Raw genomic sequence first — 288,358 nt, forward strand, 5'->3', positions numbered from 1 at the left:
AATAACTTTTCACCACAGTTCATTGGCTCCTTCTCCCCTGTTTCCATCCCCACTCCTTAGTAGCTTTAGTTCTGCAGTCAGATTTCAAGGACTTGTTTTGTTTTTATATGTCCCTTTGCTTTTTCATTAATTTAGTGAAGAGTAGATATATTTTACCAATGATATCTACACTATAAATTTCTCTAAAGGAATATGATACTGTGACAGGAAAAGTCAGCCAGTCTCAACACTCATGGAAGGTTTCCTTGAAGAAGCATGATTTAAATTGAACTCTGAAACATTAGTAAGAAAAATTCATTACACGAAGATGAGGGAAGAACATTTTAGGTATAAAGAACAACATATATAAGAGTTCTGAGGAAGGAGATAATATGATGTTAAAGAAAGAACATGATGGAAAAGTTAAAGAAAAATGGATGTAATGTAAAGTAGCAACAACCCCCAAAGCAGTAAGCAAATCAAGTATCTGGATCTTGGTTTCTAAACATAATTTTTTACTAACAAAACCCAGGACTCCCTGCAGAAATGTACAATATTAGCTTGGGATATCTTGCCATATGAGTAAGGATACACTCAAAGAATAGAGGGAACTTGTCAAAATAACCGTAAAGCACATCCAACTTTAAGGAGATCCCTTTGCCCAAATTCCTGGCTATTTGAGTATCAAAATAAATTATAATTACATAGACTATAATCAATAAGTTATATAATATATAATTTTCAATTAATACAATAAACTATAATTATAGTATACTATGAAACATTAAATGAAACAGGAATCTATTATTCCATACTGATATAATTGTTATACATGAATAAATTTAAGTTTGGTGAGGAATGACACATATTTATGTAGTCCCAAATTACCTCCCCACAAAATATTTGTTAATTACAAAGGGAAAAATGCACTTTACAGTGGAGAATCCTGGCAGACACCATCTTAAGTGATTGGAGTTAACATCATTAGAAATCACAATTTGCAGATGTGTGCTATTTTATAGTCACCAACAAGAACATGATTATCATTTCTCTAATATTCCTGCCAAAGTATACAACCATCATGAAGACAGACAAATGAAAATTGAAGGACCTTTTCCAAAATAATTGGCCAATAATCTTCAGGTTTTGAGATGATGAAAGTGAACGAAAAATTGAGAACTTGTTCCACGTTCAAGGACAGTAAAGAGACAACATGTTAACAAAACACAAATGTAACTCCAAACTGGATCTTTAGCTATAGATACTTTGTGAAAATTGAATGGATTCTGAGAGATGAACTGATGTAAAGACCCTGATTTTGATGGTTGTGTTGTAAGTATTTAGGGGAGTACTCCTTGTTTACAAGAAATGCACTGAAGTGTTTAGGGAAATGTAGTACCATATTAGCAAATATATGCACCTGAATGGTGAAGAAAAGGAAAATTCTGCATATTATGCTTCCAAATCTTCTAAAAATTTGAGATTGTTTAAAAATAAAATTAATTAATTAATTAATTTAAAAGGAGGGTGGAAAGGCCAATATGGCTGGAAACCTTGTGCTTCAATTTCTCCATCTGTATAATAAGGGGAGTAGCTGAAATCTAAGCACAAGTCTCAGCTCCAGTTGCACTGTAATGTGCTAATGAGTCCCCAGAGATGACATAGAAAATGAAAATGGACTATGTATTGGTTTCCATTGCTGTGTAACAAATTAACACAAGCTTGGTAGTTTAAAATAATACCCATTTATTTATTTTTTTTTAAAGATTTATTTATTTATTTATACAAGCACTGGGTACAGTCAGAAGCGCAGGAGGGTGAGAGAATTCACCAGAGCCAGAGCGGGGAACAGAATAGGCTGAGCGATGAAATACACTGCTGAGGAGAGCAGCGGGTGCAGCAGGAGAGGTCTGTCGCACCATGTGGGACCATCGCTGGCGGTCGGGGATCGAACTGGTGCTGCAGAGGCTGCCGGCAGCTTCGCAGCCCAGCGCTCAACCTCTGCGCCACCAGGGGAGGCTCAATAATACCCATTTATTATTTCACAGTTATGTAGACCAGAAGTCTCGGGTGGCATGACAGGGTTTTTTGCTGAAGGTTAAATCAAAGTGTAAGTTGCACTCTCATCTGGAGCTTGGGGATGTTCTCTTCCCAGCTCATTCCTGATATTTGCAGAATTTAGTTCCTGGTGGTTATAGGACTGAAGTCCCCAGTTATTTGTTGGGGAATACTTTCAGCTCCTAGAAACTTCTTCACATAGACTGTCTCACATTTTGAATCTCCCTTCCTTTTCTGGTGCTACTTAGAGGAATTCTGTTTTAAAATGTTCATGTGATTAGGTCACTCAGACCATTTCTCTATCTTAAGGTCCATTGAGTAGTAACTTTAACTCTACCTGCATTGTCCCCTTTGCCATCTTATATAACATAACATAATCATAAGAGGAAAGCCAGTGGAAAAAGATTATGGGGATCATTTTAGAATTTTGCTAACTACAGGATAGAAGAGAGAAATGCATTTGAATCTGCTTCTGAACATCATAGCAAAAAGGTAAAGTAAAAATCTGCTTCTTAGAGTCATAAGGGTTGGGAAATTTTGATCTTTGAGATATCTTTAATACTGAAATTCCTTGATTTGTCTTTATTATGCTGTAAGAGCTGGCACAGTCTGTTTCTGATTTACTATTGCCTTCCCAGAACTTAGCTTAATGCCTGGCACATAATATCTACTGTTGCAGATAAAAATGTTGAGGGTGCGAAGGAAAAATGATGAGTGAATGATTAACTATGGCAATCAAAGATTTATTTCCTTATTTAACTAATCGAAAACTTCAGTGCTGGTATCTCAGTGAGTTATTCTTCCAGAAGAGTCAGGTGAAAGAGATACCTGACAGTTAATTTCTAGCTCCCTTTTGATTGATGATATTTGTATGTATATAGAATTCTGGAGGTGTTTTTTTAAATTAAGTATAATTTGCCAAGAAGACTTGGAACATATTCATTTATCAATAGAAGCAGCTAACACATGCAGAATGAAAGGATCTTGTGGTTGTTTAAATTGACATATATTCAAAAAAACATATATGATGATGATGTTTAAAATATCCCTATATAGGGTTATAGGAAGAAATCATATTAAAGATTATTTTGGAAATAGTTTCATTGGTCATTTCAAAATATGAATATTTTCAAAGGTCATTCTTAGTCAGTACAGTAATCAGTAATTATAATTGCTAGACATCTATTCAGATTTTTTCTCTGTAATCATGGGCATCCACAAGCCAGCAAATATCTGTATATTTCTACACAGATAAGTCAAAAGGTAGGCAAATTTTTCCATTACCAAATTGCCATTGGAAATGTTTAGCCCTGTTTACATTGTTTAGCCTTACAACAATGGGTATTATCGATTAAATATTCAATCTTTTCCAATTTGACACATTAAACATGCATTGTTTTATTTTATATTTTTATGTTACTATTTTATACCTTTATTTTTCTTTTGAGTTTAAAAAGTATTTTAAGGTGAGATTGTTAAAATGGATCTTTGGTATAATTTTCCTTTATTCTTTTGTCCAAAACTACATGTACTTTTACCTCTCATAAATATTTAGTTAAGTCATTTTCAATATGTATTAGTATGGTGATCACCCTAGTCTCTAGGATGGTGTCCCAATCAGCTGGCATTTACAACCTCTCCTCTTGAGCATGAGCTGGTGTTCTGACATCCTTCTTTGCACTGTCAATAAGATGTGGCAAATGGAATGGAACCTCATGCTATGAGCAGATTTTTAGATTCTCCTTTATTACCTTCTTGGCTACGTGCTTTGATGAAGCAAGTTGCTATGTTGGAAAGGCCCACTTGACAAGGAACTGAAGGTAGTTTCTAGCCAAGATCCAGCAAGGAACTGATGCTCTCAATCCAACAGTCCACAAAGAAATGAATCTTACCAACAACTATATGGGCATGGAAAGGGCTCCTCTCCTAGAAAGTCTTTAGATGAGACTCTCAGCCTGGCAGATACCTTGTTATAACCATAGTTGTACTCATTCCATTGAGACTCCCTCTGTGGATTCTATCAATAAAGTTTACTACTTAGATTTTCCAATGTGACATTAACATATTTTATCTATGGTCAACTAGTTATTAATCAAATACTTATTTAAAATTTGTAGATAATAAATTATCATATACTGTACAGCATGTGGGAACTTTAAAGTAACTGAAAGGAAATTTGGTTTCAGGTTTGTTTACTTTTGACAAAGAAAACTGATGAAAGCCCTTCTATTTGCATCCTATTTTTATTAAAGAATATATTGAACATAACTTTTTATTAAAGAACATATTGGACACCCACTCAACATTTTACTTTTCAACTAGCACTGGGATTCTTAAGGATTCTTCTCTGTTTTGATTTCACAATAGATTGAAAATTCCATGAGAATTTATTTGCATGTACTTGTACTTATATAGATTTGAGCATCTGCTTAGAGAGGTCCAGAATTGTCTAGATTCTCTGAAAGATTAAAAGAGATAAATATCTTACTTTTTGTTCCTAAGATGGGTAATTCTCTTGAGAACTGTTTTTTGAGAAGAGATGGGTATTGTATAAAGACACACCCATCCTGCCTCCAGAGGTCTGAGTGCACCTCTCTTTCCTCCCCTAAGAATATCAATACTTATCCTGTGTTTATGTGGCTGAAAGTTTTTAAAAACTTAAGGGGACTTACTAATACAGGGATTCATCTCTGAATATCTCGTTTGGTCCTCTGCTTAGGAAGCAAGGGCAGGGATAGAGGAATTATAATTTAGAGGGAAAAGAAAAAGACTCTCTTCCCTTCCCACATTGCTTCCACCTCCTTAGCTCCTTGGCTTCTGTCACTGCCCTGTTAAGTTCTACCTCAAGAGATTATTTTCAGAAAGGGGACAGTAAATTTATTTTCCTACTGATTTAAAAGTCCATTATGACTTTATTGGGATTTTAGTAATATATTCACTAAATATAAAGAACCATGTTTTTCACAAAATAATACATTCAGAGGTGAACAAAACAGGTTTAAGTTTTTACCTACCAAGTATTTTATTCTCACACAAATGAAGGTGAGAGCACAGGAATTTGACAGGTGAGTGTGAGAGGTAGACTGAATTGGATGTAGGGAAGAACCCAGAAGGAGAGATAAATGGAGAAAGGGAAACACATCACCTGACTACCCTAAATTTTACCATGAAAGACTACTACACATACTATCTTAGATAAAACAGGAGCAGTTGTTTCCTCTTCTGCCCAAAGTCAGATTTGTTCCTATCACCAACTTTTATTTTTATCTTATTTTGACTAGTTAAGAGCTCCAAGCTCAGTATTTTAGAAGTTAAGAGAGTCCCTGGCATTGGCAATTAAAAAGAAATAAAATTGTGATACCTCCCATGGACAAATTTAGAGATTATTATACTTCCAGAGAAAAACCACATTTAAAAGGGCAAAGACTGCTGTCAACGGAAAATTCAATGGAACATACATCTCAGTAAGACGAGAACTGATTGACTTGTAGTAACTCCAGTTCTTTCACAGAGCTCTTAATAGCAAGATGATAATTCAAGGTGATGAAAGAAATGGTTTCCAGAAATTTCCTGAAAAGTGATTAATAGCTAAGAAGGGACAACCCAGGATTTCATCTCTACTTTTCTATATAGTGGCACTCAGAATGACTAGATATGCCATGCTATAAGATGGAGAATGGAGACATAGTTTGTAATCAGAACACCTGGATTCCACTCCAGTTATTCTTTTGTGAGCAAGTCATTAAATCGCTTTCAAACTCTGTTTTGTCTTCAGTAACAATATCACTAGGTTGTTTTGAAATCCACTGAGATAAAATTATGAATTATATTGTTCTACACACTACATTTGTGATTTTTATTGCTTCATGTGTGTAAATTCCATATTCCAAAGAGAAGCAATATGACTCAGTTGACCAAAGACAGAGGCAATAATATCTATGCTGAATCATCAGTTTTGTATGCCATGAACAGTAACTGATGCTCCATTTATACTAGTTTCAGGGGATAATATAAAATTATACAATCTGATTAATGTTTTATGCTTTTCTATACAAAGAACCAGAAAGCAATACTTTTTCCAGGATAGATTTTTAACTTCACACTTTCAAAAGGTATGTTACAAATTGCTATAAAGTATTTATTTTCCAAGTACACTAATATTCAATGGGACTGAAAGAACATTTGAATCTTCAAATAAATCAGTAAGGCAAGAATTTTACCACTAATAAAATTTCTATCATTTAAACACTCAATATTATCTTAAAGTAATGAACATAGTATTTTGAAAATGATAAATAATTAAAAGACTCTAAACATTTCCCTGCCACCAAAACTTTACATTTCTACTAATAAAATTAAATCGTTTTCCTTTCTCTAGTGTATGTTCTCGGCTTTGTCATAAATTAGTTACCCATATAAGACATTTGGATTTATTTCTGAGCTCTTTTTCTGTTCCAATGATTTGTGTTGCTGTTTTTATTCTAAAACCATGCTATTTTGATTACTACAGACTTTGTACTATAGTTTGAGGTCAGGGAACATGATACTTATATTTTTGTTCTTTTTTCAGGATTTCTTTGGCTACATGGGTTCTATTGCAGTTACACATTAGGATTTTTTTTTGTCTCTATGTTTGTGAAGAATGCCATTGGGATCTTGATAAATACTGCATCTGTATAAAACTTTAGGTAAAGCTGTAATTTTAATAAAAATTAATTCTTCCAATCCATGTGGACAACTAATTTATAAGAAAGGAGCTAAAGCATACCATGGAGAAAGAAAATTCTCTTCAGTTCAGCAAGTGGTGTTAAAAAAAAACTGGACAGCCACACACAAAAGAATGAACTGGACCACTATCTTTCACCAAACAAAAGAATAAACTCAAAATAGATTAAAGAGGGGCCTCCCTGGTGGCACAGGTGGTTGAACATCAATACTGGGAAGTGTTCTGCAGCTACTGCAGCTGGAGTTTGATCGCCGGCCAGGGAGGTGACTCACACGGCACAGCAGACCTATCCTGTCTTGCCCACTGCTCCCTTCAGCAGTGTGTTTCAGTCGGTCCACCTGTTCTGCTCCCAACTCCGTCTCTGGTGGATCCCATTACCCCCTGCACCTCTGGCCTACACCCCAGCTCTTGTATGCATAAATAAATAAATCTTTAAAAAATAGATTAAAGACTTGGATGTAAGCTCTGAAGACATAAAATGCATTGAAGAAGCTCCTTGACATTCATAGGCTTTAGAGATGTCCTCAGGGACTTGACTACTACTAAACAGCTTAAAATATTTTAGTTAAACTACTTAGTTTAACTATTTATTTTAGTTTATTTATTTAACTAAATAGTTTAACTTAAACGAAATAGCTTCTACATAGTGAAAGAAACCATAACCAAAACAAAAAGACATCCTACTGAATAGGAGAAGATAACTGAAAACCATACATTTAACAAAAGGTTAATAATTCAAAATATATGAAGAACTCCTACTATTCAGTAATAAAAATAACAAGCAACTCAATTAAAAAATAGGCCGATGATTTCAACAGATTTTTCACCAAAGACAATGTACAGGAGCGAACACATGAAAAGAAGCTCAACATCACTAATCATCGGGGAAATATAAGTCAAAACTACAATGAGATATCACCTCAGAATATGTCAGAATGGACATTACCAAAAAAAAGACAATAAACAACAAATGTTAGTGAGGATGTAGAGAAAAGGGAACCCATATACATGACTGGAGAGGATGTAAACTGGTAAGTCACTATGAAAAACAATATGGTGATTCCTTAAAAAATTAAGACTAGAAATACCACTTGATTCAGCTTCTGGGTATTTAGCCATGTAATACGAAAACAATAATTCAAAAAGATTTATGTGTCCTTATGTTCATTACAGCACTATTTATAATAGCCAAGATATGGAAACTACCTAGGTACCCATGGATGAGTGGCTAAAGAAGATATATATACAATGGAATGCTACTCATCTATTAAAACAAATGATGAGGGGCCTCCCCGGTGGCGCAGCAGTTGAGCGCTGGGTTGTGAAGCTGCCCGCAGCCTCTGTAGCGCCAGTTCAATCCCCGGCCCCTGGGTGAGGGTCCCACATGGCACCAGACCTCTCCTGCCGCCCGCTGCTCCCCTCAGCAGTGTACTTCGGTCCTTCTGCCTGCTCTGCTCCCCGCTCTGGCTCTGGTGAATTCTCTCACCCTCCCACGCTTCTGACTATACCCAGTGTTTGTATAAATAAATAAAAATAAATCTTAAAAAAAAAATAAACACTTTCTTTAAAAAAAAAAAATGATGAAATACTGCCATTTGCAACATAGATGAACCAGAGGGTATTAGAACTAGTGAAATAAGTTAAATGGAGAAAGACAGATACCATGACTTTATTAATATTTGGAAGATAAAGAAACAAAGAAAGGGAACAAATTAAACAAAGTTAAACAAAACCTCAGATTTAGAGAACAGATTGGTGGTGGTTACTGGAGGGAAAGGAGGTGGCAAGTAGAAAATTGGGTCCAGGGGGTCAATGGTATGGTGGTTGATGGAACCTAGACTTTATTGGTAATACAATGTTGTATTGTGAAGCTTGTATAACTCATCAACCAACGTTGCTTCAATTAAAAAAGAATGAGAGAAGTGGAATACAAATAGTAAAATATTTATAAACACAAATGTTCAATAATTAAGTGGTATGCAAATAGACTAACATTCCAATTTAAAGATTGATTTAAAACACACACACACAAATCTATCACAATAATCTCTATGACTATATGTTTAAGGTTTCCAAGTTTCAAGGATATACAAAACTTTAGGCAGTCTTTAAAATGTCATTTATGAAGTTGTAAATTAACCTGAAAAATAACTTACTTTCAGGAAAAATTTTCAACCTAGAATAACCTAGGTCATCATGTGATTTGTAATTCTAATCTTTTTGTCTCCAAACTTCGATTAATACAATCTGATTTTTGCTTCTTTTTTTTTATAAACTATTGGATTTTCATAGTCCATGAAACCTCAAAGTAAGATTTATACTTAAAAAAAATGTCATTTGGTAATTCAAGGGATAAATAAAAGCATTTCCCTTAGTGGTAGTGAGAAAGAACCTCTGCTGGCAGGAGTTTTGTTTGGTTACTGATCTTTTGCATCTGCCATGTGTGAAATGACAGTGGTATCATTCAGGAAATTCAATATACCCACAGAGAGAAACCAAACATGACAGCTTATTTTGGGAACCATTCTATCATGAGGATACATTTGTTCTTGGAATAGCTTCAGAAAGCCTCCCTCCTATTGAACTGTGTCTTGATTAAAGGAACAACTGATGTCTGCAACATAGAGAATAGTTTTCTCTCGACAAAACTGTCTTATTATTGTCAAAGCATTTCCTATTGCAAGGAAGACATTTATTGTTAAATATTTACTGTCTTTTTCCAGAAGCACAGATTGAAAGATGGTTCCTGGAAGGCTGAGCACAGCCATTTGATAAACTGCAAATAGTAATACTTATAATAATGTATATATCATTTTTCTCTTGTAAACAATATGCTTCTGCAAGAGGCATAGCAATGCATCTTTGTCTATAATTGTTTATTTGTAATCTTTATAATTATAGTATCAAAATTTATTTACTAACTGAAATATGGAAATCAATTTAGAAACTATTGTGTTTTTATCAGAATACTTAGAAGAAAACAAATAGTAGTATGTTAATTTGTTGTTAAAAATCAAGTGATGTTTGTTAAGGTACTTAATATTTTTCATTCTCTTGAAATATTTTCATTCCTTTACTTTTAATTCCTATCCAATCTTTGGGGTTACTTTCATGTAACTTATTTTGCTAATGTGAATCAGGGTGGCTAAGATAATCCTTTGTAAATGGAAATAACATGTGTAATATACTGAAATGGGTAGGTAGCTCTATTGTGCTGGCTTCTAGGACATTTTTGCTAAATTTCCTCTAGATTCAGCAGGTTTCTCACAAACCTCATAAAATAATGAGATGATAATTGACATCTTACAAGGATAAGCAATGATTCACTGGTTGAGCTGTGTCAGGTAGAGTGCATTTTTTCCCTGTGTGATATAGTTGGATGGTCCTAATTAAGACTAAGAACACGAAAAAAAAGTTTGCCTTTTAGAGCTGGTCTATTTAAAACAAAACAAAGCATAGAATAACTGTAGAAAGAAAATATCAAAATCAACAACGATGAACCAGACACACTCTATGAGGGGGCAGGGGGGGCGGGGAAAGGAAGGATTGGGGTCAAAATAGGGGGGTTGTAATTGTATGGGGAATATAAAAATAAAATTTAAATTAAAAAAGATACATATCAAGTACACGTTAAATATGTTATACTTTTGTCAGTTGTTTCTCAGTAAAACTGAAAAAAGTAGACAGCTCTATACTAGGGTAAGACCAGATTTTAAAATACTGTATTCTAATTTGCTTGAATAAACAGACTGTTTAAAAATAAATAAATAAAACAAAACAAAGCAAAACTTTTTCTTGTCTGACCTGTGTCACATTAAATCTCTTCAAGATCTTTTTTTTCCATTTGCTTATATTGCAGTTACCAACTCATTCCTTTCCTAAAATTAAAAATACATTTCTCAATGTTTTTTAATTGTTTAAAATTAACTTATCTTTGGATAATTTTCATATGTTGTCTATGAGGCAAATATTTTCCTGTGCTGAAATGGGCAGATTCTAAGAGGAATTATTGCTCCACCACACTGATAGCTCATGGTGATTAATACTTCTAGAATGGCAAAGTGTTCCCTGCATTGAATAAGTACAGATGGTGCTGATTGTCTTTACTGCTTATTTATTTTCAACTCACATTCACATTAAGTACCAAAATGTTGTCTTCTTGGTGATGGATAACGATGATATGACCTACGGGTTAAAGATGTGACTTGTCAGTCGTGTTCAGACTTTGGTACTTGGAACTGAGAATTGTTTTAATGCTACTTGGTGACATGGTATTAGCTCCTTTCATAGACAAGTCTGTGTACCTTATAGCACATTCCTTTCTCCCTTGTCTTTTAACCCACGGTGAATCTTCCAGCCTTTCCTGCCATGTATCATGAACTTCAGGAAGGGCTACAGACACCTCTCTAATTCCTTGTCCTTTCATGCAAGCAACACACACACACATACACTCAAAGCCTCAAAATTTAGCATAGTGCCTGGCACAGAGTAAGTATTCAAGCAAATGAATTCAATGAATTGTTGAAAAAATACAGGAATGAAATAAACTACATTGAAATATGCAGGAAGGTTTCACTGAATATTTGAACTGGATCAAGTTGTTTTACTTGTTGCTGGTTTTATGAAGGTACATAAAGATTCATCACCCTTTGGGATTAATTTTGTTGACTATTTTCCTAGTCTACATAATCTGAAAATTTATATAAAACACTTGTTTATGACAACACTGTTTATTAGTAAGCACATGTGAATTATATGTAATTATATGCATGTCGGCTTTGGATAATGTTAAAACCTCCCAAATATATTTCATCCTTCCCCATATGTAATAACCAAATAATGTGAATGGAATTGACCTCACCCTTAGTTCTGAGGGGAGTTCTGATGAATTCTCCCCCACTGACATTCTGGTTGGTTTGGGGCTGGGAATGTATAGCAGATTTTAAGTCAATCAGTATTTCCCTAGCCATAGTGATCCACCTAATCCAACAAAACATACAACTTGTTCCAAAGTTATGGCAGGCAACCAGTCCTCTTTTTCTATGTCTGGCCATGAAAAAAATCACCTGCAATCCCAGTTACTACTGGCAGCCGTTCTACGCCCACAAGAAAGCAAGCCTTCAGAAGAAGCCAACACTATAGACTGAAGAATAGCAAGCTAGAAAGATACTCTGTGTGCTGATAACATCACTGATTAACCATGAAGAATCTTTAGTCTCTGAACCTTCTAGTCACGTGTCAGCAAATTCCTTTATGAGTTAACTAATATAAGTAGCCTCTTTTGTTACTTGTACCTTAAAGTATCCTGCATAGTACAATACCCATCAAAATATGTTCATCCACTAAGAAACTTTAATGGCTATACAATTAAAGACATTAAAGGCATAGATCCTACAGAGGCTAAATCATCTACTAGAGATGATCTGAAGAATATTTAAAAAGATAGTAATAGCAGAAACAACCTAAAAGAGAATTTTTTGGGTAAGTATAGCAATCTTGCCAATACATGTTGGAACCATGATTGTTTTGAACTATGCTTATCTACAATATCTTTTATTGTGAAACATCCATCAATAATAAATGTTTTTAAATGACTGCATGATTTACTCTCAAGATGGGAAGACTATAAAAGAACAGTAAATCAATCTTAGAAGAAACACAAATATGTGCTGACTAAGATAGCAGTAACATTAAAGAAAGCAATGAGTGTAAGCAAAAGAATGAATGACTATTCTATAAATTGAAGAATTGAGTTTCTTGGGTAAAAATCAATGATGATATATGAAAAAAATAAAAGGCATGACCTTTTATTACTTGGAAACAATAGCAACCAATTAAGGTTAAGGAAAGACAAAGAAAATTGGCAATATATTGGCACTCATGGAGTCAACAGAAGCTGCAGACAGAGTTAAGAATGGGCAGAAAACAAGGCTATACCGGAGCCTAAGAAACTAGACTCAAATAGGAAAATTCAAATCAGGATGCAACTATTTCAGGGGTGGTAACAAAGTGGAGGTCGATGGTGACCTATGATAAAAGTTATTTCAGTGGAGTCTATGAATGTTTGGAGAAGACTGAAGAGTGAGTAGAAAAATAAGCAACCCTTTTGAAGAATTTTTCTGTGAAGGGAAGAACAAAAAGACATGAAGTCAAGAGAGATTTGTCTGTCTCTTCATGCTGCTACTTAGTATGTCTCTGTGATGATGGGCTTAAATCACTGGCTAGACCACCCCTCCCTGCAAGTGACCCTCATCCTTCATGTCTCAGTTCTATATTATCTTCTGCTCCTCGTTTTATTCCCTTCAACAGTAGTCCCTGTCTTAATTTGTCTTCTCTGATCACTTCTACCAATGAAAGCATGAAATTTGTAACAGCATTATCTGCCTTACTATTGTATTATCAGCATCTAGAAAAGTGCCTGACACAGAGCAGGAACTCAATAAATATTAATGGGATGAATACATAAACAAATGGATGACTAAAAGTTTAGCCATTTCTTTCATTCTTATATCACTTGTTTGAATTTCAAAGTCCCAGAATTCATTTGGTGAATAGCAAAGGTCAACAGCAACCTTGTGGGTTGTTTATTTATTTATTGTCCCTCAAAAACTGAATAGGAAGACCAAGGAGAGAGGGGAATACCCACAGGGGAATCAGTGACAATTCAGGATCTCCAAATGACAAATGCTCACAACAAGACTAACTTATAAAGAAGGAGAAGCAGTGCTTACCTCCTACCTCAAAGAAAAAACCATAAATAAAAAGTTTACATTCCTGTTCGTCAACTAAAAGCTTTCAATTTTATCCTTCTGCTTCTTGAGAAAAGGGATAGGCAAGTCTCAAGTCTCTCTGCTTACATAGATAAATATCCCTCTTCACTGAAACAAGCTGGAAGCCTAGAGATAATTAGACCCACTGTGTCAAGCAATCAGCAACACGGGAAAGAGCTCACAAAAAAACAATGAGAAGAGAGTTAAATAATTCTTGAGCGAGAAGGGAAACCTTGGCAGTCAGTTCAAAGATGTTTTGGTTGTTGTGGTTCACAGACTGTTCTGTATTTGTTTGTTTTATGTTACGTTGGTTTCTCTCTCATTTTCACCCTCCCTTTTATCCTAATCTACAGCATACCCAAGACACCCAAACCCTGACACATGACCTTGTGTCCATCACAATGAAGTCAGTGAATTTCCCTCAGTCCATACTGTGAAAAGGAGTCATTTGACTCAGTATGATTGTTCCCCTGCAGGAGCAACTCCTATGCAGTACTTCATTTTTCTTCAGCTGACGCATACTTTTTAATACTCTGCACCTGTTAGCTTAGATGAACTCTTTATGAAAATCTAAAACCTTCTTCATTTATTCTTTTTCCAATAGAACATTCACAGCTACCAGAATGGGAACAAGGACAGTATCAATTTCATTCATACCCAACACCATGCCAAGTACACATGGACTTTCCACAAATATATTTGGCGAATAAGTGAATAAATACATGAAAATGTGTGGACAGATTAAGGTCAAGGGCTATTTTCAAAGCAGAGACTCTCAAGACTCCTCATGTGGCTTTCTTTCATCTCTTTCTGTTTGGCTCTTTTTTCATTGCTGTATTTCTTCTACGCTGCTTCCCACTCTTACTGACACATGTATGCATGTATGCATCATAAGTTTGAAAAGGTATACCGATAACTATTAGCATGACTTCATACCCATCAAGACTCTTACTTGTTATATGCATGTATGTGGTTTCTGCTTTAAAGAAACGATAAAGTGTTAACAGATTTTCAAATTGTATTTATTAATCTACAAGAGTCCTAGGGAGTTTACAGTATTTTTTTTTAATTTAAAATGTTGTTGTTAATGGTGAAAGTGTCAAGGATTAATATATATTTCTAGAAAGTTAATACATATTCTACAACAACCTTTTTTCCCTTTAGACTTAGAGGAAAAATTATTTTTTCTTAAAATTCAGTTCAACTTTTAAAATAAAACCATTTCAATGATTTTATTCATAAGTACTTTCCCTTAACATAATAATACAAGAATATTATTAATTCTTTTTCAGTCAAGAATTCTGTAGATCAATGTTTCTTCAATAAACCCTCCTAGCAGTAACAGTTGAAAAGTCACAGTTTTTCAAGGACTTTTTAAAAGTCTATTTTTGTACTAGTCATCTCTCCCAGCCTTGCTTTTCTTGATCAGTGAGATATAAGATAAGATTAATAACCATTATAAATAATTAGTGTCTACACTGTCTTTCACCAGCCATTATTGAGATGAGCTTCTTTTCAGAAATTGCTTTTACCAACTACATGATGAATATTTGCACATTCCTCTAAAATGCATTGAAGTATCATCTGCTTGGTGGGTTTTTAATAACTTGGGCTCAAGAAACAGAACAGAATATTAGAGTTGTAAGTGATGACAGAAACAGCTCAAGTAAGTTCTTTAAATAAGAAAACTACAACAGAAAGAGGGGAACTGCTTTTCTAAATTCTACAAAGGCTGCTAACTAAATGTATGCAATTAACAATAATCCAATCTTTGTCTTTCTACACTTAATGATTTTTTTCCACCCAAAACAACTGCTCAAAATTCATTATTTATAACGTTTTACCAAAGGGTCGCATGACTTAAAACTCTCTGCAGAAGTAAATGCTAATTACACTCTTTAATTGATCAGTTCCAACTACTCCCACCACTATTGCAGTTATTTGATCTAACTGCTCCATCCCTAGAAACAAGTTCCGTGCTTAGAAACGAAAAATTGCGGTCATACCAATCTAATTTATTTTGGTACAAGCTTTATTTGGGTGAGCCTAAGACATAGGGGATCAAAATCCAGGAGCGATTCTGATCTTTACTGCACAGCTCCTTTATGTACATCTTGCCAGCGTTGGACGTAGAGTACATACAGACTGACTGGGATCAGGAATGAATCCAGGAAGAAATGTAGCAACTGGCTGGGGAAAAGGTGACTGAGAACTTTACACAAGCAAGAGGTAAGGAGGAACAACAGCTATAGATGATTCGAAATGATGAGAAGGATACTAACATGTTAGCACCTCTGCAGTCCTATGCCAGAAAAGCAGTCTTAAGTTAGGATGTGGCCAGGTGGGGTCTTCTGTTTGTGAGCAGAGAAAGTAGGTCATGATAATGGGATGATACTAAACCACTGCTTAGCCTGTAAGACTAATCCACTTCTGTGTGCGCACCTCTCTCAGACAAGCAGTGTGACTGTTTCCCTAGCACTGGTTGTGGACATAAACACACCATGGATTGAACATAAAACCACAGCTTCTGGTTCACATTGAATAAGTTTTCCAGAAATGATGAACATGCTATGTTACTTCATCTGTTCTCATGCCTGGATCTGATCTGTGAGATGTTTTAATGGGTTATATGGCTTTGTAATTGAGATTATTTTTTTTCTTTGGGAAGTTAACTGCCCTTTCTACAGACATTGTAGTTGCCTAGCAACAGGAACAGCAGTGCAGTAGCAGGGATTCTAAAACTCTGAGGAATGGGGAGAGTTGAAGTCTGTCCTATGGACCAGGGAACCTAGTTGGCCTGGCTTGAGATGGGAAAGTGTTATAGCAAGAAGTCTGTGGTCCCAGAGACTGAAACCCCAAAGAGAAGCAGGTAAATTCCCAATTCCTCTTGTCCCAAAATAATTCATGGGAATGTCTGGATAAAGTAGTCTTTGCTCAGCACTTCCAAGAAAACATTTCTGGAAAGTCTGGAGAAAAATATCAGGTTTTTTAATCCTTTTCTGGGGAATGGCCTCTTTTCTTTCAATCCCACTGTCTACTCAGGTCATAGAGTAGGGCCTGACACATAGTGGATGGTCAACAGATGTTTGCTGAATAAATAAAATGTCCCTCACTCATTCTTCTCAAAATCACACTCACCCCAGTCATTTTATTGGTGTGGGAATGAGCTGAGCCCTCATTTTTCCAGAATCACTATAATGAAAGTTCATTGTCATAGCTCCTTTGTCAGGAGGTAAACAGAAAAGAAGCTACGTCATTCCAACTCACCCCAGATTTAAAAAGCCAAGCCAATTCTGGCTACAGATGTGGAAGTACAGTTTACCTCTATCACTGATCTACAGTTAATCACTAGAAATGTGTATTTTTGCACAATATTCATTTCCTTCTCAAATGTAGAACTGCCGTCCAATTAGAGTATTATTTAAACCTTGAATGAGAGTTGACCACACCTTTGTCTGTGGTCCATGGATGACGTAGGAAATTCACAAGTGTCCCAAATTTTATGTCATGTAGTTTCTAAGGGCAAGAGAGTACATGACCATTTTAAGATTTGGAAGGGAGGAACTTTTCCTTGTCAAAGAAAATGAAATTTAGCAAACATTTTCTTTTAATTCTCCTGAACACACTACCTAAACAGATAATAAGTCAGTGTGCTCACTGATGATGGAGGAAAAATGCCCTGTGATTAATGACTTTGAAATGAATAACCCAGTGTACAAGCAGCAATGAAGCCCCATGGAAAGTAGGACTTTGCTCTTACTGTTAATCATCACTGTGTTTTTGTTCTCCTGGAGTATGGAGTGGGGTGTTCTGTGCAAGTAGAGAGCAGGGCTTGAGAGAGGAGTTAGTGGCGTACCATGCTACGTCAGGTAACCTTTAGGTAGGCTCAGTGCAGCTCCTTGATCTCTGAAAAGGAACAAACTGCTTCCGTGTGTCTTTTTGCCCTTTTATTCTTCCCTCCTGTCATCTCTTCTCATGCCCTTGAGACAGACTGTTTCCATAGTTTATATAAACTAAATGGGAACTTGATGTTGTGTTATCTAAGCAAGGGAGGGGAAGGTCCTGGATGCAATTAACCTAAGGAATAAAAAGAGCATTTCCCAGGAAATCCTCCTCTAAGAAGTGGGTGCTTAAAATTGTACTTCTCAACCAATTACATTAAAATCATTTATTCACAAGAACTAACTGGTGATTAAACACTATGTCAAATCAACATAAATAACTTGGGGTAAAAAGTTTTGAGGATGGAGGAAGATAATTCACTTAATAAGAAAGTGTTTAGGTTCTTGCCAAGCACTAGGAAAAAAGCTACTGTAAGGCTAATATGTTATAGTACTACTTTTTTGCTAATAGAAATTATAAGAATTTTTCTAGTTTCCTCAGGAACCCTGAAGTAGGAAAACACTGCAATGAAAACAAACTTCATAAATACATTTGTTAATTTTAAAATTTCTTCCTAGTCTAATAGACTTTCTAAAGCCATCCCCCCTTAATTATGGTACAACATGACTTGTACTGTGTATGCAGAGTTACTATGGTTACTCTGAGGCCATGACTCATGACCTTTAAATATTATTGTCAGGCAGCCAAAGCTCCCTCAATTTTAAATCAGTTTTGTTTCAGGCATAATTAAAAGAAGATGGTTTCAAATAGTATTTTCTCTTGTGTATATGTGGCACATCTGAATATGTACATAAGGACATTATACTCATAATGCTTTGTTTTGTTTAGTTTCATTCAGTGACTGAATATTAACTTCTTGTTTGGCATGCTGTTGGTAAAATTAAAAAAAAAAAAGGCAGCCAAGGCATAGTTCTTGTCCTCTCCGAGGGTGCCACTGAGAAATGCAAAAGCATAGGTATAAGAGACAGGTGTCTAAAAATTGCTCATGCACGCAGAAGCAAAAAATACTTATCACTGGTAGGATCAAAGAGGCAACAGGAGGAGGCATCATTTGAGTTAGAGTGTAAAGAATGGGTAAAACTTTGAGAAGTAGAGAAAAGAATATGAGTATTCTGGTCAGAGAAGACACCCAAGAAAAGGATAAACGCAGGCTCTAGAACTACTGAGTAGGACAGTTTGGTGACTCAGTTTTATGAGATGTGCTGACAGAAGATACAATTAGTTAAAGGTAAGAGGGTCTAGCTTAGAAGGTCCTTCAAAACTATTTGTTGTTTGAACTGTTGTTATTCATCTCATGGTAAAGAACTACTGTCAAGTAGGAAGCACCAAAATTAAGGTTTCCTCCCACTATCTGATAGTAGAGAATTCTCACGAAATCATTCCTAAACCAAAATGGTGTAAAGAGGACATTACCATTAATTTAATGGAAAAATTTTTTGGCTTTCCCAGATTTCCATAATCATACCAAATCATAGCAAATGACACATAAAACCTAAAATAATACTGACATATGGTAAAAAAAAGGAATGATACAAGACCCAGCCTGTATAAAGCAGAAATAATGTATATACAGTGTATTTACTTACCAGAATCAGGAAGACAGTAAGCGCACATGGGAAGGCTGAGAGGCAGAGATGATGATAGTGTTAGAAGCAGGTGTCGAAAGATGGGGTGCTGGGAGGTACTGGAGCCTGGAGTGTAGGAGAGAGAGGAAAAGGGTCATCTATTATTTCACTGTCATCTGAATTCATCAGGGTAGGAGACTCACGAATGTCTATACTTCTATGCCTTGTACACCTTCATATCTGCCTCAATATTGAAGGCTAAGGTTTACTGCTATGACTGACTTAGTCGATGTGGAAAACCTGAAATATGATGGAATACTTGACTGCTTAGTTTCTAGCATTTTCCCATCATATAAATCTGTGTATGCACTCAAAATAACCTGCCAATCTGCCCTAGGTGCTCTTTCAAAATTAGAGTCATACTTTCCTGCAGTCACTGTCACCCTGTAAGTAATAGCAAAAATGATTCACAATCAGTGCCTGGAGGACTTCACTTTCGATCATTTGCTATTGTATTGGGTTTCAATTACCTGCAGTTTTATACTAAAACAACACATTTATGAGCTCCCTTAGGTTTTTCTGATACCTGAGGGCATTTTGCTAACAGATGCATGCATAAAATAAATTGAGATAAAACACAGATACTCCCAGACATAGTTCAAAGTTATGGTGGTTTTGATGTTGAGATGCTGAGGGTAACTCCTGGGAAGGAGCTTGATGGAGCAGTTCTCCCTCCTCACAGTCTGTTCTACCTCTTAATGGTTGCCACAAACCAACAGCTTTCATGAAGCGTTTTTTGCTATTCACTTTTGTTGTAAACGCAACAATGCTCTTGGGAATTCTTTCAGTTAGCAAAACAGGTGCTAATAAAGGCCTCTAGTGAAAAAAAAAAGTGGTAAATCTTGAACTTTCAAAAAGTGGAGCATACCTATACTGATCTTAGCTGATTTAGGTGTGATGAGAGAAAAGCAATTAAATCTCTGAGAACCCCACTGTGTCCTTCCACTGAGTGGGAATTTAATTAATTGTGTTCAGTAGTCACTGATTACTTTTGAACATTTTAAAATGGATTGGAATTTTTTGAAAAGTGAGAGACATGCAGAGAAATAAGGAGATAAAATAATGCATTTGCAAGGGAAACAGTGGGATGGAAAACAATAAAGTACCTGTGAATTATAAAGTAAGACTTACTGGTTGGCAACAGTTGAAAGGGTCTTTTTACGATTTGAGGTTTATCATCATCCATTTATGCATTCATTTATTTAACAAGTATTTATCAGCCATCCCAGCCCTATTCAAGGTACTAAGTAATGGCAGAGTAATAAAATAACAGAGAAAATGTTCTATCATCAAGGAATCTGTATTTCCTGTCAAAAGGAGCCACAATAAATATATAATCAGCAAGAAAATTATATAGTATGTTGGAATATGGTTAGTACTGCAGAAAAAATTAAGTGAGGTGTTAGGACAGATTTCGGAGTGGAGGATTCAGTTTTATTTATTTTTTTAAAGATTTATTTATGGGGGCCTCCCTAGTGGTGCAGGTGGTTGAGCGCCGCACCGTGAAGCTGTCCACAGCCTCTGCAACGTGGGTTCAATCCCGGCGAGCCAGGGGAGAAACCCACATGGCACGCAGACCTCTTCTGTTGTGCCCGCTGCTCCCCTCAGCAGTGTATTTCGTCAGTTTGCCTGTTCTGTTCCCCACTCTGTCTCTGGTGACTCCTCTCACCCTCCTGCACATCTGGCCTGTACCCTGGTTCTTGTATAAATAAATAAACAAATAAATAAATAAATCTTTAAAAAAAATTTATTTATGCATACAAGAATTGGGGTACAGGCCAGAAGTGTGGGGGGGGGTGAGAGGATTCACCAGGGACAGAATGGGGAACAGAACAGACAGTTTGACTGAAATACACTGCTAAAGGGAGCAGAGGGTGAGTCAGGAGAGGTCTGCTGCACCATGTGGGTAGTTCTCTGGCCAGGGATCGAACTCTTGCTGCAGTGGCTGCAGATAGCTTAATAGGTTGTGTCTCAACGTGTTGTGCCACCAGGGAGGCCCAGGATTCAGTTTTAAATGCAGTATATATGGTAAGTCTCACTGAGAAAGTGGTAGTTGAGCAAAGATATAAAGGGAATGGGAAAGAGTGGGTGGACAGGTATAGAATTAATGTTCCTGGCAGATAAACTTGATATGGGCATCTACATGAGATGGTTGAACAGTGAGGAGACCAGTGTGACTCTGAAGGGAAGGATGGGGAAGAAGAATATTATAACAGGTGTATTTAGGGAGATATAGGAGTTAGTTGTGTGAGGAGGTTAAGAAGGGAGTGGGATGGAGTCCTACTGTGGATGAAAGGGTGAGAAGAGCCATCTGTAGTACATTGTCTGTTGTGTAGGCTTTGGTTTTCATTTTGAGTGAAATAAGATGTATTGTTGGAGTATTTTGAGCAGAGTGGTGAGATTATTTTTTCTGTGATGAAAATAGAATGGAAGGGCCAAAGGTGGAAGCATATCATGTCATTTAAGAGATTCATGCAATAATTGTGACAAAAACAGATGGTAGTTTAAAGTTTGAAATCAGGGTGTTAAAAGTGAAAGTAGTGAGAAGTGATCAGGTACTGAATATATTTTGCTGGTAGAATCAAGAATTTCCTGTTGACTTGGATATGGGCTCTGAGACAAAAAGAGATGTCAGGGAAACTGAAACTATGATACCATCATTAACTGAGATGCAAGTAGAGCAGATTTGGGAGTAGAAATAAAAAGTTAGGTTTTGGAAATGTTGAAAATTGAATGAATCTGGAATTCAAAAGAAAAGTCTGGACAGGAAATATGTATTTGGGAGTGATCAGCATAGAGACATTTAAAGTTATGAAGATGAATGAAATCACAAAGGGAGTGAATATGAATAGAGAAGAGAGGAAGTCAGAGGTTGGACACCTGGAGCACACCAAGTTGAGACTTCAGAAAAATGAGAAAGAACCATCAAAGGAGTTGATAAGGAACAACAGATGGTCAGGAAGGAAACCTGGAACCTTAAGATATTCTGGGAGTTAAAGAAAGTATTTCAAGGAGTGAGTGATGCAACATTTCAAAAGCTGTCAAGTAAGGTGAGCTGTAACAAGTAATGACTGCATAGTAATGTGGAGATTACTGGTGAATTTAAAAGTACAGATTCTGTGGAGTGCTATTTGCCAGAGTCTTAATGAAGAGGCTTTAACAAAAAATATGAGGAAAGGAATTGGAGACAATGAGAATACAGTCTTGCTATGAAGCGGATCACAATAAGGCAGAAACTAAAAGGTTAAAATGTTTGAAGATGCAAAAAAGAAAGCAGCATGTATGTAAACTATTGGAAGTGGAGAGAGAGAGAGAAAGAGAATGAGAATTCTTTAAGTCTGCTGTTTCACAGGATGATATACTTTCCTCCCTGTACTTTTTTTTTAGTTGAAATAAGAGATTTAGCAGGTTTTCAGAACAGATTGTACTGTTCAGACTGTTTATTCTCAAGAGAACCTTTAAAGTCTATTTTATCTTCTTTGAGTAAAGTTTACATTCCAAAGTTTTTATTTCCTTTACAAATGTCCAGAAATTGACATTTGGAGGAAATGCTTTACAAAATTTATCTTCGATGTTACAGTGTAAAGGTCTATTTGATGCCGGGGTGAGTTTGTGTGTATGGACATGTGTACACGCCTGAAGTAAAAATCAGGAATTCTAAACTCTAACTTTATTTCAGCACCATATCTGGAAGTTCAGAGTCAGATACACAACAAAGAAAGAAAACATCGGTAAGAAATGAAGATTTTATGAATTTCTTTTAACGCATAATAACTAATGAAATGATAACTTCTTTAGTTAATATTGAGATTTTTCTAATATATACTTTCTTTTTCATATTTTACTAGTGAAGATTTTTAAAGTAAAGCATGGAATCTTCTTTTTCAAGTAGAATGGATTTGGTCAGAGCATCAACCAAAGGATGTTATTGGATAGCAGGGAAGTTAAATGTGGTGTGGTAGAACCTTTCCCCTTCTTACTTGTCATAAATCTCACTCTTCTTGTCCATCACCCTACGATATTGTAGGTAAACTTAGTTACTTCAAAGTATTTGCTTGTATATGAGAAGATCCTGAAATTTAAACATGATATAGAGTGAGTAAATTATATCTAGTTTTTCTAGGTTTGGGTTTAAATCATGATCTGTCCATTAATTCCAGTTCATTCTCTTTATGTCAGCTGATGAAATACCCCCTTTCGACCCTTGAGGTAGGCTCACTTCTATGGACTCTGCTATGCCCTTGGGACAATCAGATCCTTTCCACCTCAACCTACTGGATTCTTCCCTAGGCCTTGGACAAGTGTTGAAGTTGGGTGACTGGTAAAGGGAGACTCATTATACTAGTTCCTTTAAAAAGAAAACAAGCTGTCTATTTCCCTAAGGCACTCTTGATGCTGTTTTAGGGAAAATCTTTTAAACTCTACCCATCATGTTTCTGGAAAAATCCTTTCAACTCTAATATAGAGCCAGTGTGGTATAGAATAAAGATCATAGAGTCTAGGAATCAGGCCCAAATTTGCCTTCTTCAAGCTGTATGCTAAAAACCAAGTCATTAAACTCAGAGTGCTATTTTTCATCCATAGAATGAGGATGATGAGATGTTAATAGTCTACATCAAATGAGATGTTTGGGATGTGAAAATGTTAAAGTATCTATAGTCCCTAATGGGCTTTGGGGACTCTGCTACTCAAGTTCTCTGTTTCTTTCTGGATTCCAGCAATTCCACTACACCACTCCCATCCCACTCAGTATCACCAGCTAAGAATAAATGATCTAGGGAGGCATGTATTCAGAACCTTACTCCTGCACAATTATTTGTGTTCATAAAATATTAACATTTCTAAGTAGAGTTTGTTTAATCTGCCCAGACATATTGGACATAGCTCCCAAACTTGTAAACATTTTCAAGAGGAGGGTTTTATTGAAGACATGTAAGTCAAAGGGAAAACAAACTAAATTAGCAGAATTTATCTTTAGTTAATTTTTTCCCCTAAATTTAATGACAATTTTCGGCTATGAAAAGAAAATAATGAATTTTTACTTTATAGTGAAGCTATTTATAATTTTGTTGTCCAAAGAAAGTGTATCCCATACTGGTTCAATGTGAAAACACTTTTTGATTGCAGTGTATTTTCAGTCTCTCTGCCTCTTCTGTTTCCCACTCTGTCTCTGGTGTATCTTCTCACGCCCCCCCACTTCTGGCCTGTACCCCAGTTCTTGTATGCATAAATAAATAAATCTTAAAAAAAAAAAAACCTCTTGGGGTAGCCCTTATTTTGGAGTTTGGGGAATGAAAGACTTTAATTCACAAATCTGTGTACTGCCTTTTCCTCTAACAATGCCGCTCAATTAGCACACTTGAGGTAATCCTCTCACTGGTTGCTTAGACACTGAAAAGGACAAGCTACCAATTACCACATTTAGGATTTCTGCCTAGGGCTCCCAATTAGCTTCCTGGAGTTCAGAATTTATCTCCTTTCAATTTTCATTTAACATAGTTGGGAGCCCTGGGGTTTCCAACTGGTACTGCTTTAGTTACTGCATTTCTACATTTCTAATAGAATAGATTTAGTTGACAGAGGTTGGGATTAGTGACCTCAGGGCCATAGGCTGTCCACAACTAGTTGCTGCTTCCTTCTCACCACACCATTTCCTTTAAATCTAGAGTGATCACTCAGCAGAGCCAATTCTGCTATATATTATCCTGAGAAACCAAATTGCAAGTAGATGCTTCTTTTTTTTTTTTTTAAGATATATTTATTTATTTGTTTGTTAGTTTGTTTGTTTAAGCACTGGGCACAGTCAGAAGCACGGGAGGGTGAGAGAATACACCAGAGCCAGAGAGGGGAATGGAAAAGGTAGAGTGACGAAATACACTGCTGAGGGGAGCAGTGGGTGCTGCAGGAGAGGTCCGCGCGCCATGTGGGACCCTCCCCGGAGTCCGGGGGTCGAACCGGTGCTGCAGAGGCTGCGGGCAGCCTCGCAGCCCAGCGCTCAACTGCTGCGCCACCAGGGGAGGCCTGCAAGTAGATGCTTCTTATAAATAATCCTAGTTAGTTTTGGTAGAAAAGATGAAATCTTTTCAATTCAGTGAAGACATATTGATCATCCCAGCAGAATGAAACATGCTCTACCTTTTGTGGCAGAGCATGTTTCCCTGTTTGCCTTTACCACACTGCTCTCTGCCTTAACATTTACACTCCCCTGGTAAACTCTGAATTCTTAGACTGGAGACTGGCCTTTAATTATCTCCCAGTCCCTGAGGCAAAGTTTCAGGCACAAAAATGATGGTCAATTATCACTTGAGACAGAATGAATGGACTGAACCTCACACATAGCACTAGGTGATTGCTGGATGCTGAGCCTCTGAATGCTTTTAACATCAAATGGGATGGTTTCTAGTGGCATCACTATTATATTGATCCTTTTCTTCATTTTATCATTCCCACTTTAGAACTTAAGATTGGGGGTCTCCCTGGTGGCGCAAGCGGTGAGCGCAGTGCTGTGAAGCTGTCCGCAGCCTCTGCAGTACGGATTCTATCCCAGCTGGCCGCAGAGAAATCCACATGGTGCGGCAGATCCTCCTGTCTCGCCCGCTGCTCCTCTCAGCAGTGTATTTCAGTCAGTCTGCCTGTTCTGTTCCCCGTTCTGTCTCTGGTGACTCCTTTCACCCTCCCGCACATCTGGCCTATACCCCAGTTCTTGTATGTATGAATAAATAAATCTTTAAAAAAAAAAGAACTTAAGATACTGAGATCTTCTGAGATTGAGGGAGGAAAGTCTGGCTGTTAAATGATCAAAGAATATGAGTTCACTATATAGTAGGAACAATCTGGGGAAATCCAAATGAAAGTTAGTTTATTTAGATCCACTTCTCAGGTAGCAGATTGTCCCAACTTATCTGGACCTTATTGCTTTGTCCTGTTGGAGGATTAGAATGTTATTTGAACTGTTGCCTTTGCTGCAGTCTAATATTTTCTGACAGAGAACAGCTATGCATATAAATCACCTCATATGAAACTGCTTAGGAAATAAAAATTCTGTTGCATGAAGACTTGACCTGAGTCCTGACTCAGCATTTCTTCTCTTGCACTATTCTGGAGAATTATGCCACATAAAACTGAATGATATAAAACATACTAAAACATATAGTGTCATCAGTTATGTGAAGTGACACATCCAAAAGTAAGAAAGTGGGTATGAATTCATTAATGCTAGAACATGTATAAATTATCTTAATTCATTTGTAAACTAAAATTATTAAAAAGTCTTATAAGCCATTCACTTAAAAAATCAAAACTAGCTAGCTGAACATAAAAATGAGGTACACAGCAAAGGATAGGACAGGAGGGAGCACAAAACAAGGGATAAACAAAAAAGGAATATGGTGATGGTTCACAGGTGATACGGTGGTGGGAGAACTATTGGGACTACAATGATGTAAGAAAAAAATTTAATTGAAAAAACAAACTGTAGGGCCTCTCTGGTGTTGCAGGTGGTTGAGCACAGCACTGTGAAACTGTCCACAGCCTCTACAGTGCGGGTTTGATCCTGGCTGGCCGGGGAGATGCCCACATGGCGCAGCAGACCTCTCCTGTCTCGCCCACTGCTCCCCTCAGCAGTGTATTTCAGTCTGCCTGTTCTGTTCCCCACTCTGTCTCTGGTGAATCCTCTCACCCTCCTGTGCATCTGGCCTATATACCCCGGATCTTGTATATATAAATAAATAAATCTTAAAAAAAATTGTAATTTAGTAATGATGACTTAAAAATCATTATTTTAAGTACTAAAGATATAAAATGTCTTTAGTTTTATGTCTTTGGTTTGTAAGGTCAAAATTATAGCATACTACATAGGAAGATGGCTTTCCAAAATGATAAAGTAGGTAAAAGAATTTACATTAGATAAACTGGGGAAGGCAAACAATGCCTGAAATTATGTCAAATCATAAATTTTGCTTTTCTTTTAGTACTGCTAGAGCATATTAGTTTTGTAGGAAATATATAATTGGTCACATTTGTGATATATTTTAACATTTTTAAATGACTTTCAGAAGATACTTCTCTTTGATAACAAATCACAATGAATCATTACTGTTAATATATCACTTGGAGATATTTATCTTATTTGTTCTTAAAATGAGATCAATATAGAATGGTACTGTGAGTCCATACTTAACATTCTCAATAGGTAGTTTCTTTGAAACTTAGACATCAAGTGAAACTACAATAATGAGACTAGGTGATGGAATAATATTACTTTGTTTAACTTAGGTGGGGATTGTTTTCTTCCCATCAACATTATAAAAAAACCATGGTGAGCAAAAAGACCATTCCTTGTGAATAATTCTTTTATTAATCTTTTTGTGTGTGCCTGCAGTGGAGTATTAAGCCCTTTTTAAGCGCGCGGGTGAAGACCCACAGTCAGGAAACCCATTTTATATCGGGGCTGCCCTGTAACAATATGAGGACATGCTGTATTTCTATACACATTTGTTATTCTAGGAAATAGGTTATACCTATTTTTGTCACTTATAAGTGAGAAGTGATATCTCAGAACTTTATGTTTTGGGTTTCTCTCTATTCCTTTCCTTCTTTCTCCCCATCCTCTCTCCCTCCCTTCTTCCATCTCTCCCTTTATCTTTAATGAGGTATAAATTGACAAATCTTAAATTGAGTTTTGACATATGTCTATACATGTGAAAATGTCACCATAGTCAAAATAATGAATAATTGTCAGATAACATAGTCAGATAACTGTCACCTGCAGAAACTTCTCATGTTCTGCCCAACCCCATTTCCAAGGAAGTTCTGATTTGCTTCATGTCACTAGATATTATATTGCATTTCTTTGCACTTTATATAAACAATTATACAGTCTGTACCCCTTTTCCTGTCTTCTTTGACTCAACAAAACTATTTTGAGGGCCTCCCTGGTGGTGTAGGCAGTTGAGCGCCACACTGTGAAGCTGTTTGCAGCCTCTGCAACGTGGGTTCAATCCCGGCTGGCCAGCGAGGGTCCCCACATGACGTGGCAGACCTCTCCTGTAGCGCCCGCTGCTCCCCTCAGCAGTGTATTTCTTCAGTCTGCCTGTTCTGTTCCCCACTCTGTCTCTGGTGAATCCTCTCACCCTCCCGCGCATCTGGCCTGTACCCCGGTTCTTGTATAAATAAATAAATCTTTTTTAAAAAAAAACTATTTTGAGATTTATTCATGTTTTAGTGTGGATCAGTAATTAATTTCAATTGCCAAATAGTTTTCCATTGTATTGATTGTACAATTTGTTTAACCCCTTACCTCTTTTTTTATTTATATATATTTTACATCATTGTTCATTTTTGTACCATTATCTCTTGACAGACATTTCCGTTTTTTCCAATTTTTGATCCTCACAAATAAAGCTGATATCAACATTCATGTACTAATCTTTGTATGAACATGTACTTTCTTTTCTCTTGGGTAAAGACCTAAGAGTGAAATGGTTGAGTCATATGGTGCGTGTACTTTTAAGTACATCCTCACCAGTAGTGTATGAAAGTTTTAGTTCATTTACATTCTCACCAACCCTGGTAAGGTCAGTCTTTTAAATTTTAGACATTTTGATAGATGTAGTAGTGTCTCATGGTGGTTTAATTTGAATGTCCTTAATTATTTTAAAGATGTTGAGCATCTTTTCATGTGTTTATTTGCCATCCTGACATCTTATTTGGTGAAGTTTATATATTGAAACATTTCATTGATTTTTAAGTTGTGTTGTTTCTTCTTCTTCTTCTTTTTTAAAGATTTATTTATTTATTCACACAAGAACCAGGTACAGGCCAGATGCATGGGAGGGTGAGAGGACTCACCAGAGACAGAGCAGGGAACAGAACAGGTAGACTGACGAAATACACTGCTGAGGGGAGCAGCAGGCATGACAAGAGAGGTCTGCCGCGCCATGTGGGACCCTTGCCGGCCAGCCGGGATCCAACCCGCGCTGCAAAAGCTGTGGACAGCTTCACAGCATGGCGCTCAACCACCTGCACCACCAAGGGAGGCCCTGTTCCTTATTATCAAGTGCTGAGATTTTTCAGATAGATGTTTTACAAGTACTTTCTTCAGTCTCTCATTTTCTTAACTGTCTTTAGAACAAAAGTTACTAAATTTGATTAAGTTTAAGTTATTGATTGATTTGATCATGTTTTTGATATTTGATTAAGAAACATTTGCTCAAGGTCACATATTTTCTCTGCAGTTTTCTCAGAAGTTTTGTTGTTTTAGGATTTACATTTAGATCTAAGATCTATTTTGAGTTAATTTTGCCTTATGATGGCTCACAGTTAAGTCTCTCTCTCCAAGAATTTCCCTTATTTGAAAGCAGTCCACCACCCCTATATCATCCCCCTTTGTAACCTGCTGCAGGTCTATAAGACCTGGCCTCCTTCCTTTAATTAAGAACTATTCTGAAGGACCACCCACCTCCAGAGTGCCCCAGGGAATTACTGTTACTTTCCTACTTCTGTCTTTCCTTTAGAGTTGTTTCTCTCAAGAGCCAGCTCTAAAGAACCCTCTGCAGTCAAGCCCCCAACATGGCATTTTCCCACAAAAGAACACAAATAGCACAGAAATTGAATCTTTACTTCTAGGGATATCTGCCGAAGAGGAATAATGTTATCTCTCCAGATGTTGGAATGTGAGATAATAGAGCATTTACCCACTGTTCCACCTCTCATATAGCTATTTTCATGTTGAGATCTTACAATAAATGAGGGATAGATTCATATCCTGCTTTTCTGCCCTCATCCTCACCCCAGCCCTATACAATCATCTCAGACATCACCTAATTCAACCTGTGAAACCCCAATTCTGTACAAAACCAATTTCAACTAAGGTTTCAGGTCAAGCATACATAGAAAGATGGTAGTGATGGTATCACTGTAATAAGAAAGAAATATTTCCATCCCTTTTGCTAGTCTCAAGAAAGATTTAAACTTCAATTGATTCCAATTTAATTTGATTATCACAAACATTTTTGGAAGATTATCAATTGCAATTGTCTAGAGACTCATTTTATTTTTTAAGATTTATTTTTATTTACATATGCATAGAAGAACTGGGTTTAGGCTAGATATGGGGCGTGGTGGGGGGGGCTTGGAGGGGTAAGAGGATTTACCAGAGGCAGAATGGGTAGCAGAACAGGCAGAGCCATTGAAATACACTGCCGAGGGGAGCAGCAGGAGAGACAGGAAAGATCTGCTGTACCATGTGTGTTAGCTCTCTGGTCTAGGATTAAACTCATGTCTCAGTGGCTGGTGTTAGCTTGATAGTGCTGAGGCTTTAACCCCAGCACCACCAGGGAGCCTCTAGTGACTCATTTTAATATTTTATGTAGCTGAATAATTGATTTCTCCTTGATAATACCCATCCAAGGCAGATAGAGTCCAGAGGGACTCTATTCATCATATTTACTAAGGGACCTTTTGGATGGAAGCTTCACTTGGAAATGAATTTCCTTAACGGGGCAGGCAGCCATGGAAGATGGAGCAAACTGCACTACAAGTGCCTTACGCAGAAGTTGCATACCCCATTTCTGTTCCTGTTTCAGGGAAGTCATATTGTCAAAAACATCTCAATGGCTGGGGAAGCAAAACCATATCATATGCCTGGGAGAATTTTCAGAAATATTTTGGTGGACTGAAAAATACAGTAATATAAAAGCACATTAAAAAAAATCAAACCTAAGAAAGTAAATGCTATAGATAAAAAATCATTGGCTCCAAGAGTTTCTCATTCTAATAATAAGATCTGTTTAACTTGAGAACAGAGGCCATGTAAAAGGTCATAGCAATTTAAAACGAGGTTTGCCAAAGAATAGGAAATGTCCTTTAGCAAAATGATCCTTTGAAGCAATTGGGCAAAATGACCTACTTTGTTTTAAATTATTATTATAGAGTAAATGTATAAGAAACAAAAAGTCCTGTTTTTACATGTAAATGTGTTTCTTAATTTTTAAAAATGCCAACAGGCAAAGATATTTAGAAAACATGTGGCTCTGAAACAGCATGTTTACACATAGACTGTTTTTCAGAATTTCCCCAAGAGGCATCAATGGCGCATCTATAAACCAAAGCAACTGAGTGTCTGCAAATTTGTTTCATCAGATATCCATAATATTTTTTTCTCTGTTTGACTCCTCTAAATGGCAAAAAGTTCCAAATACCAGGCATTATTTGGAGAAAGTATGCTAATTTGTGCTGTGTAGTGCTGATATTTTTATTTTCTGTGAGGATGAAAATGTCAAGAAGTTTGTGTGTATCAAAGGAAGGAAATTGTTAGATATATAGAAGGCAGAAGTTAAATGTGCATATATAACTGATATAATTATATATTTACATATATATGATACACTTAGTTACATTTTGCTCATTTTCTAAAACCTGAATATTTAGACCAGAGGAAGACAGGACTAGAGGAAAGTGTGTTTTGGAGACCAACTATTCAGTCTGATTTGAAAGCACACTTCAATTGCTATGTTCTAAAAAAAAAAATTACTTTCTAAAACTATTCAAACTTTCCTTGAGAAAATAATCTCCCAAAGCGCTAAGACAATTATCCAATCTAGCCTTTTCCAAAGGGGTAAGCATCCCCTTCAAAGGCTCCCTTTGGATGCTAGGAAAGAAGTTGGGGGAGAATGCAGGTGAACTGGAAGAAACACAAGGATGCTCTTAGGATAAAGCTTGACTTCTGGCTGCCTCCACGCTCATCAGGCAGATAGGATAACATCAGGCTTAAATTGTTTTGATATTTCTGTTAAACTGAAATTTTCTGCCAGGACTTATGTCAACACCTGAACTATTTGTGTTAGATCAGGTATCAGAGTCAATAGGTTATTTCAAAATAAATCTAATAATCTGAATTAATGGATGTGTTATAAGCAAGGTTCAGAGAAATCCAGAGTTTCTTCAAACTTTGGTTAGAATTTGCTATTTTCAAAAAGTTGTCTATCTCCTTGAAAAGATATGAATTAATGTACAAAGTTTACAAGATTATTTTCTCTCTCTAAAAATCCTGTCCTGTTAGAAAACACAGTTTAATATTTCTGTCCATTTAAATGTATTTATATATTCAAAAAAAAGAGAAAATACTTGTAACAGCTATTACAACCTAAATATCCTTATTAAAGTCTCACATAAATCAATGAGGAAAAAGACTAACCCTTAAATAAAAAGTGAACAAAGGACATAAGTTATGATTTACAGAGAAAAAAAGATAAATATTCAATAAGATGTCCAAACTCACAAATATCAAATAAAATGTCCAAACTCAATATATATCAATTTTTTTAAAAATTTAGATATCATATTTACCTATAAATTGGATAGATATAAAAAGTATGAAAAATATTACTATGACAAAGGTGTACAGAAAGTATGAATGATGGCCTTTGGTGGGAGTATTAATATGGGGGATCTAATCTCAAACACGTATGAAGTACCTACACCTTAAAAACAAGTAATCAGTTTTTCATTTATATTTAAAAATAATATAACAGTTCAAATATATGTGTAAATATACTTCTTATAGAGTTGTCCATTAGTAGAGAAAACTGCATATGTAGAATAAAATTTATTGTGACCATTAAAATTAGGATAATTTTTAAAATTAAGAAGTATGTTGAATAATAGAAAAGGAACATCATTGTTATCACTATTATTCAATACAGTGTTGGAAGTTCTAGCAAGAGAAACTAGAAAAGATATAAAAGATATCCAAATTGGAAAGGAAGAAATGAAACTTATCACTATTTGCCGGTGACATGATAATATGCATAGAAAATCACAAACACTCTATTAAAAAGCTACTAGAAATAATAAATGAATAAGTAAAGTGGCAGGCTACAAAATTAATATTTTAAAATGTTACATTTTCACAGATGGAGCTGGAAGGGATTATGCTAAGTGAAATAAACCAGAAGGAGAAAGATAAATACTGGATGGTGTTACTTATATATGGAATAGTAAAAAATCAAACAAAGAGTCAGACAAACTTTAAAATCAACATTTGAAAGTGCACAGATCTGCAGGTTTCAGAGGGTGGGGAGAGGGGAAAGAAACAGGGGCGGGGCCAAAGGGAGGTGGAGGGAAAGCACAATGGACTATGATGGAGGACTATGGGTGCTTCTTCAGTGGGAGTTCTATGATGACTACACCTGAGGGTGAAATCCAATGGTGTCAAAACACAAGCAAGGATGTAAAACAATTGTAATTCAGTAACAATTTTTTAAATGTTGCATTTTTATATGCAAATAATGAACTGGAAATCAATCAATGGGAATGCAAACAATCCCATTTACAGTCTCTTCAAAAACAATTATCTAAGAATAAATCTAACCCAAGAAGTTAATGGGGAATATACTGAAAACTGCAAAACATTGCTGAAAGAAACAGAAGAGGACACAAGCAGATGGAAAGATATTCTGTGCTTATGGATAGCAAGAATTAACTTCATTAAAATGGCTGTACTACCTAAAGCAATATACAGATTCTAGGCAATCCTTATCAAAATTCCAATGGCATTCTTACCGAAATTTAACAAAAATATCATGAAATTCATCCGGAACTTCAAATGACCTCAAGAACAATACTAAGCAAGAACAATCTTGAGAAAAAAGAACAAAAATGGAGATATCATGTTCCTCAACTTCAAACTATACTATAGAGCTATTATAATCAAAACAGCAGCATGTTATTAGAATAAAAACAAATGTGCAGATCAATGTAAGAGAATTGAGAGCCCAGAATAAACCCATGTTTAGATATAACTAATTTATGACAAGGGAGCCAACAGCACACAATAAAGAAAGTCTATTCAGTAAATGGTATAGAGGAAACTTGTTTCTGGTGATAGAATTCTGGAAGAGTCTTACTTTCATTTTTATACCTTTTTTATTAACTGGGTTTTTGAAACATAATTGATAGGATATTTATGTCAACAGAGATGATGCTCAATATGTGTATTTTTCCCTTTCTCCTCCTTACTAATGTTCACTTATCTGTGTCTCTCCCCTTCCTCAACCTTTATCAGACTATGAGCTCCTGGAGAGTAGGAATTTGATTGATTCATCTTTATCCTCCAGGGTTTAGCTCTGGATTTTAGATATAAAAAGCACTCAATATACATGTGAATGGTTTTCATGTGTTTGTTATCAAATAGATGGACACATGTTTTTCAGTTAGATTCAGCTCTGGAATCATACATTTATTATGAAGGAAAATTAAATTGTAAGTTATTTTAAAATTAATTGTGGCTCAGAAACATTCTTTGGAAAGAAGTAAACCTATTTTGCTTGCCTCAAATGCTTAAGAAAAAAATGCTATAAATTCTAGAACAACTACTTTTCCTAGGAGCTATTACTACTTGGAATCTTTCTTAAATTGGACATATTTATGCCTGTGTGGTGCCCATACTATGAATACTATTAATTGTTCTGAATATAGCATCATTTGGCCTTTTTTATCCTCTTACAATCTTTTGTGGTAATCTATTATAGTTACTTAAAATCCAGAGAAAAGTTTCCCATCATAATTTTCTTTGTGACTACTTAATATGTAATGCTGTGATCAAATGGCCTGGCCTCAAAATTGATTTATAATTAAAAACACAATCTGGTATCCACAAGGTAACTTTTAAATTACTCAATTCTTAACCTTTAGTGTGGTAGGAAAATAGCCATCATCATTTACCATCTAGATAAAGTGAATCCAACTACATCTTGAAAAAGTCATTCCTCAAATAATTTGCAGAAAAAATAAAGGCATAGTTAAAACTCAATCATTAGAAATTTTAGTTATTAGAAATGTTTGTAAGTATTTAAATTTTAAATACTCATTAGAAATTTTAGTAACTTTTTAAGCACATCAAATCTCTCTGTATCAAGTAGCGATTCTGGCAAATAAGCATTATAGTAGATGGAAGAATACTGTTGCATCGTCTCAAGCAAAACAAGAGAAACCAAGTTCTTGTCACAAATTATTGGGTGATATAGTCTGCCATATATGAGAATACCCTAACTCCCTTTTTTGTCCATATAGATACATTTTTCACTCATTGATTCATAAGTTTGAGGACACTGCTCTATCTTTCTAGAAAGTCATGCTCTATTTCAGTTACATGGCTCATTTCACCATGAACAGTGTCAAGGGCAGCACTGTCCAATGAAATATACAGCAAGCCATATGTGATTTTTTAAAATTTCCTAGTAAGTCACATTATAAATTTCAAATAGGGCCTCCCTGGTGGCCTACAGGTTAAATTTCAGCACTCCACAGCCTGAATTGATCCCTGGCCAGGGAGCTAACCCACATATGGTGCAGCAAGCTTCTCTATCTCTCCCACTGCTCCCCTTAGCAGTGTATTTCAATAGATCCATCTGTTCTGCTCCCCACTCTATCTCTGGTGAAGTCTTTCACCCCCTGCACCTCTGGCCTACACCCTAGTTCTTCTACACACAAAAAATTCAAATAAATGGTAAAAGTAAATTTTAATAATATATTTTATTTAACCTAACATATCCCAAAATAGTCATTTCAACATGTAGTCAATACTTTTAAAAGTTTTGAGATAACTTACATTTTCTCTTATTGTGCTAAATCTTCAAAATCTTGTGTGTATTTTACATTGAAAAAACATCTCTCAATTCAAACACATCTCTCAATTCAAACTACCACATTTAAGTATACAAAAACTACAAGACTGCTGCATTGGAGGTTGGTCAATAGTACCACTCTTCATACTCATTGTCTGATTTAGTTATTAATTGTGAAATGTTCTCTGTCACTTTTTTCTCTTTGGGCAGTAAGGATGAAAAAGGAAAAATTCAGTTTTATCACCTCAGTTTAAGCAAAGTTCAAGCTAGACTATACATATGGCTTCTCCTCTTTCATATCTTGGAAGATTATGTATTATTTTTAGCAGCACAATAGAAACTGAAGAATCACTGCTAATTTTACCATTGGATTATCCTTTTATGTAATTCAACAATTTTTTTTTCAATCTTTTTAACAATTCATGCTTAGAAATAAGTGATGAGGGCCTTCCCTGTTGCCGCGGCGGTTCAGCACTGGGCTGTGAAACTGCCCGCAGCCTCGGCAGTGCAGATTCAATCCCCGGCCGCCAGAGAGGGTCCCACATGGCGCGCAGTCCTCTCTGCCGCGCCCGCTGCTCCCCTCAGCAGTGTACTTCGTCAGTCTGCCTGTTCTGTTCCCTGATCTGGCTCTGGTGAATCCTCTCACCCTCCCACGAATCTGGCCTGTACCCCGGTTCTTGTATAAATAAATAATCTTTAAAAAAAAAAGATCATCAAGAGCCAACAGTATGTCAAGACTAGCAAAAGACTCCAATGGATCTGTATGATAACTGCAAAATAGAATGAGTTAGTTCCATTTTTTTTAAAGATTTATTTATTTTTTATTTATTTATACAAGCACTGGGTAGTCAGAAGTGCGAGAGGGTGAGAGAATTCACCAGAGCCAGAGCGGGGAGCAGAGCAGGCAGAAGGACCGAAGTACACTGCTGAGGGGAGCAGCAGGCGGCAGGAGAGGTCTGCGCGCCATGCGGGACCCTCCTCCGGTGGCCGGGGAGCAGCTGGGGATCGAACTGGCGCTGCAGAGGCCGCGGGCAGCTTCGCAACCCAGCACTCAACCACTGCGCCACCGGGGAGGCCCTTTTAAAAAATAAATACATGTTCTTTGTTCATTATGTAATTCTTCATACAACCTCTAAGAATAAGTCATGAAATAGAGATTTTTACAAAAACAACAACTCAAAAAAGAAACTCTAAACTATATTTGGGTCTACTGACCTCAGGATATATTGAGAATTAACTTGCATTAATTAAGCAGTGATGTGGGGAAGGGGGATGGCTTTCTGAATTTTTCTTTCATTTCCTGTAAGTTTCTATCTCACATAACAGCCTTTCCCGAGTTTCTTCCTCAAAAATTCCTTGGCAAACTTTATCTTCTTATCTGCAATCCACACTCCTCTTGTTCTTCCTTATTCTCCCCCTTTGCATCTCTGACTCCCAAAAGGAAATGTTTAGGAAGAAAGATCAAGGCAGATAAGAAATGGAGACCAAACAATTCTCAATCAGAAGAGGCTGAGGTCTGTGCCCTCTTCTACTATGAGCTTGAATTTTCACTCTTATCTTGTACATAATGATGTAATTTTTTTTCCCAACAAGGAGTAGCTGGGCTAAGTATAGTTGTATAATGCAAAGATCACCAGAGTTTCTAAGAGTTTTGGGTCCTTATTATCAAATCTCAGGGTCATTTCTAGGCTGTGAATTGCCCAAAGTAAAACCATAGAAAGATAAAACCTAGAGCTTAAAAAGCAAAAAATTTTTGAACTTCCTTCTGTGCATCAGATATGCTAAGCATTTTTCTGCATTACCACATTTAATCATCTTAGTTGTCCCCATTGCATAGAGTCCTCCAAATTTAAAGTAGAGGAGATGGAACGGTTCATAAAAATTAAATTACTTGCTTAAGGTCACATGGATAATAAATAATCAGTTAGATTCATATTTAAAATCAACAGAACCTACTCTAGTTTGTATTGAGGAAAATGAATTATTAAAGGATTATTAATATAATTATTAATATAATAATATATTATATATATAATTATATATTAAGCATTTCATAACTTTTCTAGGACAATCAGAAAATCAGACTTGGCGACTATACCCAATTACCCCTGCCAGATTCTGTTGAAGAATCTATTACTGTTGCTTCTGGGCAAAGACCCCAAATTATTTGTCACTTTCCCTGACTATGAGATATTACTTCTGGGTCTTCTGTTAACTACAGCCTCTGAAAACAGACTAATCTTGTCAACCTGGCCAGATTGCATCCTATTTGACACCTTTTGCATATCACTCTCATCTTTATTAAAGTCTCAGGCTGATGTGTGTAATTGTTGAAGCCTAAGTCACATGGTTACACCTTGGATACAAAAGACACTTGATAGGGAGTTGCTGGCTTATACTTTGGAGAGGTGGGATTCATGAAATGGGAAATTTCCCAAACAGGGAAAGACACTAGGCAGGAAAAACAGCTTAACAAACGGGCTAACACAGAGTGCAAGACAAACGAGATATTATAGCCTCGTTTCACAGATAAAGAAACTGAGAACCACTGAATGGCTAATACTGGCTATGCTATGCCATTTTCTCTGATATTCTGGCTATGTTCCTTGTAACATTTTGACTGTGGGACCTTAAAAGAAGTGGAAATTCACAGCGAATGAGAGCTCTACCATCTGTCCTCTGCTTACCTTATCACATTGGAATGTACTATGGAAAGTATTGCTGAACTTTTATCTGATCCAAAGGGTACATAACACATTTCTCCTTCAGATTTTTATAAAGAGGGGAGTCTACACAAATGCCAAGTTGGGAAGGGGATGTGGTTTCTTATGGAAAAGGTTTCTCATGGAACATCAAGTTCAAGTAAGGATTTGCTTGCTAAATTTTGGGGACATAATTTAGAACATTGAAGTATTTATCACTGCAATTAAATTTCCTGGAGTTTTTGAAAACTGATTTATTTAGAGTCTAACATTTACTGGCAGAAAAGAATTACCTTCACTCTGAATGCTATCAATCATAAAACATTTGTTGTTGATTACACATAGTGTAGCAATAAGTTATTCACCCAACTAACTTTGAAAAGTCCCAGGCAATTTGGGCAATACAGTTCTATCACTTCACACATAAAATAACCTGAAAATCCTTTTTCCCACAGGCATATATGTTTCCTAAAACAATGGGATACTGTGGGAGAATAAGAACATTTTAGTTAATATGCTAAAATCAAAACTTGTGTATGATGTGTCACCAAAAAGTCAGTTATTCAAAGCAATATTTATAAATAGGGAAAGTATTTGCACTATTATATATCCCATAAAACCAATATTTTATTTAAAAATAAATAGTATTTTGGGGATGTTTTCTTTATTAAGCAGTAAAATCCTTTCCTTTATGTATTTTTCTCTATTTTATAGTTTTTATTTTATTCAATTTTTTCATTTTGTTCTCATAATAATCCTGCAAAAGTAGGTAGAGTAGTTGAATTAATTTTAAATCAACTAATTCCTTCACTCCATAACTTATCTGCTGTATACATCTGTATTAGGTAAGTTATTTTTATTTTAAATTTTGTTAAAATACAAATAACAGTGGAGAAAAAGGAACTCTACTATACTGTTGGTGGGAGTGCAAACTGGTGCAACCACTATGGAAAGCTGGGTGGAGGTTCCTCAAACTGCTAAAAATAGAGCTTCCATATGATCCAGCATTTCCACTCCTAGGGATCTACCCAAAGGACACAAAAACATTAATTCAAAAGGACACATGCGGGCCTCCCCTGGTGGTGCAGCGGTTGAGCGCTGAGCTGTAAAGCTGCCTGCAGCCTCTGCAGCGCCAGTTCGATCCCCGGCCGCAGGGCAAGGGTCCCACATAGCGTGCAGACCTCTCCTGCTGCCCACTGCTCCCCTCAGCAGTGTACTTCTTTGTTGGTCTGCCTGTTCTGTTCCCCGCTCTGGCTCTGGTGAATTCTCTCACTCTCCCACACTTCTGACTGTACCCAGTGCTTGTATAAATAAATAAAATAAAATAAAATCTTTAAAAAAATTTAAAAAAAAGGACACATGCACCTCTATGTTTACTGCAGCATTATTTATAATAGGTAAGCTATGGAAACAACCCAAATGCCCAAAAATAGATGACTGGATCAAGAAGATGTGGTACATAAGCACAATGGAATATTACTCAGCAATTAAAAAAGATAAACTCATGCCATTTGCAGCAACATGGATAGAGCTGGAAGGGATAATGCTCAGCGAAATAAGCCAGAAAGAAAAAGAAAAATACCGGATGGTCTCACTTATAGCAGGAGTGTAGAGGATCCAAATAAGGGATCAGGAAAAAAACTAATAATAATAAAGTAAAAATCAAAATCAACAGGCAACTATAAATCAGAGACATACTACAGGGGAGAGAAGGCAGTAGGATGAGAACTAGAGTGGAAGAGCATAAAGGACCATGGCGAAAGTTCACAGGTGAATGGGTGATGGGAATTTTACAGGGACTATAACCAAGATGAAAATGCATCCATTGTGCAAAAATGAAAAATGATGTAAAAAATATATAAAATAATTTAAAATAAATTAAAAAAGAAAATACAAATAACATAAAATGGACCATTTTAACCATTTTTAATAGTACAGTTCAGTAGTGTAAAGCAATTTTATATTTTTGTGCAACCACTCTCCAGAAATTTCTCATCTTAAAAAACTGAAATTCTCACCCATTAAATAAGAACTCCCACATCCCCCTGTCCTTTATTCTTTAAGTACATCAACATATTTTTAATAACGAATTACCTTGTTACACCTTTTTAATTTTTTTTATTATGAATTAAATATATTCTCATTATTAAAATCTTTACTTCCCGGTCAATAGGATGGGTAAATACTAACTGCTGTGAGGTTACAGTTACAACAAACAGGCCTCCCTGGGAATGGGGTGCTACTTGCTCTACTGTTCAGAGAAAGGAAAAAAATTTTTTTCTTTAAAATTTGGGGAATTTCCCTAGGAAGAAAATACTATTTATTCATCTCCATGATTTACAGTAGAGGAATCTAGAACATATCACTATCTTATTCATTAAGATTTTGTATTTTATTTTAGTAAAAATTAAAGATGGCTAGAATACACTATTCCTTCTAAACAAGGAATTTATTTTTTTCTTTATTTATTTGTATATATTTTACATCATTACTCATTTTTAAACAATACTTGCTTTTTTGGACTTTATAATTTGGATAATGTGAGTGGTGTTGAGAAAGATGCTTAAGCACCCTTATAATATATGCAAAATAATGTGCATGTATGCTTTGTGTTGTGTGTGTGAGAGGGTATGTGTTATGAATTCCTTAAAGGCTCCTGTGTAAGCAAGTGCATGAACATTTTTTTCTAGTAAGATAATTAACAGGCAGCATCAAGTGCTCAAAGAGGTTTATGATGCTCAAAGTTTTAAGAAATTACCCATAAAATCAAAATGGTAGAGTGCTATTTTAGGTCACAGCACAAATTCTATAAGCCCTTATAACCCAATCCCTGTTTTACTGTTCACTTAATTTAAACTATGGAAGATACATACCATATACTTAGTTCCTTTTCTCCTTTGATACTATTTATACATGATCTCTAGAACCTACATAGCAATGTTATTTGAAATAGAGCTTGATATTTGAAAATGGGCTAAGATGTCTCTTGCTTCCTCCTAGCATCTACTAGAATTCTCATCAAAGAATAAGAATGAGGTCCCAAAGCACAGAGCAGTATATTATGAATGAGCATAAAAATTTTAAATTAACCACTAAACTTTTGACATTCTTTTGATTTTTACATAAAACTAAATCCCAGGATTTTTGTATTGGAAATTCTAGGCTAAGAATTCTAGTGAGGGTATTAATCCTGTCTGTCTTGTTACTACTTATTTCCCCATTGCTCAACATAGTACCTGACAAAGAGTGAGTTCTCAAATATTTTTTGTACTTAAATCGAATTGCTTCAAACTGAATTAAAATGAGTTGGCCTGTTGGGAGTTTTGGTAAACCATTGTTTTTGAAGTTATTTATGAAACTATCAAATGCCACTTGGTCATTTCTCTTCAACTTTCATGCCAACAATGTTTTATAAATCAAAATCTAAGACAACAAACCATTTCAAACATCTTTTCCTTTTATTCCACCAGTGATGCTACAGAAATGGAAATGAAAAAAAAGAATTTAAACTTTCTAGAAAAATAGTATCCTGAACCCTTGTTAAAGCAACTTAATACTGAGGGCCTCCCCTGGTGGCACAGGCACTGTGAAGCTTTCTGCAGCCTCTGCAGCGCCGGTTAGATGCCAGCCAGCCGGCAAGGGTCCCACATGGTGGCGCAGACCTCTCCTATCTCACCCGCTGCTCCCCTCAGCAGTGTATTTCGTCAGTCTGCCTGTTCTATTCCTGGTGAATCTTCTTACCCTCCTGCGCATCTTGTCTGTACCCCAGTTCTTGTATAAAATAAATAAATAAATCTTTAAAAAAAAGTCAACTTAATACTGAATACAGGTCTATCATGGATTTGGTACAGGGGCATTCAGGGGCCATGGCTATGGAAAGGCCACCTAACATAACATTCAATTGACAATCTAACAAAGATTCCTTAGATAGACGTTCTCTGCATTTCTACATTTCATAAACAAGTAAGAATTTCTACACCCAAGATAATTGACTTATTTCTAGTAGGACTGCCAACTTTTCAATTTTTTTCAAGAAAAAAAACTGAGACAATAATATCCATATACTATAACCATCATTTGTTAAAGAAAAAGCCTCTTCACATGATAATAGAAGAATGATCATAATCTCAGATTAAAACATAGCCCTCTAAAGGGAATGAATTCAGCTTCATGAAAAATTCACCAATGTTCTTTTACTTTTGTCCTTTTCTTGCTGATTGGTAAAAATGTTATCACTAACCAGCACTGATCTATGGGCTGGAATCTGGAAACCACTCATTAAAAAAAAAAAAAAAAATCCCTTTGACCTGAGGTTTCTTTGTTTTCCTCTCAAGATCAGTTCTCATCCTTCCCTGCTCTGTTCTTTTCCAGGTAATCTGTTTCCTCTGGTCTTGTCATACAGGCTCTCTTGCCCTTTGACTTCTTATTGGGTTCAAACTCAGGGAGATACAGACAGAAAGTGAGAATAGAAAGTGAGAAGAGAAGAAATTAGTCTGCTAGTTCACTCTGTTCTTCCCCACCATCAAACACCATTGCCTGGGCACAAGTTGGCAGTGACTGTATTCCTCTGCTCAAGGTCTCAGTTCATGGGATGGGGCTCTCCCCAAGCACTCTTTCTAGATCTAATTATAATGCTCTTTCCTTATCTCCCCACCACCTCTTTAGGTTAAGGCAATACAAAAGGTAATTTGGCTCCTAAGTGTTGCCTCACCTCCTTGTTGGTGCTCTTAAGGTGCCCGTATCTTTGTAAACAGTGCCTTTAAACTCCTTTCAATGACTCCATTGGGACCAGGCCAACACATTCTTCATTTAAAAGTGAAAAAATTGGGGGCCTCCCTGGTGGTGCAAGGGGTTAAGTCTCAGCACTATAAAGCTGTCCACAGCCACTGCAGCACGCGTTCAATCCCCAGCCAGGAAGGTGACCCACATGACTCAGCAGACCTCTCCTGTCCCACCCACTGCTCCCATCAGCAGTGGATTTCAGTGAATCCACCTGCTCTGTTACCCACTCTGTCTCTGGTGAATCCTCTTACCCCTCCCCTGCACCTCTGGCCTGTACCCCAGCTCTTCTTTGCATAAATACATAAATCTTTAAAAAAATAAAAGTGAAAAAATTTCCAAGAAATGATGCTCAAATGTCCATGTGGTCCAAATCACATTGTTAGCTTGAATCAAGTCATGTCCAGAATGTAGCCTTTCGGATTACAAGCATAGTTCTTAGTCAATAGTATCCGTCACCTGGCCATCTCCTTCACAGTCATATTAATGGGCACTTTCTAGACTCCCCTTTGTGCTTTGTTAATAGTTGTAGTTTGTTCAAGTTCTAAATTTCAGTGTCGTATTAGGTAACAATTGAGGCAATCCCAATATAAATGTATACTGTTTTCACTACAATAGAATGGAATCAAGAAAGCGTAGTTTTTAATTGGTTGCCTCCATAGAAATGAGTAATTTAGTTTAAGAAACTATTGCAAAAGCTAAACACAAAAGGATAAGAAAATGACAAAATTGGACCTCTCAGTGGTTCAGGGGTTAAGCACAACACTGTGAAGCTATCCATAGCCTTTGCAGCACAAGTTTGATACCCCGCCAGCCAGGGAGCTACCCACATGGCGCAGCAGACCTCTCCTGTCTCACCCGCTGCTCCCCTCAGCAGTGTATTTCAGCCAGTCTGCCTGTTCTGTTCCTCACTCCACCTCTGGTGAATCTTCTCACCCCCCTGCACCTCTGGCCTGTACTCCAGTTCTTGTATGCATAAATACATAAATCTTTAAAAAAGAAAAAGAAAACGAAAATGACAAAATTCTCCACTGTAAAATAAATTCTGATCACCAAAGGCACCAAAGACATGGAGAGGGATGCCTTCAATCTGTACAGGGTAAGGAGCTGAGTGGAGAGAGTAAGGCAGGGGTGGGTGCTGGGAAAAGACTCCTCTGTATGAGAAATATAAGTAGGTTGTAGGGCCTTCAGTGCCTGTCAAGCAAGGGGAAAGAGAAATAGACAGTGGTAGTAAATAGACATCAGCAGGAAGCTTGACCGTTACAAATATGTTGAAAGCATATTTTATCTGGCAGGAAGTTACTGCACCACTGAGCAGGGGCTGCTGCTAGAGTCCAGGACATCAGATTGCTAGAAATATTTAATTGCCTTAAAGTGACCCATGTCAAAATGCACTTCTATAAAGGTGGAATTTTCATAACCCTCAGCCTTATTTAACAATCATCCTTTCAAACAAATGAATACACATATTTATCATATTAACTTTGTTCTTAATCGTATACTTGATTGAATTTCCACTGCTATGACTTGATCACGTGCTATTTCTTTTTTTTTTTTTGGATCTTGTGCTATTTCAAAAGTGTCTGTATGGGTACTTTTTTTTGAAACTGGGGTTTAAAAATAAGCTAGAAACTTTTAATATCAAAGGATCCTTTTTTTTTGTTTTTTTTTTGTTTTTTTTTAATAATAAATTTTATTGTTATATTCCCAATACAATTGCAGCCCCCCCCATTCTGACCCCGATCCCTCCCCTCCCGCCCCCGCCCCCCTAAAAGTGTCTCTGGTTCATAGTTTTTTGTTGATTTTGATTTTCACTTTCTTATAGTTATTCATTTTCCTGGTCCCTTATTTAAGTTTTCTAGATTCCTGTTATGAGTGAGACCATCCAGTATTTTTCTTTTTCTTTTTGGCTTATTTCGCTGAGCATGATCCCTTCCAGCGCCATCCACGTTGCTGCAAATTGCATGTGTTTATCTTTTTTGAATGCTGAGTAATATTCCATGGTATATATGTACCACATCTTCTTGATCCAGTCATCTATTTTTGGGCATTTGGGTTGTTTCCAAAGCTTAGCTATTGTAAACAGTGCTGCTATAAACATAGGGGTGCAGGTGTTCTTTGGAATTGATGTTTCTGTGTCTTTTGGGTAAATACCTAGGAGTGGAATTGCTGGATCATATGGAAGCTCTATGTTTAGTAGGTCCAGAAATCTCCACACAGCTTTCCATAGTGGTTGGACCAGTTTGCACTCCCACCAACAGTGCAGAAGAGTTCCTTTTTCTCCACACCCTCGCCAACATTTGTTGTTGCTAGTTTTTTTAATATGTGCCATTCTCACTGGTGTGAGATGGTATCTCATGGTAGTTTTGATTTGCATTTCCCTGATTGCAAGTGATGTTGAACATTTTTTCATATGCCTGTTGGCCATTTGCATTTCCTCTTCAGAGAAGTTTCTTTTTAGCTCTTCTGCCCATTTTTTGACTGGATTATTTTCTTTGTTGTTGTTGAGTCTCGTCAGCTCTTTGCAGATTTTTGTGATCAGTCCTTTATCATTAGTGTTGGGTGCAAAAATGTTCTCCCAGTTGGTGGGGTTTCTCTTTGTTTTTGTTATTGTCTCAAAGGATCCTTTTTAAAGGAAATGGGGTAATGGATTTATTCATGGTAACATTAATTGAGTGCTTCATCTAACAGCTGCCTGCTTTACCTCATTTAAATCCTCACAACCATCCTCTGCTGCACTGTCTGGCCCTAGCTTTGGCAAGCAGAATTTCTCTTACCTCTGATCCCTGGCATTTCCCCAAGCCAGATGCATAGAAATTATTGTCACTTTTATAGACTTTTAGCATAAAAGGCAGCTCCTGGTGCAACCACCTTCTGAGCCTTCAATCAATGAACAACTAATTATTGAGTTCCAACTAAATGCTTAGTGAAGTCCATTTTAACCTCTGCATGCGGGGACCTTTCCAAGTGTGGCATGTGGATTCATGTGGGTAGAAGAGTTCATCAACAGAGACCTTAAACCAGTTGTGAAGGGTGGGAAGGGTTTGCATTGCTGAGCAAGAAGAGAGGTCATTGTAAGACATTGTTAAGACAAAGAAATACATTACTGAAGAGCAAGGAAAAAGACAATGAAATAATACTGGGATGGGGTAGAGAAATCAGCAAAAATTAAATTAGAAAAAATGGGTAGGTTTCCCCCTAGATTCTCAAATGAGGACACTTTGTAGTTAAAGGAAAATTTACTTTTATAATTTTCTGTAAGTTTGGCCACTTGGTAGGCTGACGTGCATAATAGTTTAGTGTATTTACTATAATGAAAGAGTTCACTTAAGTTTTAGTATTCTCAATATTCTTGGTTAGCTACAGGCATGTAAACTACTGATTTGATATTTAGGTAAAAAAATTTTAAGACAGATTAGAAATTAAAAATTGGAACCACTATTGAATTACTGGGATTTACCATTTGAAAATTCAGACACTGACAATCCCCAGATACCTGTATATGTAGTATATTTTCCGCATGGCATATTATACTTTTTATTACTATAAATCACTCATTATTTACTTTAACCACCAACACAGTTTGGCATTATAATAAACATAAATTGCTATAGTTAGGATGTGTCCACACAATCCTGAAGTAGAATGAATTGAATGGTCTAAGTCTCACTTTCTGCTCACCTGCCATTGCTGAATAGCAAAACACTGTACAATCACTAACTACCTCTAACTTTTTAGGGTACTTGAAACCACCTCTACATCTACCTCCAAAACCTCTAACCCCATGTTTACTGATTTCTAAAATTGTTCTTGACAATTTTTACTCCTTTGATTGGTTAATGGAAATTGCCTCCTATTAAAAAAATGCTCCTATTATAAGCCATTCTTACCTTAGGGTAGATACACTTAACGATTCTTTTCTTAAGTGAGTAGGGGGACAGAAAGGCAAGTCACAGAGTGAAAAGAGGAAGTTGGTGGCTGGGGCCATTGTGCAGAAGACAGATCTGGCATTCTAAAGTTTGTTCAGAACTCTCCCTGTATAACACACAGTTTCACAAATCTACCTGTACAATAAATCCTATGTTACCTAATAACAGTCTTCAGTTAAGACTGTTTCATTTGGCTAGGCTTTTGTCTTACTGCAAATGGTTGTCCTTCTTAGCTGAGGAAATTTGGGATATTTGGAGAAAAGGACCTTGAGAAACAGATTAGCTGTTCTTGCTGGATCTACTCACAGAATTTGAAAGATTTGTATTTGATATCAAACATCAGGCAAAAATATTCACCCTGGAAATAGCAGGGATTCCCAGTATTTTAGGAAGTTAGGTAATTTTATTACATAAAATGAATGATACATAAGGATAAATACCAGAATTTTGTTTTGAGGCCTTTTGGGGGGGGAAGATATTTAGGACTGACTTTTGAAATTATTGGAATCATCATGAGATACTCAGGATCATTAGTTCATCCCAAACCAAACCATTAGTTCATCCCTAGCCAAGGATCTTCATTTCCCAGAAGTGAACATTTTGGGGAGATTATGCGGTGACATGTGGTAGAGCTTGACCTCAGAGTGAGGTTGTTTTTGAGATGTAGCAACATTTCTTTGCCTCTCACCCATGGAGTTTCATTTATATCTGTGGCAGAGCTCAAGGTTCAGGTACTATATGAACAATTATAGGAACTGGATGAATGCTTTATTTTTATGAATGGTTCCATTTACCACCAGATGGCTCTATTGTATCATCAGGAAACGCACACATGTGTAAAATCAGTAGGCTCCTAAACGAAAGGCAAAAAAACAAAGGAGCAGTTTTTTTTTTGTCTTTTTTTTTTAATATGTAGGAACACAGTTCATTCTTTTTATGGTTAATTGGAAGCAGCTGCAGCAGCCTGCATATTCACAAGAAAGCAGGACACACCCAACCAGGCTATAGAAAGGTCATAATCCTACCACATAGGAGGTTTTCCTTTCCAAGTTTTCATATTGCTCTGTAATTGTTAATTAATTGTCACTACAGTCAGGAAGCACTTTAGCCTCAGTAAGACCTCTAACTGATATTTTCAAACCAATTTTGCATACTCTTTTGCTTGTAGATGAGAAACAGTAACTGTAGAACGATTTTGAGGGGCAGAATCTATATATCTGTTGATTTGAGTCACATTAGCCATAATCTGAGGATGATTTGATGATAAATCAGGTGGTATCTTTGCTTTAATACAGTTTGTAATAACAGGATGCGGGTCAGAGAAACGAGCTTCTCTAAGTTCAAATGAAACTGTTTCTCAACATAGGTGAATGTTAAACATGCAGGCATTCTAGGTGACAGTTCTTACTAGAAATGTGAAATGTTTGTCACAACTTCTCAAAGGAAAGGTCTTTTTGTATCAAAAAGATTAACCACATTGAAACATTGGGAAATTTATTCTAACTTTGTAGAGCTGATCATTGTCACCACCTAATATGCTTATTTTCTATACTATTATAGGATAATATGTAGACTCATACTATTAAATAAGACTCTTTTTATAACATTTTGCTACTTTATTACTGTATGGAAGCAGAAAGGAGAGGATTTGTGGACCTTTACTAAGCACAGCCTTAGTCCAAAACATTATTTGAGATGCTCTCGGGAAACTATCAAATGCCAAAAAGTAATTCTTGATTATTGTTTTAAAGAAAGAGTCCCTGGATTCTGGACAAATGGCATTTACTTTGGCACAACTCAAGTCCTTGGAGATTTGCCTAAAGGAAGCAGAAGAAAAGGCTAAAGTCTTATCTGAACAGGTAATACCTGTCACTGGGACTGGAAATAAATGTTCTCGGTGTGCAGTAAATAAATGTAAATCTAAATACATGCTTTAACCTCTGCAACTACTAATATACATGCACCCATGTGCACAAAGCATTTCTTTCATCTTAGATAAAACAGGTTACTTTTATACATATATTTTGATTTTCATTTACCACACCCTGTGAGTTAGGTAAGTTATCTTTATGCAAGTAGTTTTCCTGAATAAGTGAAGCATATTTGCATTATAAGCAGATAAACCCAAATGAAGATAAAATCATATGAAACACACAGGAGTAATTTTCTCTCATTAATTGAGGGAAGAGAGTTCTTGAAATACTGGCTTTCTTCTTAGATTTTTGAAACTCACAGAAGCAAAGCAGATCACGGGTGGAACACAGCCCCCTTACTTGGCAGCCTGGAACTTAATAGGTTATCTGCATACACAGCAGTCCCTGGTTTCTGAGGGGCTAAGTGGGTATCAGTTAAACTCAGACCAGGGACTTGATCATTTCCTAATATGATTACACTTTGCCAACAGAGCAATATATGGTACAAATCCCAGCATTACTATTCCCCTTCTCCCACCTGTGGCATGGGGCCTGGACCCTAAGAGTAAACTCTCTTCCAGCACCTGGCAGGGTAGAGCTGACAATGTTTATAGATTACACAGAGGTTGATACAGTTTGATAATATATTTTTAGAAACTTTTGAAAAACAATCTTAAGAGGATTTTTTTTTTTGCAGTTACCAAATTTGCTTAACAATTGTTTTCCTAACAATGGTCTGTACAGTGACATTTTATTGCATCAGAATTTATAAGAATTTTTGCAGAAATTAGCAGAAAGGTACTGAGTTATAAGAAAAAGAATAATTAATTTGAAATGTAGTCTCATACAGCAGTGATTCTTTCAATCTACCAAAAAGTGAATCTCTTACTTTGGGTTGTGCTTATTGTTTACTGAATAAATGTGACTGGTAGGTCACCGGGGTATTTACAATGAAAGTATGTTGCCTATGGCTGAGACCCTTTGGGGAAAGTTTCCATCTCAGCCTCATGCCATAATTCTGGTTTGCCAACCAGTCTCTAAAACAAACAAGCAAATAGCCTCTAACTGCAGCACAATTATAAATTACAAGAACTGTAATGATGAACATAGGATACCATTTCAAAGCAAAAAACTAAGAATTTCAGAGCCTCTAAACTAAAAGATTTTGAATGACTAACTGAAAGAGGACATCCTTGCTGGAACAAGGCTGCCCTTAGAAGATGTTTATTTTGTAGTTGAATGTCTTTCAAAGTCTCATTTAAAATCCAATTCTTCCATAAAAGTCCTCATCCTTTTTTGTTCTCTATAAAAAATATTTTTATACAACAAATCATCCTTAATATTTAAGAATCTTAACTCAATCCCTTTATGTAATATCAAAATGATAAGTTATTTTTGTTTTCTGTGGGGTTTTTTTTGTATTTTTAGTAGTTACCATAAATACATGGAAAGTGGATTTCACTCAACTTCTCTTTACCTACCCTGAGTAAGATGCAGGTTAGGTGTTTTGGAAAGAAAGATGTTAGCAGGCCTTATGTACCCAAGTAGCTCACAGCCAAAAGAATCAATGAAAGGGCTACAGAGTGAAAATGGGTGATTTTATGCCTCCCAGATAAAGGACACAATAGCACTAAGTTGCAAGATCTGGTTGTGTTATTTTCCTGAAGAATTATCCTTAGAGTTACCATATCTGCATGACCAAGTGAATTTAACTGCAAGTTGGAAATAGTTTGAGGAAAAGGAAAGTGTGACTTTTTTTTTAAGTATGTTACAAACATTTTCAATATTCCATTTTTAATTAAGTCCAGCATTTTATTGGATTTGGCTGTCTCTACTGTTATAGCTCTAACAGGTTAATCAAATATAGATACTATTCTCAGAAAACTTAATCCCAAGATTTTTGCTTTCGCCACTGTTTTAATTTGGTCTTTTTCTTAAGGGATAAAAAGTAAGAACATTCTCCTCCTCCCTATTTTTAAATTCAATAGGTGTTTTTAAGATGGGATAAGAGGAGCACGGGGGAAGGTAAGAAAATTGACTTTTCTTATGGTATGAGAATATTTCAGAATGGAAAACCTATCTCAAACATTTGTCCACTGGGTGCCACTGTCTTCCTTAGCAGTCTCTGCCACTAAGCGGTTGCAAAGAGACACATTGTCTTTAGTATTCAATACAACACTCTGTGCGTATGTGTGTAAGTGTGCGAGAGAGAATATTTTAACATATATTCATGTTAAGGCTTCTTTTAAAAATCAATTTAGAATTTGTCATAAGGATGTTGGGGTTGCTAAGTGGATTTCACTGATAATTCAAATCAGTTAGGTCAGTCATGTGGCTGAGCATTGGCAAGCTGGACTGGCCAGAGGGGCTAGAAAGGAGAGAAAATGGTAAGCAAAAGATTATCGCTGGACCAAGAAGTGCTAGCTCACGGTATTGTCAACCAGTGGAGTCTGTCTTTAAGTAAAGGCCATCTCATCATTAGTTTAATCCACCTGACCTTGTCTCTTAGACACATAGAATTAATTCAGAATGGAAAGTATAGATGCTTGGGGTTGTCATCTACACTAAACGTCTATCCATCCTGAGTCTCTGTTTACTCAAACTGAAAAGGTCCCTTTCTGTAAGCTCACTATAAAAAAGAAGAAACTTCAAAATAGTGAGGAAATAAGGAGATTGTGGCTACTTCCTCTGTGAGGTCATACAGTAAACAGAATTCTTTGTTGGCTTCCCTCTAGATAACAATTGTTCTTTATTTCTCTGCAGCCATGCCACTATTGCCAAAATAAAAGAAACATGATAAGAGGATAATTTGCAGTTAAGATTTCTAATCTGGGCTATTCGAAGCTATAAAGCTATAAGAAATACATTTGCAGCAAAAAAAGTTGGCTTGAATGAGAAAGGGTCATAGGAATCCAACTCTTGTCCTGAATAATAATGGTAAATTACTCAAAACATTGCCAAGTTTTGCAAAAGAAAATACTTGATTGTATTTCCTCTAGGTGACAATCAGAGGGAGGAAATGCCTGGAAATTGAGTAAAAAGGACAAGAAGGGGCACTAGGAGAGAAGAAAAAAATGCCGAGGAGGAGGGAAAAGATTTTCAAGGTTTCTGGAGAAACTCATAAATAGCAATTTTTGTTGTGTGCGGGCTTCTATCACCAGTGCATACAGAAGGGACAACGAAAAGGGTTCTGGTGAGCTGTACAAGTCATACATGCAGCTTCTGTGCTGAAACAGGCTTTAACAAAGTATCACCCAGATCTTGGCACATACATTCAGAGACATCCACTCTAGCGCGACACTGTAGGCCAGCTCCTGCGACTCAGCCCAGCATTGGGCCAGACTCTCATTCTTTAAGGGATCCTGGTTCCCTTCCATCCTTGCCTCCCTCTGGAAGTCAACCCAGCAGAGTTCAGGCTTGTTTCTGCTCCATTCCTTGTTAGCTCTATGACTTGGGGCAATTCACTTAATTTCTCTGAGTCACAGTTGTCCTATCTAGAGGGGGTAACACACTGATTTTACTGGTTATTGTGAGAATTAAATGAGATAAATGAATTTGGCTCTTAAAAGATTCTCACTTCTGTCAGTGGTCTTACAGAACTGTTTGCTACCTCAGTCATGTCATGGGCCCGCATGCACATGTGCGTGTGTGTCTGTGTGTGTATAAGAAATTTCTTTATTGGTGTCCCTCAGAATATTTGAAAGAGGTCTAAGTCCTAACACAGCAGTTTTTCTACAGTACTTGCAATCTCATAGTTTCTCAACCAGGAACCCCTCCACACACAGGTCCCTTGTCCTAGCTTGGTTTTTTCACCATCCAGCTTTCTCTTTTACTCTTTCTTAGCTCTTGATTTAGTAAAGAAACTTTAGTATCTTAAACTTACTTTTTCTTTCTGCTTCATCCCTTGGGTCTCTGTCTCTTTCTGCTCTGTCTGGAGTTGAATGGGAATGGTATTTGGTCATTTCAGGGGTTTCTTTGGGATATTGGGGATAAGGGAATCACTGAGGAGGTATATGCACTAATAACTATGTAGTCAAAATTAGCTTCAGGCTTCTTCTGGGTACCAGAGCAAAATATTAGTTACATATTAAGTGCCAGCATCTCTAGATAGAAAAGAGATTTCATGATTTGATGCAAGGACTAGGAGATGGGAAATCTGGGGGCTAACTTGACCTTTTTCCCCACCTAACTGTGCTTTTCTTGAGTAGGAACCAGACATAGACAAGGCACAGCAAGGAGCCACCTCTTTTGGAGCATAAAAATTTTGCCCCTTTTGCTTTGATAAAGAGAGGTTTATTGATGCTATTCAAAAATGCAGAGAAATTTCAATAGCAATTAATATTATAGTTTTATTTATTTCTTACTTCTTAATAGTAGTTCATATGCCAATTTGGCATGATTTTCCTGTCAGACACTTCAGAAAGCCCCAAATAAAACTAGGCCTTTCTGTATCCTCCCTTACTGTGCAGCAAAGTTGACCAGTTAAGTTATATAAAAAGATTCCATTCCCTTTCTTTTTCCCTCTGGGATATCCCTGCCTGAAGTTCTCTCCCTTCTTAAAAATCAACAGAAACTGCAGGGGAGGAGGAGGGAGAGGGATCAGAAGGAGGCAAGGAGGAGCACAGGGGACTGTAGTGATGGTGCACGGGTGCCTTGGGGAAGGAAATTCTACACTTGAGGGGGTTGGGAAGCAAATATTGTTTAAAAATGAACAATGATGTAAAATAAATAAATAAATAAACAAATAAATAAATAAATAATCAACAGAAACAATAATGGTGAGGAAGAATGTAAGGTGTTGTAGTAGGGTGATGTCTAAATCGCATTCTACAGGAATGCATGCCTGCTATGAGACCTCTCCAAAGCACTGTAAATGTATAGTATGGGGAGCAACTAACATTTATTAAGCACTTACCAGTGCTCCAGGTACTCTGCCTGCAATTACATAATTTCACCTGATCCACACAATAATCCTATGAGGAACACTATTATTATAACACCTATGAGGACAATGAAAGTAAAAAACATCAAGTCATCTGCCCAAGGTCATGCAGTTAATAGATGGAAAATGATGTTAGCACTCTAGTGCTTTCAAAATTCAAAGTTCCTATTCTTAAGAATATATGCATATAGACCAAAGCCACTTAAAAGAAGTTTCCCACTCAAGCAATACTGAATAAGAAGAACCTATATGGAGTCCCAAATTAGAACTCGAGGGGCTTGTTAGATTGCTGGAGATTAGCTCCAGAGTTTCAGATTTACTACAGCTGGGGTGGAGGTCAAGAATTTGCCTTTCTAACAAGTTCCTGGATTAAGCTAAAGTTAAGTTCTACTGCTAACCCAGACCTTCAGGCCTTAGTTCCTTTTTACCCTTGCCCTGCATCTCAGGTACACAGAAATTTACTGAATCAGTTTAGGATTATTCTTGGGTGCCTAACAAAGAAAACCTCAGTAAGAGGGGCCTGAACAGAGAAGACATTTATTTTTCATTCATATAAAGTAAGTCTGAACATAGGCAGCCTGGAACAGGAGTGACAGCTCCATCATCCTGGGGGGAACCTGAGCTTTGCCTCTTTGTCCATTGACAAACATGGCTTCCATCCCCAAGGTCCAAGATGTACCTGCAGCTGCAGCCATTCTATTCACATTTTAGAAAAATAGGCATGGTAATCTGCCACACGAGCAACATTTGTTAAGAGTTTTTCTCGGCCTCCCAGGTGGCGCAGCAGTTGAGCACTGGGTTGTGAAGCTGCCCGCAGCCTCTGCAGCACCGGTTTGATCCCTGGCTGCACCAGAGGAGGGTCCCACATGGTGCGCAGACCTCTCCTGCCACCCGCTGCTCCCCTCAGCAATATACTTCAGTCCTTCTGCCTGCCCTGGCTCTGGTGAATTCTCTCGCCCTCCCGCACTTCTGACTGTACCCGGTGCTTGTATAAGTAAATAAATAAATAATAAATCTTTAAAAAAAAAGTTTTTCTCAAAAACTCACTTAGTTCTTATATATTCCTAAACAATGCTATTTGCATGGGAGCTAAGAAACGTGGGTATTTAGGCAGGATGATAGAGCTTCATTTCCATTTCCAAGAGTATGGGAATTCTTTTACAAGAAGGAAAGAATGGATATTAGATTGGGAAACAGCAATTCCCGTCTTGTTCAACCAACCCCTTGACCATACTGTTGCAGATAGTGTTTATCCTGTTAAACTCAATATTCTTTTACATATTCATATCCAGTTTTCTCAGCATCATTTACGGAAGATACAGTCCTTTTCTCATTGAATGGTTGTGACAGCTTCATCAAAAACAATTGTATATAATTCCACAGGCTCTCAATTTTATTTTATTGCTCTATAACTGTGCCTTTCAGTAAGCACTGCTAGTTGGAATCCCTAGCATAAATTCTTGAATTAGAACTTAGATTCAGTCTTCAGGGTCCTTTACCTTACATTTGTGAGAACCACAATGAATCTCTCTTATTTATAAAGTACCTGAAATTGAATGTATCTTCTAATTGATCTTTTCCTTTTAACACTTAGCATAGTAAACGAGTGAGACAAAAGACAAGTATGTTTGCTTCTAATAATCAAAAATTATTCATCATTTTCTTTTTTTTTAAATAATAAATTTTATTTTTATATTCCCCCATACAATTGCAAACGCCCCATTCTGACCCCAATCCTTCCCCTCCCGCCCCCCACTCCCCAAAAAGTGTCTCTGGTTCATAGTTTTTTGTTGATTTTGATTTTCACTTTCTTATATTCATTTTCCTGGTCCCTTATTTAAGTTTTCTAGATTCCTGCTATGAGTGAGACCATCCGGTATTTTTCTTTTTCTTTTTGGCTTATTTCGCTGAGCATGATCCCTTCCAGCGCCATCCATGTTGCTGCAAATTGCATGTGTTTATCTTTTTTGAATGCTGAGTAATATTCCATGGTATATATGTACCACATCTTCTTGATCCAGTCATCTATTTTTGGGCATTTGGGTTGTTTCCAAAGCTTAGCTATTGTAAACAGTGCTGCTATAAACATAGGTGTGCAGGTGCTCTTTGGAATTGATGTTTCTGTGTCCTTTGGGAAAAGACCTAGGAGTGGAATTGCTGGATCCTATGGAAGCTCTATGTTTAGTAGGTCCAGAAATCTCCACACAGCTCTCCATAGTGGTTGGACCAGTTTGCACTCCCACCAACAGTGCAGAAGAGTTCCTTTTTCTCCACACCCTCGCCAACATTTGTTGTTGCTAGTTTTTTTAATATGTGCCATTCTCACTGGTGTGAGATGGTATCTCATGGTAGTTTTGATTTGCATTTCCCTGATGACAAGTGATGTTGAACATTTTTTCATATGCCTGTTGGCCATTTGCATTTCCTCTTCAGAGAAGTTTCTTTTTAGCTCTTCTGCCCATTTTTTGACTGGATTATTTTCTTTGTTGTTGTTGAGTCTCATCAGCTCTTTGCAGATTTTTGTGATCAGTCCTTTATCATTAGTGTTGGGTGCAAAAATGTTCTCCCAGTTGGTGGGGTTTCTCTTTGTTTTTGTTATTGTCTCTTTTGCTGTGCAGAAGCTCTTTAATTTGATGTAGTCCCAGCTGTTTATCTTTGCCTTCACTATCACTGCTTTGGGTGATGTGTCTGTAAAGATGTCTTTGATGTGCAAATCCCATAGTGTTTCGCCTATATTTCCTTCTATGTATTTTATGGTTTCAGGTCTTATGTCTAGTTCTTTAATCCATTTTGAGTTGATTTTTGTATATGGTGTGAGGTAGTGGTCAAGCTTCATTCTTTTGCATGTAGCGACCCAGTTTTCCCAGCACCATTTATTCATCATTTTCTACCTAAGACTCTATAACAAACTCTCATTATTTGACTCTTCATGTTTAATCTTTATTTTCATTAAGTTTGGGAACAGAAGGAATATAGAACTTCAGCAAATTTTCAGATGTTGAATATGTGTGTGAATGGCCAAAAATGATTTGGTGCAATCTGAGATTGCCTCAAAAATGTTCTGGTTCATTTTCCATTGTTTGAATCCAACAGTGGATCCCTTGATGTCAAGTTTATTTGAAATAAGTAATGTGCCCTTGGTAGGAGTATTCATTTCTGCAAATGCTCAGAAATTATGCTTGATATGCCAATCTGGAATCATGAGTTTTTGTGAATGAGTTTTTGTTTTCCATTCTATTTGGAAGTCAACTTTAATGCCATAAAATTACAAATAGTCTGTTTGACCTGGAATGGCATTCTCATCAGCATGAAGCCTAGTTATTGGGAATTTTTGTTAACAATTTTGTTAACTGGGGTTCTGGTTGAGTTTATAGCATAAGAGTTCCCTCTTAAAACACACACGCATGCACACACACACACACACACACACACACACCCCCTCCTGTCTAGCAGATGTCAATATTCTCTCTGTTATTGACTTGTTGGGCATCAATCGGGAGTCTCAGAGAAGTAAGGGAAAAAATACAAGCTGGTAAAGAAATGTGTTGTTTTGAAGAGAGTCAGGAACAATGACAAATGAGCTTCTGTTGTTGTTACAGGCTGGATGTGTGGACTTCTGCCTTCTTATATAACTAAAGACTTCCTTTTGCTTGTAAATGTCAAGATCAAACAGAGGTCAGTTTTAAATAGCTGACCGGGTGCTAATAAATGTGACTTTCTTGTCTGAGAAAAAGCAAAAGGGCTTGTCCCTTATGAGTCATGGCTCTGCTGATAAGAGCAGGTGTCTTTGTATGGGCTTAGCCTGTTTTTTTTTTTTTTTAATTGTATTGTAAGATTTTCTCTGAGACAGTAAATTAACTTTCACTTTGCATAATGTCTACATATAAATTAGTAAATTAGGTATATACTTTTCTTCAATTATTCATTTATTTACTCACAGTTATTTATTGAGTCCATATTCTGACTGAAGCACTCTGCTCTCCAGTATGTTAATGCATATATTTCTCCCAACAGCCCTGGAAATCAGTCTGTAAAAGATGAAAGCTCTTTTGTGGACTTGCAACCCTCTTGATTGCTTTTTTTATACATTCTCTCTTGGCAACCTGCTTTAGGGCATACAATTAGCTGAGAACAAACTCTTCATCATTATTTTTGATGTTTTTCCTGACACTAGGCCTAATTTCCAACTGCCTACTGAATAACTCCAAGGTTCTTGCAGTCAGCTCAGGCTCTACCTGTCAAAATTCACCTCGTCATCTTTCTGCCCCATATCTATTCCTTTTCCCACATCCCCTAAGTCAGGGAAAGTGCCCTCAGTCACCCTGTGGTTCCTATCAGAAATCTGTGGTTCTTTGGTTCTTTACTTTTCTTCATTCCACACATCCAATCAAATGCTAAATATTATTTATAATTCTCTCATATAGCACTTGAATATGTCTTCTTTTCTCTATCTTCCCCAAAGGCATCATTGTCCTTGTCCAGGCCACGAACTGCAGAAGCCTCTTCCGACTTGACTTTCATTTTGATCCTTAATGGCTACTTGGAATTGTGGAGTAAAGCTTCTACATATTTTTCCTTGAACTACATTCTAAATTAAAACCTCCCCTTTTTTTTTTTTTGGTTAGGACCAATCTATACTCTTTAGCAGACCTTACAATACAATTTGTGGTCTGACTCCCGACTCCCTACTCCCTGCACATCACTATTACTTCACTTTCAATTCTTGCATTGTACCATATTCTCTCTCATTTTCCTCATCTAGGCAAGAACAAAAGGAGGCCTTACTACTTAGAACTGAGCATAAATTAATACATCCTTTCCCTCTACTTCTGCCTAGAATTTCTCTGCTCTACTCTCATCATCTTCTCTTACTCCCTTTCCCATTATGCAACAAATCTCAACAAACTTCCTTCAGATCTTCAATTAGATGCTACTTCCTCCAATATACTTTTCTTTCTCTTAGAAATTTGAGTTAAATATCCTTTCTAGAAGCAATCATAATTCCTCTCCCATTTCTCCACTCCCACCAATTGTAATCTATTTTGTCTGTTATCTTCCCACTGCACCACAAGCCAATGTAAGAAGTTCCAACAGTGACTCCACTGGGGTCTCAAATCAAGTTAGGCTTCATTCACTAGTGTGTCAGAGTTAATGCTCTTTCCATATAACAACTGGAATTGATCTAGAAGCAATGGAGAGCCATTAAAGCATGGAAGAGGATGTGTTCAGACTTATATTTGAGAGAGAAAACGCAGAGGGTACTAAAGAGGACAAAGTTGAGAGAAGATAGGACAAAGTTGAGAGAAGATAGGGATATTAGTGTGTAAGCTCTTGCAAAAATCGAGTTTAGAATGACAAATGTTTAAATCAGTAGTGAAGACAGAGTCAAGAAATATTTATGAGTTGGATTTGATAATTAATTAAATGGAAAAGTAATATTCAAGACTGAACCCAAGCTTCACATTACTGATCCACGATTACCCCATCTTATACTGGAATCATTAATAGTGGAGTCGTTAATTGTGTTCATTTCCTATGGGAAGCTCCATGCAGGCTGAATTTTCCCATGTATTTTCTGAATTCTTCTGAAAGTTTTGTAATTTGAATTTCCTCATTTTGGCCTAGATGTTGCAGCCCTTTGATATTACATCAGACCCTTAACCTGTTTCTTAGAATTAGGTCTTTTTTCTTCCCATTTTGAGTCCCCAGGGCTTCGAGAAGAACATTTCTATTGACCATGTGTTTTGTGCATGAAGATCTTATTTATTATTCTTCAGGAATAGTTTCATGTTTAAATTTGGAATTGTATAAATGTTAGTCTCTTGGCATTATTGAATAGATCATAGTAACAGGCAGTCTCTGACACCCTTCAGGGGAACTTTAAAGTCAAAACTACTCACACAATAGTACTAACAGGTTATAGGCCTTTTTTTTTTTTCCACAAGTAGACAGAGAGGTTTTCCAGATGCTACATGAGAGATGAACACAGAGCAGATATGAAAATCCAGCTGTACTCTATTAATCCAGACGTAAAGGAAATTTTCAAAAAATGTAAAACACTGCTACTCTCCTTACTAAGCTTTCTTTTTGTTTGGGATGAGAGTTATTTTTAATTCAAATACATTTATTAGCATATACTAAGTTCATTGTTACTTTTAAACCGATTAAATACATAACTATAAGTGCTAAGCAGCATCTCAAAAGAAAAGTAGTCCCTTAGTTGCTAGCAAACAAAGACAACTAGTCCTCCCACCATTGATAGAAACATCCTTAATTAATAGCAGAAAATAATGCAATGAAGATGTTCCCAATTCATACTTCTACAAAACCATGACTGGAAAAAAGTCATCTCCACTGTGAGATTCATTTTTTTTGATTTATTTATTTATGCATACAAGAATTGGGGTATAGGCCAGAGGTGTGTGGGGGGTGAAAGGATTCACCAGAGATAGAGTGGGGAACAGAACAGGCAAATTGACTGAAATACACTGCTGAGGGAAGCAGCGGACGAGACCGGAAAGGTCTGCTGCACTATGTGGGTCAGTTCCCTGGCCAGGGATTGGGATTCTACTCATGCTGCAGTGGCTGCCAATAACTTCATAGTGCTGAGACTTAACCCCTGTGCCACCAGGGAGGCCCTAGGTTCTTCTCTTTCAGCCTAGCCCTTTCCTCACTGTTTTTGCACCAAAGGTCCCCTGGAAACCCTGTGTCTTACCCCCTCACTGAACTCTTTCCTCCCTACTGCCTGTCTTCAACTTTTAAGCCTTTTTTCACAACTCCAGCCATCCAAACAGCTCTATGCTGACACTACATTTCTGATTGTGACAAGCATTTTAAATTCACAGCACACCCAGGCAGAGTAGTCCTTTCCCAGAATTGTCTAAAGGAGGAGGCAACATTGGCAAAACACTACACAACACTGACTTCACAGATTGATTCCAACAGCAAGAGGAACAAAAGCAAATATAAACAAATGGGACTATACCAAACTAAACAACTTCCGCACAGTGAAAGAGACTACCATTATATAAAAAAAGCTATTCTACTGAAAATATTTGCATATCGTACATATGACAAGGGACCAATATCCAAGATCTATAAAGAACTCAAACAACTAAAAAAGACCAAACAAGCGAAAAAAAACTCAAGACAAAAAACAAAACCACACAACCAAAAAATGGTCAGGAGAGATAAATAGACACTTCCCCAAAGAAGACATACAGTTACTCATCACATTATCAGGGAAATACAAACCAAAACCACAATGAGATACCATCTTACACCTGTGAGAATGGCACATACTGAAAAGATCAGAAAAAAAATGGTGAGGATGTGGAGAAAAGGAACACTTGTATACCATTGTTGGGAATGTAGCCTCGTCCAGTCCCCATAGAAAACAGCACAGAATTTTCTCAAAACATTAAAAATAGATCTACCACATGATCCAGCAATTCTACTTCTAGGTATCTATCCAAAGAATGCAAAACAATACAATAGCCAAGTTATGGAAACAACCTAAGTGCCAATGACAGAAGAATGGCTTAAGAAGGTGTGGTATAGATACACAATGGAATATTACTCAGCTGTAAAAGAAAGAACTCTTGCCATTTGCCACCATATAAGTGGAACTGGAGAGGATATGTTAAGGAAAATAAGCCAGAAGGAAAAGGACAGATACTGGATGATTTCACTTGTATATAGAATATACGGAAGCAAAACAATGGATCAGGCAAAATGAAACATAAAACAAACCCTAGAAATCTGCATTGGCCAGGAATCGAACCCAGGCCTCCCGCGTGGCAGGCGAGAATTCTATCACTGAACCACCAATACCGGCTAAACCCTAGAAATCTGACTGCAAAATTGAGGCTACAAAAGGAGGCGGGGGAAGGTGAAGAATAAAAGGGGAAGGAGGCTCAATGGACTTTTGTGGAGGACTCTGGAGTCCTTGATAGCAATATGGTGTGTAAACATACATCTGATGAGGTGTGATCCTATACCTCTGAATCATACACAGTATTGTAATATGGTGTTATCTCAATTTTTAAAAATATAGACATTTGGGTACAGACATACAGGGAGAATGTCATGTGAAGATAAATGTAGACCACGGTAACTCTTCTATAATCTACGAATGCCAAAGTTGCCAGCACATCACCACATGCTAGGGAAAAGGCATAGAAGAGACTGCTCTTCATGGCCCTTAGAAGAAACCAGTCTTGCTGATTTCAGACTTAAAGCCTCTGGAACTGTGAGACAATATATTTCTGTTGTTTAGGCCACCCAGTTTGTAATACACTTTTCAGTAGCCGTAGCAGGCTAATTCATGGAGCAAGTGTACTTCTGAATTATAGGTTCTTGGAAGTCTATTTTAAGATGTACATGAGTCTAGAAATGCCTGAAAATAACCTGCCAAAGGCAAAAATATTAATAAATATAAAATCTATTTTCTGTCTAGGATGGAGGTAGAACAAGAAATTAGTTGTTTGTTTATAGCTGTAATTGAAATGAGACCAAACCACTTTCATGAACTAAATATATCTTCAGACACAGGGGTTCCTGCCCATTGCACAGGTAGCATAGATAACTTTTTTAAGTGTTTGTTACTATTAGTTATGGACTAAGGAATTTCGTAGTTTGCACTACAAGCCCAAGTTAGCTTGTGAAGGAATTAGCACAAAGAAAGCCTTTGTTTTAAAATTTAGCCACTCCTTTTTCTGTAGCATGAACTATGCAAGTTTGGCAAGACTCCATTTGTTTTTGAGTGGTTTTTGAGTGACACTAGAAACCTATCCTGCAATATTAATTGCTGTGTATGTGTGTGTGGGTTGCAGAGGAGAAGATCTAGGAGTATAGAAAATGAGAGGAGATAAATAAACATGAAAATTCACATTACTTAATGGGTGGTTTTAATTATCTTCCATGATGGATTAGGTAAGATGATGAGGGGAAGGAAAGTTTTAAATGCACCCATGGTTTAAACATATAGGTGGATAGTTCCATTTATTGGGAAGGAATAGAAGATGAAGTTTGTTTTGAATGCATGAAGTTTTAGATGTCTAGTATATAATCAATTGACAATACTAAGTAGGTTGTTGCAGCTAGTCTGAAGCTAAGTGTTAGTATATGTAAAAACAGATGAGTGTCATCAACAAATGACTAATATTTCAACTATGTCACCTAGTGGGATTAGTTAGAGAATAAGTGTAGAAAGGGAGAGAGGAGAGCCCAGGATGAAGCCTCAGTTTTCATTGTTTATGGGATTGGAAAAGAAGTCCAGCCAATTCTCTTGCTGAGAATCAGAAAGAGAAACAAGTCCTCGAAACAGAGACATGGAGTACTCAAAGGTATAATATTTTACTAGAAGGTTGAATAAGAGCACTAGATATTTATTCATTGCATTGGGTAAAATAAGGATCATAGGTAACTTTAATAGGATCTGGTTAAGCAAGACAAGTGAAGAGTGATGAGGAGAAAGGGGGGAAGGTTGGGCAGGGTAAAAGGGAAGCTGGGCAGTCTTTTTCCTAGCCATTAGGATTTTTTTTTTTTTCCTGGAAAGGGGTCGAGGTAGAGAGGGAAGGAGAAGCCAGAAAGAGAGGAGTGAAGAGAGAGTGGGGAGAAGGAAGGAAGGAGGGAGGGAGAGAAAGAGAGAGGAGTCAATGATGGCAAAGAGAGAATTCTGAGAATCTGAGACTCAGAATGAGAATAAGGGTGTAAACATGTTTTTGGTTATTCGCTCTTAAAATGTATATGTTAGTCTGCTTCATAACATTCCACATAGTTCTCTTAGAATCTGCTCATTTCTTTTATCTTTTATCTTTTTGCTCCTCAAACTGGGTAATTCAGTTATCTTTAAGTTTGCTAATTCTTTAATCCTACTTATATCTGCTACTGAACTCTTCCAATGAATTTTCCATTTGAACTTGTTCGCTTTTCAACTCCAGAATTTCTGCTTGGTTTCTTCTTACCATTTTATCCCTTTAGACATGTTCCCGACCTGCTCATGGATCGTTCTTGTGATTTTCTTTACTTATTGACCACGATTCCCTTCAATTTGTTGAGCAAATTTAAGATAGTAGAATCATCTGTCTAGTAAGTCCATAAGGTTTCCACAGGGATGTTTTTAAGCAAATTTCTCTCTTTTTTTTTCCATAAATGGGCATAGCACATTTTGTGAAGTTTTCAGTTTTTATTAACAACTAGACATTTTGAATATTGTAATATGGCAACTCTGGAAATCAGACCCCTCCCCCATCTGCATCACCCAAGAATAATTGTTGTTGGTTTGGGGGGGGGGGCTACAGTTATATATTTGTTTAGTTACTTTTCTAAAACGATTTTGCAAAGACTGTGTTTCTTCTCTTGTCTGGTCATTTAGAGTCCCTGTTCCATTATCTTTGCAATTAGCCATTGACTAGCAAAGATTTCCTTGAATTCCACTCTCTCTCTCCATCAAATCCTTCCTGGATGTCACAGGTATTCTACTGAACTTGAGTTCTGAAATGTTTGGTTCTGTCAGTTGCCAGCTCCATAGCTTAATTTAAGTGAAGGGAGAAATTCTGGAAGCTTCCTATTCTGGTATCTTCTGTGAAGTTCAATCAACTTGTTTTAACTATAATTATGAATATGATTCTAAAATATATCACTACCCTTTCTTGATTGCATCAGTAAACTGTACAATGGAAGCAGTTTATCTTTCTTTGACTTTTAACCATATTGCAATGCCTTTATGATGGTCTTTTATTGCATATTGGAATAAATATTAAAAATTGAGTGTATTTACACTCTAATTGAGTGTATTAAGACCTCAGATGTATAATATATAAAGTCATCTCTTTGTCTTACATAACCCTTAAGATGAATGTCATTCATGATTTTTTTAAAATCATCTCTTCCCACCAAATTTGTTAGGACCAAGGGCAAAGGAAATGGAGACATGCTCTTCAAAAGAAGTGAAAGTTGGAACATTACCCTCCCAGCATCATTTAAACCATGTATTCCAGCAAAGGTGGTTAGTTAGGATACATATAAATTGATCATTTAAAGAACAGATGCATTTCTACTTTCCTTTTGTTAAGTAGACACCTGATACTAAGTTGGACTGAGTTTTGCTTCTGTGCTCTTTCATAACAGTTACACTGTAAGATCAAGCAGTTCTTACTAGGAAAGGAAAAAAGAAAAGAAAAATAAAACTATAAAAAGGAAGCAGTGCCTAAGGTCCCCAGAGTTTTTAAATTCAATTGTGGTATCTTGCAGCTGCTAACTTGGACTTCCTTTTCCTTACTTTGATCCCTTGTTTCTGAATCCATAATTTGAATTTTAATTTAAGCAGCATTCTTACAAGTTTGCTGAATTAAAACTTAGATTTGGAAAAATCCTACAACTCCCATTAAAAAAAGAATGAATTCAAAATTGTAACTAACATTTTGTGACTCAGCAGTGGTACACAATCTTTTAGGTAGTGCTTAAGTAAAAGAAAAAATAATATAGCAAACTCAGACATACAATTTTCATTTTCTTCTAATCTCTTTTCTCTTTTTTCCTTTTGGATTGTAGGTTTAGTTGATAGATCATGCTCAAAGGGACTGAGGAAACAGTTTATGCCAATAAAGGTTTTTGCCATTACAGGGCCTCCCCAGTGGCGCAGCGGGTTGAGCACAGTGCTGTGGAGCTGTCCGCAGCCTCTGCAGTATGGGTTCAATTCCCAGCTGGCCAGGGAGATATCCACATGACGTGGCAGACCTCTCCTGTCTCGCCTGCTGCTCCCCTCAGCAGTGCTTTTGGTCCGTCTGCCTGTTCTGCTCCCCGCTCTGTCTCTGGTGAATCCTCTCACCCTCCCGTGCTTCTGGCCTGTACCCTGTTCTTGTATAAATAAATAAATAAATAAATAAATAAATAAATAAATAAGTCTTTAAAAATAAAGAATAAAGTGCATAACTATTGTTTAAAAAAAGAATTTTGCTATTATATGGAATTCAAGAGTAAATTATTAGTTCTTGTCCCAATATATCTACATGAAGAGTAAATAAGATCCTTTTAGCTTGCTTTTGTGATAAGATTATACACTTGAGAGTTAAGACTTACGAGTTCAAAAAGTTAATAAATGGAATGAACCTAGCAAAGATTGTTCCTGGCCAGTTTGATTGTGTTTTGTTATTTTTTGACAGAATTCCCTATTCATCTTTCTTGAGAATTTATAATCTAGCATAAATACATATGACTGGAGACTTACCCAGAAAAAAGGTTGCATGGTATCATAGTAAAACCTAATTATGGATACCAAGATTATAGTGTCAATGGCCAAAGACCACCTGACTTGAAGTCAAGGTTTCTTAGAGTTAAACTAATTAACCTGAGCTAAACATATCTGAGTTAGAGAGATATTCAGACAGACACTTCTTAGAATAGAAAAGGAAAAAGACGGTGTTGATTTCAACATAAAAAGTAAGCAGACTGGTATGTCTGATATTTGTTATTTCTACAGTAGCATTCATGTGGTGGGTGAAATAGAGAACTTCTCCACATCATCAAAGTTCCTCCTGTGCAGTGTGAATGGTCTAAATTAGGTCACATCAGCTCAGATAATAACTTGCCAGAGAAAAGTCAGACTCTGATTGTCATGATCATCAAACCCTACTTCTATAACTGGAAACAAATTGTATTAAGGCAATTACAACCAATGTCCACTATTGAAAACTTGCATCCCAACATTTATTTACTATGTCCTTGCACAAGTTATGCAAATTTACCAAATTCCTCATGTGAAAATAAACTGAAATAAATATTAAAACAAAAAGTTATGTAAATTGCCTTAGGTTAGGTATATAGTAGTACCTAGTAAATCATAATAACAGCAATAAAAACAGTTATTATTTACCTATAGTACTTTCATGTTATGTAATAAGTTTTTAATTGCCTTATGGGGCATAAAATGTCAGTTTTTTTTAAATATGAGCAATATCACTTTCATTTTTTAAATATCCAAAGTCTTGCATATAATAAGTGTCTGATACACTTTTTTTAACAAATGAGTAAATAAATGAATATTCACTCAGTTGAGTGAATGGATAAAGACCTGAAAAAACAGATGGTAAGCTTAAAAGAAAGACAACTAAATAGAGATTGGAGTACAGGTTCAGGCAGAATAGAGGAACAAGTACAAGATTAAGAAAGATCATATTTGAAAGAAAAATAATCTCAGATTTAAGAGGTATTTTCTTTAAGATTACAGTGGTTGTAAGAAGTGAGCAAACCAACTACAATTTGAGTTTTGAATAACTGTCTCATAGAGGCCACATATCTTGAGATATTTTGTTTTATAATATGATAAGTATTTTGATTTAAAAAAAAAATGTGAGGGCCTTCCCAGTGGTGCAGCAGGTTGAGTGCAGCGCTATGAAGCTGTCTGCAGCCTCTGCAGCACAGGTTCGATTCCTGGCCAGCCAAGGAGATGCCGACATGGCGCGGCAGACCTCTCCTGTCTTGCCTGATGCTCCCCTCAGCAGAATATTTCAATCAATCTGCCTGTTCTGTTCCCCACTCTGTCTCTGGTGAATTCTCTCACCCTCCTGCACCTCTGGCCTGTAGCTCTTATATAAAATAAATAAAAATAAATAAATATTTAGCTCTTATATAAAAATAAATAAATCTTAAAAAAAAAAACATGTGAATGCTTACTGAAATCTAGAGGAGGTAGAAGAAATAATAATAATAGTTAATGAGTGCATGCTATGCTCCAGTCATTTTTCTGTTTTCTTGTATAAACTTAAATAATCCTCCAAATAAATCCGACATAAGTACTATTATTTTCATCCCTCTCCTTATTGACAGATAAGAAAATTGAGTCTAGAGAGACTGAGCAACTTCTCCAAATCACATAGGTAAAAAATAGCAAAACCAATAATTTTACTTAAAGTGTCTGACCCAAAATCTGTTTAACCATTATGTTATATTGTGTAAGAAAATATAAGTGTTCGGAGAAGTCAAATGATATTTCCAAAACACCATGCACCCAAGAATTAAGAGTGTTAGTGCCCACAAAGAGCATGACAGGTTGAAAGTCATAGCCAATAGTTCATGACATACATATTTTTTCTGGCTCTCATTGCACTTTTGTAATCCCCAGCACATAACATCATGGATCTGGAAGTGTCTACTAAGCAATTATGGATGGATGGATGGATGGATGAGTGGATTCCAGTGTACATGATGTGCCCATGTTATTTCTATGGTATACTGACCTCCTCAGGCTTCCCTATTTGGCAAGTTATCTTATAATCTTGCTGTGCTTTTCTAAGGGAGAAAGTCAGCTTCACAATAGTACTTTGGTAATACAAATGTATATTTAGAGATAATCCATGCCTCAAAAGATACACTAAGGGACAGAATGAATACAAGGTTGTATATCCCTTTCTGGGGACTCTTTCAGAATTGTTACAGAGCAATAGAGACAAGGCACAATAAACTAAATGAATGAAAGGGAAAGTTAGGCTAGGATTTCTAAGAAATTGCAAAGGGACTATCAAACTCACTTTCCTCAAGAAGGATCTGCAAACAGTAAACAATATCCAGACATTTTTTTGGTTACAGTTTAGTTTTAGGGTAGATGTCTTCTATTAGATTTTCACTTGAAAAGCTGCATTTTCCTTTAGTTCCAAGCACTCTGCTGTTTATAAAGTGAGCATTCAAGGGAGTCAGAACTCCTACCCTTACTCCTACATTTTCTGGAAGGCTTTCATTCCCCCAGAGTTAAGTTTCAAGAACCATATGTAAACCACATTACACATTTCAGATTCAGCTGTAAGATAAAATGTAATCTTGAAATACAATAAAGTAGAATGTTGACACTAGCTGGTAGTGTCACACTAGCTGCTAGAGACACAATGCTGCACTAGCTATCTCTGCTTATTGTAACTATGTAGTCTCATTTTTTAAAAGATTTATTTATTTATTTATTTATTTATACAAGCACTGGGTACAGTCAGAAGTGCGGGAGGGTAAGGGAATTCACCAGAGCCAGAGCAGGGAGCAGAGCAGGCAGAAAGACCGAAGTACACTGCTGAGGGGAGCAGCGGGCGGCAGGAGAGGTCTGCGCGCCCGTAGTCTCATCTTTTGTACAGAAAGATCTTACTTATTAAAAAGGAACATCAGCACTGTTTCCTTATCTCTATATCATTTGTCATCTATTAGGAGTGTTGCAATAACTTTTTCAAATAGAAGAGATATTGGTAGAAGACAATTAGTTGCACCTTTAAAAGAAGTTGTTTTGTTTTTCTTTTTTAAATCACTGTCCTTATATACCCTTACCAAAAAAAATGTCTTTAGCTTGCAGTTTCTGAAGGAACAAAATCAAAATTGCTTGAGCAAGTTTCCTGGCTGGAGGAAAAACTAGACGCTATGCACCCTAAGGAAGACAGCAAAGAACCATATGAAGAAATGGTTCTTGCAAAAGACCAGGTATGGGACCTCCCTGGTGGCAAAAGGGGTTGAGCGCAGCACTATGAAGCTATCTGCAGCCACTGCAGCATGAGTTCCATCCCCAGCCAGGAAGATACCCACATGGCACAGCAGACCTTTCCTGTCTCACCCGCTGCTCCCCTCAGCAGTGTATTTCAGTCAGTCTGCCTATTCTGTTCCCCACTCTGTCTCTGGTGAATCCTCTCACCTCCCTGCACCTCTAGCTTGTACCCCAGTTCTTGTATGCATAAATAAATCTTGAAAAAAAAACAGGTATGTATGTAGAAGAAAAATAATCTATATTTCCAAAGGTACCTAAACTGAGATAACTTGACAGTTCTGCAAAATCATTTTTGTCTGGGTTGGAAGTTCATATTTAAGTTCAAGATGATAATTAATATCATTTGTATTTGCTCCAAGGTACCTTTATTCCCCCCATGAATATGCACATATAAAAATTTAGTTTTGTTAATATTTTAAAAATTTGTTCGATATGTATCTTTTTGAACCACATTAGCTGAACATTGTATTTGTAAGTGGTATTCACTGTACAAATTTTTTTTAGTTTTTAAGGTTGAACTTAATCAAAAAATAGTTTGAGTAGTAAAACAAGAGTATCGTAAAATTTGGCATATGCTTTTAATCAATTATTTTACAAAAAGCTAAGAATCTCTGGACATTTTTATTTGTCATTATATAAACTTATATTTAAGAAAATACATATGTATATACATAGAGAAAGAGAGAAAGAGAGAGAGAGACTTTTACATAAAACATATATTCCACATGCAGATACAAACCCATTTGGCTGCTTATATATGCATACATGATATCAGGTAGATTAGCATTACCTATATAGCAGAACATGCAACCATTATTTTTCCTAATCACTTCTTAAATCTTAGTATATTCATGTGTTTTGTCTTGGGCTCTTCCATAGAATGAAAGAGAACTAGGGATGGAAGTAATGATTTCTTCAATGATGATTTTCAAAATATCCAGCTGAGATAAAGCTTCCATTCATAAGATTTGAGAACTGGTACATATTTATATCTGGAATACTTTGAATATATAAACGGGAGAGTTATGTACTTTGTTTTTAAACTTTTCTCCTTTTCAGTGCATTGAAAAATTACAGGCTGAAGTGAAAGCTTCCCAGGAGCAACTTACAGCTCATGTAAGTGTTTTCTTCCTTTTCCCATCCCTTGTTTATATCACTGTTATTCTGGATATAAACAGAAAAATTTGAGATGTTTTTAACTATGGTCTTTCTGCTGCAAATCAAATCAGTATTTTTATTGCTTTTCCATAAATAGAATTCTGATTTATGTTGATAATAAAAATTGCAAAATTGAGCTCATATAAATAATCAGATGGGCTAATCAGGTACCATAAGAGTATGACAATGGAAGAATTAAGGGTAGAAAGACAAGACAGTCAGGCTATAGTAGTGTGTGAATGAAATGGAAAGTATAGGCACATTGAATATCATCCTAGAGCTATACTTCTTAGAAAGTAATATTTCCAGAATTGTCTGGAAAACTTTTTGAGACAAATTTCCTGGATCTGTTTCCTGTTTCTCTACGGTGAGTCCTGAGAATTTGCACATTTAGGAGAAGCCGTAGTCAAAGCATATTGATGCTGCCAGTCTTTGTATTCTACTTTAAACAGCACTGCTTCACATTTGTTTTTCTGCTCCAGTCTTGTGATTTTAGCAAGTGACCATATAAGCCAATCAGATACAGAACAGTCCTTTTTCTGCTGCAAATACTCCCCTGACAGAGATCCTATGAAATTCTAGGGTAAATTTTATTTATACTTTACCCTGTTTGTGCTCAGAGGACAACTAATGAGCATGTTCTGCTTCAATAACTTGTGTATTTACAATAATAAAACACTCAAATCCGTCACTGTCTCTTCCCAAGGATCTGAACAACCCTGATTAATGCCTTAAGCATTTCCTCAAAGAATTGCACACCATGCTTTTAGTTATTGCCTCCATCCTGACTGCTATAGAATGACTTCTTGATTAAGAACACTGGCCAGTCATGTTAAATGGCCAATCTTAGTAACTAAACTCCTCAGACAGATGTTGAGAGGCCTACAGGCCACACAACCTGTAAAAAGACTACCAAATAATAAATTCTGGTGATCATCACCCAGTTTGAAATGAGCTAATCTGGATAAAATCTTGGTAATTGCCTCATTTTTGTGCTGGGGAAGAGAAAAGCTAATTGACTGTGGTACTAAGCAAAGCTCTTAACTCTAAATTCAGAATTTTATTCTTTTGGCCTTACATGCTCAGTTGACCAGTACTGAAAATGACTAAGACCTGCATTTGTGATACTGTGACATATTTAGACAAAAGTATGTCTCATTAGCACAGTATTCTGTCACAGATGCCTCTCCCCTGGCCTCCCCCTAAGGGTGCCAGATAATGACTATTGTCAGAGGATGTCTCTTCATGCCAGATTGATACCTACAACCATATGCCATGAGGGATTTTAGCGCAGAAATTTTTTAAGGACAGCAGATTGTTCACTAAGTTCTGATATTAGCTTCCAACATTTCATTGTGCAAAAGAGATGAAAAAATATCATCACGGGTGCCTTAGGGAAATTCCTGTGCGTCTTCTCCCATTGCCTGGCTTCTGTGGATTCTAATCCTGTACCATGCTGTTCTGTCCAAAGCTTGTCTGAACTAGGACTGCTCCCTTGTATTAAGGCATTGATAGCAGAAACTGAGGTTTCTTCTATACAATTGGTCAGTTTTCAGATTTTAGTATAGCAATGTAATATAATCATCACTGTTTTTATTTAACTCATCTAAAATACTTATAAATGAAAATGATATAATGAAACTTATGCTGCATATTGAAAGTAAATTATGTGACAGTCATCTTTTTTCTGACAAAAAAAAAAAAAACTGAGTGTTAGAGATTGGAAGACCTGTTACACATGTCAATTCTGAAACCCATGCTTTCACCATCCCAATTTGTTGCTTTTCCCAATTATGTTTTTCTACATGCCACTTGAGGTATTATGTTTATAAAGGTTTTATGGCCAATCTCCTTTACTCTATTGACTCTGAGTGATTCCATCAGTTCATAAAGCTTCAACTCTCAATTCCATGCAAATAAAAAACCTCCTCCATCCCCACTGAGTTCTTTCTAGTTTAATCATCCCCCAATTACAACTCCTTAGTCCTGCAAAGACCATTTCTTAAAATATCATCCCTGTAAAAAACATTCCAAATGATGTTAATAGGCATTTTGAAAAAAATAAAAAGTGAGTGGGTGTTGGAAATAAGGTTAAGTTAAATAGACTCATTACTGTATACAAAATCTCTAAGGAAGGACCATAGTATATCATTTTCCAAAGGTATTTAATCACAAATGGTGTTTTAAACACATGGGTCTGGAGACTGCTGGCATGCTGCATCAAATTAAAGCACTAGCTGACTAAACATGACCTGAATATTTTGCTGACACCTCAGACTCAGCATATTAAAGTCAAATTTCCCACCTTCTATTCCATCTCTTAGATATGTAACTCTGAATAAAGAACTGTTATTTATGCTAGATCCAAACTATAAGGCAGTTTTAAACTCCTACTTCTGTCTGCCTTCAGCCTCCACTAACTTGGTTGTCAGGCTCTGCCTATGTTTTACAAATAATCTTACTTTTGTGTCTTCTATTACACTACCACTTACCTAACTCTTTTAATCTCCTTTCATATTAATTATTGTTACTGGCCCAAAATTAATACATGAGAATTCAGAGCCTCCCACTGCCCCTACCTGCTCTGCCCCCCAAATCACAATGTAGCCCATTGCTCTAACACCATCAAATGCTGCTGAAGAGGAGAGAAAGGATAGACAATCAAATGGAGCCAAAGGATATGATTCAGAGGGAAAATGAAATCTACTGGACTGGCAGAGAAGAGAAAGGGGCTGGAGCAGCTAAGGAAGGAACCCTGTTGATGGCAAAAGGGCTGTTTCAGGGTAGGAGAGTAAAAGGCTGTTGGGAGTTCTGGAGACAGTTAAGGTTAGTAAATAACACAATATTAATAGGAGTTGTTGGACAGTATGTTCTCTAATCCACTTAAGTGTCTGAGAGTCATGTGCACAGTTTGGAATTTTTGTTTGGGCAGTGCCTCCCAAGAGATTTGATGACTGTAGTAGCCTCCTCGTTTCCCTGCCTCTGTGCAAATAGGGCTTCTGAAGGACCATCCCTACCCTTCATCTTGCTCTTGCTCATTCCCTTCTCTCTACCGCACAGTGAATGGGCTAGTAAAATGGCACTACTGCCCGTCTTCACACAGCCAGTATTAGCTGATGCTCTGTGACTTGGCTTGCTGTATTCTCTCAGAGTGGACTATTCTTTTTTTTTTTTTAAGATTTTTTTATTTATTTATACAAGAACTGTGGCACAGGTCAGAGGCGCGGGAGGGTGAGAGGATTCACCAGAGACAGAGCAGGGAGCAGAACAGGCAGATGGACCAAAGACACTGCTGAGGGGATTGAGACAGGAGAGGTCTGCTGTGCCATGTGGCATTCTCGCCACCGGCCGGGATCGAACTGGCGCTGCAGAGGCTGCAGACAGCTTCACAGCACGGCGCTCAACCCGCTGCACCACCGAGAAGGTCCCAGTGTGGACTATTCTAACCTTTCCTCTCTATCCACATAACTGTTACTCTACTTGTAAAATTCTTATCAGGGATCATCTTCTGTTTAAGTCCCCAGATTACATTTTAGGGCTCTCATAGCCTGCTGTATATACCTCTATGTTAGCTGAAAATACTAGTCTTTATTGACATTTTCTATACATACATCTGTTCTGTACTAGACTCAAAGGTTATTGAAGGCAGCACCAACAATGTGTCTCTGTATCCACCACACCAAACACAGGGCTGGGTACATCGCAACTACTTAGTACTTTCTGCCAGATTGAATTGGATCTTTCTCATGTCATGTCATTTTCCCCATTCCAAGGCCTAGAGTAAGACAATGGTCTCCCATTATCTCAGAATAAAGTCCAACCTCCTCCTGAAATGGCATTTATCACACTGAAAATGAGGGACTGATCACTTTTCTTGCCCTTCTCCATCACACATCTGTAACCCTCAAGTATGTTCATGCATTTCCTGCCCTGAGGGCATTTCTCCTAGTTTCTTTCCACCTGGAATACCTGCTGCCCACCTCCCCCATCATGTTTGCCAGGTTTCCCCCATTCTTCATGAGGTTTGTTCATCCCCAGTTTTCCTTAGCATCAAGCCAGAGTTACTCTCTCCTTCTTTGGTACTTCCAGAGCACTTCTCTGTACCTCTTTTCTTGTGTCACCTGTTACATTATAACCCACGATGGAATTATTGGATGTGGCCTATTTTGTTCCCAAGACTGTGAGCTCCTGGAGAACAGGGAGCAAATCTGTTTATCTTTATTCCTCCCATAGTGTCTGGCTCAATGCCTTGAACAGATTTGACTGAAATCTATTATTACAATGGTTAAATTTAAAAAATAGCTATTTTAGCATTTATAGGAACCCACTTCACATCTCTGGAAAAATTATTTTCTTAAATTTTATTACTTAAAAATGCCCATTACCTAAGGCATTACTTTCTCTGGAATTGATATATTTTCAGGGTGTAACACTGAAGTGACAAAAGATGATCTTCTAAAACAGAAAATGAAAAAAAAAACAGCAAGTAAAGAAAACACATTTTGGGAAACACCTATTTCAGAATAAGTAAGAATAATATCTCAAGAAAACTGTGGCCTTACTATGAAAATTAACAACTTAGGATCTTGACTTGCTTTTATTCAGCATTCACTTGTCTAGAACCCAATAGTTGAATCATATTGTTGTATAATTGAATTGAGAGATATAAAATGGAGAGAAGATGCAAGCCTTAACATTTCAAAGTGAGTTGTCACTGTTAATATTTTTGAAGATTAAAATCTCATCCCATTAACTTTCCTTTGCCTAGTCACAACCTATACTTGTAAAGGATTGCAGAGGGTTGCCCTTCCCACAAGGTACCCACAGGGAGCCACCCACAGGGCAACATGCCCTGGGCATTTTTATCACTCCCTCCCACATGATTATTTATCTGCTTAGAGACCAACATGGGATGAAACAAATATTTGAAGTGAATGTTTACAATGACTTAAAGATAATTGTTCATGTTAGGGCAATTTGAGTCAGGACTAGGTATGTTAAGGAGAAATCCTTTACAAATTAATGCCTTTCGAATTGTTGAATGCATTGCTTGCCTATTTTTAGTATTTGGGAGAGATAAGTGTTCAGTCCTGTCCATCCACTGTCACTGTAGAACTAATAGTCTTTCCTTCCTCCCCGTCACCGGCATCCCAAAGGCCATCCCATTTCTTGTTCTAGCTATCTCCAAGACCTGACCAGAGTAAGGAGGTCTATTCTGATGAGATTATTTCAAAAAGAGAAATCTGGGTAACTGGTGGTAGGTGGTTAAGTGTTGTGTTATTCTTTATACTGACCTGTATGTTTGAAAAAGCTAAAAATATCCAGAAGAACCATTCAAATGAACTCAGCTTAGGATAGAGGAGTATGTCTTTGAAATCAGAAGCTCCTGATCTACAGTTCCTGAGGACATGCTTATACCAAGAAGCAATGTTCCCAAATTTCACAGTGAGAAACATAGGGCATGGAAGGCACCGGCATGGGTACCCTTGGCAGTGTTGTCCCAAAGAGTTTAACTTATTCCTTTCCTTCTCTAAAGGAGCTATCATTTGCCATTTTACTTTCTAAGTTAAAAATCTGCAATAGACCTCAAGTTAGATCAAATGCAAACTCTCCTTCCCTCAAATTCCAGGCCCCCTGCTAGTTGCTCTTTTCCTACTAGGATAGAGGATGTGGTGTGGTGGCTATCTCTGGACTGTCTATGCATCTACTGACACACCTTCGGCAACAGTACACTCTCTTTTATATGCTTGGTTTCCCTTTAAATTCAGCATTATTGCTGAATATATATGCCTCTTCCATGGCATCTTTCCATTTGTGTGTGGCCTTGGAGGGTCTATAAAAAATTCCAAGTATTTATCAACTACTCACTAGAGAGTAAACATGTGCCCTCAGCCAGCAGGACTCTTTTTCTAGGGACTGTGAATATTAATTCAGGTAAGTAAGAGAGGAGAAAACTGCTGGGACCATTATTTTCTCTCGGTGATACCCAGGCATGTCACAAAAGATTTTGTGCTGCCACGAATAGAACTGTTCTAGTTACTGTCTATTTCTGAATCTGAGTTTTGTTCATTTTAGAAATAATCCAACAATTCCAATAATCTTAAAGAAGCTCTCTCTCTCTTTAAGCTAGTCAGACTCCAATGAGTGATTTACACTAGAAAAGTAGTACAAGAAGTTTACAAAGTATGACCTTTGGACCAGAAGCGAGAGTCACCTGGAACTTTTTAGAAATGCAAATCTTGGGACCTTATCTCATACCTCCTGAATCAGAAATTCTGGGTGTAGAATAGAGCTCTGCATATTTTTAAAGTCCTCCAGTTTTGTTTTGTTTTTTTTAAAGATTTATTTATTTATTTATTTATTTATTTATTCATACAAGCACTGGGTACACTCAGAAGCGCAGGAGAGTGAGAGAATTCACCAGAGCCAGAGCTGGGAACAGAACAGGCAGAGTGACGAAATACACTGCTGAGGGGAGCAGCGGGCGCAGCAGGAGAGGTCTGTCGCGCCATCACCGGGTGGCTGGGGATCGAACCAGCACTGCAGAGGCTGCAGGCAGCGCTGCCCAGCGCTCAACTGCTGCGCCACCAGGGGAGGCCCTAAAGTCCTCCAGTTTTTAAAGCCATTGTAATGGTGGTTAATGTATGAGTAACACTGTGCCATCCATTAAAAACAGTACAATTTTCAGCTCAGAAAATCTGTTCTCATCAGAATCACTGTATCAGGCCAGCATATGGGAACCAACCAACAGCATCTCTGTCCAGATGCTCCTGCTTCTGGGAAAAATCTCTAGGCCTGAATCTGCAAGCTGGGTCGCAGCAACATGTTTCTCAACATTCCAAACAGGAATGATCTTTCTGCTCTATCCTCTCCCCAACCCACACTTCTATGTACTGTAGAAGTATCACTTCATTCCTGAAGCATGTCCTGACTAATTCTACAGTACAGTGACAGTAATTACTAACACCTAGAGTCATATAACAATTTGCAGTTTCCTAAATGCTCCCACCTACATTATGTTATTTATTTTTCACAACAATCCTGTGAGGCAGGTATTACTCCTCCTCTATCACATAAAGAAAGTGAGAGTCAAAGACAGTAAGAGGCCTGCTCACAGCCAACAGCCGGTTTGTAGTAAAGCAAAGGCTTAAACATGGATTTTCTGTCTCTAGGGCTCTCTTTTATATGCTTGGTTTCCCTTTAAATTCAGCATTATTGCTGAATATATATATGCCAATTGTGTCAATAAATTAATTTTTATGATCTTTTAAATTTAATGTATTCTACAAACTTTATAGCTGAGTTAATCAGCCTGAGAGACTTAGGTGGTGGGATGTAATAGCTTCCTACCTGCAACCAATGAAGAACAGGGATACTCATTCTTTTAGAGCCATACATATTAATCTAAGTGGAAAATTCCTTAGTGATGATTTAATTGGCACTAAAAAGGTCGCAAATGGGATAGGCCTCAGAACTATTTTTATTGCATTCGTCGATTATATTATAGTTAACCCCTCTGCATCCCATCTTCTTTGTTTGACTTATCTGGACGGGATCATGATTTGACCATTTATTTTAACTCTTTATGTGATTATTCCATGGCTTATCTTCCACACACTTGATCCGGAGAGGTTAAAAATCAGAGAAAAATAAAAGAGACCTTTAAGTCCCATTGGTGATATTACTGCCAAACTTCTTCATGGGTTTGGAAAGGGAGGAAGATCTGAGCTTTCAATTCACACCAACAGGTTGCTTACAAACTAGAGTTAGTATTCTCTGAACTAAAAGCCATTGGACAGATACTACAAGGTAGGCCCTGCCTAGTCAGCTGTGGTTAAATAGCAAATCACTAGCATATTTTGAGACACTATTAAAATAACACTTTGGGGCTTGACCAGGATCTTATTTAATTAAAACAATTTTTTTTTTTACCTCAAAAATCAAAGGTACAATATATCATTGTGGGAATCACTAATCTTAGCAGTTGGATCTACTAGTGAGGGCTGATTGAGTTACAGGAAACTAAGGCATGAGTTTGGTCAATCACATCATACAAGCCTAGATTCTGGCTGACACCCAGTAGGATCATTTTCCCCTATCTGACCAGGTCATCCACATTGTATTTCTTCATTTGCTATGCATATGAATAGGTTTAAGCTGAACAAGCATCCAAGTATAATTCCTGCTACCATAGCTTCCTTTTTTTAAAAAAGATTTATTTATTTATGCATACAAGAACTGGGGTACAGGCCAGAGCATGGGGGGTGCTGGTGGTGAGAGGATTCACCAGATACAGAGTGGGGAACAGAACAGGCAGACTAACTGAAGTACACTGCTGAGGGGAGTAGCGGACGAGTCAGGAGAGGTCTGCTGCAACATGTGGGTCTCTTCCCTGGCCGGGGATTGAACTCATGCTGCAGTGGCTGCAGAGAGCCTTACAGCACTGTGCCCCAAACCAAAGCCATCAGGGAGGCCCCCACCATAGCTTCTTTACAATCATTGCATGTATCTGTCTTTATTTAGCCACCTAATTGACCACAGGGTATATTCCTTTCACTTTTTTGTAAGTACCTAAATGTATAGAGAACTATGCGGTTTTTCTATCATGTATTTCAGTTTCTTCCTTGATCATCTTGGACTTCTTACATCAACATCTATCAAAGGAATATATATCTTTTAAAAGCCCAAACATTACAATACAGATCATTGTTATTATCTCTAATTCCTTGTCAAGAAATCAAATGGGAATACTGTAGAATCCCACAGCATTTTGAATTGCATTGATCTATATAAACCTCTAGTCATCAATACTCACACAGAACTCATTTTGTACTACTAATACAAGGGTCTACTTGAAGTCATAGTTTCATTATTTATTTTCTTAATAATTTAAATCACTATAAGAGTAAAGAGAGTAATCACTTTCCTTTATATAGAACAGAAAGATAAGTTACTGATAGAAATCATGAATAGGGCTTTGAAAGATTGCTGAGCCTGCTACCTAACTGTTCCAAGAAAGAGGATGATAATGGGAAGGTAGGCACTGGGTTTTAATCTAAGCCATGCCACTGAGCTGCACACCTCATGAAGGATACTAAAGTTCTTTTCTTATCTGTGGAAAGAAGTCAGTAACACTTCTTTACCTCCTACGGTTTGGGGAGGTAGATAAATGTGTGAAGTGAAGTAACATGAAATTCTTAGCAGAGTGCCCAACATACACTAAAATTCAGAAACTTATTATCACAAAATGAGCTGTTTCAGTAACTCTTCTAGTAACTGTTCTAGAATGTTTATGGGATTGTTTCAACACTCTTATAGAATAAAGTACTCATTTTAACTTCCAGTTTATTTTATAAGAGGTCTGGGAAATTAATGAAAGACTCAAATTTACTTTGGAGGAGAACCTGTCACTACTTTCTTGGCTCATTTCTTCTGGAGAATGTTTTCTGAAGTCTTTCAAAGAACTATCTCCTTGTAATTTAGCTGTCTGTGTGTCCCATTCACCATTAGATAACTTTCTTAAGCACAGAGCTTATGTCTAATTCAAGGTATCTGATAGTAAGTTCCCAGTATCTGTTGAATGAATAAATGAATGAATGAACAAATAAATGAATCAATCAATCAATGCTGGAAATTTGGTGGTGGGTACAGTATGATATATAGTGTTCATGAGATGAGAAGTGGTATATCTGGAATCTACAGTGCTGAAAAACATATTACCTCAATAAAAAATAAATAAATCTATCAATCAATGAGTGAGTAGATGAATAAAGGTGGCAGGCAGTCTTTGAATTGAAGAAGTATCATCTCAGGCCCCACAATTTCAGAAAATCAGTTCTCACACCTACATAGCTAACCACTTCTACCAGAGAGAGGGAGTGTTTAGTTAAATTCCAGAGGCAAAACTGTAGAGCCAGCTTGGATTTAAAATCTTGGATGAAAGAAAGCATATCACAGAGGAGTGCCTGAAATATAGACTATTTTTTCCTTTCAAATAGAAACCCTAAAATTCTTTCTGAATTAAGTGCAGTCAGCAGACAACCACATTCCTAAACTACATTAAGTTGCCCTATAATTGTGTTTTTTGAATGTAAGGGAGGTATTTTAGTATGATGTTAGTGCTTATTTCTAAAGATTTTATAAGAAACTTTCCTATTTATAAGAAACTGTCCTATTAACTGTAGTGATATTATTATTTAAGACATTTATTATATCAGAGTATGCCTTTCTGTACCAGAAGTATTGGCGACCATACTGAACATTGGGTTTGCTTTTATTCCATACATTATGTGTTTCTATAAATGGTTATTTTGAGTACCAGAAAAGCCAGACCCAAGGTCTCTTTGCCTCACCTCTAATAAGTGATTGTATAAGAAAACAGGGCATGAACCAACATTCTCATTTGTTTCCCTGTCCTTAAATTTCCTTTACCACATCTTTCAATTTCTTATTTTAGTGTTTTATAACTTAATATATCTACCTTTTCATGCTATGCTCAATTCTGAAATAAGTTAATACCAAGTTACTGTACAAAGCTTGAGGGGAGTAATCAGACTGACGTCATAAAGACCACAGCAGTTCTTCCAGAGTTGGATCCAAGGACTATATTCAAGTCTTTAAATCTTTTACTTGAAACTCTTGGGGGCTGCTCATAAACTAAAAGAATTTAAATAACAACCATGGCAACGAAGGACCTTAACCAGGTCCCTACAACTTTTCCTCTGACAACTTCATCTCCTGATGCTCTAATTCCCTCCTCCAGTGTTATCTGACACCCAACAATGGCACTAATTTGAGGATCTTGGATTCACTAAGTATTCCCTTAGGTTCAAGTCTCCATCCCTTCACAAAGTGGTCCCTTCCCTCTGCTTCATCCCCTACTCAACTTTCAACAGCTAGTGCACATGTCCCTCAGGTGACCTCTTTGGACCCTTCAGACAGAAACTCTCTCTCCTTCTAGTACAAAGTCTTTGGGTTTGTCTTTGAGCATTTATTCTAATCCCTTAGTAGAGTCCCCAGGTTCTGTGACTTGGCTGTATTCACACATCGTTGTTGACACAAAGTAAATGTTCAATAGATGCCCTATTGAACGAACAGATAAGAGAGAGAATATCTGTATATGCTAGTTGCTTACTAGTATGAGTTTTTAAAAACAAATAAAGAGAATAAAGATTCCAGAAATAGACCCCCCATAGATTGACACCTAATATATGACAAAATAGCCATGACCATACAATGGAGAAAGGAAAATCTCTTCAACAAATGGTCTTAGGAAAACTAGACAGGAACATGAAAATGAATGAAACTGAATGCCCCTTTAACTCCATACACAAAAATAAACTCAAAACGGATTAAAGAGCTGGATGTCAGACTCAAAACCATATGAACTATACAGAAGAAAAACGGGTGCTGTCTTCTATGTTATCAGTGATTGAAATGTCTGTGAACTCTATTCCAACAGTAAAGGAAATGAAATACAAAATAAACAATTTTGCATACTATATCAAATTAAAAAGCTTCTGCATAGTGAGAGAAAATATCAGCAGAATGAAAAGACAAGCTATTGAATTGGGAGAAGATATTTGTACAGCATACATCCTTAACAGTCAAGATATATAAAGAACTAATACAACTCAACAACAACACACACGTACATAAGAAGATAATTTAAAAATGGGCAGAAGATCTGAGTAGATTCGTCTTTGGAGAGAACATATAGATGGCCAACGGGAACTTTAAAAATACTCATCATCACTTATATTTAGAGACTAGCAAATCAAAACTAGAATCACAGATCATCTCACACCTTTGCAATGGCTTACATCAAAAAGAACAGTAATAAGGGCTGACAAAGGTGTGAAGAAAAAGGAAATCTCACACCCAGTTGGTGGGATGTAAACTGGTGCAACCATTTTGGAAAACAGTATGAGTCTTCCTCAAAAAACTGAAAATAGAGCTATCATATCATCCAGCAATCCTGCTTCTGGGTACCTTTCTGATGAATATGAAGTCATTACATGAATCACAATGTTAACTGCAACATTATGTATGATAGATAAGGGATGAAAACAATGCAAGTGCCCATTGATAGATGACTGCATGAAGATGTGGTATATACGCACAATATAATACTATTTAGCTATAAAAAATAGAATTTTACCATTTGTAGAAAAAAGGAAGTAACTTGAAGGAATTATGTGAAGCAAAATAAGTCAGGAGGAGGAAGACAAAAATTGGATTATTTCACCAAAAAGTGCAATTATAAGGTAACAAAACATATGAACAGGCAAAAAAAAAAAGTAAAATAAAAATAAATCAGTGATAACAGAAATGAGTTTACCAGAAAGGAAGAACATGGAGGGTAGGAGCAAGGCTGGGAGGAGTCTAACGGATAGTGATATGGGTATTTGTTTAAAAATTAAAATAAAAAATTAAAACAAATAAAACAATAAATTAAGTATGTCCCTATAGTTGGTAGCAAATCATCTAGAAGAGATAACAAGAAATTACTTTTATATAATTTTACCTATACATTTATATATGATTTTATCATTGACCCTGTTTTTAAAAGGGAAAAAACAAAATCAAATACAAATTTATATTTCAAATGGATATAGCTGGGTCTTTTATGAATATTAAACTATCTCTGTTCTCTTGAAATAATTTTATACTACTATTAAATAATAACCTTAATGCTAACTTAACCATACTTTTTAATTTAATTGTATTTACTTATATTCTAATTTCAGAAAGGATAGGAAGTGGCCTATAAGAAATGATTACAAGAAATAGTTGAATTTTTTTAAATATATAAATGAAATATTTGAGAACATATAGAAAACAAAAGAAAAAATAGAATATGCATGTTTAAGTCAGAACTTGCCATAGAGTATAGTTGAAATAGAATAAATCTTTCTAACAACCAAAGGCAAATGGAGGAAATGATCAGATAAAAAGTTAATATATTAGAGGAGTTACTAATTGTGTTCTAATTCATTGATTTTGAAATGAGATTTTATGTTGTATTTAACATAGGGTATATTGAGAGATAGACATCAACCATATCAGATCAGCAAATGCTATAATGGATTTTATATGACCATTTCTGTAATTTACTTTTAAATGGAGGCAAGGGCATACCATGGAAATAGTTAAAGAAATCTTTCTTCTTTGTAATTATAGTCTAGGTGGCACTGCATATTTTTTTAATCCCCAACTATTTATGATAATCCAGCAGGTAAATTCAACTTCATTCGAAGACCAAGTAAGTAATGCAAAAGAGGGAAAATGGCCAGAACAAGTCATGTGAGTCGGAAAGGTGCATGACTTACATAAAACAGAGAATAAGCCTAAATTGACAACATTTTCCACCTTTACAGAAGTTGAAAATTCACATCTTTGTGTGAAATGTCCTCTATTATAAATGTAGGCAGTTAATTCAAATAAAACAATGCTCTGGTGGCAAAAAAACATGTTTATAGGTTGCTTAAATATAGGTAGCCTAAATATAAACTTTACACCATATTTTAAATTTTGGCTTATTTTCTTATATCTATTCTATGATTTGAAAGATCTTCTTTACAAAGGACATGAATATGTAGTGGTTTTAAGCAGGGGGATTTGATTTAGGTGGTTGTTTCAATCACTCTAACTTTTATTAGTTAGAATAATGCTAGCTGTCATAAAAAACAGAATTCAGAAATAAATTCAATAATTTATTTCTTTGTCATTCAGGTAACAGTGTGTTATGAGTGTTCTTGTGGTGGGCTCCGCTCATTCATTTTTATTCAAGGTCATTCAGTAATAAAGACTGAAGGAGCCTTTGTCATCTATCTTCAACATGTTGATTCCCAGGTTACCTTGTGCTCATCGCTAGTCCACTTGGCCAAAGGGAAAGAGATCATGGACTTGCCTGCTTGGGAAATGTACCTGGAAGTGGTGCTCCTCAGTTCCCTTGGCTACAATTCAGTCATGAGGCCACATTAATAACAGGAAATACTGGGCCTCCCTGGTGGCGCAAGGGTTGTTACACGCAGCACTGTGAAGCTGTCTGCAGCCTCTGCATCGTGAGTTCCATCCCGGCCAGGGAGCAACCCACATGACCATGGCACAGCAGATGTCTCCTGACTGGCCTGCTGCTTCCCTCAGCAGTGTATTTCAGTCTATCTGCCTGTTCTGTTCTCTGCTCTGTATCTGGTGAATCTGCTCACCTCCCACACCTCTGGCCTGTACCCCAGGTCTTCTATGCATAAATAAATAAATCTTTAAAAAAAATAACAAGAAATACTGGGAAAGGTGGCCTAGTTATATCCTCAGGAAAGGGGGAACATAGATTTTGGTGAATAACAAAAGATTCTGTTCCAGTGGTGTTTATGTCATTTATCTTATCTTGGATCTATAAGGACTCACAATTTGATCCCAGAATAAAGGATGTTAGAAATTAGGTGGTTAATTTTATTGTTATTATTATTGTACCAGGTGAAACTAAAATGTCTGCACAAAAGGTATGAGAAAAAATATACACTATTCAGTGATATTTCAGTGGACAAAAATAATACATTTCCTTATTATTTTAGTTAAAATAAAATCTGTTTTAGGTCCCTTTTGTCAGTGTTAACAAGAAATTTGCTCTTGCTCTTTGGGTAAAAAGAGTGGTTGTTTCCCCTCTTTCCCCTCCCTGGGGTTTGCACATCTATTATATGCATTTTACTACCCAAAAGTTGGGGGCATTATTTTCTAGTCAGTTGTGACAGCTATTCCCTCTACTCCATGCCCATACCTATGGGCCCATTTAGAGATGTGTGACTCTTCACTAAGGGCTAAGCCTTAACAGACTATTTTGTGGGAGTTCTGGTATATAAGCACTCACTCAGTCACCCATCCTCCCCTTGAACACCTATCTATTTGAGGCATTATTACCTAAAATACTTGAGTAGAAAAGGAATATAGTTTCCGCATTTTAAGACTCCAATACCTCATCCTAAATAGGAAGAATCAATTTCCTCACGGATTTGCTTACTCTTTTTTTTCCTTCTCACAGCACCAGAATACAGTTCCTCCCTACTTTTGAAGTATTTTTAGGTTTCTTAGCTTGTTTTTTTTTTCTTTTTCTTTCTATTAAGGAGACCAGGCCGTTCAACCAAAGAATTTCCAGATGTTCAAAACACCATCAGTTCATTTCCTTTCCTTGCATGGGAGTTGTGCTGGATTAAGGGCAGTGTTGGATTAGGGGCAGCTTCCTTTCATGAAGCTGGTATTTCCAGGTTGGATTTATTTGAAACTTGGATTTTGTAAAGAGCTGGTGTAGAAATGTACACTTGGATGCTTGAGTAGAAATGTAGTTAACTTTGTAGTTGGTTTTGACCTCCCTGAGGCTCAATTTCCAAAACTGCAAAACAAGAATAAGACATGTACCACATCTAGCTCACAGGGTTGACATGAGGATTCAATGAGAGTATTTATAAAATTCCGAGATCATACAGTATATGACAAGTGTTATACAAGTTTCACTAAGAAAAAAAACCAACAACAAGAAACCCAGCAAACATTGTTATGGCTTGTTCAATGCCAAGCTTTAATAGCATTCCTTGGGAGAATGCTCTGAGAAATCAGCATCATGAATCTCTGTAAAATGGGATAATCTTAGAACCTACATCAATAGGGTTATTGTGATGATTCAATGAGTTGACATAGGACAGGACTTAGAATAGTGCCTAGGGCATAGCCAACCCCTCATTAACATTGACATTAATTGCTGCTGTGTTGTGGCTTTATCCTGATCATCATTTCCAATACACACTTTGACATTTATCTAATAATTTAAAAGCATGTATTTTTTTCAGTATCACACTCTATTTTATTGAGTTTAACTCTCAGGCATTTCACTATATTCACAATGCATCATAACATTGTTGCACTCAAGGAAGTACATATTTTTATTTGTATTTTTTTAATTTTTAATGCTGTTTTCTTTTTACATCATTGATCATTTTTAAACAATATTTGCTCCCCCCACCCCCTCAGGTTTAGTCCCCATAGAATTTCCTTCCCCAATGCACCCGTGCACCATCACCTCAGTCCCCTGTTCTCTTCCCTCCCTCCCTCTGATCCCTCTCCCTCCTCCTCCCCTGCAGTTTGTCTCTGATTTATAATTGTCTGTTTTTGCTTTGTTGTGTTTTGTACTGTTGTTACTTTTTTTTACACTGATGTCTTATTTGGTTCCCCTATATTCCTGTGATAAGTGAAACCATCCGATATTTTTCGTTTTCCTTCTGGCTTATTTCACTGAGCATAATTCCTACTAGCTTCATCCACATTGCTGCTAATGGCATGAGTTTATCTTTTCTGATTGCTGAATAATATTCCATTGTGTATATATACCACATCTTCTTGATCCAGTCATCTATTTTTGGGCATCTAGGTCATTTCCAGGTTTTACCTATTGCAAATAGTGCTGCAATAAACATGGGGGTACAGGTGTTCTTTTGAATCAATGCTTTTGTGTCTTTTGGGTAGATCCCTAGTAGTGGAATTGCAGGGTCATATGGTAGTTCCATTTTTAGTAGACTGAGGAACCTCCAGACAGCTTTCCATAGTGGTTGGACCAGTTCGCACTCCCACCAGCAATGTAGGAGCGTTCCTTTTTCACCACATCCTCGCCAACATTTGTTGTTGTTTGTTTTGGTTTTTTTTGTGTGCCATTCTTACTGGTGTAAGGTGGTATCTCAGGGTGGTTTTGATTTGTATTTCCCTGATTATAAGGGATGTTGAACATTTTTTCATATGTCTGTTGGCCATTTGCATTTCCTCTTTGGAGAAACATCTTCTAAGTTCTCCTGCCCATTTCTTGACTGGATTGTTCACTTTGTCTTTGTTGAGCCGTGTGAGGTCTTTGTATATTTTTGTGATTAGTCCCTTATTAAATGAATGGAGTGCAAAGATTTTTTCCCAATTAGTGGGGTATCTCTGTTTTGGTTAATGTCTCTTTTGCTGAACAGAAGCTTTTCAGTTTGATGTAATCCTAGGGGTTTATCTTTGCCTTCATAATCACTGCTTTGGGTGATGAGTCTTAAAGATTTTTCTGAGATGTATGTCTTGTAGTGTTTTACCTATATTTTGGAAGTACTTATTTTTAAAAGTACTTATTCTCTCTGCTCATGAAGATAGTGTGTAAGCGACGGTCTGCACCTGCCAAACAAGGCCCAGAGGAACTACTGTGGGCGTTTCTACTCACCTTCACCTGAGTAAGAACACCGTGATTGCGTTAGGCAGATGTCAATGCCATGGGGAATGGAAAACTACTGCTGAGCAGTTTTGCAACTGGAAAAGATCATCTTTGGTGCTTGGAGGCATTGCGGACCACACTCCTGTCCCTCTGACTTTGCCTTCCTAATGTTTCCTTTCTCAGTTCCCTGGAAAATGTCACCCTTGCTGTTTCTCTCCAATTTTTGCTTGACCCCATAAACAAACATCCCAATTGGGAGTTTTGATGACGTACATTCCCCCTGTGTAGTACTAAATGAAATGCAGCTGACTTAGTCAAAGTTTCTTTGACATTTCACTTTTGGATACAGATTTTGTGAAATATTAGTGTGTTTTTAGTGGGGGAGTCAGTGGTGGACAGAAGAGAGTTGGCTGGCATGCACCTTTCAATGAGATTTTTTTTGTTATTGTACACCTTCCTGATATCAGAGCACAAAATAGGACTTAAGTTGTCCCTGTTTTATTCTTCTGTCCTTTCTCTATTTTATCCTATCTATTCTCACATAGCTAGGAATACCTCTACAATAGAAGCACACTCACGTGAGGAACCTCAGAATTGTCAAGAATCTACTTTTGCAACAAGCAAATTTTAGTATTGTTTCCTAGAAAGTATTCAGAATGGCAATCCCTTCTTTTGCAAAATAAAAAGGGAAGTTGTTTCTAATTTTAAATGTTAATTTAAGTAACTGCTTATGTGCAGATGTTTATCATTTGTAGAGTTTCAAGTATAAATAATTCTGTTTTGCCTAATCTTTTCCCTTCGTTTTAAGTGCCATTTATTGAGAGCTGACATAAACTCCACTGGGAGAGTGAGGAAAGGAGATGGGGGTCTGGGAGAATTCTCTTGAGCATTTATAAATGAAAAGATATTGCCATAGCCTCGGGATCTGTAACACGAATCAGCAGCCATATAAATAAATGATTTAGGCAGACTTGTTTAAACGGGTGTGATCTCTCAAAGGAGGATAACCAGGTCAGAGAGTCAAATGGTTTAGATATGAATCATCTTAAAAATAAAGAAGCCCTAAAATAATAACTCCACACCTTTTAAACTATTTCCATTAAATCTGTATGACAATATTGTATTGCAGAACTAAGGAAGACTTGAGTTTCTCCTAGAAAAGATACACGTAAACCACAAGAATCCAGGAAGAGTCTTAGGAATGCAAAACCAAAAGAAATAGTTATGAATTGTTCATTCTTCAACTATTTTTGCTGATCCTAACAAGCCATTCTCTTATCCTTCAGGCTTAATGGGTGCAGGGAGACTTGGTTTTGAATTGTTATTGTCTGTCCTCACGGAAGAACCGGTTAAGAGGAAGGATTAAGAGGAGGAGCGAGAGGGGGAGGCTTGGCAGATCAAACAGGGAAGCTGCTGCCAGTTTAGGGGAGAATGCAGAGCACAACAGGGTGGGAGTGGGAGCAGGAACAATGCAAACAGTCAGATTGGAAATTCAGCAGTGGGAATAGGCGGAAACGAGAATAGGAGGCTTTACTCTGCTGTGTGGAATTGCTAATGAGAATACAGCTAGATGTTTACATTAAGCATTAAAAACAAGTTATGTCCAGTTTGAGCTCATGGGAATGTTTCCCCTCAACACTCTTCCATGCCTGAAACACACCCATCCCAAGAGACAGTGCTCATGAAGTAACAAAAGTAATTAAAGAGCTCTATCACAGTAACCCTTAAAAAGCTGCAGTATTCAGCTAGTCATTGCAAACAAAAGTTACAATGAGTGGAAACCTAGGATTGAGGTGGATTTCATTCTGAATGACTAGTACTTTAAATGCTCATAACTATGTAGTTTTCAGTACACTGGGATAGTTCACAGTTTAGTTAAAGAGAGACTCATTACCATTTGGAGGATGTTTCCATGAGTTCTCCAAAATTGTGTTGACTAGGGTGTTGACTCTGCCTTTTGGCCATGGATACAAATTTAGACTTCAAGATAAGTTCCTAGCAAACTGATGTATTTCTAATCAGTAAAAGTACTCTTACAAATCTATAGTTCTCTGAATTTATCATCTGACTTTGGAAAACATACATAAAAATAGTACAGAATGCTACTGAAAAAGCCTTGAGACTCCTATAGATAAAGAAGAGAACAACAGCTTTATCAGAACCATTACTATAAAATCAATGGCCTTCATTTAGTATTTTTTATATTTGTTTTTACTTTCAACCTGCTTGTATTCTGATAAAAAGTACTTGTTACTCTAAATGTCACTTGATGAGAGTCTAAAACATTATAACTTAAACTGTATTAGTTCATTGATTTAACAAAATTTTACCATCAGACAGGAGAGTGAATTGGTTTGCTATATAAGAGTCAGCTACCACCCTCTATGACTTAGTCATCTAATGCCTCCTAACCTTAGCTATGTATGGAAATCAAGTGGAGAGCTTTAAGCACACTGAATCCCAGGTCCCCAGCACCCTAACTCTCCCCATACCCACTTTTTCCCCAGCTATAGCCAGTGTAAGATTCCTCAGAAACCAATTTCAGTTGGTAGCTTGAGGTCATGGCACCTTCTTACTTATTTATATTTGAATAAAGGCAAAAATATCACAGTATCACATTTAACAGATTCACGGTAGAAGCAAATCTAGCAGTTCTGGGCTTTTCCTGTGAGGTTGTTAGCTACTGAAATGGATCCTGGAGTTATTTGTTTTGTACAGTGATTGCATGTCTATGCATAGCAAATGCAGAACCTTTTTTCCACAAGTGCTTAAACTTATGTTCCAGTAAGATACTCTTTCATCCCTAAATTAAATCACCATTGAACAAAAGTGAAGGCACAAATCAGGCAACTACTGGAAAAGTAGTATAAGTGAATTTCCTTACAGAGCAAGAGATACCTATTTCTTTCTTATCCCTAAAAGAACTTTGCAGGTTGAATAGTTACCACCTAATATGTCAACAGACCCTGCTTTAAGTTTCCAGCCCTGTACTCTTATTATCTTTCAAGTCTGATTGCCACACAAATACAGGTGGTTCTCAGGTAGGGTAAACAATGTCTGTGTAATTTCAAGAGGACTGTTTGAGATTATAGGGAGATTATCTTTATCTGATGTGATGGGGTCAGTGATATGATAATATATGTTCTGTTTTATTGCGTCTGGGTGGTCACTTCTAAAATGTGGCCTTAATGATCTGAAATGAAAGAAGCATATATCTTGGCAAACATTTAACACACAGGGAAGTTAGCATGGGAGTCAGGTCTTCTAATGGTCGTTTCTTTTAGATATCTTTACTGCTAAAATGTATTTATTAAATGTCTTGCAGCATGGCTTCTGAGATCCTTTCACAGATAGATCCACTCTCTATTTGGACACCCAATTTATAGGGATTTATTCATAGCTGGGCCAAGGTTGGAGAATCATGGGTGTCTTACTTGGAATAGCCAGAAGGATGTTTAGGTTCCAGCTCCTCATGACATATGAATAGTGTCTTGTCTATAAGGTGCTGTGCTTGGTCAGACAGCATTAGTCTCTATTTTCTGAAACACCTTCCTCCTCTTTTGTGTAAAGAAAGTATTTTAAAATGCACACATATACACCCACACCTCCACGTTAGCATTTCATGTATAAGCAATCATCTTCCACACTATTACTGATTTGTGTTATGTTAAAATTTTTCTATGGTAAGTAACTAATGCTGTTAATTTTATATGTGGAACAGAATGAAGATGATTTCTCTTAACACTTTTAATGTACATCTATACTTCATTCATAATTTATTTCTAAATCAGTATTTTTTTAAATTTATTTATTTATACAAGCACTGGGTACAGTCAGAAGCGCGGGAGGGTGACAGAATTCACCAGAGCCAGAGCGGGGAACAGAACAGGCAGACCGATGAAGTACACTGCTGAGGGGAGTAGCGGGTGGCAGGAGAGGTCTGCGCTCCATGTGGGACCCTCACCAGTGGCCGGGGATCAAACCAGTGCTGCAGAGGCTGTGGGCAGCTTCGCAGCCCAGCGCTCAACCTCTGTGCCACTGGGGAGGCCCTAAATCAGTCTTTTTTAAGTAATTTTACTCAGCCTTTGCTCTGTAACTCCTAAATATAATTAATGATATTTATCCAAAGGCCAATGATATAAAAGTATATGAATTAAAGTTTTCCTTCTCTTCCTTCCTACTTACTAACTCCTTATGTCAACAGCAAGAAATTTCTGTATACTCTATAACACATAAAACATATATATATATATATATATATATATATATATACACACACACACACACTTTTGTTTTAGGTTGGAAAGATTTTTTTTTTACAAAAATGTGACATTCTATATGTATCACCTTTCCCCTTTTAAGTCATAGGAAGCTTTAGAGATTTAAAAAGATATACTCAAACTCTTGAAAATGTATAATAAGTATTATTTTGTCTAAATATATTTAAATACAAAAATCTCATTATCTTTCAGACCATATTTTCCATGCTTCCTATTCCCCATTCAGGTAACCCTTTCTAACATCTTTTTTAACTTCCATCCCCAGAATATACACACACGGTGTATGTTACATACACATACACACACACACACCAGGTAAGCAAAGTGCTCACAGTAACGCTGAGTGCTAGTGGTGTGCTGGTGAATGTTTAACACCCAGTTCTTAGAAGTGGGGGAGGATCCCAGTTTAGAGTGTTTACCTATTTCAGTAATTTAAGTACTCCTTCCCATCACGACCCTTTTTATACTACTTATATTAGCTCAAACCAGATCCCAACTCCTGAAACTTTTACAAATGGCTCTCATAAGCCTGCATAGGTGGCTCCAGAATGCCACTCGCTGTGCCTATGGTGCAAACAGTAGTAGGTGCTGTGATTTGTTTAGGGGATCCTGGAGAGAGTCATATAAAGGCCAGCCTCATTTTAAAGAAATCCAAAAAATAATCTTATTCCCTAATATTAATGCAAAGTCAACAAAGGTCAGAGAATGCATCATTCTAAGGATCCCATGAATTTCTTCTAAGTTTCTTAATAGAATTTTAATGTGAGGTTGGCCAAACAGGCCATCATGGTCTTTCTGGGTGTATCTGCATCTGACCATGTTGTAGATTAGAGTTTTTTGTGGAATCCTGCAGGAAGTCATAAAACCCAATTCAGAACCTACTGTACCTGGCATTGGAATTCAGAATTTAGAGAAGGGAACTTGAGAAATCAAGTATCTCCTTAACTGGTTCTTAAGCTTAAGCCTATGGATGTTTGAAGAATTTTTACTAATGGGTGACTTCTTCCTCCAAGGCAGCATAATTACTTGGTGTAATCACCATAAAGCTTTTGGATACATGGGCCTCCCCTGGTGGCTCAGCGGTTGAGCACTGGGCTGCGAAGCTGCCCACAGCCTCTGTAGCACCGGTTCGATCCCAGGCCACCGGCGAGGGTCCCACATGGTGTGCAGACCTCTCCTGCCACGCCTGCTGCTCCCCTCAGCAGTGTATTTCGTCGGTCTGTCTATTCTGTTCCCCGCTCTGGCTCTGGTGAATTCTCTCACCTTCCCGCACTTCTGACTGTACCCAGTGCTTGTATAAATAAATTAATTAATTAAAAAAAAAAAAAAGCTTTCAGGGCTTCCCCGGTGGCACAGCGGTTGAGCCCTGGGTTGCGAAGCTGCCCGCAGCCTCTGCAGCGCGGGTTTGATCCCCGGCTGCTCCCCAGCCACCGGAGGAGGGTCCCACATGGCGCGCAGACCTCTCCTGCCGCCCGCTGCTCCCCTCAGCAGTGTCCTTCGGTCCTTCTGCCTGCTCTGCTCCCTGCTCTGGCTCTGGTGAATTCTCTCACCCTTCCGTGTTTCTGACTGTACCCAGTGCTTGTATAAATAACTTAAATAAATAAATAAAAATAAATCTTTAAAAAAAAAAAAAAAAGCTTTCAGATACAAGATGTACTCAGAAATCATGGAAAAGAAAAGCTAATATAAAATCCAGTCAAGTCTGAGTCTTTTTCTAGACTTAATTTTAAGATAATTATAAATATTTCCCAAATTCTATTGGCTACCTTGGTTTCAAAAACATAAATGAAACATTTCATGTTTTAAAACATAAAATCAGGTGGTTTAAAAGGTTAAAGAGAAAAATAGAGATTCTACCTGCAGGGGGCAATTTTATATAGAGTGATGGGGTAAGGCCTTATGCATAAAATAATATTGAGCAGACAATATGAGACTCTGGAATTTTCTAGGATCACATTTGAATTAGTTATCCTGGTTCTTCCTCCCTAAAGACTATAAAATTGACATTGACACTGCAGCAACAACATTCTGGGATTGGCAGGACAGTGCCTTAGAAATCTAATCAGGAAACACTGAAAACTGCCTGACCATCTTAGGATAAAGGGGTTTTCACATTGAGCCTTGGGTACATTGATTAGTCTTAGGACCTTGACGCCATTCAGGTTACAACCTTTGCAAAAATAAGTCTTTTCCATCTGTCATTCCCTTAGGGACCCAAACTGTCGATGGGTGTGAGGAGTTAGAAGGCTTGGCTTAAGGCCTCATTCTTTCATTTCCCAAATATATACAGTGAGATATGGCATTAAACAAAATCCTTGCCCTTGAGGAACTTATATTCTAGTAGGGCAAAATAGATGAAAAACAAATCAAATAGAAATTATGTAAAATATCAGGAGGTTTAAAAGGTTAAAGAGAAAAACAGAGGGCCTCACCGATGGCGCAGCAGGTTGAGCACAGCGCTGTAAAGCTGTCCGCAGCCTCTGCAGCGCTGGATCGATTCCCGGCTGGCCAGGGAGATTCCCACATGGCATGGCAGACCTCTCCTGTCGTGCCCGCTGCTCCCCTCAGCAGTGTATTTCGGTAATTCTGCCTTTTCTGCTCCCTGCTCCCTCCCTGGTGAATTCTCTCACCCTTCCACACCTCTGGCCTGTACACCAGTGCTTGTATAAATAAATAAATCTTTTTAAAAAAAAAGAGAGAGAGAGAAAAATAGAGATCCTACCTGTGGGGGGGCAATTTTATATAGAGTGATGGGGGAAGGCCTTATCCATAAAATAATATCTGAACAGAGACAGCAACGAGTGAGGAAGTGAGCCCTGTGAATGTATAAGTAAGGACATTCCATCAGAGGATCCAAGTAAGGGAAAAGGCTACATGCTTCAGGGCACTGACCTCTGCAGACAGAGTTCCGTCTGCATGAAGTGTCACTGCTGCAGGAGCAAGTCCCTCAGTCTCCTGAGTGAATGACACCTAGCTTGGGGGTTAGCTATGCATTACAGGTTGGTTATCTTCCCGTGGTGCCAGGCCTTAAAAAGGCAAAATTTCCAGAGAGAGGAGGAACCAGTGGCCCTCAACACTCTTTAAGAAATGATGCAAATCCAATAAAATACCTTGCTTCTTAGGTCTGCATTGCAAGAAGGAAAAACAGGCAAACTTGCCCCTCTCCTAATGCGTATATTACAGTTATTTGGCTGATTCATGTTTGTTCTCTGAGTGGTTATTAACAGTAATAACACAGACAGTAACCAGATTGTGCAGCTGCCTCTCTTATATTTTGTATGGGTAAAGTCCTTTTTGAATCTGAGTACATGTCATGTTGACAGAGCCTAGGGCTATTTGCAGCCACACCTTTTTCCCCTACCATCTGCCTCCTTTGGTCAGAGAGTCCCTCAGCTTTTACTGCTGAGTGCCTGGTTGATCCATTTGCCCTTGGGATAATCTAGAAGCTTCCATTTTGCCATATTATTGGAATTCACATTTTTAATATGTCCTTAATACATGTCCTCAATATGTCCCTCAATATAATTCCTTTTCACTGAAAATTGTCTTATTAGTGAACTTGCCTCTCTCTACCATATGGTTGCAAAAGTTGCAAAGTCGTGCTAGGCCAACTTTTCCCCATGCTTGCTAATAAATTTTGTTCCCAAGCCTTTTGGAAATATCTACCTTACTTCTAAAACAGTCACTGAGAGCATGCAGAGTTGCACTTCTTGGAAGGAACTATCCCCATGGCTCCATTCCCTCTCTGACCTCTCACATCTCCTGGAGAGTCCTTCTTGTATTTCAAGGAGCTCACAGGATTTTCCCCAATGCCTCTTTATAGTCATGTCTCAGAGGCTTTATTAACACTGGTGAAAGGTTTTGTGTTCCAACTGTGCCCACACAAAAGAATTATTATTGATTTAACCTTTAGTTGCCAACTAATCAATTTTTCCTTTGCTGATGGAAATCATGAACATTTCCAAAATTCTCAGCCCTTATGCCGCCCAGCACACCACGCCAACCAGGCTGTCATATGACTAGCATTCACCTCTGCCCAACAGCAAGATTCCTGACCATGAAACACTTGGGACAGAAATGAGAGCAAACTAATGGAGGACCACGGACTTCTACTATCAGTCCCGGCCTTTTGAAAAATAGTACACCTAAAGGAGCCTATCTTCAAGGACATGGCCAAAGATGAAAGCTGTGCTTCACTTAAGAAAAACATTAGCAGCTGTAGTTTTCTTTGAAACATTAACAATAATATCAACAACTCCTTTCCCAGCCACTCAAAGGGAAAGGATAGAGAGAATAATATAAGCCTTAGTTCTGATTGAGAAAGGTACCGGAATTGCTCAATGTCCCATGAAATTTATTTGAATGGATCCTGTTTAAGTGTGCCAACTAGAGGAAATATTATTTATAAAAGCAAACAAGCAACATTCAGAGAGGAAGCAGAACCTGTAAAATAATGTGGAAAAATTTATTTCAAAACTCCTGTTCTTAAGTCTTTCCTCATTGGGGGATTCATATAAATTAAACAGGTTTTGTTTGAGTGTTTCCAAACTCCCAAATCTTTCCCTTAATGTAGTTCTTTCTTAGCACTTTTCTCATGGAATTTCACAGACTCAAGGACAAAGATATGGTTGCCAAGATTTTGGATAGCATTTAATTTCAACAGTCTTAGATAGATCAAGATGAAATCAGAGTGTGTTAAAAAGAAAAGTCCATTGTGATTCATGTAATTGGGAACCTTGTGTGTCTGTGAGATACGGAGTCAACACATAACTTCCCCCCTTCTCCCCATCTCTACATAGGAGATGCTGTCCTCTAGTCAAGGTCACTCCCTCTTGGGAAAAGGAATGTTCAGGAAGTCACAGAGCTCCTTATGAAGTAGCCCATTTGTCACCACCTATGTTAAGATAAATGCAGTTGTGTTAGTGCCAAATCTCTGAACCCAAACATATGTGATTCAAAAGAAAAAAATGAAGTTTTAATTAAAAGTTGTTTTTTTTTTAATATGGGAGATGACAAGTTTAGTGACAGTTCAAGCACATGAGCTGATGTTTATGATAAGACAAGAATATCACAACAAAGCAGTCCAACTCTTTGACCAGATATTTATCTTCCTATAAAAGCAAAAAAAAAAAAAAAATCACTCCTATGTTCACAGCGGCATTATTCATAATAGCCAACTTAAGTGCCCAACAACAGATGACCGGATAAAGAAATTATGGAATATATGCTCATTGAGATACTACTCTACTATCTTAAAGATGAAATAGTACATTAGAATAAAATGGATGGGGCCTCCCTGGTGGCACAAGGGGTTAAGCACAGCACTATGAAGTAATCCACAGCCTCTGCAGCATGAGTTTGATCCCCGGAGGCCAGGGAGCAACCCACATGGCGCAGCAGACCTCTCCTTTCTCACCGGCTGCTCCCTTCAGCAGCATACTTGGGTCAATCTGCCTGTTCTGTTCCCCGCTCTATCTCTGCTGAATCCTCTCACCCCTCACACCTCTGGCCTGTACCCCACCTTTGTATGCATAAATAAATAAATCTTTAAAAAAAAAAAGAATAAAATGGATGGATCTTGAGGTGATTATACTAAGTAAAATAAACTCACAAGTAAAAGACCTAATGGTTTCACTCATTTGTGGAACACAAATAAGCAAAGAAAGCAAACTGGCAAAGCACACAAAAATAATTTCTCGACTTTATAAAAAATTGCACTGGTTACCAAAAGGAATAGGGGTGGGAAGGATGAGGGGGAAAGGGAAGCCAAAGGATATGATATTAGCACCAGAGTTTTGGTGAAGGGTAAATACAGCATATCTACATGTGGCGCTGTGAAGTTATACCCCCAAAATTATTTACAATTTTTTTTACAAATTACATATTTTTAATTAATAAAATTTGAGGCTAAGCAAATAAATAAAAGAAATTTAAGATATCTTCATTAAGTGTTGCTTAGTAAGGCTTGTGGAGGACTAAGAAAAGATAGTCACTTGGAAAGAGATTGTTATTATCACTTACTATCTTTAAAACATTCCCAGATTATAAGGAATATGAAAACAGGTTACCCACAATGGCATCAAAGTGACAGTTCAGAAACACAAACCAGAAGTTCACAAGTCATATTAAATAGTAACTTTCTAGAACAGAAAGAGTATTGATTTTGGAATAAATTGTATACCTAAAATTTTGAGCAGAAAAATACGTAATCATCTCCTCAGTCAAACAGTGACTACCATGGTCAATGGGAGATGGTCATATAGTCATGAAGAGCATCTGATTTAAGTCCATACAAACTGGAACACTAGGCAGCATCCTGGTCCTTGACATGACTATCTCAGGTCACCAGTGCTTCCACTCATGGCATGACCTCTCCTGTCTCGCCCACTGCGCCCCTCAGCAGTGTGTTTCGGTCGGTCTGCCTGTTCTGTCCCCCACTCTGTCTCTGGTGAATTTGCTTACCCCCGCCCTTCCCCCACACCTCTAGTCTGTATCCCGGTTCTTGTATGCATAGATGGATGAATCTTTAAAAAAAAAAAAAGAGTATTTCAAGACTTTAGTAAGGATTCGGCTTCAATTAAATCTGGAATTTATATCTTCTAGAAACAACTGTCTGCAGAGCTTCTTAAGTTTAAACCTTGTCATTTTCCTTCTTGCTGACTCTCGCCCACAGTGACCTTGAGTTAAATTTCTGTAATAACTTTACAAATTAGTCCATTTTACTGGATAATAAGAATAAAGATCGCCTATCAAGTTTCTCTGTGTCCAATGTCCTAATGACATCTTGGTGATAACTTTTTATTACAGTAATTTTTTAAAGAACCATGTTTTGATCAGTGTATTTTTTCATCAGATCATTTGAAATCAATTATTAAAATATTTAAAATAACTTAAAAATATGATAAATCAAGATACAAAGTAAATATTAAAGAAATCATTACCAGTAAACAGAATGAATTAAGTCACCAAAGCTTGTGTTACAAAACACAGTGGCAGTGGAAGAAGCAAGAGATGTATAGGGCTAGGCAGATTCCACAAAGTAACTCATGAAAATTCCCAACATGCAGGGCCTGTTTTAGAAACATCCACTTGCATCTTCATTTCTTCAAGGAAGAGTAAAAGAAATACAGGTGTATCTGCAACTACCAATGCTTATCTGGTCTGTCAAGATTTTGGATTCTGTTTTGGGTCGTAAAATTCAAAGGGCAGTTTCCAGTGCTTTCTGTTAGTATCTGCTTTTTGGGAGACCCCAAGTATTACCTCTTGTCTCCTTTGGAAATAAAATCTAAAACATGAAGAACATTACTCTAGAGGTCTATCCATTTCAGATGTTCTTGATGGCAGCATCTAAAAACTCAGTTTCAGTTTAAAAAATACTTCTTTTCTTTTTGGTGGGTTTTTTTTTTTTTCATTCTAACTGAATAATTATCCTAAAGTCTTAGAGATTTCTGACATTTTAAAACTTCTTGGTTTTAATTTTGATTTTTTGATTAGCAGAGTTCAAAGGTTTTTTCAATAGGAAATCTTTCGGTTCTTAAATATTTAATCAGTGTAAAAGAATTAGGTGTGGTCAGCAAAAGAACTTCTTGTACTGTTGATTTTCACTAATGCTGGCAAATGTGCCCTGAACCAGATACAGATGTGCAAAGTACAAGGACTGCCCTGAAATACTGGACTAACACATAGATGTCAAACTAATCAAGGAACTCTTGTCAATAACACGCTCTTTCTATCAGATAAGAACATCCTACTCCTTCAAGAAGTCCCAATAGTTCAGAAAGCAAGAGGAGTAGATATACCTGGACTCTCCTTTTGAAAATTCCTAACCAAGGATGATGATATCCCATCCCTTTATTTGCTAAGAATTTTTAGGCTTGATTCATCAATTTATGTTTGAATCTCTACCTGATTTTTTTCCCCAAGAAATGTAAAGTATCCTTTACTTTCTATCCTGTACTTTAGAAAAAAGGTTAGACTTCTCTTAAGTAATTAGAAGCCACTGGGAAAAATACATTATACTAGAGAAGAGCAGTGAATCATGATCCTTATTTATTTGCTCTATTATTAAGTAACAGTAATAGCTTAATGAGTCAACATTTTGATACAGTTGGAATTGGTACCATTTAACTTTCCTTCCCTGTCATCAGACTAACCTTGAGAGTTGTAAGAAGTATAAGATAAAAGTTCACTTAATAGAACTTCTGGAGGTTATATCTCTTATACTACTAAAATATTCAAACAAAAAATACAATAAGCACTCCACCATAAATAGTGTGAACTTTGTTTACTAATTACTTTTTATCTGTCCATTCAATAAATATTTATTAAGCATCTATTAGGTGCACATAGTGTGGGTAACATAAAGATTGCCTCTGTCTTCTGGCATTTTCAGACTGGTGAATAGCATAAACAAGTAAAAAAAATTTGCAGTGCAATATAAATAGTGCTAAGACAGGGTAAACACACATCTTTGTGACACCATCCAAGAATAGTTCTTAACTGAGGCAGAGAGCAGGTGGGGACATTTTCCAGAAGAAATGACATATAAATTGAGAATTGAAAAATGTTCAGTAGCTCAGGAGAGTAAAAATAGTGAGAGTGGTATAATGTTCATTTCTTCAAAAAGGAGCATGGGCATTTTCTGGAACAGAAAGGCATCTAATATCAGTTCCAAAGAGACAGGTATTGCCAAGAATAGTTAGTAGACACTAATGGTTTTAGACATAATCAGATTGATATTTAAGAAATGCCAGAGAGTGCAATGGAGAAAACAGATCAAGGATCAAGCACACCTACTGTAATAGCCTTGGTGGGCGGGATGGTCTTCACTAGACTGAGATAATGGGGACAGAGAAAGGAGGTGGTTGACTTGAGGGATGGAGCTGAGCAGGGGGAACATGAGAATATCTTGTACAATAACACGGTTTAGGCTTCGGAGTGGAAGGTATTGCTACTCCCTAAGGGAGAGAAGCTGTTGAAGAACATGTTGGGAGGCAAGAAAATTAATTTGTTTTTTGTGCCTTTGAATTGCCTGTGGAGCATGTAAAATGCACATAGAGTGAAGTTAAAAATGCAGACCTGAAGTGAAAAAAGGGTTGGAAATAGTTTTAAATACAAATCAAGTAAACAAAACAAAATTTAGATTCTTTTTTTTGCCAGAATTGTTTTATGGTAATTAACTCTATAAGTATCTTCTGGAATCTGCAAAGAACAATATACAATCTCCCACCTCTGTCCTTCAAATATCTGTGACAGGACTATAATTTCTAATGCATTTATTTCTGTGTTTTTAACATTTCTACCATTAACCAAAGAGAAAAACATAGCAAGGAACAAAAGAAATTCCTGTAGGAGGAGTTAGGTGAAGAACAACTACTCCCATAAAATGTAATTTTAAAATACAAAAAAAATATTTCCAACTTAATAAAATATTTGCAATAAAAATCAGATACATGAAGAACAATAGCTTACTGCGTTTAATTTTTCATTTTCTTAAGGTTACTTCTCAGATTGGTAATTTTCAAAACCATTACTTTGTATCTTTGTCAACTTTCTTAACTGGAGGCAATTAAACCCATGTCAGTAGAGCGGTATGATTCTTTTCCTAAACAGAAGGCCCCACAACTATTTGCTAATGACAGTATAAACACAGACAAGGACCTTTGATAAAGACAGTAACACACTGGAACTTGACGAGTTGCAAAGAAGAAAACATGTCATGAATTTTTTAGTAAATTACCCACACTCTCAAAAAATTGAAAATTTACATTGTGAGATAAAATAAAAAAATAAAGCATGAACTCCTATTTCTTACCTACTTTTTATGCATTCCAGATTTATTTCTCAGACTCTAATGGTTTTTAAAGAAATCTACATTGTAGACCATAAGACATGCTAGCTAGCAAAGAAAGAAAACTGCAAAATGCTCACAAACTGCCTTTTGTATTCTAAAGAAAATAATGGATTCCTTTAGTGTGCTTTTGTGTTTTGTTTTGACTGTTTGTCAAGAGTTTGGTGGATATATTATTGTCCTGATACAGCCGGCAGTAAAGAAAGTGAATTCTGGCAGGGGTTTCCATTTATTACTGTAGAGACTACAGAAAAGGAGTGAGCACTCCTTGTATCCCTTTACTAACTTCAATAATAAAATAACACAGATTTCTGTGACTTAGACAACAAACATTTACTTTTTCATAGTTCTGTATACTAAAACATCAAGATGAAAATTGCTATGCCAATGGGTCTTCACATGACCTTTCCTTTTTATGAGTGAATTTTCTTCTTATAATAACAGATGGATCCGGAGCCACCCTAAAGGACTCATTTTAGCTTAACTCTTCAAAAACTCTTTTTCCAAACACAATATGGTTACAGAATTAGAACTTTAACATGTGACTCAGGGAGATCACAGTTGAGCCCATAACACCTACTTAACTGGATTCACAGACTGGGGGACAGCAGGTACAGGAGGTTCAAGAGATGGAAGGGGAATGAGGACAGTACAAGCAACTCCAAAGATTTTGAAAGCAAAAGCAAATAGGTGTTGCTTCTTCCTACTCCTTTGACTACTTTATAAATGAGCTAAAATAAAAACTGTGAGAAAAGTCAAAATTTTAATTTTTTTAAACACATAATGTGAAATGATAGCTTAAAGACATAGTTTGACAACCCATAGAAATCACAGTAGAGTATCTGTTAATGTAGTTTTTAAAGTAAACTCACCTAGCAAACTTAGGAAAAAGACAAAACCACCAAGACTAGTAAGTTGTTTATAGTTAATTCTGAGGGATGCCACTTCTAAATTTGTACAAGAGCACTAGAGTCTTTCTAAATCTTATCAATAGTTGGGCAGGTAAGTTCTAAAAACAAAATAGTATTTTCTTCCTAAAACTTAAATTATGTCTTCTGTCCTAAAGTTTTTATATTTCTTATGCTGTCACAATTATGAAATGCTATTTTTTTTTAGTAAATAAGCTTTGAGCACTGATTGTAGTTTAAAATTAAATTTAAAATAAAATCTGTAATTATTATAAGAATACATTATGCTTTAAAATATAGCTAACCATTAAATTTACAAACCATGTTTCGTGTAAACATTTTTAATAGTCTGAGTTTTCTTTCTTTTTTTTTTTAAAGATTTATTTATTTATACATACAAGAACTGGGGTATAGGCCAGATGTGCGGGAGGGTGAAAGGATTCACCTGAGACAGAGTGGGGAAAAGAACAGGCAGACTGACTGAAATGCACTGCTGAGGGGAGCAGCGGGCAAGACAGGAGAGGTCTACAGCACCATGTGGGTATCTCCCCGCCCGGCCAGGATCGAACCTGCACTGCAGAGGCTGCAGACAGCTTCACAGCGCTGCGCTCGAATCTGCTGCGCCACCAGGGAGGCCCAATGAATTTTCTTACATAGCTTTCTTCGTATCAAAATCAATACTTCTATCTTCTGTATGTAGTTTTTTCCCAGATAGTTGTTAACAGAAACACTCAGATTAAGCAAATAAAGACATGATTCACTAAGGTATTAATCACTGATTATGACACACTGAATTTTAAGAGTATAGAATGAAAAAAATAACTACATAAAAGTAATTCCTAGTGGTAGAATATCACATATTATGCCACACTGGTGAAAACTATCTTTGATGTGTTTTGTCAGTCTCAGTTGTCAAATTTCAAGGTTCCTATTTTCTGAAGATTTATCCTCATTATGCAAAGATATCAAGTTAGTAAAAATGGGAAATATCAAATAAGAAATTTATTCTAACCATCTCAGATATAACCTCCTTTGCAGACTCTAAGGCCAAAAAGTAGCCAGACACTGACAATAACCCAGGACTTCTAGTCTTTTTAGAAGACATACTAGGACCTCCCCGGTGGCTCAGCGGTTGAGCACTGGGTTGCGAAGCTGCTCTCAGCCTCTGCAGCACCAGTTTGATCCCCGCCGGCCACTGGGCAAGGGTCCCACATGGCGCGCAGACCTCTCCTGCCGCCCGCTGCTCCCCTGAGCAGTGTATTTCGTCAGTCTGCCTGTTCTGCTCTGGCTCTGGTGAATTCTCTCACCCTCCTGCGTTTCTGACTGTACCCAGTGCTTGTATAAATAAATAAATAAATCTTAAAAAAATAAATAAAAATCACATTCCTTTAAAAAAAAAAAAAGAAGACATACTAAACACAGGCACTCTCCCAAGTTGCTATATAGATATTGAAATGTTAAGAAATATATAACAATCCTCCCACCCCATAACAAACTTTAAATACAGAGTCAGACTGAAATCAAGAAGAGGAAAAATTTCCAGGTGCCACACAACACAGCATAATTCAAAGTAAGAATGCTTAATTCGATTTGATGCCATAAGGCTCAAGGGAAATCAGGAAGAGGCTATTGATTAATGGCTGGGAACCTGGATTACATGGGGCAGGAAAATTAGACCCTAGTAATTTGGGCACAGAGAACTGGAACTGAGCTTCATGCATAAAGCTAAGCATCAGGAAAAACTGTGCCATAAATGAAGTAGAAAGAAATTTCTGGAATAAATAGAAGGAAATTTGTTATCTAAAAATGACTGTGTGTTAAAATAGAATCAACTATAAGAAATAGAAAACCTAAGGCTGCTCTATTCAAGGATATGGGTTTGAATTCATGTGGTACACAAGGTGCTATATCCCCAACCTGAGGAATTAACATTAAAAAATTCACCAAGACCAGTACATTAGAACTGAAACAGGGATAAACCCCATGAAAGAAGAGTTTACCCTAAAAAAACAACAACCTCTCTAAATAAATTAACCACCATAACAATGAGTTAGCAAATAAATAGGGGACTTGTATAGCACACTGAGAATAGACATAATGGAATAATTTTAAAGGGTCATCAAATTAATAATGTTCAAAAAGAAAAGTAAAAGACAAACAGTGTGTTATAGAAAAGAATAGCAATATTTGAAAAATAACCTAATATAAATTTGAGATATGAAAATTAATAACTATAACTTTTAAAAGCTCAAAAGAGCACATTTAATAGTACATTAAATAGAGAGAGAATAGATGAATTAGAAGAGATCAAGAGAATAACATGGGATCCTGCACAGAGAGAAAAATAAATGAAAAAATTTGAAAGTGAATTTAAGATATATGGAAAAAAGAAAGAAAAGGGCTAAGAGTTTCTTGTGAGTATAGAGCAGAAATAATATCCAAAATAATAATGGATGACTATTCTGACATGTAAGAAAGATATACATCTCCAAGTTAAAGGATTTTATCAAGTTTTTAGCAGAAAAAATGAAGTCCACATAGACATGGTATAGTGAAATATCAAAAGGCAATGTGACCTTTTACCAAATCAATGTCAAAAAACAGAAAATCTTGAAAACCATAAGAGAAGGTACACTGTAAAGAAACAAACTGATAGCATACCTCTCACTAATAATGATTGGCAGAAAACAATGGAAGAAAATAGTTGTCATCCCCAATTCCACATATAACTAAATTATCACTCAAATGAACGTTAAATAATATAATTAGATAAGTAGAGTCAGAAATATATTTCACACTAAAGCAACTTTTATTATTCTTCATTGAGAAGAGATTAAACAAAGAAAATAGTAGCTGGATGCAAAAATATATAATAAGCAAAAAAAAAAGTGACAGATTTTGCCAATATAATTGTCGACTGTGTAAAAATGTTGTTAAATAAATTAACTTGGAGAGCACTTCACTCTATATCTACCAAGATGGTTAAAATGAAAAGTTAATAATACCAAGTTTCAGCAAGAATAAAGAGCAACTAGAACCCTTAAAAGCTCCTGTAGGCAGGCAAATTAATACAATCACTTTGAAAACTAAATCGTGGACACATCTTGGGACCCAGCAATTCTATTCTATTGTGATAGATCCAACAAAAACAGGACATATTAATCAAAAGAAATGAATTACAATTTTCACAGAAGCTCTATGTAGATTATCCACACTGGAAACTATCCCAAAACTTGTAACAGGAGACTGGATAAATTCTTCATATATTCACACAAAGGAATATTAAACAGCAATAAGGTGAAAAAACATCACCATGCAAGAACATATGGAGCCTTACAACCATAATCCAGAGTGAAAGAAGCCAGGCACTACAAATGGTACAATTCCATCTGATTATATTTAATCAAAGTATAAAATTGGGGAAAAAATCAATTTATTATGTTAGAAGTTAAAACAGTGTTAAACTTGAAGAAAGAAGGAATGTCTGAAAGAAGGTGTGAGCGGAGTTTCTACATTTCAAACTGAAGGTTGGCTAGTTCCATGGCATGTTCAGTTTGTGTTCAGTTTTTCTCCAATAAGTATGTTATAATAAAACAACAACAAAAATATTTAAAGGATGGCACTCCAGACATATAATTCATTAATTATAAATGTGGGGAAAAGACATTTATAATGGTGCTGTCTGAAAAACACCACCCTAGCCAAGTGGTCCAGCCTAGCATCATGAGTAATGAACATGTTATTATATGTCTCCAAATAAATGCCAAATGGCATCACTATAGTCTTCTGGTGCAAAATGTTTAACCTATTCACGAAGAAAAAGTCAAATGAACCCAGAATGCCCAGAATTATAGAAGACAGCTGTCTCAAATGCTCAGAAAAGCCAAGATTATGAAAGAATAAAATTCAGTGATGGTTCTAGAGTAAACTAAAAAAGACAAGACAACAAAATGTAGTACATAATTCTTGAAATGACATTGGAGTCAGAAAAGAAAAAGTTATGAGCTATTTTTAGAGCTCTTGGAGAAATTACAATGTAGAATGGATACTTAATAATCTCATGTTGATATGAATCTTTTGTATGTGATCCTGGCATTGTGGTCATATAGAAGGTTGTTTTCTTAGAAGATGCTTGCTGAAGACTGCAGGAATAGTAGGCCATGAGATGAGAGACAGAGAAAAGGTGTTAAAACACTAATAATTTCTGATCTAAGTGACAGGTATATGGTGTTTACATACTATTCTTTCATCTTTTCTGTAGGTTTGAAATCTATCAAAATAAAAAGTTGGTGATGGAATTATCCATCCAAGATGCAATTATTGTTTTATACAATCTGAACATGAAAAGTTGGAGGCATTGCGATGAGATTTGAGTTATTCTAATGTCCTTACAAATTGGAATAAGACATAAAGACCTATAATTTTAGGCTTTGTTAATTCAGGTAAACACGTTAAATAAAAATAAGGGTTATCATAAAAATATAGAAAATAGAATATGCATATGTCAAACTAATAACGAAAGAAGAAAATGAGAGAACACTGAGAGAGAAAAAAGGAATAAACAAACTATCAATCCAGCATTAGCATGAAAGGATAAGAAAAAGAGAAGCAAACATAAACAAAGTAATAAAAACTAAGTGGACAGAAGTTCAAATATGAGTCATAATAAATGTAAAAAGAAGAACCCCACCACTAGGAGTCAGAGATGAACAGACTGAATTAAAAATATAAAATCCATTCTGTGTAGTGATATACATGCAAAGCAAAATGAGGAATGAGTAAAATTTTTAAATACCTATAAAAAGAAATATATATTTAAAGAAAAGCAAAGATAAAATCACAAACCACAGCTGGAATAACAATAACAGTAGGAAACAAAATAGAGCTTAATATGAAAGTTTTAATAGTGATAGACACTAAATAAAGATTAAAAACAATCTATCAAGAAAACATTAACACTTGATGAACATAATACTATTTCAGTGTGACCAAGAAGCCTGTGTGTGTGCATGTGTGTATTGACAGAATTACAAACAAAAGGAGATAAACACTATTATACTTGTATAATTCAATACACTTCTTTCAAAAACAATGGATAAATCAGGGAAAATGTTAAAAAGAGTATAAACATTTAAAAATCACAGTTAACAAACTTCTTCTGGTAGAATCTTATCCCCATAAATTAGTGAAAATATATTATTTTCAAGCATACATAAAATATTTTGAAACACTGGCCATTTGAGATGCAGTTACCACATAGACCATGATCTCTCACTAAAATGGAATTAAAGTCAAATTCCTTAAGTATATATTTGAAACTAAACATACACACTTATGGACTTGCACACACATGCTCACTCATGTGATTAAATCTATGAGTTTAAAAAATCACAATAGACATTGTGAAACACTTAGTAAAAGATGACAATAACAATATTATATTAGAAAATTTGTGTGTGAAAATAAACTGATACTTAGAAGGAAAATCATAACCTTAATCTCATCCCAATTCCACTACTGGGTACATTCCCTGAAAAAACTCTGGCACCATCAGATCACTAAAGATTATCATTTATATATATATATATATATATATATGATATATAAAAATGTGTGTAATGTATATATATGTGTGTGTGTGTGTATACACACACATTTTTATATTTTTTTGGTGGGGGGGAATCCATATATATTTAGATTCAATCCATGGTTGGATCTGCTGATGCTGAACCTATGGCCTCAGAGGGTCAATTGTAATAACACACATACACTATGTATATATATATGTATATGATATATAACATATATGCATGTGTGATACATATATATTTATATATGGAATATACCTTTTAAAGCAATTATTCTCACTAAACCAAAGAAAGAGGTTATTCTGAAGAGGAAAAGAATATGAGTGAAAAATTTAATTTTGGTCACATTAAAAAGTCTCACTAAATTATTTTGTAAATAAATTACCTTACTCTTTCACTATGACCTTATATTTTATAGTTCTTACACAGAAAATACAACTTAGGACAATACTCAGAGTGTTAACATTCTCATATGATTCTTCTTTCTTATTTCAGTTTGTTGTTCTCTTTCATTGTGAGTTGGTATCAGACAATCAGCTAATTAATTCTCCCATAGTACATAACTTGTAACTACTCTAGCACTTTGAATTCTTTTATTAAGATTATATTTTGTTAGACTTATTTTGTGTTTATACAATTTTATAATTATTTAATATTCTAAGTCACTGCTCCTAATATCTAGTAATGGGCACAAAAGGCATTCGAAAAATATACACTGAATTGACATTCTTTGAATTATTTCTTCTGATCTCTGTAATTATTATAAATGCAAACTTCTTGAGGGCAGGGTAATTATATCCTATGTTCTCTTTGAACACTATACACTCTACTTACATATAGCAGCTCATATTATTTGAATGGTTAGTCAGGTAAAAAGATATTTTACCTAAAAAGATACTTGTTTAAAAAACTATGAACCAGAGACACTTTTAGAGGGGCGGGGGCAGGAGGGGAGGGATTGGGGTCAGAATGGGGGGGCTGCAATTGTATGGGGAATATAACAATAAAATTCATAAAAAAAAAAAAGATACTTGTTTATTTTTTTCATACCAGAGCAAATCTATGAAGCTTCAGAAAGTTGCAAGTACTTTTTTTCATAAATAACCTATTGTTTGTATTCTTAGAACTAATAAATCTATTATTAAGAAGGCTATTTTTCTAGCTATGCAAAATCAAATCTTCAGCTAGCTATAGTAGTATTAGTAAGTTGTATAAAAAAATTAAGTTGAATTCTGTTTTTCAGGAAATTTCTTAATTTCCAAATAAGACAGAGGCCTGGAAAATTTCTCTTCCACAACAAACCAAAAAATGTACACATGCTTCACCATGCATGCAAAATAAAGAGAAAATTAATTAGAAAATGAGGTAAATAAAATGGAAATTGCAGTAACAAAAATGAAACATTAATATCCCTTAATTATTATAGTATTTAAGTAAACTATAAATCCTACAAATATGTTTTATACTATAGTATGTTATAATCATAGCATTTTTGCAGACAAGGACTTCAAATTGAAAAACAATCCAAAATCATCACCAGGAGAATTTTTTAAAGGGAGCAGCTGTTGTGTGCAAACAACTAGCTCTCCTGGGTCAAGTCAAACAATCCACCCTGAGGGTCACTGCTAATTGCTTAAGTCTCCAGTGAGGTTAAAACAGCTGTGAGTGTCTGGAACCTGTAAAAACATTATCATCTAATGAGTGAAGAAAATGCTATTGCAAATAATAGAATGGGGGCAAATGCGTGGTTCAGCACCCCAGTAGCATAAAGGGGCTGGTGTTCATTTTTCTCTCGCAAAGCAGAGAAAAAAATACTTTTAATTATTGGTAAATGATAAAAAATTAAAAACTACAGTTTCAAAAATTTACTTTCTCTTCAAATTTATCAACTGTGTCAAAAAAATCTGCAACTTGCGACAAAAAGGTAAAGTTAATGATCATGGCTTTAAATCGTCTTTACGCCTATAAGCATGATGTAAAAAAATAAATAACCTCGGTTCCTTCTATTGGTCCAATGGTAGATATTAGGTACGCATGCACTGCATTTCATCCTACAAGGAAACCAGAGAGATTCTCAGAGAGGTAGAACATTTTCTGAAATTTAAATATTAAAGAGAAAACACATCTGGCTCATATACTTGGAAATATTCCATATTATTCAACGATCAGACCAAAATCTGAAATTTTACCCTGATACTTTCCCCTTAGGGGTCTTTCCTCATCATGTACTTTTGCCCAATTTCTAGGGTTAAATACTTCATCAGTTTTCACAGTTAAGTCCCCAGTGGGCCTTTCACTAAAGAGATGTTTCTTTGAGTCCTGGGTCTCTCTTACAGTCCTCCTCAGATAACACCTTGAATTATGATGATTTCGGAGCATTCTCACTCCCTTTATTAGAATGTAAATGCCATATGCACAGTGATTATGCTTTAGTTATGTGTAAAAGCCACTCTGGAAAATGGCATCCATTAGACTCAAAACAAATTTTCGTTATTTCATACTGTACAATAAGAATTAGGTAGGAATCCACACTGCAGTGTGTGTACCGTTAACTGTAGAAACAAATACACTTTCTATCCAGCTTTCTCTCCAATGCATAGATAAGCAACTCTATTCACTCTTCTATTTCATCTCCCCAGTCCCTAAAATACTCTCAAGCTTTGCCTCAGTGGATAGTGGTATCTCATTATGGTTTTCATTTGCATTTCCGTAGTGAGCGATGATGAGCATTTTTTCATGTGCTTCTTGGCCATCAGTATGTCTTCTTTGGAGTATCTGTTTAGATATTCAGTATTCAGATATTTTATCTGTTCAAGTATATTTTATTGCATTATTTCTTTTCAGGACACATTTTAATCACAATACTAATTATGAACATACCCAGGAAGGAAGAACCATACTTAACAGTGGTATTTCTCAAAGTAGGAATATGTACAAAATGTCCTCCTGGAGATAAGTAGTTAGGGTGTCAGGAATGGGCAGTCTTCCCACAGATTCTCTTAAGCCTTTCTTTACTCCACATTGATCTTTTTTAAGGCCAAGCTCTGTTATGATGATTACTTGATAATTTTCCCTTTCGTGTATCAATGCTAGGAAGAGTAAAAAAGATGAGACTAAGAAAATGTTCAGCTCCAGTTTCCACATCTGCTGTCTCTATGTGTCCCACACTCTATAGCCCATTGCTGTGAGAGCAATGTCTAGTTTGGCACCACCCTTTCAATGATTTCACAAGACTGGTATGGAGCAAAGGCCCTGTTGCTAAGGCAGCTAACCTCAAACAAACTGATTACCTGGGTCTTTTCTAGTGAAGATAATATCCTATCCCAAAGAGGGTGAACACCACCAGATAGCAGCTTCACAAGAAGTCACTAGCAATTTCTCTAGGGAAATATTTCTCACTTGAGCTCTGGATTTTTCAGAAATTTGAGAGTCACATACTCTTTTAATTCTACTGTTAAGCTCAGAAGAACAGGATAACTTTTTAAAAAGTATAAACAGTACTAGAAATTCTAAGGTGATAATAAAGCTATCCAACACATGTATTGATAACAAAAACTTTAAAACATCTAAATGTTAAATTATTGTATAACCCCTGTATTGTAAGGTAGATAGATAGCTATTCTAAGTCTTAGAGAACATAAAATAACAAGGGGGAATGCTCAGTATATAATGCTAAATGAAAAGAGAGGGATGCAAAGCACCTCACCAGTATTTTACCAGCATTATGGATATATGTGAATGTCTGTAAGGAAAAGAAAGTCATGAAGAAAATATACCAAAATAGGGCCTCCTGGTGGCCTGAAGGTTATGTCTCAGCACTATGACTGTCAAGGCCTGGGTTCGATCCCCGGCTAGGAAGCTGACGCACATGGCACAGCAGACATCTCCTATCTCACTCGCTGCTTCCCTCAGCAGTGTATTTCAGTCAATCTGCCTGTTCTGCTTCCAACTCTGTCTCTGGTAAATCCTCTCACCCCCTGCACTTCTGGCCTACACCCCTGTTCTTGTATGCACAAATAAATAAAATAAATCTTAAAAAAATACTTTATAAAAAAAGAAAATATATCAAAATATTGGCAAAAGGATTTACTAGGATTTACAGTGATTATATTCCCTCCTGAAAAGCTCTGCTTTTAAAATTTTTTTTTTAAAGATTTATTTATTTTATTTATACAAGCACTGGGTGCAGTCAGAAGCGCGGGAGGGTGAGAGAATTCACCAGAGCCAGAGCGGGGAGCAGAGCAGGCAGAAGGACCAAGGCACACTGCTGAGGGGAGCAGCGGGTGGCAGGAGAGGTCTGCGCGCCATGTGGGACCCTCCTCTGGTGGCCGGGGAGCAGCCGGGGATCAAACGGGCACTGCAGAGGCTGCAGGCAGCCTCGCAACCCAGCACTCAACCACTGTGCCACTGGGGAGGCCCTAAATTTTTTACAATGAATATGTGTTAACTTTTAAATCATAAGATGAAAATAATTATTAGCTTTTAAAATGACACAGTTAAATATGATCATGAAAAGGATATTACGAAGAAAAGTGACAAAGATTATGGCAGTGAGTCACAAAGTAGTGGTGAAGAAATTGGACTCTACACCAAGACTATATAATCTCATGACTTTTCTCCTTGTTGACTGAATGGAGATATTAAGTTTCATCAAATCTAAGATTCCAGGGATTCTAAGATATATACACTATTATTTTAATCTTCCAATAACATTTTTAAAATGTTGTCAAAAACCACATTTCTCTTTTAGAGTGTGAAACAAAAGCGTCAGGTGATAAATGAACTATAGTATTATTTATTTTTTTTTAAAGATTTTGTTTTTATTTATGCATACAAGAGCTGGGCTACAGACCAGAGATGCAGGGGGTGAGAGGATTCACCAGAGACAGAATGGGGAACAGAACAGGCGGATTGACTGAAATACACTGCTGAGGGGAGCAGCGGGTGAGTCAGAAGAGGTCTTCTGCTCCCTGTGGGTTGCTCCCTGGCTAGCCGGGGTTGAATTCTGTGCTGTAGAAGCTGCGGATAGATTCACAGCATGTTGCTTAACCCCTTGTGCCACCAGGGAGGCCCTATAGTAATATTTATTCACAAGCTTTTATGAGGATTAAATAATCTATGTAAGCTCCTTGGGAGAGCTGACCACACTAAATAAATGCTTCACATATGTGGGACATTAATACATATTCAGTGAAAATGGATAAAATACCCCATGGATAAAAATGAAGATTTAGTTTGAGAGCTCTGAGGATGGTATGTAGATTGACAAATGGAAAAGGGAGGTGACTGAGGTCTAAGGAGTTGACTCTGATCATCAAGATCTAAAGCCAGAGTCTCCTACCCTCGCTGGCTGGCTATGAAAAGTCACAAGTGGGAAAAAGACCATTATTTTAGGAAGCAATATCACATAGGTTCCTAAAACTTAAATACTCAAATAACTGGGTAAGAAGTGAAATGTTGAGGGTTAAAGTAAAAATGAAGCAGAAGAATGTTTGAAGTTGAATGACTTAAATATTGGGACATCAAATTTATCTCATTTATTCCTATTATCTATTGAGTAACCACTCCATACAGAAAGCTTTGGAGTTGCATGGGTGTTGTGGAGATGGTGCTGCAAGGAAAAAACACATCACCAGGGCTCTATTTCTTAGACTTTGTGAACAAGTGAACAAAATTAAGACACATATATGTGTATAAGAATACTTGCAATTTGTTTGCCTATACCAGTGTGCATAAATTGTAGTAGAACTAAATAAAGTTAAATGCTAAAAAAATTTTATTACTTCACATTTTCTGGGCCACAAAAAAGGCTATAGAAAGTCTGCATTTCTGCAAGCACTTTTTGAAAAAGACCTACTGTGAGTAAACAAAGTACTCACAATTATCTTGGCTTAAGAAAAAGAACAGTGAAAGTGAAAGAATCATAAAAAGTATTAAAAAGCAATAGATTATTTAATTTTGGTCACTTAAAGGATAAGTCCTTTATGTTTTTAATTGCTCATGTATAAAGTACTAGCCAAATATTTACCATGTGGATGCCTAAATTAGATGAGTGCAAAAATGCTGGCAAAGGCTATGGCTAGGAAATGAGGTAAAGAATGTTGACCTAGTGGAAGAAATCTGGCAGAGTGAGTAAACCAGAACCCTTACCACCAGACCTGTTCACATTTTGAATAGAACAAATCTTGTATAGAAACAGGAGCTGAACTGGAAATGACCCAGAAACATGAGATACTCTATAGTACCAGGAATTACATTGGGGTCAAACAAAAGGAAAAAGGAACCGCTGACAGAAAGTTATTCCTTCAGTTTTTATGTGCCCTGAGCAGACAGTCTTAGAGCGCAGAATAGCCATAGTGGGGTCTGTAATAAACTTTAGGTCTATAGTGAATTTCATGGCTCAAGAGACAAAGTATATCATATTAGAACACATTTCCATTCTGCAAGAACTAAGCCCTTCAGATTTATCCTTCAAAGTTCCTAAAGAGAACAATTTCATCTTTGCAGAAGAAAGGTTCATCAAAGTACATTTGATGGGGTCAAAGATAATAATTGATAATGAACACTTCGTATGGGTGTTGATTTTCAAAACAGTGACTTATTTTTCATTATTTTATTTTATTAGGTGTTTGTGAATACCAAATTTGGAGCATATTCCCTCCAACTTAAAATTTGGTCCTCTAAAATATATAGGTTTTTCTCCTATGACAAAAATTAACCATGCTAATATAAGAAAAACTATGGAAATATTTGGCATAGGACTCTGAATGAGCTTGAAAAATGAGTTTGGATGTGCTTCAAATGTATGGAGGAATATTCTAGCATCCACCTACAAACATATGGCAGAATAATTGGCCTGGTGCTATTGGGATTCTGACTTGAAGATAGAGAAGGGGTATGGGAAGGTGTTTAAGACTCACAACAGACACAGAATCACTTAAAATTAACCAAAACTCTGCATTGGTGAAGGTAATTCTATGGGGACTACACCTGGGGGAGAGGGGAAAGCAAATACTGTTTAAAAATGAACAATGGAGGGGGGCGGAGCAACATGGCGGCGAGGAGATGCTGCGAGTAAGATCTCCCATTAAAAAAAGTTAATAGGGAGGAAAAGCGGCAGGTCCCAGTGAGAACTGAGACATGGAAGATAAACGGGTGACTCCAGCAAACTGCCCGAAGAAGAAAGTTGCCATAAAAGAGGACTAGAAGGGAGGAAAGCGTAGAACCCTGCTCTCCTCCCCCGCCCACAAAGTCGGCACTCTCTGACCAGCAGAGAGGAGGAAAAAACCAAACTAAAACGACCAATAAGAACAAACTACGCAGCTAGCGGGACTGTGAGTGGAAAGGAACTATTGCAGCCACCACACCCCGTGAACAGGAGCTGTGGAGAACCCTGCAGGATTCGCCGCAGCGGTGAGCAAACGGCTCAGGGCGCCATTAGAGAACAAAGAGACTCTGGAGGAGACCCGCACACAGCCCCAGGCCGGCCGGTAAGCTTGCGCGGAAAAGCGCTTGAAAAGCAAACGCGGATCGGGATCGCGGCTGCCCAGGTCCCCGTGCCTGCGACCTAGGCTTGCGGGGAGACGCGCGGAGGCCCTCACTGAGGTGAAAGTCCCTCCCTGAGTAAGCAGGAACCAGGTGCCCAGGCACGGGAGCAGGGTGCAAAAGGCGCCATTCCCGCGCCATTGAACTGGGCTACAGCCCGCGTCCTGGACCTGAGGGCTTTGGAACTGAAACCCGGGGCACGAAATTCAGGGCGTGGGTTCTCCACAACGGTGGGGCACAAGGCAGACACAGCACCCCAAAGCCGTTGAGGTTTACCCTACCATTCTCGCTCTGTTCCCTGTCCCAGAGAGGGGGGGCCGTCGAAAAGCAGCCCCCCAAGGACAATAGGAGAGATCTCTGGTGCCACCTAGCGACCAGAAAAAAAAGTCATTAACACCCCATAGAACAGGGAAATTTCTTAAGAAAAGACTTCTTGAAAAGGGCAGAAGGCTTCTGGAGGACCCAGTGGCCAGCTGGGAAGTTAGCCCACGCCAGGCCCCTTCCAACCAGCAGTCTGAGCCCACAGAGGGAGAAGGCACCCACGTCCGGGGCAGACCGGGCATGCAGAAGAGTGTGCCTGAGACCGGATGCACAGGGACTGCGTCCTGCTTCGCCATTTTAGATCAGGGACATTTCTTCAGTAAAGACTGCCTAAAACCAGCAGAAATCTCCCCCAGAAGCCAGAGATGGTTCCTGGAGGAGCCAGAGGGGAGCGGATAAGTTCACCCAAGATGACGGCCAGTCCGAGCAACACAGTGTCCCAATGCATACGACAAATTAGAAAACAGACAGAAGGGAGTAGAAGAACCACACACAACCTAACAACTCCTCAGGAAAGAAGCACACCACAAAAAGAAAACCACTCCCCAGATTGCAACGACAGCAACTTGGAAGAACTTCTGAGCCTTCCAGAAAGAGAATTTAAAATTGCCATGACTAAAAAAGTGATAGAAGTCATAAAGGAAAACAATGATCAGAAGAAGGAAATTGAGTCCCTAAAGAGGGAAAACAATGGTCAGAAGAATGAAATTGCGTCCCTAAAGAGGGAAGTAAAAGAAATGCAGGAGATCAAAGAATTAATGGAGGAACTAAAGAACTCTGGGAAAAGCAATGAAAGCAGAATAGATGAAATGGAAGAACGAATAAGTACTCTTGAAGACACAGAAATAAAAAGAACCAAAACAGAAAAGGAAAGAGAAGTACGAAGGAAAAAGAACGAAGAAAGACGTCGGAAACTATCTGACTCCATGAGGAAAGGAAATATAAGAGTTATAGGAATTCCAGAAGGAGAGGAGAGAGATGTAGGAACAGAGAAAATATTCCAGGAGATAATTGAAGAGAACTTCCCAAATGCGAAGGAGCTGAAAATTGATATACAAGAAGCAAGAAGAACACCAAAGTTCCACGACAAAAGGAAAAATACAGCAAGACACACATAATAGTAAAGCTCCTAAGAATCCAGGACAAGGAAAAAATAATGAAGCTGACAAGAGGGAAGAAACAGATAACATTCAAAGGAAAACCAATCAGGCTGACATCAGACTTCTCTGAAGAAACACTACGGGCAGGGAGAGAGTGGAGAGTCATAGTCAACAGACTCCAAGAAAACAGATGCCAAACAAGAATACTCTATCCCACAAAGCTCTCCTTCCTCTATGAAGAAAGAATAAGGACCTTCCCAGACAAACAGAAACTCCGGAATTTCATTACGACTAAACCCCCACTCCAAAAAATACTACAAGTAATCCTAAAGCCAGAACATCAGAGGGATGAATAACAACAAAAGAAGACCAAAAAAAAAAAGTTATTAAAAGAATAAATAAAATCAAAGGAAAGACAAACACAATATCAAATACAGATGCTAACATATCAATATTAACTCTAAATGTAAATGGACTAAACTCTTCAATAAAAAGACACAGAGTTGCAGCCTGGATTAAGAAACAAAACCCAACCTTTTGCTGTCTCCAGGAAACACATTTAGCTACAAAAGATAAAAATAGGCTCAAAGTTAAAGGATGGAAAACAATCCTACAAGCGAATGGACCAAAAAAGAAAGCAGGAACAGCTATACTTATATCAGAAAAAACAGACTTCAAACTCAAAAAAATAAAGAGAGACCCCAATGGTCACTACATTATGATCAAGGGGACAATACTTCAAGAAGAAATAACACTCATTAACATATACGCACCAAACGAAGGAACACCAAAATATATCAGACAACTGTTGTCCTCTCTGAAAACAGACATCACATACGTAGTGGGAGACTTCAACACACCACTATCAACAATGGATAGATCAACAAGACAAAAAATAAGTAAAGAAACTAAAGCTCTAAATAAGGACCTAGAGCATTTGGGCTTAATAGACATCTATAGAACACTAAACCCAAAAAAACGGAGTACACATTTTTCTCAAGCGCACATGGATCATTCTCCAGGATCGATCACATACTGGGGCACAAGACAAACATCAACAGATACACCAAGATTGAAATCATACCAACCATCTTTTCTGACCATGAAGGCATCAAACTAGAAATAAACCATAAAAAGAAGGCAAGGAACTATCCTACCTCATGGAGATTAAAAACCACACTACTGGAAGACCACTGGACTAACGAGGAGATCAAAGAAGAAATTAAAAAATTCTTTGAATTGAATGACAAGGAGGACACCAATTTCCTAAATGTATGGGATGCAGCAAAAGCAGTAATAAAAGGAAAATATATAGCAATAGAAGCTCACATCAAAAAACAAGAAAGAACTCAAAGAAACAACCTAATCTTGAAGCTCAGAGATCTAGAAAAAGAACAACGAAAAAACCCCAAAACAAATAGAAGAAAAGAAATAATAAAAACCAAAGCAGAAATAAATGAAATTGAAACTAAAAAAACAATCCAAAAGATCAATGAAACCAAGAACTGGTTCTTTGAAAAAATCAATAAAATAGACAAACCCCTAGCCAGGCTCACAAAGGTAAAAAGGTAGAAAGCACAAATAAATAGGATCATAAATGAAAGAGGAGAAATCACAACGGACACAGCAGAAATCAAAAGAATAATCAGTAACTACTATGAACAGTTGTATAGAAACAAGTTCAACAATCTAGAGGAGATGGACAAATTCTTACAACTCTACAATCACCCAAAGCTAGATAAAGAAGAAATAGAACACCTAAGCAGACCAATTACAATTAGCGAAATTGAAATGGTAATCAAAAACCTCCCCCAAAACAAAAGCCCAGGACCTGATGGATTTACAAATGAATTCTACCAAAGATTCAGAGATGAACTGGTGCCTATCCTTCACAAACTCTTCCAAAAAATTGAGAAGGAAGGGACAATACCAAACACGTTCTATGAAGCCAACATTACACTAATACCAAAACTGAATAAGGACAACACAAAAAAGGAAAACTACAGGCCAATCTCCCTAATGAACACTGATGCAAAAATCCTCAATAAAATTTTAGCTATCAGAATCCAACAATGTATCCATAAGATAATTCACCACGACCAAGTAGGATTCATTCCAGGGACACAAGGATGGTTTAACATCCAAAAATCAATCACGTTATCCAACACATCAACAAAAAGAAATATAAAAACCATATGATAATATCAATAGATGCTGAGAAAGCTTTCGACAAAGTGCAACACCCATTCATGATAAAAGCCCTTGAAATTCTTGGGATACAAGGAACATACCTCAACATCATAAAGGCCATCTATGACAAGCCAACAGCCAGTATCATTCTCAATGGTGAAAAGCTGAAAGCAATTCCATTAAGATCTGGAACAAGACAAGGATGTCCACTCTCACCACTGCTTTTCAATATAATACTGGAAGTCCTAGCCAGAGCAATAAGACAAGAGAAAGACATCCAAGGAATCCAAATGGGAAAAGAAGAAGTCAAACTATCACTATTTGCAGATGATATGATAATATACATAGAGAACCCTAAAAACTCCACAGAAAAACTAATTCAACTCATCAATCAATTCAGTAAAGTGGCAGGATACAAAATCAACATGCAAAAATCAGTAGCCTTCCTATACACAAACAATAAATCTGAAGAAGAAGAAATCAAAAAAAACATCCCTTTTAGTATCGAAACAAAAAAAATCAAATATTTGGGAATAAATCTAACAAAAGAGGTAAAGGACCTATACAAAGAAAACTATAAAACACTGTTAAAAGAAATAGAAGAAGACACAAAGAAATGGAAAGACATCCCCTGCTCATGGATTGGAAGAATAAACATTATTAAAATGGCCATCCTACCAAAAGCAATATACAGATTCCATGCTATTCCAATCAAAATTTCAATGTCATTCTTCAAAGAAATAGAACAATTATTGATGAAATTCATATGGAATCACAAAAAACCCCGAATAGCCAAAGCTCTCCTGAAAAAAAAAAAAGAAGGGAATGGAGGCATCACACTCCCAGACTTCAAACTATACTACAAAGCCATAATCATCAAAACTGCATGGTATTGGAACAAGAACAGACATACAGACCAATGGAATCGAATAGAAAATCCAGAAATAAACCCACAGATTTATGGTCTACTAATCTTTGACAAAGGAGCAAAGACTATGCAATGGAGCAAAGAAAGTTTGTTCAATAAATGGTGCTGGGAAAACTGGGTCGCTACATGCAAAAGAATGAAGCTTGACCACTACCTCACACCATACACAAAAATCAACTCAAAATGGATTAAAGAACTAGACATAAGACCTGAAACCATAAAATACATAGAAGGAAATATAGGCGAAACACTACGTGATTTGCATATCAAAGACATCTTTACAGACAAATCACCCAAAGCAGTGATAGTGAAGGCAAAGATAAACAGCTGGGACTACATCAAATTAAAGAGCTTCTGCACAGCAAAACAGACAATAACCAAAACAAAGAGAAACCCCACCAACTGGGAGAACATTTTTGCACACAACACTAATGATAAAGGACTGATCACAAAAATCTGCAAAGAGCTGATGAGACTCAGCAACAACAAAGAAAATAATCCAGTCAAAAAATGGGCAGAAGAGCTAAAAAGAAACTTCTCTGAAGAGGAAATGCAAATGGCCAACAGGCATATGAAAAAATGTTCAACATCACTTGTAATCAGGGAAATGCAAATCAAAACTACCATGAGATACCATCTTACACCAGTGAGAATGGCACATATTAAAAAAACTAGCAACAGCAAATATTGGCGAGGTTGTGGAGAAAAAGGAACTCTTCTGCACTGTTGGTGGGAGTGCAAACTGGTCCAACCACTGTGGAGAGCTGTGTGGAGATTTCTGGACCTACTAAAATAGAGCTTCCATATGATCCAGCAATTCCGCTCCTAGGTATTTACCCAAAGGACACAGAAACATCAATTCCAAAGAACACCTGCACCCCTATGTTTATAGCAGCACTATTTATAATAGCTAAGCTTTGGAAACAGGCCAAATGCCCAAAAATAGATGACTGGATCAAGAAGATGTGGTACATATATACCATGGAATATTACTCAGCATTCAAAAAAGATAAACACATGCAATTTGCAGCAACATGGATGGCGCTGGAAGGGATCATGCTCAGCAAAATAAGCCAGAAAGAAAAAGAAAAATACCGGATGGTCTCACTCATAGCAGGAATCTAGAAAACTTTAATAAGGGACCAGGAAAATGAATAACTATAAGAAAGTGAAAATAAAAATCAACAAAAAACTATGAACCAGAGACACTTTTTGGGGGGTGGGGGGCAGGAGGGGAGGGATTGGGGTCAGAATGGGGGGTTTGCAATCGTATGGGGGAATATAAAAATAAAATTTATTATTTAAAAAAATAAAAAATAAATAAAAATGAACAATAATGTAAAAAATAAATAAAATTAATCAATTAACCAAAACTCAATACAGAATAATATACAATAGTAGAGCAATCTCAACACTTATACGATGTCTGGAATATGTGTTGTAAGCTTAGAGCAAGTACCTCATCAGGAACAATATTAAACATGTTTATAAGATTTTGAAAAAAAAATTATTATTATAGATGATGTGTTGTACACAAATATATTAGTTTCCAGGACACTGGAGAGATCCACAAAACATACAACATAAGAACAAATCCAAGATGCTCAAACTTCCACTATTCCCTTCAGTATTTAACTCAGACCAACTTTGGCCACTTGCTTTTCTTCTTTATTCTCCATGTAAATACTTGTTCCTTGGGACATTAGCAGTTTTGTTTCTTCTTCTTGCTCCTCATAACAAATCACGTGTAGAGGAGTGTTACCCTCCGTGTCTTGGGTATTTGTGAATATTTTCTACAGAAGGAATGAATCATCTTCAAGTTACATTTGGTTGCTGCCTGGTGCATTGCTGTACACTCACAATAGTCCTTAGCCTCTGGGTTCACCCTGCCTTCCAGTGACATGACAGTGATCTTATGCTTGTTTTCAGAAGCAGCGTAATGTTGGGGAGTACAGCCATTTTGATTGACAGCATTCACTTAAGCACTTTTTCCCAGAAGGACTTTTACAATCTCACCCTGGCTGGCAGAAGTGTCAGTATGAAGAGAAGACCAACCAGCATCATCTATCTTTATCATTCACTGGCACTCCGAGTTTCAGTAAGAATTCAGCAATTTCTCTATGTCCAGCTGAGCATGCCCAATGCAATGAAGTTCTGCCGTCTTGGTCCAGAAGCTTGAGATTTATCTGCCAATATCTTCTCCTTCAACTCCTCCAACTTCCTGGGTCAGGCCAAGTCAAAGACCATTAGATTGGACATACACTTCATCCAGTTGCTTTCCCAGGATCTCAGTCAAGAGTCCTTTTTTAAAAAACTAGCATTTGTACTTGCCAATTGTTTTTAGTTTTGTAACAGAATCTTTCAGGTTTTCAGAAAATGACAGACTTTTTTGAATCTTGGGGTGTAACAGCTTTCATCCATCCAACTTTCAATCTTGATGATTCCAAGAAATCTCCCGGGAGGAAGAAAGGTAAGTTGCAGTCATGGAGGAGAAGGCCTCAGTGGGTCATGACGAGATACTCCTAAACATTTGCTCACCCTCCTCCCTTGATTGCACTGGCTTAGAACAAAAAAAAAAAAAATGTTGTCTAACCTCCATGGATGACTTCCACTTTCAATTAGCAATAAAAACCTTTAGTAGATCATTGCCCACAATGCGTGACCAATAAGCTTGTCTTTGCATGGACAGTTTTAATCTTTGAACCAGAAGACACAAATTCCTATTTTTGCAGGGACCAGATGAGCTCAGTGAAGTCAGGATAATAAAAATCAAAAATCAACTGAACAAGTACAATGATAAATGTTGACTGACAATGATGCTTGCCCTTACTGTAGAGCAGAAGAGAGAGAAGGTGGTTTTAGTCACTGTGAGAAGAGACGTTCCATTTGATAGTGGCAGACACCATTTTGCTTCCACTGATGGCTGTCTGAGCAATTTGGGTCCACTCGCCAGCTCCTCTGAATTTTCACCTGATGCTGGCTTCATGGGCATATGGTCTGTGCAGTCACAGGACCATAGGAAGGCCCACATTTTCTTTATGTTCTGCTGTTACTGTCATGAAATTCTTAATCACTTTGAACATGGAGTGTCTGCATTTTCATTTTGCACTGGATTCCCAAAATGATGCAGCCAGTCCTGTTTCAAAAGAAGCTGTGCAGCTATACTTTTCTGTAAAATCTTCTAAGTATTGGCAATTTTAAGTTTTGCCAATTGATTCAAATTTTAAAATTCAGTAAACACTACACATTTGCCAGCTAACTATTCTAGGAACAGGCGATAGTTTTGGCTTTTTTTAAAATTAATTTATTTATATAAGCACTGGGTACAGTCAGAAGTGTGGGAGGGTGAGAGAATTCACCAGAGCCAGAGTGGGGAACAGAACAGGCAGACTGACGAAACACACTGCAGAGGGGAGCAGTGGGCACGGCAGGAGAGGTCTGTCGCACCATGTGGGACTCTGCTGGCGGCCGGGATCGAACTGGCACTGCAGAGGCTGCGGACAGCTTCACAGCACTGCGTTCAACCTCCTGCGCCACCAGGGGAGGCCCTGAACATGTGATAGTTTTTAATCCATCTTATAATTATACTAGAACAACTTGGAACAATGAGATCCTAAACACAACCTCACCAATCCATTTTACATCCAGGCAAGGGAATAGTCACAAGGAATAATAACAGAAACACCGGTTGCCACATATAACATTCGCTCTACTGGGTCTATTGGGGAGATTTTCCTAGACATTTTTCCCATAGCAAAAAACACAAGGAATTTGAGTTTTGTGGCACGTGTGACATTGTGCACTTTCTGCTTCATCACATTAATTTCTTGGATGGTGCTCCTGCCGAAAAAGTTTCTTTTATCTTTGGGTGACATATTTTTTCAGTGATTATAAACCACTGTTGATTTATTATGATTTACACAGCAATTATCCAACTAATATCTGCTGGCTTAGTCAGGGTGCAATACATTTCTAGGGTCCAGTCTACTGTAAGGAAGTATATGATCAAATTCGAACCCCGGGTTGCTGGCAATTTCTTTGTTCCCTCCTTTCTTATGCCACCAGCATTAGCAACACTTTATGTGACATAAAAAAGGGAACAGCGATGTGGAGATATATTCTAACACAACTGTTTTACTGTTTCTTACCACTAACACATTAGAAATGTGTGCTTTCCTAGGTTACCAGATATTATATAGATTCTGATATTTTTTAAGACTATTTTTTTTAAGATTTATTTTTATTTATTTATACAAGCACTGGGTACAGTCAGAAGCGTGGGAGGGTGAGAGAATTCACCAGAGCCAGAGTGGGGAGCAGAGCAGGCAGAAGGACCTAAGTACATTGCTGAGGGGAGAGGCGGGCGGCAGGAGAGGTCTGCGTGCCATGTGGGACCCTCCTCCAGTGGCCGGGGAGCAGCTGGGGATCGAACCAGCGCTGCAGAGGCTGCGGGCAGCTTCGCAACCCAGCGCTCAACCGCTGCGCCACCGGGGAGGCCCTAGATTCTGTGATTTTTAATTTTGTCTTAAAACCAGGTCTATTTTTTTTAAATGTGAAATAAAAATATAATCGCTTTTAAGAGTTTCCCAGTTGATATTTCTTTGCCTTATGCCCCCTTTGTAGCTCTCTCCTATGGCCTAGAGAGTTCTGGTAGGTGATTTGTAATTGAATGTGTGCTTTTACAAATCTTGAAGCAGACAATGACTATATTTCTCATATTGAAAATGTCACGCCTGAAGTCATTAGTTTCATCATTTCATTCCAGTGTGCCTAAAATCCTCATGTTCAAAGTAGATTAAACTTTGGAGTGTAGTGGAGGAGAGTGGTAGGATTTAGAGACAACTTAGTGGAAAGATGTTGAGATGGGTTAAAACACGTGTTTTCAGAAACTATACCGTAAATGTTAAAAACAACCTACCTGTGCCTTGAGTATCATGGAACCCTAGTCCCAGCCAGATTAAGGGTTTTATTTAATTTAAACAGGTTTTTTGAACTTTCACCTTACCCTGTGAAATTATCTATTCCTCCCCGGGGCTCTTGGGGTAATCCAGTGAATTTTTCATGCCAACTGCTAGAATGGATTTCCCCACTCACATTGACAAAGGTTGGGAAGGAAAGATTGTGTGGCAGATGAGTGGGATGTTTTGGGAACACAGCAGGATGTGGATGGTGTGGCTGGTCTTTGTGCATTCATGTGGCAGCCCGCCGGGCCACTGGGCCAACAGTGCCCTGTGTTTGCTCCTTTGTTGTTTTGTACTATGTGGTGCCAGCAATGTTCTGGCAGCTGATACCATCAGCAGGTGCCCCTAAAACAGCAAGTATCCCTAGGAAGACAGGAGGAAATAATGTTTGTGGTCACTGGGGCCTTGTGCCACCTTTCAGAGGGTACTGGCTTTTGTTGTTTGTTTATTATTTTTACATCGAAGGGTGCCACCCTTCTCATTGTGCATCTTTGAAGACATCGAGATTCCGCTGCTTTTCTCTGTTCTTATGAAGGATCATGTGTGTAAGAGTAAATAACCCCAAGATACTGGGAGGAAACTGGACTGACTTGAAAAGGCCACATTTGGAATTAAACAAGTGAATACCACCATTCAAGCAAAACAGGAAAGATGAAGTTTTCATTAAGAAATAGCTGCTAGCATCCAAAGAAACTATGTGACACGTGCAGGACTTTTTGGTACATCCAGTGTGTATTTTTCAAGGATGCAGGATGACCACAGGCAGACCCTTAGGAAGATAGCATTTGGGATTCAAACACAATAAGCAGATCTAATCACTGTGTTCATGACCAGCAAACTCTTCATATTTATCTACATGTTTCAACATTAATCTATCAGTGAAGATACTGAAGTTCAAAATAAGAGCTCCCTACAAGAATGCCTGTGGCAGGCATTGATTTCCACTGGGAAATAATTGGTTAATAAGGTGAAAATTATTATAGTTTCATTTATCTATAATTAACTCCTTCTTATTTACTTCAAAATATTGGATTCATCTTTCATTCAAAACCTGGCCCATCAAAGGGTACTATTTCTTCTCTTCTAAATTTTATTAACTGTAAATTCCGAGTTGTTTACCTGATTGAGTTTGTTTTCTCTGTGTGGTAGGGGGCCAAGGTTATTTGTGGAGAGTGAAAGAGATTAAATAGTTTAGAAGACTCATGATTAGTAATGAGAGCCTGATCTGGCCATGGTTGGAAATGAGCAAGTTGCAGGAGAGGTGCAGAATTGCTGGGCCATTTTGAGGATGTAGTTGGACTAGGGATAAAGACTACATAATGTCACTAAAATGCAAAATAATTGTGAGGTTTTTTTCTCACACAGAAGGATATTTTGGAAGTTTGAAGTGGGGAGATAGGGGAGCATGAGGTGGTAAAGAAAGATGATGGGAGAAAAAATTGAGGGTTATATTAAGAGAACTGAAGTGACAGAACAAGGAAACCATAAGAAACAGCCTTCGTTGAGCTCAGGGAGGTGGAATTTTGAGATTACTTGCACAATCCTCTTAGTTAACAAATATGGAAACTGAGGCTCAAGTTGGTTACGATTTTTTCAGAACACTATGCCATCAAACAAATCATTATGATAATTTCCCACTTTCCTAATGAACTTTATAATAAATGAGAATTTCATTTTGAGCAAAATCTTCACATGGATAGCCACTAGCTTCAAATAGATAGACAGGAGCAACAGCATGTAATTAAAATAAAACTATAAACCGGGCCTCCCCGGTGGCGCAGCGGTTGAGCGCTGGGTTGCGAAACTGCGCGCGGCCTCTGCGGCGCCGGTTTGATCCCCGGCTGCTCCCCGGCCACTGGAGGAGGGTCCCACATGGCGCGCAGACCTCTCCTGCCGCCCGCTGCTCCCCTCAGCAGTGTACTTCGGTCCTTCTGCCTGCTCTGCTCCCCGCTCTGGCTCTGGTGAATTCTCTCACCCTCCCTCCCGCACTTCTGACTGTACCCAGTGCATGTATAAACAAAACAAACAAACAAACCAGCAAACAGATAAATAAAGCATGCCTCTATTAAGAAAAAAAAAAATTAAAAAAAAAATAAAAATAAATAAAACTATAAACCATCATACTAATTTAATATACAAAAATTATGGTAAGTCACATAGATATGATATACAATGATATGATATATGATATATACCCAATAAATTTCTTTGCACTGGCTTAAGAATTTGCATAATCTAATACCTTGCTGAACTTCACGTTTTGTCTCTTTCTACTTGTCACTTTCGCCATTTAGGGTCAATCCATACTTTTATAATTCTATGTCTTTTCTTGTGCTATTTCATTTGTTTAGAATATTCTTACCTCCTAGCCCATGTGATAAAATCACAATTATTCATCACATTTTTTTCTCCTTTATTATCTCATCTTTCAATGAGCTGCTTCAGTTGAAATTCATTTATTGAGTACTGAAGTACAATTTTGCTGCTGATGGTAGTTCTCAAAAAAACCTCACTATTTTTAAAAGATATGGAACAATATTAGGGATAACATAGTAAAATAAAATAGCAAATTTGAATTAATATTTAAATCCAGTCTAATAATGGGCATAGTATATAAAGATATTGATTAAATAATAATTAGATTAAAATGAGTAAAAATAACTACACTTCTCCAGTTGGAAATATATAAAAGTTGATTTAAAAAAATATGATATTATAAAGAAATAAAACAAAGGATCAGTCAAAACCAAATCAACAACAAAACCTAGAAATCCATTTCAGAATTGAAATTACCTGAGGGGTAACAGGAGGGTCAGAGCAAAGTGCTATAAAGCAATGCTACTTAATAAAAATTTTAAGGGGCCTCCCCGGTGGCGCAGCAGTTGAGTGCTGGGTTGCGAAGCTGCCCGCAGCCTCTGCAGCGCTGGTTCGATCCCCAGCTGCTCCCCGGCCACTGGAGGAGGGTCCCACATGGCGCGCAGACCTCTCCTGCCGCCCACCTCTCCCCTCAGCAGTGTACTTCGGTCCTTCTGCCTGCTCTGCTCCCCGCTCTGGCTCTGGTGAATTCTCTCACCCTCCCACGCTTCTGACTGTACCCAGTGCTTGTATAAATAAATAAATAAATCTTTTTTAAAAAAAAGAGTATATTTTAAATAAATAAATATTTTTTAAAGTTTTTTAAAAATGACAAACTATGAGATAATTAAAAAAAAAAAACATGACAGGTTAGGAGATAAGATACAGGCACTATTAAATCCCTAGTTAGGATGTAAGTTGTCAGAATTTTTAACATCCTTCAAATGTTTAAATGAAGGTACCAATTGGTATTTATATATGACATTGTTTCTTTTGTGCATCCATATATTTTTAATTCTCAGTTGCTCATTTTTCATTCTCATTAGATATTGAGATTAATACAGAACTGGGATCCTAATGAGAATGGGTAGACTCTTCAGTAAATAAATCTTACTCAATTCAGTTGTGCGCATGAATTTGTTTTCAAATTTTCAGGACAATGTGGTTTGTGTTCCTGAGAGAAAAAAAAAAGGCTCATAAAAAGTTCAAGTGAACAAGCTATCCAGAGCTAGAGGATTTGGAATGACTGGACAGGAATTGTGAAACAGGACTTGTCTTCAGACGGCATCCACAGATGCTTGTGCTGACCATGTTTGTGAAGACTTGGAGAAAATGGTTGAGAAACTTAAGATGTCCTTTTACAGCAGGTTATTAGTGGTATCACTGAAAGGTAATTTGGAAAGTAAAGTTTCATTGCCCTCCCCCCCAAGCTACCATGATAAAACTGTGAGCTAACTTAAAATATTGTGCTTCTTGAGCATAGACCTAGACCAATGCCCTGACTGCACCCTTCTATTAGGATTACTGTCCCCAAAGTCTCTTGTCTAGAAAATTTTGAGCTATTATTGATGCTCACTAAGACCTGAGTTTGACAACTCCGACATCACTGGAGGATCAAATCATAGGACAAAACAAGAAGTGACTAATGGAGGCCTTATCTTTTGGGTTGTACTTTATTTTTAACCCACCTTGAACAGAATAGAGATTTTTCACTTAGAAGAAAAACATACATCCATAATTGGTTTTCCTTTAATAACTCCACTATAAAGGAAAAACTTTGATTATTTTTCATTCTAAGTTAATTTTCTTTACATAGATATATATGTAGCTGTTGAGTGACTATTGATTTTATTGCTCCTAAACAAGGATATAGTTTTTTCTTGAAGCATTTCTGCGTCCTCCTAAAACTGTCCCATAGTAAACCTTCTACACGGTTATACGCTCTCAGTCCTTCTATTCTGAGGTCCTAAAACAACTTCACTTTAGATGAGTTACAGAGGAGTTCAACTACTGTCTAACTTGAGAGTAGGTGCTGAATTCCCTAGTTCCCCACGTTTGTTTCCTTTCCTGAACTTTCCTTTTCTGGGTCTAAATTTACCTTGGATACTTTAGCCATGCAATGCCTAACCTTACTTCCTCTAGCTTATATCCCCTTTCCTGGGAATCCTGAATTGCTTTCCTTCCTAAAGCCAGTCTGGTACAGCAGTTAAAAGCTCAGACCTGGAGCCAGCCTTCTGGAAGTTCATAAGCCATCTTTGCCAGTTAGTAGGTATGACCTCTTACTTCAACTCCACCACTCACCATGGCCAGTTTTCTGTGCCTCAGTTCCCTCAACTGCAAAATAAGCATACTAATAATAGTCTCTACCATGTAGAATTCTTATTTTATTTCATATTATATATATATATATATATATATATAATGCTTAGAACAGTATCTGCCACATTGGAAATACTGAATAAATGTCAACTCTTTATAAATTCAGAGACACATAGTTCATTCTGACAGGAAAAACAATACCCATTGTTTAAATGTGGATAACTACTGCTATATCAATTTCACTGGGAATATGGAACATACAACAGGAGCAATTCATCACTTACCAGGAGATAAAGATTTCAATAGAAATATTTGTTACTTCTTACTTTGAATTTCTAGGTAAATGAGTAAGTATAGATTGCCTTATTGTGATTAGTACTCTGATTGCCAAGTAGCCAGAATTTTCACCCACAATTTCCCTCCACCTACTCCTAGCCTAGCCAGTGCCAACAACCCACAGAAACTGCATGCTGACTCTATCTGGCTCATTGCTAGGGATCCACTTGGATCTAGGCAGTCTCAAAAAATTCAGTGGGCCCTGACTCACTTCTGTTCTAAAGAATTTCTAAAGACAGTCAGCCTCAGGAATACCAGAATGCAGAAAGTGTTGGCTTTTCTGGGATGTGGTGGGGATTTCTTTAGCCCTGAGAGATCCTTTCTCTACTATTTGTGAGTACCCAAATTCCATCATTAGCAGTCTTTCACTTTTATAGTTTGTAAAAATCAAATTGTTGTTAAATGATAATCTATACCTGACTTGAGATGAGACACATAAGACCCGTGAAGAGGTGGGAAGAGATACAGGATAGTGGGAATGGAAACAAACCTTCAACTTCTCAGTAAGATATTTTTCTAAAGTCAATCCTGTTACCTAGTCTGAATCAACGCTGACATCTCAGGATTTTCCAGGCTAAGAAAATTCCTTGTGAAGAAAAATAAGACAGATTCAGAAAATATAAATAAGAGCCTTCAGATCTGAGTCAGTAAGATCACTTGAATTTCTCATATTTGGCCAGACTTCAACACCTCTCAGGTCTGACCTGGAAAATAGCAACAACAGAAAAAAAAAAAAAAAAAAAAAAGGGAGTTGACCTACTTTTCTGAAAATATCTACCAATTGAAGAAGTAGTTTTTGGTTGGTTGTGACATAAAGGCCATATGGATAATAGAGTTTGAAATTAATGCTGCCACCTAAAATCTGCTTCTTCTATGCATGTAGTTTCCTGATCACATTTAATACCCTTATGTTTGACAGGGGTAAAGCCATCAAGAACACCGCACATACTTGGGTAGGTTATCCTATGAATAAGGAAGCCCAGGAGGGGGCCAGTTGGGACCAAAATCTAGCTACAATCAACTCTGCACCTTGACTCAGATACTTCCAGTGAAAAAGGTACATTAGAAAGACCTTTCAAAAGCACTACAATGACTAATGCATAAAGATGCATATGTCTCCATGGGGTATCTTTTATTAATTCCCAAAAAAGGTTTCCATGGAATGTGACAATAGTCTTTCAGCTTCCCAGAATTCTGAAATCTTTGTTTATAATATTATGAAACTATCCATTACATAGGCCTTCAAGAGATGCAAAGCCCACTATATAAAGAAAGCAGATTAGATAATTGTGCAGTCTACCTTGTGATTAAGGTAAAAGAATATGATTATTTAGATGCATATTCCCTGGACTGTGAATTGGGCGTTGGAGATGCACAGAAAAGGACAGGAAGAGTTCTTGGGGACAAGAGCAAAATCTGGTTTTCAAAGCAACAAAGGCAGGGTTAGAGGCAATTGTAGGAAGCATCAATTATCCAGTGCCAAGTGATGGCTCTGCAAGCTGGGCTGCCTGAGACTCTGGGTTAGCTCTGTCAAAAGGGTTTGGTTGTTGCCATGGTTACTGCAGTCTCCCTTGTGTCCACCCTGTTTCCCAATGTGATTCTCCAATTTTCTTCATAATAAATTCTTTTTGTACTTAAATTGGTCTCAGTGATTTATAAACAAGATCTCTGAGTGAGGAATGAGGTAGGAAGTGCTTTGATCCTGGATTATCAATCATCTAGAGGGAAAAATTATCCTAGCAGTATTATCAGACAGAATTCTCCACCTTCCTACCACCAGACCTGCAGAAGTATCTACTTCCTCTGAACTAACTCACCTGGCTTTGGATCCAATCCGCTCTTACCAATGCAGAAATCTTAGATTATCAACTACTCATTTCTTTCTTGTTCATTTAATCACCTCTTCTCAACTAGATCCTTCTTGTCAATATTTGAATATAATCATCTAGCTCCCGGTTAAATAAAATGATTTGCCTTGAGCCCTGGTATCTGTCTGACTATTTGCTCTATTTCACAGTTTACCAACAGCAGTGCCAGAGTACTGTATGTTCCAAGAATGAATTCCAGGTGTGCCATGAGATACTGAAGGTTGTAAATATTTATGATAACAAAAAAGTTCAATCAATTTTACAACCATTCCTAGTGTAACAGTCGAATTTATATTTGAACATTATTTTTATAGGTCCTTCTCTAAATCCTAAAGTCAGTAAGTATTATTTTGTGTTCAAGACATTTCACATGCTACTCACTCCCAGAGTACAAACACCATTGCCTGTAACATGTTCCTCCCCTTGACTTTTCCCATCAATTATTCCAGTCAGTCTGATTCTGTCATGGTTCCGTTATCATCATTTTACATTTGACTTCACTACTCACATTTTCACCATTTTTTTTTCTTTAGGCATAGAGGATTTATATTATTGTTCTTATTTTTATCATGACAGACAGAAGAGATGGCGTAGCTCTTTGTCACCCCATCTCTGTCTGAATATTCAGCCTTGGGGAAAGACCTCTGCAGTATTTTATCACATGGAGGAAATAGCAGCTATAATAGTGGTTAACCACAGTAAGCCAACTCCTGTGTCTTTGTAAATGTTCTTATCCCCATACTTTCCGAAAGTCTGAACTCCAGCCAGGGTGTTCACCTCTATTGGAATGTTCTCTCAAATTGCCATCAGTCAAAGTTTTAGCCATGGGAGCACCACTTTGTGCCAGGGACTATACATTGCCCATATGCTATGCAGCATGCAGCCTTTGGTTTCAGCTGGGCAATGAATACCATCTCAAACCCCCACCTTCACACTTGCTATCTCAGACCACCCCCAGTATCTATTGACTAAATGATTCTCTGGGAAGCAGATCTCAAGATGGAATTAGAAGTGCAAGATATTTACTGGCAGGAGTTTCTGAAAAATAATAAGGAAAGAGAGTAGGAGTATGTGGGGGAAACCTTCAAGCAATGATATATATCTGATATGTCTGAAGAGAGGACCCAAAAGAGGGTTGGGTCAAAAAATCCTAGTGTGCAGTAAATGTCTACGACAGTCTTGACCAGGCCAAGGGCAAGCCTCAGAACAAAGATTGCCATAAAAGATACTTAATCTTTCATCACTCGCCCCCTTGCCAACCCACACACACATAAGCAATCACTCAAAATCAATTTTGCTTCCTAAATATTCTTGTCTTCCTACTACTCTCCAAATTCACTGGGACTACGAAAATGCTTTCATAATCCCCTAGGTTTTTCATAATCTATACTTTCTATATTAAAATTCTATAGACATCATATCATTAGGGTAATCTGTTGTGTGCATTTGTCCAAGCCAAAAATTCTTCTATTCCCTACAAGATGAAGCCCAAACTTCCTAGGATTATATAAAGATCATTCACAATACAGCCTTTAACCCCCTTTTTTATACCTTAATGTCTTGAACTTGACCTCATGAAGCTTCCTACACAATGTTTATGAACTCCACTTTTGTGCATACTGGAATGACCTTGTTCCTACATCCTTTTCTTCCTGACCTGACTGCTATTCATGATTCAAGCCTCAGATAATCTTCAGAAAATCTTCATTGACTCTCCAGACAGGAAAAAAAAAGCCCCTCCTGTGTGTTCCTGGAGACCATATGTATACTCTGACAGGAAACCTTAGGTTGAAAGTTTGTTACATATTGTTGCTCTTACAAACCTGCGCAAAGGGTCTGGTAGCTATCTTTTTATTCCCAGAATTTGACTTAGAGGTTGTTATCTATCTAAGCAGATAACAAATGCTTGTTGAACTAAAGTATTAAGTCTTAGGAAGTGAGCTAATTCTTTCTAATTAGCTGGGTTCTCTCTTAAAATTGTATATCTTTTGGAAAGTTTAATCTGGTCAGAAAAATACATCCTTACAAGTCTTTGACTGAAATTTTTCAATAGATTAAGAGCTTGGAAAATTAGGATCAATCCAGTGGAAATGTTCGATTCTTACTGATACAGTAACTTGACTCTCTCCTTCGTTGATAGAAATCCTGATTCTAAAATAATACCTTATCAAAATTTTTAAAAAGATTTATTTATTTATTTATACAAGCGTGGAGGGTGAGAGAATTCACCAGAGTCAGAGCGGAGAGTAGAGCAGGCAGAAGGACCGAAGTACACTGCTGAGGGGAGCAGCGGGCGGCAGGAGAGGTCTGCCGGCCATGTGGGACCCGTCGGCCGGGGATCGAACCGGCACTGCAGAGGCTGCAGGTAGCTTCGCAACCCAGTGCTCAACCCCTGAGCCACCAGGGAAGCCCAATTCCTCATCAAATTTATAGATTCCCTCCATTATAGAAGATAGTAATAATAGCATCACTGAAAAATAAAGAAACTGTAAAAAAATAATATGGAGGTAAGTAGATAAAATATTTTCTCTCTTTGAAAATATGCACAATGTGACTCCATTTTGGGATAGAAAAAATAAACAGAAACCTTACAAATGATCACACAATGACTAGTAACTATTCTCTATATGGAACCTTTTTAAACAGCTTACAAATTCTCCTTTTCACATATTGGATTATCCTTGGAAAACTTTGAGCTTTCTTAAGATATTTCCCCCTAAAATGGACAAAAATTAGGCTTGTCAGCAAAAATCTTTGTGCCACAAAAAGAACATCTCTTTTTCTCTTCTGCTCTGTGAATGTGTGTGTTTGAAGTGTACACAGAGATTATCAAGGGATTTGAAGCATTTAAGAAGCACAGATTACTTTAAAAAAATGTTGAGTTGCATTTAAATAAGAAAAATAAAATACACTTTTAAAGATAAAAAAAGATTTTTTTAAAGTCCTTTTCATTGTCTTTGTTTCCTATTTCACTTTGAACATTTGAGGCTGAAAATATGTAATCAAGATGAGTTCATTCATTCATAAGTAGACTGTCAGGTAGTTTTAGAAATTCCTTTTCACTTAAAGAAAATACATATCAAGGCACTTGCCTCCAATTACTGTATTGTTGATGACAGAGTTGGGAATAGGACTTAGAATTTCTCTGTGAAATTTAATGAATATGAAAGTCATAAAAATAATTTGGAACAATGCCTTAAGGGTGAAAGTAGTTATGGGGATTTTGTGACCTGCAACGAGTATAAAAGAGTTGTGGTGGAAAATAAGAATCAGAAGGACTGCGATGGTTTTCTCCAAGTTGGAGAGGGAGTGCTAGAATGTTGAATGACTTGGTATTTCGGTTTGGTACTTTGATTACCTCTTCATATTTCTTCTAAGAAAGAAAACACATGTAATCCACAAATTGCATGATGGCACTGCCATAACATGCCATGATTCCTCTGCTTCAATTCTTTTCTTTCTACAGGTAATATTGGCCATCTACAGAAAATAGTAAACATGTTTTATAGGCCAAGCCCCCAAGAAATCCTCTCAAACCTGTAACTTTCTGAGATTGCTTCTCCAACTCACAGTCATACCTGGGTAAGTGCCCTGGTATGCCAGCATACACAGTCCCCAGGACGCACACTCTCTCTGTGGCCACCACCCGACTCTTGCCAATAGCTTACTCCTCCAGTCTACCTTTACAAACGTGCATATCAGAACCAACCAAAAAGCCTAAAAAACATGTTACCAGTCCCACACCCAAACTCTTGCAAATTCTGATTAAGGATTAAAGGGAAAACTGAGCTTATATACTTAAAAAAAAAAAAAAAACTCGTTCAGCTAGATCTTATGTACAAATGTCATACTATAAAATAGGAAGGGAAGTCTACCACTCCCTTTTTGAAAGAGTGCACAGAAAAAGAAAGAGAAGCTTATTGCTGAAGTAGCCCATCTAATAATAATCTCCCATGTATTTCTTTTCTAACAACCACTCAATGTCTAGCCTAATTTACCTACTTCTTAGACTATTACATTTATGAGTTATATTTGCTTGATCACCCCAGACCTTACTATGGATTTGCATTTCCTAATAAAAGAATTATAAGTCATATTCCTAGTAGTAAGCACCTTTTCTTTATACCAACACAGGATTATCACATGATTGAGCAATTCAACTTCTGAGTATGTACTTAAAATAATTGAAAACTGACTTGAACAGATATTTATTCAGCTGTGTTTACAGCTGCATATTCACAAAAGCCAAAAAGTAGAAGCAATGTAAGTGTCCCTTTGAAAGATAACTGGATAAGCAGAATGTGGTACATATATACAAAGTAATATTATTCAGCCTTTAAAAAGGAAAAACAATTCTATATTTGCTATATCATGAATGAAACTTGAAGACATTATGCTAAGTCAGTCACACAAAAAAGCAAATATTAAATAATTCCATTTGTATGAGATGCACAGGAAAATTCATAGACACAAACAGTAGAATTGTGGTTGCCAGCCGCTATGAGGATGAGGAAACAGTGAGTTGTTATTTTATGGGGATAGAGTCTCTGTTTTGCAAGATAAAACATTCTAAAGATTGGTCCCACAATTGCATTTACTTAACATTACTGAACTGTACACTTAGAAATGATTATGACTGTAAATGTTAAATCATGTGTGTTTTTAGCATAATACAAAAAGCAAAAATGTCTTCCAGTTGAAAAGTCAAGTGCATTTGTGACTCAATAATTAATATTATTAGTTTAGATAAGGTATAGAATTGAAATTAGAAGAAGTTAGCTTTGACTTAGATACATAATATTTAGCAATTATTGACTATATTACTCATCTATTCATTCTTTGAAACAGACAAAAATTACTATTTGTTCTGCTTCTCCTGAGTTTCAGTTTCATGGAAGTTAGTCTTATTCTTATCAATGGGGGAGTTCACAAGCAAACCAGGTGTCCACAGACATATTTCTGGGAACCACACATTTCTAGATGGTTTCCTGTCAGTCCAGAGTTTTTCCCACTCTTCCTAAGGGTGTCCTTGAAGTTTAAGTTTAAAGCAGAATTGATTAAATATGACACTATGGGTTTTTCTAGGTCAGGACCAGGCCACTTCCCACACTCTAGGTTGAGATATTTCCAACCTGTTTCTGATGAATAACTCATCTGATTATCCCTAAATCCTATAATCTTATGGAAGATCTTACACTGGAAAGCTGTGACACCTCAAATCAAGAAAGAGAAATGAGGCAAGTGGCTTTAAGCCCAGTCCACATGTTCTCCTCCCTGCCATTATCCTTGCATATCTCAGAGATAAGGGTGTATTGACGGCAACAGGCTTAGAGGTCTACCAGGTAGGACTTTGAGAGCTACGTAAAGGTCCCTATCTGGGAAATTCAGATTCATGTACTCTCTCATGTACTGACAGTTTTCTTGATGATACTAGAAAAAGCACCTTGCTAATGAGTGAAGAGAGATAGACCCTTGAGTCCAAAAAAATAAGGAACAATACATCATTGATGACTTTTTTTATCCAAAGGATATTTGTCTAGACATGTTAAAATATGTGGTCTGAAACTTGCTGATATCTACATAGTGAAAGCTCACATCATCACCACACCTTTCCCTCCCTCTCTAACTCTGTTGCCATTCATAAGTGACAACTGCTTCTTTTATTGGATTATGCCTTTATAGCCCAACTTGCATGCATATAACCTGATTCATATATAACATTAGATCCTGAAATTAAACTTTCACTTTAAGGACTACTGAAAGTAACTATAAATCCAAATACCCCTATCTCTCCACCTATGAAGTGTGACTTCATGACACAAATAAAACAACTTCCCTAAATAGTGGAGAAGACAAAAAAAATTAGCTAAACAGACAGCTAGAAAGTTGAGTCTGAAGAATGAAACTGGATTTAGATTGCATAAATGGATGGCTTAATGTTCAGACCATTTCCCCAGGTGCTAAGGTACCTCTACAGAGTAGGACTGACACCTTTTAGTAAGAAGTTTTAAGGTGTGGCAAACCACTGTTATTTGTTCTGGCATCTTTAAAGGATTATGGTATAAGCCTGATTGAAACCCCGAGATCATTATGCTAAATAAAATAGGTCAATAACAAAAAACAAATAGTGCATGATTCTACTTATAGGAGGTATTTAAAGTAGTGAGATTAATAGAAACAGAAAGTGAAAAGACAGTTATCAGAGGTGGCAAAAGAAGAAATAGGTACAGAGTTTCAGTTTTGCAAAATGAAAAAATTCTGGAGATCTGCTGTACAATAATGTGAATGTAGGTAACACTACTAGTTAAGATGGTAAATTTTATTACATCCTTTTTTAATAATAAAAAAGTGAATGTCCAAAAAAAGTTTGACAAAACAAAGAATCATGGAATAAGCTGCCCCAGTGGTCAAGGACAGGAGCTTAAGGAAAGACATAAGGAAGAGACTAAATTAATTATTATCAAATTGTAAGGCTTTAGCTAAAAAAGGAATGATTTTGTTACAGTATTAGAAATATGATTTTCTTGTCAGCAAGTAGGCACAGACAACTATGCAATTAAGACCAGAAAAAAAGTCATTTATTACATATGCATCATAAATACACATTCATAAAATATTATGAATGTGAAAATAATTGGAAAAGAAACTACAAAATGTCACTCAATGTGACCTTGCCTTATAGTTCTTGAGCAAATGAACCTTTGGGTAGTTCAGTTTAGATCCTTAGGTTATATTAATAGTCATCAAATTTGTATGTTTGTAATTTATTTGAATATCAGCTGCTTTCTTTGCTTTGTATCCACAACAACTTGAGAAATTCAATTTTTCTAACAGATAGCCAGGATACAGTTTTAACAGTGCTGGCTGTCCTCTGAGTATTTTTTACAATATGACTTCCTCTTTATTACTGTGGATAGCTGAGAAGGTATTGAGAAAAATAAAAAAAAAAAAGACAATGTTTAGGGTAGCAACAACTGAACTGTTAAACACCATTTAAGATTTCAGATAAAAGTAGTTGGTCTCAGCATATGCACAATGTGTGTCATTGGTTCTGTGACTCAGGTGTACTAGATGGTTGTGTCCTCCCACCATGTACTTCACCAACATACTCTATCCACTTGATCATACTGCCCAATTATTGTAATATTCAAGTGAATCCTCCCTTTCAAGTAAAAGAGTCAATAAGGCAGACCACATGTTAAGCTAGGAACCAAGTTCAGTGCTTTAATTTCTGGTGATTTTTCCACATGCATTTAAAAATTTCTAGTCAAGGGGCCTCCCTGGTGGCGCAGGGGGTTAAGCACAGCACTATGAAGCTATCCGCAGCCTCTGCAGCATGAGTTCTATCCCTGGCCTGCCAGGGAGCAACCCACATGGCGTAGCAGACCTCTCCTGTCTCACCTACTGCTCCCCTCAGCAGTGTAAGTCAGTCACTCTGCCTGTTCTGCTCCCCACTCTCTGGTGAATTCTCTCACCCTCCCGCGCCTCTGGTCTGTACCCCAGCTCTTGTATAAAAATAAATAAATCTTTAAAAAAATAAAATTAATAAAATTAATAAATAAAAATTTCTAGTCAATTTAACTTTCAAATATTGCCTTTTATTGTCTTCTAGCAGACACAGACTACAATGTCATTAAGACCAAATAGTATGTAAAAAAAAAAAGACCAAGTAATATGTCATTTATTACACATGTATCATCAATACACATTCACAAGATAGTATGAATGTGAAAAAATTCATGAAGTCTAATGATTCATTAAATCTAATCAGAAATGTTAAAGTTTCTTAAGGGAAACTTGACTTAAAATACTTGCTCTTTGAACTGTTTTTGTCTCCAGCATGTATCACATTAAGTCAACTGAAAAATTAAAGAACTGGCAGATTACTCATTTAATGACAGCTATGTAATATTCAACTCACAGATATTACTATAAAGTTCTATGTCTGATAATTAATTGTCAAGAATCACTATCTCAGAAATTCCAGTTATAAAGAATAAAGAATCTAAACTAATAGTAGCAATAACAATATTAATATGCCATCCAGCAATTTATAAAACATTCATATACTCAACTTTCTTAAACACCTAAATATATTTTTATATGAAATCAGGTCCATTTTACTTTAAACTTAGAGATTTCTATTGTAAAATTATTTCAACTCTGCTTTAAGAAAGTATCAGCTTTTTAAATGCCTATTTTGTTGCTTTCTCTTGCTTCTCCAGCACAATGTATAAAGGTATTCATGCAACGTAAGAATCATTTCTTCTTTTATGATAATTCTCCTTTCCTCCATTTAGATTTCCTTATCAATTGTTAAGTTGTTCTAAGGCCAGCTCATGTGTTGAGTGAGCCTGTATCCCCAGTCATTTCCGTGGTCTGAGGATCGTGTAGGGTTTCTGGAGATGGATATTTATTGGAAAGGGTAACTTGATTAGGTTCTCTTTTCCACACCACAAACACTTCAAGGTGATTTAAGCATCTTGGTGTTTCAGAATCCCAATTTTTCCAGTCCTTAAACACATGCCTTTAAGATTCAAAACAAGTTGCAAGTGGCCAACAGCTACCAATTTCAGAGTTTTAGTCAATTTCCAAAGGACTGTTGTTGGGTATAGGAAAAAGAAACACGAATCTGCCCACTATAAAACCAATGTGGTGAAAAGCTCTTCGTTATTTTTATAATCACGTGAGAGGAGGTTAGCACTTTCACAAGGCAGATAAAGGAATTCTTTTTCACCATCTGTATATTCTTGTCCTCTCTGGTTTCTGTTCTCTTCCGCCCAAGTCACTTCTTAGGGCTGTTTGCCAATGATACCAACACCTAAGAGGTGGGGCTGAGAAACTGAAATTGCTTCATAGACAGCTTTGGCCATTTGGGCTCTCTGTCCTGGGGGAGAATTGGACTGGAAAACAGCTTCCCAGCAGGCTTTTTTTAGGTGTGATAATACACTTCTCTCTGTGTTCTCAGGGTGTGATTTGAGATTGTTAGGCCAAAAATGTAAATTTGGCTCCAGAAGGCCCTTGCCACATTTTCTTTTTCCATGACCTGTTGAATACTCGATTTTGATAAGGTGCTGTAATACGAAATTTTACTTATTGCACTGTAGATTCTTCCTTTCTCAAAAATCTCGAGTTAATCTTGATTTACGTTTACTGGGTAAGAATGATGAGGCGGGGTGACACAAACAAAGAGAACATGAACAGTGCCTCTCAGAGTCTCAGAAATGAGTTTGTTTGAATACACATACTCTAATGCTATGTGAAGACAAGTTGGCTCATAGACATTGGTCCAGTTTATTTATTTGATGTTAGCAGGATGTGAATTACTTCAAGATTCTTCTTTCTTTTAATGTCTCCCCTACATGTACTATGTAGAGTGACCTGAGGCCAGGCCTTCATGTTCACTGTATGAAGAGAGCTTTAAGAGAAGGTTGCCTGCCTAAATAACTGCTCTTTGGATACTGACCTTACACTTCAGAGATCTTAGTTCTAATTTTCATACCCATTCTACAGGACTTTCAGGTAAAGTCCTTCCCCTTTCCCTGATAGAAGAAGATGTCATCATGTACTAAACTTCACATGTTGCCAGGAAGCAACATGATATAACAAAGAGAAAAAAAAAACAAAACACTGAGATAGGGAATCAGAAAACCTGACTTTGAGCCATGCTACTTGTAGTCTTATTAGCTGTGATTTTGTGTAAATCATGTCATTTTCCTCTGCTTCAACTTCTTCATCTCAAAAATGTTGAACAACTTGACTTCAAAGATTGTACCCAGTTTTTTGTCATCTATAAGATTCAATGATTCCATCCAATTTCCTAAGTCCTTCTGAGAGATCAGCTCATGGCTAAACTTCATGATCAGAAATTACATACTTCTCATTTGAAAAACATGGCTTATAGAATAGGAAATGCTATCTCATCCAAACTACTCACAATGTAGGACACTGAGGCATGTGCAGCATAGTGACAAAAGGCATGGTCTAGAGCAGGATTGCTCAGATTTGAATTGTGAGTCATCATTTGCTTTGCATAATTTAGTTAAAGCTTTCTGTGCTTCAGTATTATTCTGGGGTTAGTCTCCCCCCAAAATGTCAGATAGGCTTTTCTCAATAAGCTAGAGTAGGCCTCTTGGTCCCTTTTTATGGGATCTGGCAGTTGAGACCCTTGACATCTCAGGTTTAGAAGTGAGTTAGTTTTGTATAAGAGCAGTGAGGGAACTGAAGGCTAGGAAAAGTTTCTGTTCTTGCCTAAGTCCTTCCCCTTTCCTTGATGGAAGAAGATGTCACCATGTACTAAACTTCTGCACTTTTCCCAAAAGCAGCAGTAATTCTAGGTCTTTTTCAAGAGCTAGAAGAATGTAGTCTGGGGTGTCTCATCCAGTGGTAGGTTTACTAGTAAACATGTTCTATCTGAGAATCTTATCTTTACTCTCAAGCGTAAGAATGAGATCACCCCCTCCTTGTCTATCATATGAAGACTCCCCCTCCCTGTTCTGACAACCCAGTTCCCAAAACACAGAATAAATATTCCTGGTCACTTCATTGTTCTTTAGACTTAAAACCCATGTAAATTCCCCATATGCATATTATTGAATTGATTGATTTCCCTTTGCTAACCCTTCTGATGCCATTTTGATCACTCATTGGGACCAAGAGGAATCCAAAGGGATGTCTAGGACAATTTGCATATAAAAATAGGATCAACAATAGTCCTACTTCATTGGTTTGCAACAAACCAGAAATGAGCTAGTATAAATTTCTCAGAACTGGGCTTTCCATACTTGGCATATTATAGTTGGTCAGTAAGTGTAAGCTTTTCTCTTGAACATTCCCAGAAATGGCCTGTATTCCAAATGCAAAGAAGGGTAGCTTGTTGCCTTTTAGGAAAAGAAATTCTAACTTTTTGACAATCCTATTATTAGAAAGTTCTACCTTATCATTGGCATTCACTTCAAATGCAAGGTTATCTCTTTATCTTGTAATAATATGTTATTTCTCTTATATAAATACTTATACAAGCATTGTGGAAATTAAAACATCTACTGGCAAACTCCACTTTATTTCCAATAATTACTTATACCATGTAGTGAAAGAACTGAGATTTGGCTCCAACTCTACGTACACTCGTCCCGTGTAGTGAGTCAAGAGGTTTGTCTAATTACTGGGGTTTTATTTTCTTTTTATTATAAATTCCAAACCCTCTGGGTGTGGGGAATAGAATTAAAACACATATCTATAACATGTTGTAACATATCTAAGTTACTAAAATGGAAGGGATACTGCAAAGAACCAGAAGTGCCAGGTGTGATTTTTGAAGTCTGACTCTGGACTATTAAATGATTGTGTGGATCCTGGCGCTTGATCAGGGTTGTGATGAGGCCTGCGGCTTTGTGCACCAAACTATTCCACTATGACCTTATTAAATGACATAAGACTAAGTTATATTTTGCATTTAACTTAGCTAGGTTAATCAAATTGTTCCTTTATTTCTGGTATATCATGGCAAGGTATATCATGGCAACTCAGGCTATAAATGCCTCACTATACACTCTTTATAACCAAGTCTGTTATTTTGCCTTTCTACTTTCACTAATTAGTCACTCACTCTCTTACTATCAGAGGTAATCATTAAGTAACTTGGTAAAGTAATGGTGCTACTGATTAATGAGCCCTCTTGTTATTACTGATAAGAAAAATCAGCATCTGGAATCAAAAGACCTTGGTTCAAGTCAACTTACTGAGAGACCTGCAATTACATTTACTCAAGTTTAATGGGATCTCAGCTCTCTCACCTACGAAATGGAGACACTAACAAAAATGAAAATTAGTTTTCATCAGCAAGCAGTGGCTACTAGGAGAGTGATTCAAGGAATGTGATGTCAGGCGTGAAACACAGAGTGAAAGAATCCCCAAATCAAAGAACTGCCATGGAGTAGGAAACAACATACATAGCACATATTTGCCATGCCCAAACATTTAAAATATTTGCTGAAGACAGTATAAATATAAAACAATATAAAATTGATTTTTAAAGCTAAGTTGCATACAAATGCTTTCATTCATTTCATTATTAATGATGGGCTATATGAGAAGTGAAAGGAGAAACTTCTCTATACTTTCTGCATATGAACCAAATTCTCTTATATGTCTTTGGTAGTAAGCATTTTGTCGGTGGCCATCTAGAGATCAAACCAGTGCTTGCTCTATATACTCTGTAAGTAAAGAAAGGTGGGCAGGACAGGGCAGATTTCAGACAAAGTGGAAAGAAGCTACAATGTGGTAGATCCAAGAGAGAGCTGTCATGGGGAGCAAGTGGTGGGAACTTCATTAAGTTGTGTCTGTCCATACAAAGTAGGTAGGAAATCAACACTATTCTGCAGAAAACAATGAAAAGAAGGAAGAGGAGGAGAGCAAGGCAGGGAGGAGGGAAGGGGAAAGAGGAGGGTGGGAGGGAGTGAAAGGAAGAAGAAACAGAGGAAAGAGGTTCTGCTCTCGGTTAAGTACAAATTTCATTTTCTATAAAATAAGACAAAACTATCTTTTATTTTGTTGCCTATTTTTTTATTTATATCTTTTACATCATTGTGTATTCCCAGTAAAATCCCCACCACCAGTTCCTCCCTCTCCCTTGCAGAGTGTCTCTTCTTTATGGCTGCCTGCTAGGGTTGTTGTTTTATTATTATTAATATTTTTTTTTCCTGAACCCTTATTTGGTTCCCCTATATTCCTCCTATAAGTGAAACTATCCAATATTTTTCTTTTTCCTTTTGGTTTTTTTCACTGAGCATGATCCCTTCAATACAATGGAAAAATACCTTTTTAAAAGATACTTTAGTGTTTTAGTAGAGGTTTGAGAATTACTCTGTTGTCTTTCAAGAAATAATGACACAAACAAAAAGTCATACTACTGCATTGCAAACACAGCACTGTGGACTGTCATTTATGTGTGGTGTCATTTAGCCCCCACCAGCTCTGTGAAATGGTTTCTAGGACCTGGAAACATCATATGCCAGGCTAGTTTCTCATTGCCAATATTTGACAAAACCCAGCCAAAAATCTAAAGTCACAATTTAAAGTGTGCGGAAATACCAAAAATTTTAAACAATGCTGGCAAAGCTATGTTGAAACTCTTCTATAAATAGTTGCCTGATTATTTCTAATTCCCATTGACTGGTATAATGCAAGCTATTCAGTTATGTGATATGGATAGATATTTCCTTTTCAAAACATTGCACAAATACATGATTTCCTTTCTCTTTCTACCCTGTTGGAAAAGGAGGAAAAGAGCAAAGTAATAAGTATTTACCTCCAAGCTTAAAGCCTTCCTATCCTTTCAGTAACCACTGATGAGAGTTCCAAGTTACTAAAGGGAACACAACAGATTCCATTAGATTCAAGTACAACACTTGGGTTGCCTGAATAGAGAATGCCAAAAAAGCAAAGGAAAATATTATTGTTGCTGAAATCATTTGATGTCTATGACTAATATGAAACATGTTGGCAAATTGAATTTTTAGAAATGCCCAAAGGTCTTGGTTACAGCTATGAATTAATAGCATACAGGAGTTCTGTCTGGAGGGGGGAAAAAAAGGACACAGATGTTCAATTATTTTTAAAGTTATCCGAATAGTAAAAGGGCCCAATAGAAATCTTAAACAGCCAATCTACGTTCTTTATTCAATTTTTAATTTAAATTAAAATTTCCTCTCTCTTTCCTTTACTGCTCAATAATAAAACAGGTACATTTTAAGTTAATATTCTAAGGGAACTATAGGCTTTCTTGACCTTCTTATCCTAAATTTCACAAAACCAAAATTATCTTTGAAGTAACTCTGATAACTATACCCACCTCAGAGAATATGAAGCTGAGGTGTCCATTCATGTATGTGCTATGCCCCTCTGGGGCTGGAGGAAGTCAGAGATGGAAAGAATTGGGGGTAAGCCAGATTTCCAATTAACTCTTAACCCAGGCCCCAGAGGTCACCCTGGGCCTGCCTCAAGATGTTCTTCCAGTTTCTGCTTGATCATCCCCAGAGCAGAAGGCCTTTGCCAGGACCCATCCTATCTTGTTATGAATGCAGCTCTGATTGTTGGAGGGTGTTTGCTCATGCTGTGCCAAAATCTGCCTCCTGGTGTTTTCTACCCATTGTTCTTCCTGATATCTCTAGAATAATACCGTTTGACTCAATTTCCTCTCCTCTTGAACAGACCCTTAGATAATCCTCAACTGTTATGACTCCCTTATGCAATGTCTTTCTCAACATAAATTGCCTGTTTTCAGATCATACAACAACTATACAAATAAGAAAATAATAAGAGATGAAATAAGTAATTACCATAAGAGAAATACAAAAGAGTGGTCTGGAAATTTAAATTTTCTGTAAAAACAAATTGTTTTTTAACTGAAAATGTGAAACTCCAAATTGATAATGCAGTGTATTTCCACTGTACTGTAACCATCCAATCACCCCATCAAAACAGAAATGTCATTGATAAGACTTTCTTAGTGATACCATACCTGCTCCTCAGTTTGCTTTTGCTTATTTACCACTACTGTCTACTTCAAGAAAAGTTCCTAGAAAAGTATGTATCTATACGAATATCTGTGACATGATTTCAGAATCTGAATATTAAGACTGAAGGAGAGGCAATGAATTGAAAAATTCCAAACATAGAGAAAAATATTTAAAAATTAGTAAACTACCATATACTTAATAACATACAACTAATGTCTTCTTGTTTTCAATTTACCACATATCTGTGAATTTCTCCACCCGCCATCAACCTGACTTTTTATGCACCCATCAGAACACCTAGTCCCTAATATTTCAGCATGTGTATCATTATGAGGGCTTTTTTTCTTTTTTTTTTAAGATTTATTTATTTTTATACAAGAACCGAGGTACAGGCCAGATGCGCAGGAGGGTGAGAAGATTCACCAAAGACAGAGCGGGGAACAGAACAGGCAGACTGATGAAATACACTGCTGAGGGGAGCAGCGGGCAAGACAGGAGGGTCTGCTGTCCCCGCCGGCTGGCGGGGATCGAACCCGCGCTGCAGAAGCTGTGGATAGCTTCACAGTGCAGCGCTTAACCGCCACCCGGGAGGCCCTTTTTTTTTCTATTTTTAATCAGCACTTTCTTCTGAATCCCTTTTGCCATTCTTTCCCTCATTCCCTCCATTTTCTCCATTTTCATTTCTGTAGCCTTTCTCCATCTTTCTTTTCCCAGAATCCAAAGTGGTAAAAGGAAAAGTGTGAAAAATCTGAGCCTGGAACAGTCTTAAGGCACATTACGAAAGGTTATTGATGACACATAGGGCCTCACGGTGTTAAACTGCAAGTCTAGTACCAACGATGTCCTCATGTACAAACTGATACAAACTGACTTACAAGAGAGGGCGGGATAGCTCAGCATGCCAACTTAATAATTTACTATGAAAAAACAGCTATAAAATACTCAGGCATGTGCATTTCTTGATCAGTTTAGTTGTTCTCTGACCTAATCTATATGACAGGCCAAACTGTGAAGGCTTTTGGTGAATAGAGAGTTGAAGGAAAGGAATTAATTAGAAAGTTTTAGCAGCATGAAACAGAGATATTAAAAGTGTTGCTCTTTCACAAGGGACCATGGTGATAGTTCACGGGTGAATGGGTGATGGGAATTTCACGGGGACTATAACCAAGATGAAAATGCATACATTGTACAAACATGAAAAATTATGTAAAAAATATATAAAATAAAATAATTTTTAAAAAGTGTTGCTCTTTTAGCAACTGGCCTGCACAGTGCCTGTCACCAAAGAGAGAGGCTTCATTATTAGCACAATAATTAAATGAGTAGATGAATACTGACTCCACCCTAATAGAGCTGCCTAACAGACCAGGCTTTTGTGTTGTGACTCAGTGTACCTCTTACCTGAGTTGTGTGAACGCTGACAAAGTCCACCATTCCAAGTCCTTTCAAAAGAAAGCCCATGACTCTCATTCCCTTTGAATAAGGCCTTTCTTTTAGCCATATGTATTCCATTAATTAAGCTTTAATGAAGTTCTGATCTTACCAGGTTGGGTCTGAAGGACAAACTGTGTTTAAAATGAAAGGTCTCTATCTCTGTAATCATATCTTTGATAAAATGACCCTGCTTGAGAGTGTGCTTGTTTCAAAGACCAGGAAACACCACCTTCCCCAGTGAGGGAAAATCCATCCCTTTCTCTATCTTGAGATTCATGTCTGATAAGAAACATTAGTCATTTATTTTCCGTACTTCCTAATTACCAGCCCACGAACACTTGGCAAGATGAGCTCTTCTGTGGAAATGCAGCAACATAATAGTACAAAAGACATATTTCACAATAGACCACTTCTACATGGTGACAAATTCAATTTTGACAAATCAAATTCATTTTGAAATCCATAAAAGGAGTTTTCTAGTCATAAAGTCTCAAGGTGAATCCTTTAATTATATAACAACTTCCTAATGTAATTCTTACAAAGATGTATTAGATAAGTCATATTATCAGATTATTTTATAGGAAGGTATTCCAGCTGTCCCCTATTGCTTGACACCCATTCTTACCCCTAACCTATATAGATACCCTAACAAGTGTCTGTAAACATCAGCATTTCGTGGTAGCATCAGACTAGAGTTTATCTGATGCCAATCATTACAGTGTTTGGGTAAAAAGGACTCAAAATCAAGGTTCTATTTCATGTGACTCTTCTTACAAATTGGGGGGAAATCACATACTTTTAGACATTAGCAACTCAGTAGTAAAATGCAACTGTCAACCAGAGTTCTTTAATTACTTCTATTATAAGCAGCCAGTGCAAAAACTTCAGATCCAGATAAAATCCCTTAAAGAGGGTAAAAGACGTTATGACATGGAGAGTGGGCTTTTGCTCTCGGGGTTGAAATATTCTGACAGTAGCACATACACTGATTCACAGACCTCAGACTGGGCTTCAAAGACCACGTTTATTCAGACATGGGGGGGGGGTTTGTCCTTTGATCATCTTTCCATAGTGATGGAAATTCTTATTTTTTTTTAAGAAACTAAAGCACAAAAGGAAACTGAAAAAGCTACAAACTGATTTGGCAACAGCTAAGCAAGAGGCTGCCATCACTGTCCTGGAACTCAATGAGAAGATAAAGACTCTCAGTGAAGGAAAGCCAGCCCCTAGAGGTCAGTATTACCATGTGACAGTTGCATGCTGGCCCTCCCTCTGTCCTGGGTGATGTATACAGTTTTATTGGCAACAATGCAAAGAGGGTCACAGTGCCAGGCAGCATCCTGGCCCAGCAGCATGTTGGTCTGGCCTGATCTCCATTCATCACAAATAGAGACAGCACACAAGTTACTCACTCCAGGTTGGGTTCACTTTTACCATAAAGAAACAGAGAATGAACAAACAGCGGAAGTGTCTAAAGCTGAAGAGTGGGACTGAAATAGATCTGCTAAATGTCCTTACATGTGCTGGGGGGCTCTTAGGGAAGGTTGTGGCATAAGAAAAAAGACCCAGGACCCTCAGGAATGGGGCTTTGAAGTGGAGCAAGGAGAGGAGTCTGTCAACTCATTCAATTGTAGACTAAGAGTGGCCTAAGAGAAAGGAAAAATTTGAGTTTTAACAACAGGCAAATGAGCCAGAACAAGCAGGAAAGGCTGGTAAGGGATGAAGTCTGGGTGGTTTGGAAAAATGTTAATAGCTACTTTGGTTTGAATTATTTTAAAAGTCTTCTCCAACTAAGAGATTATATAAACCTATACCAAAAACCCTCAAATTGTCATCATGAGCAATACTAGGATAATATTGAATAATAAGTGTCAGATACTTTGCTAATACTTCAGATGTATTAAATTCTCAGAATTACCTCTGAAGTAAGTACATTTATGGATTCCATAAGAATAAGCAGAGGCATAGAGATGTTGATGACCTTACTCCAGAGTAGGCATGTACGAGCAACACCTGAGCAATCAGCCTCCAGACAGCAACTTACCCTGGACTTGGCTGCCTGCTGACAGAAAGGCTGTTTTATCTCAGCTATGAAGCAGTGATGTCAAACCACATTCTGCCTGGTGGATCTCTTGCAAAACTTTGGTTCCCTAGAATGAATGTCTTTCTTTGACATGTGGCACTCTTGAAAAACTAGGAACATGCCATTGTTCTTACCCTGGCTTCCTTTATTACTCATAAGTAATTCTGGAAAAAGAGGAGGGACATGGAAATAAGTGGAAGAAGAAATAGGCGATGCAGTGGCTTCAGAAAGTGAGACACTTCCAGTATCCTATCCACACAGTGAAGCTCTTAATGTGAATTTGGTTTTAATTTTCATTTTTGAGTAGCACTTTCCTGGGGTTGAAATCACATTGATTTCAACAAAGCCACCTTAAAACACATGTTGCAATTTATTCTTCCCTTTAAATAGACCAACAGAAAGTTTATAAATTTTATCTTAGCACCATGAAATCTGAAAACATAAAACCTATTAAAGAATACTATGGTCTTGATTCTAAAGCATGTTAGACAGATTTCAAATTGGTGGCATAATAAAGAGCTGATAATGATTGTACAGCACATTGGAAAAAGTTCTCTGGTTCACTGAGGAAAGCTTTTAACTGACTAAGAAGCTGATTTTAAACCTAGAGGGGGGAAAAAATCATTGTAAGGCATCTGATTCTCATTATTCTCACTTTTGAAAAAAAAATAATAGATGTTGTCTAATGAAAATTTTGTCCCTTTGATATTTTTTTGATAGATCAAGATTAAAATAATACTAAGGTACCTTAAAGTTCAAATATGGAAGTGAGTAAAGGGTATTAAATCCCACTTTTCTTTTATTACGCATTTTTCTCTATATTTCTATTTAAAAAAACTGACAGTACATGGAGGAAAAACCCTCCAGTATATTATGACCAAATATAAATTTAAATAAAGTCAGGTATTCCACAATCAATTATGAATAAAAAACAGTGACTCCCTTTTGGGCCTATAAGTTGCTTCTATTATCTGGTGGAGAAACTGAGTCACCAGGCTGACATATAGCACAAAGTTAATCTTAAAACCAAGTATCTGCACATTCCAACTTTCCCATAGGTCCCATGCAGCCTCACCCTGAATTCAATAGCCCAGGAGATTGACATTGTGGTCCCGCAGTAATATTTGCTCTTATTCTCAGAGATTTTGATCACTTTGCCCTACCTTTCAGTTCACTTGAAAATAAAGTATGAGAAGGTCTTGGCAACTTTAATGACCCCCACTAAACCAGAGAACATTTAGTGTTGACCCATTTCCCACACATTTTTCTCTACCTGAACACCACCCTCCTCTAGTTATCTTGTGTCCTTATATGAAACATTTGTTTCCAGTTCTCAGACCTCTGTTTGCAAATGACAGATGTTCCAGTCATAATAGTTTAAATAGAATGGGTGATTTATTGGCACGTGTAAACAGAAAAAGGGAATGCCATTTGCCTTAGAGTCCAGAGGATTCAGGTTCTCAGATACCATCAGTGCTAGTGAATCACTCATCTCTTCTTTTCTGTAGGGAAACTTCATTCTCCCAAGCAACAGCAGTTATGGCTGCCCTCCTTATCTCACCTTCAGATGAAAGAAAACATTTTCCCACTACTTTTAATAACAAAAAGTGTAAGAAAAAACTCCAGCATGGCTTAGGTTGGGTACCGCCTGAGTACATGAGCCAGTCTTTGTGGCCGGGGTTGGACGATTTTGGTCATACACTTGTCACTGGAGGTGGGGTATGGGGAAATAAGGATGGGGAAGCATAGGGCTGGATCAGGATAAAGCACTTTCTTAAAGAAAGGACAAGTCTGTTACTGGAAAGAGAGAGTGAGGCACAAAAACAATATGTCCGATACACTTTTAGCTGGTGGTCAAGTTAAAATATAATGTAATACTGGGGCCTCCCCTGGTGATAAAGGTGGTTGAGCGCAGTGCTATGAAACTGTCCAGAGCCTCTGCAGTGTGGGTTCGATCCCAGCCAGGCAGCGAGAATCCCACGTGGCGTGGCAGACCTCTCCTGTCTCGCCAGCTGCTCCCCTCAGCAGTGTATTTCAGTCAGTCTGCCTGTTCTGTTCCCTGCTCTGTCTCTGGTGAATCCTCTCACCCTCCTGCACATCTGGCCTATACCCCGGTTCTTGTACGCATGAATAAATAAATCTTAAATATATATATAATGTAATACTTAATAACTCACTCATCAATGAGCACTTGCAATTTTTAAGTAGATACTTATTGATGAACCAAAGACCTTCATTATACAAAAAAAAAATGCCCCATGGTATAATTTCATACCCCATAATAGATGGCAAGTGAACCATTTTGAGAGGATTTCCCTTCCAGCCTCCATCAAGGGATATCATGGTCACATACTCTGAAAGTCTAACTTACAGTAACAATTAAAATTGTGGGCCTCCCTGGTGGCACAAGGGGTTAAGACACAACTTATGAAGCTATCCACAGCCACTGCAGCTCAAGTCGATCCCTGGCCTGCCAGGAAGCTACCCACATGGTGCAGCAGATCTCTCCTGTTTCACCCACTGCTCCCTTCAGCAGTGTATTTCAGTTGATCTGCCTGTTCTGTTCCCCACTCTGTCTCAGGTGAATCCTCTCACCCCCCGTACCTCTACCCCATACCCCAGTTCATGTACACATAAATAAATAAATCTTTAAAAAAAACAATTAAAATTGTAAGAGGAGAAAAAGTATTGATTCTAAGTGACACACTACCTGGATATTAACAGCTACTTATTGTAGTTACAAACTGATGCTTATAATCCTAACAAGTAGATTAATGATATTTCTAAATAAATCATAACTTCTTTTTACCCAAATGTGAAAATATTTTTCCCTTTTGGTTCATTTTCTATGTAAGTCTATATAGATACAGGTATTTAGTTGTTCAACTCTTCCGAATAGAGGGATGTCCCAGAATATTAAGAATACTCTTAAGCATAGTCAAATTAATGAAATATTAAGCTACCAAACTTTATTTTTACATAAACACAGTAAACTAGTTCATTGGCTATGTACTTAAATTACCTCCAAGAAATAAATGATTTAAGTCAATGGAAAGTTCAACTGAAAAGAAAAGAACCTTTATTACAAAACTGGCACAGCAGGAAACTTACTTACAGCCTGAATGTTGTTTGTTGATTTTACTTTGCCCAAATAATCAAAGCCCAAGGCAGATTCCTTCTGTCATTTCCACAGCCTGCACCTGAAATTGCTTACAGCTTTATTTACTAGCAGAATTCAATGAAATGCCTATTGTACCCCTTTAAAACTTCAGCTCACCTCTGGTAAACATCAGTATACAGAAACCTAAGGTTAAATTTCAAAACAGTGTTTGCCTCCTTTGGTTTAGGAAGACAGAGTTACTTTGCAAAGGCCTTCTTGACTAAAATTATGTTGTTGACTTACAAGCATTCATTCACTTGCTATGATGAAAGCTCCTATCTTTGACCAGAATGTCAGAAATCTATACAAAAGGCAATGCACAATTTTGGATTTTTTTTCTTTTAAATCTTCTTTTTTTTTTCTTTTAAATCTTTTTTACAGATGAACAAAGAAAAAACATTCTTTGTTCATCTATAAAAAGAAACACATCGTACATTCAAGCTTCATGATGAGCTTAGCAGCAATTCAGTCACATCTTCTGACTGTGCTTCCAATTCTAGTTCTCTTGTTCTTTCCACCAAATCTGCACTTTCTTCCTCTACTGAAGTCCTGACTACCTCAGTCATCCATGAGCGTTTGAATCAACTTCTTCCAAACTCCTAATAATGTTAATATTTTAACCTCCTCTCATGAATCACAAACATTCCTAAGGGCAAATCCATGCCAGAAGGTTTTCAATTTACTTTGCCTAGATCCATCAGAGGAATCACTGTCTATGGCTGCAATAGACTTCAAAAATTTATTTCTTTTTTTTTTAATAAATTTTATTGTTATATTCCCCATACAATTGCAGCCCCCCCATTCTGACCCAAATCCCTTCCCTCCCGCCCCCGCCCCCCTAAAAGTGTCTCTGGTTCATAGTTTTTTGTTGATTTTGATTTTCACTTTCTTACAGTTATTCATTTTCCTGGTCCCTTATTTAAGTTTTCAGAATTCCTGCTATGAGTGAGACCATCCGGTATTTTTCTTTTTCTTTCTGGCTTATTTCGCTGAGCATGATCCCTTCCAGCGCCATCCATGTTGCTGCAAATTGCATGTGTTTATCTTTTTTGAATGCTGAGTAATATTCCATGGTATATATGTACCACATCTTCTTGATCCAGTCATCTATTTTTGGGCATTTGGCCTGTTTCCAAAGCTTAGCTATTATAAATAGTGCTGCTATAAACATAGGGGTGCAGGTGTTCTTTGGAATTGATGTTTCTGTGTCCTTTGGGTAAATACCTAGGAGTGGAATTGCTGGATCATATGGAAGCTCTATGTTTAGTAGGTCCAGAAATCTCCACACAGCTCTCCACAGTGGTTGGACCAGTTTGCACTCCCACCAACAGTGCAGAAGAGTTCCTTTTTCTCCACACCCTCGCCAACATTTGTTGTTGCTAGTTTTTTTAATATGTGCCATTCTCACTGGTGTAAGATGGTATCTCATGGTAGTTTTGATTTGCATTTCCCTGATGACAAGTGATGTTGAACATTTTTTCATATGCCTGTTGGCCATTTGCATTTCCTCTTCAGAGAAGTTTCTTTTAGCTCTTCTGACCATTTTTTGACTGGATTATTTTCTTTGTTGTTGTTGAGTCTCATCAGCTCTTTGCAGATTTTTGTGATCAGTCCTTTATCATTAGTGTTGGGTGCAAAAATGTTCTCCCAGTCGGTGGGGTTTCTCTTTGTTTTTGTTATTGTCTCTTTTGCTGTGCAAAAACTCTTTAATTTGATGTAGTCCCAGCTGTTTATCTTTGCCTTCACTATCACTGCTTTGGGTGATGTGTCTGTAAAGATGTCTTTGATGTGCAAATCACGTAGTGTTTTGCCTATATTTCCTTCTATATATTTTATGGTTTCAGGTCTTATGTCTAGTTCTTTAATCCATTTTGAGTTGATTTTTGTGTATGGTGTGAGGTAGTGGTCAAGCTTCATTCTTTTGCATGTAGCGACCCAGTTTTCCCAGCACCATTTATTGAACAAACTTTCTTTGCTCCAATGCATAGTCTTTGCTCCTTTGTCAAAGATTAGTTGACCATAAATCTGTGGGTTTATTTCTGGATTTTCTATTCAATTCCATTGGTCTGTATGTCTGTTCTTGTTCCAATACCATGCAGTTTTGATGATTATGGCTTTGTAGTATAGTTTGAAGTCTGGGAGTGTGATGCCTCCATTCCCGTCTTTTTTTTCAGGAGAGCTTTGGCTATTCGGGTTTTTTTGTGATTCCATATGAATTTCATCAATAATTGTTCTATTTCTTTGAAGAATGACATTGAAATTTTGATTGGAATAGCATTGAATCTGTATATTGCTTTTGGAAGGATGGCCATTTTAATAATGTTTATTCTTCCAATCCATGAGCAGGGGATGTCTCTCCATTTCTTTGTGTCTTCTTTTATTTCTTTTAACAGTTTTTTATAGTTTTCTTTGTATAGGTCCTTTACCTCTTTTGTTAGATTTATTCCCAAATATTTGATTTTTTTTGTTTCAATAACAAAAGGGATGGTTTTTTTGATTTCTTCTTCTTCAGATTTATTGTTTGTGTATAGGAAGGCTACTGACTTTTGCATGTTGATTTTGTATCCTGCCACTTTACTGAACTGATTGATGAGTTGAATTAGCTTTTCTGTGGAGTTTTTGGGGCTCTCTATGTATAATATCATATCGTCTGCAAATAGTGATAGTTTGACTTCTTCTTTTCCTATTTGGATTCCTTGGATGTCTTTCTCTTGTCTTATTGCCCTGGCTAGGACTTCCAGTATTATATTGAAAAGCAGTGGTGAGAGTGGACATCCTTGTCTTGTTCCAGATCTTAATGGAATTGCTTTCAGCTTTTCACCATTGAGAATGATACTGGCTGTTGGCTTGTCATAGATGGCCTTTATGATGTTGAGGTATGTTCCTTGTATCCCAAGAATTTCAAGGGCTTTTATCATGAATGGGTGTTGCACTTTGTCGAAAGCTTTCTCAGCATCTATTGATATTATCATATGGTTTTTATATTTCTTTTTGTTGATGTGTTGGATAACGTTGATTGATTTTCGGATGTTAAACCATCCTTGTGTCCCTGGAATGAATCCTACTTGGTCGTGGTGAATTATCTTATGGATACATTGTTGGATTCTGATAGCTAAAATTTTATTGAGGATTTTTGCATCAGTGTTCATTAAGGAGATTGGCCTGTAGTTTTCCTTTTTTGTGTTGTCCTTGTTCGGTTTTGGTATTAGTGTAATGTTGGCTTCATAAAACGTGTTTGGTATTGTCCCTTCCTTCTCAATTTTTTGGAAGAGTTTGTGAAGGATAGGCACTAATTCGTCTCTGAATGTTTGGTAGAATTCATTTGTAAATCCATCAGGTCCTGGGCTTTTGTTTTTGGGGAGGTTTTTGATTACCATTTCAATTTCGCTAATTGTAATTGGTCTGTTTCTTCCCTCTTGCCAGCTTCATTATTTTTTCCTTGTCCTGGATTCTTGGGAGCTTTACTATTATGTGTCTTGCTGTATTTTTCCTTTCGTCGTGGAAGTTTGGTGTTCTTCTTGCTTCTTGTATATCAATTTTCAGCTCCTTCTTCACATTTGGGAAGTTCTCTTCAATTATCTCTTTGAATATTTTCTCTGTTCCTACATCTCTCTCCTCTCCTTCTGGTATTCCTATAACTCTTATATTTCCTTTCCTCATGGAGTCAGATAGTTCCCGAAGTCTTTCCTCGTTCTTTTTCCTTCGTACTTCTCTTTCCTTTTCTGTTTTGGTTCTTTTTATTTCTGTGTCTTCAAGATTACTTATTCGTTCTTCCATTTCATCTATTCTGCTTTCATTGCTTTTCCCAGAATTCTTTAGTTCTTCCATTAATTCTTTGATCTCCTGCATTTCTTTTACTTCCCTCTTTAGGCACTCAATTTCTTTCTTCTGACCATTGTTTTCCCTCTCTAGGGACTCAATTGCATTCTTCTGATCGTTGATTATTTTTCCCTTATCATTGTTTTCCTTTATGACTTCTGTCAGTTTTTTAATCACGGCAATTTTAAATTCTCTTTCTGGAAGGCTCAGAAATTCTTCCAAGCTATTGTCGTTGCAATCTGGGGGCTGGTTTTCTTTTTGTGGTGTGCTTTTTCTCTGGAGAGTTGCTAGGTTGCGTGTGGTTCTTCTCCTCCCTACTGTCTGTTTTCTAATTTGCCGTATGCGTTGGGACACTGTGTTGTTGGGACTGGCCGGCATCTTGGGTGGGCTTCTCTGCTCCCCTCTGGTTCCTCCAGGAGTCATCTGTCAGTTTCAAGCAGTCTTTACTGGAGAAAGGTCCCTGTTCTAAAATGCCGAGGTGGGGACACACTCCCCTGTGCGCCTGGTCTGCCCCGGCGGTGGGTTCCTGCTCCCCCTCTGGGCTTGGACTGCAGGCCAGAGGGGGTCTGGCGTGGGCGAACTTCCCCCGCTCACCTCTGGCTCCTGAGGAAGCCTTCTGCAGGTAGTCTTTACTGAAGAAATGTCCCTGTTCTAAAATGGTGATGTGGGACACACTCCCTGCGCGTCTGGTCACTGGGACCTGCCGCTTTTCCTCCCTATTAACTTTTTTTAATGGGAGAGCTTACTGGCAGCGTCTCCTCGCCGCCATGTTGCTCCGCCCCCAAAACCAAAAATTTATTTCTTAAGTAACAGGAGCTGAAAGTCAAAGTCTCTGCTCGATCCATAGGCTACATAATAAATACTGTATTAGCAGGCATGGAAACATTAATTTCCTTGTACATGTCCATCAGGGCTTTTGGGTAACCAGATGCATTGTCAATAAGCAGCAATATTTTGAAAATAATATTTTTTTCTAAGCATTAGGTCTCAAGAGTAGGCTTACAATATTCATTAAACTAGGTTCTCAGCAGGTGCACTGTCATCCAGGCTTTGTTGTTCCATTTGTAGAGCACAGGCAGAATATAGATAGCATAATTCTTAATAATCCTATTATTTTCAGAATGGCAAATGAACTTAGATGCAGCAGTTGGATTAGTCCCTAACAAGAGTCGGCTTGTCTTTTGAAATTTTGAAGCTAGGCATTGACTTCTCCCTAGCTATGAAAGTCCTAAGTGGCATCTTCTTTCAGTGCAAAACTATTTCATCTACACAGCAACTTTGTTGTTTAATGTAGTCATCGTCATCAACTTTCTCAGTCTTCACAGAACTGAAGAGAGTTAGGGCCTTGCTCTGAATTAGACTTTGGCGTACAGAAATACTGTGGCAGGTTTGATCCTTTATCCAGACCATTAACATTTTCTCCATATTGCTATTTTGTTTTCTTATCACTGATGTGTTCACTGGAGTAGCACTTATAATTTCCTTCAAAAACTTTCCCTTTGCATTCATAACGTAGCTAACTGTTTGGAATAAGAGACCTGACTTTCAGTCTATCTTGGTGTTTAGCCTCCCCTCCTCACTAAATTAATCATTTCTGCTTTTGATTTAAAGTGAGAGACATGTGACTCTTCCTCTCAATTGAGCACCTAGAGTCCTTTGGAGAGTTACTTACTGGTATAATTTCAATACTGTTGTGTCTCAGAGAGTAGGGAGTACTGTGGACAGGGAAGAGAGACAAGGGAATGGTCAGCTGGTGGAGCAGTCAGAACACACACATTTATTAAGTTCACCAACTTACATGGTTGTGATTTATCAGTTCAGCTTGCCATATTAAGTTGACACGTTTCTTGATACCCCAAAACAATTATAATTGTAATACCAATAATGACTGATCACTGATCACAGATCATCAAAACGGATACAATAGGGCCTCCCCGGGGCGCAGTGGTTGAGCGCTGGGTTGCGAAGCTGCCCGCGGCCTCTGCGGCGCCGGTTCAATCCCCGGCTGATCCCCGGCCACCGGAGGAGGGTCCCACATGGCGCGCAGACCTCTCCTGCCGCCCGCTGCTCCCCTCAGCAGTGTACTTCGGTCCTTCTGCCTGCTCTGCTCCCCGCTCTGGCTCTGGTGAATTCTCTCGCCCTCCCGCGCTTCTGACTGTACCCAGTGTATGTATGAACAAAACAAACAAACAAACAAATAAATAAATAAACATGCCTCTATTAAAAAAAAAAACAGATACAATAACAATAAAAATTGTTGGAAATATTGTGAGAATTATCAAAAAGTAACAGACATAAAATGAGCACATGCTATTGGAAAAATGGGACCAACTTGTTAACACAAGGTTGCCACACAATGGTCAATGTATAAAAAAATGCAGTAACTGTGAAATGCAACTAAGTGGAGTACAATAAATTAAGGTGTATCTGTAATTTTAAGAATTTGACCATTACTGTCCTATACTCTTAAGAAATCAGGAGAGACATCTCTTTTCCAATGCTCCAGAGATAATAATCAATTCTAATCAAGAAAGAATATCTTTTACCCTGGTGTCCACTCCAAGGCATTCAGTGCCAATCTTCTCCTGCAAACTTCCTCAGAATCAAAGCACCTATTGCAAGTTGATGTTAAGAAAATTGGGATTTGAAGGTGATGAAAATGTTCTGGAGTTAGACAGCAACAAGAGTTGTACAACATTGCCACTATAGTAAGATCACTAAATTGTATACTTTAAACGGTTAATATGGTGAATTTTATCTCAATTAGTAAAACAAATGTTGATCAAAATAATCCTCACTAAGATGTAATCACTAACTCTGTAGAGTAGAAGCATATTTTAATGAACGTTTTGAGCCTAAATAATATCTTGACTTGGTGGAATTAATTACAAATATTTAGAGGAGGTCATATTAATATTGATTGGAGTGAGGCCAGTCTTTAATAATTGTGCATTTGTATCTAGATTTTTTGAATAATGCCATCCTCTCCTCTTCTACTCTCCCTTAGTCTAGCTCTTTGGAAGGCTGCTATTCCCTAAAAGAGAAACCAAATTATTCACCAAAAGTTTATATGTAGACTTTTTTCACCACCCAACACAGTCTGCTTAGAGCTTTCTAAGAATACAACACCCAAGGCCTGGGTTCTCACTGTTTGAACTTTTGGGACTGTCAAAAAGCACCAGTCACCAATCACGTCATCAGACAGCTTGAGGCTCAGTCTAATATTTGGTCAAACACAAATAACAGCCTGCCCTGTTATTGGGCTCAGGTCAGGAAAGATACTCTAGTTATTTTTGCAGACTAGACTCCAGTGAACATCTATTTCTGCATAGTCAGAACCACTTCTCCCTTCTTTTTGATAACAGAAGATTTTCCTTTGGGGAAGTACTCCTCTTCCATTTTCTGCAGTCTGGGCCCTGGCACCTGAAGAAATTGTTTATATAAGTTTTCACTATATCTAGTGCTAAGGTTGCTTTTATGTGGTCTGGTTATTAGGTTTTTCTTTAACACTTCCATATATCTTTCAAATAAATTCTTTTTTGCTGTTTGTCTAAAGTAGCTAGCGTTCGCTTATAATTCTTGCAACTAAAGAAACTTAATTTATACTCAGTTCCAGGGAACAGAACTCTTTTCTCACAGAATCTACTCAGAAATCTCAAGGAAGGAATGTGGTTGAACCTACTTGTATCCTTCTGACCCAGTGGAATAATAACTATAGCCAAGGGGCTAAGGTATTACCAGGAGTGACATATGCCAGAGGTCAAGGACCAAAAGCTATTATCAAAAAAAAAGATGGGAACATTTTCTGAGCAGAAGACAAAAAATACCTCTCATTTTCCCTTTTAATCTATTTTAGTTCAACTTTATAAACTTGAGGAAGAGTCATTCACTGAAGATCTGTTTCGTCAGTAAAGTACAAAATTTCTCTTCTTTTTTCCCTATCATTTTCAAATTGAATATTTTACTCCTTCCTTTGCAAAGGGTCTGGAAATCTATTTATTTTATATTTAACAGAGGGTAAGAGAGAAGAGCTATTCTGAAATTTTTGGTTGGGGTCCAGTATTTTCTAGCTACGCCAGCTGTGGGAATTGAATGATGTCAAGGTCCCCTCCCTCCTTTGTTTGTAAAACTAATTTTGGAATTATTTTATTATCAGGAAATGGTGTTCCCTTCCTTCTGTCCATCCCTTAGGAATGGTTTTTTTTAAAAATAAAGTCTTCTGACTCCTGTATCCAGGGAGATTGGATAAAAGGGCAAGCGTCAGCTAAATGTCAGACAAGGCACAAGGGAATTGGAACTTGATCAATTTTAAAGGTTTCCTACTGAACTTAGAGACTGCTATGATCACCAGAAGAGCAAGTGCACTGTTTGGGAATGTTGCTAAATAACCCAGACTACAGCTGAGAAGGAAGATGCTTCCTTCCAGGAAATTTGCAGAGCAGTCTTGGGCACCACTTTGTCATATGTCAGCAAATGGATTTGTATTTGTTTACATAGCTAAAGTGGAGATTTTGAAGTTGCAAACAATTATCAATCGGTTGTCAATACTGGTGCAGCTGTTCCTTGTACAAACCTCTTTTTGTAATAGCAGAAAAAGTAAATGATGGTCTCTCCTGTATCCCCCAGAAACTTAAATGTTATTTTATTAAATTACTCAGGTTAAAACTGGAGGAAACAGCTACATTGGTCATTTAAATAAATTTGGAGGAAAGAGTGGATACTTTGTGAGGACTTGAGCACATCAATTCTAATTTAGAAAGGATGCATAAAATGAGATTCTGATGAAAAGTAAGAGGATGTCTTCTCTTTGAAGGCACAGGATTTAATTCTGCCCAGCAGAATAGTGTATAGATATATATATACTCTTACATGGGCCTCCCTGGTGGCTCAAGGAGTTAAGCACAGCACTATGAAGCAATCCGCAGCCTCTGCAGCATCAGTTCGATCCCCAGTCCACCAGGGAGCAACCCACATGGTGTAGCAGACCTCTCTTGACCCACCCGCTGCTCCCCTCAGCAGTGTGTTTCAGTCAGTCTGCCTGTTCTGTTCCCCACTCTGCCTCAGGTGAATCCTCTCACCCCCTGCACCTCTGGCCTGACCCCACTCTTATATGTGTAAATAAATAAATCTTAAAAAAAAAAAGATATATACTCTTATGGGTGTATCAGACATATACCCCTCTGTGCCTCATGGTAATCTGTAAGAATGTTTGTTTTTAAAAATACACTTCCGGGGCATCCCTAGTGGCACAAGGGGCTAAGCATCACCTTATGAAGCAATCTGCAGCCTCTGCAGCACCAGTTCAATCCCCAGCTGGCCAGTGAGCAACCCACATGACACAGCAACCTCTCCTGACTCACCTGCTGCTCCCCTTAGCAGTGTATTTCAGTCAGTCTGCCTGTTCTGTTTCCCACTCTGTCTCTGGTGAATCCTATCACCCCCCGCATCTCTGGCCTGTACCCCAGCTCTTGTATTCATAAATAAATAAATCTTTGAGAAAAAAAATACAATTCCTTGTGTGCCTCTAAATTTCCCAACTAAAATCACATTTGACAAATAATATATAACTAAAAAGAAATAAAGAGGAAATACAAGAGGAATACAATTATTCTTGATTTGCTTAATAGACAGTCGGGACCAGAAGCATGTTAACACAGCTGGCATAATAAACGAAGCTGCAAGACCTGAAAACGTTATTTGCTCTTCTGCAGATGTTTTCCTAAATCCCAGAAATTATGGCTGGGAATGTCACGCTGATATTCCAGGAAGACCTGGAGGTTCTGTGACACCAAGCTGTCATCTCAATTGGGATACACTGCTAGAGCATCTGCACCACAAAGATGGCCTACACATGTTCTAGGGGACACTTTTTGGGTTTTGGTGGGTTTTGTTTTTTTTTTTTTTTTTTTTTTGGACATTCCTACTGAATGATGAAGAAGCTCTGATTTTATTCCAGGGAATTTGAATAGAACTTGGCAAACAAAGGAGGGAGAAGCCCTCAGCTACAAAATGAATTTGCAGTATTACAAATCGATCAGTTATAATCCCAAAATTGACTTTCTGAGGCCAAGTAGATAAAAAGATGCACAAGAGATGCTGGAGAGATACGCATACATATGTGCATCATGAATGAACAAGAAGAATTCTTACGAGTCCTCAAAGGCAGAACAAGCACTTAATGACCCAGTTCAAAGATAAAACTTATTTAATTCTATAGGATCTTAATATTACCTTAGGTCCTAAAAAGCTCCTAAATTTATAAGGGATTCAATGTTAACATTTTTATCAGCATGATAAAAATTCTGACTTCAGGTAAATGACTCATTCCTTAAGTTGACTCACAATATGTCAACCTATTTGACAGTCACAGTACCATTATCCCAGCTGACCAGAGAAATAGTTTTGACGGTTCTTAAGGATGAACAGTTCTTTCTAATCCTTCATAAGTGCCAAAACCTCTGGTCTAACCCTAGGTTGCTAAGTAAATTCTTGACATAAGGTTAATTTTCAATGTGCTTATTTTGTTATTTGAAAGGTATACCAAATCAAAAGATATTCATTCTTATTTAAAATTATATATAATGTTCAATGATTCCAATACATAATTTCATGTACTATTTTTCAATAGGTTAACTGGAGTGTTAAAACAAGAAATCTTTTAAAGTGTACTTTTCATTTCCAATTTTAATGCCTTATTTCTCTAAAGTGATCATAACATTAGGACTGAAAATTGGTATGCTGACTAACGTAAGTTTTAACATACAAATTTACTCTCAACTAAAAATATTTGAAATCAGGTTCAGGACTGGGCTGCAGAATACTAAGTATGCGATCACTGTACTTATACTGCAAATAGGATTACATGAGAGTATGGGAATGCCACATTTATTCAATTAATTTTAATGTGGCTCTTAACAGGTAAGAATCTTGGGGTCCTAGAAGTGAGGGATAGTAGAATGTAATTAGCACCACAAATCGAAAAGAGTATCAGGAAATATTGAGGTAAATATCTCTCTGCCTACTCTGAAAGAGAAAAAATGCTTATCTTTCATTAATGGTATCAGAAGAAGAGAAAATACTAGAATCAGACCTTTTATAATCCATCCAATCTTAATTTTAATCCATCCAATCAAACATTTTCAGATGCAAGTGGCTGGTTTTATTCTTTTTCATAGCCATAATTTTTCCATATGAGTCCCAAGAGAAAGCAATTGATTTTGAGTAAAGATGTCCATCTTTTGAGGTTGTTTTTGATCTAAAGCCAAAGGGAAGTAATTTATTCAGTAGAAGCTGTGGGTTACAAACAAAGATGTGTATGTAACAATATTGACAAACAAAAGCAAGTACCTTAATTTATATGTCAATAAAAGCAGTCCCAAGAAGCTAAAAAATGAGTAATGGTTTGAGGTTTTCTTCTTTCCTTCCCCAAGAGTTCATACTAATGAACACTCTCACCTATATTATATAAAAAGGTTTTGGTTCTTTGGTGAAAACATTCCTGAAGAAAACTGATAGACCTACCAATCTTTTATTGCTTCAACTATATCAGTTTTCCTTTTGGTCAGTTTAAGGCAATAAATACTATTACCCCTTTATAATGACTGATTTCACATATATGTTTATTTTTATCCTGGTTTTATTATATACTGTATTAAATACTATGTGGTACTTATGAAAGTTAAGTAAAAGTGAAAAAAATCCTGATTGTATTTCAGATCAAAGGAGGGACAAAACAAAATAAAGATTACAGAGTAGATAAAATCCACATGAAATGAGTAAAATCCAAAACTAATCAAAATGTTAAAGCCATATGTAACTACTGAAAATTTGCTGCAAAGTACCACTCTTTAAGGGGTCTGCACCAGCTATTTCTTCTTTCTTTTTTAAATATATTTTTTACACCATTGCTTTTTTTTTTTTTTTTTTTGGTGGGACCCTCACCAGCGGCGGGGGAACGAACGGTGCTGCAGAGGCTGCAGGCAGCCTCGCAGCCCTGCGTTCAACCGTTGCACCACCAGGGGAGGCCCCATCATTGCTTATTTTTAAACAACGTTTGCTCTCCCCAACCCTTCAGGTGTAATCCCCATAGATTTTCCTTCACTAATTTCACCCATGCACCATCACCACCGTCCCCTGTGCTCCTCCCTCCCTCCCTCTAATCTCTCTTCCTCCGCCTCCCAATGCCCAAAAATAGGTGACTGGGGGAAGAAGATGTGGAATATATGCACTATGGAATACTAGTTAGCAATCAAAAAGATAAACTAATGCCATTCGCAGCAACATGGATGGAGCTAGAAGGAATTATGCTCGGTGAAATAAGTAAGAAAGAAAAAGAAAAATATCAGATGGTTTCACTTACAAGAGGAATATAGGGGAACCAAATAAGAAATCGGGGAGGGGGGAAATAATAACAATACAAAACAAAAACAAACAATTATATCTTATTTCTAAAATGCTTAACCCTTGCCCCCTATATCTACCCTGCTCCCTTTTGTCTTATCTTTCAGAAAATCTTTTGAGACTATAACTATCATCTTCCCACCTATTCCTTGTCCTTTCCATAGTTGTATATACAAAAACTTGTGAATACCACAATTACAACATCTATTATAAATACCTCTTTGCTTACCTTTCTTTACTAATGTAGGTTTCTTGAACAAAGTTGGTAGTTTGTTTTTCTTGGTATCCATAGCCTACTACAGTACCTGATTCTTGCTGCTTATGAAATTTTGGATGGATGGCTATTGAATAAAATGTAATGGGATTCTGTTCTGGTGTTCTGTTGCTTAATATGCTTTTGAGTTAGTAAAGGATGAAGGAGTTTGCTTATTCAATTAAAAATTTAAAGCCAACCAGAATACCAGATTTATCAGGGAAACAGCTTGTACTTTCAGATTGCCAGTGATGTGCAAGGGGTCACTACCACAGTTACTGGCTCCTAGGTTGCAAGACATGATTAAATCCTAGGCTTGATTTGACCTATTACTAATTCTTCTGCACTATATTGTAATAAAATTATTTTGACTTATCGCCAACTGGTATTTTATGACTTTTCACTTCACCATTTTAATGCATACTGACGGTACATACATTTATTTAAAGGGCTTAAAATCTAGCATTCTGGGTTCAATCAGTTGTCATTACATTGGCCAATCCTATAAAACTAAACTGAACTAAATTTCAAGCCCCTTTCTGCTCTACTCTTCAAACTGGCTGATCTCCCTGCTCTATTTATCACTTTGGTTCAGCACCCAATATCCTTGACCCCTGGGTTGGCCATCACCTATACTTTGAGCCACTCTAACCCTGCCCATCATACATTCCCACATTATATCCAATAAGCAAGGTGACTTCTTTGGTGCTCACTCATTCCATTACTGATCAATATATTCCTTAATGTATATGTCTACTCCCAGCTGCTTTATGTACTTTCCTGACCAATTCTAGTCCAGGATTGGACCACTTAGGATTCTCTCCCCTGTGGTCTTGATGTTCCCAATAAGTTGGTCTTGATTTGGCTCAAGTCCATGATTACTTACTTTCATTTAGATCTCGATATCTAATCCTTGATATTTCACAAATGATCTCTCTCTCTCTCACTCGCTCTCTCTCACTCTCTTTCACTTGCTCTCTCTCTCCCCCTTCAGTGTTTTACATTAAAGATAGTTGATTATGCAAAAGTATGAAAGGGGTGATATGATATCACTTCATTATCAGAAATGCTTCAATGACTTCCCATTGCTTGTGAAATATAGTTCATATATTAGCACCCTGCATTAAATGCCTCAACATATCTCCCTAGATTTATTTCTCAAAATTTCTTTTTACACACTTATATTCCTTCTCTCCATCACTTGTCTGACAAAACATCTGGTGGAACCCTCTATTTCTGTAACTCTGCTCCTCCTAACAAAATAAGTGTCTGATGGACTGGTTTCATTCTGTCTGCATGATTATAGATCTCAGATGATCATGTTTTTTCTTCCTGTAGGTTGCTTTCTCACTCTCCAAGGCAATTATTCTATACCCTCATATTTCTTCTCAAATGCCCCTCCCCCCTCCACACTTAGCCTAGCTCATGACCTCACCTATAATTCACTGAGACCACAAAGGTCATCAGATGGGGATTCTTTTATCTTTCCACTATCAAATCTAAATTCTTGCTTCATATCATCACCAGTGTTTTCCTCATTGTTTTTCATTACCAGTGGAGAAAATGACCCTCCTCCCATTCAAGGTTCTAACCTACTTCATCTAGTGTCTTGACCCCATGGTTCTCACCTTCCTAGGTATGTCACCTATTTACCCTATCTCACACTTGCATCATATTCTCCTCTTTACTACCTCATTCCTATATGCATAGGAACATGTTGATATAACACATCTCTGCAAAAACTTAACTTTGATTGCTCATCACTCAGTACCTTTGACTACTCTTATTCTAAGGTAAACAACTCTACACACTATTTTCACTTCATCTCTCCCCTATTTGCTGTCTAAACTGCCTCAAACTTATTCTCCCCACCCCATTTATATAATGGTATTCCACTAAAAGTGCCCAAATCAAAGTCACCAACAATCTTCATGTCATATTCTATATAAATATTTGTGTTTATCTTACCTGAAAAAAGCCCCAAACAACACAAATGACTGCTTTTTTCTTTTTAACATATCTTCACTCTCAGCAGATGTCAGATCATATAGTCTTGGTTTTTTCTTTTTTTATTAGATACTTCTATACCTAGTTTAATTCTTCCTTATAGAACTTGTAAAGATGTTCTAGACATAGCTTAGGGCCTCCTTAAGATAAGTACAGTAAAGGCAATAAAAGGAGTTCTATAATATAAAATAATAGGTTGAAGTAGAAGTGGGGATTGCATTAATGATGTAGGTCAGTAACATTTTTAACAAGGGGATGTCATTTCAATGGAAATATGAATTATGAGCAGTCAACAATATACAGAAGCAGAGAAAGAGCATATATCCCAAAAGAAAATAGCCAGTTCAAAACTGTCACAGAGAAGCAGTTTGGTGTATTTTAGTAGTATCCACAAATCTAATACCTCTTTAGTGAAGTAAATGGGGGCAGAAAGAGAGTGTAAAAATAGGCAGGGCCTAGATCAAATGTGAGTAGTTCAGTAGTCCACATGAAAGGTGGACTAGAGAAACAGAATTAAAGAGATGGATTTAATATTTAAAATCATTTTTAGTTTTAAAAAATTACAAATTTTTTACTTTTTATTGTGACATAAAATATGTAGCAAAAATATGTATCATTTTAACCATTCGTAGGTGCACAAGTCAGTGGCATTAAATACATTCACAATGTTGTATAACCATTGCCACTAGTGACATCCAGAACATTTTCATCATCCCCAACAACTCTGTGTCTATTAAACAATAACTTAGACTTTCTTACAGACCCTGGTAATCTCTATTCTATTTTCTGCTTCTATTGAATTTTTTTTTAAGATTTTATTTTTATTTATACAAGAGTCGGGGGTACAGGCCAGATGCGCAGGAGGGTGAGAGGATTTACCAGAGACAGAGTGGGCAACAGAACAGGCAGACTAAAGAAATACACTGCTGGAGGGGAGTAGTGGGTGAGACAGGAGAGGTCTGCTCGCCATGTGGGTTGCTCTGAGGCCAGCGGGGATCGAACTGACACTGCAGAGGCTGTGGACAGCTTCACAGCGCTGCGCTCAACCACCTGCGCCACTAGGGAGGCCCTGCTTCTATTGAATTTATCTACTTTAAGTATTTCCTATAAGTGGAATCATACTATTTGTCCTTCTGTGTCTAGCTTATTTCACTAACCATAATGTTTTCAAGATCCCTTCATATTATAGCATATTTATTTCATTTATTTTTTATGGCTGAATAAAATTCATTTGCATGTATATGCCATATTTTTAAAATCTAAAATGCACTTAAACTTCATTTTGGAGATAGAATTAATGAGACACATTGTGACTTAGATACGGGTTGAAGAAGATAAAGGTAACGAAGATGATTCCTAGATTTCTAACTAGTTGAAATAGTGACCGGAGACTAATTTAATGAAAAGAGTTAGACATGTGAAAGGTATTCCCTAATCCCAAAGAACCTTAATTAGAAGTCATAACCCACTGGATGGAGGACAATTCCTAAAAGATCTGGACTCCAGTGAGTTTTAAATGATAGATGTTAGTTAATTGTGTTGAGAGATAAGGAAAGGATCTGGCTATAGAGGAAAATTTAAAAAAAGAATGAACCAAATGATACAAATCATTTGTATCATATGTATCAAAGAAATTCTTTGACATCTTTGTTTTCTTTCTTTTGACTGAAACATTCTCTCCTAACTTCTTATGTCCCTTAAAACTTTCCTGATCTTCAAGTCTCAAGGGAGATGCCAGCTCCTCAGACTCCCTTAGGCACTGATTATGCTCTTATAATGGCATTTGTATTTTTTACTTGCTATAATAATTTTTGTCCATTTCTTCTCCATTGCACTATAAGCTCTTTGAGAGCATATCTTACACTGTTAGTGTATTTGTCTTTATCGACAGGCCCCAGTACTATTGCACCGCATAAAGAACACTGTCAACAAATGTTGTCTTTTTAGGAGACCAAAATAATTCAATTGGGAGGCTAAAAACCAAATACTGATTTTTAGCAGAGTATCATCAGAAATGGGAATGAAAACTGAAGTGAAAATTACTAATTCTAAAACAAGTGAAAAGAATGTAACAATGTTGGTTACAGTAATTAATATTTGCAGATTTTTTATTTAAGTGCTTTATTTCAGAATTAAGTCAATCAATTATTTGATACTGCTATGTTTTAGGGATAGTGGAGAGAGCGCCGTTTTTCTAGAATAAGTGTTATAAAATCTCACTCCCTCAAAAAAAAAAAGGTAGGCAATCCTGAGATAATTAAGAATAATTTGTTATCAGTGTTTTATTTTGTCACTATATAAATCTAATCACCAGAAAGATTAATTTGTGAATTAATAGCAGAATAGAAAAACATAAAAACTGATTTAGTATCTAAGATGCTGACATTAGTTAAGATATAACTTAACTTCCAAATGCCTTAAAATAATCTATGTGCACTAAAAATGTATTCACACTATAATAAGAAGTACTTACAAGTGTGTCCATTCATTTCAGATGCAAAGGTGATGTGGAATGAATTTAAATTTTATATCTTCACTAACTCTAAGAGTTCACTTGACACCTGCTGGAGTCACCCTCTGACAGCCCCGTCATTGTTATCCAGCTTTATGAAGATGTGACATAGCTTTACACATTCTCTAAGGACCAGATAATTATGGACTTAAACACAGTGCCCAGAAATTTATATTACAGTTGGTTAAATATGCAATAAATAATAATTTTCAAAAACCCAAATATCTGGTTAAATATAAACCCATGACTCAAGGTTTGAGAGAGAAACAGTATAGAGTAGGTTTATGTGAAAATACAGTAATAGAGAAAATAAAGCACTCCATTGTTTAGAGTGACAAAGAATTGGCAAGAGTCCAAATACTACAGGAGACAAGATTAATATTAACTGTATCTGTCAACATCCTGTTTAAAAATCTCAGCCAGGATCAGAGGCATCTGAAAACATCCAAAGGGGGTTTCGCCTAAGAATGAGTCATATTCTCTGCAGCAGAAAACCCTAAAATATAAGTATGGGATGTTAAAAGCCAAACAGATTTTACTCCAACTCCCATGTTGGGTAGATGAGAAAAATGAGTCCCAGAAAAGTCCTCTCTCTATTTTGCAGCACTGAGAGGCACCAGGAAATAAGGGACAGAAAATGGACTTTAGAACCATACAGAATTTGTTTCAGATCCTGGCTTAGTCACTCAGTGAAGTCTTGCTGTCTCTGAACCTCAATTTCCTTAGCTGTAATGTGGAAATATAGGAATAACTACTTTTCAGGGTGATGGTGAAATGAGGAGTAATTCAAGAAAGCATTGGGCATGTAGAGACATTAGGCCCTATTACCCAAAATCCTGGAATTAGTGGCAGAACAAGAATACCCACCTCAATCCAAGTGTACCTTCAATATACCCGTAGAAATCCCCCAGTCAGTACATCTTTCTCTATGCTCCCCCAAAAAAGGTGGAGTAGAGAGGGTGGTACATTGTTCTATAAATACTTGTCGTTAATACCATAGAAATATCAAATGAGTCAGTATTGTGTAAAATGCCAAATGGAACTTCCAATTTTTTCCAGGACCTGAATATAGCAAAAGAGAGTTCACCACAAGTAGCAGAAATTTAGTAACTTGAGGCTAAATACTTCTGAAGGATTCTTTCTATAGTGAATCTTCCATACTTAAGTAAGTGTAAGTATGGGGTATTAATTTTGTATGCCAAATTAGGTCTCATAAGTTATACAATGGACAGTTTTTGTAAATTCAGCAACACTGAATTAGATTTGCTTAATATTTAAGACAGAAAATAAACAAAAAACAAAACTTCAAAGACTGACTGAAATTACATAGCCAAAATAAGATTTCCAAGGCTCCGTGATTTATGAAAGAGTCAGACACAGCAAAAATGTTCTTTTGTTATTTGTCCTAATAAACCATCTGGGTCATAAGTATATATAATACGGATTTAGTAGTCCTGCCGTTTATAGGAAACATGTAATGAATCACAGGCAATCTGATTGCCCGGATCTTTTAGTCCTAATTCTAATTCACTTGTATAGGCATTGTCATTAGCCATGACATGTTAAATGAGGATGGACAATTTATGTTTCTACAAACTTACACTTTGCTGAATGCCTCTAAGGATTACCCATTTGAAATCTAATGTGAATCACACTGAAGCAGGAATAAGTTCTATAAGAATTATCCTGTAAATAGTTTCTCCCAGTTACTACGTAGGTTATCTCCAGGTACCTACAGTTTCCAACATGGTAACATAGATCTGGATAGGTGACAGAAGTAGGAGATATATAGGATTTTAGAACTAGAAAGGATCTTAATAAAGCTATAAATTAGTCTACAGGCTAAATCTAGTTAACCAAAGTGTTTTAATAGCTCTTTATAATATTGGCCTGTGTTAAACATTAGATATTTTATATTAGTACAATCATTCAACAACCAGATTTCATATTACAAGCAGGATTTCCAACTTCCCTTGAAAGGTTGGATACTTAGGCAATCCTGCGTCTGAATTCTTAGTTGGCAACCTTTGGTTAGAGCAACGAGTTATCTCCAGTAATCCCATCTCCCATCACTCCCAATAGGATTATTCAGGCCTGCCCTTTATAGCTTTTGATCTAGTCCAAACTCATATTTGGCAGAAGAGAAAAATCCAAGATTAGAGAATAAAAGACTGAAGCTAGATCCAGAACCCAGATCTCCTATACCCATTTTAGAAAGTCTTAAATGAATATTGGTTTGTCATCTACTTCCTAAGAGATGAATAAGCACAAGAATATAATCTAGAGCAAAACTTATACAAAATGAAATACTTAGTATTCATATATAATACTTAGTATTCCTACGTATTACATAGTATAATGCCATCTCAGGCAAAATACAGTCATGCATCACTTGAAAATGGGGATACGTTCTAAGAAATGCATTGGATTACTTTGTCACTGTGTAAATGTCATAAAGTGTAATTATACAAACCTAAGCGACATAGCCTACTACACACAAATGCTGTATAAGCTACCCTGTGAGGACCATCGTATATATGAGGTCCATCCTTGACGGTATCATCATTGATCAAGGCATGACCATATTGCTAATTATCAGCTATTATGTCAGATTACAAACACCCTCTTAGAAGGTCTAATTATTATCTGGCAAGATTTTGTGTGCTTTTTTAAATTTCTAAATTGACTTTATTTGAATCTTAAATGTTAGCATACGTCAGTCACTTGGAAAATTAGTAGAATTTAATTGCTATGCCCTGATTTAGTGTGTCTCTTTTGATATGTACATATTTGCATTTTTTTCTAAATTCTCATATTAGATGAATAAGACAGGTGAGTTTTAAGCTTACTCATCAGAGTAAGTGGCTACTTTCTTTCTTCTGTTCTCATCTTCAGTTCCAGACTGATACTCTGCTCCCCTTAATCAGAGCTTGGAAGTTTCCTGCCTGTGGTCCCTGACCATTTGCTTCTTTTTTTTCCTCACCCTGTGTTCTCTGCATTGTGGTTTATGAAAGAAAAGCCCAGTGAAAAAGATTATGACTGGCATAGTGTGAAGGATTTAAGTGTAATGGCTCAATCCAAATGTTTCACCATGGTGACTAGGTTACTAGTATGCCATATAGCCTACCCACTGTACTGATTTTGCTCTGCTTTATAAAGAAAGCTTCCTTTACACTGAAAAAAAAGTACAATTCATATTGAAAAACTTCCTTTATGAACCAAGTTGACCAGATATTTCTGTAAGTTTCGTTTGAAATTTCACATTTCTTTTTTTCTTTCTTCCCTAAAACTGTCTTCTTTAAAGGTTCCATACTTCATCTTTCAAACAGACTTTTAGTATAACCAAACATGCTAAATACTATTACCCAAAGGTTCCTCTCCTATGACCATTACTTGATCCCATCTAACTGAAATAGATTTCATATGCTGTAATATATCAGAAACCATTTAAGTTTCACTTAATTTAAAGCAATTTTAAGGAAAGAGATTGCCAAAAAGGGATATGATATCTGTCCACATTAATCCATATTGAAACTCTGCAGAAGTAATACCACATCACAGAAGATGATAATGAAAAAGAAGAAAAGGAGAGGAGCTGGAGTATCAATAAGGAACAAGAGACGGAAGTGAAGAAAGAAGTAAAAGGAAAAGGAGAAGAACTTTACCAAAGCATTAACAGCTTTGAATCTGAGATTATAAATACTTACAGTAGAGCAAGTATTAAAAGCAGGCATATGAGCACAGGGGACTGTGGTGATGGTGCATGGGTGCCTTGGGGAAGAAAATTCTATGGGAACTCAATCTGATGGGGTGGGGAGAAGCAAATATTGTCTACAAAAATGTAAAAAATGATAAATGTTAAAATAAATATAAAAAAAAGCAGGCATTTCTAATCAAGCTACTCTTTTTAGAAGAGGTAATACCTTGGAGGATTTTTAATATTATTTACTAGGAACCAGTCTTATGTATCTATGGAATAATACTTTTACAAAAGAGGCATATATAATGTTTTCACTATATAGAGTATTTTTTCAGTTTTCTTCTGAAGAATTACCCTTTAGAATCTTCTCATTTCTTTTTCTTTTTTTTCAAAATTTTGTATTAAAATGGGTGTTCTGCTTTATGAAAACACTTTTCAAAAAAACCACTTGAGAATGTGAAAATACCAAGAATCTTTCAGTTTCTAATGTATTTTACTTAAAATGTAATACAGAACATAGATTTTATAATATAGAACATAGATTAATGTGCAGCAGAAGAAATTAATTGGCATGATCCTGTCTAGTTATTTAGACCTTTCCTGATAGCAACTGAGATGCTTAAAGTACTGAGTAGTAAAACAGTAATGGCTTAAAAGAGTTCATTAACTTCAGCTTTGCAATTAATAGGAATTTAGTAACCAGATAGCTTAAAAACAGGCTATAGTATATTTTAATGGCCTGAAAGAAAACCTAGTATATTCCACATATTAGTTAGTAGAGCACAGCTGGGTTAGTTACTTGATTCAGAGTCCCTCATATAACAGAGAGCTTGCTAATGCATACAAGGCAGTAATTTTTTATTTATTTATTTTTTAAAGATTTATTTATTTATTTATTTATACAAGCACTGGGTACAGTCAGAAGCGCAGGAGGGTGAGAGAATTCACCAGAGCCAGAGCAGGGAACAGAACAGGCAGACTGACGAAATACACTGCTGAGGGGAGCAGCGGGCGCAGCAGGAGAGGTCTGCGTGCCATGTGGGACCCTCGCCGGTGGCTGGGGATCAAACCGGTGCTGCAGAGGCTGTGGGCAGCTTTGCAGCCCAGCGCTTAACCGATGCGCCAGCAGGGGAGGCCCTACCGGGCAGTAATTTAAGAAAGAAAAAGAAAAAGAAAAAAAAAAAAAAGACCTCCTGAATTCAAGTCCAATAATGGCCCTGTTTTGTTTTGTAGAAATAAGGAGATGGTGGGTAAAGGGGCAAGTAGAATAGAGAGGGAGGATATAGGCATAAGCGTAGCACAACAAGCAAGGCTGTTTGACCCCATGAAACACCCACGATATGAACAGGCTGGTTAGCCTTACCAGAAAGCCCACTGCCAGCTCTGCACAGCACTGTCCTACCTCCTCAGCAAGGTCCTAGCGGGAGACAAGAGGAAAGGGAGGAGAGAAAGAGGGCAGTCACTCTGGCCAGAATGGCTCCAGGGTAAATCTACAGCAATTCAGTACATAGGACAAAATTATGGCTTTCTGAATAACTCCTGAGGCTCTAGGCACAAGTATCATATCTAATGAGGTCAGACTTTTCACTGTGAGTAGGGGTGTTTTACTTTCATTTTGCATTTTCTGTGGAAACTATTCTAATTCCAGAACATTAATAATAGCCAGAGTGGGTTTCTTAGAGTCAACTAGCTTTTCAGGGAAAAAAATTAAAATTTTATGAGGGATGAGTCACAGACATGTTTTCAAATTTAGTTCCAATGATACAGAGTGCTGATAATTTTAAACTCCAGAGTTACAATTAGAATTATCTCTTTATTTCTCTGTTCTTCTTTGGGTATTTGGGGTGGACAGTGATAGTATAGGGGAAATGTCTTTCCAGTAAAATGAATGCTTTAATATAGACGTGAAAAGAAGACTAGAAAGCAACCAGTGTTAACAAATACTTGCCTGAGGAGAGAAAGATGTATGTAGGAGTAATAGAAAATAAGCAGAAACACAGGCTCTGCTCCGAAGTGGCAGAACCAGCCCCATCAGCTCACACATTATTTGCAGGAGGTAAAATGTTCGGACAGAGTTTCTAGGATGACAAATGGGCTGGCTTAGTCATAAAACTGCACTATCAATAAGAAGAGGGCCTGCTCCTAAATTTAAAAGGCATAAACCAGGTTTCTAAACTGCCAAACCATAAATGTAAAAAATTGTCATACAAACATAACAAAAAAGAATTAGAAAAAGGATTCAGAAGTAAAAGAAGACTTAAACTGCCATCCATTCAAATCCAATCACACAACAAATAATCCCCAACTCAGAATTCATCTGTGGGCTTGCAGATGGGTCAGCTTAAAGACTCAGGCCTGATCTTTGATCTCACAGTACAAGACTCACAATAATTTCCATATGATAGTAAGTTCTCAAAATAACCTACCCATTTATCTTCGAATATTTATCCTAATACCTGGAACGTGTGGGTGTTCCATAAGAATGGCAGGATACATAAAAAGGGGGCATGGGCTCTGTGAATGGCACTTCTTTTTGGTGGCTAGACTCACGTACATGTTTCCACTGACACTTAAGTAACAGGTTCAGATCCCAAGAGAATAACGCCCAGCCAATTTTCAAAAGCATCTGCATTCACAGATATTTTTAGTATAACATACAGGATTATCTGTTATTTGTCAGAGACATTTTAACATTTGGTTTGAATATCTAGTTCTCAGGAGAAAGAGAAGAGAGTGGCAGGAAAGAAAAAAACAAAGATCTGAAACCCTTTTCCTGGAGGTGTCTGTTCCTCTTAGAGATACTACATCTCTAAAGTAGGGTTGCATATTTCAACTCATCTCAAGATCAAATATATAAGTAAAACCAATTGTGTTTATTCTGTTACTTATAAGAGAGTCATGAAGACAAGACCAGATTCAAGGGGAAAGGAATTAGATTCCACCTCTTGATGTGGAAGTTGTGGATGTGTGGCAAGTCTACATTTCAGAAGAGCATGTGGCACAGGACAATGCTGTGACCCTCTTTGGAAAATACAGTCAGGCACACATGATTTGCTGCATAACCCAATTTTGAAGGTCAAAAACTGAGTATAGCCTGTTGGTATTTTCTTTGTAATGAATTCCAATTTCACCTCAGGCAGGCAAATGTTTAGAGTAAATCAGTACAAAGGAGTTTGGATTCAGAAGAGAAAAAAGAAAAAGCACATTAACTATTACGAAACATTCTCACAAATGCTAGGATGATTTGACAAGGTTCCTGAGCCATGACCACATGGACAGAATGCTTGACTTCTTACAGGTCTAGCCAACAAGTAAAAGAGGACAGCAAACTCTTTTATCTAATTATTTTTTCTTAACAATTATTTTTATCAAGGCAGAACTATGTAAGAGTTGATAATGCTGTGTGGCTCAGTCTTACTAAACAGTTCATTCCTTTCTGAAAAAGAATTTGAGGGGAAAAACGTTAAGTTCTGGGTTCAGAATAAAACTTTTTTTCCCAGAGAATACATAATTTGGTTAGGAATTGTTAAATCTATATAAGTTATTCTTTAAGCAGAAATCTAAATTAGTCTAAGCAATGAGACACGACTTAAATCATAATCAATTTTATTCCACACAATAAAATTGGGCATTTATAGGGAGTAAACAAAAAAGTTGTACTACGGCTTTCATGAAACTTAACTAATAAAACGCATTTCACGTTGTTTCATCAAAATCTTCATCAAGAAATTAAATGGGTTTTTAAATCATAATATTGGTAGGCAGCTAATGGCATGAAAAATCTTTCCATTACAAATGGCAAAAATCTATCATTCCAAAATTATAATGGTTTGAAAAATCATCAATTATTTGTAGTTATTTTGGGTAGACCTAGTTCAAAGGAGGTTATTATCAAATCTATCTCTTCATTGTATTTTATTAATGATTAGTAAGTGTGAATGCTAATAAAAAATATATATATGGGAGGTGATGGGCACCTTGTAAAACTATATAGTCAACTCCTTACTGAATGTGACTGATTAGAAAACTGAACAAATACAGCCTATGATCAGAAAAATGAACTAATATAGTCTCAAAATCAACAAAGAAGATGGGAGACTTGTTAGTTCAGAAAGGAAAAGTAAACACAATTGAAATTAAACCAAAAATGGATGTTCTATTCGATTCCATTGGTCTGTATGTCTGTTCTTGTTCCAATACCATGCAGTTTTGATGATTATGGCTTTGTAGTATAGTTTGAAGTCTGGGAGTGTGATGGCTCCATTCCCTTCTTTTTTTTTCAGGAGAGCTTTGGCTATTTGGGGTTTTTTGTGATTCCATATGAATTTCATCAATAATTGTTCTATTTCTTTGAAGAATGACATTGAAATTTTGATTGGAATAGCATTGAATCTGTATATTGCTTTCAGTAGGATAGCCATATTAATAATGTCTATTCTTCCAATCCATGAGCAGGGGATGCCTTTCCATTTCTTTGTGTCTTCTTCGATTTCTTTTTAAGTGTTTTATAGTTTTCTTTGTATAGGTCCTTTACCTCTTTCGTTAGATTTATTCCCAAATATTTGATTTTTTTTGTTTGATAATAAAAGGGATGACACAGAAACATCAATTCCAAAGAACACCTGCACCCCTATGTTTATAGCAGCACTATTTACAATAGCTAAGCTTTGGAAACAGCCCAAATGCCCACAAATAGATGACTGGATCAAGAAGATGTGGTACATATACACCATGGAATATTACTCAGCATTCAAAAAAGATAAACACATGCAATTTGCAGCAACATGGATGGCGTTGGAAGGGATCATGCTCAGCGAAATAAGCCAAAAAGAAAAAGAAAAATACCGGATGGTCTCACTCATAGCAGGAATCTAGAAAACTTAATTAAGGGACCAGGAAAATGAATATAAGAAAGTGAAAATCAAAATCAACAAAAAACTATGAACCAGAGACACGTTTTGGGGGGTGGGGGGCGGGAGGGGAGGGATTGGGGTCAGAATGGGGCATTTGCAATTGTATGGGGGAATATAAAAATAAAATTTATTATTTAAAAAAATAAATAAATATTATGAAGAAAATAAAAAAAAGAAATTAAATCAAAAATGATTAAATAATTACTGAAGATCTGAGAGAAGAAAAGAAGGTTGTGCATCAGCTTCAGAAGAAGTTTACAGAAAGAGTATGGCATCCAAGGCATTCCTCTGTGCTCCAAATCAGCAATGCTTCTTTACCCTTTATCTATCTCAATTCTGCACATATTTGATGGTTCATCTCAAGACCCACCACCCGGAAGCTATTGCAACATTCCACTCATATTTTAACTTGGTCCCTTCCTGTTCTAGCCCAAATCCTCTGCTTTCTATTTTTGTTCTTAATTATGTACTCTTTTGCATCATTTTCAAATTTATCATATTGATGTTTTTTCAACTCCCAAGTGCATGAAGTAACCAGTCTACTTTCAGAACTTGATGGTTAACAACAGAGAGTCATAGGAGAAATAAGTAGCCTTTTGGACCTCCCCAGTGGTGCAGGGGGTTGAGCGCAGTGCTATGAAGCTGTCTGCAGCCTCTGCAGCGCGGGTTCAATTCCCGGCCGGCCAGGAGACACCCAAATGACGCAGCAAACCTCTCCTGTCTCGCCTGCTGCTCCATCTGCCTGTTCTGCTCCCCACTCTGTCTCTGGTGAATCCTCTCACCCTCCTGCACATCTGGCCTGTACCCGGTTCTTGTATAAATAAATAAATCTTTAAAAAAAAAAATTTAAAAAAATAAGTAGTCTTTTTTCTCAAACTAGAAACATACCTAGTGAAATGAGGTACAAAGAAAAGCATCAGAATGGGCAGGATGAAATCTGTGAGCTCCCTGAAAAGTGTTCTTTTTGTAAAGGTCCATGTGTAACAGGGTAGTCCCCAGGAAAAGGAGAAGTTGCAGGTTTCCTGCCCCACCCAAGGAAGGGTGGAGCTGAGCAGGGAGCAGAAGAAGCAGGAGGAGACTTAGAAAAGGAAGGAGGAAGGATAAAGAGCAAGAAGGAGACCTGAAGGAAGCACATGTTGCAGAGAGACATGAAAAGAAGCTGCACTTGCTTTTTGGTCCTGGACTGGTTGAAACAGATGTGGGAGAGAGATCTGTGGGGGGATTAACAATGGGAGCTTTCATTTTGATTTTGTTCTTTTCTTTCCAGATGTGTTGGGCTCCTTCTGCCCCTTTCCCATAGGTCCCCACCAGGAGGTGCCTTAGATTTGTGGCAGGCTTTCAGGCCTCAGTGGCCCTGCATTGGGCCAACTCGGTTTGGCTGGACATTTAACCACGAGGGATGGGTAACTTTGGGTGCTTGATTTGGAAACTATTTTTCCCCTTTTCTGTATTGCACATTAACTCTATTAAAGTTCCCTTCCATTGAAGGTCTTACACATTAGAGTATGTTTTGTATTGATGCGGTGGATGGCAGAACCTATGTAGAACGGACAGGTTTGGGGGTTCTGGGGAATAACTAGAACTATGGGGCATCTCCTTTTGATGGAGTTTGTTTGCCAGAGTTTACCACAATCCTCCTCATTCATATTGCCTGACTGGCCCATGTAGGACTTATCTTACATGAAAACCTTGTGGGCAATAAGGGAGGGCCAGCAGCTTCTTAAAAATCAGATTTGCTAACATGTTTCTGGAAACCTCTTCTACCTGATTTACTTCAATACAGAAAAAACTCAAGTTAGAAATGCAGTGATTCTAATATGGCAGATGGCTGCATTTAGTCTCATAGGACTTGGGGTTGCTAACAGCCCTTCTAAGTACACCCAGGAGCTGCCAACAAGCTGTCCAAGAACTGATTCCCAGAGTCATATCCTTGTTTGATGAATGGAACAAGATCAATATAAAATATTTTTATGTTACTTTTTCTCTGAATTCTAGATTGCTGAGAAGTCACTGGGGAATTCAAGAAGAGAAAAACAGGATAGTTTTCTAAGATCATGTTAATTCTGACTCTTGGAAAATAGAGATCAAGGAAAAAAATACAAGAGTAAGCAAAAGACAAAATTGCTTGAAAATTAACGATAGTCTACTTTAAGTCAGTGACCCATGATGAAAATGCTACATATATCCACATAATGAAATCATATTTTGATAAACATTCTTATATTCACAAAAATGATAGTAAATATTTCACTGATAATATTACTAAGAATTTTAAGCAAGAATAAAATTACCTGTAATTTTACTGGTTCCACAAAACGCTAATTTTTCATATTAACATTTCTAAATAGAAATGTTTTCTAGCATGGGGCCTCCCTGGTGGCCTAGGGGTTAAGTCTCAGCGCAGTCACCACTATGTCTTGAGTTTTAATCCTGGCCAGGGAGTTAATCCACATGTGGCACAGCAGGCCTCTCCTGCCTCGCCCTCTGCATCGCTTAGCGGTGTGTTTCAGTAAATCCACCTGTTCTGCTACCCACTGTTTCTGGTGAATCCTCTCTCCTCTATACCTCTGGCATACACCCCAGTTCTTCTGTTTAAAATAAAATAAATAAAAAATAAATATTTCAGGCATAGCTAGATCCAGGTGTTTAGGAAATGTCCATGGTAGCCAGATCCTGTTTTCCTCAATGGTGGGGTCATTTTCAGGCATTACTCTTTCCTTCGCTGGATGGAGATGGACATTACAGTTCTACACTTGCATTGACTATACTTAGCAACCCCAGGGGGAAAAGAACTCCTCATAGAGCAATTTCATCTAAGTTCTGCAATTCACTTTCTTGGAGGAGATTTTTTTAGAATTGTTATGATTGGATGATGGAAAGCTTTGGGTGATCATGCTTGATTCATGTGGGTACAAGTAGAGCCATGAGTAAGGTAGGCTGCATCCAAGTTGTACAACCTGATAGCAGAAAAGGTTACCCAAATAAAGCTGAGATGATATTCTTAATACGAGGGATAACCTGACAGAAACAGACAAAAAATAGCTATCTACTACAAATATAAATGCTAAAACTTGGTTTCAGGTTCTATTTTAAGTGACCAAGTTATAAACCAACCATTTTTAAAATAAATAAGATTTTAAAAGCTTCCAAAGATTTGGAAGTTTCTATCAAAAAATAGTTTTTGTTCTATGATGACAGTCAGTTCTTAACATTAAATTTAATGGTAAATTTCATCATGACAAAAAATGTCTGTGATAGACTAATGACCTTCTCTCCCTCCCAAAGATACCTTCATCTTAAAGCCTGGAACCTGTGACTGTTTTACTTTATATGGCAAAAGGGACTTTCCAGATGTGATCAATGTTAAGGACCTTGAGAAAAGATTATCCTGGATTACAATCCACATGGATTCAGTGTGATCACTTGAGTCCTTAAAAGCCAAGAAACAAGCCTGGTTGTGGTCAGGAGATGTGGTCATGAAGAAAAGTCAGAGAGATGCAATATTACTGACTTTGATGATAGAAAAAAGAAACAAAGAGCCAAGGAATGTAGACAGCCTCTGGAAAATGAGAGACAAAATACATGCTCTCCTAAAGTTTCCAGAGGAACACAACCCTGCCATCAGCTTGATTTTAGCCCCACGAGACCCACACTAGGCTTCTGACCTACAGAACTGTAAGATAGAAAATATTTGCTGTTAAAGCTGCTTGCTATTTGTGATCATTTGTTAGGGTAGTAACAAAAAAAACTAATACAATGGGGCCTCCCTGGTGGCACAAGGGGTTAAGGTGCAACCTATGAAGCTATTCACAGCCACTGCAGCACAAGTTCGATCCCCAGCCAGGAAGCTACCCACATGGCACAGCAGACCTCTCCTGACTCACCCGCTGCTCTCCTCAGCAATGTATTTCAGTACATCTGTCTGTTCTGTTTCCCACTCTGTCTCTGTGAATCCTCTCATATCCCACACCTCTGGCCTGTACCCCAGTTCTTGTATGCATAAATAAATAAATCTTTAAAAAAAAAAAAAACGAATACAACAACTCTCCTGATACTTCATGCATTCTGTAGCCTAAATTCTCAATAAATGGTCAATTCAGACCACTTGTGAGTGCTCAGACTGAAGAAACTCATTTTGGCAGAGACATTTAATGCTCACTGAAAACACAAGTGTCACCTACCTTTTCCAGATTGTGCAGATGCAATTTTATATCATACTTGGAAAATACTGTTATATAAGGTACTATTCCTTTTATTTGTGTTTTATATCTCACATACAAATGAATTTTAATTTAGAAAATAAAAAGGAATTTTGCATTTTACTAAGTAAAAATAATTGTGCTCAGTGAGTGGTAATGATAACTCAGATAATATGCTATCATGTTATTTTCACATTTTCTGTGATTAAAATTGCTTTTCTTAAAAATATTTTATATTTGAAATACTTGCCAAGATATTAACAAGTTTGAGCAAAAAACAGTATGATAATGGCCATCAAAATATGCATATGACATAGAAAAGTAAACTTACAATCTGCAATGATTTCCTAAGAATTGGAATGCAAAATAAGGTAACCCAAAGTATAGTTAATTTAAAATAGATTAATACTTAAACATTTTCCATTTAATCATCCAAGGTGATCTTAACATAACAGCTCAAGAATAATCAAAAATTACTCAATTCCTCTCTTTTATTTGACAGAATAGAAAATTTAGACCTCTAGAAATTAAGTAACTTATACCAACTAGTCAACAGGGAGAAAGAGATAACAGGTGAGGACAAATGTAAGGGCAGGTAGAAAGCATTTGTTTTATTAAGGGCAAGCTACATTTAAAAGATCAAAAATCATCTCTTTTTTTTTACCTTTTATAGTAAAATAAACATAACAAATTCACCATTTTAACCAATGGTAAGTGCACCATTCAGTGGCATTCCATACATACACATTGCTGTAGAATCACCAACCCCAACATTCATCTCCAGAACTTTTCCCTTATCCCAAACTGAAACTCTGCAGCCATTAAAAAATAATGCCTATCCCTCAGGTTTTGGTAATAACTGTTCAATTTTGTGTCCCTATAAATGTGACTCTTTGAAGTGACTATCAACAGTAGCAAATATTTGTTCTTTTGTGAGATACTTATTTTGCTTAGCATAATATCTTCAAGGTTTACCACAATGTTTTAGTTTGTATCAATAGAACGTCTTTTTTTTTTTTTAGATTTATTTATTTATACAAGCTCTAGGTACAGTCAGAAGCGCGGGAGGGTAAAAGAATTCACCAGAGCCATAGCAGGGAAAGAACAGGCAGACTGACGAAATACACTGAGGGGAGCAGTGAGCACGGCAGGAGAGGTCTGCATGCCATGTGGGACCCTCGCCAGTGGCCAGGGATCGAACCGGTGCTGCAGAGGCTGCAGGTAGCTTCGCAGCCCAGTGCTCAACCGCTTCACCACCAGGGAGGCCCTCACTTAGAACTTCTGATTTAGATTATAAATTTATCTCAAATAATTTACCTAGGAGAATTTTTTCATATAATTTTTAGCTATTATAATTCAGGATCATGGTATTTTTTATATATGACAAAAATCTTTCAATTATTTTCTTTCTTGAGAGACTGATATAGATGATAAAGTCTGACAACTACTGAAATATTTATTTTAAATTGACTTTATCTTTTACTTAATTATATTAAGTAAAAACGTTATTTCCACTATACCTTAGCAAGTTTTAAGTTTCCATAAAGTGAGTTACCAATGGCTAAAACTAGTAACACAATATGAAAATTTAAATCACCAGAAGTCTTTGGTATAATGTTGACTCTTCTCTAAACAGCACACCAAGGAAACCTATAAACCAGAGACACACTACGGGGGGGGGGAGGGCGGGGCGCAGGTAGAGGGGGTATGGGGTGAAGGAGAGGAGGGATTAGGGTCAAAATAAGAGGGGGTGGGAATTGCATGGGGAATATAACCAAAATGAAAATGCACACATTGTGCAAAAATGAAAAATGATGTAAGAATTATATAAGATATATTAAAAAATAAAAATAAACATTCTTAGGGCCTCCCTGGTGGTGTAAGGGTAAGTCTCAGCACTATGAAGCTATCAACAGCCACTGCAGCATGAATTCGATCCCTAGGCAGGGAGCAACCCATATGGTGCAGCAGACCTCTCCTGTCTCGTCTGCTGCTCCCCTCAGCAGTGTGTTTCAGTCATTCTGCCTATTCTGCTCCCCACTCTGTCTCTGGTGAATCCTCTCACCCTCCCACACCTCTTGTCTACACCCCAGCTCTTGTATGCATAAATAAATAAATCTTTGAAAAAATCTTAACTGTTTTATAATTAGTTGATTGTATACATATGAATTTGATTCAGATATTTGATTTGGTAATCCATAATAACAACAGTACAAAACATAACAAAACAAAAGGGACAATTATAAATCAGAGACATACTGCAGGGGAGGAGGAGGCAGAGGGATCAGAGGGAGGGAGGGAGGGAGGAGCACAGTGGATTGAGATGATGGTGCACGGGTGCATCGATGAAGGAAATTCTATGGGGACTACACCTGAGGGGAGTGGGGGTAGCAAATATTGTTTAAAAATGAACAATGATGTAAATAAATAAATAAATATTCTGCCTTTGTAGACACAATAAGAACAATGTATAAACTCTGTAGATAATGTAATCGGGTTGTAATACATAGGAAGTATATTTGTGAAGGAATGCAGGTACTTATTGTCTATTTAGGGTTAGCACTTTCTAAGAATATAATTACAACTCAGAGTGTCTTAATGAAAATTCTGCTCTCTTCTTTTTAAAAGATTTTTTTTTATTTATCTATACATACAAGAACTGTGGTACAGGCCAGAGGTGGGGAGGGCAGTGGAAGGATTCACCAGAGACAGAGTGGGTAACAGAACAGGTGGAATGACTGAAATACACTGCTGAGGGGAGCAGCGGGTGAGTTAGGAGAGGTGACCCGCACCATGTGGGTCACCTTCCTGGTTGCAGTGGCTATGGATAGATTCATAGGCTGTGTCTTAACCCCTTATGCCACCAGGGAGGCCCCCATTCTGCTCTCTTGTGGAAGAATCATGCCATCTTATATACACACTAACTACAAACAGCTCACAGATACTTCAGTTTTGGAAAGGCTAGCTTTATGGTTCATTCCCAGAACAGATGTTTATTTTGAGTAGGAAAATACAACATACTGATAGACTAAGCAGAGTCATTTCCTTTGGTCATGTAACTTAACAGTTGCTTGACATAAGTCAATCACTCTATGCTGGCTTCCTAAGCAATTACAAAGAATTCATGTTCAAATGAAACCAATGCTCTGCCTTTCTCAGATTTATTGGCCAAAGTAACCTCTTTATTGCAAGGGATTGGTGTAAAGTGATACAACATAAAAGGAAAATTCTAGCTCTGTTCCTAAATGTGTGGATGTGTATTAGGGAAAAACATATAGCAATGAACTCTCAGTATTGAACTAATAATCATTCAAAACTGAAGAAACATGCAGAAACATAAATAGCTGTATGTAGTGTGATTCCCCCAGCCTTTCCCATTGTTTCCTCATTTCAGTAAACATGCAGATTTCTTTTCCCATGCAGAAGCCATAGGAAAGGTGGCATTCAATAGTAAACAGCAGACCACTGACTGTCCAGATCATGGTAATTCACATGACCCCATACAGAGGCTGACAGCAGTGTTCTGCCAAAGTATAACCCATGGGGAATAGGCCTTTGAGGTTGTTTAAAAGTGGTAGCCTGTGAGAGAGAAGACTATTTCCTTTCCTGAAGCCTAATTTAGCCAGAAAATGAAGATAGACAGAATGTGAGTTTCCTGTAGCTTCATGCATTGTATAATTTTATTAAACATAAACAAACTTGCTCTCAATGACTTATGTAGCCAACTGTGAGACAGTACTTTTATGTAAAATGTGATCTTGAAGCTATATATAGCATATCATACAACAAGAACACAAAATAATTACCAATGGTGCCTCTTCACAGTCAACAGAACCATCAGGTTCTGGAAAGATCACTTTAATTTCACAGGACATACGTGGAGTCTCATGATACTGCTAAATTATCAACAAACATATGTGCAACACCATTGTGAGCCATGGCACCCTGTCTCTATTTCCAAAGAGTACACATGCCAGAGGAGGGCAAACACTAACACTAACCCAGGGTACTCTGAAGGCTGAAGAGAAGCTGGGAGAAAAACCTGCTACTGCTGTTTTACTTGGCACATCCTCATGCTTCTAAGCTGTTACCACTTGCTTGTAATCTAAATAGATATATCCTGTACTTGCGCCTTAAATTGATCATGGGAAGATAAGACAACGCATAGTGTATTCTTCTCAGCAACCGAAATCAGTATGCTCCAAAATTTACATATATTTGTTGATAGACATGGATATATAGAGAGAGTTTTTTCTTCTAGGCCCATAGAGGGGATGATAACATACAGGAAAATTGAGAAAGAAGGAGAAAATTAATATCATAATTCCCTATTTTTGTTTTATTTTAAGCCCTATGTCCTTTTACTCCGACCTACCTCTTAGCAAGTGATTGAGGTAGAATTCAAAAAAAGTTCTTTTCAGGAAACAAGGAAATATCATCAAGCAAGGAAATGACACTTACCTGAGAGAATGTCTTCAGAAAGCTCCTCCAGTTGCCTTCCTTTAAAGCATAAATTGGGTGTCCTCTTTAACAGCATTCAACAATGAGTTGTGTAACTTTTCTCTATTATCACCAATAAGAACAAGTTCCTGGGTTTAAGAAAAAAAAGAAGTTGTACTTTTTACTTTTTTGCCTAAGTGTGGTGTTTAATTTACACCAAAGAGAATTCAGTACTGCAGACACTTACACCATTCCAGGAAACCAAGGACTTCTACTTTTGCAGAAATCATGGAAGAAAACTATTCAATAGAACCTGGATAATTGGTTTCTAGAAAGGAATGAAGCCTCTTATCTTTTTTTTGAGATTTATTTATTTATGCATATAAGAACTGGGGTACAGGCCAGAGGCATGGGGTAGGGGGGAGTGAGAGGATTCATCAGAGACAGAGTGGGGAGCAGAACAGGTAGATCCACTGAAATACCTTGCTAAGGGGAGCAGTGGGAGAGATAAGAGAGGTCTGCTGTGCCATGTGAGTTAGCTCCCTGGCCGGGATGGTACTCATGTTGCAGTGACTGGTGATAGCTTGATATCGCCACCGTGTCTTTAATCCCTGTGCCACCAAAGAGGCCCTAAAGCATTTTATCTTGATTGGATTCCCTTGAGGTGATAAGAACGTGTTAACTGGAGCCATTATATTCCAGAAACCCAGGAGGAAGGTTTAGATTTTTTTTTAAGCAACAGAAATTTCTGCTGTTTCTCTTCTGCTCAGCTCTCAACAAGCTCCACAATGCTTTCATAAGACTTTCTAAGGTGTGCTGTTTGTACCATATAACCTGTTTCACATCTTACCATAAAACAACCACAGCCAGCTCCAGACTGTCCCTCCTATCGCCTTGTTACTTAGGACTGGTAGTCTTTTTCAATTTAATGCTGCAACTATGTTCTGCATGTAGCCCTGATCGATACCTGTACACATCATCAAAGGTTTAACTATCCCCAAAATTTTCAACACTATGTTAATTGCTAGACATGGTTGTTTATCATCAAAAGGAATGTTCTGTTTTATATGTGAACTTTCTAGAGATAGCCGCTAGGAGGGTAACAGTAGTGGTTTTGGTTTTATATCAAACGGATATAAATTTGAATCCCAGTTCAGTATCTTCTGCTGTGACCTGGGGTAATACTGCAAAAGCAGGTATTATATTGCCTATGATACTGGCCAAGAAGAACCTAAGGCAGTTGATTCATTTGCTCCAAAGCATACAGTAAGTAAATGGTCCAGGGAGAATTCAAATATAAACACCACTTCGCCACATTTCCCTCAGAATTGCATCTTCACCTCACCAGAACTTGAATGAACAGTTGAGATGCCTATCTGTTATAAACCTACATTTACCCCTTTACTGCTGGCCACCTTGGTAACTAAGCAGTTCTACATCTTGAGGCCTCCTTGACCACAAAAGAGAAAGAAAGTATTCCGAGTACATTGGAAAAGAGATTTTTCAGGTTTAGTTCTACCTAAACTGCTGCTTTCTATTAGTAATGTAAGAGCAGATTTTTAAATCCAGTGTAGTTACTGTGGTTAAATCTGATGTGGAGATTATGCCTATTTGGAGAATTTTAAAACACATGACTTTAGACTCCCTGGAGATAGAGGGGAAGGAGCTTTAGAAGAATTTTCTCCCAGACATCTCTGGAAATCTTAGGAGTCATTAACAAGAATAGGTCTTTTAGATTGGAATCCATCTACTTTAAACTTCCTGAGATAAAGCCAGATGAACTGCCTGAAGACTATACAACTTTCCCAACCAGAGGCTCATGAATAATAGGACATGTGCTGGAGGGCAAAATAGAGTTAATATCCTTGGCAAGACATATCCTTCTTGATTCCTTGCCTTATCCAATTCTTTGACTTATTCGGGGTGGAGGGAAATGGAAAAGCAATCAAGCACAGTGTTGCGGGGATGCATACTTACATCCAATAATTTGAGTTTATTCTGACCTATACTTTATGGTGTGTTAGTTTGAATGTGGATAAAAATTGGGGCGGGGTGGGGGTAATAAGAGATTCAAAAAGTTGGAGGTGGGTAGAATCATTATAGCTTCACAAACGCTCCAAACATTTTTTAAGCAAAGTAACTGCTCCTTGGAAATTGTAACAGAGGGAATAAGTAGGAGGAAGATTCATCTAGTGATAATGAACGTCATGAAGGAAACAAGTTTCAAATTTTTTGAATCTGTAGAGATGATTGGTTCAGGATGTTTATAATTGGAGAAACTCACATCCTTGCTTAAAAAATCTTGCCCTGGGCCTCCCCTGGTGGCACAGCGGTTGAGCGCTGGGCTGCAAAGCTGCCCACAGCCTCTGAAGTGCTGATTCAATCCCAGGTCACCGGCTAGGGTCCCACACGGCGCACAGACCTCTACTGCCGCGCCCGGTGCTTCCTTCAACAGTGTACTTAGTCAGTCTGCCTGTTCTGTTCTTTGCTCTGGGTCTGGTGAATTCTCTCACCCTCCCGTGCTTCTGACTGCACCCAGTGCTTGTATAAATAAATAAATGAATCTTTATTAAAAAAAAAAAAGCAAAACCTGTTTTAAAAGAAAAAAAAAATCTTGCCCTGCAGAGCCACAGAAGGAAGTTTCTCCTATACTGTCTACCTTGGATAGTTTAGGTATACACAATCTTGTTTGAAATTTGAGGCCCCAATATGTTTCAGAATGCAGTTTTTCATATTCAAAAAGTAATCTCAATGGGGCTGGAATAATATTCCATAATTAAATATATTAATATTTAAATTGACTAAAATGTTTAAATAACCTCCCATTAGTTCAGATTAGATCTTGCTGCCAAATGAATTCAGGCCATGTCAGGTTAGATTTTGCCACCAGAAGTGCTATGAAAAACTTCATTTCCCAAAAATTTTAGGATCTTGAAAATAGAATATGGGACCGTGGTTCCACACAAATGGAAAGTTCAATTTAGTCATTCTATGAAACAGAAACTTCAGTTGATTTATAGGAAAATGGAGAAATTTGATTTGGGGAACGTGCTTATTAAGAGTAGTTAGAAAAATATAATAGTAATAATAATAATTAGTTAACATTCTTGAGCAATTTTCACACACCAGGCATAATCTCAAGTGTTTAACAACAATTAATCCACATAAGACACTTGCAATTCTATGAAGAACTATAATGTATTAAAAGGTCTAATAACAGATAAAAAACTAAAGCACAGGAAGTTTAATTATTCTGACAAGCTCACACAGCAAGTGATTAGAGGGGCCTTAGTCTGAATACAGATTGCTACCTACTCAGTACATCAATACTCAGTTTCACGTTCTACACAAAGAAAGCAGTTCTCATATATTATTCTACTCACATTGCTCTTAACTACAGGAAATTAAGGGATATATTTTACACTTAAAGTTACTATACTATTTCTCAAGATGCCTATTCTCATCGTGAATGTCTTTTATATTACAGATCATCTGTAATTCTTTATCTTGAAAGTGAGCCAATTAACAACAGATTATTGACACAAACAAGCTTACTGTGAATAAAGTAAGAATTGAGCATTTACATTTTTCTATGAAAGTATAAAATATCAACTTTGCATTTGGTTGAATGGATGATTTTCCTGGTCTCTGCTGACTCCCTGCCATGCTTATATGTGTAAGTGTACACACTGTATATGCACTTGGAATGTGTGACACATCCAGATAGGATCAGGCCTTATTCAAGCGGCTCTTGGAAAATGATGTTGTTTATCCAGTTTTACCACACCAGATGCTTGACTGCTAGAGTCAGGTGTTTCACATGGTGTTTCCCATGCCTATCTCTAACAATATCTGAAAGGCTCTTTGACTCAGAACTTTGTAAAGATGAAAGATTCAGAAAGGCCTGAAACCATACTATGAAACAAACCATATACAGTTTTCTAAAGTTACCTTGGAAAACCATATACAGTTTTCTAAAACCACATACAGTTTTCTAAAACCATATACAGTTCTAAAACCATATACAGTTTCTAAAACCATATACAGTTTTCTAAAACCATATACAGTTTTCTAAAACCATATACAGTTTTCTAAAGTTACCTTGGAAAACTTACCAGTTTCCAATCCTATTCATTAAGGAATTTGTGGATAAGAAAACAATTCTTTCCTGGTCCTATTCACACTGTGCTTCAGTACCATAGCTGTGTGGGATTCATTGTTCTCCCCCCTGTCTGCACTGTCCCAGTTTCAGACTGTAGGTAGTGACTCTTCTATCAGGGCTTCTATACTCAAAGCAGAGAATTCTCAGTTTCTACATGTGTGGTTGTTCAAAGTTCTCTCTTGAAGTACAAAGTCTTTCACACTGAGGTTTTATAACAGACTCTACTTTGCTACTGTTCAGGATTGTGTTGGGACTTAGCGAGTCACTATTTTCCAAAGCATCCTCTGCAAAATTGCCCAGTGATAGTTCATTCATGTACCTTTCCCTCTACTATGTTGCCTCAATAGATTTCGATGTCTCTCTCTCTCTCCCCCTCCCACCTTACTACCCTTCATTCTTCCCTGCCTGTGTACTATTTGTTCTGTATTATAGGAGCAGGATGGGCTATTTGACAGAGAGTGCAATCTAGGGGGGTAAGTTAGATAAAGAATTCCTCATTGGACAGTAGACATCTGACCTGTACTTCTTTCTGTGTCACATTATCTATTTTCCTCTCTGAATATTCTTGGAGCACACAGTATATGTCTATACATGCAGAGATGCACACACCTGCATTCCTATACCATCCTTGCAGAGATGATAATTTGAGGATTTAAGTTGTCCTACTGGCTCTATTAAAGATTTATTATACCAGTTATTAATAAAGAATCAAATTTAAGTCACTTTGAAATACATATAGCATCCATATTAGAAGTGTTGACATTCCTGGTATTAAGCATCATTGACCTCTAAAAATTGCATGCTATTTAAAAGATTTCTTTTCTTTTATTTAGATTCTTTCAAATATTCTTAAATGGCAAACAAATATCACAGTCAGATTTGAACCTAAACTAACTGAACTTTATGTGAGGTCTTTAGCCAAAAATAATTAATTCAATTTCCCCATATCAAAATGTCACAAAGAATTACTTTTTAATCTTTTACAAAATCAGTGAATTGTATCCAAAAGAACCAGCTTCTTATTCTCCTATAATTTTGGTATGGGTATGGCTTTTACTAGCTGTTTCCTATAAATTTTATTTTTATGATTTGCTTTATTTTAAGTTATTTCCTGACAACGATTGTTTAATTATTGAAACTCTTGCTAGGGAAAAACATATATATATAACTCATAATAACTGGGAGAGGTCTTTATTCATTATTCATTCACTTTCACCCACTTGTCTTTTTCTTTTTTAATTTTTTTAAAACTTATTTATTTATACAAGCACTGGGTACAGTCAGAAGCGTGGGAGGGTGAGAGAATTCACCAGAGCCAGAGTGGGGAACAGAACAGGCAGACGATGAAACACACTGCTGAGGGGAGCAGCGGGTGCGGCAGGAGAGGTCTGCGCACCATGTGGGTCCCTTGCCAGCAGCTGCAGCAGCCCCGCAGCCCAGCGCTCAACCACTGTGCCACCAGGGGAAGTCCCCCACTTGTCTTTTTGATTTTCTTTAATTTGTTAGAAAATTACTGTTACAAACTGCATTACTTTAAATGCATTACAATGTCATAACTGTAAATATAAATTGCATAGACCATCCATTGGCTCAGAGATGAGCTTGTAATTTAATCTAATATGCCACTGAGATTTGAAGGTATTTGTTGAAGCTTATGGGAAAGAGAAGCCTCCTATTTTTCTGCACATAGTAGACACAGATAGAGATCCTCTTTGACACTAAACAGAAAGGTGGGTTATCTCCATAAGACAGTGGCAGTCTTCTTGCTATCAGAACAGTATCAGGTTTAAGAAGAAATGCTGAAGAAAGCAGCAAAACCAATAGATCTTCAGTTACATTATTGAGATGACTGGTTAGTTCAAGTTTCGCCTAAAGTAACCCTATCTCTAGAGTCTACACATTCTCTTTATTACTTACGCTAGTCAGAATTGGTTTTTCAGGTCTTTTGCAATAAAAATTGTGCTAAATGATATGTTATTACTGGCATTTTGTATAAAAACAGTTTTGTACATTTTGGCAGACCCTATAAGTCATCCACACAAAAGTCACTATTCTTCCCTCTTAACAGAACCCCAAATTTTATTCATAATTTAGGTAGATATTGTTTCAGTAGTTCTTTCCACCCACCCCAGAATTTTAATACTTATTGGTCATAACCAATTGTGATGATTATCCTTCCTTTACAAGGGCTTTTTAGGAATATGATGAAACTAAGAGCAAAAATAATACTGGGTTAATGTAAGTGTGAGCATCACAGGTTTCCTAACTCTTAAATATGGGAGAAACAAGACAAGAATATCCCTTATCTTTCAAGTCTTATATTAAACAATGTCCAAGAGAATCAAAGAAAAATCAACCTAACTTCCTTGAGCCACAGCATGAGCTAACACTAGAATTCTCCTGAATTTACCTTTCATGCAATACTAAAATCCGCAGTATCTCAGTTATTCATAGCCACATGACCTGAAATCTGAAGCTGAAATTACCCTAACTGATATGTTCACAGACTATATTGATTCTTTGGGGTTAACCTCAAGTAAAGATCACCTTACATGACTGATTAAATCCAATCTTGAGTCTTAAAAAGAAACAGATACTTTCACAATTTTAGGCACACTTTCTCATCTTAAAATTTAATTTAAGTAGTTTAAAGACTAGATGTGACCAATTAGCAAATAATACAGATTAATTTTAAATGTCTTATGTGATAAACCAGAGACAAAAGGAGAATGTGGCCTGCTGAAAATTATTCTGCCCCTAAGCATTTGTTTACCCAGGTGGTTAGAACCAGAAGAAACTGGGAGGGTCATCTTGGAAAGTAGCCAGAACAAATGCCCACAAGTCTTCATGATAATCCTGCTGCCAATTCCTAAGATTCTTATTATTTTAGCATTTTCTAAATCAGAAATTTGCAATAGATGGAAACAAAAAAGAATAAGACACCTGCTAGGTTGCTTTGTTCTTTTAAATCCAGGAATATTCTTCCATAAACAACTGAGAAGTGCTAAGCATTGTGATCCCAGATCAGGAAGATATGCTGAGGGGATAAGGCTTATAAAACGGTTGATGGTAGAGGGGGCTGGGTGGTGAGGTTGAAAGTGGTCTGCATATTTCAGATCTGACCTATATAAGGATTTTGGTGTAATGGATCATAACAATAATAGAAACAAGATGTATACATTTACTCTGACTTGGCATGATTGCTAAAAAACATTTTAATAAAATAAAAAATGTAGGAGATCTGTAAATCTTTCTTTCCCTACTTCTCTTTCCTCCCTCTCTTCTCCTATTATCTTACAAGTATGGAGGAGGGGGCTACAGAAAAAGGGAAAAATTGAAATCATAGGGCCTCCCCGGTGGCGTAGCGGTTGAGCGCTGGGTTGCGAAGCTGCCCGCAGCCTCTGCAGCGCCGGTTCGATCCCTGGGTGCCGGGTGAGGGTCCCACATGGCACGCAGACCTCTCCTGCCGCCTGCTGCTCCCCTCAGCAGTGTACTTCGTCTGTCTGCCTGCTCTGCTCTCCCCTCTGGCTCTGGTGAATTCTCTCACCCTCCCACGCTTCTGACTGTACCAGTGCTTGTATAAATAAATAAATAAGTTTTTTTAAAAAAATTGAAATCATATTTAAGGAAGTGTTTTGATGTCTCTAAAAATTACGACTATTATTTTTCTAATATTGATACACAAGACATTCACAATATACACAAAAAAAAACTTCCCAACATTACAATGGAAGCATTTAGTTCAGCAATTCACTATTCTCCTAAACAACTTAAGCCCAACCTGAAAATAATTCCTTTACCATTAGCTTTGATAACGGTCTCAAGGCATATAATTTATGTGATAAAGTAAGTAACTACTGGAAAAACACCTATGAAAATTGACATTTGTACCAAATATCAGGAGATTTCTTGGTGAATTTTCCCATCACTTTTGAATTCTATTTTGTAATTTCAAGATGAAGCTATATCTTGAAATTTCAAAAAAATAAAATCAGGGTGATAAAATCAGAATGGCATTCTACTGAGAGGAGGAACTGGGACAACTGTGTTCCACAAGTTGTCCTTGAGAACAAGAATATTTTTATGCCACCAATTTAACTTAGCAGAGACATCCTGGTCTTTACCCATCAGAGTCAGTTTCTTACTGTTGCTTTATTGCTGGGAAAATTTAAACTAACAGCAAATTGCATAAAATAAAAGAGAAAGAAAGGGTTAATATTAATGAAGTTAAACTTTATAGGAGGTAAGATTGATATCCTGTGAGCTAGTCCTCTCAAGTATGCAAGGGTCCTCCCACTGAGATATTTTCCTACCTACTACTATTTCTCATGCACTTAAATGGCTCACTTTTATGGCTCATTCCCTAAAACCTACTTTTCTCTGAATCTCTTCTGAACTAAACCCTGTAGGTTGCAACAACAATTATCCAAGTGCTCAGGTGCACCCCTACAAGGCCTATTTGTATCATCTGACAAATGGTCCCCATCAGCTTGTTAGTTCTGTATGGACGTCTATTTTAGTTACATAAAGTGACTAAAACTGAGAAGGAAATAGTGCAGTCTGTAAAAGGCACTGATAAAATAGTACCTCATAGAGATGAAGAACATAATTCTTGAATGAGAATTACAAGGACATAGAGGTGAACAATGTTGCAAGAGGGTATTGCCTAACCTAATGGGTATGGTGATAATAAAAGTTAAGAGTTATTTAGAAGTCTAAATCAACTGGATTTTGTGATAAGATGAATATAAGAGCATGGGTATGAAGAAGAAATCTACAGTAACTATTAGATTTCTGAACTTAATTGTATGCATGGTTGTGTCATTTTACTCAGAGAGGGAACACTAGAGGGACATCAATTTGGAGATGAGACAATGAGTTCAGTCTGAGAAATACTGTATCTGAAATGTTTGAGATATCTCAATGGAGGGGTCCCAGGTGTAGAACACAAATCTGATCTTGAATTGTAAATGTAAGCATCATTCACAAACAGATTGCAACCAGGGCCACAGAAGTGAATGCAATTACCGTTGATCTCAAAAAAAAAAAAGCAGTCAGTTTTTATTCCAACAACAAAATGGGTTTAATTGGAAACAGACAACAGAAGAAAGGCTGTTGGAGAGTATTGTCATGATGATACCCAGAAACACTTCCCTGAATCCCAGACTAACAATTCCCTATATAATCTCTGGAGCACCTTACTTTCAGTTCCACAGGAGGGGCAAAGAGCATCACACCCCAATCCCACCCACAATCTAGATGCAAGGCATTTGGGGTTCTGTAGCTTGTTGGTTTTCATATGCATAGACACTCTCTTTCCAATCTCCTGCCTTCATTTAAATAGGGTTTATGTATATTAATATTCACATGAACTATAGAGAAAAAGAAGAACGTTTAAGGCCAGAAATATAAAGATCTACATGCAGTAAGTATTCTGAGGAGACCACAAAATAAGGCCAAAGGAAGAGTAGTCAGGAAGTTTAAAGAAAAGTGTCATATTACAGAAGTCAAGGGAAGGTTGTTTGAAGGGCTGTGTCAACTGTGGCGAATGCTCAGAGGTGATTCAAGATGAACACTGCAGCAAATCTATTGGATTAAGTGACATCCGTCACCTCCAGGAGGCTAAGTCTGTCACTGTAGTTGAAAACAAAAACTAGATTATAAATGATTAACATGAGAAAGGTATGAGGAAAGATAGTTTAGACAACTCTTTTGAGATGTTTAACAATAAAAGGGAAGAGAAGCAGGATGCCAATAGTTGAATAGGCATTAGGTAATAAAGGATTTAATTTCCTTCTTAAGATGGTAGCAGTTGCGGGGCCTCCCAGGTGGCACAGTGGTTGAGCACTGGGTTGTGAAGCTGCCCGCAGCCTCTGCAGCACCAGTTCGATCCCCGGCCACCGGGTGAGGGTCACACATGGCGTATAGACCTCTCCTGCCCACTGCTCCCCTCAGCAGTGTACTTCATCAGTCTGCCTGCTCTGCTCTCCGCCCTGACCCTGGTGAATTCTCTCACCCTCCTGCGCTTTCTGACTGTACCCAGTGCTTGTATAAATAAATAAATAAATAAATAAATAAATAAATAAATAAATAAATAAATAAATAAATCTTTAAAAAAAAAAAAGATGGTAGCACTTGAGTACCTTTAAATGCTAATGACTTATAGCCAGTACAAAGGCTAATATGTATAGGGAGAGAGAATATTGATAGCATAAGATTCCAAAGAAAACAAATGGTTCTGGAATTCAGATCTCTTTTGATATGTAGCAGCCTTCAGTGGTCCTTAGTTGAAACCCAAATAAGATTTTTGGGTCTCCTAATATAAATAGATATTTTCTCATAGTTGCCAAGACCCAGGTTTGAGTACTCACCACTATACAAGAGACAAGAGCTGGGGTTAGAAGGAACTTCCATTCAAGCAACTTGTGTCCTGAGGAGAAAGCTGGATTAGCATCCTAACGAAAAACCTTAAATCTTGAGAGCTTAATGTAAAGTTTTTATAAGGGAGTCCTGACTTAGAAGGAGGAAGGGTAAGTGCTGGTAACCATGAAGATTCAACTTCCTTTTGTTATCTTTAATTTTTTTCCCACATTTTTGCAAACTCAAGATTATCTGGTTATCGTGCTGGTGTAATACTGGCAGAACAGGTGGTCTGGGTATATTGTGTTATGTATTTCTGTGATTTATCTGTCAACAGAAACTCAGTAGGAATATGATTAGTGTCTAAAAGTTTCCTTGATTGTTTAAAAATGAACAATGATGTAAAAAAATAACTAAAAATAAAAATAAAAAAGTTAAAAAAGTTTCCTTGAGACTTTAGGAAAGTTAATATGCTAGTATGTAAAAGGTTACAACTGGGATGGGGACCTTTTCCACAGATTGTATTCATGTGCCTGTGCTTTCATCATTATTCAGAAGTTCAGTAGTTTTCCCTTCTGTATCTGTTTCCTGTTAATGCTGCTACAAATTACCATAAATTTAGTATTGTAATATAACACAATTTTTTTTTAGTCTTATAATTCTGGAGGTCAGAAGTCCAAACCTGGTGTCACTAGGCTAAAATCTCGGCATCAACAGGGTTGGGGTCCTTGTAGTGGCCCTAGGGGAAAATCCATTTGTTTACCTTTTTCAGTTTCTATAGACCACTCTTGTGTGTTTTGATTTTTCTTGTGGTTTCTTTCTCCATCTTCGAAGCCAGCAGTGTACATCTTCAGAAATTTCTCTCTGACCTTCCACCTCCCTCATATAATGATGTTTGTTTGGTTCTCCTAAATAGATTAGTCTTCCTTTCTCGAGATCCTTCACTTAAATCACATCTGCAGAGTCCCTTCTGTCATTTAAGGTAACATATTCATATATTTTAGAGATATCTTTGTGGAATCATTATTCTGTACACGTATCTCCTTTTAGTACCATTTCTAACGTACAATAACAAGCTTGCTGGAAACTATGTATCGAGCCTTAAGAGCTTCTTCAGCTTGATATTTTACACAAATGAAAATCTCACTAATGAATTTCTGCAAACTTATGCTTAAATGATGGTGTGTTCACCATTTGGAGAATTTGTTCTAAGAATTGTGAAGATCCCACTTCACCAATACTAGTAACAGATTTCATAATTTTTGTGTTCCAGGGCAAAATAAATAGGCAACCCAAATAAATTCTCTGTGAGCCTTCAGCTGCTATTTTTAAGGGAAAACATTTTTTCTTATATTTGAAAAAATTTTTCTTAAACTTGTCAAAACTATAAGGAAGACTCTATTTGGGGCTATTGCGATAAGTGTCAAGACTATTACAAAAGGGAAAAGAAGTTGGGCTCAAGTCTGAATGCTACCAGGAAAAGTGGGCATTTATGCAGTCCAAGAGCAGAGTTGTAGGTAAGAAGGTGGTAGGTGGAAAATGACTAAGAGGAAAACGCAGACTAGGGTAACCGGATATCACCTGGGAGATGGTAGAGAATGAGGAATTTGATCACTACTGAACGTGATCAGATACCTAGAGTGGGAATTGTCTCTAAAGTAACACAGTAGGATTTTGCTACTATTGAGCTCTTGAGGATTAGTGAAGAAAAGTGCTCAAAGGATCTTGACTAAAGTTTGGTCAAGTAGAGAGCCTTTCTTACTACAATATTTTTTGCAATTCATTACATTGTATAAACAGATTCCTTAACTCCAAGGAAGAAGTACTAACTCCAGGCCTAGAACTGTTTCTAGGGACCTGGTAAAATTCAGTGATGTTATCACTGTCATTCCAGGGCTACTCAAAAGGAAGGAAATGAGGGGCAGGGTGAGATTTAAGGGCGATAAGGAGCTGTGCTGTGAAGTATAGTTGCCCAAATTGCTTGAAATTTTGCACAGAAAAATAACTTCATTCAAGAGTCCTACTATCAGGGACATTTAATAGCGATGTCAAGATAGCTAAATTAAAATGACTTGCACGCCACTCTCTCTACAAACTGTATTCTTCCACATAGTTTAAATAAGCAAAATCCTGATCAACAAAAATGATGAATTCTTACCTCATCTTTCTTCACACATACAAAATCTAATTTTCATTTTCAAAAAATAATCCTGCCAATGCCAGTATTAATACAGTATTGTTTTATTACTTAGTCCCACACAATACCATAAACTGTAACATCTTTTGAAAATTAATGTAAACAAACTAAACTGGCATTACTCATTTCATAGGCCTTACCTTACCCTCATATAACCCCTATGACTCAGAAAGAAAAGCGGGGAAGAGTCTCACTGGTAGACACTCAAGTGTCCAAATGATGTCAAATCGTCTTTACTTTTGTGCCCATAATTGACTAATACTAATTCCACTTCTGATAAGCATAGAAACAGTCCTCTGTGTATTGTCTTTTCTTTTTCTTCCTTTCTCACAGTCTCCTAGGTTTCTCCTTCCCTTGAATTTCCTCCTCTAACACCAGCAAACATTTTCACTTTTTGGCCTCTGGTTAGACTATTAGTCATTATTCTTCTCTTCAAAGGAGCCTTATTAATAGGAAAGGACTTCAGGTCCTGCTCTTAGGAAGAGATAATCTGGATTCTAAAAAACCTTTTTTCTTGTTAAGTTGATTTCCTCTTTCCATTACTCAGGAACATTGTTATGCACATCAGTTTGTGTCTTTTCTCAAACTTGTCAAAGAACTCTTTATGTACAAAAATCTGATGGGAACTCTGACCCTGAAGTGGGTGAGAAGAAACCCTGCCTCCAAAAGGGAGGGTAGGGGTAAGTTAACCCCTGCTTCATTGCCCAAAGTCTAGCAGATCACTTGGCCTTACTGGTATAGACAGAGAGTGAAATACAGTGCTGCACTTTGCACACCAGGTAATCTCTAGTTGTTAGGTATTTTCCCCACCTCTTCCATCTACCACCATTCATTTGTGGCCCCATTTTTGAGTTGTATTCACTTGCTTTTCCATACAAACAACCCTTCTCCACTTTCTAAGCTAGCACTAAGGTATTCACACATCTTTCTATGATAATGTTCTTATCAACCATCTTGGACATATCATTTGACTCCAGCAAGCTCCAAGAAGAAAATCTTAGATTCAGATCTGCAGAAGACTATTCACTTGCTCCCTGTGTGGCACTGGTGGTTGTTAAACTCTTGTGGAATCTAGGAGTCACTGCTTCCATCCAGATCTGTAATGTCTCCCTCTCCATTCCTCTGGCTCAACTCCCTCTCCCACCCATTCCCCATGGGAAGAAAAAGAGAAACTCCTCTCCAGGTCAGCTTGTGAGGAAATGAATCCATCCATCCACTGGGAAACAGAAACAAACAAAACATAAACAAACCCCCAACACTCATCATTTTCTCTGTGTATCTGGAGCTAATGCAGCAAAGTCAGAACTGGCAAGATGCTGCTGAGATTAAAGCTAATTAGAGAAGGAGCGGAACTGGGTGGAAGGACCATGGATGCGTTCAGTCAGTAACATTTATAGGCACAGCTTTGTCAAGTAGACATTAAGAGGCATAAAGAATACAATAAAGTTGATCTATCTCCTTGAGCTGTGTGTGTATTCAGCAATGCTATTCAAGAAGAGGCTTGCCTCACAAATGTCTGGCTTACCTCTTAGGATTTAATCTAAAACTGAGTTCACCATAGCTATGATAGGTCAACAGAAATCCAATTGCAAAACTGGATTCCCCAGAATTACAATTGCAAAATTGGTAATTCCCCAAAATTACCTGGGGAACATTATAAAAAGTTTTCCAGATACATTCCTAGATTCCGTCACACAGAATTTCAGTGGTGAGGCCTTGGATTCTCTATATTGACAAAGCTTCCCCCCTGCCAGCTTGTTGGCAAGATGTGGAAAAGAGCTATTCAAACTTTTCCATTTCTCTGTTAATAAAAATATCTTAAATTCAGAAAGGTTAAGAGCAACTATAACAGCTGTTATAGTTGTATATTATTTTTTAAAAATGCATGAATGAAAAACCGTTACGCTAATAGAGTTTGTGTCTGTTCTCAACCTTGACAAAGAACTCTTTGAAGGGAAAAAAATGTGCCCGGGAGGAAATGTAGGGACCACCCTATTGATAGACCAGTTGAAAAGTTTGGACTGCCATTGCTACAGTGATTTTTGTATCATAAATGCACTCAACTTTCATTTATTTGTTCACTTAACAAATGAATACCTGTTATGCCAAACACTGTTTTAGGTATAGAGGATTCAATAGTGAACAATACAATAAAAAAAGCTCTGCCCTCATGGAGCTTTCATTCTAATAAGGGAGAAAGATAACTAACAAGATCAAAATAACATATAGAGTAGTCAAATTTAGCATGTCGGTAAAAAGAAAGCAGGGAATAGGGATTTGAAATGTTCAATAATGGGGGCTGGGTTGAAATTATAGCCAGGATGACCAGGGGGACGTCATTGTGTGAAAGAGATGTTGGAGAATAAAAACATGAAGGAAGCCAGTCATGTATACTTCAGGGAGACAATTATTCCGGCAGAGGAAATAGCAAATGCAAAGGTGCTACAAACGGAGCAAGCCTGGTCAGTTAGGAATAGCAATGAGGACAGAGGAAGGCACTAGAGTGCATGAGAGGAGGAGGAATAGGAAATGTGTCCATGAGGTAAAAGCAAACTAGATCACATAGAACCTTGTAAGTTAGTGTAAGCTCTTGGTCTGCCTGAGAGGAGAAAGTCATTGGGGGATTTTGGACAACTTAATTTTAATGGAACTTCTCTGTGTGGAATTGAAACCTACTGAAGGAGCTATAACAGAAGCAGGGTAACCAAAAATGAAGCTATTGCAATACTTCAACTTTATGTTCTGGGTGAGAGAGAACTTACTATTTAATAAATGCTAAGCATGGGTAGCATTGTGTACCTGCATCTCGGATGAGCATAGGAAAGAGGCTAGGAATCTGCAGGTCCCACAGTCTGCTCAGCTTTCACATCTGAGAGCTTCCTACCACAATGCAGGTGTTGCTGGCAGTTGAGAGGAGTGCTTTTCATGTTACCTGGTTCCCAAACACTACACACTGTACACATTAAACAGCCACCAGACTCCTTGCTCTGGTTCTGGGGACTTGCACGGACAAACATCTGCTTGAGGCCCAATGAACTTGAAGCAACAAGTGCTTCCTACACAGTCTTTCTTGTTCTTCACTTTTCCTAAGTGTGTTTCTTTTCATGAAGTGACCTAGAAACATCTCTGATCTCATTGTCTCTGGAACACTTGCCCATGTCATCAGAGCTGCAGGCTTTCCATCATAGTTTAACTAAATATTTATTGTCTTTCAAAGCACTGCAGACAGACCTTTTACAACTCTACATACAGGGCTGTTAGGCTGTTGTTAGTTGAAAATATATAGTACAGACCCAAGATCCCAATGGATGCAGTAACAGATAATACCAAATACTATATATACTGCTTTTTCCTATACATACATACATACTTATAAGTGTTTAATTTATAAATTAGGCATAGTAAGAGATTAATAACAACCAATAATAAATTATAACAATTCTAGCAGCATGCTGTAGTAAAAGTTATGTGAATGTGGTCCCTCTCTCACTCTCAAAATATTTTATTGCATGCACTATTTTTTAGAACATAGTTCACTGAAACCACAAAAAGCAAAACCACAGTAAGAGTAGGACTACTGTATTCTCTAAAATTCATCACTGCACCTCAAATTTCTCTTCTCAAACAAAATCCTTTCAAAAAGACAAGCCATGATTATGATATGGGAAGTTTTGTGATACATATGGGAAATTTCTTTTAAAAAACACACTGCATCTTATTTTTTAAATGACCAAAGTTTTTTAAATTAAGTCCGTACTGATAATGTTGCATACTTTTTCCAAATCAACAAACATATACAAACTTCAGGTGTATTCAAATGTTTACAACATTAGTGGAAGGAAATTGAAAACTCTTCAAAGTCAGTGATTTAGTATTATGGAGACTGGGCAGTATAAAAATAAAAACAATGAATAAAGAAATCTTCAAGAACTGAGACTAATCTTATCTTCAAGATGTAAAATATTTGTGCTACCAGAATTCAAAAAAGAAGTGAATCGTTTGTTTTAGAGAACTACCATTCTCAAATGTTCATTGTATAAGCACTAGAACAGGATAGAAAATTAGGGTTTCTGTGGTCATTTAGTCTTTTATTCAAGTAGTGAGAGGGATATATTTACAAGGATATGCCAATTTTCAAGTCCAAGTATGGCAACAGATGAAATTGGACTCCTTTGTGGTTACTTAAAAATATACACAGCTTTCAAAATCAGCGTGAAGGTGAGTCAGAGTGATGGGCATTTATTCAAAGGAGGAAGTTGACATAGTCTTTTAGGCCAAACAGCAATCCTGGGTGGCTCTGATGGAATGAGGTATTTAATCACCTCACTGGTAAGAGTCTTTCCTATTGAGTAAATACTTGGCAACCTTGGTCATTAGCTTGAAAGACAGAGAGAAAAGTACATGTTCATGAGTGGGTACCTAGCAGAGGTGTTTGTTTAGGCTAAATCCTGAATGTCCTTCAGGGCCTAATGCAATATCGCCTCTCCCTTAGTCAACTTGGAGCTGTGACTATTAAAGCCAATATCCCATCCAAATCATTCTCTGTGCAGGGTCCAGTGACTAATTACTGGATGAATGAATAGGAAAAAGATGACCACAGAGGATACTTAAGACCTGAATGGGAACAAGTGTGTGTCCCATTGTTAGAGGTATTTGAGTCAGAAACTCAATCAGTTATTATCAGTATTTCACTACTCAGTTAACACTTTTGGGTGGGGAAATCAGCACAAGAATCAAAAAAGGAAACTCCTCTTTAAAAAAAAAAATTTTGAAAACAAACAAAAAAGTTTTCCAGAGATTCACTAGGCCACCCTTCAGCAATGTACTACCATTGACACAAAACTACTAACTCCCTGAATACATAAGCAAATTTTTCATGTGCTGTAGTACACCAGATGTCCTTTCTCTGATTAGCAACAAGTTATACCCTGCTCTTTCTTGGCCTATCCATCACAGTCAGTTAGCTGTATAACAACATCTAGCTACATTTATGGCAAAATGCAAACTTTATTCACTGATTCTAATTTGGCAGCCAACCTATGAAGTGCTTGATGGACACCAATGACTGAGAGCCACTTACTTACAAAATCTTCAGTTAGGGATGTTGCAGAAATAATTCCTATACAGATGAGACCAGATCATCCCCCAAGGGTACAATGCAACTCTAAGTTTCCATGTTTCTCTTTAAACTACTATCACATCTACTGTCACATATTTAGCCTTTTGACATAACTGTCATGGGACACTATGCTGAGAGCATGAAGTCTTTGAGGGTATGAAGACTAACAAGCTAGAAATGGCAAAAGCAATGTCATAATTTTTTCTGGGCCTTTCCTCTTTCAAGGCTGACACAGAAAAGTGAGCATAGTCTGGCCCAGCTATAGGTAGAACACCACCAAACCTCCTGTCTCCTCTTTGCATGACCTTAAACCCTCATACTCACTCCTGCCTCACACCCATTTTGAGTAGAGACAGAAAAAGAGGGAAATTATGGGGGGGAAAGGCATATACTTGTAGAAACCTCCACAAAGTTAGTAATTATGATGAATTCATACCCTAACTATTGCTAATCAGGTTGGGTCTCTCTGACAGATAGAAGAATCTTTCTTTATATCTGCGTCCACTAGAGACACTGGGAATTGTGTTAAACCTGAGATTATCTAACCAAATGATGGAACCTCTGTGTTTCAGGCAGCCATGACCTTGGCAAGACTCTCTGAGCTGCTAGTGAAAGATCAGGAAAAACCACGGATGTTTGAGATGTGTGGGCAAACAGAGCTGTCAGAGAAACACATCCCTTCCAGATGAGAGAACCTGGACTAGAGAGAGCAGTGCAGGCCAAGTCAAGAAAAGATTAGTGGCAGAGTCAACTCACAGAGTCAACTCACAGCCTTGGGCTCTGTCCAATATCACTAGGATATGAGACTCCTGAAGAAATCTGTTGAATAGTTTAAAACACTTTTGCTATATCTGCAATATTCCTAGCCAATGATTAATTATAATATGATTAGAAACAGAACAAAAATACCTTTTGTTGTATGTACAGAGGTCATTAAATAGTACAATATACTTACATAAGAAATTTCATTCCTAGTGCACATATTCTTTAGTTTGTCTCCACATCAGCATTTTCATGCAATATATGAAAACAATAAAATAGGAATCAAAGGCCCCGTACCACCTCTGCTTTTTTTCAATTTCGCGTTCCTTCTCTACCCTTTTCCTATTCTCTTCTCCATTTGCCATCAACTCACTTGTGAGTGCTACATTCTCTCTTCCATTCATATATTGAAATCCTAATCCCCAATGTAATAGTATTTGAAGGTGGTGCCTTTGGGAAGTAACAAGGAGGAGCCTTCTTAATGAGATTAGTGTCATTATAAAGAGAGACCTCAGAAAAGTCATGGCCTCTCTATACCACATGAGGACACAGCATAAAGGTGGTTGTCTATACACCAGGAAGAGAGTTTTCACCGGAACATGACCATATTGGCATCCTGATCTCTGACTTCTGGCCTCTAGCTATGACAAAATTAATTTCTGTGTTTGTCATCCAGTCTGTGGTATTTTCTTATGGCAACCTGAGTTGACTAAGATTTTCTGCTTCCCTCTTGTTGTCTCTACTACTCTCTTCTGAGAGGACAGAGGAAAAGGATATAGACCTAGTGATTGATAACCTATGTAAGGCATCCTGTCTATGATTAGAGTTAGGTGAACAAAGTATTCTATATATATTGCATTTTAAAAAGTAAAAACATCTTTTTTACCAGTTTGTGTTCTGCAATGGCACTAAATTCCTTTCTTCATTGTGCGAATTGATAAAAAATAACTTTTCCTGAAAGGAGAGGGAAACTGGGGAGAGAAAAACTTGAAGAACAGATTGAGAAGATGACAGACAGATGCATACAAGAGATAGGTTCCAGATTCACCCCTTCATCCCTGAGCCTCACTAAGGCTCTCTTCCCCTATCTTGCCCACCATTTCTTTCCTTAGCATCTTTTCACTTCCTTGTGTTGGCATGTCCCATCTTTTTTTTCCTCTCCTGTTTAAACTCACTTCAGCTTGTAGGAACCAATTCTCCCATGTCAAGATTTCCATGTCTCTGCCTTCTGGGATAACAGAAAATTAATCTACGTGCTAACGGTTGTAGAGCAGTGATCTCACTCCCAAATAACAGCTGTATGCATTAACTAGAGCAATCCACAAAGAGCATATTCACCTGAGTTTCTGAGCATGCTCATCCCAAAGAAAACTCTAGTCCAGCATTACAAAATAGAAATAGAACAAAAGTCACAAATGGAAGACACAAATTATATTTAAAATTTTCTGACAGCCACATTTTTAAAAAGCAAAAGAAATGAGTAAAATTAATTTTTAAATGTATTTTAACACAACATATTCAAAATATATTTTAATAATACACAATTTTAGAAATTTAATGAGCTATTTCACATTTTTTTCAAACTAAGTCTTCTGAATTAACTGTGTCTTTTACACATACAATGCATCTCAATCCAGACTAGCTACATTCAATGGCTCAATGGCCACATGTGGTTATTGGCAGTCATTATAGGACAGCACAGTTCTGGCCAGAAAAAAGGAAAGGTGAAGCCCTGGCATATCAGCAGAGAGGAAAGCCCTTGGCCCCAATTGTTTGGACTCTCTTTTCTGGGACTGAAAGCACAGATATTTTGCAGAGGCAACAAACCAAATGCTCCTTTGAAATCTGAGATTTTTTTGATTTTTAACCAAGGACAGGTACTCACACCACCATTTCCTTAAACATCTTAGTTAGAATTTTAACTGTTCAAAACAAAAAATTCTCCATGGATTCATGAAATATGATATATTTCTAATGATTATTTCTAAGAGCAGAGAAGAGCACGATCTCCCCCCAGTCACTTTTTATGGAGTCAAAAACTGCCCAAAAGAATATACAGTGGAACAAGGAGAGTTTGCTTAATAAATGGTGCTGGGAAAACTGGACTGCTATATGCAAAAAAATGAAGCTAGACCACTACCTCACACCATGCACAAAAACCAACTTAAAATGGATAAAAGACTTGGACATAAGACCTGAAACTGTAACATATACAGAAGAAAATATAGGTAAAACACTATGTGACATGTGACACACATCTCAGTAACATCTTTAAAGACACATTCCCCTAAAGCAAAGAAAGTGAAGGAAAAGATGAATAACTGGGACTACATCAAATTAAAAAGCTTCTGTGTCACAAAAGAGACATTAACCAAAATAAAGAGACACCCTACTGATTGAGAAAAAATCTTTGCACTCCAGTCAACTGATAAGGGACTGATCACAAAGATCTATAAAGAGCTCACACAACTCAACAAAAACAAAGTAAGCAATCCAGTTCAAAAATGGGCATAAGGACCAAAAAGACACTTCTCCAAAGAGGAAATGCAAATGGCCAACAAGCACAAGCATATGAAAAAATGTTCAACATCACTTGTAATCAGGGAAATGCAAATCAAAACCACAATGAGATACCACTTTACACCAGTGAGAATGGCACATATCAAAAAAAACAGGAAACAAATGCTGGCAAGGATGTGGAGAAAAAGGAACTCTCTTATAGTGCTGGTGGGAGTGCAAACTTTCCACTATGGAAAGCTGCAAAGAGGTTCCTCAAACTACTAAAAATAGAGCTTCCATATGACCCAGCAATTCCACTCCTAGGAATCTACCCAAAAGATACAAAAACAGTTCAAAAAGATACCTGCACCCCTATGTTTATTGCAGCACTTTTTACAATAGGTAAGATATGGAAACAACCCAAATGCCAAAAATAGATGACTGGATCAAGAAGATGTGGTATACATACACAATGGAATATTATTCAGCTATCAAAAAAGATAAACTCATGCCATTCACAGCAATATGGGTGAAGTTGGAAGGGATTATGCTCAGTGAAATAAGCCATAAAGAAAAAGAAAAATATTGGATGGTTTCACTTATAGAAGGAATGTAGGGGAACAAAATAAGGGATCAGGAAAAAAATAATTATAATTAAAAACACAAAATTAATAGGCAACTATTAATAGAAGACACTCTGCAGGGGAGGAACAGGGAGAGGGATCGAAATGGGAGAGAAGAACACAAGGGACTATGGTGAAAGTGCACAGGTGAATTGGTGGTAGGAATTTTATGGGGACTATACCTGAGAGGAGAAAGTGTGCATTGTACAAAAAGGAAGAATGATTATATATATATATATATATATGTATATATATATATATATATACACACATACACACAGATACACACACACACATATATATATAAATAATAAATTAAAAAAAAAAAACTATTGCCCATTGTGCAAATGTGGCACTCAAGCTCTTACCTTGGGAAAGTGAGGACCGCAAATCAGTTTTATTTGCTAGGAAATGGGTGATACCCTGCCTGCATGGAATTCCACATTAAAGCTGCCTATCTTTGAGAAGTGTGTACTTTCACAATACTGACTTCTGTTTTCAGGACTGTTACAATTCTCTCAGGTGCATTTCAGGTAGGATTTGTTCTCACTGGAAATTGAGTAAATGCTGGACCTTCAATTATTGCAATCAACTGTGGCAAACAGAACATGTGTCAAATTCATTCATGTACTGTTGACTCAATTGTTCCTATAATTATGCCCAAGCCCCTGCTTTATCCTTACTTCTTTTTTTTTTTTAAGATTTTATTTATTTATTTATACAAGCACTGGGTACAGCCAGAAGCGCAGGAGGGTGAGAGAATTCACCAGAGCCAGAGCGGAAAGCAGAACAGGCAGAATGATGAAGCAGTACACTGCTGAGGGGAGCAGCAGGCGGCAGGAGAGGTCTGCACGCCATGTGGGACCATCAGCCGGGGATCGAACCGGTGCTGCAGAGGCTGCGGGCAGCTTCGCAACCCAGCGCTCAACCACTGTGTCACAGGGGAGGCCCGTATCCTTACTTCTTATAGCTGATCTACCTTTTATATAACTCAGAGAAATTATTTTACTGGTGAAATTTTCAGGATTAAAGTAAATCTCAGTAGAGATTTGTTTTTAATGATTTCCCGATTAGCCACTAATTTTTATCTCTTTGTTGGAGCCTCTTTCTGCTTCCTCACTCAGGCCTTTATGCTTATTTAATGGGTTAATGAGTAGAAAATTGATGAAGAATGAGTTTTTATTGTTGAGAGGTATTTGTGATCTTATTTTAACATGCTGAAAAGTCTTCAGACCTAAAAGAAATGAGATGCCATGGTAACAGGGTTCTCCTGGATCACCTCAAATCACACCCCTGCCATACCTACAGCTGACTTGGGCTAAAAAAACTACTCTCTTTTTTTTTCATTATCAGTCTCCCAGAAAGGGCAATGTAAACCTTTTTAATTTTTCCAATTGATTTAAAATTCAAATTGAAGCACATTTCTACTTAAATGTTGCTCTTGTTAAAAATTACTTGGGAAAGAGGTAACATGAAATTTGGGATAGTTGTTTGGAGATTAGATTTCCAAGGGCAATTCATTCCCATGGTTAATTGAAAGTTAAATCCATATAAAAAAGATTGGCAAGTACTGATTCTTCCACCCTCTCCAGGGGTTTCCAAGTTCTTTTATCCTGAACACCCAGAATCTTTCCCTTGACTGGATCCAGATTCCATTCTCAGTATAGCTGACCAGATGACGCAACACTGTGTACTCTTTTAGGAACATGAGAAATGCAGCTTTTTCATCTTCCCTCTCTTGAGTTCTGGGAAATCTAATTAAAACTGCTCAGATTTTCTTTTTTGTTGTTTGCCTTAGAAGACAATTCACTGGAAGAGTCTTGTGGAGGACTCCCGGCTGTGGAAGGTGATCGAAAAATTAGCCTGATTATGGAGTTGTCCAGCCAGGTTTCCCTTCAGACTGAGAAGATCACTCAGTTGGAAGAAGTTCTAGAGGAAAAGGAAAGGAAAATTCAGCAGCTGGAAGCCGAGCGGGTAGCCCATCCTGTCCATGAGGTCGAGGTTTCTCCAGAATGTTTACAAGAATCCCCAATTTTCTTTAATGATAGTGGCGGTCCTATGTTCTCTGATGAGGGTATGTAAAAATTCCCAGTCAGAAAACCTGGAGATTTATTAAATGTCATCAAGGTAAATTCCAGAATCCAAATAGTCTCCTCATTGGTTTAGTCAATTTCAAGATTTGAATGTGTCTTATATGTTCATATTGAAAGGAAACAAAATAAAGGGAAGTGTTCAGAAGCAAGCACTGAATGTTTCCCCTTTACACATCAGTAGTCACGTAACCCACACAGCTGTAGAATGTTATATTTTTAGACATTCCTGGTAACAGTAGGAGAGGGAAAAACACATAATAGACAGATAGGTGAAGACCTTAACATCATCCTCTCACCAGAGGTTTATCATATTGGAAGCAAGAGGTGAATGACATCAATTCCATTTTAGCATTCAGCCAGTTAGGAAAAAAGGCTATTTGTGAAAGTTAAGCTTCAAATTGAAGAATGTTAAGGTACTGAAGAGCACAGTCATTGCCAGCAAAGTAAACACTATGAGGTTTGTCCTTTCATGTTCTTTACAATACATTTCTTTATTTCATGTATTTTATTAACATTTAGCAAGGTTAAAAATGAATTAAAACCAGGGGTCTCCCTGGTGGCGCAAGGGGTTAAGTCTCAGCACTATGAAGCTATTGGCAGTCACTGCAGCACGGGTTCTATCCCCGGCCAGGGAGGTAACCCACATGGTGCAGCAGACCTCTCTGTCTCGCCCACTGCTCCCCTCAGCAGTGTGTTTCAGTCAGCCTGCCTGTTCTGTTCCCCACTCTGTCCCTGGTGAATCCTCTCACACACACACCCCCGCACCTCTGACCTACACTCCAGCTCTTCCCCAGCTCTTGTATGCATAAATAAATAAAATAAATCTCTAAAAATATTAAAACCAAAGTAATCAAAAGAAATAAAGAATGGATGAATCACAGCTGTAGTCCTTTGGGAAAAGTGTCCTAGGACAGCATCTCTTTGGGAAAACACACAACACTGAATGTTCCCTTAGGAGCAAGACTAAGACCAAACAAAAATACACTCTTTCATTATAATTATACCAAGGAACTATAGACAGCACAAAATAATACCAGAAAAAATAGAGAACAAAGGAAAGATGGCCTGTAATTAATCTAATAGAAGGAACTGTATCATGTTCCTCTTTCACACATGCCCCTCAAATGAACTATTTCCCACCCATAGAGGTAGCCAGGCTCTAACTTTAAAGAAGGCTTGGTACTTAAATCTTACTGTCCTGGTCAGTATGACTCAGGTGAACATCCATAGCCCTCACATGAATCTGACTGCATCAGTGCTTTTTGATTTAATGCTATCAGTCCAATATTCACTGAAACTCTTCTAACAGTATTAGATGTTAGAAATATAGCAAACAAGCAAATCACAACTTTTATCACCTAAGGGTTCACAGGCTGATTGTAATGAGAGATGGGAAATGGAAATGAGAACGTGGGGGAACATGATGTAAACTTAATTTGCACTACTGTGGTAGAGGTTCTCAAATTTCCTAAGCATAATGATCAGTAAGAATGCATATTCCTGGGCTCTGGTGTAGGACCCAGGAATACAAATCCTAGAGCAATCAAGTTCCAGCCTTGAAGTTCTATTCAATTTTTCTGACACCATGTGAGGTTAAGGGCTAGCATGTCCTTACTGTGTATTTCCTTGGGAATGCTTTATATTTATTTCAGTTTGTAAAGAATGGACTTGTCTCTAAGACAAACCATTGTCTCCGCAATTTTGATCTGTTATTATGACAATCAAATTTCTGTCTCTTAATTTTATCAAAGATTGTCTAAATTCCATGGGATATTGGGGGTGAGAAGGGTAGGGAAGGAAAGAAAATCCCATCCCATCACATCCCAGAGAGGATGCTAAATTCTAGATCAGTTTCCCCTGGCTAATGCCCTAGCACTCAGTAAGAAAGAGCCTTACAGTGGAGATAAAATAACAGGCTAAGCTGGAGCTGCTGTTAATAATTAATTGAGTCTGCCACCTCTAAATACCCAAGGACCTTCAGTCCCTGAAGAAGAAAGCATCAGGGTCATATTACTCGGCAAAACGATCTTTACAAGAAGTTGATCTCCATTCAGGTCTAGGTTAACTCCAAATCAGAGTGGGAAGATTTAGCCCAAAGGTGAACAGAAATATCTGTTTAGCAACATCTTACTAATAGTAACAAGAATTCTTTAAACGCCCAGAATTGGGGAGAGTGTATGTGTGAGAGGAGGTACATTAGCCTCTGAGGCATTTCTAAGTGGAAAAATTTACATTCCCAACTAAATGTGCTATTGTATGCCACCAAACTTCATTTCTATTTTCTGCCATTTCTCCAGAAAAATGAGAAGTTTCAAATTGCTATAAACTAAAATCTATAAACTAAACTAAAATCTCATTTTCTTGGGAGCAAGTTGGATAACTGAAGTAGTCTACAAACCTTCAAATTATTTGGAGTAAAAAATAAGGCAATTAGCATACTGATGACCTTATTTCTTAATGAATATATAGCAAATCATCAGGTAATATATCTGCTTCAAAAGTTATGGAAATCTAAAAAAATAAAATATTTAACAACTAACAAGCCATTTGCTAATATTCTAAAAACATGTAAAAAATGCATAGCTTTATTTCTCCTTTTCCACAATCATTAACTTTTCTGAAAGTTCATTTGAATGTGTGATGTGTCTAACCAATTTAAATAAATGTTAGATTTAATAATTCAATTACATTATTCTGTCAGTTTGTTTCCAAATACTTTCCTGGCAAACTTAAATCATAGCAACAGCCTGACTAGCAGGAAAGCAAGTCATTGGAGAAACCAGGCCAGAAATGTGAATTTCAGTGAAGTTTAGCAAAAGCAAAGAAACTACAATACTTTCTGGAAAGAATGAATTCAATCAAGTTTTAATTATCTCCTGCACTCCTCTCTGTTTACTCCCAAATCCAGTCATTTTCTTCTACATTATACTGAAGTAAAGAATTTTCCTTTAATGCAACAAAGCAGACTTGATAAATGTTATAGGCCTAAGTTAAAATAGTATTTATTTGGCAATTATCAAGTATAGGAACTACAGAGACGAAATTACTCCAAAAGATAGAAGAAAACATTTTATTTTTTTCCCATTTTTTATTATTTGTATATTCCCCATACAATTGCAACCCCCTGACTTTGACCCCAATCCCTCCTTTCCCCGACCCCCCCGCAAAGTGTGTCTCTGGTTCATAGTTGTTGATTTTGATTTTTTTCTTTCTTATAGTTATTCTTTTTCCTTGTCCCTTATTTAGGTTTTCTAGATTCCTGCTATGAGGGAGACCATCCAGTATTTTTCTTTTTCTTTCTGGCTTATTTCGATGAGCATGATCCCTTCTAGCTCCATCCATGTTGCTGCAAATTGCATGTGTTTATCTTTTTTGAATGCTGAGTAATATTCCATTGTGTATATGTACCACATCTTCTTCATCTTCTTGATCCAGTCATCTATTTTTGGGCATTTGGGTTGTTTCCAAAGCTTAGCTATTGTAAACAGAGCTGCTATAAACATAGGGGTGCAGGTGCTCTTTGGAATTAATGTTTCTGTGTCCTTTGGGTAAATACCTAAGGGTGGAATTGCTGGATCATATAGAAGCTCTATCTTTAGTAGGTTGAGGAATGGCCACACAGCTTTAGAAGGAAACATTTTAAATGACATGGAAAAATCAAATACCTGAGATTCAAAAAAGCCTGGCTCTCATAATTTGAAAAAAAAACAGACAAAAAAAATTGTAAAAAAAAATCATTGTTACAAATTTTGCCTGCTCTTCCAACAAAATCCTTTCCAGACACAGAGAGTTTTTTTGCTAATAGAGAATCAACTTCAAGTAGGAAATAATCTTTTTTATAAAACAGTACTAGTACCCTGGCTATGAGATTTCCCATACCTAAGGAAATCAGGATTTTCAGGATAAAAATAAAATCCAAAACCAGTTTTATTCTTAGCTTCCCAGACACATTAAACATCTGGAGCCAGTCACTATATTCCCAATAGTATGAACCTGTGACAAGATCACACTTAATTGGCTGATAATTCTACCTACAAAGTCTATATTTACTTTTTTAATTTGTTTTAAAAAAAAAATGACCTGCAGTGCTCAACTTCAACAGTATCAGATCCTTTGTTCTAAGAAGAAACAGATATATGATACATTGTCTAATAACTCTTGAATCCATTTCCCAAATGTCACAAACAAGCTTTACCAAGAGTTTGTTGTTATGTCACCTTTTCCCCAGAATGATATTGTAGGTGAAGCATGAGAGCAAAACGGAGGAAAAAACTATAGCCTAATGCCAACTTTGCCAACAGCTGCAAATTCCAGTTAAAAGAAAAAACTGATAATATAATCCTGTGACCTTGAAATAAAAAGGTGTGTCTTATTGCCTAGTTCCTGTTTGAATGAAGTTGGTATGGTAATTGTAAAAGAAACAGCAAATGGCTATCCTGGATGTTCTATTGTCTCATAAAGAACCTGTTTATACTAGCCATTAGTTTGTGTATAGGGATATTACTAATATTTGCTTAGCAGTTTATAGTTAATTAAAACACTTTCAAATAGATTTTTTAATCCTCATGAGCTAGTTTTAGCTAGATAACTAATCCCAAGATTTTAAGTGGAAAATGCCAGAAACCAGGACATGTGGCCCCCAGGTGAATATAGCTTACACAATACTCATCACCTTTGTACAATAATGGAACAAAAAGACACTCCTTGTATACCTATTTCTCAGGTTAATCTTCATTTCCTTTTATAAGAAAGACAATTCTCCACAGGTATCCTCTTTCTCAAGCTTATTCCCCCACACTTGGGGTTAAAAAGTTGTCCAGTTTCAACTGATACACTTACATGGTTTGGCACAAACAATGTTATTGTTTTTGTTTCCTTACTGTCTTTTATTTTTGTTTTAAAGTAAATGCACTCTACAGTTTGCCTCAGGCACCATCATTTCCTATTGTGATAAGCCTGCCTGCTTATGATATTGATCTTTCCTGCTTGGCCCTGTAGCCACATGGGTTTGGAATCCTTGCCTGACACTCACAATGTGCATAGTAACATATGTAATTTGGCATGTTGTGGTTCTCACCATAAATTTCAATGTCTTGAACTTTTGATTCATAGTCTAATATATACGTTAAGATGAGTACATTATTAAGATGAGTACATTACATGCTTACATTCAGTATTGATACATATTACCACATGTGTGACAGAGACAATACAACAAAGACTTAAAGAGCATGCTGCATCTTATTAATTCAAAACTTTCTAAATTTTTCTCTTTTAATTTGTATGCTGTTTAGAAGGAATTCTGGTAGTAAAAATAAAAAGTCATTTTAATCATACTACAAACACAAGTATGGAATTCCCCACATCTGTTCTAACTTACTTCCTCCACAAAACTCAGTAACATTGATTCTACTTTGCACAGATGGAAAAACAAAGACAATCAGTTAAGTGACATCTTAATTACTATTGGTTCTAGCTCTAGCTGCTTTTGTCTTCTATTTAGATAAATTAAGTCTCCTTAGTACGTTTAGTATATTTCACAAAATCTTAAACTTATAAGCCAAGCAAAAAACTATGTCTCTGTTCATCCTGACAACCCTGTGAGTTTCCCATTTTTGGGTAGGAAAACTTAAATCTAAACTTTAGAGTTAGACTGTACGAGTCTAGACCAGTAATGTAGTTAACTGCCTCATGAAACTCTGTTTGCCACCTGTTTTTGTATGGCTGGTGAGCACAGAATGATTTCATATTTTTAAATGAACAAAAATTTAGAAAATAATATTTGTGGAACAAAAATATGAAATTTAAATTTCACTGACTGTAAGGTAAGTTGTTTTTTTTTAAAGATTTATTTATTTATTTATACAAGCACTGGGTATAGTCAGAAGCACGGGAGGGTGAGAGAATTCACCAGAGTCAGAGCTGAGAGCAGAGCAGGCAGACTGACGAAGTACACTGCTGAGGGGAGCAGCGGGCGGCAGGAGAGGTCTGTGCGCCTTGTGGGACCCTCACCCGGCAGCTGGGGATCGAACCAGTGCTGCAGATGCTGCGGACAGCTTTGCAACCCAGCGCTCAACCGGGGAGGCCCTATAAGGTAAGTTTTATTGGAACATAGCCAGACTCATGAGTTTTTGGTATTGTCTCTGGGCTTTCTTGTTACAGTGACAGAAAACTATAGCCAGCCAGCCTAAATATCTGAATCATTACAGAAAAAGTTTAATGACCTATTGTCTACAATAAATTAGATGAATTGCTTACAGTCATAGAGCTAGTAAGTTTCAAGACTAGGCTTGAGCATAATGTTCTTATTCTAATTTAACTACTTCTGACCAGGGTACAAATGCTTTTACACAAATTCTCTTTCAACTTGGCATCATAAGGAAAATATATGCTACCCAGGGGCCCTCAAATCTCATAGACTATGGCTAAAAAATAAGCTCACATGACTTTTATTGACCTATATAGAAACACTTTTTCAGATTATTAATATACTTTTCTCCATGGATTTATGGATTTATCTATCCTGTTCTCAAATGTAAAAGCTAGATTTTCTGTGCTCCCTTGCCAACAATCCAGGAGTTTTGTGTAAAAGGAGCAGAGTAGAAGGAGAAGTCGACCAAGAAAAACCTCCATTTGAGGCATTTATTTCTAAAACCCAACTCCATTGAGGAAAGGGAGTTAAGAAAGTGCCTCCGATAGGAAGCTGAAACTGGAAAGGATTCCCTCCGACCCCTGAGGGGAAAATAAGGACACATACTTGTGTCCCTTTAGCCGGAAGCCTCTGTCCCTGCTCCCTGACATTGTTTTAGGGACTTGACAGGTTCTGAGAGGAATTGAGCTCATGGAATACCAAGCAGGTTGGATTCTGAGGCCCAGGACTTCAGACCCTGTTACAAGTCCCATACCTACCTGTGGCTTAGATCTAACCAAGCAGCAGATTTGAGGGGACAAACTGGGAAGATACAGGACATAGCATCATTAGATGACAGATAAGCTTCCTAGAATCAGGAATCCTGGCATGAGGCCAGTGAAATCAAGACGCAAAATGACTAATGTTGAACTTCCTGCCTCCCAGATAGGATAAGGGCTCATACTCAATAATCAAATAATTTAGAGAAAATAAAAGAAATTTGTACATACCGAGACTGACAAGAACCAAACTAGTAAAAGTCACCATTTAAAAAGTGACCCCAAAAGAGACTATATCTCCATCCAGAAATTCTTGCTGGGTCCAAATTTCCACTAAGTTCTGCTCACTCCAAAATTTATGGAAATTTCACTGTGTTGGTAACTCAACATCTCATTCCATCAATCTCACCCTGAATCACAGCAGCTTCAGAGAATGGCGGCCCACCTTCTCCCTCCACACATCCATTCCAGTAGTCTTATAGGCTTGGCCACAGACAGGCCTTTAATTGCCTGAATCACAGCCAAAGCAGTCTGTGGAACTTAACAAAATTTTATTAAATACTTGGAAATAATTAAGGCATGATGCAAAAAATCACACAGTCAGTTCAAGTTACTCCTAGATGTAAATTTAACATTAAAAGTTTTTGCTTTGCTGAAGGCCTTTCCTTTAAAATCAGGAACAAGACAAGGATGGGATGTCCTCTCTCACCATTGCTCTCCAATATAATACTGGAGGTCCTAGCCAGGGCAATAAGACAAGAGAAAGACATACAAGGAATTCGAATAGGGAAATAAGAAGTAAAACTATCACTATTTGCAGATGATATGATAATATACATAGAGACCCCTAAAAACTCCACAGAAAAACTACTCAAAATAATCAACCAGTTCAGTAAAATAGCAGGATACAAAATCAACACACAAAAATCAGTAGCCTTCCTATACACAAACAATAAATCTGAAGAAGAAGAAATCAAGAACACCATCCCTTTTATACTTGAAACAAAAAAAAAAATCAATCACTTGGGAATAAACTTAACAAAAGAGGTGAAAGACTTATACAAAGAAAATTATAAAACACTGTTAAAAGAAGTTGAGGACACAAAGAAATGGAAAGACATCCCCTGCTCATGGATTAGAAAAATTAACATTATTAAAATGGCCATCCTCCCAAAAGCAATATACAGATTCAATGTTATTCCAATAAAAATCTCAGTGACATTCTTCAAAGAAATAGAACAAATGCTGATGAAATTCATATGGAACCACAAAAAACTACGAATAGCCAAAGCCCTACTGATGAAAACAAACTTCCAAACTTCAAGCTATACTACAAAGCCATAATAATTAAAACAGTTTTTGTATTGGAACAAAAACAGACACACAGACCAATGGAACTGAACAGAGAGCCCAGAAATAAAGCCACATTTATATGAACAACTAATCTTTGACAAAGAAGCAAAGAATATGCAATGGAACATGGACAGTTTGTTCAATAAACGGTGCTGGAAAAACTGAATCTCCACATGCAAAAAAATTAAACTAGACCACTACCTCTCACCATGCACAAAAATCAACTCAAAATGGATAAAAGTACTGGACATAAGATCTGAAACCATAAAATACATAGAAGAAAATATAGGTAAACACTACAAGACAGAAACATCTTTAAAGACTTCAGAAACATCTCAGAAACATCTTAAAGACTCATCACCCAAAGCAGTGATAGTGAAGGCAAAGATAAACACCTGGGATTACATCAAACTGAAAAGCTTCTGCACAGCCAAAAAGACATTGACCAAAACAGAGAGACCCCCCCACTTATTGGGAAAAAATCTTTGCACTCCAGTCAACTGATAAGGGACTGATCACAAAGATACACAAAGAACTCACATGGCTCAACAAAAACAAAATAAACAATCCAGTCAAGAAATGGGCAGAAGGGCCTCCCCGGTGGCGCGGCAGTTGAGCGCTGGGTTGCGAGGCAGCCTGCAGCCTCTGCGGCGCCGGTTCGATCCCCGGCTGCTCCCCGGCCTCTGGGTGAGGGTCCCGCATGGCGCGCAGACCTCTCCTTGCTCTGCTCCCCGCTCTGGCTCTGGTGAATTCTCTCACCCTCCCGCGCTTCTGACTGTACCCAGTGCTTGTATAAACAAAACAAACAAACAAATAAATAAATAAATAAACATGCCTCTATTAAATAAAAAAAAAAAAAGAAAGAAATGGGCAGAAGAGGGGCCTCCCAGGTGGCGCAGGCTGTTGAGCGCAGCGCTTTGAAGCTGTCCAGAGCCTCTGCAGTGCCAGTTCAATCCCCGCCGGCCTCAGAGCAACCCACGTGGCGAGCCGGCCTTGGAGCAACCCACATGGAGAGCAGACCTCTCCTGTCTCCGCCGCTGCTCCCCTCAGCAGTGTATTTCGGTTGTCTGCCTGTTCTGTTCCCTGCTCTGTCTCTGGTGAATCCTCTCACCCTCCCAAACATCTGGCCTGTACCCCGGATCTTGTATAAATAAAATAAGTTAAAAAAGAAAAAAAGAAATGGGCAGAAGAACTTAAAAGACATTTCTCCAAAGAAGAAATGCAAATGCCTAACAGGCATATGAAAAAATGTTCAACATTCCTTATAATCATGGAAATGCAAATCAAAACCAAACTGAGATACCATCTTACACCAGTAAGAATGACACATATCAAAAAAACAAGCAACAACAAATGTTGACGAGGACGTGGTGAAAAAGGACTCTCCTACATTGCTGGTGGGAGTGCAAACTGGTACAATCACTATGGAAAGCTGTCTGGAGCTTCCTCAGTCTACTAAAAATGGAGTTACCATATGACCCAGCAATTCCACTCCTAGGGATCTACCCAAAGAACACAAAAACATTGATTCAAAAGAACGCCTGTACCCCCATGTTTATTGCAGCACTATTTACAATAGGTAAAACGTGGAAACAACCCAAATGCCCAAAAAAAGATAAGTTGATCAAGAAGATGTGGTATATATAGACAATGGAATATTATTCAGCAATCAAAAAAGATAAACTAGGGCCTCCCCGGTGGCGCAGCGGTTGAGCGCTGGGTTGCGAAGCTGCCTGCAGCCTCTGAGACGCCGGTTCGATTCCCGGCTGCTCCCCGGCCACCGAGGAGGGTCCCACATGGCGTGCAGACCTCTCCTGCCACCCGCTGCTCCCCTCAGCAGTGTCCTTCGGTCCTTCTGCCTGCTCTGCTCCCCGCTCTGGCTCTGGTGAATTCTCTCGCCCTCCCGCGCTTCTGACTGTACCCAGTGCATGTATGAACAAAACAAACAAACAAACAAATAAATAAATAAATAAACATGCCTCTATAAAAAAAAAAAAGATAAACTCATGCCATTCGCAACAACATGGATGGAGCTAGAAGGAATTATGCTCAGTGAAATAAGCCAGAAGGAAAAAGAAAAATATTGGATGGTTTCACTTATCGCAGGAATATAGGGGAACCAAATAAGACATCAGTGTAAAAAAAATAATAACAGTACAAAACACAACTAAGCAAAAACAGACAATTATAAATCAGAGACATACTGCAGGGGAGGAGGAGGTGAGGGATCAGAGGGAGGGAGGGAAGAGCACAGGGGACTGAGGTGATGGTGCACGGGTGCCTTGGGGAAGGAATTCAATGGGGACTGAACGTGAGGGGGTGGGGGGAAGCAAATATTGTTTAAAAATTTTTTTAATTAAAAAAATTTTTTGCTTTGTTCTCAGTCGATCTCCATGTGGCAGATTCCAACTAAGCTACTATCCTTTGTAAATACCCTACTCCTTTGTCCAGATATAAGAGCAGGTCTCTACTTCCCCTGGTTCCAAACCTCTTCATTTTGAATCCAGGTGATTTGTGTCAATATTTTTCTGGAGAAAACTTAACCCTGATCACAGAATATGGTCCAACTTCATGGACTCCAAACTTATGTCCTAGAACCTGCGTTACTCAAACTTAAATACCCACTCTGCAGGATACCTACAGTCCTATAAATATCAATGCTTAAGTGGAAATGGTCTCAATATATACTACAGAATCCTAAGTATTTTAATCTTACATCTGTATTCACATACATGATGCTAAATAAAACACGCTGTCTCTGTCATACCATCCTCTACTATTACAAAGACTATATAGAATAACAACATAACAATTGCTGTAAAAATATCACCAAACTGTCATCTGTGGTAAAAGTTGCCATTTGTTGATAGATTAATAGTCAGAGCATATGTTTCCTAATTTACTGAACAAATATTTACTGAGTACTTATTGTGAGATGATATTTATTATATGCTCTATCAAATGTCTAAATTTAGCTCAAATTTACAAATAGAAGAAGAGGTCATTATTGCTTTAGAGTTGTATACTGTTAAAGTTTGTTAAATAGCAACTTTACAAAATAACAAAAAAAAGACTAATAACTAGAAATCAGCAGAGGGAGGGGCTTTTTATACCATAATTCCTTATATAATATATTTGAAACTGGTTAGAGTAATTTCTTTTTTTAACCCTCCATGGCATGGAACTTCTTGAGTGGAGGATTGCGAATTTATAGAGGTAAGTAACCTTCAGGGTCAAGATTACGTGCAATCTGCAGCAGATTACAGATTCAGATGCTTTAATGAAGATCAAGAGGTGGAGAACTGTGACTTCTTTTCTTCTCCATTTTACTTTCAGCCTAGCAAAGACGCCAAGAATTTAAATTAATCTGATTATCTTCTGGGGGTTATTCAATCCTACTATTTTACCATAGAAACTTAGACCCATTTCATAAAGTTGTTCCCTAGATTGTTCCTTGCCAAAACTTTAACAAATTGAGGTTCTGAAGAGAAAAAACTAATTTTTCCATCTTGGTGTATGCTCCAAATTTTTGAAATTTTTGAAACACAGTTTTCTTAAGATATCAAAATGCTTGTCAAACAGGAGCTCTGGCTGTGGAGAGAGGGGAGCTGTTTCAAACATCAGACCATACTGACAGATCCCTGAGACCTAATCAAATATTGAAATGGAATAGGCCCCTAGAGTGATATATAAGTTGAGGAAACATATTTCCATCTTCCACTTTTTCAGTGAGAACTGGAAAACTCAATGTATATTGAGAAAACAGAATTAAATTTAAAAGAGAGCCTGTGACTATACTGGCTATACTTTATTAATGAATAGTTGCATTTTAATCAAAGCATGGAAAAACTCCTCTCAGGGGATGAAGTCCAAGAAATATGTTTTCCTTAGAACTAATGTTAACCTTTAGTGGATTGGAATACCTATAATATTTTTTCTCTAGGAAAATCTCTGGTGAATCTGTAAGAGTTGTAAGTCCCAACACAGAGATGGTCTGTTGCTGTAATGAACTCTTTATAGGAATAATAAATCTTTAGAAGAAATGAGAAATTTCATGTTACTAAGTAAAAAACGTACAGCTTTATTTCTTGGTATTACTATAGTTGCCCTATATATCTGATTAAATTATGGTTGCTCCAGATGTGTTCTCTGTAGGCACAGTTAATTAGGAAGGTTAAGGACAGAACAAGGAATAAACAATCTTAACTACTCAGCACTTTTCCCAAATAGAGGAAAAGAAGAGATAAATGTATTGTATTACTTCCAACCAGTACTAGTGATAGTGTAGCTTGTTATAAAAAGATGAGTTTAACAGAATTTTCCCCAGAGTTAAGTTGATTTGCATTTATCCTACCATTAGATAGCTTGGAGAAAGCACATTTTTTTATACATATCAGGTGCTCACAGATGCTTATTCATTCTTCCTGATGACCAAAGCTGTATTGGACTAAAGGGAGTATTATGGAAGTTTTGCAAAATAGGAAACTTAATTTTCCTCCCAGTTGGAGAGTACTTTATGACACTCTTCTGTTACATTTGTTTGAAAGAATTTTATAGATTCACAGTGGGTTAAATAATGAAAAGGCACTGACACACCTTTCACCTTGAAAGTAATCCACAATTAAGACAACTAGCATTTAAAATGCATTTGAATGCAAATGAAAACCACAATGAAATACCACCTTATGCCAGTAAGAATGGCACATATTAAGAAAACCAGCAACAACAAATGTTGGTGAGGATGTGGTGAAAAGGAATTCTCTGAAACTGCGGGGAGGAATGCAAACTGGTCCAACCACTACGGAAAGCTGTATGGAGCTATCCTATGATCCAGCAATTCCACTCCTAGGGATCTAGACAAAGGACACAAAAACATTAATTTCTTGTACCCCTATGTTTATTGAAGCACTATTTATAATAGGTAAGATAAGGAAACAACCCAAATGCCCAAAAATAGATGACTGGATCAAGAAGATGGAATGGAATATTATTTAGCAATTAAAAAGATAAACTCATGCCATTCATAACAACATGGATGGAGCTAGAAGGGATTACGCTCAGTGAAATAAGTCATAGGGAAAAAGAAAAAGCCAATGGATTCACTTCCAAGAGGAATATAGGGAACCAAATAAAGGATCAGGGGAAAAAATAACAATAAAAACATAACAAAACAAAACAAAAATAAATAGACAACTATAAATCAGAGACATTCTGCAGGGGAAGGGGAGGGAGAGGGATCAAAACATGGGATGGAAGAGCACAAGGGACTATGGTAATGATGAATGGGTCAATTGGTGGTGGAAATTCTATGGGACTACACCTGAGAAAAGAAAGCAAATGTAAAAAAAATGAACAATAATGTAAAATATAAATAAATATAAATAAGTAAACATAAATTATTTAAAAAATGAATTTGAAAATGCGCAATACTTTCACATCTCCAACAACAGACTTCGATAAGTTATGGATATATATACATATATATATATACACACACACACACATATATACTACATACTGTATATAGTATAGCCCCATACCATATATATATACCTATATATGATAATATCGAGTGTGCCACTAAAAATGCTAGAGATGTATACTAAAAATGGTATAGATCAATCAAAACATAATTCTATTTTTAATATATATTTTCTTTTATATATTTTTATATCATTTTTCATTTTGTATAATGTATGCTTTCTCATCTCGGTTACAGTCCCAGTGAAATTCCCACCACCAATTCACCCTTTTACCATCACTATAGTCCCTTGTGCTCCTCCCACCCGTTTTGATCCTGTTCCTTTCTCCCCTACTGCAGAACGTCTATGGTTTATAGTTGGTAGCTGATTTTGATTTTCACATTATTATAATTACTTTTTTCCCCTGATCCCTTATTTGGATCCTCTATATTCCTCCTATAAGAGAAACCATCTGGTATTTTTCTTTTTCTTTCTTACTTATTTCACTGAGCATGATCCCTTCCAGCTCCATCCATGTTGCTGCAAATGGCATGAGTTTATCTTTTTTGATTGCTGAGTAATATTCCATTTTGTTTATATACCACATCTTCATGATCCAGTCATCTATTTTTGGGCATTTGGGTTGTTTCCATAGCTTACCTATTATAAATAGTGCTGCAGTAAATACAGGGGTGCAGGTGTCCTTTTGAATCAATGTTTTTGTGTTCTTTGGGTAGATTCCTAAGAGTGGAATTGCTGGATCATAGGGAAGTTCCATTTTTAGCAGTTTGAGGAACCTCCACACAGCTTTCCATAGTGGTTGCACCAATTTACATTCCCACCAGCAGTGTAGGAGAGTTCCTTTTTCTCCACACCCTTGCCAATATTTGTTGTTGATAGTTTTTTTGATATGTGCTATTCTCACTAGTGTAAGATGGTATCTCGTTGTGGTTTTTAATTTTCACTTCCCTGATTATGAGTGATCAAAACATAATTCTAAACACACACTTGTGTATATAATACTGCAGCCATAAAAAGTAGACCAAAAAAAATCTTGTAAGAAACTAGGTAGGGGAGGGGGCAATCTTAACCTATGGAGGAAACAAGGATACCATACAAACAAAAGTGAATAGAGTGAAATATTTAAATTGCTGGGAAAAAAATTCAACTAGAATTCCCTATCAACAATATTCTTCAAAGATGAAGGAGAGTCTCAAAATAGCAAAATTATAGAAATGGAGACTATTGATACATTAGTGAGTACCAAATGTTAAGGATCTGGGAGGAAAATGGGTGTGGTTATAAAAGCGCAATATGAAGATCCTTGTGATAATGTTCTATACTTCATATGAATGTCAATATCCTGGTTGTAATATTATATTGTAATTTTTCAAGCTGTGACCTTGGGGAGACTGGGCAGAGAAAATGTAGGATCTCTCTGTACTATTTCTAATAACAGTACATAAATCTTCAATTCTATCAAATAAAAAATTTAATAGAAGAAAACTTCAGTCTGTTCAGGATTGTTTCTCCTTTATTTTCATCATGGGTTTGATGTTAACAAACTCTGAGTAGATGTAAGCAATAGCACCCTCCAGCAGTGAGCAGTGAAACTCCAGTTCTGTTTCAGGTCCATGCTCCAGATGTGAGACATCCTATTTCATTCCTTGGTCTGGCTTCCACATAGCACTCTGATATCCATCTGCTATCATGTGGCCTCAACTCCCTGATATTGATGTAACCCCTCATTCCTGCCTTAAAAACTATGGAGGGGCCTCCCTGGTGGCGCAAAGGGTTAAGCATCAGCATTATGAAGCAATCAGCAACTTACTACAGCACCAGTTCAATCCCTGGCCAGGGAACTGACCCACATGGTGCAGCAGACCTCTGCAGTGTCTCTTGCTGCTTCCCTCAGCAGTGTATTTCAGTAGATCTGCCTGTTCTGCTCCCCACTCTGTCTCTGGTGAATCCCCTCATCCCCCACCCATCTGGACTGTACCCCTGCTCTTATATGCATAAATAAATAAATAAATAAATAAATAAATAAATAAATAAATAACTCTTTAAAGAAAAAAAAGAACTCTTATTTAAAACAAACAAACAAACAAAAATAAAACTATGGAGTTCAGGGTTTCTCCTCAACTCATGTCAGTGACATGTTCTGGAAGCTGGGGAGACTTTGAAATGCCTTCATTCACAACTTCAAGTGCACACAGAACTGAGGAAATAGTCTCAGGCCTACTCCTGCCTAGATACATTGTCCTACCAGTTCCTGCCTATACTTGCCAGCTGCCATATGAGGAAAGGGGTCATTTTCCTTTTCATTATTATCCCTTCGTCCAAATTTTGGTTGTAAGTTACTGCGCACAAAAGTTACCTCATCTTCACATTCTCTCAGACTTGACCAGAAGAGAACATGATTCTACAGGCATGCTTGTGAATTTTTCATCTTCCATTTAAACCAGCAGTTTTGAATGTAAGCCCTAAGAATATTCTATCCTTATTGTTCAGGCCCTATGACATCTTTTTTTGAATTGAGGCAACACTGGCTTATATTATTGTTGGTATTTCAGAAGTACAGGATACTTCCCCCAGGTGTCTGCCACCAATTCACCAATAGTCACCACCATAGTCTATTATGCTTTCTTCTTTGTTCTCACCTTTCCCTTACCCCCTTTGTCCTCGACATGCTTCATTCTATAGTTAGTTTACATGGGTTAGTATTTAAGCTTGCCCATGATATCTTCCATTGCATCTTTCCCCAACACAATCTGCAACTTATACTAGCTTAGGTCAGAAGTGAAATATCTTTGAGTAAATAAAGTGAAGAGATTTTTTTTTTAAACCTGGCAAAAAACAAAGTGCATAAATTAGTACATTGAAGAGTGGGGGCAATTCCATGATAGTAAAGTAACTGTGTTAAATGAAGCTTTCTCATGAGCAGGACTCCAAAGATACTATCCCTCTAATAGCATGAAGGGCTCTAGTCATGGGCTTCAACTTTGAATGCTCCCTACAATCTGTCTTTCAGGGACAATCCATTCTTGCCATGGGCCTTAAGACTCAAGAGGCTCTATAGAAATATTTATTAGTGTGAATGTTTCATGTTTCTTTAAAAAAAAAAAAAAGGAAGAAATATATGCAAGAAAAAGAGGAAAGCCTAGAACACAAAATCTAACCATTTGCAGACTCTTGTCTTAATTTTATCCCAATAAGGCTTTCCTTTTCCTTCACTCTGCTGTCCTCCAACTTTCAGACACCTTTCACTGTGTGTTGAGCCGGTTTCCTTGTGGACCCTTTGTGATGCCTTCACACTGCACACACAAAGATCCTTTTGAGAAACTCCAGCAATATATTTGTTTGGTACTAACCAGCTGCTTGCTAAGTCACCTCACATCCTGGTCCACAGAGCACTATAGATAATTAATGTGAATAACCTATAAAACTCCAAGCCAATGTCCCCTTGGTCAAAGATTTCAAACACAAGAAAATCCTTTGTGTGAGCAGGAAACTGATTTGCGTACTTACTGTTAACTAGACAAACAACTTGTAAGTGAATTGCATTTGTTCTCTTGGCAGCTCTGTTTGTATAAAGAGGCTTAACTGGAAGATTAAAACAAATTCTATCTTAAAATATTGCATTGTAAAACCATACACCTGCTCAGAGTTCAAAAGACTGTGGTCTTATTACAGGTTGTATAAGCATCAGGAAAATTTTACATGGAAAACGGTTCATTGTAACAAACCTCAACATCTAAGGCAAATTCTCCCCAAGTCCAAGGTTTCTTGGATTGGCAAGTTGAAGAGAGAAAACAAGACTTATCAGCTTCCTCAATGAAAGCCAGCTAGGCTGACAGTGTGGGGTGCTCTGGAAAGTCCCAAAGCAATATTGATGAAAAAAACTGATGAACTTTAAAACGCAGGGAAAACATAAAGCTTCTTTTGGATCCTACGACTAAAGCTGAATTATGGTTTCGCTTAGTCCAGTAATAATTATGGCCATGAAAAATCGCTGCTTCCTAGTCTATGTGGTGATTAACTTTTATTTTCTATCAAAAATAAGTGTGGGTTGAAAGAAACAAGTAGAGAGGAATCATAAAATTCTTAGGGAAGAAACCAGCTACTTGAGTCTTCACCAAGGTTAAAACTTTCTGGAAAACACTCTCACAAAAGATAGTATATTACCCAGGTATATAAGTAGGTGATGAAGGAAGATGATCTTTCATCTAGGCATTAAGAAAATGATGGCTGTTTTTCCTATAACCTGCAATTTTCAAATTAATGGACTTTTGCTGCACAGACTGAACAGAACACCTTTTAGATGATAGTTGGATTTTTTTTTTTAACCTAAAGCAGGAAATGCTCTTTCTGGGCTATATTCTAATCCAGAAGCTGTCCTGGGCATCCTGCCAATGACTGTTCACCAGACTCCTATTGTCCTTTATTGATCTCATCCAGTTCTTCTACCTATGCTCTCACTTCTCTTCTCACTTTACTTTTTAATGTACCTTCTGCATGTTAGGTACTAAAAGAGACCTGCACTCCCTGGCTGCCTAGTTAGAGGAAGAAAATAAAAAAACCTTGAGCAGATGTTAAAATCACTTGTTGGTTTGGGTTTCAAGACAAAAGACACAAAAATTCACTGGAAATTGAGACTAAATGGGTCTCTGGGATGATAGTCTTTCTCTTAGATGAAATAAATGGTCTTTGAGAATTTGAGTTATTCCTGTGATTCCTTATTGTTGGGTGTGCAAACAGTGGGGTCACTCATGGACTCAATGCCAGTGAGTCCCTCTCCACCTCCCACCCCTGCCAGAGAAATTCACAGAAACCCCAGAGGCAGTTTTCCATCTCTGGTCTCTCAGAGGACAAGATACCCATTTTCTCCTGGTAACTTAGGCTCTATTTCTTTCACTAAAAGAATTATGTCTTAATTATTTCTTTTTTTAATATTTATTTATTCATGCATACAAGAATCGGTGTACAGGCCAGATGTGCAGAGGGATGAGAGGATTCACTAGAGACAGAGTGGGGAACAGAACAGGCAGATTGACTAAAATACACTGCTGAGGGGAGCAGCGGGCGAGACAGGAGAGGTCTGCTGCACCATGTGGGTATCTCCACGGCCATCAGGGATCAAACCCACATTGCAGAGGCTGCAGACAGCTTCACAGTGCAGCACTCAACCGCCTGCGTCACCAGGGAGGCCCATGTCTTAATTATTTCTTTCCAGAGGAACTTTACAAAAGTTCCAAAGTTTAAGCTTCTTAGCAGTTTCTTGTCAGTTTTAGCAGAGGTTCCCAATGAGCCCAACTAAGAAACACATTCACTATTCAGTCTATCTCCAAAACCCCAGTTCTCTTTGAGTATGTGTTTTGTTTCTCGGTAGCTGATACATTTAGTTTTATAAATCCTGCTAAAATTTCCTTAAAATAAAATGTGCAGTGGCTAAGCTCAGGTCAGTGGAATCCTGACAGCTGCATGGAATGCTACCTGTTGCATCTTTTTGCTTTTACTCTATAAGGAACTCTGCATGGTAGGAGCTGCTTTCCAAGAAGCACCCTCTATATACCATATTGGTATATTTATTTTCCCCTATTTTGGCAGAGAGTGGAGCATCCAGGTTCAATTTTCAATTGCACCACTTCCTAGCTGTGTAACCTTGGGGACAGTAATTTTTTTTTCCTCTCTAAGGCTTGCTTTCTGGCTTAACACCATGCCAAACAGTCTTATCTCGTCTTCCTCTCTGGATTTTCCCTTGGAGTCAGAGGCCATTTCCACCTAAATTGAAAAAGACAAAGCATTTGCCACGTAACTAACAAAGAATTGATGTCTGTTCCTTGACCCTCCCTTTATAAGATTTCCTATTTCCTGCTGTAGCTGCTGAAATAGGCATTCATTGACTTGAACAGTTGCTATTGACTCATCTCTCATCTTCCTTTGATACAACCACAACACTTACTATATGTGTGTATACATATATGTATGCATACACATGTGTATACATACCTACATGAGTGTATGTATATATATACATGAGAGAGAAGTACTTAATACAGGGTGACAGAAACTTAATAAACATTTGCTGTATGAATGAATAAACCCTACTTAATGGGAATCTGAGAAATGCAACTTTTTTAAAATTAAGGTACACATGCCTGGATCCACAAATATGCTATTTAGCCAAAACACTTGCTAGACCAAAATTGCACACCAAATGACCAACTGACTTCATTGAAAAGATTTACTGTTTTGAACAGGAATATTTCCTTGACCTTTAGATCTTCCTGTTAATGCTGTTCAATGATGAACCCAGAGAAGTCTAAATTTCTGAGTGGAAGGAAGGTCCAATTGTCTTGTCTGTGACAAATATCAGGTGTTTCCTTATATCATGTGTCTAAGCCTATTTTTTTGCAGACTCAGAAGTCTTTTATTGCTAGATAAAGTATAGCAGAACAATAGCCCAGATACAGAATTATTTTAAAAGTACTAAAACTATAAAAAATGCTAACAGTAGTTTTCTCATATAGTCATGGTAAGTAAAGCCTAAGTGATATCCATATACATGATGTACTTAGCACAATGCCTAATTCATGATGAACACTCTAAAATGTTAGTCATCATTATTTTCACCCAAATGTAAAATAGCATCTTGAAATCTCAGAGACTGCAACTGAGCTAAAAATATGCAACTGTGCTTATAAATATGTACTCATCACAAATGTCTGTTATCTTTTAATATCATATCATCTTGAAGCATCTGTTTTGGTAGGAATTCCTAGAGGTAGGACCTGAGTCAGTGAACTGAGGGCCTCTGAATTATCTAGTGAACGTTTCTCAAGAAAAACCTGTAAAGTGAGGAAAGTTAAATAGAGGTGAGGTAAAGGTAAAGCAAGGATGTGGTCTCAGATTAAGTCTAGTTTTGCCTCGCTCCATACAGCACGCTGGAATTGCACCAGAGTTGTTGCCCCTGACACAGGGGTGGACCTTTTGTATTCCTATTTATATATCCATCAGTCATTTGCAGTAATCTACACTCCCTTGCACCCTCATGACATATGGGGCATAATCTTAGGACAAGACAATGCTCTTCCATTGAGAAAAATTTTCTAGAAAAGGGAAGGTATCCTGAGGCTTTAGTAGCTAACATAGAAGCTGAGGCATGAGTACAAATGTGGTAGACTTGGCAAAAATGAGGTAAATTATTCTCCTTTCTGTATTCATGCACGTTTCGAAAAGCTTTGCAGCTTCTTCCTTACCTCTGTATCTGGACTGGCCTAAGATTTATTTCAACAATCTACAGTGGAAGTGGCATTGTGCTAGTTCTAGTCCTAGGGCTCAAGAGACCTACTGAGTTTTTACCAGCTCTCTTGGAACTTCAATGACACCATGTGAATAAGATGGACTGGCCCACTGGATAATGAAAAAAAGACTTTGCTCCAGTCAAAATCCTGCCAGCCAACCAACAGACATATGAATAGAACAGCCAGCTCCCAATCAACACTCAAGTTGAACAGAAACATGTGAGTGAGCCCAGTTGAGATCTACTGAGCCTGGACAGATAAATGAACCGCTCCATTAACTAGGTAGTAGACTTGGGAAAAATAATAAGTGGTAGTTATTTGAAGCCACTCAGCATGAGCAGAGATGCTTAAAAACATCAGTACATAGCTAGTATAATTAATAAAAGAAAGAAGATGGGCAGAAATGTGTAGCTAATGCAGGTGATCAACCATCTTAGTGCAACAATTCCTACAGTCACTCTTGAAATTGTTTTTCTCAGGAGAGCTTTTTAAAGGAATAATTGATTCTACAGCTTTTTAAAATAATCTAAAAATCTAATAATCTAAATAAATCTAATAATCTAAAAATATTATAATCGGGCACATTAATCTCAGTAAATATCAAATCAAATTCCTCAGCTTTATGAGGATATTCGTTTTACCTCAGTCATTAAAGAAATCCACCTGAGATATACTCAAAGATGTCAGAGTTTGAAGATTGGCTTTCCTGTTTTTATTTTTATAGTTTGACAAATAACCTGCTGGAATCAATTTCCTCAGGTACAAAATGAGGATAAGATAGCAATCTACTGTGAAAAATTGTCAAAAGGCTCAAATAAAATGTCAGTGTGAAAGTTTAGGTAAAGTGAAAAGTATTCCACAAACATAGGTGAATTTGAGGGGGCATAATCTGTATAACCTTATTGGAGACTCTAGGATGAAAAGATAAATAATCTTATTATATAAAGATCTCAAAAATTCCTGAGGTTAATGGGAAGTCAACTTTGAGATACATGTCGAAAGTTTGAACCTTTATGATTATATTTTTGTGATTATATTTGCTAAAGTGTAAAATAAGCTGATCTTCAAATTCTCAGCCACAGATAGAAAACATCTGAGAAGTACATCAACAGGGGATTCTGATTGATTGTGAGCAGGAAAAAGCCTTCCAGGCATAACCCAGAATACTTCTGACCCAATCTTCAGATATTTGTTCTAAATTCATCAACAGAGGGGAAAAAAAAAAAGGGAAAAGTCCTAGCTATAAATTGAAGGCCCAAACAAAGAGTTGACTTTCCAGTTCAAGTTGGTTAACTAAATACAAGGTATACTCTTTTTTAAAAATCCATTAAAATGACAGAAAACATATCTACAAATAAGAGTGGTATATGCGAAAGAGACGTCACCAACTGAATTTCTGGAAGGTATATAGAAGTCCATTTCTAAGAGAAATAAGGAAGTTTCAATCTCACATGGAAGAAATAGATTAAACAGGATGTGTTTTCCCAACTGTGCCCCAAAATAACCCAAAAAAGCAAAAACATCATGAACTGGGGGAAAGAGCAAGATGAAGACATTTGTGTAAGAATGACAAAACATTTACATCATTACCCACCCACATCACAGGTGTCATGATGGGAACGGTTACTTCTTAAAGATACAGATTCTTGATTAGTCTGCAGATTAAAACCAAGATTTAAAAATCAGCTTTAGCCTCCCTGGTGGCACAAGGGGTTAAGACACAACCTATGAAGCTATCCACAGCCATTGCTCCCGGCCAGGGAGCTACCCACATGGCACAGCAGACCTCTCCTGTCTCACCCACTGCTCCCCTCAGCAATGTATTTCAGTCATTCCTCCTGTTCTGTTCCCCACTCTGTCTCTGGTGAATCCTCTCACCCACCACACCTCTGGCCTGTAACCCAATTCTTGAATGCATAAATAAATCTCTAAAAAATAAAAATAAAATAAAAATCAGCTTTGATATAAGGACTATTCTTTAAAGTGGGAGTTGAGACATAGGAAATTCTCAAGTAGCTAAGGCTGGAAAAGCAGAACAGTACTTGGACACAATCTGTGGTTATTAAAGGAGAGGGACTCCAAGTTCTGTGTTTCTACACATACTTTCTCACCTCCCCACACAAATTGCAAGAGCCAGAATCTATTCCACTATTTCAGTGTTCATGAGCAATGACAATTATTTTAACTGACTCATATCTATAGTGAAAGAACAGAAGGGAAAAATAATAAAAATAATAGAGTAAAATGCTCTTGTCAGATCTTCAGATAAAAAACACCAAATTTAAAAAACAAAACAAAACACTAGGTTCATCCTGGTGAAATTTCAGAACTCAAGTTGATAATCCTAAAACATTTCAGAGAGAGACAAAGAACATACTAAAAAGAAAACAGAATCAGATAATAATGAATTGCTCATCTGCAAATAGGGTTGCTAAAAAAACAAAGGAAACAATACCATTACAATTTTGATGATGTTCTGAACCTAGACTTTTATACCTAGATAAACTCTTATTGAAAGAAGAATAAGTAAATGTTTGGGAAGCATGTCCTTGCATCCTGACACAGAAAAAATACCCAAAAAAATTCTTTCTAAAAGAATATCTGGGGCCTCCCCAGTCGCACAGCTGTTAAGCGGTTGGCTGTGAAGCTGCCTGCAGCTTCTGCAGCGCTGGTTCAATCCTCAGCCGCCAGTGAGGGTCCCACGTGGTGCAACAGACCTCTCCTGCCCTGCCAGCTGCGCCCCTTAGCAGTCTGCCTGCTTGTCAGTCTGCCTGCTCTGCTCCCCGCTCTGGCTCGGGTGAATTCTCTCACCCTCCTGTGCTTCTGACTGTACCCAGTGCTTGCATAAATAAATAAATAAATAAATCTTAAAAAAAAAAAAAAGAAAAAAGTTACATTAAAAAAAATAAAAAATAGAGAGGGGCGGAGCAACATGGCGGCAAGGAGACGCTGCGAGTAAGATCTCCCATTAAAAAAAGTTAATAGGGAGGAAAAGCGGCAGGTCCCAGTGAGAACTGGGACACGGAAGATAAACGGACGACTCCAGCAAACTGCCCAAAGAAGAAAGTTGCCATAAAAGAGGACCAGAAGGGAGGGAAGCGCAGAACCCTGCTCCCCTCCCCCGCCCACAAAGTCGGCACTCTCCGACCCGCAGAGAGGAGGGAAACAACAAACCAAAATGGCAAACAAGAAAAACGGACCCAGCAAGTGGGACTGTGAGTGGAAAGGAACTATTTCAGCCACCACACCCCGTGAACGGGAGCTGTGGAGAACCCTGCAGGATCCGCCGCGGAGGTGAGCTCCAGGCGCCATTAAAGAGAGCCCCGCCCCCCAGGAGGAGACCAGCACCAGCACTCAGCCCCGGCCGCCAGGTAAGCTTGCACAGAAACCGCGGAGGCCCTCCCTGAGTGAGCAGGAACAAGGCGCCCAGGCAGGGAAGTGGGATTCAAAAGGCGCCATTCCCACTCCACTGATCTGGGCTACAGCCCGCATCCTGGAACTGAGGGCTTTGGAACTGAGACCCGGGGCACGAAATTAGGGGCGTGGGTTCCCCACGACGGTGGGCCACAAGGCAGACACAGCACTCCAAAGCCGTTGAGGTGTACCCTACCATCCCCGCTCTGCTCCCTGTCCCACGGGGTGGAAAATCAGCTCCCCAAGGGCTCTAGGAGAGATCTCTGGCGCCACCTAGCGACTTGAAGCCAGCAGAGGCTCCTGAAGGAGCTAGTGGCCAGCTGGGGAGTTAGCCCACACCGGGCCCCTTCCAAACAAGTAGTCTGAGCCCACAGGGAGAGCGAGCACCCACAGCAGGGGCAGACGAGGCGCGCAGAAGAGTGTGCCTGAGACCAGACGCGCAGTGAGTGTGTCTCACATCACCATTTTAGAACAGGGACATTTCTTCAGTAAAGACTACCTGCAGAAGGCTTCCTCAGGAGCCAGAGGTGAGCGGGGGAAGTTCGCCTACGCCAGACCCCCTCTGGCCTGCAGTCCAAGCCCAGAGGGGGAGCAGGAACCCACCGCCGGGGCAGACCAGGCGCACAGGGGAGTGTGTCCCCACCTCGGCATTTTAGAACAGGGACCTTTCTCCAGTAAAGACTGCTTGAAACTGACAGATGACTCCTGGAGGAACCAGAGGGGAGCAGAGAAGCCCACCCAAGATGCCGGCCAGTCCCAACAACACAGTGTCCCAACGCATACGGCAAATTAGAAAACAGACAGTAGGGAGGAGAAGAACCACACGCAACCTAGCAACTCTCCAGAGAAAAAGCACACCACAAAAAGAAAACCAGCCCCCAGATTGCAACGACAATAACTTGGAAGAATTTCTGAGCCTTCCAGAAAGAGAATTTAAAATTGCCGTGATTAAAAAACTGACAGAAGTCATAAAGGAAAACAATGATAAGGGAAAAATAATCAACGATCAGAAGAATGCAATTGAGTCCCTAGAGAGGGAAAACAATGGTCAGAAGAAAGAAATTGAGTGCCTAAAGAGGGAAGTAAAAGAAATGCAGGAGATCAAAGAATTAATGGAAGAACTAAAGAATTCTGGGAAAAGCAATGAAAGCAGAATAGATGAAATGGAAGAACGAATAAGTAATCTTGAAGACACAGAAATAAAAAGAACCAAAACAGAAAAGGAAAGAGAAGTACGAAGGAAAAAGAACGAGGAAAGACTTCAGGAACTATCTGACTCCATGAGGAAAGGAAATATAAGAGTTATAGGAATACCAGAAGGAGAGGAGAGAGATGTAGGAACAGAGAAAATATTCAAAGAGATAATTGAAGAGAACTTCCCAAATGTGAAGAAGGAGCTGAAAATTGATATACAAGAAGCAAGAAGAACACCAAACTTCCCCGACGAAAGGAAAAATACAGCAAGACACGTAATAGTAAAGCTCCCAAGAATCCAGGACAAGGAAAAAATAATGAAGATGGCAAGAGGGAAGAAACAGATAACATTCAAAGGAAAACCAATCAGGCTGACATCAGACTTCTCCGAAGAAACACTACGGGCAAGGAGAGAGTGGAGGGACATAGTCAACAGACTCCAAGAAAACAGATGCCAACCAAGAATACTCTATCCCGCAAAGCTCTCCTTCCTCTTTGAAGAAAGAATATGGACCTTCCCAGACAAACAGAAACTCCGGAATTTCATTGCAACTAAACCCCCACTCCAAAAAATACTACAAGGAGTCCTAAAGCCAGAACCTCAGAGGGATGAATAACAATGAAAGAAGGCCAAAAAAAAAAAGTTATTACAAGAATAAATAAATAAAATCAAAGGAAAGACAAACAAAATGGCAAATACAGATGCTAACATATCAATATTAACTCTAAATGTAAATGGACTAAACTCTTCAATAAAAAGACACAGAGTTGCAGCCTGGATTAAGAAACAAAACCCAACCTTTTGCTGTCTCCAGGAAACACATTTAGCTACAAAAGATAAAAATAGGCTCAAAGTTAAAGGATGGAAAACAATCCTACAAGCAAATGGACCAAAAAAGAAAGCAGGAACAGCCATACTTATATCAGATAAAACAGATATCAAACTCAAAAAGATAAAAAGAGACCCCAATGGTCACTACATTATGATCAAGGGGACAATACTTCAAGAAGAAATAACACTCATTAACATATACTCACCAAACGAAGGAGCACCAAAATATATCAGACAACTGTTGTCCTCTCTGAAAACAGATATCAGAGAAAACACATACGTAGTGGGAGACTTCAACACACCACTATCAACAATGGATAGATCAACAAGACAAAAAATAAGTAAAGAAACCAAAGCTCTAAATAAGGACCTAGAGCAATTGGGCTTAACAGACATCTATAGAACACTAAACCCCAAAAAAACGGAGTACACATTTTTCTCAAGCGCACACGGATCATTCTCCAGGATCGACCACATACTGGGGCACAAGACAAACATCAACAGATACACCAAGATTGAAATCATATCAACCATCTTTTCTGACCATAAAGGCATCAAACTAGAAATAAACCATAAAAAGAAGGCAAGGAACTTTCCTACCTCATGGAGATTAAAAACCACACTACTGGAAGACCATTGGACTAAAAGGAGATCAAAGAAGAAATTAAAAAATTTTTTGAATTGAACGACAAGGAGGACACCAATATCCTAAATGTATGGGAATCAGCAAAAGCAGTAATAAGAGTAAAATATATAGCAATAGAAGCTCACATCAAGAAACAAGAAAGAACTCAAAGAAACAACCTAATCTCGAAGCTCAAAGATCTAGAAAAAGAACAACAAAAAAAACCCAAAACCAGTAGAAGAAAAGAAATAATAAAAACCAAAGCAGAAATAAATGAAATTGAAACTAAAAAAACAATCCAAAAGATCAATGAAACCAAGAGCTGGTTCTTTGAAAAAATAAATAAAATAGACAAACCCCTAGCCAGGCTCACAAAGGAAAAAAGGGAGAAAGCACAAATAAACAGGATCATCAATGAAAGAGGAGAAATCACAACGGACACAGCAGAAATCAAAAGAATAATCAGTAACTACTATGAACAGTTATATGGAAACAAGTTTAACAATCTAGAGGAGATGGACAAATTCCTACAACTCTACAATCACCCAAAGCTAGATAAAGAAGAAATAGAACACCTAAACAGACCAATTACAATTAGCGAAATTGAAATGGTAATCAAAAACCTCCCCAAAAACAAAAGCCCAGGACCTGATGGATTTACAAATGAATTCTACCAAACATTCAGAGACGAATTAGTGCCTATCCTTCACAAACTCTTCCAAAAAATTGAGAAGGAAGGGACAATACCAAACACGTTTTATGAAGCCAACATTACACTAATACCAAAACCGAACAAGGACAACACAAAAAAAGGAAAACTACAGGCCAATCTCCTTAATGAACACTGATGCAAAAAGCCTCAATAAAATTTTAGCTATCAGAATCCAACAATGTATCCATAAGATAATTCACCACGACCAAGTAGGATTCATTCCAGGGACACAAGGATGGTTTAACATCCGAAAATCAATCAACGTTATCCAACACATCAACAAAAAGAAATATAAAAACCATATGATAATATCAATAGATGCTGAGAAAGCTTTCGACAAAGTGCAACACCCATTCATGATAAAAGCCCTTGAAATTCTTGGGATACAAGGAACATACCTCAACATCATAAAGGCCATCTATGACAAGCCAACAGCCAGTATCATTCTCAATGGTGAAAAGCTGAAAGCAATTCCATTAAGATCTGGAACAAGACAAGGATGTCCACTCTCACCACTGCTTTTCAATATAATACTGGAAGTCCTAGCCAGGGCAATAAGACAAGAGAAAGACATCCAAGGAATCCAAATAGGAAAAGAAGAAGTCAAACTATCACTATTTGCAGACGATATGATATTATACATAGAGAGCCCCAAAAACTCCACAGAAAAGCTAATTCAACTCATCAATCAGTTCAGTAAAGTGGCAGGATACAAAATCAACACGCAAAAGTCAGTAGCCTTCCTATACACAAACAATAAATCTGAAAGAAGAAATCAAAAAAACCATCCCTTTTGTTATTGAAACAAAAAAAATCAAATATTTGGGAATAAATCTAACAAAAGAGGTAAAGGACCTATACAAAGAAAACTATAAAACACTGTTAAAAGAAATAGAAGAAGACACAAAGAAATGGAGAGACATTCCCTGCTCATGGATTGGAAGAATAAACATTATTAAAATGGCCATCTTTCCAAAAGCAATATACAGATTCAATGCTATTCCAATCAAAATTTCAATGTCATTCTTCAAAGAAATAGAACAATTATTGATGAAATTCATATGGAATCACAAAAAACCCCGAATAGCCAAAGCTCTCCTGAAAAAAAAAAGAAGGGAATGGAGGCATCACACTCCCAGACTTCAAACTATACTACAAAGCCATAATCATCAAAACTGCATGGTATTGGAACAAGAACAGACATACAGACCAATGGAATCGAATAGAAAATCCAGAAATAAACCCACAGATTTATGGTCAACTAATCTTTGACAAAGGAGCAAAGAATATGCATTGGAGCAAAGAAAGTTTGTTCAATAAATGGTGCTGGGAAAACTGGGTCGCTACATGCAAAAGAATGAAGCTTGACCACTACCTCACACCATACACAAAAATCAACTCAAAATGGATTAAAGAACTAGACATAAGACCTGAAACCATAAAATATATAGAAGGAAATATAGGCGAAACACTACGTGATTTGCACATCAAAGACATCTTTACAGACACATCACCCAAAGCAGTGATAGTGAAGGCAAAGATAAACAGCTGGGACTACATCAAATTAAAGAGCTTTTGCACAGCAAAAGAGACAATAACAAAAACAAAGAGAAACCCCACCAACTGGGAGAACATTTTTTCACCCAACACTAATGATAAAGGACTGATCACAAAAATCTGCAAAGAGCTGATCAGACTCAACAACAGCAAAGAAAATAATCCAGTCAAAAAATGGGCAGAAGAGCTAAAAAGAAACTTCTCTGAAGAGGAAATGCAAATGGCCAACAGACATATGAAAAAATGTTCAACATCACTTGTCATCAGGGAAATGCAAATCAAAACTACCATGAGATACCATCTTACACCAGTGAGAATGGCACATATTAAAAAAACTAGCAACAACAAATGTTGGTGAGGGTGTGGAGAAAAAGGAACTCTTCTGCACTGTTGGTGGGAGTGCAAACTGGTCCAACCACTGTGGAGAGCTGTGTGGAGATTTCTGGACCTACTAAACATAGAGCTTCCATATGATCCAGCAATTCCACTCCTAGGTATTTACCCAAAGGACACAGAAACATCAATTCCAAAGAACACCTGCACCCCTATGTTTATAGCAGCACTGTTTACAATAGCTAAGCTTTGGAAACAACCCAAATGCCCAAAAATAGATGACTGGATCAAGAAGATGTGGTACATATATACCATGGAATATTACTCAGCATTCAAAAAAGATAAACACATGCAATTTGCAGCAACATGGATGGCGCTGGAAGGGATCATGCTCAGCGAAATAAGCCAAAAAGAAAAAGAAAAATACCTGATGGTCTCACTCATAGCAGGAATCTAGAAAACGTAAATAAGGGACCAGGAAAATGAATAACTATAAGAAAGTGAAAATCAAAATCAACAAAAAACTATGAACCAGAGACACTTTTAGGGGGGCCGGAGGGGAGGGATTGGGGTCAGAATGGGGGGGCTGCAATTGTATGGGGAATATAACAATAAAATTTATTAAAAAAAAATAAATAAATAAAAATTAAAAAAAAAGAAAAAAAGAAAATGAAGGAAAATTGTACCAAAAGAAAAAAGTTATCTAGAAATCTATCATCCAGAGATTAATTGCTTTTGATATTTTAGTTTATATTCTGGCAGACTATTTTTTACAGTTCTGAAAATAATAAATAAATGCTTTCTCATTATAAGAAATCAAATAACATTATTTTTACTTTTCTTTCTTTGCATGTAATAAGAATCATTTCATATTTTCTTTATGTAAAAATCTAGTATGTTCATATAATTTTAAGTAAAGGTAGGAAAGGATAAATAAGGTATAAATCACACAAAAATCCCAGAAGCATTTGAACACAAGATGGGAAAGAAAAATGAGGACACAAATTATGGGAGAAATATAAAGGACACAGAAATAGAAGAACAATCACACAAACACTTGAAAACAAAAATATTAAGAATGCTAAGTGAGCTACTAGAAAGTCAGTGAAAGGTAGACAGGCAGGTGCATGATGTTAGAATGGAGATCTAGGAACAAAGAAAAATAAATAAATAAATAAAATAAAAAATAGGGACTCCGTGGTGGCGCAGCGGTTGAGCACTGGGTTGCGAAGCTGCCCGCAGCCTCTGCAGCGTTGGTTCGATTCCTGGCTGCTCCCCGGCCACCGGAGGAGGGTCCCACATGGCACCCAGACCTCTCCTGCTGCCCGCTGCTCCCCTCAGCAGTGTACTTCGGTCCTTCTGCCTGCTCTGCTCCCCACTCTGGCTCTGGTGAATTCTCTCACCCTCCTGCACTTCTGACTGTACCCAGTGCTTGTATAAATAAATAAATCTTAAAAAAAAATACATAAAAAAGTAAAAAGTAAAATAATATCTGAATAACACAATGAAGATGCTTCATTTAATACATATGGAGAAAGCATATTTAACAAGAGAAAACATTATTTTTAAGCTCAGTGAAATATTTACAGAACTTGGCCATTATTAGATAATGCACATGTACAAATAAACACTGAGTAAGTTTCAAAATGTAAAATTTATTTCAGCATTCTTCCACTCCAATGTATAACATTAACAACAAAAGAGCAAAAAAATAATCCATTCACATAAAAGTTGTTAAACATATTTACATAACAAATTTTAAATAAAATCAGAAGTAAAAAACATAAGTATAGACAAGTTAGAGCTTAAAGATAAGGAGAACATAATCTATAGAATGTCGCCAAAACAATATGCTGAAGAAAACCCAAGGCCTTAAAAAAACATTTATAAGAGAACACTAAAACTGAAAATGTTCAAGTTAAGAAACTTAGTAAAGGCAAATAAATGCAAAGAAATTAGAAATAAAAGAAGATAGTTCTAAAATGGAAGAACGAAAAATTAATAGTTGATTAATAAAGCAATGTTGTCTTTTTGAAAGGTTTAGGAGAATGACAGGATCTTATGAACTGAGACAAGACACTTGAGTTATATTCTGAAGGTCATGGAGAGCCACTATGAGAATTTGAAAGGAGAGAAATAACAGTCAGATTTGTGGCTTAAGAGACTTTCCCTTACAGCATGTGGAAGGAAGAGAGGAAAATAAAATCTGAGATAATAGCAAAAAGACTGCAGGAACAAAATAAGCAGTATCAGCAGGACTAAAAGTTAAGAACAAATAAAATACACCTGTATTAAACAGTAGGGAAGAGAAAGAAAAGATGGAGGTGTGTTCAAATTGATGCTGAATCAGACATAAATTTGGGGGTAATATGAATCAAGGACTGACTGACTGTGGGTCCAAGAATAAATGTCAATTCTGATCAGCTGTAGTGTTAGATTGAGGAGACATGTTCATAAGGTCTGTAAGGTCAAGTCAAGTTTGAACAGGCACAAATAGGAGGAAAAATCAGCAATGTGTGCCATAGGCATAGTAAGAATTCTGTTGGCAGGTATGTATGTGGTACATTTAATTACTCTGTTATCATAGTATTTGAAGTCATGATAAGGATTAGTTTGTTTCCAGAAAAGCACAAATAGAAAATAGTGATTAAGAAGAATCCAACAAACCACCAATGGTAAGGAACAGAATAAAAGAAGGCCTTACTTCACACAGGTCATGCAAATTTTATCATCTGGCCTTTTGAGAATTTCACCCTTATCAAAAATAGCCACAAGAAGCTGCAGGAGTTATGGCTATAGATAAAGAAGCAATCTGAAAGCTACATGCATCAATTGATTTCACAGCTTTATAGTTACACCCATAGAATTTGAGCTGAAAGAATTTTAATAATATTGCTTGCATTAATTGTCCCAATTTTTATTAATATAGAACTTCTGTCCATTGCCTTATGCCTTTAATGTAAGTCCATATATATTTGATCCCATAACTATGGCCCTAAAAAACTTCCACAACAAACATTTTCTTTGGCTATCTACAATACAACTCATTGATTTCTTTCCCTCCATCAAATCAAGACAGAAATAGATTACTATCCTTATTAAATTTAAATTAGGTTAAAAACTTATGCACTAAAGCTGTTATTAGAGAGAAAATGGCCTAAATCGTAAGTGGAGAAAACTTGATAAACATCCTAGAACATGAGGTCAAACTGATCATTACAATACCCTAGAATTTTCATAAAGGAGGAAATAATTTTATGGATTTTTGGACAGAGCTTATACTGGAAGTCATAAAGCATGAATATTAATCTGCAATGTGTTAACAATTTCCGTGAAACCTTGAGGTATTTTTATTGGTGCTAGGGTGACCAACTTACATGCATTTCCTGGGAACCTACAGTTTTAGCACTAAAACCACTGCAACCCAGAAATCTGTAGTCCAGGTCAAACTAGGATGATTGGTTGGTCACCATATTTGTTTCTACCGCTGAACATTTAAAATCAATGACATGTAAAATCTTTGTTAGTGCTAAGATTCTAAAGACAAATTATATGCACACAAAAGGTGGCTGCTTGCATGACAGAATTTTTTTTTAAGATTTATTTATTTATTTATTCAATCATTGGGTACAGTCAGAAGCACAGGAGGGTGAGAGAATTCACCAGAGCCAGAGTGGGGAACAGAACGGGCAGACCGACGAAATACACTGCTGAGGAGAGCAGCAGGTGTGGCAGGAGAGGTCTGTGTGCCATGTGGGACCCTCGCCAGCAACCGGGGATCGAACCGGCACTGCAGAGGCTGTCGCAGCCCAGTGCTCAACCGCTACTCCACCAGGGGAGGCCCTGCATGACAGAATTTTTCTTGCACCGAAATGCCAACCTATTCAAATATTCTGTATGTTTTAAATCTTAGATTCAATCCAACAATATTATAAAGTTGAATCACTCCCATTCTAACAAAGGGGACCTAAAGTTAGGAAAAACTAGTTTTAGGAGATGAGGAAGCAAAGGGCAATGCTTGAGCTGGGAGAATGTCTTATTTTGATACTAAGTGATTTCCACTTCACAATTCTGCTCATCCCAGCTCAGTCTACATCAGATCAATAGCAAAGGTTCTGATTAGAGATCAGTCTTCAATGAGAATGAAAGCAGGGCTTTGTGAAGTATGAATACAGGATGCAGTGACCTGGTTCATAGAGGGCTCATCAAAATAAAACAGAAGCTTTCTCTAGCAAGCCCAAGAGGTTGCTTATCTCTGTGACTCCAGGTACTGAGTCACTGGACCTGAAAGGAGCCAGTCCAAAAGAGTGCATGTGATTGTTTCCCTGCCCCTCCTCCCATGAACAACCATCTTTGAACAATTCAGTTCTTCTGAGACACAAGCAGTTTTCAGTGGGGTTGTCTGAGTTTTACGAATATCATCTCTCTAGGAGACATTTTATAGCAACAAAAGAAAACTAACTTGTTCCTTTCCAATATAGTATTCATCAATATGAAAAAGCTTTCCATAGGAAGAAAGATAAAGGAAAACTAAATGTCAAGCTGTAGGAGACTACATAGCTCATGCCTCACAGCCACTAAAATTCTGAGTCAGCCTAATAACAGTTGTGTCAGGTGTTATTCTCTGAACACCTCCAGGAGCAAAACAAAGACTATAGTGTCTTTTTAAGACACTGAATTGTGAATACACCCTTAAAAATATGGGAGGTAGATTCAGAAATGTATCTCCTTTTAGGAAGAGAAGGACATAATTTGATAATTGGCATGCAGTAAGTTAAAATTTTAATACATGCAAGACAAAAACTAACCACAATCTTTTGCCTTCTGAGAATCAAACAAAAAGTGGGTTTAAATTTAAAATGTTTCTCTCCTAAACAGAGATTCCTCCATCCCACACAACAAACTCCAAACTCCCTGGACTGGTAATATTCAAGACTCATCACTTTTTATTCCATCCTTAATTTCCAATCTCCTCTTTCATTTTAGGGTTCAAACCTTACTCTCTGACTACTCTGTTTTAATCATCGTCTCCCAAGTTCTCATGTGTCTCCTATCTCTGCGCCCGACTTGGACAATGCCTTCCACCTAGACTGCCTTCCCTACTTCTATCTTCCTCTTAGAATTCTATTTTTTTAAGATTTATTTGTTTATGCATACAAGAGCTGGGGTACAGGCAAGAGATGGGGGGGGTGAGAGGATTCACCAGAGTCAGAGTCAGAGTGGGGAACAGAACAGGCAGATAGACCTAAGTACACTGCTGAGAGGAGCAGTGAGCGAGTCAGGAGAGGTCTACTGCACCATGTGGGTTGCTCCCTGGCCGGCTGGGGATCGAACTCGTGCTGCAGAGGTGCAGATTGCTTCATAGTACACTGCTTAACCCCTTGTACCACCAGGGAGGCCCTAGAATTCTATTTATTCTCCAGTCTCTGTGTCTTCACAAAATCTTTTCTGAGCTTTTTAATACCACAGTTATCTCTCCAGCTTCTGAATTACTACAGCACACATTCAAAAGCCTACATTAGGCATTGAAAAACTTAATGTGTTAATTGTTTCTTCACATGCATGTGTTGCCTCCTCAACTTGCTTATATCTTTGAGGTAAGTGACTTTTATACTTTGCACTTCCGTTCACTATTACTAAATTAAGACAGTACAATTTACTGAGTCCTGAATTAGGTCACAAGAGCATATCCTTCCCTGGAGATTAGCAGACTTGCCCAACAGTCTGAAGCAATTTAAAGGAAGAATAATTGAAGCTGGCAGGAAAACAGTTCACTCAGAAAGATAATAATAAATGACAGAAAGACAATAATTATATAATAGATAATAATACTAGGCTTCAGAAGGAGTTTAAAATTCTAAAATTATATACAACTGACAAGTCACTTGCCCTAGGCCAAACAGAAAATAGGATGGAAAATCTGGGTTTAAAAGACAATAAAGACTGAGTGAGAAATGGAAATACTGAAGTAACCTATTGAGTTATATTTGTAGTTTCAAATACTAAATCAGAATTATTATTAATTTTTGTAATGAATTGGCATAGTCAACTAATATTAAAGAAAAATCAGATTGAGGTTTCTGTTGTAAACCATGCCAAAATTAGAATAAGTTCCTACTCCTTTCTCCTCTCCCCTCCCCGGTAGTGTGTCTCTGGTTTATAGTTGCTTGTTGATTTTGATTTTTACTTTATTATAATTAGTCCTTTCCTTGGTTCCTTATTTAGGTTTTCTAAATTCTTGCTATGAGCGAGACCATCCGCTATTTTTCTTTTTCTTTCTGGCTTATATCACTGAGCATGGGCGGAAATTATATGAGGACGATAACCAAGATGAAAATGCATAGGTTGTGCAAAAATGAAAAATGATGTAAAAATATATAAATAAAAAAAGAATTCTTAGGATAAAACAGAATTCTGTAAGACAGTCTTTAGAAATTTAATTTAATGTTTCCTGCAAAAATTTATTATACGGATATATATTGATCTGTAAAATTAAACCAAATGTTATACTAAATAAACGTACTGTATTGAAAAAAAAGTTAGAATAAATTCAATTTCTTCCTTTCACTTTTCTTCCTATTAAATTTATCTGCACAACACACTGTGTTTTGGCAGAATAAATGAGTGTGCTTGCTGTAAGAATGAAGGAAAATAAGAATCTGTAAGCAGATGATGAAATTTGCTCACTGACTACTAGCAAATTTTAGGTAAGACAGGAAGAATACATAAGACACTAAAAGCTTATAAATGAGTGATTTCAACCTACAGGTAGGGACTCATAACTAGATTTGTTGTTTCACAAAGAGCTCTGTAAGAATCCTGTATGTCTTGCTTTCTCTTTCTCTCCTTTTCTCACCTTATTTTTAGTAGTTCATTTTTCTACAAGACATAGAGCTGAGCTGTAAAGCAAATGCATATTTAATATGCAAGTTCTGCAGCACCAGAATTACCAGTGAGAAAAAAAGATATTCCAATGAAAAGGAACTTTGATGACCAGCAAGAAGGAAAACTTTGTCAAGAAAGCATGACTAGCTGAAATTTTAAAGTCTTGAATTTTTTAGAGCACTTTGAGGTTTACAGTGAAATTGATTTGAGAGGTACAGAGATTTCCCACATACTACCAGATCCCACATATGTATAGTTTCTCCCATTACTAACATTGCTCACCAGATTGTACTTTTTTTTTTAACCAAGGAAGAACCTACATCATAATAACCTGCACATCACCACCCAAAGTCCATAGTCTACTTTAGGGTTTATTCTTGGTGGTTTGTACATGTGTATAATAACATTTATCCACCATTATAATATCAGAGTATCTTTACTGCCCTAAAAAAATCATCTATGTTCTGCCTATATATTACCTGATTCCCACACCCCCCACAGCAATCAGTGATCTTTTCATTATCTCCATAGTTTTCCCTTTTTCAGAATGCCATAGAGTTGTAAACATACAGAATATAGCCTTTTCAGATCAGCTTTCTTCAGTTAGAAATGTGCACTTAGTTTCCTTCATGTCATTTCATGGCCTGAGAGATCATTTCCTTTTAGTGCTAAACAATCTTCTTATCTGTATATATCACAATTTATTTGTGCCTTTACCTATTGAAGGGCATCAGGTTGTTTTTAAGTTGTAATAATTATTAAGCTATTACAAACATCCCTGTATAGATTATGTGTGGACATAAGTTTTCAATTTCTTTGGGTAAATATTAAGGACAATGATTGCTAGATGCTTGATAAGAGTATGGTTAGTTTTCTAAGAAACTGTTTCCAAAGTAACTATACCATTTTGCATTCCCACTCACAATATATGCTGTTCTACATCTTTGCCAGCATTTAGTTTTGTCCTTTTCCAGATTCCAACCATTCTAATACATGTGTATTTGTATCTAGCTTTGACTTAAGTTTCTCTGGTGGTACATGATGTTTAGTATATTTTCATATGTTTGTCATCTGTACCTTCTTTGGTGAGATATTTGTTAATATCTTTGGCCCATTTTTAAATCAAATTATTTCTAATCTTATTGCTCAGTTTGAAGAGTTCTTATATTTTACATAAGAGTCCTTAATCAGACATATATTTTACAGATATGTTTCCCAGTCTCTGATGTGTCTTTTAATTATCTTTATATAGTCTTTTGCAGAGCAGAAAATTTTAACTGCAATGAAGTACAAATTATAAATTATTTTTTTCATGTAATGTCTTCAGTGTTGAATCTAAAAAGGTATCATCATACCCAAAGATTTTTCCTTATGTGATTCTCTAGGAGTTTTATAGTTCTATGTTTTCCATTTTGGTCTGTGCTTCATTTTTGAGTTAATTTTTGCAAAGGGTTTAAGGTCTTGATTAATGTCTTTGCTTGTGGCTGTGCAGTTGTTTCAGTACCATTTGCTAAAGATACTATCTGCTCCTTCTTAAAATAGGAGTGGCTTATATTTATGAGTCTATTTCTGCCCTCTATTCTTTCCACTGATCTTTTTGTCTATTCTTTCAGCAATAGCACACTATCTGGATTACTGTATTGGAGCTGGGTGGTACCATTCTCCAACATCAATATTATATTGGTTATCCTGGGTCTTTCGCCTCCCCATTCAAACATGAGAACCAGTTTATCAATATCCTTAAAAGAACTTTCTGGGATTTTGATTGTCACTGTGTTGAATCTATATATCAAACTGGGAAAAAACAAATCTTGTTAATATCGAATCTTCCTATATATTAACATAGGATCTGTCTCCTTTTTTTTTAGATTTTTCTTTCATTTTATTAGAGTTTATTAGTTTTCCTCATACCAATCTGTACATATTGTGTCAGATTTACACCAAAGTATTTCAGTTGGGGCAGTACTAAAGTAAATGATAATGTGCTTTTTTTTTTTTTAAACTTTTTTTTTTATAGAGGCATTTTTATTTATTTATTTGTTTGTTTGTTTGTTTGTTTTTGTTTATACATGCACTGGGTACAGTCAGAGCGCGGGAGGGTGAGAGAATTCACCAGAGCCAGAGCGGGGAGCAGAGCAGGCAGAAGGACCGAAGTACACTGCTGAGGGGAGCAGCGGGCGGCAGGAGAGGTCAGCGCGCCATGTGGGACCCTCCTCCGGTGGCCGGGGAGCAGCCGGGGATTGAACCGGTGCCACAGAAGCCGCGGGCAGCTTCACAACCCAGCGCTCAACCGCTGCGTCACTGGGGAGGCCCGATAATGTGCTTTAATGTCAAATTCCACCTGAGCATTGTTGGCAATAGCAGTAATTGACTTTTACATATTAACTTTCTTTCCTGAATCCTTGCTAATATTGCTTATTAGTTCTAGGAGCATTTCTAGCAAAAGCATCTGTATTTATATTTATAGAAGAGATGCTACAACAATTTTTTAGAAGACTGAATTCTTAAAGTAATTAATATTAGTTATGTAATATATTACCTAGACCTTATGATGGATTTTGCACTGTCACTTTCCTAAATATGTTACAGATGGAGAAAAGTGTTAGATAGTAGGAGAAAGCCAAATGCTTTGGTTTCACTCCTCATGAATAATTTAAAATTGATTTTAGGCACTCAAAACTAAAACATGAATAATAGGATCATTAGAATTCTTATTAAACTTGATAATCATACTAAGATGATAAAGGGATGATAATTTAGCTATCTTCCTCACAGAAAACATGTTAGGTCAGCTCTAAATTATACTTCAACCTTCCGTAAGGCTATCATGGTTACTAACTGAAGATGAACATATTTCACTTTGTTTGGGATCTATTAAGACCTCTAGTTCTGGGCCTCCCTGGTGGCACAAGGGATTAAGACACAACCTATGAAGCTATCCACAGCCACTGCAGCACAAGTTCAGTCCCCTACCAGGGAGCGACCCACATGGAGCAGAAGACCTCTCCTGGCTTGCCTGCTGCTCCCCTCAGCAGTGTATTTCAGTCAATCTGCCTGTTCTGCTTCCCACTCTGTCTCTGGTGAATCTTTTCACCCCCTCATGTCTAGCCTGTACCCCAGTTCTTGTATGCATAAAAAAATAAATCTTAAAAAAAAAAGATCTCTAGTTCTGGGATACACAGCCTTCCTTTAGCTACACCCCACTCGGTACCAAATAACTCCAAAAGTTATTGCAATTTTTAAAAAATGTTTTCAGAGAAATTTTATTTTAAATTCTAAAATAAAAATCATTGGTATATAAATTTTTGGGAAATGTGAACATGGAATACCACTAATCCTATCAAGCTCAGAAAGACTTGCATGAATGTATTAGGAAGAAAAAAGGAAGAAGGGAAATTTAAATAGCTGTCATAGGGAGAAAAAAAGATAAACACAAGAATAAAAGAAAATGGCAAGCAGAAAGAAGACAAATGAAGTAGCCATGGGAATGAGGTACAAATACAGAAGACATCTCTCCTCACTCTGCTACATATTGTAGCCCTGCAGGAGGCAGAAAGAGAAGATAGATGGGACTTCGTATTTACTTATCTTTCCCTTTCCTAAATCCCAGGACTAAACCTAGCGTTATTATCCACCCGCTTAAGGGGAAAACATTTTACTGAAGGCCCTCTTCAAGTTGTTTGAATCTCTGAGACAATTTATAGGGATCAGGCAATGGGGTCTTTCGTGACATTTGGGTGACTGTAGTCCAGGAAGCAGGAAAATGGTGCACAGCTCCTTTCCCAGTCTCCAGGAAACCTTCAACTGAATATCTGGGATAGAACATTTTCTTCTGAATTTAAGCTATAATATGCTACAATCTCAGAGCAATACACTGAGGAGTACAGCAGCTCTTGGGCTAAGACTCTTAGGACCCCTGTCTACAGGAGATCTCTACCACATGCACTGCAACACATATCCTTTTTCTTTTCTTTTTTCAAAACTAATACTAATTTCCAAAAATACCACCTGGTGCAGTGCTCATTAAAGTGAGCGTTAGACTCAGGACAAGTGACCCCATTCTTAAAGCAACCTCCTCACTGCCCTTTGTGGCCCCAAAGCTCTCCCTTCCTCTTCATTTCCACACAGGAGTCCACATCATATTCTAGGGAAAAAAAAAGGATTCCAAAACAAAGCCACTTTTTTTTTTTTGGGGGGGGGTAAGAGATATTTCTGGTTAAGTATTTTTAGCTCCATATGTACATTTTTCCAACCCAGGTTTTCTTAAAATTTGGATCCTTTGTGATGTTTAATTCTAATCCCTCTTCTCTTAAAAATTCTGTAAAAGGCTTCAAAACAGAAATTTAACAGTAGTGCTCACTAATTTCTTTATCTATAAACCAGAAATAATAAAATCCAGTTTGTAATAGTGAAATGAGGATTAAATGAATACTAAAATTTCTGCTGACTAATGGTAAAGAAATGCTGTTTCCCTCCTTTCTGCCACTCTGAGCTTCTTTTTTTTTATTTTATTATTTAAATTTTATTTTTATATTCCCCTTACAATTAAATGCAGAAGTAACAATTCTAATTAACATAGACACTAGAATCAGACAGAAATGGGGGCCAGTCTATACCCCACCATCTATTTGTTATGTGACTATTTGAAAGTGATTTGCTTGTATTGTTTACTGTTTCATCCTGACTGCTCAGCAGGGGCTTAGTAAATGTTTCAATGAATGAAGTCTTCAATTCAGATCTCTATAAAATGGGTTTGATAACAGTGTATCTACCTCAAGGGATGTTGTGAGGATTATATGAGATTTTTTCAGGCACTTAGCCCAATACTTACATTTTGGTAAGAGTTCAAAAAATTATAGTTGTAACTTGCCTCTTCATACAATTAATGTTGATTTTGTTTAACAGAAGTTTTAATTTTAATAAAGTTCAATTTATTAATCTTTAAAAAAAAAATCTGTAAAAGAGGTCTCCCTGGTGGCGCAAGGGGATAAGACGCAACACTATGAAGCTATCCGCAGCTACTGCAGCACTAGTTCCATCCCCGGCCAGGGAGGTAACCAACATGGCATAGCAGACCTCTCCTATCTCTCCCGCTGCTCCCTTCAGCAGTGTATTTCAATGGATCTGCCTGTTCTGCTCCCCATTCTGTCTCTGGTGAGTCCCCCTACCCCTGCATCAATGGCCTGCACCTCAGCTCTTGTATGCATAAATAAATTTAAAAAATCTTTTAAAAAAATTCTGTAAAAGCTGCCTTTTCTAATATCCAAACAGCTAAGGCCTTAGCACATTACCTACAGCACTTCATAGACTATTTAATTAGGTGCTATTCCAGCATCTACAACCCCTCAGTCAGCTTGGCTTTGTTTCCTTGTCCACATATGCCAGAATTATCTCAGAGTATTTTATACATATGCTGAAATATCTGCAAGGGAACTCTTTTACCTGCGGGAGGACAGTCAGTACCAACTAAATACATTTGCATCCCTGATACCCTAGGACAAAATTTCTCATTCAGATTTTTCCTTTTCCATTTTGCTTGAAAGGACAAAAGCATTTTGTCTCCAAAAATGGGTGACACAGTCTGAGGTTAATTGCAAGAAGAGAAAAGTAAACTATTATTGAATGTCCCCTCTGTGCAAGACTTGTGCTGGGTGTTTTATCTACATTTTCCCCATTTGATCCACATAATACCCTTCATATAAGGTAAATATACAGACGATTTCTATTTTACAGATGATGAAACTGGAACAATGAAAAGTCAACAGTTCTATCTGAATCCACTGCACCTATATTGTACTATTTCTTCACTTCACCAGACTGTTTTTCTTAAAACCCAAACAAGTAGTAACAATAGCATTAAAGATCTAAATCCAGTTCCACTGTGGCTGAATTGACAAAGTCTATGAAAATGAGAAGGAAGCCACGTCTTCCTCTTCTAAGCTGAATGAGGTTACAGTGAAACCACACTGCTTGAAACTACAAGCTAAGATCACAGCCATTGGGTCAGACAGATGAGTCTGGATCTCAGTTGGCTGTATGTGATCTTAGGGTGAATCTGGGTCCAAGTTGGCTCTATGACCTTGAAGTGAGTCTAAACGCAGGTGTCTATATGATGTTGGTTGAATCTCGGTAACTCCAAGAAGCTATGTGATCTGGGGATAAATCTGAATCCCAGTTGCTGATGTTATCTTGGAGTTGTTTCATTCATTCAATCATTCATTCACCCATTTATCTGACAAGTATTTATTGAACATCTGCTATGTGTCAGACATTCTTCTAAGTGTTGAGAATACAGTTGTCAGCAAAACAAGTCAGGATCTCACAGCTCCTACAAACACAGGGAATATAAAACATTATGCTTCTACTTTCTTCCTGTGTGAAGTGAGAATAATAGTACTCCCCTCATAGGGCTGTGCTAAAATTAAGTAAATTAATGTATACAGTGCTAGGCATAGTATGAGGCACATAGTAAGCAGTCAATGCATGTCACTATTATTGTTATTCAAAATGGAAATGCTTATCTCTGGCACAAATTGATCTAAAACCTGTAAGGCACAACGGTGGGACTTCTGGTGTACAAAGATGAGGTAGGGAGTAGAAAACAGTTGTCCCCTGAAGTGTCAGGAGTAATTTCCTGTCACATTGGGTTGAGACTGGAGAGCTCTAATGTGAGCTGTTTGACTTGAATTTATCTGAACACTAATGGAAATGTCAGGCTGAATTGAGAGTCTTGTTTCCCAGCAAATTTCAGCATACAGAGTGATCCTAAGATTATTTTTGCCTAGTACCAAAAAGTGGAGAAAGCAAAGTGCAGGTGTTTCAGTAATTGTTTTAAATAATGCAAGCATAAAACAGAGATTTTCCACAATGGCTTTTGAAAATCAGATCTTTTTTTCCTTTTTTTTTTTTCTTTCAGAAAAGTAGAGTTGTACCTAATCTGTTTATAAGCTTCAGAAACTAATAGGAGTACATGGAGCAATGATTCGATTGGTAAGCTCTTTCCTAGGTATTTCAAGAAATTTCTAGCCAATACAGCACCAGGAGAATACAGAAGTAGATCCAAGTTTCAGAAAATCAAGTTCCTGAAGTCAAGGGGAGGAGACAGAGCAAGAAATGAGCAACGGCTATAAAAAATTCTTTAATCTTCCCATTATCTCAGGTAATAAGATGTATCTTCCTAACAGCTCAAGCAGGGATCCCAATCTCTCCCTTAGATTGCAGACCTTGGAATTAAAAACTTGTATGTTTTGTTCTGTTTAGTTCTGAACTATTTTGATGCTCATAATCAAAAAAGAAAAACATGTGTTTCATTTCAAACCTACTCACTGGAATTTCAAAATGAAAGAAAAATTCAAAACAAAGCTGTCATATAGCCTGTCTTATATATTTCTTGGCTATCTACTTTAGGTTCAAGATTAGCAAGTTAGCTTAGTGGTTATAGTCTTTGATACCAATTTCAATTTGGTTTAAATTCCTGCCCAAAAGCTCTTTACAAACCACAGAAGCAAAGTGAAATCTGAATAAAGATCATGAAGAAGGACATAAGGGAATTCTTTAGGAGATAGTTCCTATCAAACATTCCTTACACTAAAACATTAGGTTATAATTTAATAATTATATGATATTTTGGTGCACAGCAATGCACCTTCTTATATAAAAAAAATGTAACTATGATTTTCCTATCTCCTCAGGAATCGCAGGCTAGTCAAAAACTTCAGATATTTTTCTGAGGTCTATTGCCCAGACCCTCCAAGAAATAAAGAGAAAAAAAGTTTGGCTTAAACTTGACCTCTCTCAGAAATAAACTAAATGATTATTTTCACTAACTATGCATCTCTTTTGACAATGAGGTGCAGTTATTCATTTTTTGACTAGAAATCAATGTATATTGGCTTTCAGACTAACAGTTCTATGAGTCACAGGGTGTTTCATAGATGTAAGGTGGCTGAAATATCTGAGCTGATTCCCAACTGCACCAGCTGCACTAACTGCATGTCATCTGCACCTGGATCTGGAAGCTAGGAAGTGTGGTGCTTTGCTTGAGCATCAAAAATTACTGCACTATGTGTGAGAACACTACCTCCCTTTTCTAACAACACTCCCAAGAAATATCCCAGTACTTTAACAACATGTAAAAGGAAAAGGAAAGTATTGGGCATGAAATCCTATGAGGTCAGCTTAATTTAAGCCATGATGGCCCATAAACGGAAACTTTGAATACACAATAGAAATTAAACACAAAGAACGATTATTTACTCAGGAAAAGTACACTTGCATATTTGCCAAGGTTGAAAAGTAAAGATATAATTTTTTTTCCCACTGAGTGGAAGGCAGCGTCACAGATTTTTCAGGGTGACCTTTAGAGGTCAGCAACAGAGGGCAGTGACCCTACTAAACCACAAAATAACCTTGGAGTCTACTGTTCTAGAGTTGACTCTTCCAAAGTCTCTGATGAGAAAGTGACTGGTCCTGGATTTGAGGCCAGGCAATTGAGCTCCTGAGCCTAACTCCAGCTGTTGTCAACAGAAGAGGCTCTGGCATCACAAGCCCAGAGTTTGAGTTCTGACTGTGTGATCATAGATAGGTCACTAAGCCTCTCTTAGGGTAAAATTAGATAAAGTACGTGAGAGACTACGTGTGCTAGGTGCCCCAGTTGAGCTCAAATTAGAATACAGAGTCTGACTGTGCCTAGGAACTTAGGAGGTCTGGTGATTCCCAATGACTTGATTTGGGTACCAAAAAGAGGTAGTTAAGTTATAGATTTGAGCAGGGTGGTATTGATAGATAAGGACAGAGAAATAAAATAGGATTATAGAGAGGAAATTATGTCTAATCTTCAGTCTGCAGCCCATGAGTTGAGGGTCTTGAGGCTGAAACTGAAATTTCAAACCTCATGAGGCCTGAGACCCACACATGAGCATATGTGGGAACACCTAGGCAGTACCAGAAATACCTAGAGGTAAGTGAGAAAGAGGAAGGGGGTAGTTGGGATATTCAGCAGGGATGTGGTAGTGCCAGGAAGGCACAGAACAGGTTAGAGCAAATGATCTGGAGAAGGTAGTGGGAAAAAAGTGAACATGGAGACTTTGTTTCCTCAAACATAAGTGACTATTTGCTCCTCACATTAACTTGAGGAGGTAGTTATCATAATCCCTGTTTTTCTCTTTTCTGAGCTTCAAAAATTCTAGGTAGATAGCTAAAAGTTAGTATTTGTGTAAGAAGATTTGAACCAATGTCTTACTAAAAAACAAATATCCTTCCCAGTACATCACACTGTCTTTAAGTCATAAAGCCAACTGATTCATCTATTTATAGCTGTAATACTTTAAAATAGACACTAAAAAGGGGAGTGGGGATGAGTAAATGTTTTATATATAGCAGAATAAAGTGAAAAAGTAAGTGAGTAGGCATTGGGTTTGACAACAACTTAGACATAAAAATCAGGATGTTCAAATATTATACTTTCTGTATAACACTTTTCTTTCTCTGATTCATAAGAAAACAGCAGAAACACTGAAAGTGAGAGCCCTCTCTCACTGCTCTTCTAAAATGAAGGTCAGTCTCTTTATCTAGCTCTGATTTTCTTGAGTTGCACGGAAATCGGTGAGGTTGGCTTAATCACTGACAGCTCTGGCACTTTTATTGGACATTTAAGCCGTTTTGGCTGATGCCTTGGAGTAACACAGTAAGCAGCTCTCCCAACAAGTGGTTTCAATTGTTTTTCATGTAGTGAGCTTAGGTTATAAAGAAAAACCTCCACAAAGGTCAGATACTCTCTAACAGTTTTAGTTTTACCTCGGGTCACATTTGAGATAGCTGGATTTCGTCAATCCTGGATGGAACCACACGAAGAAAAATAACAGTCATTTATTGTTAAAGAGCAGAAAATTCTTATGTTTCAGATATACAGCATGTGGTTCCATGGGCCAAGATTTCATGCATTGTGAGGCCAGCCATGGCTTCGGAAATCATTAAGCTGATTTGATCTTAGAAAAATACACATACATGTATATATAAATATATATAGTAATGTGTGTATATATATATATATAATTGAGTCAAAAGTCTTTAAGTTTATGCATACTTCATATTTTTGAAGAATGTTTTACATTTTCACATTCATTTTCATAAAATGCTTTCAAATCATTTTCTCACTTGATTCTCACAGAGTCTCTAGTTTTAGAAAGGCAGATAACACTGTCCCCACTTTATAGATAGGCAAACTTGAGTTCCAGAAGGCTGAATTGATATGATGAAGGTCTGAATGGCAGAGACATGACTCTGGATTCTATGTAGTGTTTCACAAGTGTTCTGTCTACTTATTGCTGCGTCACAGACAACCCCAAACACAATGTATGCAGATTCAGAAAGTAAAAAACCAACCAGTGCACAGTGGGGAAGGCCTGTTTCTGCTCCTCAATGCCTAGGAGCTAGGAAGCATGACTGGAGGTGATTAAAATGACTGAGCTTCATCTGGAAGTTTCCTTAATTACATGGTTAGTGAATGGTCAAGAATGACTAAAAACTCATATGGGACTATAAATCAGAAATCACCTGCACACCATAGCCTCTCCATGAGACTTGAATTCCTCACAGCACGACATGTGCATATGGAGGAGCAACCCAACAGGGAGCAGGGGAGTCGGGGAGATGTTTTCAGAGATCTAAGCAGAAGCTGAATGGCTCAAATGTCACACAGTGTCCTTTCTGCTGCATTCTGTTGCTTACAAGTGAGTCACTAAGTCTAAATTCAATGAAGGGAGATCTTGGCCACAGAGTGGCAAGGTCCCATTCAGAGGAGCACGTGGGATGAAAGATGCTATGGTAGCCAACTTTGAAAAATACAATCTTTCACAGTAAGTACACATGCTTTGCCATGCAAACAAAATGAAGTTAAAGGAAAAATACCTGAAGTAGCACTCGAAATGGTTGTGAAATAAATGAGCAAATATTAACAGTATCACACATATCAACAACAAATGGTAAGGAAATAAAGTAAGAAAAAAATGTTCCATTTACACCTGCATAACAAAATATAAGGGAATTTAAAAAGAGTAGATTTACAAATCAAACTGGACCCATATGTAGAAACATATTTTAAAATTAAAATAAATGAATAATTATGTTTTTTAATAATGTCATTGCTGGGGCCTCCCTGGTGGCGCAAGGGGTTAAGACGCAACCTATGAAGCTATCCGCAGCCACTGCAGCATGAGTATGATCCGTGGTCGGCCAGGGAGCAACCCACATGGCTCAGCAGACCTCTCCTGACTAGCCCCGCTGCTCTCCTCAGCAGTGTACTTCGGTCAATCTGCCTGTTCTGTTCCTCACTCTATCTCTGGTGAATCCTCTCACTCCCTACCCTCTGGCCTCTACCCCAGTTCTTGTGTGTATCAATAAATAAATAAACATAAATAAATAAATAAATAAATAAATAAATAAATAAAATGTCATTGCTGACCAAATGGAATACAGGATATTTCTGAAAAATATTTCTGCTACCAATGTAATTTAATCTCAAGAAAAAGACCAACATAAAGTGGATTTGATAATATTAATGTAAAGTTCATCAAGAAAAATTAAAATATAAGAATAGTCATAGAGGGCCTCCCTGGTGGCGCAGCGGTTGAGCGCTGGGTTGCGAAGCTTCCTGCAGCCTCTGCAGTGCCGGTTCGATCCCCGGCTTCTCCCCGGCCACCAGAGGAGGGTCCCACATGGCACGCAGACCTCTCCTGCCGCCCGCTGCTCCCCTCAGCAGTGTACTTCGGTCCTTCTGCCTGCTCTGCTCCCCGCTCTGGTTCTGGTGAATTCTCTCACCCTCCCATGCTTCTGACTGTACCCAGTGCTTGTATGTATGCATGTATCAATCAATCAATAAATAAATAAATCTTTAAAAAAAAAAAAGAATAGTCATAGACTTATTAATAAGATACTAAAATGTTATAAAGTTTCAATAATTTAAATAGAAGAACTTCTGATAGTTAATTGGATTACCACATGCCTGAGAAAGTTCCAGTGCAATTAAAATAACTTTTGCTCTCAAAAATCTCAGATTTGGATGATAAGTTATATGGCCATCCCACAATTAACATACATGTTTATCTTTATCCCCCAATGTATTAAATGGCAGTAAATGCATTTTGAAAATATCAGTGCAAATTTCAAGAGTAGTAAATGGATGGGTGGATGAATAAATGAATGGATGGAAACATGTACACATGTACATGGGTACGTGGATAGGTGAATGGATGGATGGGTAGAGAGAGATCATTCAACTAGCAACCAACCAGTAAAAAGAGGATCAAAGAGTGATATGTATGTTGTCATAAAAATTAAAGTTGCAAGTGATGACCAAAAGTAACCTATTTTTGGAGGAAAATGACAGGAAAGATTAAATTTAAACTGAGATTTGAATGGCAAGAAGGAATAAGTCATTCAAAAAGCTGGAACATTTAATAATCAGGAAGAGGAACTCATGGAAAAGTCCATAAGCTAAGAATAAATTTAGCTTATTTTTTTTATGTAGCTAAAGCACTGTACCCACATAAGATGAAGACTGAGAGGTAAACCAGATAATTTAGAGCTTTGTAAACCAGAATAAGAAGTTTACATTTCATCTGAAATGTAGGACAGAGCAATTAACAAATTTTAAGGAGAGGAGTAATGTTTGGTAGACATTTTTTTTTTAATGAAGGAAGTGTGGAGAATGAGTTGTAAGGAGGAAATGGTGGAAACTAATTAATCCAATAAATCAGGAGGCTGCTACAATTATCCTGGCAAGAGAGTATCCTACAAAAATGATGGAAAGAAATATTTGGATTTGAAAGAGTTGACAGAACATGCAGAAGTCATAAGGAAGTAGTGGTAAAAACATAAATCTCATATTTCAAAAGAACTATAAAATTTTTAAAATTAAACAGCATTTTAAGAGAAAATATATATACAGCAAAGGAATGAGACAAAATATAAATGACCTTTATGCTGAAGGATTAATATTCAAAATATATAAAGGTCTTATAAATCAATAAAAAAACACAAACAACTCAATAGAAAAATATACACTGATATGAACAGATAATTTACAGAAAAAGATACAAAGGGAAATAACATATGCATAAACATTCAATTCCACCAATAAACAAAAACAGAAAATATAATAAGATTAAATCACTGTAGTTTTTGGATTGGAAAAATTTAAATATACAAAATTTAGAGTATAATAGAAGAAAAATAAATTTAAATGTTCTGTATAAATTGAGATTATAAAGAGAAGTATATTCTTGTATTCTGCTAATGGAAATACAAATGAATACTGAAATTTGGAAAGCAGTCAACATCTATTAAATTTTTTAATTGGTTGTGTAATTTTCCAGGTATTTATTCTAGGGATAAACTTTCAAATGTGTACATGGAAGTATACAAAATAGTATTCATTGCAAAGACAAGTGTAATAGAAAAAAAGAAGATTCACCTTTTTTTCTGTGACACTCACATCATGAAATGTAATGGGAAGACTGAAGATATTCAAGACTGATATTGGTTTCATGCACTTAGAAACATCTCTATGATGTAGTTAGGAGGAACAGTGGCTTAGTAGTGGAGTAAGAAGTTAGTTTTTCTCACTCAGTGGAAAGCTGATAAGGGAAGAAATACTTTGCTTGTTATTCCATGCATTTCTACATTGTTTAAACATTTAATAGTGTACATTTAGATATTACTTGACTAATGCTCTTAAAGTATTTTTAAAGATTTGTTCATCTTTTGAAATCTAAGTACATTGGATTATAAAACCATCTTGGCAATCAATGACTTAGAAAGGATTGTATCAACACTCATAGAAGGGGCTTTAATGCTAAGCGGTTGTGAAACTTTTGTGGGAATTTATATTTAGTAAATCTTTACAGAGTAAGGGTCACCTGAGTACAACATGGAGACTGGTCAAGTGCATTAAAGAAGTGTGCAGAGAAAGCAAAGAGTCCAGTGACTTGACAGGGTGAAGGGAGCAAGGAATACAGTCATCTCTAAGCAATGTGGGTCTCACTTTCCTTATATAAAAAAATGAAGTATTGGCAAAGCAGCTTTGCAAAAAAATTTTTTTTTAAAGATTTATTTTATTTATACAAGAGCCGGGGTACAGGCCAGATGCGCAGGAGGGTGAGAGGATTCACCAGAGATAGAGCGGGGAACAGAACAGGCAGACTGACAAAATACATTGCTGAGGGGAGCAGCAGGAAGGACAGGAGAAGTCTGCTTGCCACATGGGTTGCTCCGAGGCTGGCGGGGATTGAACTGGCACTGCAGAGGCTACAGACAGCTTCACAGTGTTGCACTCAACCACCTGCACCACCAGGGAGGCCCCCGCAAAAAAATATTTTTAACATAATATTTTTGTAGCCCCAAAATGAAATCTTAGAAAATCTCATTAGCTTAAACTGATAAAAGCAACGTCCGAAGTTAAAAGTTAGAGTCCCACAAGAGAAAGACAATCCAAGGAATCCAAATAGGAAAAGAACAAGTAAAACTATCACTTTTGTTAGATGATATGATAATATACATAGAGAATTCTAAAAACTTCACAGAAAAACTAATCAAAATTATAGACCAGTTTACTGAAGCAGCAGGATATAAAATCAACACACAAAAATCAGTAGCCTTCCTACATGCAAACATTCAATCTGAAGAAGAAGAAATTAAGAAATCCATCCCTTTTATAGTTGAAACCAAAAATATCAAATACTTGGGAATAAACCTAACAAAAGAGATAAAGGAAACATACAAAGAAAACTATAAGATACTGTTAAAAGAAACAGAAGACACAAAGAAATGGAAAGACATCCCCTGTTCATGGATTGCAAGAATTAACATCATCAAAATGACCATCTTACCTAAAGCAATTTACCAATTCTATGGTATTCCAATAAAAATTTCATTGACACTTTTCAAAGAAATAGAACAAATATTGATGAAATTCATATGGGACCACAAAAAAACCTTGAACAGCCAAAACTCTCCTGACTAAAAAGAGGATAATCACATGTTCTGATTTCAAACTATACTACAAACCCATAATAATTAAAACAGTATTGTACTGGAATCAAAACAGACGCACAGACCAATGGAATCAAATTAAAAACCCAGAAATAAACCCACATATTTATGGACATCTAATCTTTGGCAAAGGAGCAAAGAATATGCAATGGAACAAGGACAGTTTGTTCAATAAATGGTGCTAGGAAAACTGGACTGCAAATTGCAAAAGAATGAAGCTAGACTACCACCTCACACCATGCACAAAAACCAACTCAAAATGGATGAAAGACCTGAATGTAAGACCTGAAACCACAAAATATACAGAAGAAAATACAGGCAAAACACTACACGACATACATTTCATACATTTTTAAAGACACATCCCCCAAAGCAAAGAAAGTGAAGGAAAAGATAAACAACTGGGGGCCTCCCTGGTGGCACAAGGGGTTAAGCACAGAACTGTGAAGCTGTCTGTGGCCTCTGCAGCACAAGTTCAGTCCCCAGCCAGCCAGGGAGCTGCCCACATGGTGCAGTGGACTCTCCTATCTCACCTGCTGCTCCCCTCAGCAGTGTGTTTCAGTCAGTCTGCCTGTGCTGCTCCCTATTCTCTCTGGTGAATCCTCTCACCTCCCCCCCTCCACCTCTGGCCTATATCCCAGTTCTTGTATGTATAAATAAATCTAAAATAAACAAACAAAAAGATAAACAACTGGGATTACATCAAACTAAAAAGCTTCTATACAGCAAAAGAGACACTAACCAAAACAAAGAAATACCCTACAATACAACTAATAAAGGTCTGATCACAAAAATCTACAATGAGCTCACACAACTCAACAAAAACAAAGTAAACAATCTAGTCCAAAAATGAGCAGAAGAGGGGCCTCCCCGGTGGCGCAGCGGTTGAGCGCTGGGTTGCAAAGCTGCCCGCAGCCTCTGCAGCGCCGGTTCGATCCCCGGCTGCTCCCCGGCCACCGGAGGAGGGTCCCGCATGGCGCGCAGACCTCTCCTGCCGCCCGCTGCTCCCCTCAGCAGTGTACTTCGGTCCTTCTGCCTGCTCTGCTCCCCGCTCTGGCTCTGGTGAATTCTCTCACCCTCCCGTGCTTCTGACTCTACCCAGTGCTTGTATAAATAAACAAATAAATCTTAAAAAAAAAATTAAAAAAAAAAAGACTGTTTAAAAAAAAAAAAAAAACAAAAATGAGCAGAAGAGCTAAAAAGACACTTCTCCAAAGAGGAAATGCAAATGGCCAACAGATATATGAAAAAATGTTCAACATCTCTTGTAACCAGGGAAATGCAAATCAAAACCACAATGAGATTCCACCTTACACTAGCGAGAACGGCACATATTAAAAAAACAGGAGAAGACAAATGTTGGCAAGAATGTGGGGGGAAAGGAACTCTCTTATAGTGCTGGTGGGAGTGCAAACTGGTCCAACCACTGTGGAAAGCTGTGTGGAGGTTTCCTCAAACTACTAAAAATGGAGTCTCCATATGACCCAGCAATTCTACTCTGAGGAATCTACCCAAAGGACGCAAAAGCATTAACTCAAAAACATACTTGCATCCTTATGTGTACTGCAGCACTATTTACAACAAGTAAGCTATGGAAACAACCCAAATGCCCAAAAATAGATGACTGGATCTAGACGATGTGGTATATGGCCTCTTTGGTGGTGCAGGGTTTAAAGACAGCGCTATCAAGCTATTGCCAGTCACTGCAGCACAAGTTAGATTTCCTGGCCAGAGAGGTGACCCACATGGAGCAGCAGACCTCTCCTGTCTCGTGTACTGCTCCCTTCAGCAGTGTATTTCAATGGATGCCTGTTCTGCTCCCCACTCTGTCTCTGGTGGATCCTCTCACCCCCCACACCTCTAGCCTATACCTCAGCTCTTATATACATAAATAAATAAATCTTAAAAAAAAGAAGTGGTATGTATACATAATGGAATACTATTCAGCAATCAAAAAAGATAAACTCATGCCATTCACAGCAACATGGATGGAGCTAGAAGGGATCATGCTCAGTGTAATAAGCCAGAAGGAAAAAGAAAAATATTGAATGGTTTCACTTATAGGAGAAATATAGGGAAACCAAATAAGGGATCAGGAAAAAAAATAATAAACCAACAAAATTAGCAGGCAACCATAAATCACAGACATTATGCGAGGGGGAGGGAGGAAAAGGGATCAAAACAGGGGCAGAACAGCACAGGGGACTATGGTGATGCTTCATGGGTGAATTGGTGGTGGGGATTTTATGAGGAATACACAATGATGTAAAAGATATAAATAAAAAAAAATACAAAAAAAAAAGTCAGAGTTTCCCAGCACCTCCTCTCATTGGGCAACAATGACACACCCAGGAGCTCCTGAGATCCTATAGAAAACCCTAAAAGCCTCCAGTCCATATAATTTCTAAAGCCTCTTCATTTCTAAAAGTACACAACTTTCATTTTCTAGGTGTAATTTATGTGAACCAGTCAAAAGAAAGCCCCTGTAAGTGTAATGTGACCAGTGGGAAGGATTTGACTGAAGGCTATAAGGAGCCTTTATAATACATGCTAGGCATTGTGTAAGTCATTTCAATACCGTATCTTGTTTAATCTCCACAACCACCCAATTTTTTTACCTTATATACAGATCAGGAAACCACGACATAAATAACTTGTCAAAGATGACACCATAACTATTGAGCTAGGATTGTAACCAGATTTGCCTAATTGGAAAGGTCAAACTAGGTCCTAGTGGAGGAAAGAGGATAGAACTAAAGATGTTAATGTTTGGGGGCCATAAGGGTACGAAGGACACCAGGAAAGAGGAGGTGAGAGGACTTTAATGTTAGCACCTCACTTTCAAGTTTCTTGGGACTCTACCTTTTAACAATCTATTTGGGGAGCTAAGACAATCATAGGAGAAACAAGTTACGGAAAACATGAGGCAGCATGTAACAAACGAACTGTTCAATCACATGGTATATTTTAGAATTTGGGGCATTTTTTTAGGAGTGATGCTAAATTTATACTACTGTTGTTCTACCCTCTCCAGATACCTGACAGAGTTATGAGTTGTGTCAGTGCCTAAGATTAAGGCTTCACAATGTGTCTCCAGCTCCTGTGAGCATGATGTACTCACATGCATGCACACCATAATGACCCCCTAACACCCCTCCATTGTGTCACCAGTTGACCTAAATGTTCACCTTCATAGGCAGAGCTTTTATGCATACCAGACAACCTGTGTTCTAGTTGTCCCTACTTGTAACTTACCACTGAAATTGTAAATTAGATTATTTTCCAGGTAACTGATTCATAGAACAGGCAGACAAGAACTGAGTCATTTTGGGAGAAAGCCCAAAAATCTCCCCTGCACAGCAAGGCTTACAAAAGATCATGCATTGTGGAATGCAAACAAAATGGCCTCTACCATTTTTTTAAAGTTCACAAGAGTTGTTATTATAATAAACCTAGGCATTTTTAGACTCTGTTGAATCTAATTATGCCAGGTGAATAGGGCATCTGCCCACAAGTTAACTCAGAAGAAGCTTCAATTACAACATAAGCTTCCAGATCCTGTCAAATATAACTGGGAGCACTTTGTCTTCTGAGCTGGAAGGTTAGAGAAGATTTACATTGAATGCAGCCACAATAACCAATCACTGATCTTTATACTGAGCCAGGAGGCACATTTTTCTTAGTCATCACATTCTCCAGTTTTAAGGAGAGTAGAATATTGGCTTATTCCCAATCCAAACCATTCCTTCAACTGCTGTTTTTATGAAGGAATATTTAAATGATAGCAAAGAAGGAATTTACTAAGGCATTAAACATAGTATTAACTTTAATGTCATCCAAAAAAAGAAGCACCAGCAATTTCACACAGGAGAAACAGCAGATGTATAGTTGACATGTTATTTTAGTTTTAAAAATCAAACAAGAACTGCGTCTAGTTATATGAATATTACCTGTGGTTACTGTGCTGGCATGTAGTTGTGTTGATTATGTAAATGAAGACTGATTATAGGATTTTGTGCAATGAATATGACATTCATTTTGGTTTTATTTTTCCACAAACTTTGATTTTTCTGTCTAAGTTAGTAGAATCTTTTCCATTATAGTAAAATGCCCATCATAGATTAAATTTGTTCCCTTTTCCTCTTTAGTGGAAAAAGTTTATAATAACCAAACATTCCAGTTCTCCTTGTTTATGATTGGATTCCTGATGTAGTTACTAGCACTGCCTTTTCAAAAAAAAATCCCAGTTTAGCAATCAACTTAAACTTTCTATGTAACTATCATAAAACTATCTCTAATCATTGGAGATGTGGCCTAAGGACAATCACAAAAGCAGTTGTGAATGCCTGTGAAAAACTCTGAAATCTCTTGGAAGATAAAACAAGGTATCTAAGTTTTACTAAGTATCCTCTCTCAAAGAAGTTAAATTTCTTAACAATGAAGGAATTCAAACTCTTCAAGTGATCCAAAAGTAGAGAGAGCTATAGATCTGATCATTAAGTGTCAGGCCAGATTTCTGTAGCATATATATGTCCTGAGAGGTGCCTGTGTGGAAAAGAGTCAAATTTAATGTTGAGAGAGTGGAACTCAGTCCTCGTGAGTTAGGGTCTAGATCAGTATAGAATCATAGGGCCATCACAACTCTGACAAACACTACCTTTCCTGGTAAGTGGCTTCAACTGTGACACTATTTGATAGCCAAAAGCAATAGGGATTGATCAGATTCATTTTCTCACCTTGCTACCATTTGAAAGTAAGGCACATATCTGTTACTTGCTCCCCAGTCTTCTTGCACACCCAAGATAGGTAAAGAAAGAAGGTGTTGGTGGGGGGAGGGGTGTCTCAAACACTTATTTAAAAAGAATAAAAATGACTTTAATTTAATATCAAGTTTGCAGAGTAATTATTCCCAGTTAGACAAAAAGAGGGCTTAATGGTCATTAGTGATGTAGGGTAATATTCTGAGAGAATGTCTTGAACACAAGACCAAATGTTCATAACTTGTTAAGATGCAGATTGGCTGCTGTCAAATAGGCACGTGATTTACATGGGACCCAATGTCTAGGATCTTCCTCATCTATGTAACTCACTATAAGTTAAACTCTGGGCTTGATAATAAAGGCCAGAGGGAAGTCCTCTCTGTCAGAGAAAGAAATCTAGGCTGACAAAAAAATGTGAATGAGTCTTAGAAGTTTCAGGACAGTGCTTTCGTTTCTAGAGCTCTGAGTCATTTTAGGATTATCTGAAAACTGAGTTTTCTCTATTCATAGAGGTTTTATCAGAATGGTAGGAAAACTAAGACTCTGAAACCCAAAAACAAACCTAACAGTGCCAGTGGGAGTAAGTGCCTCTCTTTTTCACCACTTATTATTCCAAAGAGATCTCTTTGAGACACTATGAGACTCAGTGAAGAGTATAAAGGACGGATAATAACCAAGAGCACAAAAGAATTCATGCAAAAGATAAATGAAAAGAAGATTGTTAAGAACAAAGAAAGAGAGGACATGGAACCCAAATACGGCACAGGCTTTGAGAAAACTACTGATGTTATGCTATGATTTTAGGATGGAAAGTCTTCAAAACAAAGCAACAGCCAAGAGATGTAGATTTGTTTACATTGGAACAAAATGAGTGAGCATCTAAGAATAAGACCCTAAATGTAGAGCTCATTTTATTTTTCCTTTTAGGTAGACAATCAGTACTTAGAAAGCCCAATGTTTGCATTTATAGTTAAGTAATGAATGAGGTAGCACATTGAGTCACCTGTGTAAGCAATCATGGATCTGGTCAGAACACACACACACTTCAAATTCGTTGATCCAAATTCAGTGGTTCCAAAACACCGTACACATGGGAATTTTCCACTACTTATAGACTGGGCCAGCCCCTTAGCTTTCATGAAAAGTAAATTCATTTCTTTACAAAGAGTTTAAGGCTTCAAAGGGAAAACTACAGATTGAATCGCATCTCTCATCTCAATGAAAGTTGAAAAGGGTCAGTTGCTACCAATTATGAAATGCCTCTATTGTTGGCTATTTGGTGGTAAGGTGTCATTTTAAAAACTGGTTTCACTGACAATTATGGCGCAGAAGGTTTATGTTCTAACGTCTCTGAGATTCGGTAAGTGGTTTCCCAGGTTTGAAAAAGAAGTAAGCCTTTTGCAAAACTGTTGTTAAGTCCTTACTCACTGTATCAAGTTCTGATTTTGGAAATCAAAAACTTTCAGTGAAGACATCATGACTGATGTAATTAGTAAATTGGATCACTTTAAGAATTGTTTTGAGTAATACTAAATATAGAACGAATCCTTTCATTCACAGTTAGGCAAAAGCACTTGTAGAATTTCACTCTACACACTATCACTCCCACCTCCTATGAGTTGATAGGGTTGTTGCGAAACATATTTGCAAGAACTAAACAAACTTAAACACATAAAAGACATGTTAAGCATCCGGTCAGGTATGAAAAAGTCACTCTTGTGTTACAGAACAGAAGACAAAAGGAATAATTGTGAACTAATCCAAGTAAACAGGACGTGCTGTCATAATCAATCTAAAATCAAACACAAGGATCTGACAATATGAATCAGGAAAGAAAACAAGGAAAAACTTCCCTCAGCCAGTACTGAGGAAGAGTGCCAGCCCTGATGGATATATGTCGGGAGAAGCTGCTAGGCCTTCATTGTTGCATAGACCTTCATTTCTATTTTCCACCTTGTTAAATCTTCACTCTGACATGAGCAAGACACTGATTCATTCAACAAACATTCTGGCATATTGCCTCCACTACCTTTTTTGCCTATAAACTGAAAAAACAGTTAACACGTTTGCTTGCCTTGATTTAGTAAAATACAGAGAATGAATTCCTGATAAAACAAAATCATCTTTTTAGTTCATATTTGATTACTTATTAAAGATGTGACCATAAGCAAACTAGATCTGTAGTTTTCTTATTTTTCACATCGCACATAAATTTCTTCCCCATGTAAGGTCAAATATAAGTTCTTAGAAAATTGTAAGTGATGATATGGGCCTCCCTAGTGGCGCAGGCAGTTGAGCGCAGCACTGTGAAGCTGTACGCAGCCTCTGCAGTGCTGCTGGCCGCAGAGCAACCCACATGGCGCGGCAGACCTCTCATGTCCCGCCCGCTGCTCCTCTCAGCAGTGTATTTCAGTCATTCTGCCTGTTTTGTTCCCCGCTCTGTCTCTGGCGAATCTCTCACCCTCACGCATCTCTGGCCTGTACCTCAGCTATTGTATAAATAAAAAATAAATCTTTTAAAAAAAATTGTAAGGGCCTCCCCAGTGGCACAGCGGGTTGAGCGCAGCCCTGTGAAGCTGTCCGCAGCCTCTGCAGCTGGCCAGGGACATTCCCACATGGCGCGGCAGACTTTTCCTGTGGCACCTGCTGCTCCTCTCAGCAGTGCTTTCGGTCTGTCTGCCTGTTCTACTCCCCACTCTGTCTCTGGTAATCCTCTCACCCTTCTGTGCCTCTGGCCTATACCCCAGTTATTGTATAAATAAAAAATAAATCTTTAAAAAAAATGTAAGTGATGATAAAAATTAGGGAAGTTGCTTATGTTTTTCTTCAAGAAAGGTTTGTTGGGCTCTTAAACTCCAGACTAACCAATGGATGTCAGAAAAAGTTTGTTACAAAAAGCATGAGGGCTAATTGCATCCTCCCCTTTGTTCTACAGTCCACAAAATGACAAGTGCAGTAACTCCCTCCTCCCCTTGACAGTAGGGAAACCAGGTCTGTTGTGTCTCATAATCAGAGAACTACAAAATATTGAATCTGAAGCTGTGATAGCCATGTCCCTTCCACATGGAGAAAGCTGGCAGGGGAGAATTAAGCTAATGTTCTTGAGCAGAGATAGGAGACAAAGGGATTCCTGATGGAATGAGAACTAATTCTAGACTTCTAAACACTTCCCAAAGCTTATTTCTCACATTTTCTTTTAGTTCTAATAAACTTCCCTTTTGTGTAAGCTAATGGGATGGTTCCTGTCACCAAAGAAGTGACTGACCCACAGGAAAAGGCAGATACTCACATTTCCTTTGCTTTTGGATTAATGCTAGCTTTACCAATGCTTATAGGATGGGAAAGTGACCAGAGTGGTTTTTTTTTTTTTTTTTTTTTAAGGGAAATTCAAAGCCATTAACTCTGGCTTTAGAAAGGATGGATGTTTTTGTTGACAAGGCAGAGGTTGCAAGAGATGTATAAGCCTCCTATCTTCTGGTCTAGGACTGAGCTCAAACTCCCAAAGCTATACAATCTTGACCTTTAATCACAGTGAAGGTGTAAAAGGCATATATAGGATATTAATACCGGCATTACAATCAACTAAGCTTTTTTTATTTTCAGCCATTCATATAACCTTTCAGACTTGTTTTCATCTATAAAATAAGGGTCTAAGTTGCCAAAATACTACTATAATTCTTGAAGGTCTATGAACATTTATTTTAAGGTTAATAAAAGTTATTAAAAGAAATGCGATGTAGGTGGGCCTCCCCTGATGGCGCAGCAGTTGAGAGCTGGGCTGCGAGGCTGCCCGCAGCCTCTGTAGCACCGGTTCGTTCCCCGGCTGCTGGCAAGGGTCCCACAAAAAAAAAAAAAAAAAAAGAAATGCTATGTAGGGCCTCCCCGGTGGCACAGTGGGTTGAGCACAGCGCTGTGAAGCTGTCCGCAGCCTCTGTAGTGTGGGTTCGATTCCTGGCTGGCCAGGGAGATACCCACATGGGCGCAGCAGACCTCTCCTGTCTCAATCCCTGCTCCCCTCAGCAGTGTTTTCGGTCATTCTGCCTGTTCTGCTCCCTGCTCTGTCTCTGGTGAATTTTCTCACCCTTCCATGCCTCTGGCCTGTACCCTAGTTTTTGTATAAATAAATAAATCTAAAAAAAAAAAAAAGAATGCTATGCAATGAGTGATGGGAAGAGATTTAGATGAAAATCATCCATTGAGACTCTTTTTAGTAATATTTACAATAATGACTAAAACATACAGCATTACTCTGTAACAGGCACTTTACATTACCTATATTAACTCACTTAATTCTAACATCAGTTCTATGAGAGATAGATAAAATTATTATCCTCACTTTATAGTTGAAGAAACCAAGGCACACAGAACTCAGGTAATTAGCCCAAGGCTACCAGCATGTCAGAAATTGGGAACTTAACTCACACAATTAGTCTTCAAAACACAAGCTCTTACAACTATGACATGTCTGTTGTTACCATACCTACTTCTCTGTCTGGCACAAAGCAAATTCAACAAGTGCTTTAAAAAATGAACAAATGAATAAAGTGACTTTTGTGAAGCCATTGATAACAACCAAATGGCAGTATGACCATGCAACAAAATAGCCACCATTGAAACATTTTGCAGTCATGCACCTATTCACATCACTTTCTGTCATGCTCTGTTTAGAGTTTTCAAAACACTATATGTGAGGGCTAAGTTTTGTTATTGGTAGGACAATCATGTAATTTCCTTGGGACCTAGATTATGCTAAGCAGACTGGCTTTTGACAAGCAGTTCTACCTTATGCCAATGGGTCCAACAGTGGAAATAAAGTACTAGACGCAAAGAAGAGTAAAATAGAATATGTTTACCAAAAAGGTTCATTTGCTTGCTTTCCCATTTGTTGAATTCATGCACTATTTCCTCTCTCATCAGAGACCTACATAAAAATAGCTGCTTAAATTATGACTTTCTTAGCACCAGGAAAGTTGGCAGAAATGACTTATGTAACTAGAGTCTATAATTTGGACAATTAGTCTTGTGACTTATTGAAGAATATATATTAAGTAGATGAATTAGATCATAGCAAAATTTTGATAAGTAACTCCTCTATCCCTTTAAACAAGAACCAGATTTTCCTACATTTACTTACTGTAAAGAATTATGTTGCCAGAGTCAAACTCAGTGGTTTAATAGAACCACTCCCTCATCGGAATGCTGAGATCAAGTTGTATTAATCCCTACCAGCAGAGCTTATCCGAGCAGTGGAAAAGGCCATTGTAATTATTATTCACTCTGTGGTTTTAGAAAACAGCTGAAGTTCAGCAACTTACACTTTTATTGTGTAGTCATTTCAAGGATGTAAGGAACAAAATGGCTTAAACATTAATTCAAACTCAAATTACGACAAGTGTCAGGGTTTGGAAAATTTGGATTATAAGGACTACCAGTAGCCCTCATGTGATCAGAACAATAGCTGTGGAAAAAAACTATTAGATCACTGCATCTACTGATCCCCCTGCCAGTTCCAGAGTAGCAATTAGAGCCTCCCTTGCTCCCGTGTTGCTGTGTGCAGAGGGACAGCTTTAACTCCTTGTGGTGTAGCCAGGTCAGCTGTGGTGAGAGATGAAGGGCTGCCCATTGTCAGTTCACATCACCCAGATGGGATGCCGAAGCTGGGGACCACGGCAAAATGAACCCTGTACTGAGCCGTTTTGTGTGCTCAAACGTGGATCTCAAACATAACATCTGCAACTTTTATTTTGCAGGTTGTTCCCCGTTGTGGGATTGCAGCTACAAGAACACCTCACTAGCCCTGAAAAGAAGGAAACACTCCACAAAGAGAGGGAGTCTACTGAATTCGATCTGTGGAAAAGTCTTGTCTCTTTGAACTCAGATGTCTCTCCAGTTGCACCAGGACACTGGTGCATGTCCTCTCTTTGAATTGTTTTCATAAACTGGGAGATTGTATTGGTTATAAGCTCTCTAGATGGACTCTACTAGAGATTTCAGGGAGTCCCTACTGTGAAGACAGTCCTAAAGTTAAAATGAGTTTGTGCAAGTCAGAAAAAGAGGATTTGAAGGGATCAAAAGAATTTACCCTTATTCCCTTCCCAGAAAATTAACTAATGAAAGCTCAAGTGAAATAAATAAACTGAAACTGAAGTGAAGACTGAAAGTGAAGTGAAAAGTACTCCTTTTTGCCTTTTTGACAGTTCACACAGAAACTGATTAAGAATGATAGACTGGGGCCTCCCTGGTGGCGCAGGGAGTTGAGCACAGAGCACTATGAAGCTGTCTGCAGTCTCTGCAGCACGAGTTCGATCCCCGGCCAGCCAGGAAGCAGCAGACCTCTCCTGTCTTCCTGGCTGCTCCTCACTCTCTCTGGTGACTCCTCTCACCTCCCCCCACCTCTGGTGTGTGCCCAGTTCTTATATGCATAAATAAAATGAATCTTTTAAAAAAAAAAAGAATGCTAGACTGGAAATCAATTTCTGATCTTGGGCCCCAAATCAGATGGCTTCAAAAGCTTCCCATTTCAAATACTATAGCAGAAAACTCAAGGGACAGATCTTTGGATTTTATTTTGAACTTGTAGATAACTTACTTTGCAAAAAAAAAAGTGATTATTTAAATATTTCGATAGCCCAGCATAGACTATAAACTCTTCAAAGGGTGAAGGGTGACATTAGGCCATTCCTTCCTGAGGGACCCCACGCTATTTTGCAGCAATGCCCACAACTATTACTGTAGCAAAACTCTATGATCACTCTGAGGATCCCTGCCTCCTGGTATTCACACACTCCCACATTGTTCCAAAGTTGGCTAGTGTGAAAGCAGAATAAAGCAGAAGGAATACGATGTCATCTATGCAATAGAATTATAAAATGCTGTGGCTTTCTTTTGCACTCTCATTTCTGTCTCTATCTCTATTTCTATCTCCAACTCTGTCACATCATAACTTGTGCGAAAGAGTATGCCATATTTGAGCAGCCTTATAAAGAAGTTTGCATAACTAGAATCTGCCAACTTACCAAAAGCCATTGAGGAACTGAGGCTTACAACTACCATGTGAATGATCTTGGAAGCCAACTCACTGATTCCAGTCCAGCCTTGACCAACTGCTTACCCCCATCCTCAAAAGACCATCAGCCATCACCACCCAGTTAAGCAGCAACTGGATTCTAAAATCTTGCAACATTTTGCAAGACCTTGCAACATTTCAGGGTAATCTTGTTACTCTGTAGTAGGTGACTAATATAACTAAGAGGATGTACTGCTTCTCTATCCTATAAAACTCTCTTGAAGGTAGGCATGAGGGAGGCAAGGGGGAAAGTTAAATAGCTGAACAAGAGTCTAAATGGATTACAATATTTTCTCAGCAACCTTTGGTCTAGATATTTCTGTCCAGCTATCCCTGTGACAAACTCAGGGATACTGGCCCAACCTTCTGGAGAAGACTACACATTCCTTTTCTAGAGTAACAACTTATAATTTCAGTTGAAGAAACTCTGTGTTCACCTTATATGCTTTAAGCTTGTTCCCCTCCTGTGCGACATGTGAGATGCATTACATGTCCATTTATTCATTCAACAAATACTTAACCAGTGACACCAATCGAGGTGCTGTCACTACAGCAGCAAACAAAATGAATAAAGCCTCTGGCCTCAGGAACCTATATCGAGCATGCATTCCTATTTTTCCCAAACTCCAGACCCTTTGAAAGCTACCTACTGGTGGGCTTCCATGGGGTCTACTTGCTCTGAATCCCCATTTGAGTTTATCCCCCAAATTTATAGGGACCCAGCAATAGACAGCTCTTTCAATGGAAGCCTGAAAGTCATACTCCTTCTATAAGAGGTAGCATTTATCACAACCCTTAGCAACCACTGGCAAACATTTAGCCCATAATCAAGAAAACTGAAAAACCCACAGTTATGGCACAGTTAATTGAGGTAGGGCTATGCCACACACTCCTTGTTTCCATCCCTCTGACATATATATTCTCTGATATATATGTTCCATGGTATTTTACAGTGACCCTCGCACCATAGTGTTTTAATAAATCACACTTTATCTGCTGATAGATACTCTGACATGATATTTCCTGCCTGACATCCAAATGGAACTCCTGGACTATAGAAATCAGTAAAATAAAATCAATTTCACTTAAATAAAAAAATTGGAAAATAAAATATCTAAAATGTATGTATAAGGGGCCTCCCTGGTGGCACAAGGTGTTGAGCCTCAGCACTATGGAACTATCGGCAGCCACTGAGGCAGAGTTCGATCCTCGACCAGGGAACTAACCCACATGGTGCAGCAGACTTCTCCTGTCCTAGGCGCTGCTCTCCCCCAGCAGTGTATTTTAGTATATCTAACTGCTCTGCTCCCTGCTCTTTCTCTGGTGAATACTCTCACCTCCTGCACCTCTGGCCTCTACCCCGGTTCTTGTATGCATAAATAATAAAATAAATCTTAAAAATAATAATAAAAATAAAATGTATGTATAAGTTGGAGGAAGACCCACGTTTCCCAGGTCAATGCAGTCACAAAATAAATACATCATCAAACCATTTATCACAAAATAGTATTTCCTGACTCCACCTCAGTTCAGCTTCAGTTTGTCATAAGAAGCATGAGAATTCTCAAGAACTGCCTCCTCTATTGTGTTACAAAGCAGTCTTTTTAAAGGCCCCTACCTGGTGGTCCTCTTCTGTCCCAGACACAGAGTGATATTCAGCTCTCTGTGAACACCGAAAGCAGCAGCTACCACCAATGCCCCTCAAGCCACAATGGCAGAGAGTGAGAGGGCAGAACTCTGAGCCAAGGTCACCATCTCCTGAAGTTGTAAGGTTCCTTTTTGGAGAAGCTGTGAAAATATTAGTAATTGCATCAGTGATTAGTCTGGGTATTAGGAATTACTCTGAAGAGGCAGACACAAGGTTACCCCTTTTCTCTAGCATTGATCCAGTCCTTTCTTTGTGGGAATGAAACCTTGCTCAGGACACTCATGAATGCAGGATATCCTCTATCTTCCCTATGCAAAATTTTTGAACTCATTCACATGGGCCAGAATGCTGCATGAACCTGGCTTAGGCTTAAGCTAAAATCCCTGATTTAAGGGTTTTCTAGAAAAACTAGTTTGGGAGCTATATTAACCTGTGCACTTCCAGAATAATATTTATTTATGAAAATTACCAGAAAGCCTAAACTCAAAAAAATACACAAACCAAAAAAATTGAATTCATTCATTCATGCCACTTGAATTTATCAACAAAAAGTTCCTGCCTTCAACGTTTTCTTTCCAGTTGTTAAATTTTCAATAAAAGTGATAGTTTCAGCACCTTATTTAGAAGGTCTTTGAATTACATAATGACAAGCTCAAGTCTTACAAAGGAGAAAGAGGAAAACCTTTGCTTTAGAGAAAGTGAATTATTTTAGTTGCTAGAAATGAAAATATTTGTTATGTTTAACTAATATTTTAAAGCAACAATAGTTCCTATTCTGTGTTTCAGAGAGTAAGGAGGGTTTTAATTCAGCAATTAAGACTGTGAACTCAAGCTACACTCACAACTTTTTATTTTATCCTGCTTATTCATTATTTGGGTATGTTCTACTTATTAAAGTCACATCTTCTAAATTTGTTTCTCATAAGATAGGTTTGAACTAAATACACTTGATGATAAGATAAATTCATTAAGATAACTGAAGTATATAACCCAGACCTATGAAAAAGAAATACAGGAATAGTTTATAGATTCCAAGTGGAGGTGAACATGGTATTTCAACTAGCCCCAAAATCCCATACATATCAGAGATACAGCTTGTTCTTTTAATATGCAAAAAATGGACTAAACGGCCCATTCTCCATTTCCTTTTCCAAAAGTTCATAAAAGAACTACTTGTAATCTGTATGCTATATTGACCTTAAATTGTGTTTTAGGGGAAAAAAAATCCTTGCAGACTATAGCCTTCGAATATTTTCTAACTAATGAAAATACATTCATTTCCGATAATGAAATAGTAGATATATGTAGAAGGATGGAAAAATAGAAATAAATCTTGAAAAAAGTAAGTAATTATAAAACCTTCATGTCAATGATTTCGGTATGGGGGAAAGGGTAATTTTTGTTTTCTTTTTCAGATTTATTTATTTATGCATACAAGAACTGGGGTGCAGGCCAGAGGTGCAGGGGTGGTGAGAGGATTCACCAGAGAGAGTGGGTAGCAAAACAGGCATATCTACTGAAATGCACTGCTGAGGGGAGAAGCAAGTGAGACAGGAGAGGTCTGCTGTGCCATGTGGGTAGCTCCCTGGCTGGTTGGGGATTGAACTCCTGCTGCGGAGGCTGCAAATAGCTTCACAGTGCTGTGCTTATTAACTCTTTGCGCAACCAGGGAAGCCCCTTGTTTTCTTTTTTACCTTCTTTTGTCATGGTTTTCAGTAAACAGATTTTGCATTAGAGCAAAGTTGAAAACGGAGGAAGATAAAAAGGGAGAGGAAACCTGCCCTGCCTCACTTCTGCATTTGACCTTTTCCTCTGGTAGAACACCCCAGTAACTAACTTACTAAAAACTATTATAGTTCACTTAAGTCTGACTTAAGTGCAGACCCTGCAGAACATTCTCTGATTTTTAGACACTAACAAATACCCCAAGCAATGGGTGTCCTTTTTCATTAATGGAGGATGACAGTCACCCTCACAATGTATTAAGAAATGTGTGACTTTAAAACTTTAAGGAGAAACGGCCAAGGCCGGAATGGAGAATGGACCATGATAAGAGAAGGAATACTCAAAGGCTACAAATATCTTGTTCAGAACTTTGCACTTTGTGGTAGGTTTTTATGTGAATAAAGAGCTATATATTGCTTTTCAGAACACTTCAATTTTTATATTACATTCCATTTGTGTGCTATGGTTTCAGAATACAATTCTATGCTTCACTGGCCTTGTTTTCCTGCCTCTAAACAGAAAAGGAAAACATGGAGTCACTGAATGCCTATGGAAAAAAAAAATATATATGTACAGGCATGTTCATTGTAAATGTAAATAGCAGGATATCACAGCAGAGATGGTATAAGATTATTTCAGTGGTATTCAGACATTAATGAAAGCCAATTTGCAATTAGGTGATTAACACACAAGCCAGTGGTAACAAGCAATGTGTTCTTATTCCAAACATCTTTGCTACAAATTGCTGTTAAAAGCTTCTCTCTGCATTTTCTCTTTGTCTTTTGACTGCATTGTGATGATATAAGGTAATTGCTTGGTAACTGTAGAATGCTGCATGTTATTTCATGCAAGTCGTTTAGTTACAATGTCAGGTAACCACATAGGAAACCCTTTTAATTACCAAATACAACAGCTTGCATTACTCAACTGCAGTTTCTCTGGTTAACCTTGAGCTAATGGTTCATTCCTAAAGCTCTCATTTGTCCCAGGTGGTGCTTCGCCAGCTGCCAGGGCTGCACTAACTCTGGCTAAGTGTTTCTGCAGCTAAAGACACACGGAGATGTGCTCTCAACATCTGTGCTGGGTATCAAAAGCATGACTGTGACTGCTACATGGATCCATCTGGTTCTGGTTAGCAATACCCAAAGACCCTGCTTGTCCTGGACTCCATGAAGAAAGCAAATATATAAGTGTTGATGACTCAACCCAGACTGAGGAATAAACTTAATAGAGCTGCCTTAATAGCAAATTTATGCAAATATATGCAAACATGCATATATCCACTGTAAGTAATACACAGTTTGGAAAGTTAGTCTCTTTTAGAGTGCTGATTTTTCCTCAGTAAAAAACAGTGATTCATTTATCTCCATGTGGCTAACAATACACCTGCTAAGGTCTTACTTGTGTCCTCTTCTTTCATCATCTTTGCTACATGTTAACTGCTAATATGCCTGTTTAGTGCTGCTGCACTTCCTACCTTAGATGTGTCAGATTTGTCACTTCTGTTTACAAGTTGACATGCTAATTTCCTGTGCATATTCAGTATCCTTATTGGTAATTGCACAAAATTCAATTTCAAAAATATATATAATGAGTTGTATCTCGAGCTCTAGCTCTTTACCTGCTTTTATGAATTAGCTCCCCTCTTAGGTCTTTTGACAGTATGAGACTGACTTTAAGGCTGGACTACTGCCAGAGGGAAAGAAACTAGATCTCCTAATCAAGAGCTTTCCCAGCCACAGCCACCAGGGGCCTGTTGCTTAACTATTTGATACCAACAAACAAATCTAAAAGAAACCTTAATCTTTTAATTCCCCCCCACCCCGTGGGCTTTAGGGGAAATGGGTAGTGACAGAAAGAGTAAATGACAGTAAGTTTAATTCTTTAGATCAACATTAGAAATGTTTTAATTTATGTAAAAATTTTATTCTATCAATAAGTTTGTCAGGTTAAAAACATTTCACACTGTAGAAAAATACAAATGGGTTTATCTGAATTTCCCAAAGCTTCAACACTTCTTATCCTCATAAGGGCTAGTTAGTAACAAAACACTGCCTTGGAGTTTTGAGTTAAACAGATATTCCAACAGGCCTGTCCAAATCCACCTCACCTTTAGCAACAACTCTTCCCAGTGGGGTCTTTTTCCAAACATCCTCTCTTAATCAAAACTCCCCAACATACCCCTTCTACCCCCACCACTCCAAAATAACCAGACCTGAACCTGGAGAGTCATCTTTGACTCCTATTCATAGTCTCCACACATATTATAAAATCCTCTATTATTAGAACCATAAAGTCAGGAAAGATATGTTTCATTTTTCAAATACCTGGTAGAAATTATATATGTACCAATAAAACCAGAGAATTCACCAGAGACAGAGTGGGGAGCAGAACAGGCAGATGTACTGAAATACACTGCAGAGGGGAGCAGCAAGGGAGACAGGAGAGGTCTGCTGAGCCATATGGGTCACCTCTCCCTGGCTGGGATCGAACTCCTGCTGTAGTGGCTGCGGATAGCTTCTTAATGCTGTGTGTTAACCCTTGTGCCACCAGGGAGGCCCTCCTTAAACTTGAAACTTAATCTCCTAACAGGCAAAATTAAGATAATTTGAAAATTTAGGTCTTAATAATACGATTTATTTAAAGTGTCCTTTAGTTTTTTGTTTCTCAAATTTGCTTATTCTCTCTTTCTGGATTAAGAACTCTACATTGCTGTTCTCTCCAGAGCAACAATCAAGCACTGCCATTTTTGGTTTCAGCAACTATTTGTTTTTCCCTGGTATGTGAAATAAATCCTATTATTGTTGTTCTCTGAACCTGAGTAGTCTCACAATTGTGCACGCAGATGAAGAGCTAGACGGGTGACCAGTAAACTATTTGGGCAGTGTCCTTAGCCAGTTTTAGTGGCTCTTTGCTGCCCAGTATCAGAATTGGGGAGTTTTCTGGGCAACAGCAATACTTTTATGTCCCTGTTAGAAAGGTAGGAGTCAATACTCTACACTCCATCATCAAAAATGTAATGTTTGTGAGTAGTATTGCTTAATTCAAAAGAAATAACAATAACATCAACAATAATAATGAAAAGGTAATGCTAGGTTACACTGCAGTAACCAAAAAAACCCAAATAATAGTTGCTTAATACAATCAAATTTAATTTTATATTCACACAAATTTCAGTACTATCCAGAATCTGTCCTGTAAAGTTCTTTAAAAGCGACTCAGGGGCCTCCCTGGTGGCGCAGGGGTTTAAGCACCACACTGTGAAGCAATCTGTGGCCTCTGCAGCATGAGTGTGATCCCTGGCTGGCCAGGGAGCAACCCACATGGTGCAGCAGACCTCTCATGTCTCACCCACTGCTCCCCTCAGCAGTGTATTTCAGTAGATCTTCCTGTTCTGTTCCCCTCTCTCTGGTGAATCTTCTCACCCCCCCATACCTCTGGTCTATATCCTAGTTCTTGTATGCATAAATAAATCTTTAAATAAATAAATGAATTAAAGTGACTCAGGGGTCCAGGTTCCTTGCATATTTGTAGATACATTATTTCCAAGGTTGTTGCTACAGATGTAGAAGGAAATGCAGGAAATACAATGACTTACCTTTCTTGACCCAGAAATGTGAATAACCCCTCAGATTTTATTGGCTAGAGCTAGTCATATGATTGCAATCTAACTGCAAAGGAGGTTGGGCATATAGAAGAGCACAGAATTTGGGGAGGTGACTAAGTATGAGGGCAGAGCCCTTATAAGTAGGATTAGCATCCTTACAAAAGAAACTTCAGAAAGTTTCCTTTGTCTCTTCTAATATGTAAGGACACAGTGCCAAGACACCATCCATGAGTTTGGAAGTGAACCTCACAAGAAACCAAATCTACCAGTACTTTGATCTTGCATATCCCAGCCTTCACAATCATAGAATAAGAATCTGTTGTTTAGGGCCTCCCCAGTGGCGCAGCGGTTGAGCGCTGGGTTGCGAAGGTGCCCGCGGCCTCTGCGGCGCCAGTTCGATCCCCGGCTGCTCCCCGGCCACCTGAGGAGGGACCCACATGGCGCGCAGACCTCTCCTGCCGCCCGCTGCTCCCCTCAGCAGTGTCCTTTGGTCCTTCTGCCTGCTCTGCTCCCTGCTCTGGCTCTGGTGAATTCTCTCACCCTCCCGCGCTTCTGACTGTACCCAGTGCATGTATAAACAAAACAAACAAACAAACAAATAAATAAATATAACATGCCTCTATATATATATAAAAAAAAAGAATCTGTTGTTTATAGTCACTCGGTATATGCTAGTCTATTAGCAGCCCAGACTAAGACAGGCCTCCCCTCCTCTGCAAACTTGGGTCCACCTTTGCACTGACACACATCAGCAGGTAAAATGCCCATTTTATTGACCTAGCAGAATCTCAATTGTTGTAACATTTGAAAACAATGACATCATAAAATAAAAGAATCTAAATGGCAATAGTGTGATTTATTCACATGCTAGTTATTTCAAACAAAAATAAGTTTTGCTGTCTTAAATTATTCATGGTAGGAAATAAGAATTTAATCTGCAAACACATGTGAATTGAATTCCACTGCCAAATATAAACAACTGAGTCTCTGGATTGTTACTAGTTATATCTCCATGAAGATTATATTTATCAATCATTGGTACTATGCAACCTTAAAGGACACGTATGGTTAAAACAGGGAATAAAGCACCTTGGATAAAATTAGCCTTCACAGAACTAAGAAAGGTGTCCTCTCAACAAAAGGAAATAATTTAAACTCTCTAGGAAGAATTAAGAGTTTTTCCATAAAAAAATATAGAAGAGAATATAGGTAAAACACTACATGACATGCACCTCAAAAACATCTTTACAGACACATCACCCAAAGGAATGATAGTGAAGGCAAAGATAAACAGCTGGGACTACATCAAATTAAAGAGCTTCTGTACAGCAAATGAGACAATAACCAAAACAAAGAGAAACCCCCACCGACTGGAAGAAAATTTTTGCACACGACACTAATGATAAAGGACTGATCACAAAAACCTGTTTTTTGAGACTCAACAAAAACAAAGAAAATAATCCAGTCAAAAAATGGGCAGAAGAGCAAAAAAGAAACTTCTCCAAAGAGGAAATGCAAATGGCCAACAGGCATATGAAAAAATGTTCAACATCACTTGTAATCAGAGAAATGCAAATCAAAACTACCATGAGATACCATCTTACACCAGTGAGAATGGCACATATTTAAAAAACTAGCAACAACAAATGTTGGCAAGGATGTGGAAAAAAAGGAACTCTCATGCACTGCTAGTGGGAGTGCAAACTGGTCCAACCACTATGCAAAGCTGTGTGGAGATTCTCAACCTACAAAAGTTAGAGCTTCCATATGATCCAGCAATTCCACTCCTAGGTATTTACCCAAAGGACACAGAAACATTAATTCAAAAGGGCACCTGCACCCCTATATTTATAGCAGCACAATAGCTAAGCTATGGAAACAACCCAAATGCCCAAAAACAGATGACTGGATCAAGAAGATGTGGTATATATACACACTGGAATATTACTCAGCAGTCAAAAAAGATAAACTCATGCAATTTGCAGCAATTCATGGATGGAGCTGAAAGGGATCATGCTCAGCCAAACAAGCCAGAAAGAAAAAGAAAAATACAGGATGGTCTCACTCATAGCAGGAATTTAGAAAACCTAAATAAGGGGCCAGGAAAAAGACTAATTATAATAAAGAAAAATCAAAATTAACAAGCAACTATAAACTAGAGACATACTCTGGGGTTGCGGGGGGGAGAGAGGAGGGATTAGGGTCAAAACAAGGGGGGTGGAAATTGTATGGGGAATATAACCAAAATGAAAATGCATACATTGTGCAAAAATGAAAAATGATGTAAGAATTATATAAAATAAAATAAATTAAAAAAAAGAATTAGAGTTTCTATATGACACAAAATAAAGTCACCCTTTTTGGTGAATATTGACTACCTTTAATCAACAAGATATGCAAATAAATTGGATAGTTCTCAGCAAAAATGGCAGAGAAAGGGAACCTAATGCTATTAATTTGAAGCTTAATAATACATGTGAATGCTTATTAATACACATCAGATAGATTTTTTTCTTTAAAACATGTACTCTCAACATTCAAATTTTATACTTGGAAAACAAAAAATAGCACTCCTCATGTTGAATTTTTTAATAGCATGGGCAGGAAAATGAGACAAAAATAAAACATTGTTCTTATCACTTTTTATCAGACTATCTCAAAACATGCTACAGAAATTAACTTAGCAACCCTTAAGTTCTAGGTGGTTCTGAAATAGTACTTCTGTTTTTAGTTGGGCAATCTATGGCCCAAAGAGATGAGTCAATTGTTGAAGATTAAGTAGAAAATCAAACACAAAAATAAACATAGAAAAGAGAGGAATGAAAACTAATAGCCAGGGCACAAATTCCTGGACTAATTCATTCCAGTAAATTTCTGCCTAAGATAAATGACTCTGCTTCTTTTTAGGAAGATCTAAGTCCCTGTTGTCAATAAACAAATCTAGCTCTATACTAATATAGACACAATTTAATAACCAATCTGAAAGTCATCTGAGTAGATCTAATTATATTCCAGTGATTCTAAATATATTGTGAACTATTGATAATGTTGAAGAATTTCATTCACAGAAAATGTACGGAACAACAAATCAATGGAGAATGTGTTTATGGTAGACAATCCTTATTGTATAAAAATAGTTCTACTCACACTTTAGACCTCCTCCAAATTCTATTTCATTCAAATTCAGGGTAAAAATGCTAAAACTAGATAGATAAAATTCTGGAATATCTTTTTTTAATACAAAAGGGATTTTAGAGATTACCCAGTTAGTCTTCAACTTTCTTTATAGACACAAAAGTTTAAATGACATGTCTGTAAACAGTCATTTAGTTAGACAGACGTAGGACCAGAAAACAAATCTCCATTCCCACTAGGAATTGGCTATCACATATCAGACTGCCTCTTCCCAAACCTCTACCCACTCCCAGAACAAATGTTAAAAAAAGAAAATCTTACAGTAGATGATCACATTGAAAAATAATCCTACATTATATAAGTAGAATGCCTAACAGACTAAATAAAATTTATATTCCAAAGACACAGACAACAGGAATGTGATTTGGCTTTTAAGGTTAGGGATGGTATTAGCACAGGGGTGAAAGAAAAGTAAATGAAGGGAGAAATAACACAGAACTATACAGTCAGCAACCTTATTTGAGCCATATGCTGTATGCAAAGGAAAAGGAAATGAAAGGCTTTGAAACGCAGCTGTCCCACTCCCTGCTATTTCCACCTCAAACCCAACTATTTTTCCACCAGGATCTAACACATGTGCAGTGACACATGGAAACAGGGTGAGCTCATGAACCCAGGGGGATAGAGTTCAGCATTCCCAGTGCAGCACCCTGGAAGCACATGGTCACTCCCCAACTCCACCCCTATGTATGGCAAATGTGGTGGAAGACCTAGTGATGGAAAAATCCACTTCTCAGCAGAAAAGAAAAATGAAAAAATAACTCAGACACCTGGCTGCCTGAAAGGGTTCATGGACCTAACTGTACTGTCAGCATGGTATGTGGAGGTTGCCCCCATCAACAAGCAATGTTTGGACACTAGCAGAGTATCTGAGAATTCAACTCAATTCTGTTCAGTACTGACACTATCTGGAGATATATTTTTTCCAACGCAAAAGTTGTCTAAGACCACCCAGATGCCAGTGGCAAGCCCAGACTGTTACCTGAACTTCTGACCAATCAGCTACAGATTGGACATTTCCACAACCACCTCTTTAGATTTCAGGTGCTAGTTGCAAGCCTGTTGCATGTGCTACTGACTATGTATTTGAACCTGTGCTTTTGACTGACAGGCTATAAATAAGAGATTTCCATGATGCGCTCCTCAGGTTCAATTAAAACTCAGGAAACCCATTTACTCACTAGACGCCTTGTTTATTACAAAGGATAGAATTCAAGAACATTAGTCAGTCAGAAGAGATGCATAAGGCAAGGTATGGGGAAAGAGTGCAGAGCTCTCATGCCCTCTCCGTGGCAGCCATTCTCCCCAAATATCCACATAGTTATCAACACTGAAGTTCTCTAAAGCCCTACCTCTATGATTTTTAGGAAAGTTTTGCTACTTAGGCACAACTGGTTAAATTATTGGCAATTAAACTCAATCTCCAGACCCCATCTGTACATGCTTCTAAAATTCACCTCATTCACATAACATGTATTACTCTCAAACTTAGGAAATTCAAAGGGTATGGGGAGAACTGAGCAGGGAACTATGGATGCAGAATTATTAGATATAGCAAATATGTTACGGTCATCTAAATGTTCAAATATTGCTTATACATCACAATATTGCACCTCCATTTGTTAATTATGCCAGCAGATCACTAGATCTCAATCATGGTAAGGAACTCCACTGGAACACTGGAAGACAGTGGTACCCAAAACTAATAATCAACAAAGACTATACAAACACACAGGGAAAGTTCTGTGGAAGTTCCTTAGGTGTTCTTATTTAGCAAAAGAAAACCTCACATCAGATCACAGGGCATGACAAAGCTCACTTCCTACAATAAAAGGAAGGCTTCTTTTATTCCATCTATACTTCATGTGTATGTTTCTGACACTGCAGTATTAACATTTTAAATTGAATCTTTAAATAAACATGATGAGAAGCATATTATTAGAAAGACTAGGCTTGGTATATGACCTTCAGTGAAGTGGTAAGCTGCACTGTTTCCAGTAATTTGGTTTGGTGATGTATCCTTCTTCTCCAAAGTATTAAGGTCTGCTTTGAATTAAAGTCTGCAGTATGCTCAGAGCTGTGACAGTAACTGAATGGACTTGTTTTCAAGTGATGGCCAAAGGCTTCCTTGTAGCTTGTAGCATACAGTTTATTGATATAATTACTTATTCATTTGATGAACATTTATTGACATTATCCCCACACAGACCTGATGCCAAGCACTGTGCTACGTATACGTATAAAACATGACCTAATTTCAAGTCTTGCTTCTGCCAAGTCCTATTACCATAGGACATGCTGTTTAACCCATCTGAATACCTGTTTCCTCTTAGGTTTATAGTAAGAACTAAAAGAGAAATACATGTAAAATACCCAAATATTTTTTAAAAGATAGACTCTGCCTTTGAGTAAGTAAATAAGAAAACACAGCATGCACATGAACAATGAAAGTGTAATGGGATACTTGCTACAACAAAGAGTGTATGTAGCAAGTAATATGAGAAACTGAGCGAATAATTCTGTCTGGAATGGTAATGTAGCATCAAAGCAGGTGAACCATGAAATATGAATGAACAGGAGTAGGGAGAGACACTCAAACGAAGTTGAGACTGAATCACCAAGCATGGAAAGTAAGAAACCTTTCCCAGTTAGCAGAAGTGATCATCCATTTTGGCTATGATGCTCCCATATATGGAAGCTGGAAGCTCTTTAGGTGTTGGCTATTTCCAACTCCACACCCCTACACAGCCTACCCCTGGTCCTGAACTCCTTTCCTCCCTCGCCCCCTGCACCCTGAGAGTAAGCACTGAGAGGCCATATCCTCCCAAGGCAGCAGTTTCGTAAAAGGATAGTGTAAAATCAGCAGGTGAGTCACACTAAAAGCAAAATACTTAATAAATTACATAATACACTCAGGTACTTATGACTTGGTATGCATTAGACCAGTAGAAAACATTTCAACCACCAAAATTGAGTGATTGTTTCGTATAACATATAAGAATAGTAATTTGCAGTCAGAAGGTAGTAAGTTTATCACTAATGAAGCAATGTAGGGAGATGGCAAATGGAAGGGACT

General features: G+C 37.4%; 1 protein-coding gene and 1 pseudogene across 2 annotated transcripts; one reads left to right on the forward strand and one right to left on the reverse strand.

Moving 5' to 3' along the window:
* Window positions 1-16,340: 16,340 nt before the first annotated feature.
* Window positions 16,341-211,642, forward strand: CCDC192 (coiled-coil domain containing 192; the record flags this gene model as incomplete). Its single annotated transcript, XM_084252504.1, has 7 exons — window positions 16,341-16,402; window positions 22,741-22,792; window positions 48,848-48,955; window positions 69,276-69,407; window positions 70,528-70,584; window positions 149,452-149,584; window positions 211,359-211,642. 7 exons carry the CDS (start codon window positions 16,341-16,343, stop codon window positions 211,640-211,642), a joined length of 828 nt encoding a protein of 275 aa, XP_084108630.1.
* Window positions 122,192-123,546, reverse strand: LOC311182817 (annotated as a pseudogene). Its single transcript has 2 exons — window positions 123,353-123,546; window positions 122,192-122,781 (listed from the first exon to the last, which is right to left on the reverse strand). The product of its transcript is annotated as an uncharacterized misc_RNA (transcript).
* Window positions 211,643-288,358: the final 76,716 nt, after the last annotated feature.

Source organism: Talpa europaea, assembly GCF_964194135.1.
Source record: "Talpa europaea genome assembly, chromosome: 13".
Classification (NCBI taxonomy): domain Eukaryota; kingdom Metazoa; phylum Chordata; class Mammalia; order Eulipotyphla; family Talpidae; genus Talpa; species Talpa europaea.